This window comes from Podarcis gaigeae (genome assembly GCF_964106915.1).
Source record: "Podarcis gaigeae genome assembly, chromosome: 1".
Lineage (NCBI taxonomy): Eukaryota > Metazoa > Chordata > Lepidosauria > Squamata > Lacertidae > Podarcis > Podarcis gaigeae.
In genome coordinates, this window is record NC_139678.1 from 14315700 (window position 1) to 14580065 (window position 264366).

At 42.8% G+C, this 264366-nt stretch overlaps 6 protein-coding genes, 1 long non-coding RNA gene and 2 pseudogenes across 50 annotated transcripts; 4 read left to right on the forward strand and 5 right to left on the reverse strand.

The window, feature by feature from the left end:
* Nucleotides 1-12022: 12022 nt before the first annotated feature.
* LOC310825113 (multifunctional methyltransferase subunit TRM112-like protein pseudogene) lies at nt 12023-12679 on the forward strand (annotated as a pseudogene). Its single transcript has one exon. The product of its transcript is annotated as a multifunctional methyltransferase subunit TRM112-like protein pseudogene (transcript).
* A 4939-nt stretch (nt 12680-17618) lies between these two features.
* Nucleotides 17619-82105, forward strand: PPP1R13B (protein phosphatase 1 regulatory subunit 13B). 23 transcript variants are annotated; one of them, XM_083731725.1, is made up of 19 exons: nt 17715-17811; nt 17879-18073; nt 38598-38745; nt 40648-40767; nt 43564-43628; nt 60328-60429; nt 61477-61651; nt 62747-62943; nt 63894-64034; nt 64729-64909; nt 66582-66737; nt 69642-69808; nt 70980-71481; nt 75614-76371; nt 77194-77331; nt 77427-77560; nt 77699-77865; nt 79351-79550; nt 80830-82105. In XM_083731725.1, the coding sequence occupies exons 2-19, from the start codon at nt 18065-18067 to the stop codon at nt 80869-80871; spliced, it is 3402 nt and encodes a 1133-aa protein (XP_083587851.1). In that variant the 5' UTR covers nt 17715-17811; nt 17879-18064; the 3' UTR covers nt 80872-82105. The 23 variants fall into 23 exon arrangements, with proteins under 23 accessions (XP_083587847.1, XP_083587850.1, XP_083587833.1 ...); XM_083731722.1 differs by having other exon boundaries at nt 17742-17811; nt 63894-64058; XM_083731721.1 differs by having other exon boundaries at nt 17619-18073; nt 63894-64058.
* Nucleotides 82106-82285: 180 nt separating this feature from the next.
* ZFYVE21 (zinc finger FYVE-type containing 21) lies at nt 82286-100288 on the reverse strand. Of its 2 annotated transcripts, XM_083738245.1 has the most exons (8): nt 100062-100273; nt 97549-97599; nt 95940-96108; nt 94782-94857; nt 93548-93639; nt 88604-88657; nt 83810-83952; nt 82286-83014 (listed from the first exon to the last, which is right to left on the reverse strand). In XM_083738245.1, the coding sequence occupies exons 1-8, from the start codon at nt 100191-100193 to the stop codon at nt 82979-82981; spliced, it is 753 nt and encodes a 250-aa protein (XP_083594371.1). In that variant the 5' UTR covers nt 100194-100273; the 3' UTR covers nt 82286-82978. The 2 variants fall into 2 exon arrangements, with proteins under 2 accessions (XP_083594371.1, XP_083594372.1); XM_083738246.1 differs by lacking the exon at nt 88604-88657 and having other exon boundaries at nt 100062-100288.
* On the reverse strand, nt 85621-87677 carry LOC310844852. The gene is made up of 3 exons (XR_014564360.1): nt 87229-87677; nt 86713-87112; nt 85621-86468 (listed from the first exon to the last, which is right to left on the reverse strand). It is a non-coding gene; the product is annotated as an uncharacterized lncRNA (long non-coding RNA).
* Nucleotides 100289-100408: 120 nt separating the features above from the next.
* Nucleotides 100409-115696, forward strand: XRCC3 (X-ray repair cross complementing 3). Of its 5 annotated transcripts, none has more exons than XM_083737454.1 (9): nt 100409-100691; nt 101729-101896; nt 103103-103197; nt 104432-104569; nt 104986-105198; nt 108619-108773; nt 111842-112054; nt 113216-113265; nt 114856-115696. In XM_083737454.1, exons 3-9 carry the CDS (start codon nt 103143-103145, stop codon nt 115097-115099), a joined length of 1068 nt encoding a protein of 355 aa, XP_083593580.1. In that variant the 5' UTR covers nt 100409-100691; nt 101729-101896; nt 103103-103142; the 3' UTR covers nt 115100-115696. The 5 variants fall into 5 exon arrangements, with proteins under 5 accessions (XP_083593580.1, XP_083593579.1, XP_083593583.1 ...); XM_083737453.1 differs by having other exon boundaries at nt 101729-101892; XM_083737457.1 differs by lacking the exon at nt 101729-101896 and adding an exon at nt 102871-103002.
* A 3-nt stretch (nt 115697-115699) lies between these two features.
* KLC1 (kinesin light chain 1) lies at nt 115700-162975 on the reverse strand. Of its 11 annotated transcripts, none has more exons than XM_083733847.1 (16): nt 162758-162959; nt 149465-149726; nt 149042-149272; nt 147772-147850; nt 146820-147045; nt 146164-146251; nt 145182-145283; nt 143101-143274; nt 142517-142616; nt 140082-140131; nt 139932-139999; nt 137851-137959; nt 136185-136319; nt 130812-130942; nt 126146-126212; nt 115700-123218 (listed from the first exon to the last, which is right to left on the reverse strand). In XM_083733847.1, the coding sequence occupies exons 2-16, from the start codon at nt 149723-149725 to the stop codon at nt 123153-123155; spliced, it is 1887 nt and encodes a 628-aa protein (XP_083589973.1). In that variant the 5' UTR covers nt 149726; nt 162758-162959; the 3' UTR covers nt 115700-123152. The 11 variants fall into 11 exon arrangements, with proteins under 11 accessions (XP_083589973.1, XP_083589972.1, XP_083589969.1 ...); XM_083733846.1 differs by having other exon boundaries at nt 136158-136319; XM_083733843.1 differs by lacking the exon at nt 162758-162959 and adding an exon at nt 161895-162030.
* A 13278-nt stretch (nt 162976-176253) lies between these two features.
* Nucleotides 176254-185556, reverse strand: COA8 (cytochrome c oxidase assembly factor 8). 4 transcript variants are annotated; one of them, XM_083738478.1, is made up of 7 exons: nt 185334-185478; nt 184934-185052; nt 184733-184803; nt 180451-180648; nt 179814-179877; nt 179177-179267; nt 176254-178218 (listed from the first exon to the last, which is right to left on the reverse strand). In XM_083738478.1, exons 3-7 carry the CDS (start codon nt 184796-184798, stop codon nt 178113-178115), a joined length of 525 nt encoding a protein of 174 aa, XP_083594604.1. In that variant the 5' UTR covers nt 184799-184803; nt 184934-185052; nt 185334-185478; the 3' UTR covers nt 176254-178112. The 4 variants fall into 4 exon arrangements, with proteins under 4 accessions (XP_083594604.1, XP_083594602.1, XP_083594603.1 ...); XM_083738476.1 differs by lacking the exon at nt 184934-185052 and having other exon boundaries at nt 185334-185556; XM_083738477.1 differs by lacking the exons at nt 184733-184803; nt 184934-185052; nt 185334-185478 and adding an exon at nt 183538-183876.
* Nucleotides 184042-191408, forward strand: BAG5 (BAG cochaperone 5). Of its 2 annotated transcripts, none has more exons than XM_083736424.1 (2): nt 184042-184179; nt 186623-191408. In XM_083736424.1, the coding sequence occupies exon 2, from the start codon at nt 186651-186653 to the stop codon at nt 188001-188003; it is 1353 nt and encodes a 450-aa protein (XP_083592550.1). In that variant the 5' UTR covers nt 184042-184179; nt 186623-186650; the 3' UTR covers nt 188004-191408. The 2 variants fall into 2 exon arrangements, with proteins under 2 accessions (XP_083592550.1, XP_083592549.1); XM_083736423.1 differs by lacking the exon at nt 184042-184179 and adding an exon at nt 185583-185734.
* A 17779-nt stretch (nt 191409-209187) lies between these two features.
* Nucleotides 209188-209705, reverse strand: LOC310839381 (small ribosomal subunit protein eS24 pseudogene; annotated as a pseudogene). The gene has a single exon. The product of its transcript is annotated as a small ribosomal subunit protein eS24 pseudogene (transcript).
* Nucleotides 209706-264366: the final 54661 nt, after the last annotated feature.

Here is a 264366-nt window from a genome sequence, read left to right on the forward strand (position 1 = left end):
TACCGATACCATTAGATGCCATTGGTATGGTAAGCGAAATGCCACACCAAACAGAAATACAGAATTTCCCCGGATGGAACTCAACTAAACCATTACGAGTTATACCTGTACAAGGGGAATTCTGTGTACATAAATCATCAGATGCAGCTGATTCTCCCATGATAGGCTCTTCTCATTGTCACTATACTTGGGATTATATTAAGAATAGTCATACCTGGGCACACGGTACTACCTATCGAACTCGGAATACCTTGCCCTGTGCACCTCCTTTTATTCACGCATGGAAAGTGGTGTGGAACATAACTGTGACAGAAAAAGGCAATCTAACATACTGCACTGTGAACTCTCTACCTCTTTTGGTATTTCGCCTTCTGTACTCCACGTACCAAAAACCTCAGACCCGATGGTTGTGGTGGATATGTGGAGAATGGGCATACAAAAAGCTCCCTTCCAAATGGAGTGGGACTTGTTTCTTGGGTTGGGTATTACCACCAATGTGGATTATGCCCACTAGTTCGGCCAGGCGAACACGAAGGAATGCTGATATTTCTCATATAGCAGGAGGAAGTACCCAAAGTTGGAGCGGTACTGATGATTGGCCGCCAGAGCGCATTATAGCCTATTATGATCCTGCCTCCTGGAATCCTGGTGAGCTCATACAAGGGGCACGGGATCCTATTTATAATCTAAACAGAATAATTCGATTGCAAGCAGTAGTGGAACTTGTAACCAATGCAACGGCCCAGAGTTTGAGACTTATTGCACAACAGTTGGATGAAAGTAGAGCCGCCATTTTGCAGCTGAAAATGGGAATGGATTATGTACTTGCCAGGCAGGGAGGCCTATGTGGAGTCTTGAACTTGACAGGGAATGCCTGTTGCTTTAACATTTCAGATAATGGTGAGGCAATCCGTGTGTTGGCCACAAAGATGGAGAATATAGCACATGTCCCAGTACAAACATGGGAAGGATGGGATATGGGATGGCTCACCAATTGGTTACCTAATGTCACAGGACTCAAAGGGATACTATTGTCTTGCTTGTTTTTCTTGACAGTAGTGGTAATGGTTTTGTGTATGATGCCATGTATCATTTCATGTTTTAGAAGTACAATTAGCAAGATGGTTTCAAATGAAACTCTACCTCATATCATGGCCCTATACAGAGCTTTACCTCAGGAATATGATGAAGGTCAAGCTATCAAGGACATTTGGGATGAAGGTCCTTGAGCTTGAAAGGGGGGAATGAGGCACCTAATCATAAGCCTGCATTTTTATCAAAGCTTATATATTGCAATCAAGGCTTGTATTTAAAAATGAGCTTAAAAAAAGGATTTTCAAATGTTTCATGCCAGGCAGAAAGAACCTTGGCAAGAGGTTTTTCTCCTAAGACAAGGGGGCCCCATTGATTTATAGTAGAAAAACAATTCTCAAAGTCATAAAAAGGGAGAATTACATATGCTGCCCCAAGGCTGAAAAAACACAATTAAGAATGGGTAAATAGTAAAATAATACCAATGTGCCTCCCAGTAAAATGAGCCAGATCTTCTTTCTAAGGTTGAAAGGCCAAGAGCAGTGAAAAAGGCAACTGGCTTGGCTAGAAGAAAAGAGAGCATTTTTGGGAAATCTTTTAAAGCTGTTTTTTACTGAGTTCCTTTTTACTTTACAAAGGCTTTATTCTTTTAAAAGGCTACCTATGATAAGTGAATGAAATATATTAGCTTAAATATATTGGCTTAAATGTAATTATGCAAAGGATTTAAGGAATGTTAGATTCTTATTTCATATGGTTGTAAGAGTTGTATTTATCCTGAAATTAAGTCAGCCACCAGTCTAGCCCCCCTGCTAGACAGAAGACGCCATCCAAGCACTCTTGATATATAGTTGTCAGGCATTTGTTTAGAAACCTTAAATGAAGGAAATCTTTCAATGTTGATGTGAACTCAAGATCCTTGACATCTGTTGAACATAAAAATGTAAGATTAAACATTTGTTTTAGAAGGCAATAGGGCAAGGAGGGCAAGAGGTGAGCTGGTAATTAAGATTCCATGTAAGATATATTATTACTTATTTGTCACATATATAGCTCTTTGTCTCCCTTATAAGGGCAAGGAAGTGGGTGTATCTTTTGTGGGTGTATCTTTTGTGATTGGTTCTACCAAACAGCCAATAGGAATTTCAACCAGGCTGATTGGACAGAGGCAGCCACAGGAGGAGCAAAGGGGGCTGGATTAAGGGAATATAAGTGCTGGCCAGGATGGCAAGAGGCCAGGCCAGAGCTTGGTAACCATATACCACTGAGCCTCTCATTTATTTGTCTGACAAATAAATTATTATTTTAATTTCTCTATTGCTGCGTTGAATATTTCATTCCAGCTAAGCGTTAACCACAAGCAGGGTGCTACAAAGGCAGCCCTGTTTAGGGAAGCTTTTAATGTTTAATAGGTTATTATATTTTAGTGTTTTATTGGAAGCCGCCCAAAGTGGCTGGGGAAACCCAGCCAGATGGGCAGGGTATAAATAAATTATTATTATTATTATTATTATTATTATTATTATTATTATTATTAATGTGTTTGATTGACTTGCCTAAGATCCAGGACAAAGTGCCGCGTTTTGGAATTCCCCCCCCCCCGAACGTCAATTCCACCCTTTATATCCCAGATGTATGCCAGCCCTAGCATATATACAGTTCTTGAACGATACATGTGTGGCTCAGTCAAGAGTCACAGTGTACTGCAGAAAAGACCAGGTTTCTAAGAAGGGGAATTAGCAATGAAAGAAAAATGAAACAGAACTTGGAGCAGCAGTAGGAAATTGTTTCAACCCCTGAGGCCTGCATTCCCTTCTAGACAACTCTCTGAGGCCACATTCCAATGGTGGGTGGGGACAGAGGGAAAAGTAGGCAGAGTCATGGATGTAGCTTTTACCTATCTAGAGTATGCTAGACCTTGTAGCTTAGTTGGTAGAGCATGAGATTTTTAATCTCTGGGCTGTGGGTTTGAGCCCTAAATTGGGTGAAAGGTTCCTGCACTGCAAGGAGTTGGACTAGATGACCCTCAGGGTGTGGAAGTGAGAGCAATTGACCCTGACCCTGCGTTTGTCATCTGAGGCCCTTCTCTATGTCCCTCCATCTCAGAGAAGTTCAGAAGGTGGCAACAGGAGAACGGGCCTTTTCTGTAGTGGCTCCCCGATTGCGTCTCCCCATAGACGCTCGCCGGGCGCCATCGTTACATTTCTTTAGGTGCCAGGCAAAAACATTCCTCTTTACCCAGGCCTATGGCTATTAAATAATCTACGGCCTGGGAAAGTGTGGTGGAGAGGGCTGTTATTATGATGACTATTTTATTATTAGGCAGCCTGTCAGTATGCTTGTTATTAGGTTTTTATCACTGATGTTCTGTAATGTGTTTTTAACATTGTACACCGCCCTGGGATCTTTTGATAAAGGTTGATGATGATGATGATGATGATAATAATAATTTTATTTATTTATACCCCGCCCATCTGGCCGGGCTTCCCCAGCCACCCTGGGTGGCTTCCAACAAAATATTAAAATACAGTACTTAATTCATTCCGGAGGTCCGTACTTAACCTGAAACTGTTCTTAACCTGAAGCACCACTTTAGCTAATGGGGCCTGCTGCTGCTGCCGCGCCGCTGGAGCACAATTTCTGTTCTCATCCTGAAGCAAATTTATTAACCTGAAACACTATTTCTGGGTTAGCAGAGTCTGTAACCTGAAGCGTATGTAACCCAAGGTACCACTGTACAGTAATCCAAAATCGAAATAAACTGAAATAATAATAATAACAACAATAATAATAATGTGGCCTGGTAAGAATTTTGGAGGCCACATAGGCCTGCAGGGCCACAGTCAGCCACCTTGCTTGAAGCTCCCCACTTTTAATTTAATATTAAGTTTATGCCTGGATAGCTCAGTTGGTTAGAGCATGGTGCTGATAGCGCCAAGGCGGCAGGTTCGATCCCTGTATGGGACAGCTGCAGGAGGTTGGACTACTAGATGATTCTCAGGGTCCCTTCCAATACTACAATTCTCTGATTCTCCATTATTACATAGCCACGGCAGAGGAGGGGAGGGGGAGTATAGGAGCCCGGGAAAGCTAGGAGTTCCCATAATAATAAACCGTCCTTTATTGTGACATCCAAGCATAGCCAACAAGTTCATAAAGATCCCCGCACCCACTAGGGAGACTTTACCTGCTATTTGGGAGTTGCTGGCTTAAGGTAACATAACAGTCTAGCAACATTTGAGAGTCCCAGCAGACCCAAAGTTTGCTCTCGTTCCATGAGCGTATTGTCTCAGAACAGATGCTCCTTGTTCGCGGAAACAAAATATTCAGCTTGAAAAATGTTGCTGAGTGGAGGATTGGTAGAAAACATGGCTTTGGTATTCTGTTAATCATTCCCTAAGGTCTCCACGAGTAATAAAGTTATTATGCACGTTTGGCTTTGCAAACAGGTTTGACCTTCAGTTGTTTGGCACTTAATGGCACCAGGTAAACCTTCATGAGAAAGAAATATATTTAACAAAGCTCAGGTTCAAGCATTGCGTAATTATAGTGCGTGGAAGAAAATTAAATTGTTTATTTGCTTTGGTAGTTCCTTCCCCCTCCCTTCATTTAGCACTTGAAGTGCTGCTACTGTGGTTGTGTAAGATGCTGAGCCAATGCACATTATTGGTTTTCCTGGTGAAGTATACAAGAAAAAAACTCCTGATCTTTCAGCATTTTCTTAAAATGTCTTTGGACTGTTCTAACTGGGAGCGTTCCAATCTGCTGAGTTCCCCTCTCCGCTAAAGTCAAGTGGATAATGTAGTCTTAATTTTCTTTCCTAAGCTTCTGGGAGCATTTTGTGTGGCTGTTAAGAACTCCTCATTCCCAAGGATGTAAAGCCATTATGTAAACAGATTGTGAAAAGGCTGTCTAATGAGCACTGATGAAGCCCCTCTCCTGTTCAGTGTGCTGTTAACCCCTGCATAGCTTTGGGGATAATCACACTGCCACAAGGCAGCTGGTGTGCTGGGTTACGTGGGGTTCCACTTTGTCACTGGTATTAATGGTTGAATTTTTGTTGTTGTTCAGTCGTTTAGTCGTGTCCGACTCTTCGTGACCCCATGGACCAGAGCACGCCAGGCACTCCTGTCTTCCACTGCCTCCCGCAGTTTGGTCACACTCATGCTGGTAGCTTCGAGAACACTGTCCAACCATCTCGTCCTCTGTCGTCCCCTTCTCCTTGGGCCCTCAATCTTTCCCAACATCAGGGTCTTTTCCAGGGAGTCTTCTCTTCTCATGAGGTGGCCAAAGTATTGGAGCCTCAGCTTCAGGATCTGTCCTTCCAGTGAGCACTCAGGGCTGATTTCCTTCAGAATGGATAGGTTTGATCTTCTTGCAGTCCATGGGACTCTCAAGAGTCTCCTCAAGCACCTTAATTCAAAAGCATCAATTATTTGGCGATCAGCCTTCTTTATGGTGCAGCTCTCACTTCCACACATCACTACTGAGAAAAATGGTTGAATAGTGTTGCTTAATTATCAGGGATGGAGAACCTGTGGCTTTCCAAATGAATCCAGCTCTCACCTGCCCTACCCAGAATGGCCAGTGGTCAGGAGGAATGAGAAAACTTGCAGCCCAAAAACATCTAATCTGCAGGAAGAGATGACCTGGCCCTTTGTAGCATAGCATTGCAAGTGTTCGGATAACACCCATAGCTAGATTTCTGCGACCAAACTGTCAAAAGCTGCTGTTTCACTGCTGGACTAGTAGTATTTGGAACTAGAAGCCACGATCAAGTGGATACAAAGATGGTCAACATAAGCTAAAGTTAGACACAAAGGAGGCAGTGCCCATCCCTAACCATTGGGGTGTGAGTGAATGATGAGTCAGCAATTGCTTGATCAATCCAGGGCTTCCTCTGAATCAGCATGTCATAAGTTTCATTTTCCAATTGCAACAGGGCATGGCAACTGTAGAGTGTGGCTCTTGTCATTGTTGTTCATCCCCTCGTAATCTTATAACTATTTTAAGATGTCTCAAAACATACGGATTTCCTGTCCAGGCCTAGAGCTGGGAGATAAGAGCATCGACAACCTTGTGTTGGTTTTAATCTTTAAAGCTCTTCACAGACTAGGATTAGCATACCTCATACAGTGTCAATATCATTCCTTCTCACTCTCTGAGATTTGATGGAGGAGGAGCCCTGCTCCAGGGCTCTACTGGAGAAACAGCATCAGCAAGACCCAAGAGGAAGTTGTCCCAAAATTCTGCAATCAATTTTTGGAAGAAGTACACCAGCACACCTGCCTTTTAACCTGCTCCAAAGCATACATTCTGCACGTAAGAAGCCCCAGCACGATCCTTGGCATCTCCTATTAAAGGATCATGGCCAAGACAGCTAGGAAAGGTCTCTGCTTATGAGAACTGCTGCCACATAGGGATGGCTATCCTAGGCTGACAAGCCAATGAGCTAACCTCATAACTTCATATGTTGATATATGTTCACACCTGGAATGGAGTAGCCTCAAGCAGTTTGCAGAGGTTTCATAGGAAGCTGTCTTATAGGAAGTAATTGGTCCCTCTTTCTCAGCACTGTGTACAGCAGAGGAGAGGCATTTTTGGCCTTACAGCTGATGCTGAACTACAGCTCCCCGCATCTCCGGACATTGCCATACTTACTGTGACTGATGGGAGTTGTAGTTTAGCAATGTATGGCGAGCCTAAAGTTCCCCAGCTGTGGCCTACAGTGACAAGCAGTGGCTTTCCGGGATTTCAGGAAGCCATCTTTCTTAGCCCTACCTGGGATTGAGCCCTGGACTTTTTGCGTGCAAAGCAGATCCTCTGATATTGGGCCCTATACAGCCCTTTCCCTTACAAATACCTTCTAGGATTTGTATTTCACAGCTGTACAGAAGCTACGGTTTCAAATAATTATTTCCAGCCCTTTCCCCACTTCCAAGCTCCTTTTGCTGAACTAAATTTCAGCCCTATGTAAGCACTGTCTTCTGCGCAGTAGAACATGGAAATGTGTTTTTTTTCCTTTAAAACTCCCAATGCCATTGATTTAAAGAAAAGCAGAATGGTACGCAATCTCTTTAGCAAGCTTCCAATCAGTCCGCCCCAGCTGTATAATCCGGCAGAAGGAGTTTATCTAAATTAAAGTCAAGTGGTGCTCTCTAAATTACATATTCTTTTAGGCTAACCAGTCATATCCTTCTTGAACACAAGCTGGTACTTTAAGCAGTTGTTCATTTAGGGCCCAGAAGACAAAAATAGAAAACAAGGATAAACACATCTATGGAAAGAGGGCCTATGTGCCAATTTTGATTAAATATTTTTCTCTATTTGTCTGGTTCCGACAATTACAGGAAGCTGTGTTCTAGTGCAGAAGTGACACATCTGTGGTCTTCAGATGTTGTGGGACTTCCACCAGTCCAGCCATCATTGTCAATAGTTAGGGAGGATGTAGGAACTGCAGTCCATCAATGTCCAGAGGATCACAGGTTAACCCCCTCTGGTTGAAATGTTTGCTTGAAAACTAGTCCCAGATGAAGTCAAAAATGTATGCCATGTGGTGAAGATTTCAAAAGACAGGGAGCAGTAAGGAGGGGGAAAAGGATGCAGCCAGGCAACTTAAGAGACAGATTTGGCTTGATGGAGAAGTGCTACAGAGGAACGAATAGACCAAGAAAGGGAGAAGGGGGATTGAAGAGTTGGCAGGCAAATGGAAGCAATAAAAACAGTGACATTTGAAAGGATATAAAATGAAGACCCACTGTTCTTCTCTGTTCCCTGCTGCACCTTAAAGAATTTTGTGTGGCTCCCAAGCCCTGAATTCCACCTTGCAGAACGCGTTGTGCAGAATGCTTGTTTCTCTACATCCATGCAGTGGAAGATAGTCTTGTTTGGTTGGCTGGCTTTTATTGTCCGTAAGTGCACAGTCCCCTGGATGGAGTCCAATTATTTTATGTGGTGCTTAACTGATTAATTCATCTCTTCCAAAGTGGGATTAGCCTATTTGTATTCCATGCACCTGCTGAGATTTATATTGAATGAGTACCTTTTTTTCTAGATTCCTAACTCAGTTAGGCTTGTTTTGGAAAATTCTTTTCAGTTGCAACAGTGTTTTTGGCTTGCAGCCTAGGCCTGAAATCTTGCCTCCTTTTAAAATCAGCAAGAGTTTGCCAATTAACCGTTTGCATTCAAGATTTTGCATTCAGTTTTCCAGAATTTGCTCTCTCTGTTCTTCACTTGTTAACTATTTTGAGGGTTGTGATGTGCCTTTTCGCTCCCATTATTTCACATAAAAGGGGAGGAACAAGGGGGGGGGGGAAATGTGTTTATGTAACACCCCGTGATAACTCTTTGGCACACAGATCACCTACTACTGCGCATGTTGAACATTTCCAGGCTAAGGATCTTACAGTCTGTAAATCTAACATAGGCATTCCCTTTGTTCTACGTTCATGCTTTCAGCACTGCATGCCCAGGACTATGCACACAATTGATGGTATTCATAAGAATTACATCCCATCACCAGTTAATCCAGGATGTTTAAAGTAGGGCAGTAGTTATAAGAAAGAGTTGTGGTTGCTGCATTGGTCTACGGAAATATATGTTGTAAGGCAGGGGAAAACGGTTGCCCAGTTACACTTCAGTATTTTATATTTGCACGGTTTCTCCCAGGAGGACACAATAGACCTGCAGATGTTGAGTCATTATGAACAATATAATAATAATAATAATACTGCGCTTCATCCGAAGTTCTCAGGGCTGTTTGCAGCATAAAAACACAGAGTAAAACCACAAACAACAGTACTTAATAAAAACGTTAAGAAAAACAGAACAAACCCTTAATAACTCCAGTCCTACCTCATCTATTTTCCATATATCCCCCTGGGCTCTTATGGTGAAACACAAGCATCAGCTGAAGATCATTCTCTCTCACCAACACAGGCAGTAATGCTTCTGAAGATCAGTTTTCTGAAACTGCAGAAGGGGAAGGTGTTCCTGTGTTTTGGTTCCACTAGCAAGCTTCCCATAGGCACCTGGTTGGCCTTTGGACCAGATGGGCCTTGGCCTGATCCAGCATGGCTCATATTAAGTTCTTATTTTCTCCCTGCCCTGCCAGACAACACGGCTCCTTCATTCTTCCTTCCAGTAGAGACTCATCAAGTAAGACTTAGTAAGGAGGCTTAGTAAGCACAAACTTCAGCCAGTTTCTCCCTACCCTTTAGGCATGGTGAGTCCCACCAGTGCTGGCTGGTGCCCATTGGGGCTTGTAGGATGGAAAGCAAGGAGACCATCAGCAGGTGCAGCCAGAGCCAATGACAGGCAAAGCCAACTAATTCTAATTTTCTCCTCCCTGCTGAGTTTTATGAGCGGCAACATGTCCACACCATACATTTGAATGGCTCCCTCCAAAGAACCCTGGGAACTGTAGCTTGTTAAGGGTGCTGGGAATTGTGAGAAGTAAAGTACAGTTCTTGTGATTAAATGGGGGAGCCATGGCAGAGGAAGCGGACAGGAAGTGATGCCCTTGGACTGGTTGTCCAAGATAAACAAGGCAGGTAAGCGAGAGCAAACAGAGGTTGATGAGGACAATGTTCCATTTGTCCAATGGGTCAACCTCCACCAACTCATTCTATACTTCACCAGGAGTCTGGCTCTGTTCCCTGCTGCCGTTCTACGTCAGAATGCATGACCTAATGGCAGTGACACAGAAACTATTATGATACCTGTGGGTGGCACCCATTTCTTTGGGCTTACTCAAGATACAGCTTTTGCAACACACTTTTTAAGGGAGATCCCAAGAACCAGAACTTACCTCTTGTTGGCCCATAGATGAGTCAGGGCGGCAGCGGTGGGGGGGGGGAGGAGGAGGAATACCAATGTATCAACAATCACTATCCTAGGATGGACAGCATATTGAGGCTGCATATCCCCCCTCCCCCACTGAGGCATCTCTGGTTTCTTCCCGCATTTGGAATGTGAATGACAGACATACTAATAGGTGAAATGCCAAAAGTCTAAGGCACTGCATGAACACTGATTAAATGTGCATTCATCTATTGCTACTTGTGGGCGGCAGTCCGATATGCATTCACCTGGAAGAAAACCCCACTCAGCTGAACGGAGCCAATTTCTGTGGACAGGACTGCACTTTTTAAAGGATAATGGCATTTAAAACTGTTGAAAACAATGCCTGTTTTAAGACATTGGTGATGTCTTCTACGAAACAGGTCATCTCCTTCTGTGCCTTACTTTAAACTTAGTTTCTTTTTTGTTCTCTCGCCAGTGGCGTAGCGTGGGTTGTCAGCACCCGGGGCAAGGCAAGTAATTTGCACCCCCTAACCCGTGGATTTGCGCCCCCTAACCCTAACCCCCAGATGTTGCGCCTGGTGCGGCCCCCCCTGCACCCCCATGCTACGCCACTGTCTCTCACTAGAAAGCTATGGAATGGAAAACAAAACACTTCCTTTTATGAGTTTGTGGGGTGCAAGGCACCCTAAATTCTTGGGTCTGATAAGAGTTAGAATTAATCAAGATTTGGGGAGTTGAACTGCAAGCAATGATCTACCAGATCCAGTGGGGACTCAGGTTGGAAACAGCAAAGGCCAGTTTCCTGATGAGGTTCACCTGATGATGGTTGGTCCTTAATTTAATAAAAGATGAGCCATCAGGGCATTCAGTACCAGGGTGACAATTCTCAGGGTTAGCAGTGAGAAGGAAGAAGGAGAGGGGCAAAGAGAACTATGTTGGCTGGCTGTGACAGGCTATAACAAAGAGACAGAGAGCATGGCTGATTTCTCTGTTCTGAGAGCCATTCCTGCTGCACCTATAGGAGAAGCCAGAGACCTTCTTGGAAAGACAATGCTCTGAACTCCCTCCATCTAGGCTCAGGTTGTATATATATATATATATATATATATAAATAAACCATACATCATAAAGACACCACAGTTTCTGCTCTTGGGAGTTACAGACCCAAAATCTGGGACAAGGTATGTTTTCTTACAAATCCGTAATGCACTTAATTCCATGGGCACTTTAACTTTTAAATAAATCTAAACTTGTGTTTAGCATCTTATCTTATCCTTTCCCAGGCTTTTATTCTAGGTGTACCGGGACCATAACATTTTGGTCAGCAGCACACGTAACATATTGGATGGGTTCCAAATAATGACTTTCAGGTGCGCCCAGGGTTTTGGGTGTGACTGGCTGCTTTTTTTTTTTACATGTTTCATTTGAGTGGTGATACTCAAACACATATTACATAATATAGTTTCCTGTTTACAGATTACAGGGTGAGGGGGATTTTCAGCAAACAAACAAACCATAGGGGAAGCTAGGAAGGTGCATTAAAACAGTCAGTCCATTGGTCCTTCAACTCAGTTCTGTCCACACCAGGGTCTTCAAAAGTGGTTGATTCTGGTCCCCTGGGGGGAATGAAGACTTAGGGATCAAAAGGGCTTGGGGAGGGAAGAACTTGGTGAGGTGTTGCTCCTCACCTTTGTTGTTGTTGTTTAGTCGTTTAGTCATGTCCGACTCTTCGTGACCCCCTGGACCAGAGCACGCCAGGCACTCCTGTCTTCCACTGCCTCCCGCAGTTTGGTTAAACTCATGCTGGTAGCTTTGAGAACACTGTCCAACCATCTTGTCCTCTGTCGTCCCCTTCTCCTTGTGCCCTCCATCTTTCCCAACATCAGAGTCTTTTCCAGGGAGTCTTCTCTTCTCATGAGGTGGCCAAAGTATTGGAGCCTCAGCTTCATGATCTGTCCTTCCAGTGAGCACTCAGGGCTGATTTCCTTCAGAATGGATAGGTTTGGTGTTCTTGCAGTCCATGGGACTCTCAAGAGTCTCCTCCAACACCATAATTCAAAAGCATCAATTTGGCGATTCAGCCTTCTTTATGGTCCAGCTCTCACTTCCATACATCACTACTGGGAAAACCATAGCTTTAACTATATGGACCTTTGTTGGCAAGTTGATGTCTCTGCTTTTTAAGATGGTGTCTAGGTTTGTCATTGGCACCTCACCTAAGGTAGTTCAAATATCTCAAGGGCTGACATGTTACCTTCGCTTGCTTTGGTGGCCACTGTCCTGAAAACATGAAGTTCCTGACGCACAACATGTTCCCCTCCCACGTGCGAGGAGTGAGGCCTGGTGGAGGATTCCCCCTTCGTATCCAGGACACAGAAGTGAAGGTGAACATAGATTTCAACCTGGAGCTCACAGCGTAAATGGTACCCAAAGTGGAACGAGCAGCTTTGGTAGAGGCAGCGGAGAGTTTGGGTCACCGATCAGATCTGTCCCCTGAGCCCATCCCTGACTTTGAGAGCAATGAGGATTTCCTTCGAAAAGTCCATCATGTGCTGATGGAGGTGGAAGTGGTGGAAGGTGTGCTGAAATGCCCAGAAACTGGGCATGAGTTTCCCATAACTAAAGGGATACCTAACATGTTGCTGAGCGAAGAGGAGACATGAGCTGGTTAATGTCAATGGAGCTTTGAGAAGCAAGCCTTGCGGGTGAGGGGTGGGGGTGGGATATGTTCCTGTGGAAAGCCCAGCACCCTTATTTTTCTGTGGGGGGAAGGAGATGCTCTGAATATAATATTGGGTTGCTTTTTTGTGCATGTAAATAAATGCAAGTTCTTGGAAAAAAATATCTCAAGGGCTGTCACATGGAAGATGGAGCAAGCTTGTTTTCTGCTCCTCTGGAGGGTAGGACACAAAGCAAAGGCTTCAAGTTACAAGAAAGAGGATCCTGACGAAACATCAGGAAGAACTTTCTGACAGCAAGGGTTGCTTGACAGTGGAATGGACGCCCTTGGGAGGTTGTGGACTCTCCTTCATTGCAGGTTTTGAAGTAGAGGTTGGGTGGCCATCCGTCATGGATGCTTTAGTTGAGATTCCTGCATTGCAGGGAGTTGGACTAGATGACTCTTGGGGTGCCTTCCAATTCTGCAATTTTGTGATTCTATGTTGGGAAAAGCTTTACCTCTTAAAACTCCAGCAATGCAAGGAAGTGATTAAAACTGCTGGAAGATACATGCAGCATGAAAATGGAACAATGTATGTTTCCAGCACATTCTTTCCTCCAAAGAATCTTGGGAACTGCAGTTTGTGAATTGTGTTGGGAACTGTAGTTCTGCGAGGGGCAGGGGTGCCAACTTGAATAAAATATGGGGGAGCAGGTAAGTTTGACCCCACAAAACCGATCACAAGACACAGTGTTTGAATGGCAATGCCCATCAACTTTGGAGGGACCAGTCTCCTCAGATACAGTATTTTACTGGGTCCCTAGGAGTTGGCTCCTATGTTGAGGGGTGAAAACTACAGTTCCTGGGATTCTCTGAGAGAAGCCACTTGCTTTAAATGTATGGTGTGTACACAGTCTAAGTGTGTCACAGAACCACAGAATTGTAGAGTTGGAAGGGACCCTGAGGATCATCTAGTCCAACCCCCTGAAATATGCAGCTGTCCCATATGGGGATCAAACCGGCAACCTTGGTGTTATCAGTGCCATGCTTTTACCAACTGAGCTATCAATCCATTTAAAGTTACCCTGCAGGATGTCTGCTTATTGTCACAGAAAAACATTTCAGATTGGTTATTATTATTTAAAATATGAAACAATATTATTATTATTATTATTATTATTATTATTATTATTACCCCGCCCATGTTTCTCCAGCCACTGTGGGCAGCTTCCAACAAAATATTAAAAATACAATAAAACATCAGACAATAAAAACTTCCCTAAAGAAGCCTTGTTTTATTTTCAAATCTTTTTTTTTTTTTTTGCAATTCAGTGTTTGTGAATCAAAAGCCCCCCTCTGTAAAAAAAAAAAGGATACCGACAACCACTTCCCACCTTCCCCCGTGTTAAAGACCAACATTAGGTTAACGCCGCGTACTTAATCCCTATAAAAGCTTTTGCTTTGCTTTTTTTATATTGTCCTCCGGGCAGCCTGCACGGCATTCTCGCCACCTCCCAATAACCTCGCCTTCAGGGAGCGCCGGGCGGAAGGGCTGGCCGTGGGCCCTCCTTGCTGCTTTTCGTAGCGCGGGGAAACGCGGCGACAGGAAACCCGGGGAAAGGGGCGTGGTCTCCGCTCTCAGCATTCCTTGCATGCCTCGAGTCAGCGCAAGAGCCTGACAGCGCTGGGAGAGCCCTTTGCAAAAATGGCTTTTGTCTGCTGCCCATAGGGAATAAGGCGGGGGTGAGGAGGAAAAGGAAGAATTTCTTTGCTCCAGCAACCCTATTTTTAAACCACCATTCTCTAGCTCGCCAGGAAAAGCAGAATAAGAGAGAAAGCTCAAGGAAAATGTGTGTTTTAAAAATATATTTTTAACCACGCTCTATTTCACTAGGAAAAGCAGCAGGAGACAGCCAGCACAAGGAAGATATTTCCCCACCCACTAAAATATTTTGAGCACTGCTTAGCCATTATAAATAGTAATAATGAGGAGGTGTCAGCATGCCACACCCTGGGAAATGGCTTCGACTTGCCAGCTAAACCAGGTGAGGGTAGCCAGTGGGTCTCAAACCTTCAGTGAGTGAGGGACTTCCCTGCAGGTGAAGATAGGCTTCGGTGGATTAAGTGGATGAGGCCAATAGTGGGTCGGTCGAAAAGGTGGCTCCTGCATGTGCGAGGGGCAGATGAGGCTTGTCAACCTGGGATGGTAGCCCATCGAGGAGAAGGAAAACTCTGATCCTAAACCTCCACTGCCTTGAAGGATATCTTGGAGAGAAGAAAAGACTCAGGAGTAAACCCTACACAAATCCGGAGTGGAGTCCCTAAGACAGTTGGATGGTGCCTTGTACACCTCCTTCCAGTAACTCCTGCAACCCAGCTGTTACGACAAGTATTTCTCTGCTTTCCTTTGGGCCACACCTGTGAGCACACAACCCAGGTTCCCCCTAACTTTGGGGGAGCCCAGTGTGTGTGTGTGTGTGTGATGTCACACAGTGGGAGAAGACCACCGGAGGGAGGGCCCAATGCAGGTGGGCCTGACAGTTCAGTTTTCCTGTATCTTGGCTTATGAGTGAGCATCTGAAGTGACCCAAAGTGGCATTGGGTCCAAAAAGTGGTATGCAAATAAGCCACGCCATATCATAAGAAGGGCCAAAGGGCTCTATCAACTCCTCTCTCGCTGCTCACATCACAGCAGACGGGTTAAAGAGCCTTTGTTTGTTGCAGCTTGGGAGAAAGCTGACAATATAACAATAATATTGTCTGAGAGGGTCCTTAGATAAATGATCTTTTCTGCAGCAAATACAGTCATACCTCGGGTTGAATGTGCTTCAGGTTGGGCGCTTTCGGGTTGCGCTCCAGGCAACCCGGAAGTAACGGAGTGTGTTACTTCTGGGTTTCACCGCTCGCGCAGATGCTCAAAATGACGTCACGCGCATGCGCGGAAGTGGCAAAACGCAACCCACGCACGTGCAGACATGCCGTCGCGTCTTACATTCTGTTCAGGATGCAAACAGGGCTCCAGAACAGATCGTGTTCGCATCCCGAGGTACCACTGTATGAGGCATGTTCAGGCTTAGATTTGGCCCCTGGACCTCTTCTACTTTGGGGCATGTGTTCTAGTTCATTCTATACACAACCAGAAACAGATTTCTTTCTCCTAAAGAATAAGGTGTAATCTGCAATGTGGGACACAAAAAATCCCCCTCCCTAAACAACGTTTTAAAAAATGTCCTTGAGCATTATGAGGGCTCCTCAAAGGTTTCATATGCTGCCAAACTCCCAGCCAGCTTGGGCTCTATCACTCAGCTGCTCATATGCGGTTTCCTGCACCACCGCATAATCCACTTCTAAAGTTTAGGCTTTCTATCAACCACTGCCAAAATCAAGGTCTATGAAAATAAGCAAATTATGCTATGCAACGGAAGGAGGAAACCACAGCGGAAACACAGACAAGCCTTTGATATATCAGGGTTGGGAGAAATAAGGAAGAATTGCAGAGGAAGTATGTATCTGATTCTAATTATGTTTATTCAGAATAAAGCCCTGCAGATCTCAATGGGGTTTACTTCCATACAAGAATCCTAAATGAAGTCAAAACAAGAGCGAGACCCATTGAGCCGAGTGGTTTTTGTGTGTCCGTGCGTGTATGCGTGCGGCGTTTTAGGATTCTAGATAGATCATGAAGCTACTGATTTGCAGGAAGCACAGAAGAAGCAATCCCAAATCATAAATGTATGTGGATAAATTTTCTCTACCGGATTTCAGGCTTTGACTATCCTTACATGGGCAGATCTGGCCCAATTCAAAAGGCAGAACAGTTGAAGGCAGAACGGAAGGGTAGAGGTGACTGGCCTTATTTTTTGAGTTGCAAGGGGCTATGATTTATCTAAAACAGGAGGCATTGAAGTGAGTGGTAGGGGTGGGAAAACTTTTCCCCTTCTGGGTAACATGCAGGGGGTGGGGAGGCATGGCCAGAGGCAAAAGTGGCTGCAGCAATATATGTAAACACTACCTTTGTGCAGTGGACTAAATTCTACACACATAACACGCCCTTTTATCCTTGCAGGCAAGCAAGAGGCATGAGCAGAGTTCAAGGACACATTGCAGGCAGGCAAAAACATTCAGGGAGGATGTGAAGCAAGGGAACCTGTGCTGGACCCTGCTTAGGTTTCTGAATGTGCTAGAAGTTTTATTGCAACATCCACAAACTGGGAGAGAGGGGAGTAGAAAGATGTCTCTCTACCCACGCAAAGCCACTTAACTAAAACAACACATTCCACCAGGGAAAACAAATGCACCAACTCCCCAAAAATTCAACATGGAGAAGAAGGCTATCAATGGCCCCAATGGCTATGCTCTGCTCACCACAGAAATGCTTCCGAATACCAGTTGCCGCAAAACACGGGAGATCTGCCCTTGCGATTGAATCCTGCCTTTCCCCTAGACAGCTGTTTGGGCCCATGTGGTGTGCTGGGCTAATGGGCCCCATGTTGGATTGATTCGATTTATTATACGCATGCGCCGCTTTTCATTCAAACGAATGCCAAAGCGGATTACCAAGGGTGCAAAATCGACCACATGACGTGACACCATAGCTGTCAACTTTTCCCTTTTCTTGCGAGGAATCCTATTCGGAATAAGGGGATTTCCCTTAAAAAAAGGGAAACGTTGACAGCTATGCGTGACATGCACAGTGAATCTGAATGGCAATGCCCATTGACTTGGGGGAGAGCTCTATTATTAGATGTGGGCCCCTAGGAGTTGATTCCTATGCAATCAACAACATTAACAAGACCGAACGCCCTAGATTGTCACAAACACAACACAAATCACGTAGAATAATTAGCTAATCCCCATATTAATTGCAATCTGGAAAACACTGTTCACAAAGCAGGGCTTCTTCTTACTGCCCAGCTGCCAGCAAGAGGCCCTAACAGGTGAGTGCGCCCGGCGGGGTGGGGCTAGAAAGCGACGGTGAGGAACAAATTGGAGGGGGGGGGAACCCCGATCCCTTGCATTTGCTCCCCCCCCCGAGTCACGTGGAGCACCAAATCCAGGCAGGCAGGCAGGCGCGCGCCCGCCCCGCTCGCATTCTTTCCCTTCTTCCTCCTCTCCCCCGCCCGCCGTCCTGCGCCGCGCCGCACCACGGCCAGCCCCGCCCCCTTTTCGCTCCCGCCTCGGCCAATGGGGATCCGCCGCCATTAACCCTTCCCGGGGCGGAGCAGGACCGGAATTCTGTATGTGTGAGTGTGGAGACTGAGGGAGGAGGGGGAGGGGGAGGGGAAAAAAAAACCTGAGGAGAAAAAGAGGCGGCGGCAACAGCGGCGGCGGCAGACGCGGAGGAGGCCGCGGCTTGGATTCCGACGGCGACGGGAAGGGAAGCCGCCGCCGCTGCGACGACTGAGGAGAAAAGGAGCCCTCCCCGAAGAAGGCTGGCCCTCCGTCCGGCTCGGGTGGGCAGCGCAGCCGGCAGCAGGCCTCGTCCGCGCCTCCCCACCGCCGCGCGCCCGCTTCGCCCCTTTCCCTCAGAGCGGAGTCTCGGCTCGGGCCTCAGCGGCGGCGCCGGAGATGATGCCGGTGAGCGGCGGCGGCGGGGCTGTGAGGGAGGCGGGCGGGCTTCTCTCCCTCTCTCGGGCGGGATAATCCTCCCGTCTGTCTGTCCCGGCGGAAAGGGCGGCCAAAGGCAGGCGGCTCTCGAGTAAAAGGAAAAAACCACCTCATGCGCTCCCGCCTCCTCGCCTTTCCTTCGATCCCGAGCGGGGAGATCTCAGGAACGGCTCCCTTCCTCCCTCGGCTGTCCCAGGAAACGGTACAAAACGCACGGCAGGGAGGGATCCTGGCAACCCCTCTTTTCGCGATCGGAGCCAGGCTGAGAGGAGGATTTAAGCCGTAAAGGGGGAAACGAAAAAGCCTAATCCGTGATGATTAAGGCTAGCACTGGGTTGTGGGGCCGGCGCTGTTTAAAATAACGACAGGAAGGTTGATTTGTTTTTTTTTGGTCGCCCTTTTGTGGGTTGATTGACGCTGTCATTGTTGTTGGTGGAGGAGGAAGGGGAACGTAATCCAGGCGAAAGAACTGCGAGGTGTGTTTGCTTCCTAATGCCTTATGGGTCGGGCATTGTTTTGTGTCAGCCCCTGCTGCCTCTCAATGGGCACCGCAGAAGCACCTGGAGGTAGATGGAGATAGAAGGGAATAAAAAGAGGCCGGGCGCACGAACGGGCTGCAATCCGATGCGCACTTGTGTGTAAGATCCACTGGGACTCGGAATACCTGCGCCTTAGTTTTCGTGCCCGCTTGCTTTTGAGTAAAGCCCCACCGAATACAGTCGGGTTTGATTATTTCCAAGGAAAGATGCATAAGGCCGGGCTGCGGAGTTCCCTGTTAACCCTTCTTTGCATCACTGCTATTTCTTTATTAAAAATGTGCGATCTGCAAGCCCCCCCCCCCCCCCCGGGATATGCATCTATAGCTGCTGCTTGCGTTTTCCGCTGCTTATCTCGGCACCAGTGAATATAGGCTTGCTTTGCTGCTTTGGCTTTTTATTGCATTGGCAGGGTATTTCATTTTAAAATGGTTGTTTCTCTGATGGCCCGCTTTGTTGTAAATTTATTTCGATTCCTTGGGGAAATGCTTCATATTAATATGTGGTTTATTTATAGCTAGTTCTTAATGTTGATTAGTGAATTATTCATTTGTTGGGTTCGGAAGATTACCGTATTTTGCCTCAATTGCTCCCCAGCGTTTAAAGAAAAGGAAACTTGGAGGAAATCTAAATCGGAAATTCCAAAATAATTCACCCTCCTAAAACTAAATACTGCAGGGATTCCCACCCTTAACTATATGGAAGTGAGATAATGCTTGGGTATGGGAAAATAAGAAAGAGTAAGCAATGAATTAGGATTTATTATTATTATTTCTTCATGCTGAGAAGAACACAGGAAGTAGTATAAAGGGGGTTTGTCTGTTGCAGTGGTAATGTGTGGCTTAAAATGCCCCTTTTGTCATACATTGTAAGACAAATACACATTCTCTCCCCTTTGTTGGAAATCTTAAAAAAAACAGTCTGTTAAAATTGGCAAAAATAGAGTCACTGGAATGAATGGATTTGGTTATGATCTAGGCCTCTGAAGTGGAACACATATACATGCATGTAATCTTACTGACTTTAGCTGCAGTCCATTAACCAGTTCCTTTGGAAGAGTATCTCCCATGACTTACTCGCCATATTCCAGTATCGGTGTTCTGGGGATTTCATCCCATGAGATGTAAACCATGATAGTGTGTGTAGTTCTTCTAGTATGCTCATGTAATAGCCTTTGTCAAGGCTGTAGCTTATGAATTTGAGATGATTGTATATGTTGTTAGGAGGGAGCTGTAAAACAGGCACAGTCAGTTTTACAAGCATAGCATGCAACCTGAAACATGGCTTGCATTTTCTGTCTCTGGATAGCATGTATTTTAATGCATAACTCTTAAAACAGTGTTTCAGTTATTATTTTGCTTTTTGTTTTAAGCTAGTGATTAATTAATGCCTATATTTTGTATTTATTTTATTCTTATATTAAATATTCTTTTTTTGTCATATGAGACTGCAGTAACAGCAATGACTTTTAAATGTTACTTCATGTACCTTTCAGAAACATTTTAGTAACAATGATCCCTCTGTAAATCTGATACTTCATACAATTACTGCATTTCCAGTTACATTTTGTTCAATCTAAGTACAGTACTAGATACCACCCTGGGGTCCATTGGGAGGAAGAGTGGAATATTAAGTAAATTAAATAAATAAATGAAACAGGATTTGTTTTCCTTCCATGGTATGAAGTAGTAAAGTGATTTTCTTGATTTTTGTTTGATTTTGTATCTGTCATAATGCAGAAGATTATGCATGGAAAGAGTAAAATACTTATAGTGACTCTGAGTCCTGACCTTCAGTACCAGGATGTTCCTGTTCTTGGCTTCAGCATAAATTGCATATATACAGAAGTATGTCCAATTGTCTGATACCTCGCTTTGTGAATGAGGAGCTCAGTACAAGCAGAGTTACTTTGAATTGACCACAGCAGCTTTGAGCCTATGGCAGCTATCCACAAACCACTTAAAATAATTTAATCCTACTCAAGCCACGGTGGCAAAGCTTTATTAAGTGCGTACATTTATGTTCTGTAATAAAAAGGCCAGTATCATTGGGTATTGCAGTTGTTAGGGGTAATACACATATGCACTTAGGAGCCCCCTCAAAGTTGTGTTGTACCACATAGACATTTGCATTGCTGCATTACTGGGTGGGGTAGGAGGATTAAAGGGTTGAACTGTACAGAGTATCTCCCTTCTCCTACTATTGCATCACAGACCCACAGACTCATTTCAGTGTGGTGGAGCAGCTTTTGCTTTCAAAGCTGGTTTACTACCAGCAGTCTAGCCAGCTGTAGCTTTCTCTATCTTAGTCCACCACCCTCAATTGCAGCATTTTCCCAGTTCCTTGCCCTTACAGACTTTAAGACTGGAGGATTCACATTGAGTAGGACAAGAAACTGAAAGAGCCTGGCAGGAGCAGAACTGTGATGTTTGAGAGCCAATGTGGTGTAATGGTTTGAGTGATGGACTATGGTGTAGGAGACCAGGTTCAAATTCCCACTCAGCCATGAAGCTCACTGGGTGACCTTGGACCAGTCACCATCTCTTAGCCTAATCTACCTCATAGGGCTGTTGTGTGGATGAAATGGAGAGGAGGAGACCATGTACACCACCTTGGAAGCTAAAGCTCACTTGGAAGATAAAGGTGGTATATAAATGTAATAAAAATGTTTAATGAAATTAAAACCTTAACAGGAGCTGTGATGGGTATGAGATTTTCAGAAGCAGGGAGCTCAGTTAAATCAAAAGTCCAATTCTGTCCCAGTCCTTTCTCATCTATGCTGTGACTGTGGCCATGTTGGAAAGCATTGGAGCTCTAAAAAAACAATGTATGGATAAACCCAAAGAGATAAATGTAATTTTGTAGAATACTGTTTTGAAGTGATATTGGTAAAATTGATCAGAACTATATTGGTGAGGTCCTTGTAGTTGTGCTTTATTGATTTTTTTTTTTAGCATATATGGTAGATGAAATATAATGGTCAATTGCTACTCTAGCAGCATGCCAAGAATGGAATCTAGAAGGTGGAGTTATGCTGATGTAGGGTGGGGTTGTGATCAGTAGACTTGTGGGAGGAACTGAAGAGTCTGCAATTGGAGACACTGCTGAGTGGGGAAGACCTGCCTCTGGGCACAAACACTGGAGTTGTCAGGAGAGGGGCAATACTAGTTTGCATCCAGTAGGACGGTGAATTTGCTTAAATGGAGAAAATAAAGGGTTTGTTCCTATTATAGAAAAACAAAGAACTGGTGTTGGGGAAACCAGCACCTTTGGCACTATTCTCCAAAAGACTCCGGATTGCACATGTACCCCACTGGTTATGTTGATAGGCATCTTAATAGAGTAGATAATTGTTTTTTTATCTATGCATATACATGTATTTTTAAAACACTTCTCTGTGTTCATCATGCCCCAACATTACATTTTTGTCATGCTAGATTGTGACAAAGGAGAGCTGTTGGAACTCTGTATAGAATACACAAATCCACAGTCCCTTCCTTCCCCATTCCGTTTTATTATCTCTGTTTTTGCTCATTTCCCCTTCACAATCCATCACTCCTCACTCCTCTGTCTCATTGCTTCTCCTCTTATGTGTAGGAAAGACCCTCTAAGGTAGCATCAGCTTATTTTAGGGCAAGAACCTGTATACCTAAAGGAGCATCTCCACCCCCATTGTTTAGTCTGGACACTGAGATCCAGCGCCGAGGGCCTTCTGGCGGTTCCCTCATTGCGAGAAGTGAGGTTACAGGGAATCATGCAGAGGACCTTTTCGGTAGTGGCGCCCGCCCTGTGGAATGCCCTCCCTTCAGATGTGAAGGAAATAAGCAGCTATCTTATCTTTAAAAGACATCTGAAGGCAGCCCTGTTTAGGGAAGTTTTTAATGTTTAATGCTGCATTGTTTTTAATACTCGATTGGGAGCCACCCAGAGTGGCTGGGGAAACTCAGCCAGATGGGCGGGGTATAAATAATAAATTATTATTATTATTATAAGATCCTAAACAATATGGAACCATTGAGGTGGTGCCATGTTGTCCAATATACTGTCTTGAATTTGATATTACAGTATCTTAAATCAAAATAGAATTTTGCAACTGTAGGCAAAACATATCAAGGACTTGATCATGTGATCACTGCAGTAAGTTTGTTTACTACCAGTTGCTAGGGAGCATAAGTGGGCAAGCACTGTTGCATTCATGTCCTGCTTGTGAATAATTTCCCAAAGGCTTCTGCATGGCTTCTGTGGGAACAGGATGCTGGGCTAGATGAACTAGCAGGGCTCTTTTTATGGTCTTGCTATAACAGTACCTGTTGAATTTCAGAGCACTAAATGTAATTCTTTTGGCCTTTCCAATATAATATGGTGGTGTTCGTGGGAAACTTTTGGAAATCGTTTTTTGTTGTTAAAATAAAATTTCTATTGACAGTCTCAGCCATTTTTCCATATGTTGAGTAGAAAGCAGAAGCAATACTATTTTGGATTAAGTTTGCATTGCTATTCTACCCAACTCTTGGGAAACCCTAAAATTCTATTATTCTAACCTACTTGGTTCTAGGGGGTGTCCTTGAAAACAGTCTTTAGTTTTGAGGTCCAAATTTTAACAAGAATGTTCACAAGCTAGAGAAGATTTGGAAGGCATTAATATAATGGGTTTCAAATTGAACACACACCCGTAATAGAAAGCAATGCACTAACTTCCTTTTGAACTGAGAGGGTTGGGGGTGGGGGGAGAATTACAAGACTGGTAAAAATAAAAGTCACAAACATGTTAGTCAGAGACCGTGCTTTTTGAACTGAGGGGGTTGACAAAAAGAATTACAATATACAAAAATGTTAGAAACAGTGGCAGTAAGATAAGTAATATTGCTGAGCTATTACTTTTTCAAAATGACCCCTTTGACTGTAAGAGTGGCAGGACAATAAAAGTAATTGCTAAGGGAAGGTGTGAATGAGTATTCCTTCAAGAGGCCTGACATATTTTTTTCAGCCATATTCTGTGGATGGTAATTGATTTATGCTTTGGGGCAGTATTGCCTATTAGGCAGTATACTATGTATTTTGTCCTACCAAAACATGGATTCAGGTATCCAAGAGTCTGGGGTTGTAATTTTGCAAATACCTAGTAAGCCTAAATCTACAGCAGGGTGACACTTTTATTAGGACCAACTAAAATGGCAAAAAATAATAAGCCAGCTTTCAAGTTCTGCAGAGCTCTTTGTCAGACACAATATTAAACAGTGTGTGTAAGTTGGGAGTGGTATAGTTGCTCCTCAAGTCTGCAATTTATAACTATCTTAAAGAGGATCCAAGGAGGAGTGTTGTAGGCATAATTGGATTATTATTTCGAGATACAAGACAGCATGTAATGCTTCTATTTTGGGGCTTTCAAATAATTTAACCCTTTTTTGCCATTTGTAGTTGTATGTGGCAGCTTACTTTTTAATTTTTTTTTTAAAGAAAGGTACTGATTTTTCTGTGGGTTTAGAATATTTTATGTATTGTTAAGTTTGTTTTATACTGTATTATACTATTTTTGCTGCCTTTGAGAAGTTTTCTAAAAGCTTGGATATTAATTTATTACATAATAAAAATACGAAAGTATTGGAAGAGAGTTAACACATGAAGCAAGACAGAGACCTGTATTCATGAGGCAGAGAGTGAGATGGGGCCAGTGAAGATGTACTACTACCTACGTCTTAAGCCTTGTTAGTAGATTGGAAGCAGGCCTCCTTCCCGAATACCTGCCCCTTACCATCTTTAACCACAGTTAAGCGTGGGTCAGCACTGATATTAATGATAACTAATGGAAACTAGAGTGGAACTAAACATTTCAAGGGAAACACTACATTTCATTTCCTAACCCATGTGCTTGTCTAACCCTGTGCTTGTCACATGAGTATAGTAGTGGGGACACTACCAGGGGGAAATTGGCAGGTCCAAGAGGAGGGGGAGAAAATAGACACTTGCATGTGCATATGAGGCATATTTTTTCACATATGCAGTGGCATTTTAATACATTTTCAGTCTTCTTCCAGGAAAAATGGAATGGGTTAGCAGCAATGCGTTCCACGAGTCATACATGGAGTTACACAGTCTTAGGAATCTTTTTGTGATATATTCAGCCATTGCAGCATAACTGTCTGTCTATAAGAAATAAAGGTAAAGTGTTTTGCTTGTGCAGCCAGACATACCTTAGTTGCCTATAAAGAAATATTTCATGAGCTGTTTCAAAGGTAGCAAGACTAAGCCAAAGTTTCTTAGCTGTCCAGTTAGTTAAGCACTTCAGAATAAAGTAATGGGAGTTACCTATTCAGTTCTACAATTTACTTCAAGGTTCTGAAAGAAACATGAATGCACCAATAAAATAAGATGCAGCTCCATTGTGTCCCCATCTCATGAGAGCATAAGGGGAGCTAGATTATTTATTCATTAAAAATTATACCCTGCTTTTCACCATATATGGGTAAAAAAGAAACTTAAACAATAAAATTATATAATACATTTTTGGAGTAAGAGTGGAAGTGACTAATTAGCTGTCAGAAGGCAAAAGTAGGTGCACAAACTGGAAATGGCTAATGATGGGTGTAATTACAAATGCATGAATCTTTGGCTTAATTAAGGCACCTGTTCATAACTTTAATTAGGGGTCCCTTCTATCATGGGTGTATAGCAGGCTTCCTCAAACTTGGCCCTCCAGATGTTTTGAGACTACAATTTCCATCATCCCTGACCACTGGTCCTGCTAGCTAGGGATCATGGGAGTTGTAGGCCAAAAACATCTGAACGGCCGAGTTTGAGGAAGCCTGGTGTAGAGAGCCAATATAGAACTAAACTTGATTATGTCCAGGTTCTGGAGTTGGCATTGTTAGGCAAAGAGCCTTTGATCTGAGCTTCAGCGCATTGCACAAAAAGGGGTTGTCCAAACTAGGTAGTTAGACAAGATATCAGTGGGAAAGGAAGCATGATGCAAACAGGCTGGAGCCAAATGCAAGAAAGAGTAACAAGCCAGATAGGAAAGCCTAAATTGTTGTCCAGATAAAGTCCTGTCATAATCTGGAAGCATTTATAGCTAGGTGGTCATGAGTCAAATCAATGGACTATCTAAGGGGTGGAGCGATACAGGAGCCTGAAGGGAATAGTACTGCCCCATAGCTTTCCACTGTGTAGGCTTCAGTGGCCAATAGTAATGGACATCAGCATGCAAAATCACAAGCTCCTGTTTGATCCCATGACCCTTTTTGACCATAATTCCCCTTTTACTTGAGCAGAGCACTTGAGACTCATTCACATGTATTTATCCTGAGATAGCAAACCCTTATCTTGCTTCACTCTATAATTTGCTTATAGTATCAAGGGATTACACAAGGACTTAAGTGAGTTGACATTGAAGTAGTGATATATAGAAGTTTTTGTCTTTTCTTAGTTTGCATAACTGACGAGGTATGCAACATGACCTCAGGTGTGTAAAGGTGGATGAAATTCAGGAAGCATATATAGTTGAAAATCTCTTATTCTGGCATGCAACAATTGCTGATTCACCGTAAAAATCTTAAGTTAACAATCACTGAAATAATTTCAAGTATTCCTGTTTGTGTAAATAAGCCTTTAGTGATTGTGTCCTATGGTTAATTATCTAAGAATAATAATAAAAGGAGATTTAGAATTTATATGCTGCACATTTACTGTATGTGAATTACTTAAACGTAGTTTGAGGTGTAGCACCAATATATGAAAGTATTAGGTTTAAAATATCCTTCTCCATGGTTACCAGACCTCAGTTCCAATTCCATAGACTGTTTCAACCATGAGTGTGATAACTAGCGCTTGGACTCAAACCCAATAACATTTTTCATTTAGTATGATTTGCTGCCATGCTGTGTTGAAGGCACTAGTGTAAGTGTCTTGAGCCATTGCTTAAATAAACCATGAAATCCATCTCAACATGTTTCTCTGAATGACTTAGAAGATTTGCAGCTTCATTTGCTCCTGTATATATCTGCTTTGCCCTTTTATTTTATGGCTATTTTGTAAGTACAATTTTAGATTCTTTGATGCAGAAAAAGACTATAGTAGGGGATGAAATCTCTGTGGTGAGTGCATGCACATCTTTGTTAAAGAGAACTGTGTGCATACGAAGTATTTGTGCATGTATAATTTACTGGATTGGAAACCATAGGTGCAAATCCTGCACTTATTAACTGTGTAATCTTTTCTATCTATCTATCTAGTTTGAAGTAAGCACCACTGATTTCAGTGTAACTTACTTTTAGGTAAGTGTGGTTGTAGTCTTAGACACACATTCAAGTGAGGATATGCAGTCTATCCATACTCCTTTGGTTTGATTCAAGTGCAGAGTCTGATGTGCATTTAAATTAAAATTGCATTCTTGTGCTGGTTTTGTTTTTGTTTTTTTGTTTGCTGCATTGTGTATGACCAGATTTGGATTAGGGTCAGTAGGCAAAAGGAAAAAAAAAACTGATTTGGGTATTTGAACCACATCTTGTTTGCTACCATTTCGAGCAGAAAGCTGTTGTCTTGACTATGTTTGGGGATATGTTTGAGTTAGCATAAAGCCAGCTACCTTTGGTATGTATAATAATAATAATAATAATAATAATAATAATAATAATAATTTTTTATTTATACCCCGCCCATCTGGCTGGGCTTCCCCAGCCACTCTGGGCGGCTTCCAAAAGAATATTAAAATACTGTCATACATTAAAAGCTTCCCTAAACAGGGCTGCCTTCAGATGTCTTCTAAAAGTCTGGTAGTTGTTGTTCTCTTTGACATCTGGTGGGAGGGCGTTCCACAGGGAGGGCGCCACTACTGAGAAGGCCCTCTGCCTGGTTCCCTGTAACTTGGCTTCTCGCAGTGAGGGAACTGCCAGAAGGCCCTCGGTGCTGGACCTCAGTGTATCATGTGGTTCTACTTTCGGAAGTGAGAGGAAGCATTTTGTGGTTTTGTATCTTTCAGCCATCAACAGATCAATTAGTGTATCTTTCTAGAACTGCTTTCTAAATTTCATATGAAAATGTTCTTATTTTGAAAACTTAATCTTAGCTGTACATTAACAGAGTAGTCCTATACATGTTTTTCTAGAAGTCCTATTGAATTCATTGGGACTTACTCCCATATAAAATGTGTACAGGATTACATCCTAACTAAATGCCTTTGCATTTCATGTCCCAAAGTGAAGAAAGAGTGGGAAAATAAAACTTTATTGCTTGCATAAAATAAGTAGAACTTGACATGAAGTAAAATGAAAGATGTACTGTACTAATTATTTACAGTCTTGTACTGTTTTTATAGCACCACCCTCAGTGTAGATCTGGTTTTTGAGTGAGAGCTATAGACATTGCAAGCCTATCCCACCACAAAAACCCCTACATTAAAGTGCTTCTAAATCGTTACATTTTTCAAAGCCTGCTTGAAGCTGCTTAAGAAGGAGAAATGGTTTATTTTCCTAATTAGCCCTTGGATTGAGCTGTTTCACCTATTTCATTTATGGTACTAAATGAATAATAGTATACTAGGCTGGGCAAATATGGCTATCTGGCTTCGTAACCAATGTTTGCATCAAGGAATGAACTTGATATTACTTGGTCCACATTTTTCTAAACTAATATCTAACTTTGGCTTAATGTGAACACACAGCATGCTCAAGAGTCTCCGCTTTCCTCCTACCCACATTCCTGACCATGCTACACCAAGAGAAACAAACTATAAGGCTTAGTTTGTTGTGTTGTCTGAACCTGGACTTGTGGGTTTTTTCTCTCCTAACCACAAATGGTAGTCAATATATATTCTTCTCCTTCCTGGTTGTGGTTTGTTTAGGGAAAAACAAACCATGAGTGCACAATATAACAAGGAAGGGCTTGTGGTTTGTTGCAAAGTGAGGACTTGGGGGCAGCATGCGCCAGTGTGTTGCTTATTCATGCTAAACCCGAGTTAAAGATTTATCGTTTAATGTGAAATGTGGGCACAGTCTCAATCTCTTGAGCAAAAGTAATCAAAAAATTAACTGTAATTACTTTTATATTTTGTGTTGAAAAACCCCTAACATCTTGAAAATCTAGCCAATTAAATATCAAAAGACATTATGTGCTTTATGTAGTTGTAAGCAACAATTTTCCCAGTTGCTGACATGAATTCTGCGATCTGGGGTACTTTTTCTTCAGTATATAACAGTCCTGTAGTGCTGGATCTTAATTTAGGAGCTTCTGTCCATGTTCCATAAAAAGTTTGATGCAGGTCATTTATATGGGGTTGATGTCATGCAAGCTGATACCATTTAATGGGTGCAGATGATGGAGGGGAGGCATTGTTTGAAATTGGAAGTAAGAAAGAGAGCTACTTTGTGCACCGAGTCACAGATTTCCTGACCCTTGTATAAATGCTTACCACTGTTGCTATTCCTTTGTCACTGCAAAAGGTTAGCATGTTTGATCATGGAGATACATTTGCACATGCTGCACAATAATGATTGCTGCTGAAAATAATTACTGCTGTTGATATCTATTGATTTTAGTATATGTATATATAATTGGTAGCGAGAACTGTCTTCTATATGGCAGGTAGTAAACAGACTAAATGCTGCATTTCTAAAGAGGGGAAATTTAAGTTTCCCTACTTATGTAATAATCACTTCCAAGTTAGCCCATCTTTTAAAATGCGACACTGCTTAAACAGAGGCAGCAGTTAGTACAACTACACATTTGATGAAGAGAGCTCCTCATGTAAGGTTACCTAATTAGGTGAAATTCAATCCACCATATCTACTTGCTGTCACAACTGTGCTCTGCCTTGTTTCATTAGGCTGTCTTATCTAGGCACGTCACTACCTCTTGTATTCATATAGCTGCAGACCAGACCAGAATATCCATTTAAGTAGATTGTAGCACTGTAGCCTTTGCACAGAAACTGTTTTAGATTCCAGCTTTCACTTTTTAAGTTCATTTTTAAATCTCTCTGTGTGGCTTTACACATGAGGAACATTCTAAGAATGATTGTACAAAGCGTCTTAAACACATCAAAAGAGAACATTTGGCAACTTGGGAGGAGCGGCCTGAAGCAGAGAAATGGAAAAATAGGCAAAATAATGAAAAAAAAGGTGAGAGCTAGTTAACATAACTTATATTATCGTGTGTGTGTTTTTTTGTAGCATTCTTTTATAGGAGTGAACATTATCTTGTGATTCTGAGCTTTTAAGTGAAAAACACTGTTTTCCTCTGTAGAGGTTTGCACCCGTCCAATGATGCTGTCTTTGTACATGCACTTTTTTGGAAAGTTGTTTTGCTGGCATGTTTACATTATGTGTGTTTGAATTCTTTTAAACAAAAGCAAATTTTAGAATTTGCTTTCAACCCTATTTTCTTGTTCCCCCTAGCTTCAGTGGCGTAGCGTGGGGGGTGCGGGGGGGGGCCGGCTGCACCGGGCGCAACATCTGGGGGTTAGGGTTAGGGGGCGCAAATCCACAGGTTAGGGGGCACAAATCCACGGGTTAGGGGGTGCAAATCCATGCGTTAGGGGGCGCAAATTACTTGCCTTGCCCTGGGTGCTGACAACCCACGCTACGCCACTGCCTAGTTTGTAGTATATTCATAATAATAATAATAATAATAACCACCAGAGGTTTGTGAGAAACAGCTGTCCTGAGCATATATCTGTATATGTTTCTTCCTCCTATTTATAGTACCCTGTAAACAAAAGCATTTTGCTAATGATCAACCGCTTCAGTCAGCAGAATTGGTACTACTATAGGTGCCACATAATACCCGTTCTGCATTTGTAAGAACTCAATTGTTGAGTGTGGCAGAACCTGCACTTTGGAACTCCCTGCCTATTGAGATCAATCAGGCACCTTCACTGTACTCTTTTTGACACCTGCTGAAAACATTCTTGTATAGACAACAAGCCTACCAAGATGCTTAGAAAGCTGAGGTAATTTTAATCTGTTTTAGTATTTTAATTTGTGTATGTTTTAAAGAAGAGTTGTGAATTTTTCTCAATTTTATTGTTTTATCTTTTTGTAAATCACTTTGAGATTTTTTAATAAGCAAGTGGTGTATAAATGGTAGAGGTAGTTCATCCTTTTGCTACTGTTCATAAAAAGATACTGCTGCCATTAGTCACATTATTAATATCTGTGAATAAATGTTTTTTGGAGAAATGCAATTTCCTGGTGCAGGGGATCTTTGTTGTACTGAAATTGGTGCTTATCTGGAGAATTCATAAGTGACCTGGCAGCTGTCTCCCAATCTTCTGATTTGTTTCATGCTGCCGTACGAATGACAGAAAAGACTCAAGAGATCTGTATTAGCTTGGCTTGGGGGGGGGCAGTGGCGTAGCGTGGGTTGTCAGCACCCGGGGCAAGGCAAGTAATTTGCGCCCCCTAACCCATGGATTTGCGCCCCCTAACCCTAACCCCCAGATATTGCGCCCGGTGCGGCTGGCCCCCCCTGCACCCCCCACGCTACGCCACTGGCGGGGGCGTATTTGTAAGTTGGAAAAGCAGTGCACCATCTTGCAGTGAACAAGGACTGCATAGTTGTGAGATTGGAAAGGTTGGCTTGCGTAGTTTAACCTTGTAGCACTGATTTGGAAGGTCATGCCTTAGGCTGTTTTCATAAGTGACAGAACAGTTTTTGTATTTCCTGTGTCTATAAATGGAATAAAAAAACCTACGTTACCTAGAATACTCTTTCAATGTTAAAATGGCTGCCTTCATTTTTTTAATGCTTTATTAACAATCACAAGCGTTACATTTCAAGGGGAAATACACACTTTACATCACTTGTGAAAACATACTTTAGGTCATTTCATTGTTTTGTGTTGTTGTTACTCATTTGTGTGTGATTCATTTTACTCTTTTCATAGATTTATATAACTGAATCTTTATATCCCAAGTAGAGAAATGTGCCCCCAAATTGTGTGTGGAGACTTGCTTGGGTTTAACTGGAAATACGTTATCCTTAGATTAGCTAATTAGGGCTCCATTTGACTTGGGTCTCAAATAAGATTTTAAACTTAGCCCCATTCCAAGCAAAGGACCCATTGTGTTTAGGATGGGTCCTTCATCACTTATGGCACATACTGGGTGCACGTACTGCAAAAGATACAGTTCTTATGGATCATGACATCCTAGGATCTATGATAACTACATCTTGTGTCTAAGATTCTGCACTGGCACCTGGCAACTTTGCAAGGATCTTAACATCAGCAGGATCACATGTTCCATAGATCTTGTGGCTTGGAAACTAATGTGGCAGTACTGATGGGCTAGGGTTGGGGGGGGGGGCGTTACTGATTTTGTTTGTTACTATGTTAGATATTTTTGTGTTTTTGTATTGTAAATTGCCTTGTAATCCTCGGATGACAGGTGGTATAGAAATTTTAATAAATAAGTAATAAAATAAAATTAAGCCTCCCTGTTGTTGCCTGATAAGTTTGGATAGTGAAAGGAAGTGGTGACTGTGTTGCGGAGGGCTGGCACTAAGCCAAGCCTAACTTTAGAGCAGGGGTGCTCAAACTTTTTTTCAAAGAGGGCCAGATTTGATGGAGTGAACATGCTTGAGGGCTGGCCAAAGGTGTTGAGCTTTTTTCAGTATTGAAGTTGCTGAGCTTTTTTTTAGATTTTACACCAGGACATATACTGACACAGGGGCCGGATTAAATTGACTGGAGGGCCGGATTAGGCCCCTGAAACAGACTTAGGACATGCCTGCTTTAGAGGTTGGCTTTTATTTTAGCCTGGGAAAGGGGGCATTCTGCTCCATACTTAGAAACAATGGCTAGTGGAAATGTATATGGAAATATGACCATAAAATGGACTGGGAAGTGAGCAAGTGGCTTCACTTTTCCTTCCCCCTCATGCTGCAGTCCTACATATACTGACCTGGGAGTAAGCCTCATTGAATGCAGTGGGATTTACTTTGGAATAGACACGCATAGGATCCAGCTTTAAGTTCCTCTGCTGTCTCCTTTCCCTCTTCCATTTAGCTGTAACATGTAACCATGTTAAGTATATAGATTTTACACATTTTTTAATGGGTTCTAGGAATGTAAAAAGATCTTTGCCAAAGGTGGCGATTGGTGTAATTAACTTCTGCTGGCACTAAGGTGCTGAAGCTTTCCTAAAGAGAAACAGTAAAGCAGTACTTAGGTCCAGGACAACTTAGCTAACACTTCTGCCTCCTTCCTAGGATCTGAGGGAGAAATGGTGTTTTGTGTCTTGCCTGCCATGGAAGCATGCACGACAGACAGACAGACAGACAGACAGACAGCCTTCCCAGTGGCCACACCCAGATCCTAGAATATCCTGTAAAATATGGTTGGCCCCATCCCTTGCTGTTTGTTTAAGTCCTTTTTATTCCAGTAGACTTTTCGTTCTGTGGGGGACAGTGCATTTTATCATTCACTTGCTGGTCCTCTTCTTCAATGGATCATAGAATGATTTTTTAAATGGAATTTGCAAGGGCAGGATGTAAGTATCTATAAACAGTCCCACCCCCCTCAAGTTAGATATTGCATGTTCCACAAACTCTAGTCTATTATCGTCCCTTCTCTCAGTTTTCCTGCAATACATAGTTCAGTTGGAGAAGATGAGCAGGCAGACATGCAGAACTGTGGAGAATATATAAATTGTTGTGGACCTTTTATAACTACTTCAAGTATCTTCTATTTTTGTAGCACTGCATCGGCTTCTGAGGCTTCTTAATGTGTCCATAGCAACATGTAATTGTATCTTGCTGACAAAATGTTTAATATGTTAGGAATCAGTACGCACTCATGAAGACGTGCATAAATTTTAAAATGCACACCACACTAGATCCATAATTATTCATCCTTTCTGTCTGCTGTTGGAGGTAGGGAAGTGCCACTCCAGAGAATATAATTCATTGTTCACAGCTATCTAAAACTTAAACTTCCATAAAGTAGATAAGTTGTCTATTTAAAATAAAATAAAATAAAATAAAATACTCCTATCTATAGACATGGTGAAAGGGACTGGTTTGATAGGCCAAGGCAGCCAGGCAGTGTTTCTGTAAGTTGTTTGACTTTGTAGAATAAGTGTAGCAGAGTGGAGGTAGAGATGGGCTTCATAGTCCCTATTCTGCAAAGCAACTTAACTCCTGTTATGAGCAGAGGTTGTTAGATAGCTGAATGTTCCTGCCTCCATCACACACCTCACCCTGGCATGGTCTTTCTATATAGTGGAGTAGTGTTGTTACTAATTGGTTTCTTGGAATCCTTGCCTTGCCTTCCTTTTGCACAGGTGAAAACTTGGTTAACCATGAACCTTTATTTTACAGTATTTATATATTTAACAAAATAAATTAAGGAAGGGGTTTCAAAACTTTTAAAATTTGGTTATGTCTTGTTTATATCATCATCTAAAAAGTCAATAAATTTATTACATAATATTTTAAAATGGAGGAGAAAAATAAAACAAATCCTTTATATTCCAACTAGGAAAATGCCCACCAAATTGGATTTGTTTTGGAATGTATCCATGCAACCAGAACATAGGATCAAACTCTGGATTCTTACATTTGATGTTGAATCTCCCTACAGTCGGGGCTCCCCACCAGCAAACCTGCACTGCCAGCAGCAGCTTTCTAGACTGCAGAAGTCACAGAGTGGGAAGAAGCACCTTGAATATGGTTCAGTTTCATAGTTAGGAGCAAGGCTAGTGGGGAGGAGCCTGTTAAAAACCCCCACACACATATCCCAGCTCAGCACCAGTAGGCTAATCCAGTGCCTCATACAGTAAAATCCACACACTCCTTCTATCCTTCATTTTGTGGACAAAATGCAACAATTACTTTCTTTTTGTTGTTGTTGCAGTCTAAATTAGAAAAAATCACCATGGCAATGAGAGCCCAGGCTCACTCTCTTGTCCTAGACTCTCAGCTAGCAAGACTTACCGAAGAGATTGAAGCAAGTGATTTTGTAGGCAACATCAGAAAATCATTTTATTTAAAATGCAGCTAGCTTAAATAATCAGAGATGGTTTCTGTGATCAGAAATATATAAAGTTACAGTAGCTTTATTGTTCTATAAAAGGAAGCCTGGTTTTCATGTTGTTTTTTTTCTGGAAACATGAAGCCCATACACAATGTCTCATTTGCAAGCAACCCCAATAACCAGGAAATCTCTTAAAAGTTAACTGTCAAGTTGATTAAGCATTGTTTTTTAAAAAGTTCTTTCAGAATATGCAGGTTGCATTTTGATAGCTTGTTCATAGGGAATTCATTTTTCTGTTAACAGGATATTATAAAGATGCTATTTGGATTGAAATGCATTGAAACATGAAAACCCAATTCTTTCCTATGTGAAGTCAGATAGGAAATAGGGATGAAATCATGTAAAAGTTGAAGATAAAACAAAGTTTTTCTTTCCTCATGTTCTAGAGGAATGCAGTCCTGTGGGTTTGACTCCCCCCCCCCTTTTTAGATAAAGATGTGTTTTTCTTTGAAGATCTTAATGAAAATGGCAGTCCCACTGAAATGTCTGAAGTATTGCTTGGGAACTTGTCTCTGATCCAAAGAAGTTAGTTTGGTATGCCTGAGGGCTTAGACACACCCAGGGGTATTTTTTACTCCCTCCACCCCAGAACAGCAAGGCCCCCCCCCTTGCTAGATCAGACTGCTTTTGAAAGGTCTCAATGTTTGAAAGAGGCTTGTTATGTGACACAAGGAGGCTGCTATTCAATAAACATCATCCCAAAGCTGCCTTGGACATGCAGAAGTAGTTTTGTGACTCTCTGGATTTTGGTCACTGTTTCCTTTTTTCTTCTTGGCAATAAAGCAGTTAATTATCATTTCATTACTACTGGGAGAGTTACAAGAGAGAAGGATTTCCTTCTGAAGCCAAGGTTTGTGTTTGCTCTTTATTATTTGAGGAAAACATATCATCCCTCAACAGCACTTTCCTTCCTGCTGCTTCTATATTTCCAATAGGCAAAGTTCTGCCGGATTGTATTATGTGATACACATTAAAAGATGTAACTTTAACTTGTGCTTGATTACACCTTGTGTAGGTAAGACGTGTTTTATTGTGTTAATTAGCTGAGGCCCAGTATAGTGTTGCGTATATGAGCTGGAAGTTCAAGTTCAGCCATGAGGTGGCTTGGTAGCCTAAGTTTGCTGCCCCACAGTCTCAGAACTCCATCTGTAATAAGGGGAGAAAGTTGTCTTACCTTATAGGCTGTTCTAAATATTATTGATGACTGAGTCAAATGTACAGACATTAGTCTCTGCATAATGCAGCCCTTCCAGAACTGTACAGCTTCACATTGCAGGATTGTGTGTGTGCGCAGGATGGGGGATCATATTTGAATGCTCCCCTTTGTAGTATTGTATTTATATGGTAAGCCATCACGTCAAAGAGATGGTAAGGCTGAATGTCGGCTTTTGCCTTCCAGTTGACCCTGAGATGGTGAATGTGAAACAGTTTTACTTTAAAAATGTGTTACATAACTATAAAAAGGGCCATGTGTGGTGTTCATGTGTTCACCACGGCTCTTCTGCCAGTTCTTTCCTACTTCAATTCTTTGTACTCCATCAAAATCTGCTCTCGAAGCATCATTTGATATGGAGTGATGTGATACAGCAAAAAGGAAAAGGCCAGCATAGTGTAGTAGTTAGAGTACGGAACGAAGACCTGGGAAACCAGAATTCAAATCCCACTCAACCATGAAGCTTATGGGTGAACTTGGGCCAAGTCATTATCTCTCAGCCTAGCGTATCTCAAAGCGTTGTTGTGAGGATAAAATGGAGAGCGATAGAAGTGTGTATGCCACTTTGAGCTAAATAGAGAAAAGATGTGATGTACCGTACATTCATTACAGACAACTCCCTGTTTGCTGGGGGAAGAAATAAACTTAAATAAACATAAGACTGTATGGATCCCAGTCTAATATACTGCATGCAATGAATATATATTTGCAACACCTTTAACATGCCTTTTGTTACTGTTTTATAAGCATGTCTTCCAAAAACATTTTCTGTATTGTATACCATTCTGTATTGTATACCATTCTTGATTGCATAATTTTACTTAAGAAAATACTGTAAAAACAATGGACAGTTCTGAAGAATCCAAGCAAATGGTTTAGCACAGGATAACACAGTCCTTTTCTCCAGTTGTCCTGTGATCCTACCCCATGTGCCATGGGAACTGCTGCACCAAAGTCTTGTTTAACATTCTAGCATGGTACAACTGTAGGCTTCTCATGCTCATTTAGGAAAAATAAAGGTATCTTAGGCTGTGCACACATTACTGTTTATTCTGGCTCCAGTGTGCTCTCACTGCTGTTGTTTGAAGCCATGTGCATATGAAGTGAGCCACAATCCATATCTATCCTGTAGTTTCTTGAGAAATATTGCTGTTTGAAGCATTTCCCCTCAAACCAGCTTTCATCCAATTTGAAAACACAAGACTGCATTCACTTTGCAGTTAAGCTAAAGTGTGTACATTTGAGAGAGCCATTATACATATGCAGATGGCAGCTTTGTGAATACGAGTTTGGGGTAGGGTGGGATGGCTGGGGTGGGGGGCTTGCAGACATTGGGAAACCAAGCAGGAAATGCACATTGGGTGAAGACATTCCCATTGCTTATTTGGTGTGTACAGCAATGTTCAAATACAACTTGAAGCACAGCAGGGAAAAATGACCTTACTGTGTTTTAAACCACTAATGGAGACATAGCCTTATTTATGCATACAAATAAATTTGCCACTGTGAGAATATGTACTGGAATTAATAGCTTCTCAATGTCTGACTTCGCTTCGAAGTAGATTTTTCATTAAGATCTAAAATTAGCTGTGGGCCTTAGCTCTGCTATTCTAACAACAAAAATTTAATTATTCACTTTGAAAGCAGTAGTTTTGACAAGGCAAGGCACAGGCTTTCTTCCTAGTGAGTCATCTGCATAAAAACATGTTTGCCTAACATTTTAATACTGCAGTAGCCTTAGTAGTATTTTTATCAATATGTTAAAACAAGAATTCTGCTGCTGGAATTACGTGATTGTGTTGTGGGGTGCTGCAGGGTACTATCTTGTCTCCAGTGCTATTTAACATCTACATGAAGCTGTTGGGAACCATTGGGAGTAATCTTTAGGAGATTTGGGGTGAGATGTCATCAGTATGCTGTATCAGGAGAGGCCATGCAAGTCCTAAACCAGTACCTGGACTTGGTGGTGGGCTGAATGAGGGCCCACAAATGGAGTCTGAATCCTGGCAGGATTCAAGAGCTGGGCTCATAGACTGGGGCTACTCCCGGGTCCATCTCTAGCTCTCGAGGCCCAAGTAATCTCAGTGGCTAGAAGTACCTTTTACCAACTCCAGCTGTTTCTAAATCAGGATAGACTGACCACTGTTGGCCACATTGCTGCTGTGCACTTTGGTGGTACTGCCCCTGAGGTTGCCCAGAAGCTGCAGCCAGTGCAAGATGCAGCTGCTCAACTGCTCACTGTGGTAGAATATTGCCATAATCATTTATTGATTGATCATGTTTTGCCATTAGTGAAAGTGTGGCACCTTTAAGACTAATTAATTCAGCCTCTAATCCTATCTGGGAGCCATCCCCATGGACTTTAGTGAGAGTTAGTTCTGAGTAATATATGGTTATTGTGACATTAACCTCTCCTAAACCATGGTTAGGCACTTTTTAGTTTATTTAGGCACTAAGTACTTCTACAACGACAATGTTTTTATGTCCACACTTTTGCAAGTGAGGAGGCAATGTTTTATATAAGTTTAAGGTTTAGTATGTTCAGCTATTGGGAGCTGGAAATCCTTGCAGATCTATGGCAAATCACTTGGAGATTTGTCAGTAGTTTCAACCCATCTGCCTATCCCTGGTGTGTTTATGATATTTTATGCAAATCAAAATCTGTGCCACTTTGAAAGATTGACTCTATATGGTGCCTTTCCCCCCTTTTCCCCCCAGATGATATTAACTGTGTTCCTGAGTAACAATGAACAGATTCTGACTGAAGTGCCAATTACACCTGAAACAACCTGCCGAGATGTGGTGGAATTTTGCAAAGAACCTGGGGAAGGTAGTTGCCATCTTTCTGAAGTCTGGCGTGGAAATGGTAAGCAATCACTTGGTATCCTGAACTAGTGATTTTATGCTGAATTTTTACTTTTGAGACGGCATTAGCTCAATAGTATGCCAGGCTTTATAATTTCATTCTTGTTTGAGACAATTGCAGTCTTTCTAATTTTCAACAGCTCTAGCACTATCAACCTTAGGGAAACATACTTGCACACACAGTTCCCCCTTAGGCTCAACATGAGAAGGTATTTTCATAATGCAGGGAGATGGCTGATAATATGAAAATGGTTAATTAATAAAAATCGGATTGTCAGACATGTCAGTGTTGTGTTTTAATGTTGTGCTCCCCCACCCCACCCCACCCAGCCATTATATTATCACTTGCCCTCTAAATTATCATTAGAAGAGGCATGGTATTCAAAATTAATTTAGTAGCACCTTTTGTAGCACCTTTAATTTAGTAGCATCTTTGTGAAGATGGTTGTATATAACATGGACTTGCATGTACAGTAACTAAATGTGCGCATTTAGCCTTAAACCTATGGCTAACAAAATAGATGTGATGAGTTCCTTGGAATGGGAGAAGTTGCCCCCCACCCAGCTAATTCTGGCAGAAGATGAAAGTCTCATATAATTGCCTTAATTACTATAAATTAGCTCTGTATGGCATAATCCCCAGAAAATGGGTAAAGAGCAAATTAAAAATCAGTATACCTGGAGAGAGATTAGAGCAGACACTGAAGCAGTCAGAGAGCCAATGTTACAAAGAGTCTTACGTCACTAAGGTCCATTTAATATTGTTAAGGTGTGGGGAGAGGAAGGAATACGTCAGGAACATGGAGGAGCTTAAAAGAGTCCTCTCCCCATTTGTTACATCTGCAGCCCAGAATGATGTTTAGCAATCCTCATGAACTGTAAAGAAGCACTTCTGTCAAACCCTCTTAGTTGCCTTCTTTGGAAAAAGTGATTGGCAAAAGGTCTGTTAACCCAATGTACTTTGACTTTAGCAAACCTTTGACCTAATGGTATATTATACCCCTTTTCTTTTTGAAAGCTTAAGAAATGAAGTAGAAGGGTCACCTTCTAGATGTTATCAGCCTCAGCTAGTATGACCAATAGTTGGGGATGATGGGAATTGTAGTCCAGCAATATCTGGAGAGCACAACAATGGCTACCTCTTTAGATGGCAATGGAGTGAAGGAGAGATCATGCTCATTGGGACAGTAATAAATGGACTGGTATCATTCTGCAAAAGTCATCATTTGGCATTGTTTAGTATCTTCAGCAGCTTATTTATTTCAGCAATTTATATACTGCTTCACACCTTAGTTTACATAAATGACTTGTATGAAGTAGTAATACAATACTATCTAGGCTAGTAGAACTTGTGATCTGTCATGGCAAACACCTGCCATGTACTGTAGCCTTGCCAAGAACATGATATCCTACTGAGTTTTTTGGCTCACAAGTTGTTCAAGGCCTTGGCTAGAACAATGGCGATCTCCTTATAGACTATTGAACTGTAACAGGGATAGCCAATGTGAAGCCTGCCTGATGTTATGGACTACAGCTCCCATCAGTCCCAGCCTGCATGGTCAGTGGTCAGGGATGATGAGCATTAGAGTACAACAACATCTGAGGGGCACCATATTGGCTATCCCAGATGACAGAATTAGTTATATGCAAATGGCTTGGTGGTATGAAAACTATGCCCTTTAAAAACTCAGCTTTTGTAAGACATGCAACTTTCTGAAAAATTATTCAAAACAATCTTATTCCTTGAAGAATAAGAATAAGATTATCCCTCAAAAAAGTTGGAAAAGCAAATGTTTGAAAAACTGAAATAAATTATTTGGACCCTACTAACGTGATTTAGAAAAAGTTATTAGGTGAGAGAAAAGTAAAATAAACTGTTAATACTTCATTTTATTTTATTTAGAACGACACATCCCCTTTGATCACATGATGTATGACCATCTACAGAAGTGGGGACCCCGTAGGGAGGAGGTCAAGTTTTTTCTTCGACATGAAGAATCCCCAACAGAAAGTAGTGAACAAGGTGGGTATATTTTAAATTGTTCATTGGTGCCTCAGCAGCTCATCTTTATGTGACTCAGTTTTGTAAAGACAAGTAAAACTTGTCAATATGATGACAAAATACTTGTGTTGACTCTATAGTACAGATGGTTGAAGCTAAATAAAAGAATTTCTATAGGGCAAAGCGTCCCCTGCTCCCCGCCCATAGGCCTTTACCACAGCTGCCCAACTCTATCCAGCATTATTTTGCTCATTCTTACTGGTGTCTGGTCATTATGCCAGCCCCTACTCTCCCCTTGTTTCTTCTTTTTCCTCTTCATTACCTCTCAAGACCTTAGACATTTCTGTTTGCTTTCTCTTCCTTCCACCTATCCACCCATTAAGCTCATGAACTGTAAGAACCATTTGCCTCCAGACACCACAGCCATTCTTGCTTCTCCCCTTTCTGTTCCCAAGATGTGCCCCCAATAATAATCTCAGCTTTAATTCTTACAAGTAAGCTGCTGGTTATCATGGTTACAGAGAAAATTTCAGAAACTGTTGGAGCAGGTATTTGGAAGACTAAATTTAAAAAACCCAGCCTATATGAATGACTTCAGAAATAATGTCAGGATTTTGTTGGAGCCTGACAAGGATGTGTAAAGTATTTGGGTTTGCAGACACCCCAAACCAATGTGCTTAATCTGTCTGTCTTTTGCTAGCTGAGTATGTTTCCTTACACATTTTCAAAAAAACATACATTTTAAAATTGGGCAAAAAATGGGGTTTGGGCTCAGAAAAAGGCTTTTAAATATAGTGACATTGTAGTAGGGACACATCAGGAATGGTTGACAACAGCAACAACTTTTTTAAATAATTGGGCTATTTGGGGAAGGCACAAAATCCTCAGGGGCTGGATGCTGTATACAGGATACAGGTCATGTGTTAGGCATTTCTGACCCTCCAGAGAAGATGCAAACATTCTCCCTTTGGGCATTACATTCGGTGAAAAAAACTATCACTCTTACATACATGCTTGCCAGCACTTCTAACATTCAGAGCCACCTTTGGGCTCCTTCCTAAGGCTAATACCTGCTTCTTCCAACTTCTACATGTATGTATTTTTGCCTTTTACAAGCATGTTGTATTTGGACTTTTCTGCAGTTGAGCTTTTAATCCCTATGTTCTCTTGCTACTTGCTCTTCTCTAAATTCCACATTCCTTCCACCCACCCCACCTCTTCTTCCAAAGTCATTACAAGGTCAGTCACTCCCAGTATTATTATAGAGTGAGAGCCTGTAGCTGCATCCCCAAGCAGCTTAGCTGCCAGTATGTAGCAGCAGCAGCCAATCAAGCCAAGCTTCATTCACATTCATAGTGGTGATAAAATTGTGTTCTGCCAAGCTTCACTATAAACAGGTTACACAAGCTAAGGTCGGTAGAAATATATCAAATATGTAAAGTTACCACTGAGCTTAATGCTTAGTGTACATTTGCTCAAATGTCTAAGCAGCCTGCCTCCTGAGCTGATATAAAACATACCAACTATGTTCCTAAGTGCATAACATCTACTAAAAGAGACAATCCAAACATTCTAATCTGGAAGAGGATTCCTTTAGAAATCCATTTCAGATAATGGCTTTGTGATGATGGCTGTGTTCGGATGCAGTCCTAAACTCTGGTTTGTTTCACTCCACTATGGTATGTTTGTACATCTGCCCCAACCAACTAACTATGGCTTGATCTGAAATCAGGGGAGCCAACTTGAATAAAATATGGGGGGAGGGCAGATAAGTCCCACCCTGCATAATCAAGAACAAGATGTGGTGCATGCACACCACTTGAATGGCAATGCCCATTAATGGGGTGGGACTGGCCCCCAAATGCTTTATTAGGGGGCTGAAGGGACCTCAGTCCCTAGGAGTTGGAACCTATGTCTGAAACTACAGACAATTTGAAGTTGGCTTGTGAACCTTGACTTGGATTAACTGGTGGGTAAGGCCAGAGGCAAAAGCAGATGGAGCAGTGGGTGTAAATAATACCTTTGTACAGTAGGCTAGTTTCTACACACACTCATACACCCCTCTGTCCTCAGTCCAAACTGGCAAGGGACATTTTCAGAGTTCATTGACACATTCCAACCAGGAAAAAACACCCTAAATAAAAGCAAGGACTGCGAGGAAAGTTCAGAGTGCCAAGTGGGCTGCATTGGACCTGAGGCTCGCCACTGCTACACTAGTTTCCCAGAAAAACATTGGTAAACATTTCAACCCTCAGATACCCCAGATTTGCTTTCTTCCTTCATGGAGCAATACCAAGAGTGGTCGGCTGAGTGCTTACAAGTGAAGAGATGGGCAGACAATTATTGATGGGAACTAGTTAAAAGAGAGGAATGACTTTGCCCTCCCTGGAACAGTCGCAGTGAAAGTGGCAAGTGCTCTTTACACAAAATGGGATGTTGCTTCCTCCAGCAAAAGTGATGGTGAATTTTCAAGGGGCAGGAACAGTGTTTGAAGTTTCCCAATCCTGTCTATCCCTTCTAAATTTCTCCACAAAGAAAGAGGATAATTACTTGATGGTTACACCACAGAAAAACTACTCTGATTATGTTGGTTTCAGTGGTCATTGTGTAGCTCTTAACTGAGCTTCAAATAAGGCTAGAAAAACAATCACCTGTCCCACCAGTAAGTTGGAAAACATTTACTCATAAATTGTTTTCATCAAATCAAAATAGGAGTTCTTGTTTTGAGAGAATGTTCTTTTAAAAAGTTGACTAAGATTTAGGAAGCTGTTTCAGTAGAAGCAATGCATTTAAATGTTCTAACTGTATTCTTCCCAGGCCGTCAGACTCAAAACCAAAGGAACGGAGTCAGTATACCTGGGGAGAAGCGTTCTGAAAATGGGGTATGTGGCCAATTGCAAAAACAAGATATTTTATGGGTTTTTTATTTTATTTGCATCTCCAAAATATTTATTTATACATTTTCAAATACTGTTATGTATTTCTGGCTGTAAATCTTTTATAACAATGCTAAGGGGGAGAACTTTATATTAGGAAATTGAACAAAGAACTTTTATCAGGATTGTTTGGCATCTGCTTATATTGAATTCCCTGTAGCCTTCAGTTTATAATACCTTGGAAATTCTACATGTTTCTACTGTATACCAGAATGAAAAGACATGTCGCTGTCTCAACTCAGGAAGGCCTCAACTGTCTTACTCAGGAAGGCCTGCTGGATTAGACCAAAAGCCAGTCTAGTCTAGTTTAAGTAGTTTTAGCGGGTTGTGTGTGAAAAGGTCTCTCACTCTCCCCCCCAGAGATTATTTTAATCTTTGTGAGACATTTGAAATTTAAGAATATTAGAGGTGATGGTCTTACTTTAAAATGTGGGCAGTTTCCCCTCCCTTTTCTTGTGTCCCCTCCCCACAAGACTTGTTTGCTCCATCGCATTCAAGGCACACATGCTTGGAAGTAAGTACCACTGAACAAAGTGGTAAGAGTTGCGTTATTAATCTTTAGTGGATTCTAGTGCAATATGGAAAGTAGCCCATTTGTATGGTTGGGCTAAATTGCTAAATTGCACTGAAAAATAAGCAGACTAACATTGAATTATTTGAACAATGCCAGTCTAATACGCCTGTGCTCATTTTCTGGCAGGAAGGCAAAAGTGGATTTATAGGCTTAAGTAATTAATCATCTTACCATTTAGTAATTCATTAGGATTGTTTATTGTTTTTGGAATGCTGAATATTTTGCTAGCACAAGAATAAATATAAAAAAGCCAGCCTGTGTAAATGTTTCCCCCCCCACCATAAAACCTATTCATGCATATAATCAATCTAAAAAATATTTTACTGATCCATGTAAGAATGTGTTAGTATATACATACCTGCTTTTATTCAACATGGATTTAAGACTAGATTATGAAGCCTCTCCATTCCAGTGGTTGTAAAGTTCTTAATGAATGGCTCAGTCTGGGTTTCCAACCTTTTTAGGCCTGTAGGCACATTTGCATAGTTGAGTGAGTTCTGTGGCCGCCCCCGCTCCTAGATCACGCACACCCTGGAGCAAAAGAAAGAAAGTGTATGCACACAATTTCTCTTTTCTAATGGATCTAGGTAGAAGCCAGATCCAGAGGAAATAATCTGAGCCTTTAAAATCACATCAAGCTGAAATAGAAAGTGGAAAAAAGTAATTCTTCCAACTTTCTCCTTCAGCTTTATGCACATTTCAAGGAAGAAGGTGGTAACCACCACCACAGCCTCCTGATTTAGGGAAGGGTGCCCAAACTTTTTTCAAAGAAGGCCAGATTTGCTGAAGTGAACATGCCTGAGGGCCAACCAGAGTTGTTGAGCTTTCAATTTCACCTCAAAGTTGTTGAGCTTTTTAAGGATTTTACCCCAGGACATATACTGCTACAGCGGCCAAATTAGGCCCCCGAAACAGACTGTGGACATGCCTGATTTGAACAGCTGAAATTTCTGGACCATTTTCAAAGGGAAGCTCATATAGTATGCATTACAGTTATCTGCTATATATATAAAACACAAGAATGATTGAGGCCATCGTATCCTAAAGTATCAGAAGGTCAAGGCTCAATGATATAACAAGGAGTATTTTCAATATTTATATGCCAGGTTTGTAAGTGATGATTGGGATGGCTTTGTATACATTTTTTGGTGGTTTTTTATCATGGTTTTGCTTTACTGTTCCGTTTTATTTTAACTAAACTGCTTTCATCACTTTAGAAAGGCAGCCTATTAATTTCCACACCACTGTTTATTTAAAAATAAATTCTAAGGTGGCTTGCAAAAATAAGAATAAGCCCATCAATATTTTTAATTAAATGGGATTTCCCACCTGGAAAGGAGTTTGCATTGTGTTTAGCTCATAGCTGCATGGATAAGAACTCCTTTAGGTGGTAACACTAATACAGAAAAGTGATGCATCAGAAAAACAGGAATTTGACAGTCTTTCCTAATAATCTTCCTTTAATTAATAAACAGAGGCAGTGGCCTACTGAAAGAGACAGAGAAGAAACACAGTAGCTTTTTGTCATTGCTGTTTGCAATGAATAACATTTATGAATAACATTCTTTACTTACGGCAATTAAATACAAATACTGGCAGTATACAGGTTTAGGAGAGAATATATAATAATTGCCTGAAGAATTTGCACCCCGATAACTGTACTGATAAGATCACAGAAACAAACCTCTGTCTATACCCACTTCTCACTATAGGTATCAGAAAACAGTAGAAAATAAGGTGAATTGGGAAGTATAATTGTGAACAGAGAGAAAGTGAAGGATGAGATTGAAGTGGTGGATGGTGATTGAAAGACTGATTCATTAAATGCAAAGCATTCTAAGAAGGGCCCTCTTAATTCTTTTCATGAATCACTGGCCTTGTAGCCTTTCTGTAGGAAGAAATAGTTACGCTGATGTTGTTTTGATTTGTATCTACAGAGAACAATGACAAGATTAATCCATAATTGTATCATCATTATTAGGATACAAATTCCTTCTGTAAAAATATAATTAGGTTCATGTACTAATAAAATCAAAAGGCTACATTTTCTGAGAGTGTTTGTGTCTTGATCATCCATTTTCTTTCATTGCTACAGCACAGGCTGATTAATCTTTATTTTGTTTCATTGTTTACTGAACCATTAGCATAAATTGTGGAATATGTGCAGTGCTGGAGGCCTTTCACAGAGCAATGACGCTCAGGTCAATTAACCATTAGTAAAAACATGCATAATCCTTTGAGTATTACATCTACACTGAACAGTGCAGTATAACATTTGCACAAAAAGTATCTTCCAAGAATTGAATTATGCATGCAATGTTAACAATAAAGTGAAAAATGCTTTAAATATTATAGGTTGTTGCCTTCTACTGGGGACTGATTTTATAAGACCATTTTTATGGGAGCATGATGCAAGTTGAGTGAATATGATTTGAGGTACCTATTTTTCCCCTTCCCCTATCCCCTAGCACATGCTCATGCAATTGCCTTGCTTTGCTCCTAGATTCCAATTTATTGCACTACTGCAAAGCTTTGGAACTGGTATGGAAAAGTGTGGCCATATAATGAAAACAGAATCTGACTCACACTTGCAAATGTCTAGAGGTGTGGGAGAGAGAGAACTTGGACTGTATTTGTGCAGGTCACATCTCACCTAAGTATGGATAAAGCAACCTATTTCTGGTCTATGTCACTTTTGTGCATTAGGTCTGTTCTGTCCTATTTACCCATTAATCTGCAAATTTTAAAAATCTCCCTGTAAGACGCATTTTAGCAAGTGTTTTTGGAAGTGTTTTCTCTCAGAATAGCATTTTGGAGTATATTTCCCCCCTCAAAATATAGATTTTAATTCATTTTTATGATTATGTTTTTGCCACAAGTTGCATCATAATACTTGTAGCAGCATGGAATCCAATGGATAGCTGTTTTCCAATGTGTTAGTCCAAGTGGTGCAGACCACACCAGCTAAAAATGGTCCAGTTTGCCTAGTAGTGTCAAAGTTCTCTCCAGCTCTTAGGCCAGATTTCTTAGTTTAAAAAAAGAAAAGAAAAAAGGCAAAAGATGGAGAACCCATGGCTTTTCCATATCATACTGAACTTCAGTTCCCAGCTGCCGCAGCAGCGTTACCAACAGTTGGAGACGATGGGAGTTGGAGCCCAAACAACATCTGGAGGACAACAAGTTCTATCCCTGTTTATATGCTCAGAAGAGCTCAAGGTTTCTAACAAGAGAGATAAAACCAGAAATTGACTTTTAAAAGCATGTCATAAACCAGCACTGAAACAGCAGCAAGAAAGTAATAGACAGTAACCAAGGTGGCCACAACCAATTCAATAAAACAACTACTTACAAAACAATATCCTTCCTCAAAAAAGGTTATTATTCAGGGGTTTTTTGTCCATTTTCTGCAGTCATCAGAATCAAGTGAAAAAGCTTTTCCTGGACTGTTGTTGCTGAAGGCTGTGGGGGGAGAGGCTTCAGGCAGAGGGAGGCATAAATGCGCCTCTGCAAAAAGAAAAAGAAAATCCCTTGATGTAGGAAAACAGTGCATTAGGGAGAAGGATAAGCCCTTCTCCTTCACAATCTTATTTTCTGTGTGCAAGGATTCCCCCTTCCCAACCCGATGAACAATGTAACCATGTCACCCCTCATCCTAAAGCCATGAGGTCCAAGCAAAACATTTCCACTTGATTCTGCTGTTTGCATAAACTAGCTCTCAAGAGAGATTCTGGGGATTGAACCTTTTGCCCCGTACATAACAAAGCATGTTATGTACTGCCCATCCCTGTTCGGATGACATAAGCCTGCAAACAATATGCCTGTAACCCATCATTCAGATGGAAATGGTATAAACAGATGAAGTGTTTGTTTAAAAGCAGTGTGGAGGCATGGGGGAAGCGGCTTCTATTTTTAACATGTTGAAATGAAAGTATAGCTTCGGCTTCAGCGTTTGACACTCTGGGGACTCTGCAGAGTACAAAACCTGATGTTTTCCTTTTCGTGTTGTATTCTTGGTAGCATTGAAGCCAGGTTCTGTATCGTGATACCATGTCACTGCTGCATAATGGAACAGGGGAATAACAGCATTCCTTTTCACTTAGTAGCAGGAATTCACAGTGTTCAAACAATATAAAACAAAACAATCATCCCTCTGCTTCCACGGTTTAAGCTATGAGTGTTGGTCTTCTGTAGCCAAAAGAGCACCAATCCATGCACAAAAGGAAGGTATCTTCAGGCTTTAGGGAACAGAATAGAGTATCTGGCATCCTGAACAGGAGTACTCCACACTGTACCTTTTTTGTTGTATATCCCACTTGCATAAATGTAAAATAAATAAATAAGCAATTGCTGTGTAGATATGTGTAGATCAGTAATTGCCATCCAAGTCGGTAGCAAACTTAGCAGATAGCAAAGTCTGCCACTGAACTCAACAAGGTTTGCATCTATTGAAGCATGCATAGGACTGGGGTGTTGAACAGATTCCCCATATCTCCCTTGTTCCCAAGGGTTTCCCAGTCCTCAGTAGTGGATTTCAGGCCCTGTATACCCGAAGGAGCATCTCCCCTCCCCATCATTCAGCCCAGACACTGATGTCCAGCTCTGAAGGTCTTCTGGAAGTGCCCTCATTGTGAGGAGTGAAGTTGCAGGGAACTAGGCGGAGAACTTTCTTGGTAGTGGCTCCCACCCTGTGGAACACCCTCTCGTCAGATGTCAAAGAGAGAATAATTATATAACCTTCCATAGGCATCTGAAGGCAGCCCTGTATCAGAAAGGATTATGTCAGATGTTCCATTTTGTTTTTGTATATTCTGTTGGAAGCCACCCCGAGTGGCTGGTACAACTCAGTCAGATGGGTGAGGTACAAGTTGTTGTTGTTGTTGTTGTTGTTGTTGTTGTTATTGTTACAACAACAACAACAACAACAACAACAAAAATAAATTATTATTTCAGAGGGCTACAGAGAGGGAGGGTGAGGTGGGAAAGCCCCATTTTATAAACACAACTCTTTTCGGGGAAGTTAATATCAAAGCTGTTGGTTGCAAATGATGCAAGAATAGAAAACACTTATCCAAATGATAATCACTTATAATTTTTATGTCCTTGAGATTAATTGGTAGTTAGTATGTGTAGTTGTTTAAGCAGATTACTGGGATTCTTCCTGGCAATTTTAGTTTCATTTCTCTCTTGAAAACATGTTAGACCTTTTATTGCTTTGCTATGTTGCTGGAGGGGAAGACAGTCTCTTGAAAAAAATAAAATATACCTCCATTCTTGTGGTACAGAGCTACTGGTAAATGTGCTTTAACTACTAATCTATCCATCTTTCAGTACTATTCCAGTGGCATCTTATTTTGCTAACAACACCGCCCCCCACGCATACATATACACCCCGCTTACAAGTACAGCTACAAAATATCTATGTGGAACTCCATTTTGCTAGTTTGTAATCATTATTATCCTGCTTGGGTTTTTTTGTTTGCTTTTTTAGAGGACTAAAAGCATTCAACTATGAGTCATTCTGGGTGCTATAAAATCTACCAAAGCCTTTAAATTTGTTTTTCTCTTGTCCTTTGAAAGCATGAGCAAGTGAATTTTATTATTTTGATTCAGGGTTGGGATGGGTGGGAAATTAATTTATTGAAGCTGACTGGTGCTTTTGGCTCATTGCATCCCCTTGACTTTAATATTTTTGCTCGTGTGCTATGTTGTTAGCTGGTTCATGTGTTGTTCCATTTCCATTCTGAAAAAAAGTAGCACAGAGTATGTTATATTTATCTTGTACATCCTGCCTTGCCCGATAAGAGAGCCGGTGTCAGTGCACGCCAGTCAACATGGTACCCTGTTATCCTGAACAGCAAAAACTGGTGTAGCATGTGCAGGGGAGGCAGTCATGGCCTCCTACTTTGTTTTGACAAGCAGATTCACACAGTTAGTTAATATGACCAAAGAAAGACAGAGTTAAAACATTCTCTTCCAGACTAAATGCAAAGTGTTTGTATTTTGAATTTAAGTCCAGAGTCAGCTGCAAAAGGAGAACCTATTCAACATTCTTCAATGAATATGAAAAGTGCAATGCATCAAGCTGATTCGACCTGACAGCTGGCTTGATCTTGTCATGATTAAGTCTTTCACTGCTGGCAAAATCCACTAGCCTTTTCTGTTTGCTGATTGCTGATGACTGCAGAGAGACAGCTTTTCCTATTGATAAAGGATTGTGGGGGCAGGGGCAGGGGCAGGTTCTGTGCACGACAGAAAAAGCTACAAAACTTACCTGATAATGATTAATTTTTCACAAATTGAGAATGAGGGTTTACCTCCTGTAAGATTTGTGCCAAGTTAGCTTATAGACAGCAGTTATTGTGTTTGGGAAATTCGGGGTAGGTATGGGTGGGGAGATGGAGGTGAAGCATGTTGAAAAAATGCAAGAGTTCATGGCTGATGGGCAATGCAGCAAAATAAAAGTTTGCTCTTTTGAAATTACATGGGGAAGTTGCCAGCAGGTAATTACTCTTCCTATTTTTTTCCTTTTTTTAAAGAAACTATTTCTTTTTCATGCTTGACACACTCTAATGTTTCCCACTGAATTTTAATGGTATAGAAACAAATTGTTTTAATAACCACAGTTAACTCTGAAAATGTTTGTTGAATTACAGGAGCTGGGGCATATTAGTTCCATGCAAGATGCAAATTGTAAAGTTTTGTGTCATTATTTGCTGAATTTCAGCTAAACTGTTGAAAAAGAGGATAGAGGAGAGGATGCAAGAGGGACATAGCAATGTTATGGTGTCTGATGGTGAACATATTCAGTCGTAAGGCTGTTTTCAGTGTCTTTGTTTTCCGAAATACCTTTATGGTTTCGATGTTTTGCATCCTCTCCATAAATATTTCCTTAACACAACTGTGTCAGGAAAAACAAATTATAAAGTAATAACTATGTTATTTAAGAATCATGTAATGAGTCTTAACATTTAGTGGGCTAGAGCATATCAAAATAAGATGGCATTTTCTCTCACTTAATATCCAGAAAAATCCAGTTTCAGACGTTTCTATTTATAGAAATTGTGCCTGTTTGTATTGCTTGATGAGGCATTTCTATTACTCATATACTGCTTTTGAGTAAAGAATTATGGTAAACAAGTCAGAACATTTTGCCCTGCGTTTTTCAAGTTAGATAAATGGAGAATGAAAACCACATCTTTATTTACCAGTTTTAATTCTCAGTACCTTTGTAAGCATCGCTTTACACAGTGTTATAAACAACCCACCCCACTTTCTCTCTATAGCTGCTTTAGAATTAATTTGTAGAAACTGCTTTTAGCTGTTGGAACTGATTACTAGTGATACTTCTTTGCTTGTGCAGTAGACCGTTGTCAGAGAGAGTTGTAGGGTATTTGTGTGTTGTATTGTATATGTTCCAGTGCCCCAGTAGCTATAGTTCCACCCTAAAGAAGAGGAAAGACACTGCATTTACAGTTTGTAAATTTATTTATTTATATATTTTATGAAAGCTTCTTGATTGTAGAAAAAACTCAAAGCAGTTTACAAGAAAACAATAAAAGAATCACTAAAAGAATTACAACCACAATTGAAAGCATATGGAAAATTAAAACCAAAAAAGAAGAGACTAAAACATATTAAAACACATACAAGCTTTCAAAGCATCTGGGTAAGCTTGTATAAATAAGAATGTCTTCAGCAGGCACTGAAAAGAATACAGTGAAGGCACCTGCCTGATATCAACTGGCAGGGAGTTCAAAAGTGTCAATGCTGCCACACTGAACAATCAAGTTCTTACAGATGTGGTTGAATTAGAAGTTGTAAATGATAGGATATCTGAAAGCTGGCACCTGAAGTCTTTTCAGTAGTCCTAAGCCTTGTTTCAGGAAGCTTTTAGGTTTTTTGTATGCTTGTTGGAAGCTGCCCAGAGTGACTGGGGCAACTCAGCTAAATGGGTGGGGTTATGAGAAAGAAAGAAAAAATATTATTAATGTACACTGAGCTAAATGTGTCAGCATTTGGTGGTGGGTGAAGCTAGTAGGGTAGCAGCTCTATTAATTTCTGGGACTTACTTTATATGGGAAAATGTATATTTTACAGATAAAATCTGATAGACACAGAAATGGGATGATGATTTTCTGAACAGTAAAGAGTCCCACTTTACTAGTACAAGTTAAATGATTGCATACTTTTTATAATATCATAGTAATGATAAAAAAGTTTCCTATCTAGATATAAAGGGTTAACCTGTGTCAATAGTTCGCTGGGGATATTATTTTTATTTTTAATTCCAAAAACTGTGCTTGATTTATCTGAATTTGATCAGCCTGTTTCTTTCTATGAAGTTAAGCAAGGGGCACTGGTGTTATCATTGGTTGTCCATATGGATTGTGCTGCTGGCATTTTCTGACCTAATTAAAAAGACAGAGCTGTGGATGAAACCATCAAGTGAACAACAACGCCATGTACATTGTGAGCAGATAGTGTTCTAGTTCCAGCAGAACTAGATATTCCTTCCATCAGATTCAAACATTGATAGCACGTCTGCTTGCTATAGGAACTGGCAGCTAGGTGATTACAGAATATGAAATTCTAGTTTTGACCTTGAAAATGAATTCTTGCCCTGGTAGGGATCACCTTCTATCACTCTAAAGAGCAAGGCTTAGTTTATGCCACGGTACAGTCTGTTTTGAGTGTTGGTATGTAGCCCCAGGAGCTGACTGATAAGTCATAGCAGAGCACAGTCAAAGTAAACATTGCGCAAAACACGGGAACTGTGCAAATAGCTTCCATACTTTGGAGAGGAATACACTCCATTTCCCCAAGCTTGAGGCCCAGCAAATGTCTTGCCTTTTTAGTGGCTTAGATTTCATGAAGCCTTGATTCATTAGAGGAGGGGAAAGTGTTTCTCATTTCTGTAGAGGGGTTGGGGGCCTCCGTACAGTCCTTGGACTTCACCCCGGCCTAAGCCCCTCCATAGCTCTGATCTGTGCTCTCCTAAAGTGCTTTTGCTTGGCTGGGATGTGTCTTTGAACTGTGATAATGCCTTTTGCTTGCCTGGATGAATAATGGAGAGATGTGTGTGTAGAAACCTCTGACGTTTATGTGGCTGGAATGTGACCTACTGTACAAACGTAAAAGGAACACCTACTGCTCTGCCCACTTTTGGCTCTGGCCTTGCCCACCACCATCATGCAACCTCTGAAAGATTGCACATCAGGCAGTGTAGTCATTGGACTGAAAAAAGAGGCTCTTACCACGTATTAACCACTCTGGAACTTAGGAGCTGCCTTAATACTGAGTCAGACGATTTGGTCCACTTAGCTTGGTATTGCCTGTGCTGACGACAGTGGCTCTCCAATGTTTCAGGAAGAAGCTTTTCCCATCCCTGCCTTGAGATGCCAAGGATTGAACCTGGTTCCTTTTGCATGCAAAGGTCTGCATCTCTAGCTCCTCTGAGCAGCATCAACCTTCAGGAACATTTTTTGAGGTTTTTCAGAGATAGCATTTTGGATCCCAGCCAGACATTATTTTCTGCTGCTAGTAGAGCAGAAACATAAAGAATTGAAAATATTGGTGTAGCATGAAGCATCTCCACCATGAATCTTTGAGGGTAGTCATGTGTTCTGTGTCTTTGAGGGTAGATTCGTCTTTTCAGAAGTATGGGCTGGCATTTTGGTTCCTATGGCATTGTGTGGACATGCATAGATTCCCCATTAAACTGTCATCTGAAAGTATACTTAAACTGCTTCCTTAGCATAAGTCCACAAGGAAAATGTTTGGCAAATCCCTCCTCTTAAAGACTGTGTGAGTAGCCATTATTTTCTTCCCTGTTCCTGAATTGATAAATAAGGAAGGATGATTCACATTGTCTCAGGTACTGTCTGTTCTACTACAGTTCTGGAGAACTGTGACACATTGTTTGTGCAAGGACATGCATCTAGTGTGCGGGTCAGGTGAATTCCCCCACATGGTATGCACTGTAGAAGGGTATTATTTCAGTATTTGTAGCTGTCCTTTATCAGGAGGGGTGCTGTAACTTGGCTTGCTGATATGAAATTATTCCTCTCGGAATGGTCACATCCTGTCATACTGTACATCAACACCAACAAAGCTGTAGGGGGAAATGCAACCTGAAAGCTCTGAATGAGGGACTAAGAGTTAGCTCAGATTCACACTTTTTGTGGCACAGGTGTTTGCTGCATATTCAGCAGTGTCTGGGAAGGCAAATGTTACAAAGTATGAAGTGGGATTATGTATTTACAAACCACATGGGTGCATGCCAGGGAATGCCTTTTTTGGACCCACTTCATTGTTATGTTGCTTGCTGCTCCAAACACTGACACCTGTTTGGCAAACGTCTTTGACAAATAAAGTGTAAATCAGCCCTTAATGGTTGTTTTAGAAAATGAAGGTAATAAAATGAGTCAACACTCAGAGGCTTAGCAGACCCTTCCTCAACCTTGGGTCCCCAAATGTCAGTCCCCCTCTTCCCCAGCCAGTATGGCCAGTGGTCAGAAATTGTGGATATTGTAGTGCAACAACTCTGAGGAAAGCTGGGCTAAGCTGGGACTAAGATACTAGGCTTAGTGACTGCATTATTATTTTAATAATATATTCGGTGGCTGTATTCTGAGCAGCCTTAGGAATTTTGTCTATGTGCAACAGAGGGGCAGGCATAAACACCAAATACCATTTTTACAAAAGGTTTTTGTTCATTGCTACCAAACTAGTGCCATTTTAGGTGCTCTGTTGCAGAGCGAGATTCCTCAGATTTCAACGAAGAAGAAATGTGTATAAGTCATCAGAATGTTAAGCCCGGAGTGAATTTATGGAATCTGTGGGAGTATATATCTTTTGCCGAAGGTCTTGTGTTTATTTTAAGTATATGTTTAAAAGTAGGAGGTGCATTTTTCCATTGGTGGGAGCAAGAAGGTTTAATGTCTTACATATGATAGGCTCAGGTTTGTTGTGAAAGGTGAGTGATGTCATTTTGAGATCTACTAATAGCTAGTGTGAGCACAGCAGGAAGTTAGTTACCAGAGAGAGCTCTGAAAGGCTAACATTTGGCTCTCTTCTCACTGAGCGTGATCTAACAAGAGAACTTCATACAGATTAGCAGGATTGCAAACTTTCCTGAACTTCATCTGCAATTTTGTTTGAACTTTAGCTGTGAATTATAATGAGTGAGATTAAAAGCAGGAACTTCAGTGATTAAGTAGAGCTTTCAAGAAAGAGTTGCTTGCTGGAGGGTTCTTCTATAACAGAGTTCTCCGATGTTCAGAGGCTTAGCTGTCCTTCTTTGGAGGCCTAAAATACTGGTTCTAACGGTACAGTTCTGTGGCTGAAGAGGAATCTGGCTTGTTCTCCCTCAACCATCTTTTGCCATGTGGATGGAAAGGAAGCAGCTGAGAGTAAAACTACAGGTTTAAATCTTTGTTTGTTATTCCTTTCCCCTTCTCTTCCCCAGTGCTAAGTAGTCACTGTGAAAGACAGATGGTAAAGATTTGTGTCCAAAGTAAACGCAGTAATGTTAGAGAAAGTATGTTTGTAACTAATAGCCACTGTCCTGGTTTGTTATTTTGTTATCTTTTGTCAAGGGTGTGAAATTGCATTCTTTGGAAATAGTTTCGTTGTCTGGAGCCACTTTCTATTGCGGACTATTTTACAGGATAAAGTTAATTCCATAGACATATACTGTGAAGTTACGTTTAGTCAAATGCTAATGAGTTTTAACGTGCTATCATTTTATATATAATGCAGGTTATATAATATTAATATGACATTGATTAACATGATATAACTTTTATTATATAACGTATTATGAAGAACAGGAGAGCAGTACTATAAGAATTTAAGATAATAACTTGATTGATTGAGTTCATTGTGAAAAATATACTTTGAAATGAGTCTAGAACTTAGATTATTCTTTTAAAAAATAGGATTATATTCATTTTGAAAGCCAACATTCTTAGCTTTCCGCGTACATAACCTGATGCTCTTCTGTGTCTCATTTTTGTAAAATCCCATCAGTGCTTCCTAATGTGACAGTAACTGATGATCCTTGCCAAAACCATAGTTTGTAGTCAGATGACATCAGGGCTCCACCAAGGCAAACAATGGAGCTCTGAGTGTGTCAGAGACCTGTGGGTAGCGAAGCAGACCCTGCAGTGGAATGTGAATGTCAAATTTTGATAGCCTTCACAACCTGCTAGGAACAGTTTGTTCTTTTGGCATCTCTCATAAGAATATCTTGATTTTTGTTGTTGGAATTTGTAAATGCTCCATGGGTTGCTTTTAGGGGGAAAAAACCCAGCAATGCGCATTTCAAGTTCTGCTTATAACATAAATTTATATGTTACATGTAGTATTGAGGATCAACTGTGTGAGCTCTGCGTAAAATTATAACTGTAGGAATAATTGAAGGTAGAAAGCCTTCATTATACACAACTTAAAAATTGAATCAGACTGCAATTTTTCTGATTTTTACTGTTCTTGTGCTTCATCTTTTTGTGGGGGAGAAATGTTTACTTCAGTTTTTAACCTTTATTTTGTTGCAGAATGGTTGCCTAAAGTTAGTCAACCACCAGTTTTTCAGACCATCTGCTGCTTATTTTTGTGCAAGGACTGTGTGTGTCCAGCTTTGTTAATTAGCTCACAAGAGTTGCTAGCCTTCAAAAATGTTCTCTAGCCTGCTGAGAGCTAGCAGAAGAGGGATGGAGGGGTCCATCTCTCTTGCAATAGCCTGCTGCATTCTGTGCTGAGAGAAGAGGAAAGGGCTTCCCTACTCTGTCAGTGCACTTGGTTTCTGTGTTCAGTTCAGTGGAGTGCAGTTTCATGCACTCCATGCCTGTGGAAATATGCCTTGTGGCAACTAGGGGGAGGGCCTCCTCTGTCGTGGTACCCAGTTTATGGAACCATCTTCCCTGGCTTTAAAGCAGGCACCAACCTTGTTGAGTTTTTTTGCACCTCCTGAAAACACATTTATTCACCCTTGGAATTTACCCTGAGAACTATTTGAGTTACAGACTGTATAGTTGCATTTTAATATGTATTTATTATACAGTTGTTCCTTGGTTTTCAAACTTTCAAGCTATCGGTTCGGGAGTCCGTTCAACTCCTGGAACCATTCAGAAACTAAGGCGCGGCTTCCGATTGGCTGCAGAAGCTTCCTGCACTCAATCGGAAGCCGCATTGGATGTTCGACTTCCAAAAAATGTTCGCAAACCAGAACACTTACTTCTGGGTTTGCTGTGTTTGGGAGCTGATTTGTTTGGGAGCCAAGCCATTTGACAACCAAGGTACTTTTGTACTGTTTTAAATTTTTGTTTAATGCACTGACCTTTAAGGTTGTAAACTGCCTTGGTATTGATATGGAAGATGGTATATAAACATTTTAAGAAGTAAAGTAAAAATAAAGCTACTAATTTTGATTTGGGTATCAAGGCTGGATGAAATTTGTAAACTACTGCATGAGGTTTCATCTAAAATAGTGTTTCCCAAACTTGGGTCTCTAGCTGTTTTTGGACTACAGTTCCCATCATCCATGACCACTGGTCCTGCTAGCTAGGGATTATGGAATTGTAGTCCAAAGCAGCTGGAGGTCCAAGTTTGGGAAACACTGATTTAAAGACTAAGACAGCAATCCTAACCCCTACACCTGCTGATTGGAAGTGGTGTTAAGATAGGGCAGAAGTGCCTTTCTTCCAGTACAGATGAACCACATGGGCAAAGGAGAGCCACAGTTATGTTTGTGTAAGATTCTGTAAACATAGATGTACTGCTGGCACTGTTTTCATATGCAGTAAGCCCTAAATTCCAAAGGCTGGATGGAGACAGCTGAATCCAAAGCCCTTCATTCATTCCCATGTGATGCCCCAGGATCAGGCCCTCATTTGTTTATCACATTTATATCCCACCTTTCCTCCAAGGAACTCAGGGTGGTATACATGGTTTTCACCTCTCTATTATATAGTCACAACAACCATCCAAAACAAGATTTGAAACTTTTTTGAATTGCTTGAGAATTGATATAGGAAAAACAGTAAAAATAAAAACACTCCCAATGCAATGCAAGACACACACAAAAAGTGTTCAGTTAATAAGCATAATATCCCACAGTGGTCCCTCCAGCAAAGAGCCAAAGAACCCATTGGCTCCAACCTCTGGCAACAGAAGCTTCTGAGCAGGAGGAGCAAGTAACCATCTCAACTACCTTTGCAGTTACTTTCTCTCCGCATTTTGTTCTGCTTTTATGAGATGTGAAAGTCATTTCAGCAGACAGCAGCCTGCCCTAAGCATAAGCTTCCATGCTGTAGTTGTAAAACATGAAGCAACCATATATTTATGTATACATGATTATGGGATACTAGTAGATTAAGGAGTTTTGAAAGTGATGGTTTGGGACTCCACTGATTCATGTAAGTCTTCCTCCCTCTCAGGGAAGATTTTGTTTTTCTGCATCAGTAACTCCATTTGAAAATCCTGCTCCTGGGTCACTGCTTGGAGGCATTTAAACTCCTGGACATTCTGGGACCAAGCACTGCTTTACTCTTGCTGGACACTGCAGTGCCCACAGGTGGCCCGTGATGGCACATTATTTTGGTCTCTGCTCCTCAGTCTTTGTTTTGCTTTATCGTGCTGCCTTAGTCTCTTCCATGCAAAGCAGTGCTCCACCTTCAATGGTCAAACCATCTTGTATTTTATAGAAAGCATATAGGAATGCAAACAGAATTCCATAATGTCATGTATTGTTCATGTATGTGATTATATTTGTTTTACTTAACACCACGTTTGTACTTTCATTTTTACTTTATCCGTTCAGTGTTTTCTTCCTTTTACATAGTTGAACTTTCATTTCCTTTTAGTGGGGATTTCTAGGAGGACTTTGGGGAACCAGTAAATAATTTACTAGCTTTTTATTGAAGAATGAGCTTTGTTTTGGTCCTCATTAGAAATTGCATTTGAAGTCCTGTTAAGTAGCAAAATGCTACTTAAAGGAAGCTCTTAGTAGCTGGGATGCTATTTGTGAAGGCCTCACTGGCCCTCTGGCAGAATTTGTTGACTAAGATTTCCCACCTGAGCAGCTTTTGCTATTAAGTTTAAGAGTTTCTGTGTCCTTTCTAGGACTCTTAGGAGTGGTGTAGAGGAATTCTGGGATTGCAAAGACAGTATATATTGAACATTAATCTCTGGAGGACAAAATAGTCCATAAGAAGAGGAAATAACCTCTTAACATAAAGGAGAAAAAAGCACACACATTTAGGAACAAAAACAGTGAGAAGCTGAATACAGTTTGAAACAAATTATCCATTGGGAAATTTTGATATTTTCAGTACTTCCTAATGGCATCTTTTTTTCTCTTTGTAAAGCCAGTTCCTCAGCTGTTGTAGCCTGATCACATTGGGCTACCTTGGAGGTGTGTTTACCTGCCCTCTAGATTTGTAAACACAGTTCTGCTGCTCATCTCCCCCCTCCACACACACATTGAAGTAAATGGTAGGCTTTCATGTTGGTGGGGGGAAGGAAAGCATTGGACAGTGGTGGTTTTGTATCTTATTTGGATTACATTGCTTTATTATCTATTGTAAACCACCCAGAGAACTTTTTGTTATAGGGTCACTTACAAATGCTACAAATAAAACGAATTCTATGATTCCCACTCACCTCTACCCCCACCACCCATCAGCTGTAGTGTGGGCTGCATCAAGGAATTCCAGTGTTTCCTTCCCTTATCCCTCAAGGTGATGCCTATCATGTATTGGTAGAAAAGGTGGGATCTGTCCTTCATGAGATGTTCCTGTTTCAAGGGTGGTAGGTTCATCATCTATGAAGGCATGCTTCAGTCTCTGCTGCAGCCCTGTAGTACGCCACACCACACTTGTCATGCAAACTTATATTTTCAAGAGTATGAACAGGGGCAAAGGGCAGGCTGCTTTCCAAATTGTGTTAAGGACAGTTTATTGCAGGAAATGGTCAACTGTTAATGTATGGCAACTAAAATGTGGAAAAAAAATTATGAGCATTCACATAGTGTAATGACAGAATAATGTTGCTTCTCTTTATTCTCTGCAGGTTGGAAACCCACGTGTTGAACTCACACTTTCAGAACTTCAGGATATGGCTGCCAGGCAACAGCAGCAGATTGAAAATCAGCAGCAAATGCTGGTTGCCAAGGTAAACTGCACTTCCAGTAACAAGAGGAAGGAAAGAACAGAAAATGTGCTGTTTTCACAGAAGGCTCTAAGTCCCAGTAGTACAGAAAATTTGCAAATTGAGAAGTGATGTGGCATTAATCCTGTGTGTGATGCCATGTTGCCCTAGATGTAGGTCTCAAGTCTAGGGTCACATAGTCCATCGGTGATTGAGGCTTTATGGTTATCAACAGAGGTCCACCTACTGACTTGAGCAGAGACAAAATTTCAGTGCTAGTGTTCTTAACCCTTCTGTAATAAAGTCTTGTTCAGCGCTTTGTTCAATACAGTGATTCGCCACCATAATCATGTTATAATATCACTGTCATTTTGCTTTTAAATGGAAGAAGCAATATTTACAAGGTGAAGTCTCTGTTGAGTTAGAGGACAGAAGTGAACTGAGAAGAGTTTAGGTTATACAGTAGTAGTTTAGTGTTGGTTTTTTTGTTTTTTGTTTTTAAAAAACCTCAGGAGAAAAAGGAAGCATTTCCCGTATTTGTTTAGTCCATAGGCTGTCATTCTAAAGAAGTGGCATTTATCTTGCTCCAGATCTCCTTATCTTTGCCTGTTTGTAGTTTTCTGCTAGTCATTATTTCCTCTGGGAAATTATGTAATGGGGGGTTGGGGAGCCATTTTGCTGCAGGAGGAAGTGTGTTTGAGGAACAGGAAGTACAAGTTGCAGGAAACTTCACAGATGTGTTGGAATGAATGTTTCAGCTGGAGCTTGTTTTTGTGTAGATGAGAGATTTTATTTTGTAGCTTCAGAAATGAAGGGCCTGGTATCTCTTGGAGGATACAACTGGGAGGCACATAAAAACTTTACATTAATAGGTTCTTAAAAGATACGTTCATGCTGTTGTTTAATATATTTGTTTCCAGATTGAAGAAGTATGCAGGTAAGATTTTCCTAATTTAAACACTGGCTGACTCACACTGAGGTTTTGTTTTGTTTAGAAGTAATAGGCAAGTGACTGGTAATGCTTTTCTAAAAATAAGACAGCATGATTACATGTTCTACTTGTTTTGATAGGAACAACGTTTACGTTATCTCAAGCAGCAAGAACGCCGTCAACAGCAGTCTGTGTCTGAGAGTGAAAAGCTTCAGAAACTTAAAGAACGAGTGGAAACCCAGGAGACAAAGCTGAAAAAAATCCGTGCCATGAGAGGGCAGGTGGATTACAGCAAGATTATGAACGGCAATTTGTGTACGAGCGGCTTCTTCCCATTTTTTTAAGCTCTTAGGTTCTTGGCCCAGAGGTTGATCGGGGGCCAGGGCTAACAATATATTTGAGCTACTGCTGTCGGCCACTTGTATGGGGAAACATTAACATGAGTCATTCAGAACATGGAGTCCTCTGGAAGCCATTTTCACTATTTTGAGTGCACTTTTCCAGTTGCCATAATGAAGGGAACATGTTGCAGCGTAGTAAGCATCCTGCATTAGGCACACAAGCAGAAACATGCCGTTCTGTAGCATTTCAGAATGTCTTTTCAGCATTCTCAGACTCTTGCGTTTGCTATTTATTTATTTCATAAAATTTATACACTGCTTGGTTGTAAAAAACCTCCAAGCTGTTTGCAAAAGATAAAACAGCCCTACTTAAAAAAAAAAAAACCATACAAAAGTTGAAATACTAAAACAGATTAATATCAGTCTGAAATCTTATTAATGTGAATTCCTTATATAATGTGCTGATTGTAAGGAACAGAAATTAATTGACCCCTCATATCTTAATGTTTCCGGGACTCTGGAATATTAACCAGGAAACCCATGGCATGAGGCATTCAATTGTGTCCCTGCAATTGGCTTGTGCTAGATCTGATCAGCAGAGCGTTTCCTTCTGCTTGCTGCACTTCAAACTCCAGCAGCTGATTCGGGGGGTTGTGGACTGGGGAACATAATAGTCTAAAGTCCAATTTAGGCATGACCACTTAATAGCCTTATCCAGACAGAATCAACCACAGCATTTTCCTTTGCCCCCACCAGGGGTGCCAACTTGAATAAAATATGGGGTCAGGTAAGCCCCACCCCGCATAATCGATCAAATGATGTGGTGCGTGCACATTTCAATGGCAATGCCCATCAACCTGGGGGAACATCCCCCTCAAATATTTTATTGTGGGGGCCGAAGCCCCCACGGCTCCTAGGAGTTGGTTCCTATGGCCCCCACCCACAAATTATTTTGCTTATAAGCTTCATTCTGCAGCAGCTCCGAGAAAATATTTGAACAGCGTTGCTTATGGCCTCATGCTCATTTCTCTTTCTATGTGTTTGCATTCATTCTCCATTTTAATTTCAGCCACTGAAATTGAACATATCAGTGCCATCTTCCAGGAAAAGCAACAAGAGTTACAAGCTGCAGTGTTAAAGGTGGACCAGCTTACTCAACAGCTAGAGGACCTGAGGAAAGGGAAGCTGAACGGGTTCCAGTCTTACAATGGACAGATGACAGGGCCTGCCGCTGTAGAATTAAAAAAATTATACCAAGAGCTACAGGTAAACAGTCATGACATGCATTTTACATAGTGCCAATGAACAAAACTGGGGCTTTCTTCTATTTAGTGTCAGTTAAAATGCATCTCAATTAAAACATAGCAGTTACAAGGGACCAAGTAAAATTGTTTCAGGGCCATATCCAGGCTGCCAGTTGGTCGTGCCTCCCCATTGCCATTGAAAGCAATTGAATAAATATTTTCCGTTCATCCCTCTTCTAAGAAAGAAAAGCAGTATTACAATCGGGCATTTTAGTTGGTGTTTCATTCAAATATCAAGCACTATATCATCTTAGAAGGCTTACTCCCAGCTAAATGTCTATAGGATGACATCCTTTATTTGGAAATGTACAAAATCCAGCAGCACAACTTTTATACTGGAAATCATATCCTAATCAAATTCCTTATAAATTAAGGAATGTTTTATATTACTGCTTTTCTTTTCAGTGTTCTTTATATAGTTTTGATATTTTACTTAGGCGCTGTTAATTGATTGCATGCCGTATTTATTCATGACTGAACAGGTGCTTTCTGGGAAACGAAAGTATGCCAGAAGGGGTTACAAAGAAGTATATAGATTTTAGTTTCTGCCCCTGAGCACAATCTTTAGAAATATATCTGAAAGAAATAAATTGGACTTACAAGCAAGTAGATGTATTTAGTCTTTAGGCATGTGTTAAACTACCTAGGCTTGACTCCAAAGAACTATACAATTAATTTTGTATGCCCAATAGAGCTCTGGACTAGTTTTTTCTTATACAGCAGTTCCCCACTAAACCTCTTAAGTTTCAAAAGGCAGTTTGTTGTCTAGCACAACTATTCTGCTATTTAAATGAAAAATAATTCCAGAGGACACACACAGGACATATCTGTTTTTTCTACAGATTATTGAGTTTTTTTACCTTTAAAAACAACCCAAACCGAAGTAGTGATAATCACTCTGTTTATTTATAGATTCGTAACAGGCTTAATCAGGAACAGAACACCAAGCTTCAGCAGCAGAAAGAACTTCTGAATAAGCGTAACATGGAGGTTGCCATGATGGACAAGCGTATCAATGAGCTACGTGAGCGCCTATACAAGAAAAAAGTTGAGGCACGTCAAAAAGAAAACATCCCTGTAAGATAAACTATTAAAAGGGCCACATTTCAATACTTCTACAAAGCTCATCAAGTTTCCATTTCCTCTAGCCCCATAGAAGTGAATAATGCATTACTTGTGTTTTGCCAAAATCTGCTGCGGTAATATGAGAGTATAAATTGAATGTGGGGTCATGTAGACGTGAGTTGAAATTTAGTGATAAAATATTAGTTCCTGCACAGGAGTACTTTGGTGGCCAGGATAGGAATGATAGACTCTTTATTAACTTTTTCAAAATTGAGTTTGCTGAATTACATTGGCAGTAGAAACTTACTTAATTTCCTAAGAGTCTCATGAGTTCCATATTATGCAGACTTTGCAGCTCTATGGCATGGAACCAAAAGGGAGAAGGGGATATATTATATGATGCTTTTTGGTGCTTTCTGAGATGAAATGCTTTCCACATTCCCAGTAGTTGGGAAAGAGAGATAATAAAACGGAAGCAGGACCGTTATTAATGTTGTTTAGGAACATAAAAGAGAAAATGCCCCAGGGGTGAGGGAAGAGAGGAGGAAGGGCTAAGGGGTTTGAACCCCAGAGAAGCACACTGTAATTCTTCTATAACTCTTCCTTTCAAAAAGATTCTGCAGATATGTAGACACATGCTGATAATTGATGTTAACACACCTTTTGATTTGCCATTTTTTAGTTAAACCGGATAAATGGAACATCCTCTCCTCAATCGTCGCTGAATGCTTCGGGCAGAGTTGCAGCCGTGGGGCCATACATTCAAGTTCCTAGCTCCAGCAGCTATGCTGTGCCAGTTGACCCAGTGAAACCACAGTCCCTCACTATTACTACAAGTGCAACTCATGGAAGATCGAAATCTGGTAAGCAGTTCAGAAAAACAAGTACATTGTTTTGTACAGTAGGAGGTGACAAAGGAGTTGCCTTTGGGGATGATCATCAGTCCCTTCCATAAGGTGGAAGGGATTAGGACCCCAGAGCTCACTTTCATATTGAACAAACTCATTTGTTTAGTCATTTGACAAAAACATGAGTCGAGATGCTTTCTCCTTTGTCCCAAAGTTACTATTAAATGCCTCTGTGGTTTGCCAATATGATGTTGTACCATATGCAACTCCTACATTAAGTATGGCTGTGATTAAAAGTTCATATTTAATTGCAAGAAGAACAATTCTGATGTGAGTATTGTGGCAGAAGGGGAATGTTCAGGAGAGCCTCTCATGTCCTTCCTTGCACAACTGCCTTGCGGAGTAGGGCAATAACCAACCAGTAACAGCTGCCACCTTTGAACTCACAGCTATCCCCCCAGGTGGGAAGAAATCTGGGGTGCTCAAGGAAGTTCTAAGAGTCCTGAGATCCTAGGAACAGAGCCTCTTGTGTTTCCCATCCAGATCCCTCACAGTTTACCCAAGGCATAAAGTGAGCTGAAAAGTTCTCCGTCTCTCCCAGAGATCAGAGCAACTGACTGATCCTTAACAACCCCAATTCTGTTCTTATTTAGCATGATCCGGGGTTGTGGGGGATGATTATAATCCTTGAGCTTGGCAAATGCACCCACTCCAGATCTGCAACAGTCAGATTATATGAAGTTTTATTTCTAGTAGAAGAAGGAAAGAAGAAGGCAGTTGGACAAAACAAAATACTGAAAAAAAGGAACTCTGTGGCTCAAACCTGATTGATCCTAAACGACTTCACTTGCAACACAGTGCTCTGGCCCTAAAAGGGAATTTTCAGAGTGAGGGTATGCTAGAAACCTCACAAGGGTTAGAGGAAGCTACTTTTTGTTGGTATAAATAGTCCCTAGGGTCCCCCATCTCGTTGCTAGACAGCCTGTAATTTGTGGATTCAGAGGTTTGGCAGGGATTATTTTTCTCACGTGGAAAATGGAGGGCAGGCCAGTTCTTGCTCAGGCTTAATGGAGGGCGAGAATTGCCCTGCCTCATGAAAACGGAGAGGCAAGAGAACAGACTTTTAACAGTATTTCAGGAGATGTAAAAACAGTATAACATGCATCTTCACACACATTTATGTAGATGGTTTCTGCAACTCGCAGATTCCTTTTCAGTAGGTTATCTTTGAAAACAAACAGTTGATACCTAACTAGTCAAAACAAGTCCTGCTTGCAGTTTCTGAACACAGAATGCCTCCAGATACGTCATTGGCTTTAGCCTTGTACAGTATTTTGGATATCTGGCTAATTGGTTTTGTTTGGTTATGAGCCCTTGTCTCTAGCAGCCAAGTACAATATATGCAGAATGCACTTTAGTCATATAAATTACATATGCACTTCTTTTTTAAAAACTGACTTTTTCTCCCCTGCAGCTTAAGTTGAAAATCGTTTTCTACCCAGATTTTGTATGAGACACAATTTGAGGGCTCTTTCTTAATATGTTGAGTGTCATACTTTTATCTGTACATTTTCCTGTTCTCTTTTACGTTTTAATCTTTCTCTTGTCATTTATGTTGTAATTCTTTTCCACATCCTATTTTTTTCCCTTTTTCTTTTACTGTGTGACTGGATCTGGCCGTCTCCAGTAGATACAGACTATGGGTGTGTGAAAAAATCTCCAGGTCCCTGGAAGATTTCTGATTTAGACATTATAGTGGATCCTATTCTGTCACCTCCCTCTCTTCAGTCTGCTGTTCACAATATCATCCATTCAGCTTCTACTCTTTCTGAGATCCTGCACTGTGAGTCTGTAGAAGAACTTTGGCAAGCTAAGAAATCCCATTTTTAATATGGTCATCTGAGCTTTGGCACACAGATGCATATTAAACAGGAATTTTTAGAACTGTGTCTGTATATTGTCAATAGAAGCATGTGTGTGTGTTTCATTGTTTTCTGGGTATTTCGCAAGTGAACAAATCTAAAATGCTCTCCTTCATGTATCTAGAAAAAGCAGAATACTTAGCTAGCAAATAATTAACTATACTGGTACCTTGAGTCAAGAAAGTTCACATAGGGTCACATTGTATATATTTTGACATAAGCAGGTACTGTTTTTCGTGTTCTCTAGTCTTGTTCTTAGGTGGTTTACTTTGTGGCTGTGGACAAATTACTTGTTACCTGTACTCATGTACCTGGCAGTAAGTCCCATTGAACTCAGTGGGGCTTTTTTGAGTAAACATATACAGGCTCACAGGACGCGGGTGGCACTGTGGTCTAAACCACTGAGCCTAGGGCTTGCCGAATCCCTATGATGGGGTGAGCTCCTGTTGCTCGGTCCCAGCTTCTGCCTACCTAGCAGTTCTAAAGCATGTCAAAGTGCAAGTAGATATATAGGTACCACTCCGGCGAGAAGGTAAATGGCATTTTCATGCGCCGCTCTGGTTTCGCCAGAAGCAGCATAGTCAAGCTGGCCACATGACCTGGAAAAAACGTCTGCAGACAAACATCAGCTCCCTCGGCCAGTAAAGCGAGATGAGTCATGCAACCCCAGAGTTGCGACTGGACTTAACTGTCAGGGGTCCTTTTTATACAGGCTCACATCATCAGTCTGCAATCCTAAACACACCTACTAATGAATAAATTCCATGGAACACAGTGGAACTTATTTATAAGTGCACAGATTCCACTGAAATTGAACTTCACTACCACTTAGTTTTCATCTTCTTAATGCAGGGGTGGGGGGGAAAGAAGGTCACTTTAACCGCCAGTCAACTGATTGGTAGTTACAGGAACTGACACTGGTAGTTACAAAAACTGCTGATTGTCACTGGGAGCGGACCATCAAAGGGACTCTCTTTGATTTTCAGTCAACTGTTGAATTCTGAATAGTTTAACGAGCGAGTTGGCGGGGCAGTTTTGAAATAGAAACAGAAATAAAATGAAGTGTGCATGTTCCGCTGTGGACCCCAGGTTTCCAAGAATCATACAAATAATACAAATAATTCTGCATGCTCAAGGTGGCTTTGGTATTGTTTTCTTGAACAGCAGACCCCCCCCCCATGTCATGCAGCAAGGCATGTTTTAAACCAAAGGCAATTTCAAAAGCAGTTTGTTATTTAGCATTGGGCAGTGTGTGTGTGTGTGTGAGAGAGAGAGAGAGAGAGAGAGAGAGAGAGAGTGAGAGAGAGATTATGGGGGGTGGGGATCAGGCCTCTCAGGCACACTATTTCATGAAACAGCCTCCTAGAAAAAAATAGAGCGAGTTTTGTACTAAATGTTTATTTTCAGATTAAATGCTTTATTTCTGCTTGCTACTAACTGTATCAAGTGTTTCAAATCAGGCCTCTTATCTCTGGTTATAACTTTTATATAATACTGGGCTCTTGCTGTTCTTGAAATTATGAAAATTGAGATGCACAAATTGGAAACGTTACAAAAGAAGCTTTTTACGGCATGTATGGGAAAGAGCATTTTTTTGTTCTAAGAGTAACCATTACTTTAGACAAATTTCATTAAAAGTTAATTCAGGAAGTTGGCATCCTCTTCAGGTGCTGTTTTGCTTCAATTTTTTTTTATTTATTTTTTAAATTAGCTTCTGGGTTTGTGTCAAAGTATTCTGATATTCAAAGTCAATTTCTCGCTTGAAGAGAATACATGAAATGCATGGATACAAACCAGTTACTTCCATAGCCACCTTACTAGTTTCTGCTATCCCCCTCCAAAAATGGGAAAATGACACATGAGCAGCAGATCCATCTGATTCTCAGTGCATTTGCTTGACTGCTGTGCTTATGAATATGGCATGCATTTGCTCAATTGGGGTGGGTTTTTTCATATAATCTATATCAAAATTCACATTTAGAAAGTTTCTTCTTATTTTACAGGTGGGCATGATGTCGGGGTGTGTTGGGGAGATAATATCTTCACTTGACTTTCTGATTTTTTGTACTACCCCAGATGATGATAATAGAAGGTCATGGACAGTGTCTGATCTTGATGTTGGCCCTGAAGGCAGCTCTTCGTGGCATTCAGGAAACAAAAAACAGCAGTTTATGAACTGTATGTTGCAAACCACAATGCATTCTCAATGATCTTAATTCTAATCAGAAATCAAAAGGCATCTTTAGATTAAGATAATGAATTATCTTTCAGCACAATACATCTGTAGAATTCAGTTTGAATTGAAATGGAATGTTTAGTGTTAATGTATTTTATTATAATTTTTCCATCCTGTGGGCTCAGACCAATTTACAGAAATACCGGTACATGGGCGATATCCAGTTGTGAGAATCTTTATTGTGCGGCCTTTTCTAGAGCCAGCAGAAATCTATGAATGTATCCCTAAAATAATGAAATCTCACTAAACTCAAAACAGTACTCAAAGCTCTAAACAGGTCACCAGTCGCTTCTTTGGCCTTATGTAATTGTAATTTAATATGCTTTATTTATTGCATATATGCTTCATCGGTCTTGGCCACCTTCGGAACCTAGTACAGATAGGCTGGGTAGAAATTTAATAATAAAATACATTAATAAACATTATTTTAGATTAAACACATTTAACTGATTGTTGGCATCTCTAATCCTACTCTGATTTTCTTAATCTGAATTATTCTGCACTATCTTCCATTCACAATTTCATATTCTCTTTATACAAATGTGTGGGCATCAGTAACCATTTAATAAACATTTTCCTTTGTTGCCAGCTAACGAGGGAACCTGGTCAGCAGTTAAGCAGAGTCCTGTTCCTGTGGTGAAGCCGCCACAAATCTCCAATGCAGACTGGAAGGAATCCAACATGGACGCTGGTTTAAAACAAGGAACGATATCAAGTCAGCCTTTGTCTTCTTCATTAGGAAGTACTGATAAGCTGGTGAGTTTTTATCACTTCTACCCCCACCCCCTTGCTGCATACAGTATCAAAAATTCCTGGTGTTTTGCATGTTTATTATTCAACATCTTTATCAACGACTTGGATGATGGACACAAGGGCATCCTGATCAAATTTGCAGATGACACCAAACTGGGAGGGGTGGCTAACACCCCAGAGGACAGGATCACACTTCAAAACGAACTTGACAGATTAGAGAACTAGGCCAAAACAAACAAGATGAATTTTAACAGGGAGAAATGTAAAGTATTGCACTTGGGCAAAAAAAATGACAGGCACAAATACAAGATGGGTGACACCTGACTTGAGAGCAGTACATGTGAAAAGGATCTAGGAGTCTTGGTTGACCACAAACTTGACATGAGCCAACAGTGTGACGCGGCAGCTAAAAAAGCCAATGCAATTCTAGGCTGCTTCAATAGGAGTATAGCATCTAGATCAAGGGAAGTAATGGTGCCACTGTATTCTGCTCTGGTCAGACCTCACCTGGAGTACCGTGTCCAGTTCTGGGCACCACAGTTCAAGAAGGACACTGACAAACTGGAACGTGTCCAGAGGAGGGCAACCAAAATGGTCAAAGGCCTGGAAACGATGCCTTATGAGGAACGGCTAAGGGAGCTGGGCATGTTTAGCCTGGAGAAGAGGAGGTTAAGGGGTGATATGAGAGCCATGTTCAAATATATAAAAGGATGTCACATAGAGGAGGGAGAAAGGTTGTTTTCTGCTGCTCCAGAGAAGCGGACACGGAGCAATGGATCCAAACTACAAGAAAGAAGATTCCACCTAAACATTAGGAAGAACTTCCTGACAGTAAGAGCTGTTCGACAGTGGAATTTGCTGCCAAGGAGTGTGGTGGAGTCTCCTTCTTTGGAGGTCTTTAAGCAGAGGCTTGACAACCATATGTCAGGAGTGCTCTGATGGTGTTTCCTGCTTGGCAAGGGGTTGGACTCGGCCCTTGTGGTCTCTTCCAACTCTATGATTCTATGATTATATGTTTGTGTACAACATTTCTGTAAGTGCTGTGGGCCTCTCTGGCAAGATTTTGTGTACTTCATCCATGAGATATGTGTTAAAAAGGGATTTGCTTTCTATACAGGATAGAAGAACAGCCTTCTCAGCTTTTCAGACACTTCTTCTGTTTTCCTCTCCACAGGGTCTTGATATAGGGAAAGTACCACCTACCATCCCTGGAGCAAGTAAGCAGTTGCCCCAGAACTATGGGACCTACCCAAGCTCCATTCCATTGGGAACAGGTTCTACCAATTCCCTTGAAAGGCGAAAAGATGGCAGCCTCCCAAGACCAGGCTCTACAGCAGCAAGCCGGCAAAGACCTGTTCCGTTACCACCAGCCAGCAGCGTTCATCAGCCAAGCTCCTCGCAACAAATACAGCAGAGAATATCTGTGCCTCCAAGCCCCACATATCAACCTTCTGGCGCCCCATTATTTCCAGGTGGCGATGGCAGGCCTGATCTCCCCTTAACTGTGGCCATCAGGCCTTTCTTAGCTGACAAAGGCTCAAGGCCCCAGTCTCCCAGGAAAGGGCCCCAAACCGTGAACTCCAGTTCCATCTACTCCATGTACCTTCAGCAAGCGACGCCACCAAAGAACTATCAACAGGCTGTATACAATACCCTGAACAAGTCCGTTAAAGCAGGTATAATAATTTGATGTTGCATCTCTCTTCTGTTTAAGAGCTGCTTGATACTTACAGGAGTTAAATTAGGTTTGATGTAAATTAAAAAGGTAAAGGTACCCCTGCGCGTACAAGCCAGTCGTGTCCGACTCTAGGGTTGTGCGTCCATCTCACTTAAGAGGCCGGGGGCCAGCGCTGTCCGGAGACACTTCCGGGTCACGTGGCCAGCGTGACGAAGCTGCTCTGGCGAGCCGGCACCAGCGCAGCACACTGAAAAGCCGTTTACCTTCCCGCTATAAAGTGGTACCTATTTATCTACTTGCACTTAGGGGTGCTTTCGAACTGCTAGGTGGGCAGGAGCTGGGATCGAAAGACGGGAGCTCACCCCGCCACGGGGATTCGAACCGCCGACCATGTGATCGGCAAGCCCTAGGCGCTGAGGTTTTACCCACAGCGCCACCCGCGTTGATGTACATTAGATCTTTGCTAAAAAAAAAGGGCTGTTTATTTCAAATGGTAGAAAAGAGCTTGGGCATTCTGCTAACCCAGGATTTCTTTACAAATGACTGTACATTACAGGTTTGCAGCATTGCATCTAATTGGGAGGCAGAAGTGGGTTATGCTTTGCTACAAATCTAAAGTTGGGGCTTGTGCTCTTCCTCTACATCGTGACAGGTCTGAGGTGCTGAACAATATTTGCTTCAAAGACAGTTGTTAAGGGGACATATTTGAACCGGTTGGGGTGGAGCTGCAAAGCTAGATTCTCAGCATGTTTGTCAATGCTGCTTACCAAAAAGGAGAGGGGTGAGGCGTCAAAGTCAGCGCAGTGCATACACACTGGAGAGCTAATTCATTGTTCCCGCCAGTGCACCCATACTGCGCAGACCTCTCCCCTTTCCTTCTCTCTAACTGGCAGCGACATACCTGCTGGGGAAATAGTGATGTGATTCTGTCTCACCTGATGAGCCACTTCTGCAACCATCTCAAGGATTACTTTAGGGGCCTGTTTTATTGAATGAGTTTCCAACTAATCTCAACTCACTGAAATTAGTGAACCTGAGATAGCCCTGTTCATTAATTTCAGTGGGTCTACTCTGAGTAGGACTAACATCGACTACAACCCAATATTTACATGAGTGATTGGGGGGAGTGAAGTTAACACTAGGTTTATTAGCATTTCCAGAAGAGACATGGAGGTATTAATATAATGCTAAAAGAAATAATAATAATAATAATAATAATAATAATAATAATAATAATAATTAATAATAATATTTGTACCCCGCCCATCTGGCTGGGTTTCCCCAGCCACTCTGGGCGGCTTCCAACAAAGATAAAAAATACACTAGAATGTCACATATTAAAAACTTCCCTGAATAGGGCTGCCTTCAGATGTCTTCTGAATATCAGATAGTTGTTTATCGCTTTGACATCTGATGGGAGGGCGTTCCACAGGGCGAGCGCCACTACCGAGAAGGCCCTCTGACTGGTTCCCTGTAACTTGGCCTCTCGCAGTGAGGGAACCGCCAGAAGGCCCTCAGAGCTGGACCTCAGTGTCTGGGCAGAACGATGGGGCTGGAGACGCTCCTTCAGATATACTGGACCGAGGCCGTTTAGGGCTTTAAAGGTCAGCACCAACACTTTGAATTGTGCTCGGAAACGTACTGGGAGCCAATGTAGGTCTTTCAAGACCGGTGTTATATGGTCTCGGCGGCCGCTCCCAGTCACCAGTCTAGCGGCCACATTCTGGATTAGTTGTAGTTTCCGGGTCACCTTCAAAGGTAGCCCCACGTAGAGCGCGTTGCAGTAGTCCAAGCAGGAGATAACCAGAGCATGCACCACTCTGGCGAGACAGTCTGCAGGCAGATAGGGTCTCAGCCTACATACCAGATGGAGCTGGTAAACAGCTGCCCTGGATACAGATTTGACCTGTGCCTCCATGGACAGCTGTGAGTCCAAAATGACTCCCAGGCTGTGCACCTGGTCCTTCAGGGGCACAGTTACTCCATTCAGGACCAGGGAATCCTCCACACCTGCCCGCCTCCTGTCCCCCCAAAACAGTACTTCTGTCTCTGTCTTGTCAGGATTCAACCTCAATCTGTTAGCCGCCATCCATCCTCCAACCGCCTCCAGACACTCACACAGGACCTTCACCGCCTTCACTGGTTCTGATTTAAAAGAGAGGTAGAGCTGGGTATCATCTGCATACTGATGAACACCCAGCCCAAACCTCCTGATGATCTCTCCCAGTGGCTGCATGTAAATGTTGAAAAGCATGGGGGAGAGGACAGAACCCTGAGGCACCCCACAAGTGAGAGCCCAGGGGTCTGAACACTCATCCCCCCCCACCACTTTCTGAACACGGCCCAGGAGGAAGGAGCGGAACCACTGTAGGACAGTGCCCCCAGCTCCCAGCCCCTCAGGACGGTCCAGAAGGATGTTATGGTCGATGGTATCAAACGCCGCTGAGAGATCCAGCAGAACTAGGAAACAGCTCTCACCTTTGTCCCTAGCCCGCCGGAGATCATCAACCAGTGCGACCAAGGCAGTTTCAGTCCCATGATGAGGCCTGAATCCCGACTGGAAGGGATCCAAATGGTCCGCTTCTTCCAGGCGTGCCTGGAGTTGTTCAGCAACCACTCGCTCAATCACCTTGCCCAAGAATGGAAGATTTGAGACTGGGCGATAATTGGCCATCATGGCCGCATCTAAAGATGATTTTTTAAGAAGCGGTTTAATAACCGCCTCTTTCAGCGGGTCTGGGAAGGCTCCCTCACGGAGGGAAGCATTCACCACCCCACGAAGCCCATCGCCCAGTCCTTCCCGGCTAGCTTTTATAAGCCAGGATGGGCAAGGATCCAGGAGACAGGTGGTTGGCTTCACTCGTCCAAGCAGCCTGTCCACATCCTCGGAGGTAACAGATTGGAATTGATCCCACGCAACTTGACTAGACAGGACTCTAGCACTCTCCTGCCCTGGCCCTGCTCCCACGGTGGAGTCTACTTCTTCCCGAATCTGAGCGATTTTATCTACAAAAAACTTTGCAAAATCATTGCAGGAGATCACGTGGCCCGTACTGGGTGCCGATGTCGCAGGTGGTTCCGCTAAATTGTGAACCACCTGAAAAAGTCTCCTGCTGCTGTTTTCTGCAGAAGCAATAGAGGCGGCGAAGAAAGTCTTCTTCGCCGTCGCTATCGCCACTTGATAGGCTCGACGTTGAGCTGTAACGTGTGTCCGGTCAGATTCGGAATGAGTTATCCGCCACTGGCGCTCTAGCCGTCTCAACAATTGTTTCATTGCCCTCAGATCCGTGGAAAACCACGGGGCTGTCCGGGCTCCATGCAGTCGGAGAGGGCGCTTCGGAGCCAAACAGTCAATAGCCCTGGTTAACTCCACATTCCAGCGGGCCACCAGGGAATCGGCTGAAAGGCCATCAACATGGGATAAAGCATCCCCTACCACTCTCTGGAAACCATTTGGATCCATTAAGTGGCGGGGGCGGACCATCCGAATTGGTCCCACCTCCCTGCAGAGGGGAAGGGTCGCGGAGAAGGGTCGTGGAGTTGACTAAGAACTGTCAACTCGCCACTAATAACTTCATGTTGGAAATGGATAAATGCAACAAAATGGTGAAATATCTTGTATTCTTTCTTGAAGCCATGGATGTCCTCAACTATATTTGAGATATCATAACAGAATGTTGTTTTTCATTTCGCAGCAGTTTGATGTCACTGTATCTGTAGCTTGGTGGGCACCTCTGGCGTGCTACTCCTTGTTCTCGTTTGCTTGCTATTTAAAGCACATCATATCTATATTTCATAAAGGGGCTGACTTGCAAGGAATGCTACACATTAGAGATGTTTAGGCTTTTTAGTGCTGTATGTCCTTCCTTTTTTAGATATCTATACCCAAGAACCATGACCTCCCTTCCAAATCTTCCCCACTTTTATGACTGCTTTATAACTGCATGAAAATGTCCATAATTGTTAGAAAGATGCGTTGCTTTTAAGTTGTTTCCTCATGCATTTGAAGCTACAAAATTGACAACTGTCACCATAATTTTTATATGATTTTTAAAACAACAAACAACACTTCTGAGAAGTTATTCCATGTTGATTTAGACCCATCCCTAACTGCTACTTTTTCTTCTCAGTTTATGGGAAGCCTGTTGTACAGTCCGGTTCGACTTCCCCTTCGCCGTTGCCATTCCTTCACAGCTCTTTGCCTGCCAATCCATCACAGCCTCAACCTCCCAATGAGTATAGTGAAAAAGATCAAGAACTGGAAAACACCCCACCCTCTGGTGATAACAGCAACGTAGAAAATATCCCTCGCCCCCTCAGCCCCACCAAGCTCACGCCCATCGTGCATTCGCCCCTTCGCTACCAAAGTGATGCCGATTTGGAAGCCCTTCGCAGGAAACTCGCCAATGCTCCCAGGCCCTTGAAGAAGCGGAGTTCCATCACTGAACCAGAAGGCCCCAGTGGGCCAAACATTCAGAAGCTATTGTACCAGCGCTTTAATACCCTGGCCGGAGGAATAGAAGGTGCCCCTTTTTATCAGCCAAGCAACTCACAGGACTTCATAGGCACCTTGGCAGATGTTGACAATGGGAACACAAACACCAATGGCAATATTGAGGAGCCCGTAGCTGTGCCCCCGACAGCTCCTCTTCCTGACGAGCCTTCATCAGATGCCAATGATAACGAACTACCTTCTCCTGCAACTGAGGAGTTGATCAGCGAAGAAAACACAAATCAAATGCCCGAGACAACGGAGGATGATAACAACAACAACCCTGCTATAGCCCCTTCTATTGAGCGGCCACCTAGTCCAACCCCAGAGGCAGAATCCCCAGAAGAAGAGGAAATGCAGCCGCCACCTGCTCTTCCTCCTCCTCCACTTCCTGCGGTAAGATACTGTGCCAAAACCAGTGTGATCTGCGGCAGGGGGGCGTAAGCAGTGCTGTGCCACATCATGGAATTTGCAAAACTTTGAATCCACTTTAGGTTGAGTGTGTACAGCGAGTCCAACCCCCCCCCCAATAAAACTTTCTTAGTATATTCTAAAATTTCCCCAAACAAATGGCCAATAAGTCTAACCTATGTCTTGGATGTAGGACAAAAGTGTTACATAGGGCAAGTCAGGCAAGTACAGAAGCAAGATTTGACTGTGCCTGCAATGTGTATTTTGGTGAAGTGCACTTTGATCCACAAAGCTGAAAGCAGTGTAACAGTCGCATTGTGACCTGCCAAGTTCTTGATAACCTTGTTTTGAATTCCCAGGCAGGCAGACAAAACAAAAGGTTCATCGAGCTGCTGGTGGGCTCCATTCAGCTTAAAGTTGTGCAGGCCTGTCTTTTAAGGCCTTGGTCCTCAGTCGGTGGGTTATGATCATGCCACCAGCACCAAACATTTATAAGTAAAAGGGAGAGAGCAGGACATGTACAGTTAAAAGCTAGATCTTGGGTCTGAAAATATTAAAGACTATTGTCCTATGGGAATACACCAAGCGGGCTCCCTTTCAGTTACATTAGGAAAACAAGTAGTGGCGATTATCTAGATATTATGAGCATTAAAGAAAAGCTAGAGACAAAGTTGGGGCAGTTCTCATGTTTCTACTAGTTCCAGAAAACAAAAGTTTAAAACAGGATAAATTTGTCTATGATAGACTGCAGTTCACAATGTTGTGATACTGATGCAGTTTGAAACTCAGGGTTGCCTTTTTACTCAGACCAAAAGGACCAACCTGAAGAAACCCAATTCGGAGAGAACTGGCCACAGCTTGAGGGTGAAGTTCAATCCCTTGGCTTTGCTGCTGGATGCCTCTTTGGAGGGAGAGTTTGACCTGGTGCAAAGGATCATATACGAGGTAAACTTGGAAATATTGTTAATCACCTATGTTATGTTTTGATGGTGGAAAATATTTAAGTTCATGCAGTCAGTCCTTGTTTTCCCCCAACTTAGGTGGATGACCCCAGCAAACCTAATGATGAAGGAATCACTCCTCTGCACAATGCAGTGTGTGCTGGCCATCATCACATAGTTAAGTTCCTGTTGGATTTTGGTGTCAATGTGAATGCAGCAGACAGTGATGGATGGTAAGAGACCAAGTCGAGCACACACTTCTGTTGGGTGCCAACAAAAGCTAGTAACCAGTTACTAGTGCAAATCCATCTTCACAGGAACGAGGGCACGTTTTGTCTCACTTGACGTTGAGTCTTTTGCTTTGTTTTCAGGACTCCTTTGCACTGTGCTGCCTCTTGCAACAGCGTTCATCTCTGCAAGCTACTTGTTGAATCTGGAGCAGCAATTTTTGCTTCAACCATAAGTGACATAGAAACTGCAGCAGACAAGTGTGAGGAAATGGAGGAAGGTTATATTCAGTGTTCCCAGTTTCTGTATGGTAAGTTTCAGGTTCTATAACTTGAGATTTCAGAACTTTGCTTGAATTTGTCCTTCCTCACTTGTTCCAGGATCTATAAGTGTGTATTCAGTTTTGTGTGAAGATTTATGCAGCACCTTTCAGCCAGCTGATCCTCAAGGCAGCTTACAGCAGATTCCAAGTACACCAAAACAACAATAATGTCAGAATACCGACTGTTGTTGTGGAGAGGCAAATGAGGTATCAAATTAAGAATGTGTGACATACACTGTGTGGCTAGTTTGCTCACTAAATCAGATGATAAAGGGGTGGAAACTAAGGTAATACAGGTTGTATTCTTCATTGATTTGAGGAATTCTGTGTGCTGTTAGTGGGAACACTGTGTATGTGAGTGGGTAGAAGAGTGGAGAAGGCGTTAGACACAAACACATCTTCAAATGTTCCCATGTCTGGCTTTAGGAAATGACTGCCTTTCTCACCATGAGCTGTGACTCATATTTAGCCTGCTTTGGAGCAGAAACAGCTGTGCCACAAAAGGACAGTTAGAGCAGTTCTAGTAGGATCCAGAATGTAGTAGCCTACTTACGAAGGCCTTTCCCGGCTACAGAATCTCCAGAAACATATTGAATAATAAAAGAGGGGATAATTATTTCCTGTTGACTGTGCTTAAGCGAGTGCAATGTAAATTACTGCTTGAACTGGTGTAGCTTAAGCCAAGTCATAAAATTCATCCACCAGAACGTGTTCACAACCATTCAGAGCTTTGTGCCTATTGGCTTTGCCAGTTTCCATTTCCCATGGGACACGTGTTTCTACAAACCTCGGACAAAATGGCCAACCTCATATTAGTGTTAGTAGAGTGAGGTACTCAGGACAGATATATAATGGGGTATAATAGGGACGCAGATGGTGCTGTAGTCTAAACCACTGAACCTCTTGAGCTTCCCAACCTTTATTACCTTATAATGGAGTATAACACTTACTGGTGTAATCTCCTAGAACTAGTTGCAGGGTGCTTCTTTTGCCTTTCCCCATGACAAAACCACCTGTCTCTATAAATCAGGCCTTATGACTGTGGTGGGATTTGATAAGAACTCTACACCGTCTCTGGTCCATGTCAATTTCACATCTGTGTATTTATGTCTGGTCCATCTTGCTTTCATAACTCTTCATATTTTATCCTGGTGTACGCATTTTGTGTGTTTTATCCAAAAATATGCACTTAAAAATGACTGTTGGTACTTTCATTGAGTTGAGGATTGCATCACAGAATCTGGAGAAGTGTGAAATCTATCCATACATTAATCTGGAAGGTGCAAATTAGGTCAGTTTGCACAAAAATGCAGACCAAACAGAATTCTTCTCCCTCACTACAATTGTATTACACATTGTATTACATTTCCATGCTGCATGAGAGCCAGGGGCGCCATGATTGCAGTATCCATTTTCCAAATAGTGGTTATTGCTTATTCATGTTAGGTTAATGTAGTTGTTTCTTGGTCATAGGTGTGCAGGAGAAACTGGGAGTAATGAACAAAGGCATTGTGTATGCGTTGTGGGATTATGAAGCTCAGAACAACGATGAGTTGTCATTCCATGAAGGAGATGCAATTACCATTTTGAGGCGCAAAGATGACAATGAGACAGACTGGTGGTGGGCTCGTCTCAATGACAAGGAAGGCTACGTGCCTAAAAATCTCTTGGGGGTAAGTCTTGCACGCTCTTCCTAATTTCAGCACAATACAGTGCTTTTCAGAAATCCTCCAGATTGCTCAATTAGGAATGATTAAGACAGGGGTACTGGTTTATTTGGAAGAAAGTTCTTCCTGAACTGTACCACTGCAGGTTCAAGTACAGACCAAGAACAGTAAAAAAAAAAGGGGGGGAGCTGGTCATTTTAATCTCCACAGGTAGAGTTGCAGACCTCAGAATAACTCTTTTTAAGGTGGTGAATCATGTGGAATGTATAGAATATGGGATAGTCAAACAGGGTTCATAGAGAAATTTAACTAATAAACTGGGGCTCAACAGAAATTACCATACTTTTCTGCGTATAGGACTGTTTTTTTACTCTAAAATAATGTTCAAAATCTGGGCTCGTCTTATACACAGATAGTATCTCCCCCCATTTTCTCCCCAAAAATATACATGGGGGCATCTTGTAGATGGAAAAATACTGTAGTTTTCTTTGTTGAATTCCTCACAGATTATTTATAATGTACATTGTGCTGTTACAAACTTTCTGTCAGCACAGCATTTCTGCTTGCTTGATGGAACAATCTCCCCTCCCCTGCTGTTCTGGTAACTCCTACACACCCCAATATTCTGTATTGCTTCTGACACCCATAATTTCCAGTTACTAGTACAGTTCTCTAGAGTGCAGCTTTGTCTTCTAAAACACAATACTAAGCTGCAAGCCTCTGAAAGGAGACAGGATGTTGAACAGGATGCTGTTTGGGCCTTCCCTATACATGCCAAAGACTTACTTGTGGTGGGCCCAAGCACTCAACAAGCAAAAAGCAAGAAACCTCCATAGAGTGGGTATGGATCTGAATTGGAAGACAGTGGGCTTTTGGCCCTAAACAAATCTGAAAGCAAACTCAAATGATGGCAGTGGAATTTGCTTCCAAATTTGTGTGTTAAGTTCAGAATGCTACTATTAGTCCAAAGCTTGAAACAATGTGGAACAACCAGTCTTCAAGAGAATCATTTTCTAATACAAGGGTTTGAACAGTTAAAATTACTAATGTTCCCATTTAGAACTGATTATTGCTATTGTTGTAAATTGTGAAGCATCAGCCTAAAGCACCTTTTCAACAGCTCAGTTGAAAAGATTCTAGCAGAAATAAAGGGAAATGGAACTAATATGTATGATGCTGTCGAATTGTTCTGCTTAAAAGTTGCTTTTAATGCAGTGGTAGAGTTGTAAAAACTAATATGCTTTATAATTTGCTAAATAATAATTTTAAATTTGTTTTATTGCAGTTATATCCAAGAATAAAACCTAGGCAACGAACTCTTGCCTGAAAACCATCATTTGGCAATACAGTATCTTGCTGGCAACTGGAAGTATACACTGGAAACATTTTCAATCACATTTCACCAGAAGTAAAGCTATACTTGTTTTAATTGGTGCTCTTGTTAAATTGATGGACAGCATTTGAGATTTCCGATCGGAAGTTTGTATGTGAGATCTGTTCCATGTTCACCCACCCAGTCATTGGGAGAGGTACTCAACACAGCCTACAGTATTTTGCCAATTGAATTAAAAGAACAAAACTTGTGCTAGATGTTAAAAACCTTTGCAAAACACAGGTATGCTATCTGATCCATTCTAGTCCACAGTAACTGTCAAGGTCTTTATTAAAATTGTCAACTGATTGTTGAGTTTACTGTGTAAATCCTTGAAGAGCTTGGTAAGTTGGCATCTGGGAATTACCAACAGTCCTCTGGTATAAAAGGTGTTATTAACTAATAGAGAAGCATCAATGCTGAATGGATTTTTGCACATTTCTCAAAACCACGTTCCTTCACTTGATGTTTTTTCATGATATTCTGCTTACAGCACCACTTTAAACTTTCTCAAACACACCCACACTGAATTCCATCTTCTGGACAAACCTGCATTCATATTTAAGGGATCTGTATGTCTATATGAAAGAAAAGTGCAATAGTTGAGAAGGTAAGAGTCAGGTTATAAAAAAGCTAATAGGTTCCCTTTAAGGACCTTTAAATCTTATCTGTGAAAGTAGGGAGGGGGTCTGAAGGACTGAATAAAGGCTGAGCTGGCTATGTAGAGAGTGAAGGGAGAAAGAAGAGGACGTCTTGCTGTTTTGGCTGGGGCAGCATCTGTGGTTCTTGGCAGCCTGGCATCTTGTGCCAGGGTGAGTTATGCAATAACTTTATCCACTATCTAGTTTCGAGCAAAAAAAAAGCACTTCACTGGAATATTAGTTGTACATTATTTTATATACAGAAGTCTATTTTGAACTTCCCATTATGTTGTAGCCATACGTGTTTTATAATTTCCTCCCTGTAAACTGTAGGCCATTTGGCTTTATTCATGTACACGGTGTGCATAATTTATATATCCATTTGCAGTGCTGTAACTTGCTTTTACCACTGTTTAGCATTAATTGTATATATTGTGGTGATGAGAAGTGGAAGGGTATTGTAAAAGAATATTTGCTAAATGAATGTGAGTTAAAAGCCTATGATACACTGCTAATCCAGTGTGCACAATAAAACTACTGCTAAGGTATAGTTGTGTTTGTAGGTGTTTCTTACCCAAAAACATTTTTTAAAGAGCATAATTTGTAACGAAGCCCCCTGACCCATTGAATGTACCTGCCTCTGCTTTCATGTCTACACAGTAACCAGTTTGAGCCTGGCATGAAACCTTGTGCAATAGTCAACAGCAATACTACCACAGACAAGCTCATAGTGTTTAATCAGGCTTTATTAGCCAATGCTAGAATTACCACAAAAAGCATGAATATAAAACTTCAAAAATCAGTCTTGCTAGAAGCTTCATTCAAAAAGATTACACTGGACAAATTGTGGTATTTGGTAAATTGTATTTTACAAAAAAGAAATTTTTTATCTCATGATACAAATCCCCCACAAGAAAGAGTAGCTTCTATAAAATGACATCTAAGGCAAATTTCCATAGATCATTTGGATATGAGGAGAAAAAGAACCTGAGATCTACACACCTGAAAAGCTATTATTCTCTGGAGCATCAAATAAAGTTTGTTTCCTTGTTTAAAAATGAATTACACTGTATACATAATTTGTACTACAAAAAAGTTGTGCTATATACTTAGCAGTAGTGCAGGTCACACTTCATTTTACATATTAAGTGCAGACAAGATTTAACAAAATATAAAGTCATAGATGCAAGGCTATATTTAAAGCATTAATAATCTGTTTACATATTGCACACTAAAGTGAATACTTATAGGTCAAATACTCACATTGTAATTGGCCAGTGCTCACATGATGAACCACGTCTGGGATAGGAAAGGGTGGGTGGGGGATCCCTATTACCAAATACTTATTACCGTGTTTCAACTAGCAAGTAGTAAGAAGCTTATTCTTAGAGCTGATCTTTTCCCTCAAGATGGAGAAGCTGTTATTGGTCCCGAGATTCATAAAGAAGTTTCGCTGCCTGCAATGAAAGGGAAAAAAGGAGAAATGCTAATAGCAAAGCAGTACTACTCAGCTTTAACTAAATGCGCATGTCTTTTTGGAACATCCGCACAGGCTGAATTGAGTATTTATCAATGCATTAGAAAATGCAAAGATCAAGACAATCAGAAATAAGGGTATGTTATAACAGATTTCACAGTTGGGCAAAGGAACAATGAGCAGTTCTAGAATATTTCTCCTAAGAGAAATGGTTGGAAGTTGTTTCGCTAATACATTCCTTTTAACAAAAACACACATACACCCTGCACCTTAAACACTGATTCACCTTTTGCTTTCAAGCACACGAACCAGTTTCCTACTGTTCTGTGCTGATTCCTCTACAGCTAACCACATAGAGCAAGGGGTGGGGAATCTCTGATGGGCAGGAGGACAGGTTTAATCCTGCAATAGCTACACACCCTGTTTCATGCAGCAAATAGGATTGTGCAGCCAAGGCAGCAGGGTCTAAATCTCCACTTATCAGCTGATGGGCCAAGGTAAAAGCCCTTTGTTCTTTGAAGCTGGAGTGATGTTAAAAGGGTGGGAGCAGCTTCAGAGAAGTTTGGCAAACTGCTCTCTGAAATGTCTCCCCCCACAATTATTTTAACATTGCTCCAAGCAAGGAATTTCAACAGGTGAGCTATCATGCAACATAATGCCGCCATGTGCTAGTCAGGTTGATTGCCCCACTCCCTGATACTTGGACCACATGGAGCCAAAAAAGTTCCCTGCTCATGACACAGAAGGATAATGATCCAGCAGTTCAACTATTTACCTTATGCATGGCTGCTAGCCAAGTAGCTGATAGCTTTTTGTTGGAATTGAAGTCTTCACCAGCGGTAAATCTAAACTGCCTCAGTTCCTCCAACCCTGGTACCTTGTACAGAAGGAGCATACCTGTAGCGCGAGTATTGCCTCCTAAGGGAAAAAAGTAACCACTGAAAAGAGGGTTTAATCATTTTTCTAGTTCAGAGTGGAGTGACTCCACTCTGCTGTAACACAGGGGTGCTACAACCCATACAACTTTTGCCTAAAACCCTTGGTAAGGTAGCCAGGCTGAGTAGTGACATGGTCAAGACCACAAGCAGAAAAGCCTGTGGCTGAGCAAGTATGCCGATCTCCTAGCTCTGAGTCACACACACAGTTATGTGGGCTCTTGTTAACATGCTTAATGCTGAACAGAGAGGAATTGTCTATTTCCAATACCCCGTGTACAAACTATACAGAACATTAGTTTTGGGAATGTATGTTTGGTGAGTCTATAAGAGTTTTGCACTAAACTGTGTTAGGCAAACAAACAGCCATCCTACCCCACAGCACCAACAGAAGTGCTGTATTTGCATACTAGGTGTCAGTATTCAGTGGAATGTTATTTGCCAAAGGTAACCAGATGGAAGAAGGGCTGACTCCTGCTATATTAGAAGGATTGGAGGTTTGTAAGCGTGGATGGAGATGGTCACAGAGTGAAACAGTCCCATCCATGGACCACTGAATGCTTTCCCCAAAATTTCTGGCTTCAGAGGATTGGGATTCAAACAATCAAACGAGACAGTTCAGAAATAAAATTCCAGATTCACACCATCTTTCGTCCTGCAGATTAGCAGACCTTCTGCAAATGGCACTAAAATGCAGAGCTGACGCTGTACATAACAGACTAGGCCTAGTCTGCTCTGTATTTTGTATTCCAAAGGCAGTGCTACTTGAAAAAAGGAATTGGTGTGTGTGTGTGTAAAGGCTCTGGATTATAAAACACTGGCATCACCACCCTCTTCGCTCCCACTCTGTCAATTCTGCAATAAGTATTATACAAGTTGATCAAATGTATTAATGTACATATTTGGAATCCTGAGGTCTGATTTGTTTGCAAGCCTGGGGCTTAAATGAGGATTCAGCTGAAGCTGGTGAATTCTTCCATCCACAGTACCAGAAGAATTTCCCCAAAGCAAAGGTCCTGTCCCAATGTAGGTATAGGGCAGAATAAATAATGATAATGATAATGATAATGATAAAGGTAAAGTTAAAGGTAAAGGTACCCCTGCCCGTACGGGCCACTCTTGACAGACTCTGGGGTTGTGCGCCCATCTCACTCAAGAGGCCAGGGGCCAGCGCTGTCCGAAGACACTTCCGGGTCACGTGGCCAGCGTGACATCGCTGCTCTGGCGAGCCAGAGCTGCACACGGAAACGCCGTTTACCTTCCCGCTAGTAAGCGGTCCCTATTTATCTACTTGCACCCGGAGGTGCTTTTGAACTGCTAGGTTGGCAGGCGCTGGGACTGAGCAACGGGAGCGCACCCCGCCGCGGGGATTCGAATCAGCAAGCCCTAGGCGCTGAGGCTTTTACCCACAGCGCCACCCGCGTCCCAATGATAATGATAATAATAATAATTATTATTATTATAATAAGTCCGGGATATAAGGTAATGGAGATAAGATTTTGGGAATTATATCTGTTTTGTTTTGTTGTTAAATGTATATTTATGTTTTCTGTTTATGTTTATGTTTTTCTGTTGTGTTAATGGGATTTTTTTTTGGTTTATAAAATTGAAAAACTTTTAATAAATATTTATATCAGATAATAATAATAATAATAATAATAATAATAATAATGATGATGATGATGTTATGCTTCTTTGAATTTTGCTTGGATTAATTTATTCAGTTTCCGGGGGGGGGGGCCATGCACAGTGCCGAGGCCTTGACTTGTTTAATATTGTTGCAAAAGGCAGAGAGAGTTTGACCTGATTCAACAGCAAGCAAGCAAGCAAACTCAGCAGCAGGTTACATAAGTCACATTGAACCAGAAAAGACAAAAGAGGGATGGGAGCAGCGAGCAGGGAGCAGATGGTCTTGCCACTGCCTGATTAACTCAGCAATGAGCAATGATGTGGCATGGAAACTTTTCCCATTATGGAAAGTTATCAATTGCTGCATTTTTCTGTGAAAAACTTTCGTTTCCAAAAATGCTGTGTTTCATAACAAAAGTAGCAGCATCATACAACAGCAGTCAAGGACAAGTTTTTAAATTCTAATTAACTTTTTTTTTCAGATGGCTACACCGAAGAAATAGCTACACAGCCAATGCACAGCTTAATCATGCTAAGAGGAATATACCTTGCAACTTTTTCCACTTAAAATTTAAACCGATTAGTATTCAATGTTGTTCAAACCCATCAAAGCCTATTTAGGAGGAGATGGGAGAGAACTGCCAAAAATTGCCTCCCTCTACCATTCTGTTGATGGATTCCTTCCAGGAGCAGACAGCATACCCATAGTAAGCCAAGTGCATGCTACTGAATCATGATGTCTTTAAATATTTTAAGTATTCCAATAAAAACAAATTCTTAAACAAAACTAAGTTTGAATCATTTTTAGTGTGCTTTATTGGATTACCCCCCCCCCAAAAAAAAGTTTTTAAAAGCTTTGAAATATTTATACTGTACAGTGGTACCTCAGGTTACATACGCTTCAGGATACATACACTTCAGGTTACAGACTCCGCTAACCCAGAAATAGTGCTTCAGGTTAAGAACTTTGCTTCAGGATGAGAACAGAATCGTGCTCTGGCGGCACGGTGGCAGCAGGAGGCCCCATTAGCTAAAGTGGTGCTTCAAGTTGAGAACAGTTTCAGGTTAAGAACGGACCTCCAGAACGAATTAAGTACTTAACCCAAGGTACCACTGTACAGCATATAAGATCATTGTAGTGGAGTTTTTAGTTCTCTTTACCTCCCAAGTAAAATATGTTAAAACGTAATCCCCAATCAATTTAGGCACCAGGGGGGAAATGCAGGAACTCTTCCAGAAAGGCAGCGTGACTCATGAGAAAAACTAGGAGGGCAGACAGCTGGACCTGCAACACTCTCCACAAATCCACTAGGTTTGGCTGAGCACAAACAGAGGCTTGTGGAACAGCAGTTTAGTTTACATTTGGAGAAGACACACAATCGTTCATGGATCAGAGTTCACTGCTTACTGTGCTTTCTGAATGACAGCCAGGAAGCTCTGCTGGTTTCAACGCTCTTTTTCAAATAATATGAAGCTGCAGCATTTTAAAACTTATTTGACACTTCAAACTTATGCTGGTAGTGTTCTCAAAACTGCGGGAGGCAGTGGAAGACAGGAGTGCCTGGTATGCTCTGGTCCATGGGGTCACGAAGAGTCGGACACGACTAAACAACAACAAGGGTGGGTACACGCAACCAGCTTCTAAATACCCTTGCATAAAAAACACACAACTATGCTGTTTCACTGCATTAAAAGTGATGCCTCTTAAACCAGCCTTCTTCAACCTGGTGCCCTCCAGATTTTTCTGGACTCCAACTTCCATTAGCCTCACCCAGCATGGCCAATGGTCGGGGATGATGGAAGCTGTAGTCCAACATCTGGAAGGCACCATGTTGGGGAAGGTGGGCCTAGAATATCCACTCCATTTGCTACTTCTCACATGCATGGTGGCAGCCATATGCAACAGGGTAGCCATAATGGAGGCTTAGCTAAGGAGCCCACCACATTGCTCTCCCCCCCCCCCAATCCAACAGAAGGCCATTGTTGAAACTATCTACAAGGCTTACAATGCATGTGTCCTTTGCAGGACTGTTGACATTTATCCAGGCCTGGCATGTTCCGTGAAAGCATTCCCCAGTATTCCTGGCTTCTTTCCCTCTCATTTGTAATTAAGGGACCGCTGACCATTAGGTCGAGTTGTGGCCGACTCTGGGTTTACGGCGCTCATCTTGCTTTACTGGCCGAGGGAGCCAGCGTACAGCTTCCAGGTCATGTGGCCAGAATGACTAAGCCGTTTCTGGCAAACCAGAGCAGCGCACGGAAATGCCGTTTACCTTCCCGCCGGAGCAGTACCTATTTATCTACTTGTACTTTGACGTGCTTTCAAACTGCTAGGTTGGCAGGAGCAGGGACCGAGCAACAGGAGCTCACCCCGTTGCGGGGATTCGAACCGCTGACCTTCTGATCGGCAAGTCCTAGGCTCTGTGGTTTAACCCACAGCACCACCCGCTGTAATTAGAGTTGTAATTACACAACTCTAAAACCTCCTTTCAGAGAGGTGTCATGGCCCCTTTAAAAAACAACAACAGGAAAAACAAATCTCTCCAATGGACATGAATAAGCAGGTACACACACAGCACTGGAAGAAAACCCTGCAAAAGGCACCTGTTCCTAGTCATCTGGTAGGTCCAATGTGTGCTGATATACACAGTACAGCCTCTGTGGTCCATTCCAGTGAGATTACAGAGGCAGTACCCTCTGTTTGTACCCTATTCCATTATGTTCAAGTCATGGCTGTTCCCACTCCTCCTCTACCTTTCAGGAGGCGAATATGAACAGGTTGGCTGATAGCTGAGCCAGACAATTTTTTTTAATAACAGGTTCAAGCTGGATATAAAAAGGGGACTTAACCTTCTCCAGAACATCAGACAATAGATGGATTTTAAATTGAGCACTAATCCCCCACCATACCCAAGTACATTTGCCCTAAAGCCTGCAGCAGAAAACATGCATTGAACGGGAGCTACAAAAAGCATGCTTAGAAGAAACTGAGCTCCAGTGCTGACCTTCCATAATGTGTTCATTTTCCAAGAGGCTGGTGTAAGTATGAATGTCTTTTTCTACATCAAGGAGGCAGGCAAGCAATGAAGAGAAAGATCAATCAAGAAAAATGAGTAAGAAAGTGTTCAGTTTTAAAAAGATTTCATACACAGCCAAAGTATTAAAGGATTTGATTGCAGTTGGATTAAAGCATTTGGAAGAAACATACAGGCTAGAGGTGTGCATAAATACAATCAATGCTACTGAAAGAAATACTGCTTGAATCACTAGTCCTAAATCTTACTATACTTTTGCTCCTTTGTCCCACACCTCCTGTTCCTTTTTCTGTGACTAAAACTACAAGAATGTAAAAGTTCAGCCAGGTCCCAAATGAATTTGACATGCCTCTGGGCTAGCGACGTTTTTCAGAGTTTGACCTAACACAGCCATCTCATCACACCCATCTAATAGATGGAGACAGTGATGAGCAGCCTATTGTTTAGAGCAGCTGCAGACAACCTGTTTAGAGCAGTATTCCCCAAGGAGTAATCTGCTGGGGGCATATTGGCAGGGAATTGGGCAATAGCCAAAAGTGAGCAGGTCCAACCCTCTTTCTCTTTCTCCCTGCCTCTTTCTTCATGCTAAGCAGGCTATACCATCTCCAATTTAAAGCTTATCAGAAAGCATTCATTTTTGTTACTAATGTTTAGTCACTACATTAGCCCAAGACCCACCAAAACAGAAATATTTCATGAATAGCAGCACCATGAAATTTATGACCCACATATTTTTCATTAACATTGTCAGCACTGCTTTTTAGCAAGTTACCCAGTTGCTATTGGCAACTGGAAGCAGTTTCTAGGCATCCAAATGGTGACTCAGAGTTCCAAATTTGCAGCATATTCTTTTTAAAAACACACTGGGCATGCTCAGTGCATTGTTTACTGAATAATCTTAAACCAGAAATTTCACAACAAATTGCCTGCTTTGCATTTTGCAAAGCACTCCACTGTTTGTATCTCTTTTTAAAACACACAGAGGAAGACCTAATAAAGTAAGATTTAAAATCATCAGACTGTCTGTGCTTTGTGAAATGTGGACTTGCATTTTTCTTCATCTGGGGCCAAATAATGGGAAGCTTTGAAATGAATCCTAATTGGTTGTTTGAATTTGCTGAAGAAACTGCCATTGATTAAAATAAGCTCTTTTTATGTGGAGCTTCTATGAGAAGGCTTTACTAATGCTAAGAAATGATCTATACTATACTGTCACATGGTGTGGGGGGAGGGAGAGAGAGAGAGAGAAGAGGAGAAGGTTATGATGTTCACTTCCAAGACCCCGCACAGTCCTGTAAACAGCTGTCAGTTTTGGCAAAAAAGTGGTTATGTCATGTCTTTGGACAGTAAGAATCCAAGAATCAGATTCAGCAATGAAACAAAATGATACAACTGTGCTGCATTTTTTAAATATGCTTTGCTCTTGTTTTTCATTAAGCAATTGCAAGGAAAAGAGATGATTCTAAAATTCATGTATGCATAAACAGACAGGGTACTAAAACATTTATAGAATAACTTTAGTGAACTTATCTAGTGTGACGAATATCAGATCCTACACCTGGCAAACAATGCATGCATTTTAATATGCTCATTACTCACAAATGGGAAAACCCAAAAGCTAACAGTTGAATATATCTTGATGTGTAGGCAACTCACAAAGGTTGAAGAAAAAATCATCACCTCCAATCCTTCAGCATCTGTTGGCATTATATTAATCTGCAGTCTTGAGGGCTAGAAACTTTTTTCCAGATTACATGGAAACTAAGTTGCTAGCAGCCTGTCACAGACTGCAAACAAATGCCCTATACAGTCATACATCGGGTTACAGCCGCTTCAGGTTGCGATTTTTTGGGTTGCGGACCACCAAAACCTGGAAGTACTGGAACATTGTGACGCGGCAGCTAAAAATGCCAATGCAATTCTGGGCTGCATCAATAGGACTATAGCATCTAGATCAAGGGAAGTAATAGTGCCACTGTATTCTGCTCTGGTCAGACCTCACCTGGAGTACCGTGTCCAGTTCTGGGCACCACAGTTCAAGAAGGACACTGACAAACTGGAACGTGTCCAGAGGAGGGCAACCAAAATGGTCAAAGGCCTGGAAACGATGCCTTATGAGGAACGGCTAAGGGAGCTGGGCATGTTTAGCCTGGAGAAGAGGTGGTTAAGGGGTGATATGATAGCCATGTTCAAATACAGTGGTGCCCCGCAAGACGAACGCCTCGCAAGACGGAAAACCCGCTAGACGAAAGGGTTTTCCGTTTTGGAGGCGCTTCGCAAAACGAATTTCCCTATGGGCTTCCTTCGCAAGACGAAAGCCCATAGGGAAATCTCCGGGACAGCGGGGAAGCGCAGCGCGTCTTCCCCACTGTCCTCGGACCTCCTCCGAAGGCTGGCGGCGGGGCGGAGAGACCTCCTCCCCCCGCCAGCCTTCGAAAGGCTGCTCCGAAGGCTGGCGGTGGGGCAGAGAGACCTCCTCCCCCCCGCCAGCCTTCGAAAGGCTGCTCCGAAGGCTGGCGGTGGGGCGGAGAGACCTTCTCCCCGCGCCAGCCTTCGGATGGCTGTCCTGAAGACTTGCGGTGGGAGGAGGGTTTTCCTTCCCATCGCCAACATTCAGAATGCTGTTCTGAATGTTGGCGGTGGGGAGGAAAAACCCTCCTCCCACCGCAAGCCCCGGGAACAGAGGAGAAGCGCTGCGTGCCTTCCCCTCTGTTCCCGTACCTGTCCGAAGGCTGGCGGCGGGGCGGAGAGACCTCCTCCCGCCGGCAGCCTTCGGAGGTCTCTCCGCCCCACCGCCAGCCTTCAGAAGGCTGTCCTGAAGACTTGCAGTGGGAGGAGGGTTTTCCTTCCCACCGCCAACATTCAGAATGCTGTTCTGAATGTTGGCGTGGGGAGGAAAAACCCTCCTCCCACCGCAAGCCCCGGGAACAGAGGAGAAGCGCTGTGCGCCTTCCCCTCTGTTCCCGTACCTGTGCTGAAGGCTTGCGGTGGGGAGAAAAGCCCTTCTCCGCACCGCCAGCCTGGCAAGCGGTCTCCATAGGAACGCATTAATTGATTTTTAATGCATTCCTATGGGAAACCGTGCTTCGCAAGACGAAAAACTCGCAAGAAGAAAAAACTTGCGGAACGAATTAATTTCGTCTTGCGAGGCACCACTGTATATAAAAGGATGTCACATAGAGGAGGGAGAAAGGTTGTTTTCTGCTGCTCCAGAGAAGCGGACATGGAGCAATGGATCCAAGCTCCAAGAAAGAAGATTCCACCTAAACATTAGGAAGAACTTCCTGACAGTAAGAGCTGTTCGACAGTGGAATTTGCTGCCAAGGAGTGTGGTGGAGTCTCCTTCTTTGGAGGTCTTTAAGCAGAGGCTTGACGACCATATGTCAGGAGTGCTCTGATGGTGTTTCCTGCTTGGCAGGGGGTTGGACTCGATGGCCCTTGTGGTCTCTTCCAACTCTATGATTCTATGAACATGCTCTCTGTGATGCTATAACTGCCTGCCATTGTGTTAACCATTGCCAGTCAGTTATACCTCATACTTTTTGCCGTAGGTGCTTCAGGATTATGATCTCCATTTACAACCTCCTCACAACACAGAGGTAAGTACCTTCTGAAAAGAAGCAGTCAGTTCTTCTCCAGGCAGTGAAGCATCTAGAACTGGTGTGATGGTTCTAATTGCTTGGGGAACAAGAAAGCTGTTTCCTGTTCAGCTTATATGGGGGGAAAGGTGAGTTAAAGGTTTTTTGGAATTTACATTTCATATAGAGGACTGGGGAAAGTCCGAGAAGGTACAAAAAGTGAGGGAATGGAACTCAAAAGCAAGGGAGTTAAAGGAAAGTCGAGAACCAGACAAGGGGAAGGACCCATTTAGAAGGTTAAAAATAGAAGTAGGCTAGAGGAACTAAAAGCAAGACTGAGCTATGCAGAAACCTCACTAAAGTCTATTGAGGGTAGAGAAAATGTGGAATTCTAGGAAGGTTTGTAAACGGAAGGATGGCAAAAAGGAAGTGGGACTAAGTAGGCAGTAGCTTGAAAAGTAAAGGGAGAAAAAAAAATGGGTAATGGCGACATCTAGCCAATGAGAAAGGACCTACTCTCTCCATATGGACCTACCAGCTCCCTGCAATCATCGTCTAAGGCCCTTCTTTGTGTGCCTCCCCCATGAGAGGTCAGGAGGGTGGCAACACAAAAACATGACTTTTCCGTAGTAGCTCCCCATTTGTGGAACGCTCTCCCCAGGGAGGTTTGGCTGGCACCTTCATAATACCCCTTTAGGTGCCAGTGAAAAGACTCCTCTTCATCCAGGTCTTTTAAATATGTTTGTGGGAGGGGTTGTGAGGAGATGAGGGTTTATTGGTTTGTGGTTTTGTTGTTCTTGTTCTTGTTTTTATCTTCTATTTTTATGTTGTGAACCACCCTGAGATCTATGGATAACGGGCAGTATACAAATTTAATAAATAAAAATAAATTAAGAAAAGAGAAAGTATGATTGAGACATGTACTATTAACAAGAACAAAGCAACGGAGGGAGCCAACAGTAAACAGGGCTACTAGGTCTGGAATACAGACCTGGATAGGGGGATTCTGCTACTTGTAGCTTCTACTGTCAATGGAGCATTATGACCTGGCAACCCTAAGACAACAAAGGAAGTTAAGAAGCAGTGAACTATAGGGATCAACCCAAAATTCATATACTGATTTGGAATAAATAGCCAACTGTTTTTTGTCTGCACTCAAGTTAAGCCAGAATTCTACTGAATTGGTCATCGGTAAAAGGACTGAGTTCCGAATGTATAAAAAGCACTGGGCCAGGCTTCCTGAATCAAGGTAACAGAGCAACATCCCTGTCTTTAGGGTAGGCCAAAACACTACCAGCTGCTGGTTAAACATCAGTTAATTCTGTACAAGATTTACCTCCAGGAGTAAATCCCTCAGTAAGTATCTGGACTGTGGAAATCTGTGCAATTTCAATTTCATAATGGCTCTCTCCATCCAGAAATAGGTATCTACACACAAAAGAGGAGAACACCACCATATGTCGATCAGCAGGGCTCGCAATACTTACCAGTCACACTGGTAAGAAGCACATGTTTTACTAATATAGATCCCTTGATTTTTTAAATTGGCAAAGCATAGCAAAGATCATTAGATTTAGGTACAACTGTTACTTAGGTGAAAACAAAAAAATTCCTTCCAGTAGTACCTTAAAGACCAACCAAGTTAGTTCTTGGTATGAGCTTTCGTGTGCATGCACACTTCTTCAGATACCACTTCTTCAGCTCATACCAAGAACTAACTTAGTTGGTCTTTAAGGTGCTACTGGAAGGAATTTTTTTGTTTTGACTATGGCAGACCAACACGGCTACCTATCCGTAACTGTTACTTAGGTGGTTATCCTGCACTACTTCAGTCTGCAAATAGGGGGCTCATGACTGAATGCTCCTTCATTTAAAAACCGCCTCGACACAAACACCCCCAAATATAGGAACTAGATGTCACCAAGAACAGTTCTAGTTTAGTAAACCAGCAAGCCAGCAGAAGGCTATGTGCAGGAAATTTGTTTATATAGAAGAGCAGTGAATTCTGCTGTCCTTTCCACCAGATTCCTTCCATCTCGTGTCCAGGTCCCTCTTGAAATGGTAGATAGTGCAGGAGGTGATTCTTCACATTCTATGAATTTAGGCTATTGAGGCAGTGAATTCTGCAGAGTAATTCTCAGAGTTCTACTGCATTCATGGTGCCCAAACAAGACATGTCTTGGAGGGCCATTGTGAAATTCCTAAACCTATTATAAAAAATTCAGGCTGGAGTCCCTCTTTACCATCAAGGATTATCTGATGCTTTCGGTTATGTGGTGCATTACTTTGAAAACAATATAAATGCCTACATTAGTTGCCCAGAAACAGCTGTTATTTGGATGGATTCAGAGATCACAGATTTACTGCTACTCAATATCAAATCAAACTGAAGTGTGCTGCAAGTTTCAACAGCCCAAACTACAGTTTGTTATAACAGCTGGAACAGAGACTGGCAAAATCAATTCTTGGGCAGCAATAAGGATCTAGAATTGCAGCTTATGCAACAGCACTATGAAGAATAAGACTAACTGCTGAGCAAGTCCTAGTAGCCAATGAAGCACACTTCTTACCTCTGGTTGTTGGAAAGTCGACAAACCATCATCTCTGACTTTTCTGATGTCCCTGGAGTTACAAAGAATGTAGCACCTAGATATCCAGGAAACGGGGAGTGGAAAAAGGAAAATATGCACTTAATATGCCTAGAATTTATAATTAAGGTAATGACTTGAAAGATCTGGCTCTAAACCTGCCTCAATACAGGTAGCTATGAATTAATGGTTTATTAAATATTCTCAGATCTACTTTAAGTGAAAAAGCAGTGACAGCATGTTCTATCATGATTAATCAAATATAATAATATATGATATGAAGTCATTTAGGAGTTTAAGCTACCATTCAGAAGAACTAGGACGTTTCTGACTACATTATACTTAGGAAAATATACCTTATTTTTGCACTGAAAAGAGTGACTTGCAGGTTACTATTCCAGTGTAAATTGATAAGAAGAAATCCCTTGTTCTCTTTATGCTGAATGCTCTGTAGCTTTTAATCTAAATATTCTGAAAGAGCTGAAACAAAACTGCACAAATTGAAATCAAAGTTTTCTACATTGGATAGGTCTATTTTGCATGTTTACAATTTGGGCAAGAATTGTGTCTATTAGATACTGAAATGTGAATGATGTACAAAGGGACACTATTACATAAGAATCATCCTTTAAACTCACATGCAGAACATGCCATCCTTATTCACTGTGCTTGTTGCTGACTTTGTATGGCTTCCTGAATGTCAAATTAAGCTGCACACACAGAATAGGCATTAAAAAGTGTCAAAGAACATTTCTAAGAAAAATAATCTTGACAGAGCAACATGGCCATTTGCTACTATAAAAGGACTGAGATTTGCCATTTTCATGATCTGACACTGCAGACAGATTCCCAAACTGAGAGAATGCATTTTTATCTAGCACCATTTTTTTAAAAAGTTGCCTTCTTTCTGATATTATAACCATTTATTTTTAAAAGCAGATGATTATTAATTGCCCAAAACAGACCTTTAAATACTGCCTCTTAGATAGTTAAGTACAAATTCTATAGAATCAAACAGCAAATCACACTGTCGTTTATCATGCTAGATTTAATACAGAACTCCAAAGTCAACTCTAATTTCCCGTGCCCAGCAAAAAAAACAAAAATCTGGCCTATGGACAGCCCATGCTTAGTACTTACCATTCATAAGTACTTTGAGCTGCTTGTCATAGAACTCTGCTTCTTTTTGAGAAATGAGAGCACATTCGGCGCACTGACGCACGGGATCAACAAAGCACATACGAGGAAGAGGCACTTTCTTGCTGCAGCATTTGTCACAAAAGCACTTTCCGCATCTCCTGCAGTGGTGCTGGGGGGAGGGCAAGGAGGAACAAAGGAAAAACTGTATCAGCAAAGTTGGAGCTTTGTGTTAAAACTGATGGCTCTAGCATATGACTGAAACGCAATGAGAGATAAATATAGTATGCAGTGTTTGGGGGATGGAGGGGATAGCCTTGAGATGCCTAGTTAAAGAGTGCCACAATTATTGTCAAAATGAAAACTATGGAAAAATGTATTTTGATCTAGGTGAATCAGGCAGCACTGCCTTTTCAGATTTATAATGCACAACAATAATTGCTCCCCCTCTTCTACTAATGCTCAAGTCTACTTCTTTGAAATTGTAGTTATCAAGAACATTAAAATATTCTCCCTTTTCCTTGTTCTGATAAGGCATGCAACATTCAACATGCTTGAAGTGTCAACACTGTGAAATTCATGTTTAAGCACTCAACTTCACTGCAGGGGAAGAGCAGAAACCTGCAGGCTACTGTCAAAATGTAATATGCTACAGTGTGTTCCCTATCTTAGTCTCTGAACATCCTATATAGCACTCTAAGTGGGTGGTCACTGGTTCCCAGGATGACTTAAAGTGAATAATTATGTATTGCAAGTCTGGAAAAAAAGCTGAATATAGATTAAAGATGTGTCAAAGTTGCCCACTCCAAGATTTTAAACATAGCAAAAGATGGCAGCCTTGTGGCAATATTTACTAGTTAATGTGTAGTAAGGTAAAGGCCACATTTGTATGTCATGCTAAGCCATAGTTTAATAAGACATCAAGACACTGCAATGTACCTCTGGCTCATGCTCCCCCCTCCCCCTTTCCTTTCCCTACACAGCTGAGAGGTGGCATTCATAAGTTTCTGTTTTGTTTGTTTGTTATAGTCAACAAATTTCCTCAGGAGACCCATTGTAATAAATGGACCCAAGTAAGTCAGTGGCTGCATTCTGAGTAGATGTTAGTTGAATACAACCCTTTGTCTCAACTGACAGTGGCTAACAGTCATTATAGTTTAACTGAAACAAACTATAGTGCTGACCACAGTTTGTCTAGAGGTTAAGGAGAAGTGGGATGATTCCAAACTTCTCCTGATCGTGAAAGAGGATGTTTTTTCTGGGAGTGGGAGAAGTGAACAAGTCCAAAGCTCACTGCAGCTCATTCAAGTTTTCCTAAACTATGGCAACTGACAATTGCTGTGAGTGAAATACACACATAGGAAGGCGCTTCAATACAATTCATATTGCAGCAGCTCAAGGTGGACAAATCATAACATAAAATTAAAGAGGGGCTTTTGTCACTAGCTATTATAAGTAAAGTGCTCAGGAGAAAACTTTTCCTTTCCCCCCCAAAAGCAGCCCAGCTGTCACATTTATATGCCTAATTCTGGATCATGGCCAGTGACGATGCCAATTTTGCCTCAGAACAAGATTTCGTATTTTGGTGTATATTTTGCGTTTATCTTCTTACCTTTCTTGTTATGAAGTCAAACTTTGCATTGCACTGCATGCATCTGGGACACTAGAAGATAGTAATGGAAAATATGGGAAGACTTGTGCCCAAAACTAAAGGAATGCATTTAGTACTTCATCAACATATTTATATGCATTTACTTCTATTGTGTCCTAGTCTTGTCTTTAGAAAAACACACACAAGTTAGAACTGGAATTACTGAAAGGTATTTAAAGAATAACCTCATCTACCCATTACTTTTCAAGTAGTACAACTAGGAAGGGGGCCCCAGGACCCTCCATATATTGTTGAACTACAACTCCCATCATCCCTGACAACTGGCCATGCTGGCTAGAGAGCCAGCGTGGTGTAGTGGTTAAGAGCAGTAGACTTGTAATCTGGTGAACCGGGTTCACGTCTCCACTCCTCCACGTACAGCTGCTGAGTGACCTTGGGCCAGTCACACTTCTCTGAAGTCTCTCAGCCGCTTTGAGACTCCTTCAGGTAGTGATAAAGTGGGATATCAAATCCAAACTCCTCCTCCTGGCTAGGGCTGATGGGACTTAGGAGTCCAACAACATCTTAAGGCTCATGTTCCCCACCCCTGCTTTAGAGCTGTATATACAGTATAGTCCATATGGTAGATTCAACTACACAAAGCAAACAGACTACAACAGGGAATATGCAAACCAAAATGAAGTTTACCTGTGACTTTTCTTTCTAAGAGACTCCTTAATGGATACTGTTATTATCGATAAAAGATACTGAGAAACTGTGATTACCAATAAATATATTTCACACATCCTTTTGTCTCATATAAACATGAAGTTCCTGGGGAACCTGATTCCTTTGTAAGCAAGATAAAAGCCAATCTTTCTGATAACCAGGTGCAAAGGTTCTCAAGGCTCAAAAAGCCATTTAAGCTCATGCACACCTGACATTGTTATTGAACGTGGAACAGCATTCTCTCATATTCAGCCATGTCTCATCTCACCTCAATACCCTCCTCTGAGGCCTGCATTTGACCTGACTCCCTCTTTATTATCTCTGTTGGGTATTCCCTCTTTGACTGCTTTACACATACCCAACCTTCCTGTTGCTCTGTCTCTTGATCCCCCCATGCCTTGCAGTTCCCTGATGCAACAGCTGCCTCAGAAGACTTGTCTGGTCTTCCGCCACTTCTACCTACTTCTGAAACTCCACAGCTTCTACCTTTAGTCTTCCTCAGGCCTTGACTTGCTCATGAGTCAATAAATTATGACCACTCCTACCTTATTGTTGAAAAATGGTTTAAGCTCCACTCATCCCTCATCTTGATTTACAGCAACTGTTTTCTCTCTGACCTTCCGTTAACACATCATCCAGCTTCCCACCTCTCTCAGGAACTCCACAACCAAAATAACCCGCTACTTAGCCTCTCCTTTAGATTCCTGTGCTGGCTTCTCATCAGCTCCCACACCCAGCAGAAACTGCTGCTGATCCTTAACTGGGGGGGGGGTGTAATTTCAGAGTTGGTGCTTGGTTAGGAAGCAGCCAAATCCACACGCATTAGCAGAATGAGGTGGCCAAAAAGAATAGGTCAGGTTACCACCAGAATAGAGTTCAGATTACAGGTGTGATATACAGCTTCCGAATGCTCTCCCCCATCTGCCGCACTAACACACACAACAAAATCCTCCCTGCAAACAAAAAAAGCTAGCACATCAATTTCAAGTGGAAGAATGAGGAACTGATGACCCTCCAGACAGCACTGGATGCCCAACTCCACCCATCCCTGGCTGGGGTTCATGGGAGCTGGAGTCCAGCAAACCTCCCAAGGGACTCCTTGCCACTCCTTTCGGTGCCTCCTAAAAAACATTCTTGTCCAGACAAGACTACCCACATGCTTCGAAAGTCAAGGTCAAAATCTTTCCTATGCTTTTAAGCATGGAATTTTTCTAGATATATATATATATATAGAGAGAGAGAAATTTCATGCTGAAAAGAATGTGTGTATGTACACACACACACACACGAAAGTGCTCCCAGCTGCAGCATACACCTTGTCGCAAGGCGCTGGCTTTCTACTTGCAGGGAAGCTACCGTGATCATATTTCATAACTGGAAGGGACCGTAAGGGTCAGCTTGTTCAACCCCTCAGGAACGCTATTGTGATGTTCTGTATTATGTCTTGATTATTATTATTATAATTATTATGCCTCGTAAATTATGTTCTTAATGCTGTGCACCGCCCTGGGGTCTCTGGATACAAAGGGCGGTATATAAACCCAACAAATAAATGATATATATAAAGCGAGGACATTCGGCGAAGGGCCCAACCGGGGGGCTGTCAGGGCAGGGCCCTCCTTCTCCAGCCGAGGCGGGGAAAGAGAGACCCTGAGGCCGGCGAGGGAGAGCCAAGCCCAGTTTAGGGATGGTGGGTTTTTTTTGGGGGGTGGGGGTGTCTCCCCTTCCCCCGAGGTTCCTCAGGCGGGATTTCTGAGGGGAGCGGCTGGAGCCTCGCCTTCCCCGCCCTGCGCTGCCTCCGTTACCTCCTTATCGGGCACCCACGGCGGCTCCTCCAGCCCGAAGGGGCTCCCCGCCGAGCGGCTCTCGGGCACCATCCGGAGCCCGCTGGGAGAGCGGACCAGCTTCTTGGCGTCGAGGGCCTCCCGGCCCGACATCTTTCCCCTCACAGCCGCCGCCGCCGCTCGGCGACTCGCCCGAAGCCACCAGCTCGTGGCAAGGCCGCCCCCGCCAATCAGCGCTGCTTGGGCAGAAGACGGGCGTCCAAGCCGCCCAATGAAACTCTTTCAAAAGCCCTCGTCCTTTCCGCCCCGCCCACCAACCTCGGTCTGTTGTTTTTCCCCGCCGCGGGGAGGCGCTGAGGGACGTCCCCGCCCGTCGACGGGACTCTTTTGAGCCAATCCCGTCGGCTCGTGAAGGCCAGTCGCGAGCGGAATGGGAGGGGAGAGCTCCAGCGCGTGCGCAGTTTGCAAGAGAACGTTTGCAGGAAACCGTACACTCTCCGCCCTTTCTGATTGGCTGTGAGGTCTTCGAAGCGTTCCCGGATTGGCTCGCGCGCAGCGCGGGCTACGATGGCCCGCTAAGGGGAGGTTTGCAGTTACAATGCAGGTCCTGCTCTCTGGCTATGCGTGAGTGCGGCTGCAGCTGCAGTTGCGGTAGGTTGTTTCTGCGCGTTGTAACGTGGTTGTTCCTCAGGGACAAGGGGGGAAAGCACACAATTTAAATCAAATTACAGGAATTGGTGGAGACGGCTCAATTGACTAGCAAACTCAGAGGAATCTCAAAGCGAAAATTTGCAGAAAAATGGGATGGTTATAGAAGATATGTTCAAAAATACAATAATTGTTTTGACTCCGTTCTAGCATTAGAGTGATAAAGGAACTAAAAGGAGGTGGGCAACAATTAAGGATTTATTACGTTTTCAGAATGTATTGGAAAATTTATATAGAAAAGTTTATTGTTTTGTGTACGTTCGATTGTAAGATAAAATATATGCAAAGGGACTTGGCAGGAAGTCAAAGTTGAAGAAAAGATTTTGTAAGATAAAAGGGAGGAAAATATTTACTTTCATTATTGTGGGTGTGGGTGTCTGCACATATGTGTGTTTTTGTATGGAATGTTTGGGAGGAAATAAGACCGGTAAATAACAAATGACAAACTAAATATTGATGTATGTAATTTTTATTTCTTAATTATATCTAGTGGTAGTATGGTTGTATTGTTTTTTGTAACATGAAATCATTCATTAAGAATTATTTTTTAAAAAAAATAGTTGCAGAGGACCTTGGATTCTGCTTGGGGGGCTTTTGAGTTTTGCTCTCTTGCATGCCTGATCAGCTGCAGCCGCTGCACATGCTGAAGAATCGCAGGAGGAGAAAACCCTCCTTGGCTTCATTAGAACATGCAGAGGCTAGAGCAGGCACCCCCAAACTCGGCCCTCCAGATGTTTTGGGACTACAATTCCCACCATCCCTGACCACCGATCCTGTTAGCTAGGGATGATGGGAGTTGTAGTCCTAAAACATCTGGAGGGCCGAGTTTGGGGGATGCCTGGGCTAGAGAGTGCTTAGGACCACAAATTTACTTGGAGGTGAGTCGGGTGGCTAATTTGAAACACTGAGAGCATGACACAAGAAGTATGCAACCCAATCCAATGTTTTTGTATATTTATTTTCTTATGCTTCTACCACAGGCAGGACATGAGCACAATAACACTTTAATTGCTAGTGAGCCACAGCAACTGGGATTCAAAGAAACACCTTCTCCTATACTGGAGGAAATATAAGCACTGTGACTAGCAGATCCGATAACCTTAAACTCCCTGAATTCATCTAATCCTCTTTTGGAGATATCTAAGTAGGTGACCCAGGTGGTGCTGTGGGTTACAGGTGGCGCTGTGGGTTAAACCACAGAGCCTAGGACTTGCCGATCAGAAGGTCGGCGGTTTGAATCCCTGCGACGGGGTGAGCTCCCATTGCTCGGTCCCAGCTCCTGCCAACCTAGCAGTTCGAAAGCACGTCCAAGTGCAAGTAGATAAATAGGAACCGCTCCGGCGGGAAGGTAAACGGCGTTTCCATGTGCTGCTCTGGTTCGCCAGAAGCGGCTTAGTCATGCTGGCCACATGACCTAGAAGCTGTCTGCGGACAAACGCCAGCTCCCTTGGCCCATAGTGCGAGATGAGCGCCACAACCCCAGAGTCGGCCACGACTGCACCTAATGGTCAGGGGTCCCTTTACCTTTACCTTAAGAAGGTGACCATCAGAACATATTGTGGTAGCAAAATGCATCCTTTAAATATGTGCTGTGTGAAGAAGTCCTTCCTGGATGAAGGAGCTAAGAATTATATTATTATTATTATTATTATTATTATTATTATTATTATTATTATTATTCATGCCCCACCCATCTGAATGGGTTGCCCCAGCCACTCTGGGAGGCTTCCAACACATATAAAAACATAATAAAATGTCAAATATTAAAAAGTTCCTGATACAGAGCTGCCTTCAGAATTCTTCTAAATGTTGTGTAGTTCTTTATCTCCTTGACATCTGATGGGAGGGTGTTCCGCAGGGAGGGCACCGAGAAGACCCTTGGAGCTGGACCTCAGTGTCCAGGCTGAACAATTGGGGGTGGAGACACTCCTACAGGACTGAGGACATTTAGGGATTTAAAGGTCAGCACCAACACTTTGAACTGCGCTCAGAAACGTACCGGGAGCCAGTGTTTGTTATGTGGTCCCAGCGGCTGCTCCCAGTCACCAGTCTAGCTGCTGCATTCTGGATTAGTTGTAGTTTCTGAGTCACCTTCAAGTTGGCATACTTGTGTCTCCAGGAGGTCTCTCATCCAGGCACTCGGCCAGACCTTGGCTTGCTTAACTTCATCAAGATAGGGACCTCATCTGCCTTCAGAGCATGCCCTGTGTACATGTTCATAGAAGCCAGCCTTGAAAGGAAAAAGGAAGTGATGGTCAGATCTGGGAGTGATGCGGTTACCATCACTCTTTCAGGAAGTAACTTTCTTACGTTTTCTCTTAGTCATATTATTTTCTTCTCCATGCTTGCCATAGCTACTGTGTTGCAGGATATTGGCTCAGCATTTGTGAAGAAATGGACTGGGAACAGCTTGACATGAACCCCAGAGTGATTGCAGCAATTAAGAAAGGTAATTTGGCTATTTACTCCTATTCTCATATTTGCACATCACACAATCACTGCACAGGCATAAAGAAAAGAGGGGTTTTTTTTGTTTTTAAAAAGTCTCTTGCTACATTTGACATAGGGGAAATGTCCTCAGACTAGATAGGTTGCTGTTGCTGCCACCAGATAATTGCACATGCAGCCCAGACCTGTTAGAAATGTTCCACTCATTTTCCAATAGAATTTGCATCTAGGTAGATGTGTGTAGGATTACAACTTTGTAACCCAAAACTTATAGATCTCAATGGGATCAGGCATATATAGATCTGTATTTGGTTGTCTATAAATCAGGCTTCCCCATCCTGGTGCCTTCCAGACATTGGTGGACTACAACTCGACATCACGCCTAAGCATTAGCTGAGTTCGCTGGGGCTGATGGGAGTTGTAGTAAAGCTGCTGCAAAGGAACTCAGGTTGTTTTCTGAGGTTCAGCCCCATTGAATACTCTGAGACTTACTTCTGGGTAAACACACACAGGATTGAGTTGTAACATTAGCTAATGTGTAGAGAAGGGTACCAAGAGGTGATAAATACAGAAACTTCATCTCAGAACAGTAATTGTCAGTGCAGTCCTATACCGTATTTTTCACTCTATAAGACACACCAGACCATAAGGTGCACCTAGATTTTGGAGGAGGAAAACAAGAAAAAAATATTCTGAATCCCAGAAGCCAGAACAGCAAGAGGGATCTGGCTTCTGTGATAGCCTCTGGCTGTTCTGGCTTCTGCGATAGCCGCGCCAAGCCTCTTCAGGGCAGTGGGATGAAGGTTCCCCCTCCAGAAGAGGCAGAAGCCAGGACAGCAAGCCAGGACAGGAGAGGCGCTGCGCAGAGAGGGAGAGCTGTGCAGCAAAGGAGCCCCTTCTGTTCCTCCTCCCGCTTCGCAGGACAGGCGCGTCGCTGAAGGGGCGCTACAAAGATCTCCCTCTCTGCGCATCACCATTCGCTCCATAAGATGCACTCACATTTCCCCTTACTTTTTAGGAGGAAAAAAGTGTGTCTTATGGAGCGAAAAATATGGTAAATTTCTATTCAGAAGTAAGGCTGAGGAGTTCAACAAGTTTTTACTCCCAGGTTAGTATGTGTAGGACTGTAGCCTAAAATACAACACATGCCCAAGACCTGTACTCCGCTACTACTGCATTTCATATTTTTTAAAAAAATCTAAGCAGGTTATGTTCAATCACTTTTCTCATTTCAGCAAAAATCAAATCTATCCAAGAGATTATGAACCTTTCAGGAGCAGATTTGCAAAGGCTGACAAATCTGTCCCGTACAGATGTACAGTGCCTGCTAAGGACCATTTCTGGTGCATTAAGGAAAAACTCTGTACTTACAGGTAAATAGTTCTACTTTTTCATGATGTTTCTTTAAATGCACATTTAAAGAAATATCATGAGTTTGCAGCGTAGATATGAATGTATGGCTTTATCCAGTTATGCCCTTCCCCAGTTGGGAGTTCTGAAAATGGAAGATTTTCTGATCTAGCAGATGTTAAGGGATCAACGTAAATTGTGATAACGTTCAGACCTGTTCAGGGAAGTTTTTAATGTTTGATGTCATATTCTGTTTTAGTTTGTTGGAAGCTGTCCAGAGTGACTGGGAAAACCCAGCCAGGTGAGGCAGGGTGTGTGTGTGTGTGTGTGTGTGTGTGTGTGTGTGTGTTTGTATAAAATTATTATTATGTTTGATATGGCTACACAGGGATTGGGGATGGAAATACCAGCTTTTTTCTTTTCTGAATCCTCCTTTTAGCTCTTCAGCTATTCCAGGACAGAAACCACAACACTTCCCAACACCAGAAGCTAAGCCTGGGCTGCCCGATTCTGGACAGCTTGCTACAAGGCGGCATTCCCCTTGCAGGAATCACTGAAATTGCTGGCGAAAGTTCTGCTGGGAAGACCCAGATTGGTTTGCAACTGAGCCTTTCTGTGCAATATCCGTATAAATATGGTGGACTGGAATCTGGTAAGAAACATACATTTCTGTACATGTGCTTGGCGTGTCTAGTATCTGTAGGAGAAGTACTGCATGCTTGAAAAGCCTCTGCCCAAATAAATCAGTTCTTCAAGTGGCACATTTAAATTTTTGATAATTGTGCACTACTTTTATTTTGCATAGTGTTTATTCTGGCTTTGCTTATCCTTTGGAAGAGAAAGATGCTCTGCATTGGGCTTCAGCTACATGCTTTGTTATGGAGAGGGGCTTGAGGCTCCACTGAGCATTGCCAGCGCACTTTGCAACATGACTTTTCCATTCTTGTTCAGATATACCATATTTTTCTGTGTATAAGACTAGGGGCTTTTTTTAACCAAAAAACTACCGTATTTTTCCTTCTATAACATGCAGATTTTTTCTTCTAAAAAGGAAGGGGAAATGTCTGTGCGTGTTATAGAGCGAATGTGTGGTCCCTGGAGCCGAAAAATCATGCAAAAATCAAATCGCGGCGCTGCACGCTGCACGGAGAAGCGAAACCTGAAAAGAGGAAGCGGCTGCTTTCCTGCATTCTGCCTCAGGGTCTTACTGCCCACCCCCCTCTGTTTCGTTGCTGTGTTTGCTGAAACGGAACAAAGAGCAGGGAAAGCCCCTCCCCTCCAGGCAAGCTCCGGTGCTGCTGCGGGAGAGGGAGAGAGAGGGGGGAAGGGAGAGAGAGGGGGGAAGGGGGAGGGAGAGAGAGAGGGGGAGGGAGGGAGGGAGGGAGAGAGAGAGAGAGAGATGGCTGGCTTGGGTGGGGGGAAACTTTTGCCTTTCTTTCCTCCCTCCCGTTAAATCCCTCTCCTGCATTCTTAGCCAGCTGCTTGTCTGCACACCCCTCTAATGCCCCTTCTTTGTTTTTCCTTCGCTCCCCACTTAAAATGTGGTTACAAAGCATGGATCCTCAGGATCTTTGCATTGGGTCACCCCAAATTCACCATCAGATCACATAGCATGTCCATGGCTACAGCCTGCACCAAAAAAATCACGCACCCACTGTTGCCTGGGGCTGCAATGGTGCAAAAATGTGGTTACAAAGCATGGATCCACAGGGATTCTCAGGATCTTTGCATTGGGTCACCCCAAATTCACCATCAGATCACATAGCATGTCCATGGCTACAGCCTGCCCCCCCAAAATCACGCACCCACTGTTGCCTGGGGCTGCAATGGTGCAAAAATGTGGTTAAAAAGCATGGATCCACAGGGATTCTCAGGATTTTGGCATTGGGTCACCCCAAATTCACCATCAGATCACATAGCATGTCCATGGCTAAAGCCTGCCCCCCAAAAAATCACGCACCCACTGTTGCCTGGGGCTGCAATGGTGCAAAAATGTGGTTAAAAAGCATGGATCCACAGGGATTCTCAGGATCCTTGCATTGGGTCACCCCAGATTCACCATCAGATCACATAGCATGTCCATGGCTACAGCCTGCACCAAAAAAATCACGCACCCACTGTTGCCTGGGGTTGCAATGGTGCAAAAATGTGGTTAAAAAGCATGGATCCACAGGAATTCTCAGGATTTTGGCATTGGGTCACCCCAAATTCACCATCAGATCACATAGCATGTCCATGGCTACAGCCTGCCCCCCCCCCAAATCACATACCCACTGTTGCCTGGGGCTGCAATGGTGCAAAAACGTGGTTACAAACCATGGATCCACATGGATCCTCAGGATCTTTGCATTGGGTCAGCCCAAATTCACCATCAGAGCACATAGCATGTCCATGGCTACAGCCTGCCCCCCAAACATCACGCACCTACTGTTGCCTGGGGCTGCAATGGTGCAAAAATGTGGTTAAAAAGCATGGATCCACAGGAATTCTCAGGATTTTGGCATTGGGTCACCCCAAATTCACCATCAGAGCACATAGCATGTCCATGGCTACAGCCTGCCCCCCAAAAATCACGCACCCACTGTTGCCTGGGGCTGCAATGGTGCAAAAACGTGGTTACAAACCATGGATCCACAGGAATTCTCAGGATTTTGGCATTGGGTCACCCCAAATTCACCATCAGATCACATAGCATGTCCATGGCTACAGCCTGCCCCCCCCCCCCAAATCACATACCCACTGTTGCCTGGGGCTGCAATGGTGCAAAAACGTGGTTACAAACCATGGATCCACATGGATCCTCAGGGTCTTTGCATTGGGTCAGCCCAAATTCACCATCAGAGCACATAGCATGTCCATGGCTACAGCCTGCCCCCCAAAAATCACGCACCCACTGTTGCCTGGGGCTGCAATGGTGCAAAAACGTGGTTACAAACCATGGATGCACAGGGATTCTCAGGATTTTTGCATTGGGTCAGCCCAAATTCACCATCAGATCACATGTCTGTGGCCACAGCATGAAGCACAAAAATGATACATCCACTGTTTCATTCAGAATGTTTTTTGCCTTGTTTTCCTCCTCTAAAAACGATGTGCGTGTTATGGTCAGGTGCGTGTTATATAGCGAAAAATACGGTAGGTTTAAAATTGGGGCTCGTCTCATACACAGGTAGTGCTGAAGGGTGTTTTCTTAATTTGGAGTCCCCTCAAATAGGGGGCATCTCATACAGTGGTACCTCGGGTTACAGATGCTTCAGGTTACAGACTCCGCTAACTCAGAAATAGTACCTCGGGTTAAGAACTTTGCTTCAGGATGAGAACAGAAATCGCGTGGTGGCAGTAGGAGGCCCCATTAGCTAAAGTGGTACCTCAGGTTAAGAACAGTTTCAGGTTAAGAACAGACCTCCGGAACGAATTAAGTTCTTAACCCGAGGTACCACTGTACATTAAAAGGTAAAGGACCCCTGACAGTTAAGTTCAGTTGCGAACGACTATGCGGTTGTGGTGCTCATCTCGCTTTACTGGCTGAGGGAGCCGACGTTTGTCCGCAGACAGTTTTTCCAGGTCATGTGGCCAGCATCACTAAGCCGCTTCTGGCGAAACCAGAGCAGCGCACTGAAATGTCGTTTCCCTTCCCGCTGGAGCGGTACCTATTTATCTATTTGTACTTTGATGTGCTTTCGAAGTACTAGGTTGGCAGGAGCAGGAACCGAGCAACGGGAGCTCACCCCATCACAGGGATTCAAACTGTCGACCTTCCTATCAGCAAGCCCTAGGCTCAGTGGTTTAGACCACAGCGCCACCCATGTCCCTTGTGTTATACATGGGGGCGTCTTATACACGAAAAATACGGTATTTTGTACCACTTGCTGTGCCCACAAAATGCAAGTCAACCAGCCTAACACTGAAACTTCTGACAGGTTGACATACCACTGCTTTTACAACAAAAGTGCTGATTGTGTTTCCTCTGTGTGATTTATCCAATGAAAACCAACAGCCTTGGTATATTCTTCCACCCTTCTGCCATGATAGTAAGCCTGTCATTCCAGGAGTTCCCTTCTGAATTTTGCAGGTGCTGTTTACATTTGTACGGAAGACGTTTTCCCAAATAAGCGCTTGCAGCAACTGGTTGAGCAGCAGCCCAACGCGAGGGCTGACATTTCGCCCGATGTGGTGCAGAAAATAAAATTTGGAAGTGGTATTTTTGTTGAGCATGCCGCAGACCTGGTGAGTAGCAGAGCAAGTTTCTGGCTGGTGGGTTACATGGATCTAGGGTAGTTGAACCGAAATCTCATTGAAACCAAAGGGACAAGTTAGTTATGACACCTAAAGGACCCATCTCTGCTTTGTGCAAAACACATAGAGCAGTACCATTTGAAATCCCACAGCTGGTACCCAGTACTTCAGCACCTCAGTTGGGGTGATAATTCATGGGAAAGGCTGCAAAAATGCGAAGTCCTTGCTGGATGCAGAAATTAGTTTTTTGGGAACCTAATCTTTCATGGTTTATTGTTTTTCTTTCAAAAACAAAAGTTTCTAGACATTAGGGCTGTGAAAATGTATTTGAAAGTGGGTAGGTATTGCTGCTGAAATCTTGGAAGCTATGAAGTGATTGACTAAAGTTTTTGCTGCCCTACATATCTCCTTGTCTCTCGTTAGCACATTCAGAATATTAATTAAAAAAATTAAAATTGCACACAAACATGCATAATTTATCAAAGTAGCCGAATTTCACTAGTTTTTTTTTTAATGCAGAATTGGCACTGTTTTTTAATTTTAATTTTTAAGTTATGGGCATTATATTCTACCAGGGTGGATAAAAATCAATGATTTTGTTAAAAAAATAAAAAATCGGATTTATTAAAATTTAAATCGGATTTTTTTCAATTTAAATCGGATTTTTAAAATAAAATGCTTTTTGAGGAAAAATCTTTCTAAAGATAGTTTTCTATTTAGCCCAAAGGCTATTCATCCGGAAATAATAATTTGTTTTAAGTTTTTCATGTGTGCTAAAACTCAATCTAAGGCCCCCCCCCCCGCAAAACCGTTTAACCACATCAGTTAACAAACATGGATACATATGCTATTATGTTATTGTTTTAGTTAAATAATTTGTTTAAATTGTTATTAATGATTATTTTTCTCCTTCCAAAAAGTACAGCAGAAAAGTTGTCCAAATCTAAACAGTTAACTTATTAAACCTCACAATAATTTCATAATTATCTGTCTATGTATTTCTAATAGTATATAGCCAAATCAGTAATTTTTGATATAACTGTAAAAACCACTCTGAAAATTATTTATTATTCAAAAAATGAAACCTTCATCTGGTTGTAAATATTAAGATTATACCAGCAAGAATGAGTCTTTCTGTATTTTTTTTTTTTAAACCAAGTCTTCCTGACTAGTGATTTAAATCGATTTGATTTAAATCAAATCCACCCTGGATTCTACAGTCTCCCCAGTCCTACTTATTAGTCTCTCTTCCTCTGACATCAGACCAATTAAGCCAAAAGCAGCCTGCTTAAGCATCCTGTGATATCAGACTAGATTGTCCATTCAGAGCTGGACAATCTTGGCTGCTCATGGGCGGTGATTATGCATCTCTGCAGATCTGCTTGCGAGGGTCAAGGGTGCAGGAAAGCACCTTCCAACTGTGGACAGAACCACAGAGATCTGGGGCAAAAAGGGGAATTGAGCAAGAGGGAGCAATCCATTGCTTCAAAGGTGGCAGCGAGCGCAAGGGAGGTGCATAATGAATTGTACAGTATTGTACCGCTGCACGCCTAAAGCCCTGCACTGCAATAAACGCCTAGAGTTTGTTTCCTGTTGTAGCTGTTTTGTTGCATCATTCTGCTTGTGAAGAGACGTCAGCCTTGCATAATCAATTACTTAGCAGAAAACCAACATTCCCTCCAGCATGTTCATCATTCCCTCTTCGTAAGCACAACAAGGGGATCAATTTGGTTTTCCAATAGGGCACAGTGTTATCTTTTTGCCTAACCATGTTTGCTTGTTTTTCTTCTTTTTACAAAGTGGCACGATGCATTCTTATCTGCCACATTTTTTCGCTGCCATGTGTGAATTTTTATTTTTAAAACATGTTCATGCTTAAGAGGCACGAAATGCAGCAAGGGGAAACATATTTGCTAAATGCTGCCCTGCGGCTGTAAAAGAGCTTGGGCTATAAAATTAATGCTTTTTGAATTAGTTTAAAAACAAAACAAAACCTTGCTTCTGTTTTAGCATTGATTGCAGTGGGATACAAGTTCAGCTTCTGTTTACTTTCAGTGGGGCTTAGCCATGACTGATCTTGGCATCCCAAGTTTTTTAGAATCTTCAACTTAAATCCCTTTCAACTCTATAGTTCTATGAAATCCTTGTTGACAGCCAGGAATGGGGAACCAATAGTGCTTCTAGTTGAGCTCCTTGCCCTGTTGAACTTCTGGTGCCATCTATAGGCTTAAAAAATAAAATAAAAATCCAGCAGACATTTAAACCAAATCTGGTTTGTATAATTTAACTGGCTTTTATTTTCATTGTATTGTGGGTGGGTTGTTTTTTTTGTACACTGCTTAAGAGACAGTAGCAACTAAGCAGAATATAAATGGTCAGAATGAAATAAAGAAATTAATAACAGCATTGTAAAGGTAAAGGGACCCCTGACCATTAGGTCCAGCCATGACCGACTCAGCAGCAGCAGCAGTAGTAATAATTTATTATTTATACCCTGCCCATCCAGCTGGGTTTCCCTAGCCACTCTGGGCAGCTTCCAATAAAAGATTAAAAATACATTAAAACATCAATCATTAAAAACTTCCCTAAACAGGGCTGCCTTCAGATGTCTTCTAAACATCGGATAGTTGTTTATTTCTTTGACATCTGGTGGGAGGGCGTTCCACAGGGCTGCCGCCACTACTGAGAAGGCCCTCTGCCTGGTTCCCTGTAACTTCGCTTCTTGCAATGAGGGAACCGCCAGAAGGCCCTCAGCACTGGACCTCAGTTTCTGGGCTGAATGATGGGGGTGGAGATGCTCCTTCAGGTATACTGGGCTGAGGCCGTTTAGGGCTTTTAAGGTCAGCACCAACACTTTAAATTGTGCTCGGAAGTGTACTGGGAGCCAATGTAGGTCTTTCAAGACCAGTGTTATGTGGTCTCAAGCTTAGGCTCAAGATGCCTCCAGCTATTAGCTGAAGTATAACAGAACAGACCCAGTGAGGTTGCAGAAGAACCCCTGCAACAGTGCAGGCCTTGACCTCCTCACTCTGATTTCTGAAGGTTCCTTATCATTGCAGGAGACTTTCCACGAGTGTATTACTAAAAGGATTAACTTGCTGGTCTCAAGGTGCATGGTTCGCCTGGTCGTGATCGATTCCATCGCTGCCTTATTCAGATGCGAGTTTGCCGCCAAGGATTCCGCCCTGAAAGCCAAATATTTGCAGCTATTTGGAGCCAAACTTCACAAGCTAAGCTGCAAGTTCCGAGTTCCAGTGGTATGCATTAATCAGGTAAAGCTTAGAATTTATTTGATTTCACCATTGTGGGCATGGATTTCAATGGATCTAAATGTCCCCAATTGGATTTTGGCTTATCTGGCAGTTCTGGGAAATGTAAGCACCGCTGATGCACTGAAGGGAACCAGAATACATCAGATAAGAACGTAATAACAGCATGCTGGACCAAGCCAATGATTTGGCCTAGCATTCTGTTCTCACAATGGCACAAGCGAGATAGGGGTGGAACAGGATGGCATGTATGTGTGAATGCAAAAAGCCCTTGGGCTTATTTATTGCATTCTCAAAGGTCATTCTTTTTTGGCTGGTCTTTTGGGAAACAGTGAGAGGTGACTGTATTTTTCTTCTTCTCCATCAGCTGCTCAGCATGGAATATTTTGTGACAGTATCCAAACTTACTTCCAGATGCGATTGCAGTTTTATGTCCACATACCTGGTTTTGAAATGGAATAGATCTTGTTTATCTGGAAGCAAGTCCTGCTGATCTTCACATTCCAATTCAAAAGCGTATTAAGTAGCCCCATCTAAACATGCATCATGGTACATTGATTCCAATGGAAGTTGACTCCAAATAAAAAAAAATGCCCTTATGTATGAGCTTTTTATCCAGATACTTCAAACTGGTATTGGGGATCAGAAACATTCAATCACAAAGGAGTTTCTCTCTCTCTCTCTCTCTCTCTCTCTCTCTCCACCTTCTGAAGCTTCAGTCTCTCAGTATAAATGCAAGGGCTGAGTAGCTCAGTTGGTGGAGTAGCTCATGAAATGCTTATTCTTGGGGTCCTGGGTTCTTCATTGGGCAAAAGATTCCTGCATTGCAGAGGGTTGGACTAGATGACCCTCATGGTCCCTTTCAACACTACAGGTCTGTAATTTGTAGTTCTAGTCCATCACTGCTTAGGTGCAGACCTTGCATTTAAACATTAGTTACCTGGTAGCCATGGGCAACAAGGAATTGAATGCAGATAATAAAATGTTGATGTGGGCATCTAGAGTCTTGTTGCCTTGTCTGCCGCCACCACTCTTTCCCTCCTTTGTGGGGGAGGGAGAGAATTGTACAGCCTGTCCAAAACCCTTTATTGCAAGGGGAGCATTTTCCTGCCTATTCCCCTCTTGGAAATCTCTTGCTTGCTCTCTCTTTTTTCCGCATTCTAGGTAACTGACACAATAGATGAGAAAGGAGGTGCTGCTCAGAGTAGTCCTGGGTGAGTACAACACAACATGCATGCATGCAAACACACACACACACACACAACACACCCAGCAAACACATTTGAAGAACATACAAAGGGTAGTTCACCTCTCCCCTAGCAGCGGTGGACTCGACACACGTGGCAGTATTGCACCAAGAGGCTCCAATTCTCCACAGCCTCCTTTGGCACATACTGAATGCATGGGGTGGGGTGGGGGTGGTCATCCAAATTGACATATTTTGTGCCCATGTATTGTATGGGGTGGTACTCAGTGCTCTGGTGCACCCAAAAAACCACTCAACACTTAACTGACATGAAGCCAGGGATAGAGAAACTGTGACCCTCCAGGAGCTCCCAGCAGCCCTAGCTAGGGCTGGAGTGGCCAGTGGTTAGGGGCAAAGGGAGCACAAACACCACCAAAAGGGCTATAGGTTCCCCGTCACTAATTTAAGCCGTCTGTTCCACAAGGCCAAGGCCCTAGCAGAGCCCTAGAATTCCTGCATTGCAGGCGGTTGGACTTACATGACCCTTGGGGTCCCTTCCAACTCTATGATTTGCCTCTGGGTCAACTCAAACTGTTAACTTGGGGTGGAGAGCCTGGCACCCTCCAGATGTTGTTGAACTCCCATCAGCCTCACCCAGCATGGTCTTAGTAAGGGGTGATGAAATTAGTTGTCCAGCAATCTCTGAAGGTTCCCGATCCCCGACTTAACTGGCAAGTCTGCCCGTCTGTCAGAGCTGCCTCTAGGTCCCAGCTCACAGAAGACCAACGCTAGGCTGTGGTAATGTATAAAAGTCTTTATTGAAGTTCAGTTTCCATTTCAAAGCCACAGCGTGCAGCCCTACGTCTTAACCCCTAGATCGGCGAAGTCCCGTCTGAGTCTCCTCCCCTCTGACACCAGTTTAAGATCCTAGCCCTGCTCCACCTTTTCCGCTGCTCTCTCCTCCTCTGGGTCCTCCTGCCCGCTGGGGCATTGCCCTTTCTGGACTCTTCCGACGCTGAGTCGCTTAGCTCCTCCCCCTGCCTCCGTCGGGCTTTAGGACCCGGTTCCCAGTCCTCATTCTCTGCTGTCCCGCGCTCCTGTACATTTGAACTTGCCTCTCGCGCCAACCCAGTGACCTTTCTCCTAACCGTTACACTACTTCTGTCACTGCTTCCCTCTTCTGGGACACTGGCTGGATCTGACCTCCCCTCCGTTGCCCGACTCTCCGACGGAGGCGTGGTCAGCCCTGCCTCGTCTTCTCTTCCTGTTGGGGAATGCACTGACCCCGATACTTGGGAACCTTCCCCCCCACTCTGCTCTGGTGGGGAAGCTGGTCCTGATTTCCAACTACTGCTCTGGGAATCCCTGCTGCCCCCTTGCTCCTGGGGCGTTCCCCCTGGGAACCCCTGGCCACTGGCGCCCCCTTCTGTGAATCTTCCGATTCGCTGGAGAGGCTCATGGAATCCCTCGGACCACTGTCCTCTTCTCCTACGCTCCCCTCGGATTCTTCCCCTTCGCTCTCCATTTCCCCTCTTCCCTGTGCCTCTGCTCCTGAGCCCCTGACATCGTCTTAAACTTAGCATGTTTTGTTAAGACACAGGCTTTATTGTGTTTTCAGATGCACAACCAAGAGAGTAGTTCCGGCACTTGGGATAACTTGGTCCAATCAGCTGTTGATGCGGCTGATGGCAAGCCGGAGAACAGACCAACCGCTGGTTGCCAATGATGCACCACACCAGGGCAGAAGTGCGCTGCGGACGTTAAGGGTGGTTTTTGCCCCTCACCTGCCCCCATCTTCTTGCTACTATGCAGTCAACTTGGAAGGTGTAAAAGGAATAAAGGAGACACCACCGGATTTATGAAGAAAACTGTGAAGCTTCTTGTGTGCTGCAGATTTATTCATGCTACAGTACAATGGAATTTAGCTGCTGTAGTAAAAACGGCAGCGAACCATGGTTGCATCCAGACTGCATCCTTGGTTAACCTGGGAAATGCAAGCAAAACTAGGGCGTAAACAAGACCAGCCCAGTTTTAAAGCAACTGCAGAGTCAAGCAGCTAACAAATAGCCTAAGTATTATCTGAATCCTCTGGAAGGTTAACTTGTTAAAATTTGTCGAGGCAAAAACTGAGTAAGTATCTTATATTTATTGGTCCTAGGGGAAGAATATCCTTTCTCTAGAACTTGTGTGTGTAAATATTTACAGTTGGTTTCATCTGTTGAGAGTGAACATAAGAGTTTGTATAAGACCAAGACACTACTTTAATCCAGTTTATCTTTGGAGCCCCTTTGTACGTTTCCTTGTGTATTCCGAAGAACTATAATGAGTTTATTCTATGAAGCTTTGTCTTTTATGCCTTTTTTTTAAAGAACAGGTTATTTAAAATTTGCTTTTAAAAGATAAACAGAAATATTAACTGCTTTTTAACACTCTTAACATAAAAAGCCACATTTGCAGAAGTCTTTTTCTTTCAATATTTTATTTTTACACTTTGAAAATGTCAAGGACGCTTTACATGTTAAACAGTTTCACAACGGACCACAGCTCTGTAACAGGTTTAAAAGAAAAAGATCAGGAATCATTTCATGGAAACAAGCTATACATAAGAAGCAACATCTTTTGTTCTACGTTCTAAGGCTGCTTTCTATGGTGATGTGTATTTAGAGAACTAAACCACCAAGTTGAAAGCACAGTAATTCTAGTTAAACATCCAGAATATTTTAGCATTAAGAGTTAATGGCTTAACTACTGACCTCTCATCTTATACTGTGCAAGAATGGGATTCAGAATTTCAAATTTAAGCAGGACCTAGCCAAATCAGTTTTAGGTAGATCAACGTGCAAAACCCTTTACTCATTCTTCAGTGATTTAAATTTACCTTGCGTCAATTTTTTTAAAGTATATTTCTAATTTAAAGCTGAAGTGCAACTCTTAACTTATCCAGTCAAAGACTTCCCTTTTTTAAAAAACAAAACAAAACATTGCTCCCTTGTCAACTCTTCACTGACCGTAATTGCCTCAGTGCTTTAAAGTGACATTCAGCCATGCCTGTTTGTTTAGATTAAGCATCCAAAAGGTAAGTGATCCAAAAACTCCGCATTATTCAAACTGAAATATAGAATTTCCTATTACAGTACAAGAAACACAGGTCTGCCATCAAAAACAACAGCTTAAATGTCACATCCTCTATCCTAATCTACAGCACCATTTAACCTGGAATGTCCTGACATTACACTATCCTCCCATTAGCTGCTGCTCTTGTCATCAAGTGTGGGAGAGCAAACCAAGCATATCATCTATATGTAAGGATTTTGGAAAAGCTGTTGGGGTTGGGGAGCTGTGCTCATTGCTCTTTCTGGCAGCAGCCCTTTTGCTCCTTGTAATGTACAGACTGAGAACAAACGTGTCCTTGGTTTAGTATTTCCTGGGTCTCCCCATCTCAAAATCACAAAGTATTCAAAATCAAGAGCAGTATTTATGGGCTTTTCTGAAGTATGCACGAGGCCAAATTCCGTTATGCTAGCTTGCTTTATGAGAAACACACATTGCATATGACTTGAGCACAACGACATAGCAGCATTCAGGAATATATGTGCCCTAGTAAACAAATCTGTACATTTCAACTTAACATTGTAAACCGTTTCAGTACAGCACTGCACTTTCAGTTTTCGGCTCTTATGTACAAAATAACCATATTTCATATACCAAAGTCAGTGGAATCCTGTTAGTTTTAACTCCAAATAGCCCTCTGTTTTCCCAGCTTGATTATTTGCATTCAGCTCATTGCCCTCCATTATCCATTTTGCTGACATTGGCAGAAATAGCCCTATTGGCTTGTATTGTTTGTATACCTGACTGGGGCTTGCATTTCAATAGCACTTGGGTCTTCTTCAGATTTAACCATTGCTTCCATAGAATTGCTCTTGTAAAGCTACACTTAACGGGAAACCTTGTCTGATTAGTAATGCACATGAATCTTCTGGAGCAAGAGTTGATTTTTGCTGGCTCCTGCTTAAGGAACAGTCGCACAACCATACATATTGGTGATCAAACAGCTTGTGTGTGTGTGTGTGTGTGTGAGAGAGAGAGACAGGGAGTTATTCCCTAAGACACAGGCAAGTATGCTATCTAGAAGTTACCCCACTTAGAATTCCCTTTCAGGGAGTTTTGCACAGGAGTAGGTCCTGTGATATTAATAGGGCATCTTAATGGAGTATAAGGGCAGGAAGCAAATAATATAAATAAATGACCATATTTAATATTGTGAGTTGAACACCAACTTACATTATTGTGTAGATGCTAGGTGCTTTCACAACAGGTCACTTGTGATAACCACCTGTTTGCTTCTAATTCTAAATTGCCAAACATGGATTTTCATGACCTTCATTTGCAAGAAATTGCAATTATGTGTATACGAGGTATTATTCAGCAAAGTAATCTTTAACATTGTAGCACTGATGCTTACTGAGAAGAGGGCAAACAAAGTATTGTAGCAATTTGACTCGCAATTCATGGTATATTGGCTGCAGTGCTGGTTATAATTGCTTGGGGGAAAACAGAAAGCTTCATAGTATTGTGCGCACTGGAAATGACAATTCAACAGGATTTCTAGGGGGCATGATTTAACCCAATTGGCATAAGTAATATAGCTATCAAAGGAAGCAGTCCTCTGGGGAAAGAAAAACATTCATGTCGTGGTACAATGGAAGTTGTCACTCAAACTGTTTCTGCAGCAGATAGAGAGCTCTGATCTATAATGGGAGGTATTTGTATATGCACAAAGGATCACAGTTCCCATCAAGCATGCGCAGAAGTTGCACAACTTCAAATGGAACTTAGTCCTGCACCCAACACAAGAGCTCAGTACATGGAATGGAGCATTTAATAGGGGGCTTGTGTGTGTTTTAACTGACAAGCTGTGCAAGTGAAAAGGCTGAACTGAAGCCTGTCTCTTCATGCACCATGGATTAAAGGGATGCACAATCTATCCATGGTGTGGCCAAAACTGTAATCTTAAGATTCCATGGAGGGCTGCTTTACACAACAGCATGAGCCCGCCACAGGCTTTGGAAATGGCATAAGCTACAGAGCAAGTGACTGAGTAAATCACCCCTAGGCTGCTCCAATCTCTGACAATCTGCAGGTACATTTACAAGGCTGGCTAGCACGGCTCCTGCACATCCTAAAAGGCAGTTTTGGTTACGCTGGAATATAAGCCATTAGCATAGTCTTAAAGGGGAACTTCTACAGAATGCTGCCGTCACTAAATTTGTGCACACCTTTGCTTTTCCTGCTGTGCTTAGGCCTGTCTATAGGATCATTGCAGAAGACAGTGTTTCTCTCCACCACTAGTCAACCACACATTATGTTTAATTCACCTTGAGTTTTAGTTCTTAAAGCGCATGGCAAGTGTGTCATCAACTGTAATCGGATACCGATTGAAAAGTTAAAATGTGAATGGTTCCATCTGAAAACAAAAGCACCTCTGGAGTTGTGGGACAAATGTCATTCTCAACTATGTTAACAAGCACAAACAAACTTCCCTGTGTATTTCATTTAAATCTATGTTTCTGCAACTTACCCTTCGCAAAAAAGCCCCAAACAATTGGAGAGGATTGAGGAGATAAGCAGGAATGAAGGAAGGGTCTCTTTCTCTCCCCCCCCCCCCATTCCTCTGTAATGCACACACCAGCTTGTAAATATACAACAGACTGGCCATCATTAGCCTACAACAATTTCATTCTGAGGAATTATACAGATCTACAGTTTTAGTTTAATGTTACAACAGCATATTTTCTTCAGAGTCTAAAACTCTGTGGAGTGTTCCACATGTGTGAAATTTCTGCCTTGGTACCAAATGGCCTAAACGTCTTAACTGCTATAGGAAAGCACAGGAACATTAGAAGCACCTGTGGCCTTCAGAGGCAGGAATGCCAAATGGCGACATCTTCAAGGAACAATGGGGGACAATTAATAGCCCAAGCGTACTACGTTTATAATAGTCCCAAGGTTGCTTGACAGTTAGGGATGGAGTGCTTGTACTAGATGAGAAGTACAATTAGCTTCTCAATACACGAACTTGCCAAAGCCAATTTCTATTCTATCAGGACCAGGGTGGTGAAGAATGGAAGAACCCCTATTACCAATAGGCATGTAAAATTCTCAGTGGTTTGCAACAATCTGTCCCAAAATTCTACCCATTTAGCAGCACTGGGTCTCAGGACATTACCACACAGCTATTGTCATTTAAAATTCAATGGATATACCTCAACACACAAACCTTGACAGATGCACTCTCTGTAGACAAGTCGCTTGCCTATTTAAAAAAAGAATTCTGCAAAATAGGTAAGCACTTTTAGCAACATTAAATATTTTCAGCTCAATCTAATAAAACTGCTTTCCTCTTATCCTATGACTAAATGATGTTAATCTTGTCTGATTATTCCTACTGGCCAGAGAGCAACCTTTGCTACCATATAGCCGTGACTCACAAAGACTTTCTTTCTCTCCTTTCTGCCTTCAATTAATAGCTCTGCAAAATGGAGACAGACTTGAAAAGTATACTCATTTTATTAGACTGACTGTAAAACCAAAATGCTGAAGCATTTCCTCTTCCCAAGTTGGTCCCCTGAGAATAGACAGTGCATCACCCACAAAGTACACCAGGCAATTAGATTATTAATAAACAGCCTGCCAGTAGCAGCTATCCAGTACAACTTTGACATTATTAGTAGCAAATTTCCAACAAGGCCCCTATCCACAGCAGCTGCTTCACAGTGTAACAGTCCAATATGCTTCAGTTTCCTCCTGTTCCCATTCTGAGCAGTGGCAGAGGTTTGAAACTCAAGAGACAACAGTAACAGTATTTCCATCTTGGAGAAAACAGGAGTGCTCTGAGTGACTGGAAAGACTCAAAAGGTGGTTGGCTTCCCAACCAGCCTATTCCTTGTGTTCTTCCCTCTCAGTTTAAAAAGAATTGCACCTCTTTCCACTGATTTTTAGGCCCAAGAAGGCCGCAACCACCATGTTGAAATTCTGTCTTAGAGCTTCTCTATTCCACTAGCATTTTCTTCTACTTATTAAAGAACCTTGAAGCCCAATCACTAGTCAGACGAACTCTCTGCACATTCTGATAGCTGATGGTGCAAGGCTAACTGTACACAATCCTGGTTTTATACAGTGATAAACTTAATTCAGCTCTCAGTCATTCCATCAAAATTATAAATAGTCAACACACTATCCCCTTAACAGCTTTTAAAACAGCACATCCCAAGGATACATTTGCACTCCTTTAGATTTCAGTACATTTTCATTGGGGTACATTTCCCCCTTGCTTTTGAAGGCTGCAACAGGGAGATCTGTAACACAGCTTTGTGATGACTGGACTCACCTGACGGGTGTATATCTGTGCCACCCAGGTGGGATTAGCATTGGCCACTAGCTTGAGACAGGAATTTAATCGCCTCCTAGGAACTTTTGTGATTAGTGCTCCCGGAAGCGGCTTCAGTTTGCAGTTTTGCCAAGCTAAGATAAAAGCCGTAACTAAGGATAGGTCTTAAAAAGCAGAGACATCGCCTTGCCAACAAAGGTCCGTATAGTTAAAGCCCTGGTTTTCCCGGTAGTGATGTATGGAAGTGAGAGCTGCACCATAAAGAAGGCTGATCGCCGAAGAATTGATGCTTTTGAATTATGGTGCTGGAGGAGACTCGAGAGTCCCATGGACTGCAAGAAGATCAAACCTCCCCATTCTTAAGGAAATTAGCCCTGAGTGCTCACTGGAAGGACAGATCGTGAAGCTGAGGCTCCAATACTTTGGCCACCTCATGAAAGAGAGGAGAAGACTCCCTGGAAAAGACCCTGATGTTGGGAAAGATGGAGGGCACAAGGAGAAGGGGACGACAGAGGATGAGATGTTTGGACAGTGTTCTCGAAGCTACAAACATGAGTCTGACCAAACTGCGGGAGGCAGTGGAAGACAGGAGTGCCTGGCGTGCTCTGGTCCATGGGGTCACGAAGAGTCGGACACGACTAAACGACTAAACAACAACAAGGATAGGTCAGGGGTAAAGATTATTAAGGTGGTGTGTGCCAATGACCTTCCTGAACTTCCCAGGCATGCCAGCCACACAGTAGGGCATGGGCCCTGAGTCCAAGATGCCATTGCCTTTCTGGTGAGTGCAGTGGACCCATCTCCCATGCTGGCCTTCTGGACCCCGATGGGGATGTTCAAAAGGTGATCATGTCTAAGGTGGTAATGGATGTCTAAGAAAGAGGGAGCACACGCTGAAGTAGCTGCTGTCCAAAGGCCACCATGGTTGTGGTCCATTTTGAAGTGTGGTGTAGATGTTTTTGGATTGTCAGCGGCGGAGCACTTGCTGAAAAGGCTGCTGCAGCCGCTGTTTAATTGGAACTGTGTTGTGTTTTGGCACCCTAAACCTTTGGCTGTCATAAGACTTAATCCACCTGGCAAGGGCAAGGGGAGAAGAGTTCCTAGCTCAGCTTCAAGGGGAGGAGGAAAGCGAGTAAGAAGTCGGTCTAAATAGATGAGTTTTGGCAACAGCTCTTAAGGTTCTGCATACACCCAAAGAGTGCCGTGCCCTCTCCGTGGAGTGAGGGGGGTGGGCAGCAGTCGGTAGGGTGATCCCCTGATGCTCACAGAGAGTGAGTTTATATTTGGTACAAGACCACTCCATCACTGTGGGAGAAGCCTCTTCCTCACTATCCGAATCACCCTTCTCTCAGCATCACTCAGGCCACTCTTGCCGAGTAGTGTCCAAAGGAAAGGTAGAAGAGCTGTCTAAAAGACTGAGTAACTTCCCAATTCTGCATGAACTGTACAGTAGACCAGTTCTTATGCTATTAACTTTGCAGAATAGTTTAATTAAACAATCAGTTAAAAACTTCCATTGGTCCAATCTTCTAATTAATTCTGCGCATTTCGTCCAAGAATCCTTTGGTAACCATCAGAGTGCACACCAAGAAAGTCAGAGAGATAGAAAATCATGGAGGTCAACGAAATGTCAATGTGGCTGAGCTCCCAAGCAGAATCATAGGGGAAAACTCCACGGTGGGGGGTGCAGGATTAGGAGAAACAGGCCTTGAAAATATACCGTAAGCCTGAGAGAGGTTCTAGAAACCAAGTACGCAATAAGCATTGAAGTGAAAGGCACAAAAAACAAGGCTTAAAGCAGGAAGTGGAGAGCGTATCTTCAGTGCTACTGCTTCAATCAATTGCAATGTAATTGTATCATTAAAATTCATTAACTTAATTGGTTTAATGTTCACAAGCACACACACCAAGTAGCAATTAAATCACAAGGAAAGTAAACATAACACGACAGCCACCAATACTCTGGTTGTGGCTGGAACCGACCAGAATTACGAGAAGTCTTTGTAAAACAGGGTGGAAGGGGTGCAAAGAAAAAGGAGCATTTAAAAATCTGAATCAAGGAAAGGTGATCTGATCACCAAAGAAGAGAAACTGAGCAAAAAAAAAAAAAAAGGTGAGAGGAAATAGGAGAGAATGAACAAATTTGGGCCTTAAAGAATACACCCCAGAGAGAATTACCAGAGGAAGGAACTTGAAAACTGAACCAACTTCTGGGAACACCCATGAAAAGTTTCCAGGAGGCAACTAAATTCCTGGTTTGAGCTAGTGGGCAGTGCTAATCCCACTTGGTTCCAAGGGGTCAGCACAGGGTATCTAGCAACCATCTCTATATTTGACAAAGAAGCAAGTCTCTAGAGGCCTTTTTTTAATGTCACATTTTAAGGCCTAGGAACAACAGTCCTCTCAACGACATCTCTAACCTAGATGATTCTAGAAAGACCGTAACAGGGAACCCAAAAACTTTGAACCTCAGTGCTTTGTAATTCACAAGGGAATTTTGTTTAGCTAGCATCTGTCCCAGAACCTCAGTGGGCCAAATCAGTGTGACTGGCACTCAGAGCTCTTGAGTCTGTCAGACAATTAGTTCGTCCCTGCATGGGGAAAAAGAATGGAAAGAGTTTATGCACAGTTTAAAACAATCCTAACCATTTAAAATACAAACGCTGGAGAAAAACAAAAGAACAATGAATAATAAGAATCAAGAATAAGACCAAAGCAGAGAAGTATTTTTCATTTACCATTAGTTTGAATTTTTTAAAAAACCAAGTTTCAAAGTGGTTTAATATATGAATAAGAAACTTTGCTCCAGTTTGGAATGGGAATAATTCTTACCATCTTTATCAGTGCCTGCATTGTATTTCTAATCCAAGCAGGAACAGAAAGAACTCTGAACATGAACAGTTAGCTCTCCCCACAAAGCTCTGGTTTGGACAAAATGCTAAGCCATGGTTTAGCATTCAGAGACACAAGCCCACTGCCCTCCCCTCCCCACCAGTGCATCAATGTCCATTTTCAACCATGGTTTATCTGAACAAGCCAGGATCAGAAATTAAAAGTTCGGCTTGTTGGGACAAACAGTAGAACACAGTTCGTTTTACTAATTCTAACACAGTTGGTTGAAAATAAATGCTTCCAATCTCATGGCCAGACTGCCAAAGGCAGTGTGTGTGCATATGAGTGACAAGTCCTCTCCAACCTTCAGAACTGTTTCTTCCAGGAGCATGAGGAGGGGCCGTAATAGAGCCCCCACTATATATGGTCTTTTGTGTCACAGCCATTATGAATAAGCCATTTCCTAGCATGGGAGACAGATGCCTTGTAAGTGGTGAAATTCAGAGCAACCTTGGCCAACTTAAAAGAATACAAAATGCTGTACTCTGAAAGCAGTAGCAGCTGATGCTTCACCTTATCCAATACAATTTATTGCAATTTTCTGTGTGTATGTGCTGTGTCATGTACTTGACCCAGAAGGTGAAATATTGACTGACAGCCATTTTTTAAAAATACAGTTTTCTGCACAAAAAAAACTCTGTGTAAGAAGAATGCGTATTTATTGGAACATGTTAAGAGTAGCACAGCATCCATGCCATGAGATCAGGTTGCCTCAGCAGTTAATTTCTCAAGGCAGGAATCCTCCCTATTACACTTCTCTCTGGTGTTGTATTAAAGATCTGGTGCTGATTAAAGAATTCAGAATAAAAACCTCTCAATTGCCATTTATTTTTTCATATGTTAAGATAACCCAGAAAACAGCGGAATTTCTTTTCCTCAAAGTATTTGGATTGTGTTTCATGGATTTATTTTTGGAACTTAACACAGTAACATTTTGAACAACTGGAAATGCTACTTTACAGACTCGCTCCCTTTCCTTTGTGTAAACTTTTCGACAAGTGCATCAGGTTAGTACTGAAGCAGTCGCTACTTCTTCACACAAGTTAGTTGCTGTTATGTGTTAGTTAAGAGGCACAATACAGAACACTAGTAATTTTGGTGAAGGTGTTATATGAAATACAGGCTAGGATCTTGGCACATGAGAAGTGTATTTCAGGCAAATGATATGCAAGGGCTACTGTTTTGCAGCCTTGGCTTGCCCTAATGTCACCCCAGTATTTTTTTTTTCATCAGCAAGCACTCAGTAGGTGAACTTTTAAAAGTAACCCTTATTAAAAAAAATGCTGCCTAGTTTCTAAAGAGGCCTGTGTCAGCACAGTTTCTTCTGCTTTCATTCAAGGAAGCAGTTGGTATTCCTTGCCATCTATAAAACCATGTGCTGGATCAAATTGCTCTGGAAGCCCAGCTTTTTCAGGTGAAGGCAAGGGCCTCCAGTAGAGAAGATGAAAACTGAAAAACCCTAGTACCCAAACTGAATTCCGGCCAGTGTCACTTAGAACTAATTCTAGTTCAACTGTGCAAGTCTCTGTCTATGCTCATTATCTGGAAAGCTCACAGCAACTATTCCTATTTGACATTTATTAAGCTGCAATAATGTCCTGTATGCTGTTCACAGGCCAACTTTTCAACACTATACAATGTGGAAGAATACAGCATGCAATTACTGTAACACGTCCCAAAAGGTGCTCATCTTTTCACAAAATTGAGAAAGGGAGATTGCATTCCTAAGCAGCCAAGAACAGTTTTCCCACTTGTTCTTGGTTTTCAAAGCTAGAGATAGGGATGTTATCCTGAAATGGACTTTCTTGACTCTCTTGATAGCTCACAGCATGAAGTGAGCCACAGCGGCCACTCTGCCAAGTGGGGCTCAAGCTTTCAAGAGCTCAATCAGCCTCTGTTAGCACTTTTTAATATACTACAAGACAGGTGTGGTGTGTCCTGCCTACTCCCACTTGTGCAAGGGCAGGTAGCTAACTTCTATGCCAGTATCAAGTCTCTGATCCCTTATTAAGAGCAGCTCCAGGTGGAGCAGATAAGAGTAGTTTTAGGCCTGAAAAAATGTAAGCTTGTTCACCCCAATGGGACTTTTTCATATTTTCCCAGGAGGGAAATATGACTTTTTCATATTTTCCCATGGGATTTTCATGTGAGCAGATATAATAGATAAGAAGCATTCACCCATGCAATTCCCAAGTGTATCCTGAGGCATAGAGTTTGGGAACAGTTTTACTATCTAGCCCACTGTTTTCCGTAAGGCCCAAGTATCTGGTGTTTCCACTAGGTGCTATCGGACTCTACAGGATGTTTATAGGAATATTTTTGAATTACTTACAATATCAGTACATGACAAGACCCATTCACACATGCAAGCAGCTGTTTACAGAGTTGCCACTTTTTCTTTTTAAGGATTTTGGCTCACATAGCAAAAAATGTGCAAAGCAGTTCATCACAGTGTACTGCCAAACATTGTGTCATATGGTCCAGTCTCTAAACAGCCGACTGAATGTTTGAAATCAGAACTAGGAATAATCCAAAACTGCTGCCATTTTAGTGACCGATCCAATTCTTCAATCTAAGCCCTGCCAGTACCATCTACTTGCATTAAGAATATGATAGGGCTTCTTACTTGAAAGTGATCTTCAGTTGCCTTGCCACCCATGTTAAGAACATTCAGTGAGCTGGCACGCTTCATGCTGGACAGTGAACATGCAAGGATAAACCAATAAGAAGGGCTGAAATGGAGTGCTTTGAACACATATGTATACAACAAGAATTTTACTGCAACGTAACTCCTAGTATCTTCTAAAAGACAACATTTGGCGCACATGCATCTTCCTTAATCTAAAATACATCAAAACTAAGTCACCAAAAACATTCAGGAAACACTAGATGTCATTCCATCTGCAGAATGTCAGTTACTAAATTGGATCTTAATCTGAGAGGTGACCAGTCTCTTAGAAAAAATAAAAATCAATAAGCTACCCAAGATAAAGTTGTATAAGTAGCATTAGCAAAGCCATCAAAAAGGAGCATTTAACCAGAGCCCTTGGTGGGCTTCTACATAATTAAGGCTTGCATATTCAAAGTTTTGGTATGATTTATAACTTTAATGGAGAATGGGATAGATAATACAATCTCTGTCTTGCCTGGATTGTGGGGTGAAACTTGTGCAAGGCAGTGAAAGCTCTGCTATTCTAACAATCGTCAAATGAAGCTCTCAGTTTCAGAGGGTATTGTTAATACACTGCCACATCAACAACTAACAAATTTATAGCTGCAATATATGTATTACAAAAGTATGTGAAGTTATACCCATAGTGGTTCAAGGATTTTTTTAAAAGAAGTTATCCAACATTTAACCATATTGCAATTTAAAGTGCCTCAAAAAATCTAGGTAGCATTCATCGTAAGATGAGTAGCCACCACCTATATTGCAGAGCAATGCATGAGCAATTAATATTTCTCCATAACATTAGCTTCCAAATCTTTTTCTCAATGCTGCATCAAAACAGTCACGCTAATCCCAAAATGAATTCTTTGCAGGCAGACCCTTAATGTGCAACTAACTTTTACACAGAGTAGACTCACTGAAATTAATGGACACATTTAAATTGGTTTCGGTGATGTCAATGAGTCTATTATGAGTAAAAGTTGTATACTATTTCCTATGTGTAGAAGAAACTACCTGTCCCATTGACAGCTCTAGAAAACAGGACTGCTCTCACTAGCCACTTGGTAAACTGCAGGACAGGGAACCTTGCTGAGAAACCTACACTGAAACCCCCTCACACTTTTGCAAGAATATGGCGATCCAAATTATTTAGTCTCACAGACAAATTAGGAGAAGGGGACATGCTGATACAGGTTAATCAGAAGGCAACGGCCAAGCCTGACAAGCGTTCTACCCATCTGCATCAAACTGCAGGGTGTAAAAGCACTGTTCTCAAAGAGCAGCCCTCTGTGCCACATAATAGATTGTTTTGTTCTTAAAACTGAGACTCTTGCTAGCCAGGGAGGAAAAGGAGCTGGTTGTTCAAAGTGAAAATGGCTCAGGGTTCGTCTAAAAGTCCCAACAAGTGTACACAACACTGAAGTCAGTGGGATTTCTCATCCTTAAAAATTATGCAGACATTAGACTATAATAAATCTGTAACCTGGCAATCAAAATAAAGATTATGAATGAAGTTATACATGCTTGTATAGTTGGGCATAATATTTATGGCTGCACCTACACAGTGTCAGTGCCACTATGATTTTATTTAAGCAATATTTTTTTTAAAAAGCCTCCAAAAACTACAATGCACACGTTTTTAAACGCAACACAAGTGTTAGCAACACAAAGAAGCAGCAAGCCATGCAGCGTTGACACCTGTGTTATTTATTTATATAAAAAATAATACAGTAAAGCGAAAAAAACGTTAACTAAATATACATAACGCACCACATAGAGCATGAACACAAAACTCAAATTCTAAGCAAATAAAAAAATTAATAAAAAGTAAAAATCCACAGATGCAATGCTGAAATGTTAAATAATGAACAAACAAAAATACAGTGTTTCATCATGTCCATGAATTGTCCCTATATAAATTTAGTAATTTTAGAACAAAAAGTTAACTAGCTATATGTGACCATTAAAAATTTGGCAAGTGCACTTGTACATTTTTCAAGTTTGCGGCAAGACTGAAGAGAACTGGTTTATTTATGATTTTCAGCATTTCCCTTTGCATTCGAATCTACAACTGGTTAATAGCACTAGTATTATTGCAGCACATCTGAAATCTCCTTCGAGAAGGTGTCACTGAGGTAGGAGTCTTGCTTGATTATATCACTACGCTCACAGAGAGTCTGGGTTTCCTTAAATGTTCAGAAGAACAGTAAACCAAATGTTAACCATGAATCAGGTTCCAGCTTTCAGTTTTAGGGATTAGTAGTTAATCAGAAAATTATACCACCACTTTGTGGGGATAGTAGTTAAAAGTTAATTGAGTAATAGTTGATTACAGACATGAAGGTGCTGAGAGAGACTGCTTATCTTCTGGCTCCTTCCTCAATTCAGCCTGACGACAGCCCCCCCCCCCCCCGCAAATATATAGCTTAGATCCAAAGAACCACACAGTGAGTTCTCTGCACCTGTGGACCTTGGTTGCTCATCAACAGCACCCTAAAAAGCATGAAGGCTCTTAAAAAGCCAGGTGTTTCAAAAGCAGTTTATGTGATATGGCTGGGGGGAATCAAAGTCAAAACTCCTTGCTGGGAGTGTTGAAATCATTTTGCAATGGCTAAAGTGGCTCTTTGTATCCTAGTCTATACCTGAGGACATCTGGAAAAGTAGGAAAGCTTCTGACTGCACACATGGGGTGGGGAACCTAAAATGTCTAGCTAAAATTCTTCAGAGCAACACCAATATGTAACTGTTCAGAGTTCTATATATTTGTAGAGACTGGTAGAAAACCGCTTTCATTAGGACAAATCAATATTCACAATGAAGAATGCAAGACTAAGGTTACACACTGGATAATACACAATCTATCCGTTCATGTTTTTCCCTATCTTTAATTGAAGATACTTAAAATAAAAACTAAGAAGTTTTGAAAAAAAAGAACTATCACTTTGGGTGGTATGGAATTCTAGACGAAGCTTCTAAACTGCTGAATTATGTCCAAATACTTGAAGAACTTTCAGATGGATGAAACTGCATTCCTGAACTGCGGGGGGTTGGACTAGATGGCCCTTGCGATCCCTTTCAGCTCTGCAATTCTATGAGCCAGATTTATTTTCTGTTGCTCCAGAGGGTAGGACCGAATCAAAGAGCTTTAAATTACAAGTGGATTTGGGTTAAATATTATTTAGTTATTGAATTTGTATACTGCCCTTCATCCATAGATCTCAGGGCAGTTCACAATATAAAAATACAAGTTAAAAACACAAAATAATTAATAAAAACAAGAACAAAAACAAAACAATAAACCCCTCTCCTCCGTTAGGAGGGAAGCACTTTCTTACAAATAAGCAGTTCAATAGTGGGGAAGATTGTCTTGGAAAGAAGTGGACTCCCCTTCTTTAGAGGTTTTTAAGCCACCTATCAGGGATGCTGCAACAATGGATTTCCTACATTAGCATGGGATTGAACTAGATTACTTTCCAGGACCCTTCCCACTCTATGATTCTATGAACTTCCATAATGATCTGCAGACAAATGCGTAATACTATAATTCAACTCAAAATAACTATTTTTTCCCTTTTTAGAGGATCTCCTCCCGAACTGCCAACCTGCAGAGTTCTGTGTAACACTAAATCTTGTACACTATATTATGAGCATTGGTTTGTACTAATCAAGTGGTCATTTTACAAGGCCGGCTGACGTCTTACAATAAAACTAACACTGCAACTTGTACAGCAGTGATAGTATTCAACTTCAGTGAATACAAGCATCAAAAATATCTTCAAGCCTAAAAAAAGGTTCCTGTTAATACTGATTAGTTCCCATTTAGAGAACAGTGGCTATTTACCTGCTTCTGCAGTTCTTCTGAAATTAATCTCTGCACATACACATCATGGAGAACAAAACTTGGATAGCTGACTGTTTTGCACAACAAATCCAGTCACATGATCCATGTATAAACAAGTATCAAGAGGAAGACTTATTGGTATAGTACTAGTACCATTCATATTTCTGGTGTATGTCAAGGAGTGGCTGATGTATTTTACTTCATTTTCATTTCAACAATAATTTACACTTGTGTTCTATGCAGAAAGTAGAATGGCTGATATTAGTATGTAAAAAATGTTGAATGAAAGTGCAAATATTTATCCAGTTAAGTAAACATGAAGCATTTCAATAATCTATCGCAATCACATTTATACACACACATTCATAAATGTATGTTAAGTTCTTCTGAACCAAATATGCCCTAACTCCGTTCTCAGAATTAATATTGTTAAAGGGGAAACTGCTGAAATTCAGCGAAGTGCATCAATATTTTTCCTGTGTGGCAAGACAGAATAGGTAATTCTGGGGCAATTCTTTCTGGAGTTTACATAACATTGGAAGTTTTGCTTTTACAGAGCCACTGTTTACAATCACATTGTTAAGTACAGAGAACAATCTTTCCAGCTGTTAGGACTAACTTATAACAAGTGCTACAAACATCCTTTGTATTACATTTCTGCGAGATCTGCCGTCAGATTTTATGCTGCAATTCACGCACGAGATACAGCAGAAAAAGCCATTATACAGCATGATGGGTACAGCACCAAGCGTTCCAGCACATCTAGAAATAAATAATTACCCGGGGTTCTTTGGTTCACTCTCTCGTGAACTTCCTCCCTTCAGCTTTCTAACCAACTTCTCACTGCTGCGTCTAATTGAAGCACGAAGTTTGCTAAAGGAGCCACTGCGTTTTAGAGATCCCGTACCATCCTGAAAAAAATGAGCACATTTAAAACTGCAAAAGCTTTGCCCTTCTGTCACAGTTCAGCAGTTGCTACAACTACAGTCCAATATTCTTACTTTGCTACCATTAAATGGTAGGAACAAAATTGTATCACTTAATTTCAAACAAAATTTAATGGTGTGTTTTTTAAATTTGCTGTTACCTTCTCTGGTGCTCTGAGATGAGCACCAGAAATCTAATGAAAAGCATTATTTGTATTTATCAAGTATTCTTCCGGACACAGTCCAATATTACCCCCCCTATGCCACCAGATTCATTGAGATGAGAAGTTACACAGCTCCACAACATCTCAATGAAGCTTACTCAGGAGAAGGTCCTGAAGGCGTACACCTCCTTAAAGAAACAAGAGATTAAACTCCTAAGTCCCTCACAGATAAAATACAAAATTAACAAATGTATATTAAAACCTTATGGACAGGTGCAGTTTCTTACAGGATATATAAAGTTTTTATTTGCAGGACCACCACACCACTCCATGCTAACCATGAATACAGTAAAAGACCACCACCAAGCAGTAGCATTACATGTTTAATGAATTCGTTCACTCTAACTTGGGCAATATGTAATAAACATGCATATAAACAAGAACAAAAGCATATGCAAGCATTAAGTTCCATAGTGAAGTTATTCTACTTTGTGTCCTTAACTGTGTTCCAGAAAGATAAAATGTGAATCTAGAGCTTGCTTCACATTACATTAGTTTATTTTATAGTACAGTATTTGGAGACAGTTTTTTTTAATAGTTCTTATTTTTCCAGAAGTCAAGTTTGTATGGCCAAAGACCTATTATATTTATTGCTTGACAAAGAAATCCATGTGCACTTAACTGCAAGTTAACAGTGCCTTGCAGTTTCTAGAAAGCCTCCTTTCCTACAGTAGCTATGCAGAATTCAAAGTACTACGCAGCAGACAGAAACAGGCATCAGTTGGAGTGAGTTTATTAGAAGTTAGAAAGACAAATACACAAAGTCACCCAACACCAAGATTAGTAGAGAAAAGCGTAACTGCTGAACTTTCACATGAAGACTAAACAGCACTGCTACTTTAGGATAAGCATAAGTGAAGACATCCAGAGTTCCATATTGATGTTAACCCATGTGATAGGTCTCTAAATACACTTTAAAGCACTGTGAGCACATGCCTTGCTTTTTTTAAATAAAAAACCCCACCTGTATATTCTGTAAAGGTCACCATCATGCCATTTTAATAACACCTTGTGTGATAATTTAAACTACCTTTCATCATAGTGAAACAGCTACTTATCAAGTTCATTCTTAGTTTTGTTAATTCTCATCTGTTACACAGCAAATGGTTATTAACACCACATTTTGTAAGACTAGATACATATCTGGCAAAGCTAAACATGTACAGGAAAGAAAGAGGAACCCTTGCCCCAAAGAGAGAGAGACACCAGCACTGAAGAAGTGGCCATTTTTACAAGAAGTGCAGCTCTGACAAGGATCTTAAGGGATTGCTAAATACACAGCAGTCAGTAGTGGAGAGAAGTTAGAGCTTGAAGATGCTGCACGCCCGCCATGCAGGAGACAGTGTAAGAATCAGAAAAGGCATCTAGGCCTGTCGGACAGAAATGGAGAGAGAAAAAACTGAATGAAACTGTTGTGGGGAGAAGTTCAACAGTTTTCCATTTTGAGCTTGTTAGTCTTAACAGTATTTCTAGGTCACCTGCTAATGTTGCTTACAAATTCTCAAAATCAGCAGAGACAACAGCTTTAAAAATTCATAGTATCCATAATGCAAAAGAAAGCCAATGGAGGACCGCAAACCTTCTGTGGTCTTTTATTCTAGGTTCTATATTGCGCAGGACTTTGAACTTTTAAAGGAATCAATATATTTTCCTTAAATATATATAAAATCCTATTCCTGTGTTTAATAAAGGAAAGCAGATACGTTACTTTAAACCAAAGGTGTATATTATGGCATGCGAGATTCCAGTTTTAAAAACTACACAAGCCAAAATAAAAAGTGATGAAAATAAATCAATTGGGACAAGGTGCATCAATGTAAGCTTTAACTTCTATGAAATAAGTGAGATGTGCCCACTCCAAAAGCACTATCAACCAACCCATATTACAAAGATTTAGTGTTTCATTAGAGTGAGGATTTCCCAACCTCGTTCCTGGGAATGCTGAAGTTCCCTAGAATTTAGTAGGGGTTCTTTAATGAGATTAGAAACTGCAGACAAGCTCCCCTTAATACTGAACGTATTCTGAGCTCACATGAAACAACAGTGAGATCTAATGGGACTGCCCAGTGCCTATGTGTCCACAAACATGCCACATAGTTATCTAGACTTTTAGAAGACATCTGAAGGCAGCCCTGTTTAGGGAAGCTTTTAATGTTTAGCAGACCATTGTATTTTAATATTTTGTTGGAAGCTGCCCAGAGTGGCTGGGGAAACCCAGCCAGATGGGCGGGGTATTAATTATTATTATTATTATTATTATTATTATTATTATTATTATTATTATTATTCACAGGTGTTCCTTAGTGGAGAAGATCTGCTGAAAAGTGCTTTCCTGGAGGTAAACAGTTTTTAAAACCCTTACACAATCATGCCAGTAAATGGACTGAGATGATTCGAGATTGTAAAACAATGAATGCTAATGCAGAAAAGAGAATCTATGGCAAGGACCCAAAGAGCCTTTTGCATGCGGCTGAGGCACTTTGACCCATACATGGAAGTTTCCATTCAGTGGCTATCAAACCACTAATGCTAATCATTAAATCACGGGCATCCAATATTGTGCCCTCCAGGTGTTGTGGGCTCCAACCCCTATAATCTCTGACCACCAACTGAGTTGGCTGAGGATCCACAAAATCAGGAGGGCACCACATTGGCTACCCTTGCATGTAATAGTCGTAAGTGAAAAGCACCAAGTAGGCAGAATCAGCTTTGGCTTATGGCAAATGGGGTCACTGTACTTCAGTGGTTCTGTTCCTACCTGCAAAGTTTGTTTCAGAGAGTAGCACTGGGGAACTGCCCATCAGCCCCCTGGCACTTATGCTATGGGATGCCACAGGCTGCCAACCTGGCCCCTCCCATGCTTTTTAACATTGATATGAAGCTGTTGGAAGCTGGGGATTTGGAACGAAGTTTGATTAGCACATCCAAGTCAGGTGTCGCTTGCAATCCCAAGGCCAGCGTTTAAATGCTGCAGTAGACTGGACGGCATTTAGAAAACTTAAACAATCCTGGCAAGACAGAGTCCTTGTGGGTGAGTGCTTCATCTGGGGTGTAGGCCAGTTACCAGTTCTGGAGGTGGTTACATTCTGGCTTGAAGAACAGGCACATAGATTGAAAGTACTCCCTGGGTCATCATTGGAACTAGAGGCCCAAGTGGCCTCAGTACCTAGGAGTGCTTTTTACCATAACTGGTATACTAGTCATGCCTGAATAAGGACAGCATGGCCACAGCACTCTATGCTTTGGCAACCTCAACACTAGATTACTGCTATGTGTTCTATGTGGGGCTGCCCTTTGCCTCAGTTTGGAAGCTACTGGACTGTCATGAGCATTACAGAGAAAGAAAGGATGGGATACAAAATGAGATGAAATATTAATATTAATTGTTAGATTACTATCATGGTGAAGAAATGAGCAGAACTGAGCACCTGCAAAATTAGAAAAAGTAAGAATGCCAACATGAAATGGGGGAAATGTAGAAGAAAACCAATTTCAGTTTAGAACTTGAACATGAAAGTAACCAAAACGGAGTGAAAAAGTGGACATGCAAACCTAAACGAAATAGAAACCCATTAATGCCACATTATTTTAAAGGTGGAACATTCCACTCTGGAAAAGTTCACTTTCTGAGTTTTATCAAATGTGAATGTCACTGACCTAGAAATACTGTTTAGTTATTTTCTTGAATGCCCCTGTCAACCCCACATCTGCATGCTTTTTAATTAAAACACAAAATGGATGGGGAAAAATGCTTCCCTCACACTTGACAATTTGAAGGCATGCCAACTACAGAAGAAAAAAGGGAAGAGTACAGTACACAGTTCTAGTGCCAAGGGGACAAATTAAGGAAGTATTAAGGTGATAATATTTGTATTATATGCTGATTGACTGTCTTAGGACAACACACACCAAAGCCAATCTGAGAAACAGTGGAAAGAGAAACCTTTTTCTGCATCAAAAGAGCAAAAAATATAGACAGCTACAGCAGCCTTTAGGATCCTAAAGCTCTGGCAAATGACAGAGTTATAGCTGACAAGTATTCCACTATGAAACAGAACCTACACACCACAAAACAAACTTAGAAAAACAATGACTACTGCAATCTGACTAAACGTGTACTGCATAACTAAACCACCACAAGGCTGACACTGGCAATTTGCACCTCAGAGCACTCCATGTATGTGCCCAGTGCCCAATATAACCGAAATCAAAAGTAGTAACCATCTCAGTACTACCAAAATCCTGAACTGGTTTCACACCAAATAACAAGCAGGTTCACAGACACATGTTAAACAGTGATGGGAAGTTTTAGAAAGGTTTTGTTATTGTAACCAGTGGCACACCTTTCATGTTAAGCAGTGGAACTAGACATTGTGAGATAGGAAAGGCCTCACTTTAATCAAGGATCTGGCAGGCTTCCATAGGTAAATGGAAAGCAGCAATTTGTCATCAGCAGATGGGTAGATTTTATGTTTGCACCATCATGATGCCATGAAACAGCAAGAAACTTGCATCCAGAAACCTATGTTGTGTGTATTTTTTGGTTTAATTCTCCATACCAATTCCATTTAATTGCATAGCAGTGCTTTCTAGTGAACCAGAGAAAAAGGAAATCTTCTGAAACAAAGGGGGATATTAAAAAAGAGGGGGGGGATAATAAAGTAAACAAATTGCCATCCTGTTGCATCCAGTAATAAAACAAACCACTGGTAAGGATTAGGTCCTATACATTAACCAGGACATTCAATCAGCATTCAAACACTTCTATCTAAATCCAAATTTTAGTGAGTTTTTCTTAATTTAAGCTTAATTGGTCAGAACCTACCCTCAAAAGCAAGATCTTATTGCTTTTGCTTACATTAAAAACTACAGGTGCTTATGAGCCAAGAACAACCCTGAATACACAATAGAATGATAACTTAACTGCTATGCCAATCTAGGTTTGGTTTTTTTCTTACACTGTGTACTGTACTTACCCCATTCCATTCTACGCTCATACTCACTTCCTCTCCTCCATCAGGGCCACTCTCATACTTTACCACGTCAACATTGAGGCTCTCGCGGCTTCGCCTTCTCTCTATACTTTCTGGGTCATTGAGCACTTCAGCAACTCTCTGTTTGTGAACATTATCAAGACCCTGTGAGCCAAGTAAAGGGGAAACAGACATTTTACTTTGCACCAAGTAGTTCAGTGCCATGAGTGAGAAGAGCAATTATCATCAAGTTACTACGGAGTCTACAAAACATTACCGAATAAATAAGCACCCATTAGCTGTATATGAAGCATAACCATGAAGCACATACTACAGAATTAAACAGGCAAGTTTGAGGAGAAAATATTATATGCATATTATCTACACCAACAAAATTAATGTTCTAGTCAAAGTAACATGCTTTGACTAATTTGTCTGAAGGTGATAATTTCAGACCAACAACCCACTATATTCTAACTAGGTTTGTCAATTCCGTTAACTTAGGCTGGGTTCAAGGGGCTGCATATGGAATTCTCTGCAAACCATTTGTGCTTTTGTTTCCCACCCTTCCACTTCAGCACACATGCACAGGTGCACATACACAGTCCAAATATGTTCCTGAAGGTCAGGAGACCCTTTGAAGCAGGACAGAGGGCTGCTGTGAGAATGGAAACATTGTACAGTGGTGCCCCGCAAGACGAATGCCTCGCAAGACGGAAAACCTGCTAGACGAAAGGGTTTTCCGTTTTGGAGGTGCTTCGCAAAACGAATTTCCTATGGGCTTGCTTTGCAAGATGAAAATGTCTTGCGAGTTCCTGCGGTTTTTTTCCCTCCCCCCCCCCTTTTCCCCAAGCCGCTTAACAGCTGATCCGCTAAGCCGCTTATCAGCTGATCCGCTAAGCCGCTAATAGCGCTAATCCGCTAATGGTCTTGCTTCGCAAGACGAAAAAACCGCAAGACGAAGAGACTCACGGAACGGATTCTTTTCGTCTTGCGAGGCACCACTGTAAACCCCTCTCCTCAAGTGGAAGCGCTTTCTGCTGGCATGCACAACTGCTTGGATCCTGGCCTTACTTACTTCCCCAGTTTAAAAATCCTCCACTAAAGGTAGTTTCAGGATTTCTGCCCTTGTTCTTAGTAGCATCCTTTTTGAAGCCAACCAAAACTGCACACGATATTGCAAATGTGGCCGTATCAAATATTTTATATAAAAGTTATTATTACTCTCCACACATTTTCTTAAAAAGTGAGAATATTTTTTTTTAACATAATATCATTAATGGGAACATTTTTTAAAAAATCAGAGTAAAAGAATGTGTTAATCTAGTTACATATTTCTGATTGTTCATATTAAACTTCATTGTGGTCCCCCACCCCACCCCATGGAAGTTGCCAATATCTGCTTCTGAAAAACAATAAAGGCAGTGCAGACAATCTCCTAACCATGACATTTCCTCCTATCTCATCTGCATAAGTCCACCCTCATCTACAGTATGTTTTAACCAGGATATAGCATTGCCACAGGATCAGTGTTAAATCACGGTTTGCACTGAAGCAGGCTTCCAAGCGGAGGTACAAACAGAAATTCTAGAAGGTTCAGATTCACTGTAGTTAAATTCAAATTCTTTGTAACAAAATACTAATAATTGTAGCTTAACCCTATCAGAAGTGAAACGCTTGATAACAAAGCACTTGCCTGTTTACGGGACCTCATTGCTGCCTCTTCTAATGTTTCAGCAGCTTCAAACTTGCCCTGGCGTCTGTAAAGTGCTCCAAGATTCTTTAATGTAGTTGTAACTGTTGGACTACAAAATATGTGTTAAAGTTAGATTCCGGCAGGAGACCATTGCCTCCCAAACTTGAAACAATTCTGTCTAAAGTACAGCAGAATATTCCATTAAAAGCCAATGCTCGTCATAAATTTATAATGGGCACTTACTGCTCACAAAGAGTTCTGAATAGGTCTGCAAATGCATAAGAAGTTACTTACTAGAAAGACCTTCTGCCAGGGTACCATGTATTGTTGCAGCTATTGCTGTCCATTATATAACTAGGCTAGTTCTGAAGCAGTAACCTTGACAAAGACACAGATCACATATTCCTAGTGTCCTCCTTATCAGCCCTGCTCAATTTTCCAGTCCCAAAGGTTTGCAAAAAAATGTCTGCTATATAACACTTAAGTCTGATGCATGATTCTCTGGTTTTTGCCTCTTGCTGTTTGAATGCAAGAGAGAACACCCTCCTCACATATGCTACTATTTAAAAAGCTATTATATAACACAGATAAATTAGCAGAAACAGAGGGATATTGCAGCAATGAAAGAACTAAGATTACTGAAACTGTGACAAGTGACAATTCCTCTGCTGCCCCTTCCCACTCCCTGAAGGAGGAAAAGCCCCTCCATGCATCAACATACCTTTAAAAATATTATTTATTATTTTATTAAATTTGTATCTGTAGATCTCAGGGCAGTTTACACAATACATAGAATAAAAACAAGAACAAAAGGGGGGGCAGCAAAACCCTCGGGAGGTTGTGGACTCTCTTTCCTTGGATGTTTTTAAGGAGAGGTTGAATGGCCATCTGTCATGGATGCTTTATCCCGAGTTTCTGGCATTGCAGGGAGTTGGAATAGATTATATATATAAATATTTATTAGAGTTTCCAATTTAATACAGACAAAAATACCACAAAAAAGAAACAAATAATACACAAAAAAGAAAAATACAAAAATATCAAAAAGAAACAAATATGATTCCCATCACTTATTTCCGTCACCTTCTGTCTCAGACCTCCTCTCACCTCCCCCTTTTGTATTCCAAATCAAATCTTATTTCCGCAAATTCTTGTTATAGCTTATTATAGATTATCTTAGCTTATTACTCAACCTTTACATTACAGCTGGTAACCACTTAATTTCAATCCAACATCATTCTAACATTCATTAATTTTGGAATAGATTACCTTTGGGGTTCCCTTCCCACTCTACAATTCTATGATTCTATGAAAACAATAATCCCCCCTCCCCACCAACACATTTAAAAGGGTATAGCATGCTAATCAGCCATAGGCTCTAACCCAAAATAAATCCAAGACCCTGAGTCCATTCTGAAGTTGGAAAATGTAGTATTGGTGGGCTTAACTTGTAGCCAGTGATTTCAAACAACCACCTCTACAAAAGGACGGCCAGTAGGGTTTTTAGCAGCCACTGAGCATCTCTCCTGACATGGTAGGAAGCTCCAGCCTTCTAGCCAATACTGCACAATATTCCAGTCACTTTATGCTTCTGTTTCCAAATTTTATCTTTCTAGGTATTTACACAAAGCCGAGTCTCTCTAGGTAGTATTGCAACACCAGTTTATTTGGATGACTGTTTCAGTCACAATCAAGACATTTCCACCTGGAGAAAAACCTGTTCTGGGAATTCACCTAACACCCCCAGCGAATTTCGAGGGGTGGGAACCTTGTTGCACTAGCCAAAGTCCTTGTGCAAGCTTCCACTAGTGAGACCAGTTAACTGAATCTGGTTAATTGACCAGTTAATCGAATTAAGGTTATATTCAATTAACTTTTACTTGGAGTAGACTCGTGTAAATTTATGACCACTAATTCTGCTGGGTCTACTGTGCATAAAAGTTAGTTGAATACAACCTTTATTAAGTTTCTCCATAAGGACATTTACAATTATCTTCACTTTGGAGGTTTCCAGAATTCAACACACTGTCAACAACATTATTATTTTAACACTTTAAATGTTTTTAGGAAAATGTACCTACCTATCAACTTTGCAAGCTTTATACCAGCCTCCATATTCACCAAAAGTAGTGCCATCTTTTTGCTTTCCCTAAATTGCAAACAGTGTGTTAAATTGTTATCTTTAACGCTATAAGGTCAAAAATAAATTTCTGCTTCAGGTATCCTCTTACTTTGCATTCTTCTCTTTCTTCAGCATGCATCCAGATTGGTTTGTTTTCATCTATGTAAAAATAAGGTAAGGGATACTGTGTGAAATAAAATGACCACATTTGGCCAGACCAGCATTGTGAAAGAATGCTCACCAACGCAATCCTATACTCACTTATGAGGGAGGAAGCCCCACTGAACTTAGTGAGGATTACTGCTCAGTAGACATGAATAGGATTGTGCTGTAAAGAAACATTATGGAAAGCTACAGAGATATCCACCCCCAATGTTCTAGGACACTTTATTCACTGATCAGAAGCCACTCACGGTACTATTGTATATAAATGATGCAAACCTTGAGTTTATCAAATAAGCTAAACAGAGCAAAGGGTCATCTTATCACACTGTGACAGAACAAAGACATATTACAAGTAGATGTCTTGTTTTTTTCACAGCCTAAGGATAGGAAAAAAGAATAGCTAGAAATCAGAGTTACAAAATGGTTGCAACTGCTCTTTCAAAGCAGCTTTGATGTTAACCGAATTGCAAGCAGCACATGCAAACAGAAGCTTAGTTGTCTGCTAGAACATACGGAGACGTCACTTATATCACAATGACAACTTTGACACTTCAAGCAAGCTGCTTACATAATTAACTCATCACAAGGAAGCCAGTGCTCTGCAACTACTGCTTGCAAATTATATTCTGTGTATTAACAATCCAACCAATTCCTTAAATCGCCCAATTAAAATGTATGATTCTTCAAGTCAGTCTTTTGGGCATCATTATTATCATGATAACCTAAAACCCTCTGAAGAATTCTGCCAAGATTTGTAAAAGGAAGTCTAGAGCCAAAGAGCAACTGCAAACATGCCCAACAGGATTAGACTTTGCTTGGACTAAAAAGCCAAGTGCTCTCCCCACCTTCCCCCTAGGGCAGGCATAGGCAATCTCGGCCCTCCAGATGTTTTGGGACTACAACTACCTTCATCCCTAGCTAACAGTGAAGGGCCTCAAAAATAGAAATTCCAGCATGCTGTTATCAAAGTAACTGTTACAAGACGGGCAAGACCATAAGCAAGCAGACAAACAAAGCAACTGTTACAAGTCAGGGAAGGCCGTAGGAGGCAGACAAAGAATGAGTAAATTAAGAAGTGTTAACCTTCAAAAGGAGAAACATGGAATGTTAGAGCCTGATTGGATAAGAATGTAAAGTCTCACTCTCTGTTGTTGTTTGGTTTTTTTGTATAGTCTATAAAAAGTGGGCGCACCCTGATTGGGGTGTGCAGATTGCGAGATTATCGTGCTGCACCTTTGCTTTGCATATGCATTTCAAATAAACCCTGTTATAACCTGAAAGGATGTTTGCCGCTTTGTGTGAATCTGTGCTCCGGGGACCCTATAGCAGATACGGAACAAGTCCAACAACAGGACCAGTGGTCAGGGATGATGGGAGCTGTAGTCCCAAAACATCTGGAGGGCTGAGGTTGCCTATGCCTGCCCTAGGGGCTCAGTTTGCATACAATATTAAACCATGGCTTAGCACTTGGTGCACAAGCTGGAATATGCGTGTGCTGGGATGAACCCAAAGAAAGCCTTGAATTTGCATACTCCCTGCTCTTCTTCCCCCACTCCCGACCCACAGGTGGTAGGAGGACGACGTCTGCAGAACTTAATTTCACTTTCAATATATCCTGGCTTATCCTTAACATACAAACTACAAGTTGTGGTTTAAAAGAAAATCTACACAGTAAACAAGCAAGCTTCCACCATGAGTTATGAATCTCGTTTGTTCAGAAACTGACTAGAGTTTGTTTCTAACCAAAATGTCTGGTTAATACTTTAACAAGAAGCAAGGATTTGTGAGAAATGAAATTATATTTTGCAGAAGTTCTTCTGCCAGCAGGGAAGGACAAGGGAAAGAGGGAGCTCAAGGCTTTGCTCAGGCTTTTGCCAGCTTCTGTACATAGAATTACCATATTTTTTGCACCATAACACTCACTTTTTTCCTCCTAAAAAGTAAGGGGAAATGTCTGTGCTTGTTATGGAGGGAATGCCTACGGGTGGCATGCCTACGGATTTTCCTCCTCTAAAAACTACGTGCGTGTTATGGTCGGGTGCGTGTTATAGAGCGAAAAATACGGTAAATAATGATTTAGCATTACATGCTTACTCAATTTATCATTATCAAAAACTGCTTGTGAAAATTCCTCTCAATTTTAAAGATGGTTTGCCATACAGCATGGGGGAGAAAACCTAGAGAAACAACGGCTAAACAACTTGTCAAAGCATTTCCTGTAACAATTTCTAAAATGATTTCTCAATATGTTCTGCCATTATTTAAAAGCAGCCACAACCCATGACCTCTTACAATTAACAAAGGACTTGAGTCTCTCCTATTCACAACCCCTAGTTATTCCTACACGAACTAACTTCCCTTCATAATACAAGCATTTACCATCCACAGAGCCAAATTCCCTTTCGTGGGCACGAGTAAGGATCTCTTTGTACAGAGTTTCGGCTTGCTTAAATTTGCCTTGTTTCAAGTAGCAGGATGCCTGAAAGAGATGACATGAGCACAGTCAGATTTGAAAGAAGTTCAGAAACATGATATCTGAAGGCAACTTGCTTAGCACATTACAAAGGGTTGGATCTAAATGTGTTTTTCTGCCTGCATAACAGTCATTGGAAGCTAACTTAAACCATTGGTCTATCTAGCTCAATATTGTCTATGCTAATTGGGCAGCACTACAGAAGGTCTATGTTACATGTCACACTAGAGCATGGTGTGAAAATAGTGACACTAGATCTAAAGTTGTACTTCATCCAGGCTAGCAGAAGCACAGTAATTGTAAGACACAGTATAATATATCACTGCTGAAAGTCTTCCTCTAGCACATGTGCAAGTCTTAGTGTGGCAGTACTGGCACTAGGAACTATTTTCATTCTGTTTGGTGTTTTGGATCCAAGCCCATGTTTTCAGCAAATGAGAAATACAGTAGCTCATGTCTCATTATTATATACGCCACTGTGCAGACATACCAAATTATTCTTGGTTTTTGCTACATTTGGATCATCCGGCCCCAGTTTTGTTTGGTAGATCTCAAGTGCCCGTTGATAGTAGTATTCCACTTCTTCATATTTACCCTGGTTCTGACATAGTAAGGCCAGATTATTTAACTGTTTGGCAACATCTGGATGGTCTTTTCCCAGTACCTAGAAATAAAGGAACGCTAGGTTACCACTGTATCACCTGCTTTTTAAATATAAACTTTTTTAAAAAAGCCGTCACAGTCATATTTACACTAGCATTGGCTCAGCTAGACTCAAGCCCCTATGTACCGTATTTTTTGATCTATAAGACTCACTTTTTCCTTCCTAAAAAGTAAGGGAAAATGTGTGTGCGTCTTATGGAGCGAATGCAAGCTGCGCAGCTATCCCAGAAGCCAGAACAGCAAGAGGGATTGCTGCTTTCACTGCATAGTGATCCCTTTTGCTGTTCTGACTTCTGAGATTCAGAATATTTTTTTTCCTCCTCCAAAACCTAGGTTTTGTGGTCTGGTGCATCTTATAGAACGAAAAATACGGTATACTCCACCTCTGGAAACATTATATTAAACAAATTTAGCCAGAATTATTTACGTATTTGTCAGAGCTGCCTCTAGGTCCCAGCTCACAGAGGACCAACGCTAGGCTGTCGTAATGTACAAAAGTCTTTATTGAAGTTCAGTTTCCATTTCAAAGCCGCAGCGTGCAGCCCTACGTCTTAAACCCTAGATCGGCGAAGTCCCGTCTGAGTCTCCTCCCCTCTGACACCAGTTTAAGATACTAGCCCTGCTCCACCTTTTCCGCTGCTCTCTCCTCCTCTGGGTCCTCCTGCCCGCTGGGGCATTGCCCTTTCTGGACTCTTCCGACGCTGAGTCGCTTAGCTCCTCCCCCTGCCTCCGGCGGGCTTTAGGACCCGGTTCCCAATCCTCATTCTCTGCTGTCCCGCGCTCCTGTACATTTGAACTTGCCTCTCGCGCCAACCCAGTGACCTTTCTCCTAACTGTTACACTACTTCTGTCATTGCTTCCCTCTTCCGGGATACTGGCCGGATCTGACCTCCCCTCCGTTGTCCAACTCTCCGATGGAGGCGTGGTCAGCTCTGCCTCGTCTTCTCTCCCTGGTGGGGAATGCACTGGCCCCGATACTTGGGACTCTTCCCCCCCCCACTCTGCTCTGGTGGGGAAGCTGGTCCTGATTTCCAACTACTGCTCTGGGAGTCCCTGCTGCCCCCTTGCTCCTGGGGCGTTCCCCTTGGGAACCCCCTACCCCTGGCCACTGGCGCCCCCTTCTGTGAATCTTCCGATTCGCTGGAGAGGCTCATGGAATCCCTCGGACCACTGTCATCTCCTACGCTCTCCTCGGATTCCTCCCCCTCCCTCTCCATTTCCTCCCCCTCCTGTGCCTCTGCTCCTGAGCCCCTGAAAGTATTATACAGGGGTATGGGAAATATTCCACATCACAACTTTCCAGGTATAAATCCTTCAAACCTCCACAAGAAACTTCACAAAGAACTTCCGCCTACACTATGGAAGGATTACTACTTTCCACACTAATTCCTTTCCTTTTCTGTCATTCACCCCACTTCTACATGTGCAGACTTCTGGAAAGTTAGGGTGCTCCCCAATGCCTACTTTTCATCTGTTTTGCATTTCAAATCATATGCACAAGGTAGATTTCCAAAACATATTGCTGTTTTTGAAGACAGAGAAATAGCATTCAAAGCCAATAGTATGTAGTGCAGGAAAAAGTGGCTCAGAACTGTGATGTGTGACAGCTGTCATGACACTTCTGGAATAAAATATCCCATCTGAGATGTTGAGATCTTCCTTGATACCTGATCTCCCTGCCTCGTAACAAATATGGGGTTTCCTGTCTTTTGAGAGCAGGTTCTGACACATCTTTAAAATACAGTGAGTTGATTTCTAAAAACTTAATAGATCATTGCAATAAAATCCTAAATGTGCACAACTGTATGCACAATCTCTATTTTAACCAACACACACAGCCAATATCATGACAAGTCTGAGACTGAAAAAGCAGAAGTCAGCAAAAATAACACAGTTGTTCTGAGCTACCTTCTCTCTGATTTCCAATGCTCTCTTGCATAATGGTTCAGCTTCCTTGTATTTTCCTCTTTTTCCATAAAGCACTGCAAGATTGTTTAAAGTTGCTGCAACCTGCAAAATGAGGACAAAAGCTATGTAGGTCTACTAACATACCTGCTAAAATTATTTGGAGAAAAATTAAGCAGCTCCTAGAGCATTCATTTATTTGTAATTCAGATGTTTAAATACTTGTGAAACTAAGAAACATAAAATGTGTCTTAACTAGCACAGTGATGCCCAACCTTTGGCGGCCTACAAATAGTAGCAAATTGTTGTTGGATGGTACATATTTACTAGGTTGTTAAGTAGAACCAAGTAGTAAGATCCAGCAAGCATGGAATAAGTCATGCTAAAGGACTGGGTCTATGTTTTGAAAGTACTGGCCCAGAGCTAAAACCTTAACTGGGACAAGCATGTGGACAATAGATTAGTTATAACATACTGGCTGGGAAGCACTGGGCTAGGAATATTAGGAAATGCACAATTTTGCTCGATGAAGCAGAATACTATATTCAAAAGATATATATTAGAAAGTGACATAGTTTCATATTATAGAAAGGACATCTGCAATTATCAATGGAGAGTATTTAATAAATGGCTTACACTGAACAAAAGTTTTTACTATTGCTCCAAAAAAGCAATCCAAAAACACACATATATTTCAGAATTTCAGGTAAATTCATCATGTAAATGATTCAGAATCAGACAAGTGTGCAAGAAAGTAATTTAAGTGGACCAATGTTGAAAGAGTTTTGTGCTTAATTATTAAAAGTGCAAGACATTATATTGAGAGTTACCTACCTGAATGAAGTTAACGATAAACCAGGGCTTAAAAACCTTCCTGTTGAGTTAATATTAAAATGAGTTTCAAAGGAAACCAAAAGGACTTGATACTACAAAGAAGGAAGAAACAAAAGAAGGAAGAAACAAAAGAACTATCTAATATACAAACCGCTGGATGATCTTTGCCCAAGGTCTTTTCACGAATAGCCAAAGCATCATTCAGTAAGTTTGCTGCATCTTTGTATTTATTCTGGTCCCTAAATTAGAGAAGTCATGATTAACAACCATATCTCATGAACATATTATCTAAGAATTCAGTCAGGAAAATCAGCAAGAATTGGATTCAGTATCTTAAGTATATGAAACTGCCAGAATCCAGTGCTGATTCTGCTCTTTTCATGTCTCAACCCATGAAGTGCCTATTATTCAACAGAATTACAGCAGAGTGGCTAGGTACTAGAACAGACCACGCTGATAATCTGAGGCTGCCCTCTACATCCCTATAAAGAACAACAACTGCAGGATACTATGGACAGTATACCCAGTTCTCCTCCCAATCTAAGGTCATCAGATGCACCAACCAGCACCAAAACAAAATGCAGATTCAGTTCCTAAGCCGCTAGCAGCAAACTACTGCTAAAGTAAGAATGTCCTCAGCCCAACTCAAAATATATAGGAATATTATTCAACTTGCATGTCTGTCTCCCTAAAAAGGCCATGTCCTCAAACTAAAATACAACATCGTTACTCAAAACACCACCACAAGTACTGTATTTTAGTCTAGCTGTAACATCAAACACATTAGAAAACCGTTTAAATACCAACCTGTATACCAATGCAAGTATATTCAACATAGTGGCAACATCAGGATGATCATGACCTGATGTCTTCTCCAGGTCTTCAAGTGCTTGTTTACAGAGGGGTACAGCAACTTCATATCTGCCTTGAGAAGCATACTGAATGACAAGATTATGAAGGGTCCTTAATCTTGCTGGGATTTCATAGCCACCCTGCTGGGCAGCTGCTGCTGCACTGCTATGTGGTTGTTGAACTAGAAAGAAGAAAGCAGTATATTAAAATTAATATGTAACTGGCATGAATGAATTGAACTTCTTTAAGACTACACACTCAAATGTTTTAACTGTCAAAACTATGATTGAGTTCCATAAGGTTATTATACCTAATCATTCCACTCTTGTGGTTTTTTTTTTAAACACACACATTACTTTGAGCATACTCTGCCACATGTTTTGTAAGAAAGTTCTATTTCTTTTATTCATTACACTTGAAAGTATCTGGCTTCTCAGGAGAATGAGACTGGATGTAGCCAAACTCATGGAAAAGCAGGAAATCAAAAGTTCAGCCACCATAGTAGCTGATGCAAATTCCTGCCCCCCTCATCTAGCAAGCCAATGTAACCTGGGGAAGAGCCCAAATCTAGAACCATGGGGGAGACTTGTTCCTTGCATGCTTAGCTTCAGAACTGGATCCTAGCCTCAGTCAGTATAATTTGAGAGTACAGTATGATTTCCCCAGTTCAGACATGATAAACCATGGCTATCACTAACTAGAAAAAACATCTTCACACTGAAGTACAACTTCTGATTGCCCATCAGAAGTTTCAAGTCTATCATTTTTATTGCTTCTGGCAAGTCAGCTGCCAGGCTTCAATACTGCAGCTACTCTTTTATGCTGTGCACTAATGACTTAAAGAAGCAGCTAAACTTCCACTAGTCCCCACTCACTCTATATAATGTATAAAGTTACATTCACTTACTCCCTTGTCCTTGGTCATCTTCATCATTGGGGAATAAATCATCCAGTGGCTCTTTGGTAGAATCTGTGTCTTTATCCTCCTAGACAAATCCCAAGAAACAACAAGCAGTTAGAACCACTGAATCAATATGGATATGCGCATTATGCATATCCACAAATTGCAAAAGGCACCTTTTGTCTCATTACTGTCTCCCTGGCCTACTTCTCAAACTAATACCGATACTGAAAAGTGTATCATCTACAGTGGTGCCTCGCAAGACGAAATTAATTCGTTCCGCAAGTCTTTTCGTCTTGCGAGTTTTTCGTCTTGCGAAGCACGGTTTCCCATAGGAATGCATTAAAAATCAATTAATGCGTTCCTATGGAAACCGCCTTCAGACCAGGTCCGGGGACAGTCTGTCCCCCGACCTCTTCTGAAGGCCGGCGGGGGGCAAAAGTCTTTGCTTCCCCCCGCCTGCCTTCCCGGGAGAGCGGAGAAACGCAGCGCTGCCTTTCTCCGCTCTCCCGGGAAGGCAGGCAGGGGGGAGCAAAGACCTTTGCCCCCCGCCAGCCTTCAGAAGAGGTCCAGGACCTCTTCCCAAGGCGGGCGGGGGGCAAAAGTCTTTGTCCCCCCTGCCTGCCTTCCCGGGGGCTTTTAAATCGCCCCGGGACTGTCCCGGGGCAATTTAAAAGCCTCCGGACGGCTTTTGAAGACAGGCCAGTCCTGGACCTCTTCTGAAGGCGGGCGGGGGGCAAAAGTCTTTGCTCCCCCCCGCCTGCCTTCAAAAGCCATCCGGGATAGCGGGAAGCGCTTCCCTGCTATCCCGGACTGCTTTTAAAATGCTGGCGGTGGGGAGCAAAGCCTTTCGGCCCCCGCCGGCCTTCCTGGACCTCTTCTGAAGGCCGGAGGGGGGGAAAGGCTTTGCTCCCCACCGCCAGCATTTAAAAGAGGTCCCCGGAGATTTCCCTATGGGCTTTCTTCTTGCGAAGCAAGCCCATAGGGAAATTTGTTTTGCGAAGCGCCTCCAAAACGGAAAACCCTTTCGTCTAGCGGGTTTTTCGTCTTGCGAGGCGTTCGTCTTGCGGGGCACCACTGTACTAAGCATGATATTTAGAAGTGCAAAAACTCTAAGTTTATGACCAGATGATCTTGAGAAAAGGGTAACAAAGGTGATCACAGGGCTGGACAACTCTCCTATGAGGAAAGGTCCCAACATTTATAGGGTAACGTTCCTCAGCAAACAGAAAAAAATTAGGAAGAATAAAATGTGTTTTAATGTGAAGCTACTTACTGAAGGAGATATATCATCATCGTATTTTTTTAACTGATTCATAAATTCTAGGTGCTTCTTTTCTTCTTCCAGCTGAGCCACTGACTGCTCACTCTTTTGTAATTTCTGCTGGGTATTGGCTAGCTCATCTCTTAGCCATTGATTTTCCTGGCATAGCCTGCGAACCTGAGCTCGTAATTTCTGCTTCTCTGATTCCACCGCATTTAAGTGATTTGACAAGGCCATCATTACCTAGAAAGGACCAGAAATTACAAGTATTATTCCTCCTGGCTTACAATATTTGAACATATATGTGGGTTGGCATCAACTTCATTGCTGCTTTACAAATCCAACATTTGAGATTTTAATTGTTAGCATTGTTAAAATACTGTATCAAAGCAAGATAACATTTTGACACCAGACTAAATAGAAATGGCTTTTTACCTGTGCTTCACTGAGTCCAAGTTCCAGCATTTCCAGAGACTTGCGAATCATGTTTGATTTTTCTTCCACCAAATTTGTTTCGTCATCTTTCTTCAAACACTTCAGTGTCTCCAGTAAACTCTGTAAGATGGAATTGTGCTCATTCTTCAAAGCTTCTAGTCCTTGAATCACTTGCTTAGTCTTAGAAATAATTTCATCTTGAGTGAGTTTCTCCAACTTGTCTTCCTTTAGATACACCATTGTGGACATGTTGTCATACATTCTAAGAAAACACAGAAATGGTAACTTTAGTTTAAAGCCAAACAACATATTTTACAATTCTTATTGGTCTTAATTGAAAACTGATGCAGTAGACCAAAGCATGCCCAAAGGGCATAAAACGTTTTGGTATACATACTCTAGATTTTGAATGTAGGTGTCTACAATAACTCCTGTGAAATTTCCTGTTCAAAACAAACATTTTCCACAATACAAAGCAATACGCCAATATTTTGTATCTTGTAACAGCTACAGATTCATGCAATAAAATATTGCCAATATATTTGCAGTGAACATTACTACCACAAAAAGGCTATGCAGTCAACAATATTTTAATTTCTGAAAGGTTTGGGTAAGCTTTGCCGGCCAGCAAGATACATATATTTTAGTAGATGAGCCTCAGGGTCCCTTCCAAATCTACAATTATACGATTTATGATTTATGAGTTATGTAGCAGCCCATCAATAAATATTCACTGGGCAGCGTACAATAAAACAGTATTAAAAATACAGGATATATAACTTAAATATTAAGACAGTACAAAAATTTCCTTACAATAGGGACAGCATAATTTACAATCCATATTTTAAACAATATTAAAATATTATCCCTGGGCCATATTATTAATAATAAAAAAATAAATTAACAATATTCAACTAAGTCATCACACTAGTGGAAGCCAGTGCAATAGCCACAACATGCCCGCCCCAAATCTGCTCTGAAGAGTGAGCAGAATCCCCAGAACAGCAAGGGCAAGGAAGGAGAGACTGTGCTGTCAAGCAAGCAGAAACGCTTGAGCTGATGGACTGATCTCCCCAGCATTACACTGAATACGGCCCCATGGTCTCAAAGCTTTTGAATTCTGATATCCTTCCTACACACACACGGACAAGAAAGCACTTAACACCTGTCTGTTTCAGTATTGATTTGTGTGAAATATCCATTTATTAATCCTGTTTTGCAGGCATACATTGTCACCCAACCCAAAGGGATGGGAAATTTTAAAAATGACAAGAATATTGAAATGGCTGAGTAAGGGAAACTAATGAAAGACAGGTAAAAGGGATTTTTCCTGTTATTTTATAGCAAACCAGTGCATTCAGCTCTAAAAGCTGCTGACCAAAGCACTTCCAAATGACTTCCATGGGTCAAAAGCAGTTTACTGCTCTCCCACTAACCTGTAGAGCCTGCTTGGGCACAACTCATTTAACCAGTTCTTCCATAGATTTACAATTTCAGAGAGGTATTCAAATTTCCATTGAAGACATGTTTAGGAGGGAGGAAACCCAGTAAGTATATGGTTATCAGGAGAAACAATAATAATCATGGACCATAAGGGATTATCTCAGAACAGTAAAGAAGAGCCAGAACCTTTAGGCTCCTCCTCTCTCAGGACAGAGGCAGATGAAACTATAGTCTCCTGCCCACATGCAAGATGAATCACATTAAAACAATTGAAGTAAACATTAAAGCAGCAGCTATCGTGTGGCTTCCAATGTTGTCCAATTCCCTGATGGAAGAAAGGGGAGAGGAGCAGTTTCTAGCAATTCCCCCTGCTCCCCTTCCATAAATCTCATTTGGAGGACTGAAGGGACCCTGTGCAACAGCATTTTTTTCTGCATCAGCTAGAGCAGGCTTCCTCAACCTTGGCCCTCCAGATGTTTTTGGCCTACAACTCCCATGATCCCTAGCTAGCACGACCAGTGGTCAGGGATGATGGGAATTGCAGTCTCAAACCACCTGGAGGGCTGAGGTTGAGGAAGCCTCAGCTAGAGCAAATATGGGGAACTTGTGGCTATCTATACACAGTGTTCAAAACTCCCATTGTTTCAGGCGTATTTTGCAACAGGGAATTTCATTAGCGTGAGCAGTTTCTGAGCTCTGGGCACAGTACTGTGCCTAAGATTTCAGATTAAAACTGCAGAGTGGAAGGAATGGAGGAACTTTTTCTGTCTCCCCACTTCCAGCTACTCTCTGAAGACTGGAGAAGAGAACCTTTTAAAAATATTAGGGGGGGGTCAGCAGGGAAAGGACTAGACCATGTGAAAAATGAACATAATACTTTAGCTGCAGTTCATTCATTTTCAGCTTTGTATTCTTGTTATAAAAAGCGCGCTACACATTCTATTCTTGTGCCCATAACCTAGGTTTAAGGTGCCATTTAGCTGTCATATCTCAGTTTCTAACACTATATGTTGGTGAACAACGGCTTCTATAATCCATTACTATTGACCATTGCAGCTTGAGTGATGGGGGTTGGAAGTCTAATGACATCTGGAGGACCACTGACTCCTCACCCATGAGTTAGAATGGGCACGACTGAGCTGTCCTTTCTCTGAATCTGAAAGCAATACCAAAATACTTAGTCACCTCCACAAATCTGAAAGCAAAAAGAAGAGTTGAGAGACTTGTCACACTTCCCTAATTTGCCAGGAACTGTTTCCTGAAAAAACAAAATTTCACACCGCACAGTCAGACACACATGACTCACTGGGAGGTGGGGTTGGGGTGAGAGACTGCAACTGAATTTTGAAAAAGGCACAGCAAAAACACAACAGCAATTTCCAACATATTCAACACAGAATATATTCTAATTGTAAAGGACCACTCATTAGCAATTAACCAATTTTCTTTTCCCATTATGATACTAAACTGCAACTTGAATCACGAGTGCTATAGACAAGCACATTCACCATCCATAGCTACTACATATCATGGCTTGGATCCAGATATGTCTTGCAAAAGCAAAAAGGGACTTCCACAAGGCAGGCTTATATTCTCCCAGTTTCCCTTCCCCACTGCAGCCTGTGCTCAGTTAAAACCTATTCCAGAAGGTCCGTCAGGAATAGCTGTAATAAGGGTAACTACCGTACTAGTTGCCAATTCTCTGTTAAAGCAAATACCTCTGTACCACTCACAGAACTCCTTCCCTAGGGAGGCTAACCATGCACCCATTCTTCTCTTTTGGCACTGTAAGAAGATCTGCTTTTCTGAAGCCTTTCATGCTTCATGCTTTAACCTATTTTAAATGCTCCTCTGTTCCTGGTTTGCTGTGTACTATTGATTTCATTGTTCTATGCATTTTATTGTGAATTGCCAAGGAGCAAATTGGTTGTATACAAATATGCAAAATATATCAGAAAATAAATCTAAACAACAGCCTTTGGGCCATAACATGTTTCCAAACACTGGGTGGAGCTTCTTATTCCTAAATCTGAGCATGTGCATACCTGTGACAGAGCTAGAAAAAGGTATGCAAAGTATTGTACTGTATCTTATTTCTCTTGTTCTTCAATGGTTCTACTTGGAGCACACCTTTACTTGAAGTAGGAAAATAATGTTATGAATTTGGGGGGATGTTGCAGACTACCCATAATCCTAAATTTAGTAAAGGGGTAGAATTTATCTGATTTTGGAGTATGAAGGGAAGATACCAGTGAAAAATAAAGGCTGAGCTAGGTCTCCTTGTTCAGGAACTCACTGATACCAATGCCATTAAGATCACAAGAAGAAACAACCACCAGGCATTAAAAACCAATTGACCATGCATATGTTGTCCTTCCCCCAGTTGTGTGTTAGTTAGCAGAAGACAATATCAGAGTTGAGCTATTGGAGAGTTACAGCGCCTGCTGTGGCAGTAGAGACCGAAACGAAAAATACAGGATCAGTTGCAGCGGAGGCAGATGAAAGCGTTTGATTGTGCTGATGCAAGTGTACCATGGTGTTTCTTCTTCCAGCGGTCATTCCTCCTCAGGTCACTTCTGTGGATACACAATTTGTCTGTCTGTCTGTCTCCAGGCACTGTGGTCGTCTGCAAGGGATTCCCACACCACAGGATTAACGTTGCCAGCCTTCGTGTCAAGTTTGCAGACATTCAGGCCCCGTGCCTGAAGCAAGCTTTCCACAGAGCATGTCCTTGGGGATTCTGCCATCTTTTATTCTGTGGACATTACCAACCTAGCGTAGATGTTGCTGAGACAGGAGTGCAAACATGGTGAGAATGTGGGCTTGGGAGAGCACGTCTTTGTTTGAGATGCTGTCCTGCCATGTGAATCCCCAAATCTTCCTGACATGTGTAGAAGACTAAGGTTATCACAAGGACTGATGCTGGCAATTGTCCCTTTAATGCCCCTGCATAAGGCCTAACATGCATGGACTTAGCTGTTTGCTATTTGTAACCTGTCCCTTCCAGAGTTAATATGAATCTTCGTCAGCAGCACAGCGTTTATTCAGTAGAAATTAGCAAATGTCATCTGGCTTGTAAAGTATGATAAACAATGCACTAACTGGAAGAATCAAAGGCTGGTTGTCTGTAACATATAAGCTGAGTTTCTCACACAACTGCTTTTAGTTTGAAGAACGTAGCTGCTTGGGATCTAGAGCAGTATTCCCTTTTCCTCCCAGGAATGCATAAAGAAGGTAAAGCCCAGTGACGTATAACTCATATGTGTGTTATGAACACATGAATTAGCCTTGTCAGCGTAGTGAAACAATATATAATAGGGAGCCAGACAACTGGGAAAACCACAACTCAGCTGCTGAAACTAAGATGAGGAACTTAAGAGACAGATCCAGAACTAACAGAGGTGCTTCACCCTGGCTGTAAGATGCCATGCAGGCTATTGCTTGGTAGCCTTACGCTTAACTGTTTGTAGTCTTATGCCTTATTTAGTTTTGTGAGGCTTTAGTTAGCTTATTGTATAATTTATACAATTATTATGCTTTTCGCAGGCTATCACAAACCTTGTGATTTTACTTGCTGTACATGAATAAAATTGACAACAAGCACACTTTTGGGTGAGGACTGTCTCCAAATCCACAAAGAACCTGAGTCTCCTCTATTTCATCAGCTATATGAGAATGGTACCGAGGCATCATGATCTGTGTACTTGAAGATTCCAAGAGATAGGAATCCTGATCCCCTTCAAATCCCTCTGTTGTGCACTTTGATTTTCAGTTTTCTACCTGTGGACTGGACAACAGTGTCTTGCTTTGTGTAGCTTGGGTCCAATTCCATAAATAAAGCTGTCTACAGTATCTTCTTTTGAATGACTTGCATGGCAGCACAGATCTTCCATATGTTCCTATAATTTCACACAACTACAAACTTCTGCAGCCTTGCTTCATTAACTAGCTTCAGTTTCCATGGTTTAAGCTTATGTTACCTCATTCCAAATTCAATCACTTTAAAGAAGAAAACATGGCTTGTACATTCTTATTTCCATCCTGAACCTTGAAGGCTGAATCTTCCCTTGCTTAAAAAGGCATCCAGTGAAGCAAAGAAATCCAGATAGGGATTTGCATAGTGATCATAAATGAGCTAGCTATCACACATCTATGTAGTACTTCAAACTGCTCTTTGATTGCTTTCAGAATTTCCTAGAAGAATGAGTAACATATCCATGTCACAGGTGCATGTAATAATGTAATTTAGTGAAGTACATGACAAGGTAATAAATTAAGTCAGTTATATATCTTCATGTTGTTCCAGGTCTTGTTTCTGGTCAGTCACTGCCAGTTCAGACTCCATTAGCATACACATGGAAAGAAGGAACATTTCATCAACTCATTTGCAATCTATGATAGATAGCTGTTGACTGTGGATTCTACTTTTAAGTGAAAACTGTCAGTTTAAAACATAGTTGCATCTATGCGACCAAATCAGAGGTACTAATATCAGGGGATATGATACCTGCAACTCTTTTTTGTAGTGATACAGGAGTTGTCACCTTAAATACACAGTATTTTCTTATTTTTCTTCTGACTGTTGTAAAAGATTACACCTTGTAATTGGCTGGTTTGAAATGTAATAGATTCTCACAGCAATGAAGTTGTCATAAGCTTTATTTCCCTTGTGGAACATATTCAGCAGGAAATCAACTGTAGTGGATGGTGCAGCTTTCTTGTAGCCATTGTCTCTTGAGACAGATGGATGCCAACAACCATGCCGAACAATGAGAGTTTGATGTATGCTTCAAAGGGATACAAACTTTCTTCCATCTTTCTTTGATCTTTATCATGAAGATAAACTATACACGATCCTTCCTCATGTTAGTTGCAGTTCAGCAGTAGTATCTTCCTCTTTGTGGCACCCCAGCTCTTCAAAATTTGGTTTTACTCAAAATGCTTGAACTTAGTTAATGACTTTATGTCCAGCTTCGTCCAACAGATATGGGTTGGTAAATGCTAACATTTCTGTTAGATTATCTGTTCCAATCTCATGTCAACAGCAGATCTTGGGATTTTTTCCCCCTTTCCAACATATGCACAGAGCTGCTTCCCAGGGTGAGGCTCCTACATTTTCAGCATGTTGTCTTGCAGTCAACACAGGCCATCTTGCATAGGTTGGCTGACTGAAGAAAAAGAACAAGCTGAACATCTGACCAAGGCAATGTACAAGTAGGCCATGTCTGTCAATGTGTTTGCTACAGGAAAATGTGTGAAAGAGGTAAATGAGTCAAATGCTGGTAAACTAGTATGATGCCATTTCACTATGCTCACCTGACTTAAGTTTTCCTTGATAATCCCACATATGCACTGATGAAATTTCAGCTATTTCCTTCTGAAGGCATGCCTTAAACAGCCAAACTCCTCAGGTTATTTCAGAAGGACAAATGTTACACAGACTCATCTCTCAGCACTGGTAATTCCTACAGCACATATGCTAGCAACATTATAAACGTTGCATCATACAATGTTGATTATTTTCCCCAACTGTTCTCATTGTGCACAGGATTAAACTGTATCAGCATATTTATTTAAGTACAGTTTGTGTAGCTATTTAACACCACTATGGCCCAAATCCATCAGAACACACAGTCATCAAAAGATGCATCCAGCCAATTCAATGGGGTCCAAATGAACATGTCCACAGATGGGAATGCACATCTTTATCAACAGGGTACATGCAATCCTGCTTCTACATGCATCTCTCCTTTGCTGGAACAAGGTGTAAATGGCTGGTGCCATAAATGAAAAATACTTAACAGGTGCCATACATCTGTATCCCAATGAAGCCAGTGAGATGTCTATTGGGCGATATCCAATAGTCACACACAGAGATCAACAAAAATCAACTTGCAGCTAGTTTCAGTTGGACTTAGTGGAGATCACCCATTGTCAGCACAAATAACACTTTCAAGATTAAGAATTCCCATGTTCAGAGCTATTCCCCTTCAAGCAACACTCCCCCTGCCCCCGGCCTTAAACAAATAATTCATCTTGAGTCAGTTATCAACATATCAACATGATATTTATTTTCTTGTTCAGCATAAAAAGTAGACATTTTTAGGTCAATGCCACTGAATGCAATACTATAAAACCATAAGTATATAGAAATACTGACACTACCCTTGAAATACAGATTTTTTTAAAGCTGCAAGTGTACAGTTTTCCTTACTCAAATCAAAACTATCGAATGTTCTTACTTTGATAATATTATTCTTATAGAATACTGAGAATTCAGCAAGGGCAGATAATCACCGAGTGCCTACAGCAAGGTCATGAGCCACATGGATGGCAATTTGGAACACATATGAAGACTGATGGAAAAATAGTTTTATAGCCCTAAAGATTAGTGAGGTAAGACAAAAATTCATGAGAATTGTTCAGATTCTCATAAAAACATTAAAACTGGCAGAGATGGACACTCCAAAGCAGATTGGAGGGCACAGGGGGCTGCAGAGGAAGAGAAGAGGGAGAGGGATTTTTATCACACAACTTTGGGTGAACCATATGAATCTACAATTTCAAAACCTCTTACACACTTACTTCAGCTCAGAGATCATGACTTGCTGAAATCAGTTTCCTATCAGTCAAACCGAGAAACTATGATTTCAATCTTGGTTTATTAATCAGCATATGATAATTTCCTATGCTAGTTAATAGTCAGTAATCTAACCTCCTCATTTCAATGTAACAGGAAACTATGGTTTAAATAAGCCATAATCTCTAGTCTAAAGTGAAGTCAGTATGTGAAGGAAGACTTCTTGCCATGTTGAGCTTATGCAATTTTATATTGGTAAAAAATTATATTGGTAAAAAATATGTTTGAAAAAATATATACAGACATGACAAATTAGTCAGTTCTCAGCAATACAAACACAAAGGTTAGTTTTACGCAAAATATTTCAGTAATTTCAGGTACCAAACCTATTGATACCCCAATTATTTTGGAAACCAGATGCTTTGTTGAGTTACTCAACAAATGTTAAGTGTATTGGAAAATAAAGTGAATGGAGGAAAAAAGCTGGCAAGTGTTTATTTTGTGCTGAGAATGGAAGTAATGAAGTACAAAAGTACAAAAATTACTTCTTTGCATTTATGTATATAGCATACTGAGTGTTAAAAGTATTTCAAATATGCTGTCAATAATCTTTACAATAGCCTTGTGAGCAGTGGTTTCCCCCCCTAGAAAAATAGGTGCCGGTACTTGCTATTAAAGGGTGGTGCTATGGGATAAACCACAGAGCCTAGGACTTGCCAATCAGAAGGTCGGCGGTTCGAACCCCGCGACACGGTGAGCTCCCGTTGCTCAGTCCCTGCTCCTGTCAACGTAGCAGTGCGAAAGCACCTCAAAGTGCAAGTAGATAAATAGGAACCGCTCCAGCAGTACGGTAAACGGCGTTTCCATGTGCTGCTCTGCTTCGCCAGAAGCAGCTTAGTTGTGCTGGCCACATGACCTGGAAGCTGTACGCTGGCTCCCTTGGCCAATAAAGCAAGATGAGCGCCGCAACCCCAGAGTCGGCCACGACTGGACCTAATGGTCAGGGGTCCCTTTACCGTTACCTTTTACTCGCCATTAAGTTGTTACAGTAAGTGCCACACTTTTTAGCAACAACAAAAAAGAGGTGCTGGTATTCCGTACCCTTGCGTACCCCCTGAAAAATAAGTGCTGCTTGTGAGATAGGTCAGTATTATCCTAGTGAGGGATGAATAATTGCTAACAGCAAGTTTATGGACAGAAACCAGAAAAGGTAACAGCTCACAGTCCTTGCCGCTGCAATAGCTTCAAATTTTATCCATTACAATTTTATCTTTGATTTGAAAAAGCCTAGAATCCCTTATCTGTGGTGACAAGAGTTTATTTTCTAGAGATAACAGGAAAATTGCACTTAATACAACTACAGAGTAATAAAAAAACAAAACGGGGGGGGGGGGGAATTTCCAAATACTTTCCTGCCTAATAAGTCATCTTAAAAAACCCATTCATCCCCCCCTCCAGGAATACCAATATATTTTGCATGTGCATCAGCAATAAGACATAGAAAATGCAGTATGGTAATAAGGACAAAATACCTCAGGGGATTTTGCTTCCTATGCTATTTTACATGCAAGCTTATGAGCAGTACATCCTGCAAATAATAAATTAAATTGGAGGGCCTCCATTTCTTGAAGATTCCAAAAACTGAAGCTTAAACATTTGAAGCTTAGTTCCTATTATAAAGAAAATGACATATTTGAGCACCATAGTTCTTGCAGACAGCTTTTGTTTGATGTTGCCTCGTGCACTTGTTATTCTGAATGTTAAAAAGCCTAAAATGTATAGAAGCCATGTTGTCACACTAGATAGAGTTATACTGAAAATTCAGAGTAAAAACATATTCTAAGCTAACTGCGCCTCAGAGGCAGATCAGAAAGGTGGAGACTGAAGAGAAGCTGCACTAATCCTCATGTCCAAAGGGAATTTAGCCTGCAGTAAAAAGCCAGAGACTGCATTAGAGGGTACAATGAAACATCCCAAGGGCACCCAACTGAGCAAAAGAAACCAAGAGATACAGCACAAAGGAAGAGAGGCAGGTGAGCATTTTGCCAAAGCCTGATGGAAAACTCAGACACAAAGCTAACAGCAACTGATCCCTCCTTTAAAATAAAATCATATTACACTGATTTTTTATATTATAACCCACTTCATCTTCCTTTGATGTTCAGATATTGTTCTGTGTTCTTATTTAATATTCAGAGGCTTCGTCTGAGGTTGCAAGTACTATTACTCTTATGCCAGTGACCTAGATTTCTCTTTTAACCTTTCCATTCTAAATCACTTCTGTTTTTTACTCTGCCTTAGTAAGAAGGCAAGCATGGACACTGTTAAGCAGCAGTGGACAGAAGGCAGAATGGAATTTACTGGTAGATCTTTGGCAAGGATTTCTGACTTCTAATTGTTTAACAACAGCAACAACAAATTGACTCTAAATTATACTGCTGAAATAAAGAAAGCATTGGATGACTAGGATTCTTCTGTGTCAGGACTGAGAATTCTGTTCAGTTCTAGTACTCAAGAGCAAATTCCTGGGATCAGATTTCTTTAAATGTACCGGTATTTCTTTTACACCAGGCTCCAGTAGGTGGGTCTCTGGGTTCTAATAAAAACACAATAGCTTCCTCAAGCCTGAATTCTGCCCCCACTTGCAATAAATTAATATTTCACAATTACTTCGGGTAATCCTTTACTTTATTTTACAATAGGACATGCATTTTTAAACAGTACATAATTTTAACAATATCAAGGATGGATCAATTTTATTTTCATGATCACAAAAATATAGATAAACATCTGGAACATTATATAAAAATGTTATTCAGTCTTGGACTTTTTAAAAATAAAAACAATAGATTTTGGCTCCTAAGCATTTCTGAATGAGCTGTGTTATTACCACACAATTCTCAGCTTCCTAAAATATACAGTCATCTCAGAACAGTTTCCTGTTAAGCAATATGCTTGCTATAACTCAGTTGTGCTGCCTCATAGCACATTATAGCTCTGCCTAATGGATCTGTTTTAACTTCACTGTTGATGAATGCTGAATTTATTATTCCAGATGCATTTAAGTCCTATGACTAATGTCTTCCACCATGATGCAAACTAGTTTTCAAAATTCTTAGAAAAAGAACTTCTGTGAGATATTTAAAATCAAAAGTAAAATCAAAATATGTTCATGTCATTTTAAAACAAATGGCTCTTTAGGAAAGATGAGAATACAATTCTGACATGTACGCAATAAGTAGATGGTTCAACTGTTTTCTATACAACTTAGCTCAGAAATGCATACTTATTCTATACACAGCACAATCCTATTCATGTCCACTCATAAGTATGAACCACTTAATTCAACAGGGTTTAATACCAGTTATGTGAGTATTATAGGATTGTATCATTCATTTGTTTATATTTCATTCTACAGTCATACTGTTATGCTTGAATTGCAAGCTCTATAAGATATTTTCTCCCATCAAGATACAAAAATGAAAACTACTTCCTAGATTTTTTAAAGTTTCCCAAGATCCTATACAAGTCATTTGGTAGATTTCCTGTTATTAATGAATAAGGGTTGGTCCTGTTTGTCCAAAGGGCGTCTTACACTTCAGTAGTTTACATGTAATTTTAGGTAGGAAAAATGAGGGCTAATTAGGCTATAATTCAGTGGGGCTTACTACTGAATAGTAATGGTTAGGACTGTGGGTTACTAATTGAAACCTGGTTTCAGTCATCCTGCTTCCATGCGTAAGTATTGCTTCAAAACAGTTTCAGAGTCCAAAATCTTGTTATCAATTGAAAAGAAAGCCAGGAGACAGCAAGATGATGAGTCTGCCTTAACAGACTCAAAAGCATGGCCCACCCCCTCTCCCTTCCTTATTTCAATCAAAAACAAAAACCCAGAAGGATTGAGCCACCCTGCATCTAAAAATGAAACTGAGGTAACACATATCCTCATCCCAAGATGCTACTGTCTAGCCCCTGAAACCACGATATGAATGTGAAAAGGAGAGAGGGAGGGAGAAAGGTAGGAAAGGGGGTTGTCGCCTCTGTAAAGGAAGCACATCCCCTAATGCAGGCCTATCCCTTCCTCTCCTGCATCCTTTCCCCAGCTGCAGGTGGGGGAGAAAGGGAAGAGAGCGAGAGAGATTCGTGTTGGCTACTCGGCTCTTTGCAAATGATCCACGCCTGAACATCCGCGGAATCCCAATGGGACTGGCTGTTGCCCCAAGGGACCAACCCGGGACTAACAGGAGCCTGGCTCTACCTTTTGTTCTGGATGAGTAGTCGGGGACGGAAAAATGGGTTGGGGGGGGGGCGCAAGAGAGAAAGAGCCTCCAAGGAATGAAGACACACATACGCACACTTCCTTCACACCAAGGGCTTAATAAATAAACAACTCTGGCTGCTACCAACCTCCTATTACTCCTTCCTCCACCAGTGCATGTCCCTTTCCTCCATCTTCTAGATCTGCATACAGTTACAATTCTATCAATGCTCCAATTTTTTGTTGTTGATGATTGGGGAGAGGGGCATGGTTTTTTGCTGTTCTTATATTTACCTGTAAGCCGCCTTGAGCCCCGTCAGGGGAAAATTAATATATAACAATGTCAATAATAACCATATTTTGGAAGTATAGTGGTTAAGTACTTAATTCGTTCTGGAGGTCTGTTCTTAACCTGAAGCACCACTTTAGCTAATGGGGCCTCCTGCTGCTGCCGTGCCACCGGAGCACGATTTCTGTCTCATCCTGAAGCAAAGTTCTTAACCCAAGGTACTATTTCTGGGTTAGCAGAGTCCGTAACCTGAAGCGTATGTAACCCGAGGTACCACTGTACTCCATTCAGCCCACCCACCCAGCGTTACACCCCCTCCTGCAAGCCGCCCAGAGTGAGGCTGGGGAAACCCAGCCACGATGGGGTATAAATAAAATAATTATAATCATCATCATCATAATCATCATCCTCACTAGCTGCCACAACCCACCCACGCAGGATCTGGCTCTTCCTCCGCAGAGGCTGCCTATCTGCCTTAGGTGCTCGGGATCAGCATCACCTCACGCCTCCCCCGCCCCCCCCATTAGATCTAGCATCGCTCCCCACTATACACGGGACACGCATACACACACACCTTCCCATAAGTGGCGCCCTTTCCCGGCATCTCTGAGGGGCGGCGGGAGGGGGCGTAGGGAGGGGCGGCAGGCCGCTGGCTCCGGGGAGGGGGGGCTCTGAGGAGGCAGGCGGAGAGGGAACCAGGATGCCAGAAAAACGGCCACTCACCCCAGCTATGACCTCTCCGCCCAGGCCGGAGTAGCCGGCTGTCAGTCCCGGGGAGGAGGAGGAGGCTGGTCTCCGCACAGCCGCCGACGCCACCGCGGCTGTTGCAGTTACAGCCGCCGCTGAAACAGACAGAGGTAAGTCCTTCCCGGCTTCCCAAGGCTGACTGAGCGGCCTCAGCTCCGCCCCTCTCCTCACCGAAAATGGCGACCCTCCCTCCCGGCCCACAATCCTCCGCGCGGCGGCAGCAATGATGTCAGTGCTGTCAGAGGGAAGGGGAGAGGGAGAGAGGCTCGCGCGCGCGAGGCAGACCTTTCGTACAAGGCGCATGCGCCGAGCTGGGTTGGAGTGGAGACGGGGCTGGCTTGCCTCTCCGGCCGCGCGCTGTTCGACCCGTTGTTTTGGCAGGACGGCGCGGCCCTCCCCCTTCGCCTCATGGGCGCCATGGAACGTTCTAGCGCCCAGCTTTATTGACGGTTGGGTTAGGTGGACTGCGGAGCCCGCCTGATTAGGCAGCTGGAAAGACTGAAAAGTGAGGGAAATACAGTATAATGAAAAAAGCACACACACACATAATCAATATTTTTTTTTTAAAAAAAAGGGAATGGTCTGAAGCTCAAAATCAAAAAAACTAAGATCATGGCCACTGGTCCCATCACCTCCTGGCAAATAGAAGGAGAAGAAATGGAGGCAGTGAGAGATTTTACTTTCTTGGGACCCATGATCACTGCAGATGGTGACAGCAGCCACAAAATTAAAAGACGCCTGCTTCTTGGGAGGAAAGCAATGACAAACCTAGACAGCATCTTAAAAAGCAGAGACATAACCTTGCCAAGAAAGGTCCATATAGTTAAAGTGATGGTTTTCCCAGTAGTGATGTATGGAAGTGAGATTGGACCATAAATAATAATAATAATTATTATTTTTTTATTTATACCCCGCCCTCCCCAGCCAAGGCCGGGCTCAGAGCGGCTTACAAGCAATAATAAAAACATGATGAATGATTACAACTTAAAAACAAAAATAAAATACAACATTAAAATAATGGAACATTAAAATATTAAAATGTAGCCTCATCGCAGGAGGAGAAAAGAAAAGAATCAAATTGGCTCCAAGCCAAAGGCCAGGCAGAACAACTCTGTCTTAAAGGCCCTGCGGAAAGAAATCAGATCCTGCAGGGCCCTGGTCTCATGAGGCAGAGCGTTCCACCAGGCCGGAGCCAGAGTTGAAAAGGCCCTGGCTCTGGTTGAAGCCAATCTAACTTCTTTAGGGTCCGGGACCACTAGGGTGTTGTTATTTATGGACTTTGAGGCTCTCCATGGGGCATACCAGGAGAGGGTCCCGTAGGTATGAGGGTCCTAGGCCGTGAAGGGCTTTAAAGGTCAAAAGCAGCACCTTAAATCTGACCCTGTACTCCACCGGGAGCCAGTGCAGCTTGAAAAGCACTGGGTGAATATGCTCCCATGGCAGAGACCCCGTGAGGAGCCTCGCTGCAGCATTCTGTAGAAGAAGGCTGATTGCCGAAGAATTGATGCTTTTGAATTATGGTGCTGGAGGAGACTCTTGAGAGTCCCATGGACTGCAAGAAGATCCAACCTCTCCATTCTGAAGGAAATCAGCCCTGAGTGCTCACTGGAAGGGCAGATCCTGAAGCTGAGACTCCAATACTTTGGCCACCTCATGAGAAGAAAAGACTCCCTGGAAAAGACCCTGAAGTTGGGAAAGATGGAGGGCACAAGGAGAAGGGGACGACAGAGGACGAGATGGTTGGATAGTGTTCTCAAAGCTACGAACATGAGTTTGACCAAACTGCGGGAGGCAGTGGAAGACAGGAGTGCCTGGCGTGCTCTGGTCCATGGGGTCACAAAGAGTCGGACACGACTAAACAACAACAACAAAGATTGTTATAGAAAATTATACATCACTGTCAAACAAAACAGACATTAAGCCAATGTATAGGGCCAGCCCAAGCATGAGGCAAGGCAAGGCAACTGCCTTGGGCGGCAAGATTCACAGGGGCAAACACTACAGATTATAGACAAGACGGAATGCTTCCGGAAGTGGCAGAGAGATATTTCTAAATTTGTCTGGCAGGGCAAAAAGCCCAGAATTAAGTTTAAGATACTGACTGACGCAAAGGAAAGAGGGGGCTTTGCCCTGCCAGACTTAAGGTTGTATTATGAAGCCGCAGCTTTCTGCTGGCTAAAAGACTGGCTACTTCTCGAAGACACTGATGTGTTGGATCTGGAAGGGTTTAATAATAATTTTGGTTGGCATGCATACTTATGGTATGACAAAGTTAAGATCAATAAGGCCTTTAAGAACCATATTGTCAGAAAAGCAGTGTTTAATGTCTGGACAAAATATAAAGACTTATTGGAAAATAAAACCCCAAGGTGGCTTTCACCTCTGGAAGCTAAGGCCCGAAAAAGACCCAATATGGAAGCCAATTGGCCAAAATACTGGGAAATATTAGAAAAAGATGGAAATAACTGGAAATTGCAGAGTATGGAAAAAATGAAGGATAAAGTGCGAGACTGGTTACATTACGCTCAGATTAAAGAAGTTTTTAAAAATGACAAAAAGCTAGGGTTCCAGGTGGAGAAATCGAAGTTGGAAACTGAACTGTTAGAACCTAAGACTAAGGTACTTTCAAGAATGTATAACTTGCTGTTGAAATGGAACACACAAGACGAAATGGTTAAATCGGCTATGATAAAGTGGGCACAGGACATTGGGCATAACATTATGTTTGAGGAATGGGAAAGGTTGTGGACCACTGGGCTAAACTTTACTGCATGTAATGCTTTGAAAGAAAATATAATGAAAATGATATACAGATGGTACATGACCCCAGTTAAGCTTGCCAAAATATACCACTCGTCTGACAATAAATGTTGGAAATGTAAAGAAAATGACGGAACATTCTTTCACCTCTGGTGGACTTGCCCTAAAGTGAAGGCCTTCTGGGAAATGATATATAATGAACTGAAAAAGGTATTTAAGTATACTTTCACTAAGAAACCAGAGGCCTTCCTTCTGGGTATTGTCGGCCAGAAGGTGTCAAAGAAGGACAGAACTTTCTTTATGTATGCAACAACGGCAGCAAGGATACTCATCGCAAAGAACTGGAAAACTCAAGATCTACCCACGCTGGAAGAATGGCAGATGCAGCTGATGGACTATATGCAGCTGGCGGAAATGACTGGCAGAATTAGAGACCTGGGAGAAGAAAGGATTGAAGAAGACTGGAAGAAATTTAAGATTTATTTACAAAATTATTGTAATTTGATGGAATGCTAAGAAGGATGCTTGATTATAAACAATTGGCCATCACTAAATTAGATGAGTATTATTAGACTATATTGTAATGATTGGTTATAAGATTACAAATAAGATGGTAATTTGCTTGAAAAATTTTATGAACAATGTAAGTGCGAGCGGATGACGCGAGGAAGTCCAAAGATGTTATGAAATTTTGTAAAGACACAAACAATGCTGTTTTTCATTTTTGTATCTCTTTTATTAAAAAAACCTAATAAAAATTTTGAAAAAAAAAAAGATTCACAGGGGCATCAGATCCCAATGTAGAACTTTATTCTGCCATTTTCCTGATATAGATCTTCATTCACCCCTTTTTTCCTGTTGCAGAGGGAGGCACCGTTTTGTGGTTCGCCTCAGGTGCCAGAATGTCTTGGGCCAGCCATGTGAATGTATTAAATAACACGTTTTAAGGGTTATACAAAATTCAACAAAATACAGTGCCTATCAAACAGATCTGGTGATACAATACGCAGTCCATATTACAATTATAAATCACTGTTGGACAAAAACAGGTATAAAATAAAACCAAAATAAATAAGACAATAACTGGAACTATTTATAGCATAGACATAACGTAAGGGTTAAACAGGATGGGGTTACAAAACATGGACCTTATTATACCAAAGGAAAGTAATTAAAATTATTCATATGCACTGAGTCACTATCAGCCGTATTCATTTGTAGGCAAATCAGACCAAACAGGTATGAAATTGTCACTTTATCTTTGTCCCCTAAGGACTCTCAGCTTATTAGTTCATTTTTCCAGCAGTGCAATATCCCACACTTTAGTGTACCACTTAGTAAGACTGGCCCCATCAAAACAAACATTCAAATCAGTCAGCCAATAACACTTTAAATAAAATCAGTCAACACTGGAAGGAGGGAACCAAAATAGACCCAGGAGAGCAGGTTCAAATTCAAATATTATTTCAAATATTTTTATGCTTTCTTTCCTGGCAAAAAAGAGGTATCGGAGCTCACATAAGAATAATGTAAACCATCAAAAGTACCAGTTCAAAATTTAAAACATTAAAAATGATTTTAAAAGACCAGTTATTGCCTGGCTAGGAGGAAGCTCTCTTGAATTCAAAGGAACTTGTGAGTGGATTGCCCTAGAATTTTTCTGCATTCAAAGCCAGGAGGGAAGCTCTGCAATGCACTTAGAATTTTAATTTAGAAACAAATATACCTCCAGTCTAAGAAGTTTGGGGCACACTTCCCAATGTTGCAGATGACCTGTTTAACTGAGCATTCGTCCCAATCTGTTTGCAGGGAGATTAGACAAAGCTGGCTATTCAATGAGCATTCTGATTTGTTTGCAGGGAGGTTAGATTGATGTCCTTTCAAATCCAGAACAGAACCATGTTCTGGACCAGCTCCATTTATAAGCCAACTTCCATATTTGATTGTTCCTAGCTACCTTTCATGCTTTTTTGAGTGACAAGTATATGGGAAAGCGGGCTTGCCCTGCTATTAAATTATTGCTGGGATGACATTATGTATAATTTAATGTTGATTCATTGTATGTGTTCATTATGTATTATGAACTATATGTATTATTTATTACTATGCATTGCTTATCATTATGCATTGTATTTTTTACAGTACGTTTAATTTTTTTTGTATTGCATGGATATTAAGTTATTCATTGACATATATGGTTTATTGTGTTCTTTGCTGTAAACCTGTGGTCTTTTAGCAAAGGGCAGTATATAATAAATAAATGAAAGTCATGTGCTGTCCTACACTTTCCAATGCATTTTCTCATCACTTTCCTTATTGGAGGTGAGGTTTGTTGCTATTACTACTATTGTTTGTTTCTCCAAGTGGAGTAAGATAGATCATGGGAGTGCACAGGATTTACGGTATGTTGGGGGTCCAGAACCTAACTATTTTTATTGTTTTACTTGATCTGAGGGGACAGCTGCCCCCCCCCCCCCCGGTTACACTCATGAGCTGGGTCACGGTTGCTGAGGCAGGTGTACCAAAACATAGCATATACAGCATATTTGTTTACTCTCTCCACACCTTACTTGCAGAATTATGTATAGAGGAACTGCTATCAATCGTACCTGTCAAGGACTGACAGCACCTCCCTAGCCTTGTAGATATAAGAGCAGGTTGAGAAATACTTGTTGCACTAGCAACGTCTGGCTTCCAGTTGTAGATTTAAATATCGTCAGACTACACCCTCTTCTAGAGTGACCTGATGATGGCTGAAAATAGGTCTTGATATAGGCAAAACTCCAGGACTTGCAAGGTAATATATACTATTTCTTAGGCTGTTTACTCTGCATCCAATGCGCTCCTGCCACTGGTTTCTGAAGCCATGTATGCACACTATTAGCCTCGTCTAACACTACTGATGTGCTGAGTGACATGCAAATGTGATTTGAAACATGGAGGTGGAAACCAGCCTCACTGCATTTTAATGTACAAACCAGCTGCAAACTGTTTTCCAGGAGCCCTGTCTTGTCCAACACATCCAGGCAGAGGCTCTTATTTGTCAGTAAGGAAGAGATCTTTATTCAGGCAAGTTAAGAGTACAGGCTCAGCAGCACACACAGCGCTCAGGAGTCATGATTCAGGAGTTCAAGAGGGCAAGAAGTTCGGAACTTGACAGAAGCAACAAAGATGTCTCAACAAGTTTTCCTGCCCCTCCTCTATCTTTTAAAGACAAGGTGTGCTACACTCACTTGTGAGACTCTCTTACTTTATGGGAAATTCAAGATTGCAATCACTCCCTCTGTCAGGATGGGTGGGTCTGCTCCCATCTCCAAAGGTGGCACTTAGTTCTAGGGAAGAAGGCTGCATTCATCCTGTTCAGGCTCCAGTTCAGTCACTGCCATCTCCAGCCTATCCCCTTGGCTGACCAAAACCTTCCCTAGCCTTCACTGAGGTTCTCTGCTTTGCAGGAATGTTGGAGAGGAGAGATGGGACCCCTGTTCTCCCTCTGAAAGCAACTGAAGACCTCATCGCTCCTTCAGTCCAGCTTCCCATCAACCATTCTCCTCTTTTGTTCCTTCCTCCTGCATCAGAGCCCGTAAACCCAAGCCCATTCATCCAGGTCTTGCTAAGCCATGGTTTGGTGTAGCATTCAGTGCAAAGCAGGCTGCTACATTAGCTGTTATATTATACATGTATTAGCTGCCAATCTAGCAGTTCGGAAGCACACCAGTGTAAGTATATAAATAGGTACCACTGTGGCGGGAAGGTAAACAGGGTTTCTGTGTGCTCTGGTTTTTGCCACAGTGTTCCGTTGCACCAGAAGCAGTTTAGTCATGCTGGCCACATGATGCAGAAAGCTGTCTGTGGAAAAACACTGGCTCCCTTGGCCTGAAAGTAAGATGAGTGCTGCAACCCCATAGTCACCATCTACTGGACTTAACCCTCCAGGGGTCCTTGACCTTTACATTATATTGTTTTGGGAGAGCCTGCTATTTTTTTTATATACTTTAACCCATCCATTTGGACTATAACACAAGATATTTACTCAGCAGTGAAATGTCTTATTTTATTTTTTGACTGGACTACACCAGCAACCTTTAGCATTCTTTCCAGCCATATTGTGTGCATTTTTTGCTAACCTGAGTGTTGTTGGAGCTGAGCAGAGATATGCACTCACAAGTTTGGAAGTTTGATATCCAGTTAAGACTTCCTCTTTGCCTTTTATTTACATTTAAAAATCTGTCCTTGGCTCCACACAAAGCTTCACAGTAGCATTGAGGTCACAACCCTGGGAACAGGAAAACAATATTTAGCTCGCAAGAGAATTCCTGTCTGATAAAAATGATAAGGGAAGAGCTTATTTTCATAAAAGTAGAGGGTAGTTTTCAAAAAATGAAAATTGGGGCTATACTGATGTGGAATAATCTGCACACTGAATTTATTTATTTGGAATTATATCTTTTTCCGTTCTAGGGCTTTTGTGAGTCTTCAGAAGAACATTTAAAAGTTGTGGGAGAGCCACCGAGAGCATCTATCTGTTCTATCTATCTATCTTGATCTGGCAGACAGATGATGTACTAAAGTGTTCTTTCATGGCATAAAGGTCAAGCTGGGGTGAAAGTGGTCTTGTAACATGCTTGATACAAGCTAATGGATATCAGCAGCACCTATAGACACCAGGAAGGTCCTTCAGGCTCTCACTCTCTTCTTCTCTGCTCCCATCACATGTTCTGATTCCCTTCTGAGCTTCCTGGTTAATTTACAGATCTTGTTTTGTAGCAACCTAAGGTTTAGAAACGTGGGTGGTGCTGTGGTAAGGGAAGCGGGTGGCGCTGTGGTCTAAACCACAGAGCCTAGGACTTGCCGATCGGAAGGTTGGCGGTTCGAATCTCCGCGATGGGGTGAGCTCCCATTGCTTGGTCCCTGCTCCTGCCAACCTAGCAGTTCGAAAGCACATCAAAGAATGTATAACTTGCTGTTGAAATGGAACACACAAGACGAAATGGTTAAATCGGCTATGATAAAGTGGGCACAGGACATTGGGCATAACATTATGTTTGAGGAATGGGAAAGGTTGTGGACCACTGGGCTAAATTTTACTGCATGTAATGCTTTGAAAGAAAATATAATGAAAATGATATACAGATGGTACATGACCCCAGTTAAGCTTGCCAAAATATACCACTCGTCTGACAATAAATGTTGGAAATGTAAAGAGAATGAAGGAACGTTCTTTCACCTCTGGTGGACTTGCCCTAAAGTGAAGGCCTTCTGGGAAATGATATATAATGAACTGAAAAAGGTATTTAAGTATACTTTCACTAAGAAACCAGAGGCCTTCCTTCTGGGTATTGTCGGCCAGAAGGTGTCAAAGAAGGACAGAACTTTCTTTATGTATGCAACAACGGCAGCAAGGATACTCATCGCAAAGAACTGGAAAACTCAAGATCTACCCACGCTGGAAGAATGGCAGATGCAGCTGATGGACTATATGCAGCTGGCGGAAATGACTGGCAGAATTCGAGACCTGGGAGAAGAAAGGATTGAAGAAGACTGGAAGAAATTTAAGATTTATTTACAAAATTATTGTAATTTGATGGAATGCTAAGAAGGATGCTTGATTATAAACAATTGGCCATCACTAAATTAGATGAGCATTATTAGACTATATTGTAATGATTGGTTATAAGATTACAAATAAGATGGTAATTTGCTTGAAAAATTTTATGAACAATGTAAGTGCGAGCGGATGACGTGAGGAAGTCCAAAGATGTTATGAAATTTTGTAAAGACACAAACAATGCTGTTTTTTAATTTTGTATCTCTTTTATTAAAAAAAAAAAACCTAATAAAAATTTTGGAAAAAAAAAAAAACGAAAGCACATCAAAGTGGAACTGGCAAACACTGAATTGGTGATTCTTACTGTGCAGTCAACAGCAATAAGTAATCTGACTGATTAATCAACTAAACATTTGACTGGTAACCATGTTGTTTTTCTCCTTCATTTGCATATTATATATTTGGCAGCGAAAGCTCGGGATTTTTTTTAAACTGTGGAATTTCCACATCGTGTACTTTTAATTTGATTTGCCAAGGAGCTTTGTTTCAGGAGTAATATAGAAGTCCTGTCCTGCATGTAACAACAACAGTTTTAAAATAGGAAAGCAACTGGCTGCTTGTTTTTCTTTTCTACTGTCTTTAAAAATGTCATTTGCAGTCTTTAGTTATCACCTGCCAGCCAAAGGAAACTGGGAGTGTAACCTACAAGCAACATGAAGTCCACGAGGGACTTCTTTGATGTTACCTTGGAAGGTCAACTTGGGATTGCTACAAACATGGAAGAAAAGTAGAAATGTACCCAGGGAAGAAAGATGACAAAAAATGCCTCTTTAGTTGAGAATTAAACAAGGAAGTCCTGTTTTCAGAGTGCATTGCTTTTTTTCTTTTAAAATGTTGGATCAAAAAGTATTTAAGGATCAAACTGCATATGCAGTTAGGATACGGTTCAGTAGAATATGCACAGTTAATTTTAGCAAACAGCTAAAAACAAACCAACAAACAAACCTGGAGCCAAAATTTGTGGTAAGGACCCCTTGCAAACTTTATCCCCCTCTCAAAAAAAATGGGGGAGGCACTCACACAGCTGAAAGAGGGTAGCCTCTTTAAATCACATGAACATGCCTCAGTATCCTTCACAGGTTCCTGAATAGACTCTTGCTACTTTCCATCTCTGCTTCTCGCACAGACTAGCTTGTCAGCAATCCTGCAGGGAGGTCTGGCTGAGTCATTACCAGATTATGTGCCAGCAAAGCAGGTGAAGCCTCATCCCTCTGGGATGCTGACAAACATTGCAGGTGCATATGCCACTGCATTTGAAGGAGATTCTTGTTACAGCAGCCATATCTCATCGCTATTATCAGAGGAGCTCCAATGTTTCCTCTTTATGCATGCATAAAAATGCCAACTAGACACTGGTGGAAATCTAGAGCAGGGCCCTCTCACACTTGTTTCTCTCCCTTTTGTCCTTTGTCATCATTGTAGTTTTTATTTTTGTTCTCACATGACTTCAGCTGAGAGGCAAGAAGGTCACTCACTGCCTTCAGCTGTGTACAGCCACATGCTGTTACGCAGAACGATGTAAGTAGACATTGCCTCCTCTCACAGCTAGGTAATTTAGGATGTGATCCAGCCCCATCTTCATTTTTAAAAGACAAGATCACAGAAGCTTCCACACATACAAAACCTGCTGGCCATGAACCCAGTCTCTTTTAACCTCCCAACTAGATTACTGCCTCCACAGCATCCTCATTGTGCCATCCAGCAGAGCTATTCTGGGTAGCGTGGGGCTATTTACAGTCTGGCCCAAAGGAGGTGATAGAACCAACAGTAAAATCGGTGCATCTATCTGCCTGGACCTTGCCTCCACTGTTAACAGCAGATAAAACTCGAGAGGTGTCCAGAGCACTGTCTAGTCCTGTTATGTTGGATGAATTTCAGCTAGTAAGGCTCAAGGATGTAGACAAGATGCTTGGATCGGTCAAGCCAACCACTGTGCTCTAAACCCTTGCTCCTTTTGGCTTTTAAACAGAAAATAAAATATTAAAAACACATTTATTCAAAAGGTACCCTTCAGCTTTGTCCACTGCCACAATACAACCTTTTTTGATGTACTAACCATACTTACTATCACCCTCAAAATCAGTAAATATTGGTTCAAATGAGTTGGCAATCCAATAGGAAGCCTATGGAAAATCTTGGGGGCAGGAAAGGCCAGGTAATTTCCAAGCTCTTAATATTATTATTTTTTTTGTTGCAATGCATGTTAAGTAATGCATTCAATTTATGATTAATGTTCTAATTTTACTATAAAGGTAGAATTTAGCCAGAGGTCAAAACATAAATGTATGCTAAGCAAACTAGAGTTTCAGGGAGCTGTTGGCTAATGGCTGCAACTGGTTATGAACTCAATATGGTAGAAATAATCTTTTGTGACTGCAGAGACAATGTAGTTCTCCTGGGCTTAATCTGCTTTAGGCCTAGTCTGTATGTAGGGTTTATGCATGGAACTCTCCTCTTTTGTCATTTCGGGACTACATCAAGTATTTTTGCCGCTGCTGCCAGGCTAGCACAAACACACAAGGTAAGGTCAGAAAATGAGGACATTCTTTGTTAGAAAACAAGACTATATTGCAATGATACACAATTTAAAAGCATTTCTAAACTGCCTAATATTTAAAATATCTAAGCAGTGCCCCCTCAGACCACATGGAAATTGCTAAGGGTCTTGACGGACCACTTAATGATTTTTTTCTGCCTGCTGTAGCAATTGTAACGCACTGTGCTAGATGCTGTATTTGCAGAAAAATGTTTTTATTAGTTTTCAAATTCTTATGGAACCACAGAGACAAGTAAACAATAACCAAAACTCAATAATATAGAAATATAGTGAGGTGGGGAGAGATATCTCTCAATCTGAAACTATATGAAATAAAATCCTACCATGCTGAATAGAAATGATCCAAAACTTCTTGTCCCTTAGAGACCCATTAACCTATGTGTTATTTTTTCTGCAGTAGCTAAATTCTATATATAGTGTATTGCACACATATACAATTGTGGTTTGTTCAGAAACATTGCTAAACTGCTTAATATTTAAAATTTCTAAGCAGTGGACCCCCCTCCTCTCCAATCACTTGAATATTGCTGGGTTCTGGCAAATTACTTAATGATTTTTCTGCTTGCTTTAGCATTCATAATTCACTGTGCTTGCTGTAGTATGATTTTTAATTGTATTTTTGCGGACAGGCTGCGGACCACCTGAATAAGGTTCAGACTACCGTTTTGGAACCCCTGGCCTAGGCAAAAAGATACATCTTTTAAAAGAAGTCTGAAGCAGCTGGTGGATGATACTTCACATATGGCAAAGGGAGAGGCATACAAGAAAAAGGGTTCTGAGATACCAAAATACAACACATAACCCAGGAGTGTCAACAATTAGAGGGCAGCAACATGAATACTAATACTGAAATGAACACTGTTAAAGTTGTTTGCACTGTTAGTGCCTACAGGTAGCATGACACGTTCTCAGTGCAAGAGATTCAAGTTATAACCACATGCTGAGACAAATATATCATTGGCCATAAGCCAAATGTTTTCCACTACTGGCTTCGTGCTAAATACTTAATGCTTTTCTGCTAGGTGCCTGAAGAAACTTAAAAAAACAAAGGTGGTGGTGGAGAAGGCACGAAAAACTGAAACCCTAACAATATATCCTGCTTATAATTATGCTAGGAAAGCTCATTTCACTTTTTTTACATTAACTAATATGCTCTGATTTATAAACACACATTATCTAATATAGGAGCTGCATTCACACAGAGACATTCATGAGTCTTCAATCAGCCTCTTCATTCCCTTTCCTCCTCTTTTATTCCACTGAAACGAATACCTCAGTGGAGAGATCCAATGAAAAGTAGGAAATAAAAACATGATTGGAATGCAATAATCATTTCTTTATCACAGCAGAAACCATCTAGAATTACAAACAATCTGGCATTAGCAAAATAACTTGTTGGATCGTTGCAAAGAGACTCGAAAGATAACATGGTGATAATTGGGTTTTTAAAAACGGAAGTATTTAAAAGCTTACTGGAAAGCAAATCTCTTGTTTTGGCAACCTCTGTGGACAGTCAATGGCAATGTTGCCTTTCACATTTGGTTTAGACAAGGGGGCTATTACTGCTACAGAGCAGGTGCAAATTTATTTTGAAAAATCCACAGGGAAGTCCATGTTTCTGAATGCTTTGATGTATGATTTATGACCAGCAATTATAATGCAGAGCCAATCATTTAACAGCAGGCTAGCTTATGTTTATGAAAAAATAAAGACTTTCTTGCTATCATTCTCAGCTGAAGAATGATTGTTATAAATCAGTATCGTATTGATGAGTCACCATTCTAAGAGTATTACTTTAATAATATACATTTTTTTTCTTCATGTTCTGCCACAAAGATAAATTATCTATCTTTCAAAGATTTACAAATGGGTACAATCATTGGTGCACAGCAAGGCTGCAGTGGTCTGTATATACAAAACAGAACAGCAAACAACATATCCAATTGCCTAGAAAACTAGAGGGGAAAGGTTTTAAAGCCGGTTTTAGTATGATCAGGTGGTCAAATGCATTACCAGAACATGGTTCAGCAACAGAAGGCAAATTTCAGCAAAAAAGGAAAGGCACTGGGAGATCACAAACTGTGATCCCATAGCGTGTTTATGGTTGCTAAATACTGGCTAGTGTGTACTGTATTTACTGTGGAGGAGTATGTATCTGTCTCAGTTCCACAGAAGTATCCTTCGGAATGCTCCTCTGAAGAACACAATCTTCCAAATATGAAGAAATATTTTGTAAGTGAATTTTTGTTATGCAATTATATTTTTTCTGTATATGATTTAGCACTTTTACATCTCCACCTTTTATAGTTTCATTTGCCTTGAATGCTCATGGTTTACAAAGGGGATCTACCAATTTCTTTTTTATTTTTTACCATAATTCAGGACCCCATGAATCATGACCCATTGGTTCAAGCTTCTATCCTGAAATGAAGCCACATATTGGGACAGAGAAAATCAAGAGCCATTGTTCCAGGAATGAATAGTTCTTACTGAGGACAAATGTTACCATCATTCATGAGAATATATGCAAATGAAGAAAACACAAAACAGTTTAAATGAAACCTTTTATTAAGTACAGGAGAAATTAATCCTGAAGTCTCCTCAAACACTTTGGTAATTCTCTAGAGTTTATGTAATTGGTCAATCTGAAAACTGAAAGCTAATTAAAATAAATTATATTCCTTATTTCAATCTTCTTATACTGTACACAAATCCATTTGATAATTGTTCATGTAATAGAAGAATCATCAGGATCCATCACTGATTTATTTCATCTTACTTCACAAGCACTATCTGCCTAACCTAGTAGTGGTGCTTAGAATGTTACCATTCTGACACCCCTCCAAATTTATCTGATGGAAGCTGTTCTTATATGAACTAGGAAGAAAAGCACTTCGACTCTGAGCTCAGTGAGGCAGAAAAAAAATTCCCATGTAAGAGCATGTGTGTAGAAAGTGTGCTTCATGATGCTTTGGCAGCCAGCACCTGCACAAAAGTACAATACTATTTTGAGATGATTTAGTATGTCAACTATGTGGAAGGGAAAAAGCCTTGACCATGCTGAAGTAGCATGTATATGGATCTTACTCCAAAAAAAAAAGCTGTCTTTCTTTAAATTTATATCCTGAGGAATTAATATGTCGAGGAAACTCATTGCCATTTGAAAATGGAGGGAGTGCATGATGTGAGCTTCTCTGAAAAAACAAATTTGGTATATAGCCAAATCTGACTGAAGTCCTTGCATGTACTGAGAAGTGTGACTATGGCAGGCTGAATGCTCCTTAAAACAATAACATTTATGCTTTATCTAGACACAGGATAATAAGCATGCAGTATAATTCTGGCTCAACGCACGTTAAGCTAGAACAGACAACAGCTAAACAGAGAGACACACATCATTTATGCTCAGCAGAGCAGTATGCGATCTAAAAGTAATTACCAATGTGAACTGATGTCTAGAAGCACTCTTACATTTCTGAGCATATACATTAATTCTCTCTCTTGACAGCAGGGTAATTGGCAATTGGAACACAATGAAATAATTAATAATGAAACAACCAGCACAAGATAGTCCAAAGCCATCAATGAGAGGTGCAGCAGTAAACAGACAATATATCCTAAAGCTGTTGGTGTATCTAATTCCCAGGAGTGTTAAGAAGACTATTACAGTTGCTTTATTATAAAGAAGTAATTTGAAAAAGTGCCTACAAATATACTTTTAGAAAACACTTTAGAGCTAAATGAATTTAAGTATTGAATTTTTGCACTTGTTGTAATCATGTACTTTTGTCATAATATGTACAGTCAAACCTTGGATCCCAAACACCTCCGTTTTGGAACGTTTTGGCTCCCGAACACCAAAAACCCGGAAGTAAATGCTCCGTTTTTTGGAAGCCGAATGCTCAAGGCGGCTTCCGTTTGAGTGCAGTAAGCTCCTGCAACCAATCAGAAGCTATGCCTCAGTTGTTGAACATTTCGGAAGCTGAACAGGCTTCCAGAATGGATTACATTCGACAACCGAGGTTTGACTGTATAATTTAATCCCCCCACCCCGCCCAAGTTTACCTGAAGTGTAGCTCACATGCTTTCCTTTTTCTTACTACAAAATAGTTGCTCGGGAACGTAAGTGCCAGCTTGTAGATCAAGATGGCAATGAAATAATGGAGCATAAAGATTTTTCAAATCAGGAAGAAAGATTCCTTTATTTGGTGCAGTTCATCTCTCACCAAGGAAGCTTTTAACTACGGTTCTGCAGCATAAACAATGGTAGTTGGCTTCGATGAAGTAGAATGGGAAGTGCTGTTCAACTTGCATTCATGTAGCTTCAAATATCTGATTTTACGAAACAGCCATGGTTGATTCCAGTAATAATTAGGCCTTTCATCAAATATATACAGCACTGTGACCTACTAGCTTTCAGCTTCACTCTTTTTCAATCCAAATCTCTTGCAAGCTTTCTCAAATGCCACTTGTCCCATGAGAAATGTGATGGTAAAATTTCGTTTATACCAATCTCTAAATTTCAGAACCAAGGAAACAAAGCAACATAAAACACAATTAGCCATCTTGAAATTATTACTGACAGTAAAAGATGTAAGATTTTGAGTTGACTTAATAGGTGCTTTTTCTTTCCTTGCCAATTAAAGCAAAATTACTTTAAGTTTTTAAAGTGCTTATTCAGATGCCCTACTTCATAATCCATGTGTGATAATGCATGGCTCCAGGCAAGTATCTACATATTGCAGATAGGCTTTTAAAGAAACTTGATGACTAATTATATCTGTAGTTACATAAGCTATAATAATGTGATACCAATGCAGTGAGGAAAGAATTAGCTTAAGGGACATCCCAGTTATTTCTGTTTAAAGGATTATTGTACTTATGTGTAAAAACTAAACTAAAAAATATTTATCAAAGACTTGACCCAGCATATCAAAACCATTGGCCTAAGTAAACACCAGGAAAAGATGAATATCTTTTTAATGATGGAATAAACATTTATAATGAAGTGAATCTATGCACATCTACTCAGTAGTAAGTACCATTAAGTTCAATGGTACTTGCTCCCAGGGAAGTGAGTACAGTATAAGTCTGCAGACTAATAGTGTGTTAATATGCCTTAGAAAGTTGCTTGGTTACCTGATTAACATTCAATGTTATTCCCCTCCTTCCCAGATTCCTTTCTTTGTAAGCATATTTGTTTTATTAAATTGTGAATTTGTAGAGAGGATTATGCACTATAAATTGCTGTATGATGCCTAGCATAACAGTAGGAAAAGCATAAATAATTAATTGTGGTAAAGCAAAGATTCTGACTCTTAATGGAATAGCAAAACGGGGAATCAGGTGGCAGCAAAGAAACAAGATCTGTGTGGTTCAGAAAAGGTTTTGCTAAAAAAAAAGTGGTTTTTTTTAGCAAAAAGTGGTTTTTTTAGATAAAAAGACACAATTGTTCCAGGAATCATATTCTCACCTGTTATAATAGAAATGTTTTTTAAAGTTTTTACTTAAAAAGGCTTTGTAAAATTCAGCCATTTCTTCTGCAGACAATGTTATTTTCTGGCCTGAAAGAAAAAAATCACAACACCTAAGTCAGAAGGTTTAATCATCATACCAGTACGAACATTTAAACATAAATCCCTTGCAAAAACTGAACTTGACTTTTCAAACACTCAGAATGTAGTCTTAAGTTTTGCTATGGACTTCTTCGTTTGTCTTCCATAAATCACAAACTCTTAGCTTACTTTCCTATATGTAATCAATGAATAATAGTGACTTTCTTTATGGGATTTTTGAGAGTGCAGTACTAAAGGCAGTAATTTTTTTTTCCTTCTTAGAAACTGAAAAGCTGCAGATTCATAGCGTAACCTGGAATTCAGGTGTAACCTCTCTAGGCTTCTGCCATAAACTATAAGATTCTCATTACACTCTTCTCTGAGTTCTCTCTCTGTTTTGTAAATTAAGTGCCAAGGAGTAACACCCTTATACAGAAAGACCAAGATTGCTTAAGAAATAATTATTATTTATGCTAGATTAGAACATTTTCTAAAATGTAAATCAGAATCCTCCCCATAAGAAAGTGCTGTGAAATGTAGAAACAACAATCTAACCTTTTTCATCTCTCAGTTGTAGACCTTTGGATTTCAATTTGGAACAGACAAATTCTTCTTTTTCCTGAAACAGTATCAGGAAATTTTAGAATACAAGGTTTTTGGCATCTTAGTTTGCTTATTTCACCTCAGCAATAACTGCTACCAAGTGTAGGACTTTTAATGATCCCTGATCCCACTCCATCAAATATATTAACTGGCCGACTAGACGATCTTCAGCAAACAATTTATGGATTATTTTACAAATAAGCAATCTGTAATGCAGGAAAATTACTGGGGTAACTTCTTACTGGCCTAGTTATCTATTTGGTTTGACCTGCACGCTTGGGAAAGGGTCATACAGCAGTACATTCAGTTCTCTGTCCTTTCCATCTGTAACAGGAGAGGCTGAATTCGTTCCTGCAGGCAGTGATTCTTACCAGAGTGACATCATAAAATATATTTGGGGCATTTATGTATTAAAAATTATTCTTCTGATTCTATTTTATTCTTAATAACTACGGGGTGCAAAGATCAGGCCTCATACAATAAGGCAACAGCAAAAAAATATGTTGGATGCCTCTCAGCAATTCTCCCTACAAACTTTTAAGGTCTCCCAGCACCACCAAGTGGTTTTACACTTCCTCTGCATGCTTACCTTTCTAAATGATATATTCTGTTCTGCCCAGAACTGTTGATTCCAAACCTGAGTTTCCTGTCTAAGCTCTCTAAGCCTTCGTTCCAGTGGGGATTCGTGTTTGGATATATAAAATATTACTGGTCGGAGGTTCGAACATCGATCAGGAGGACCAATCCAATCGTGGCAAGAGTGTGAAGGAGGGCAAAAACTTGCAGCCTTAAAAAAAGAGGGTGTTTTTTTAATAGTACGTTTTTCTCCCCATACAAAGGCACCACAAACTTTTTCAATTTTATCTAAAAACCTAAGGTACCCAAGACACTAAAAGTTAAGAAGTGAGCATTAACAGGTCTCCAGATCACATTTGTTCCAGTTCACATTGGGAGAAAAATCTAACTATGATATCAGAGATAACTTATGTGGCCCATAACCCTGTATTTCCTAGCCTATCTTTGTAGCCAAAAGGACTAACAATGTGTTTAAAATTAACAAATTAAAGCAGAGGTACTCACAATGATGATTTGCACCCAGCAGCAATTTCTGCATTTGCGCAATACAGGATTCTAATAAACGGCATATGCATCGTAACTGAAGAACATAAACTGAAATTAAGCCTATGTTTTCAGTATTTCACTTGGTAGTAAATCCATTTTAAATGAATAGGCCTTACTTCCAAGTAAACTTGGCTAGGATCATCATGCAAGAATACTGTATAATATCCACTGTGTCTACCTACTAAAACCTACAATCTGCCATATTTCTAAAAAAAGGAAAGACGATAAGTAACAGTATGCAACTGCAGTATTCAAATCAGCATAGCCTGCCAGTTCGTTATCATTTTGGAATACAGCTCATATGTGTTGATAGTTCCCATCCCAATCAGACTTTGAGATACCATCATATGCAAATATGTTAAAAGAATCACAGTAGTAGCATTCAGGCACCTGCTTTTATAAATTATTTTTAAAAACAGAGACAGGAGGGGGGAGTGCTGCTGCAGCTCACAGATGCTCTGCCCACAGCAACCCAGAGCACATCGCTCCCAGCTGTGCAGAGTGTGTGTGTGTCTGTTGGTTTTTTTTACATACATTTGCTTGAACACAACACACATTTATTTAAGTTCTACTTATGTTCAAGCAATTTCAAGCAGAAGTCCTCTGCAGACCTACCCTGTACAACACAGGGAAAGTAGGGAAATGAGGAGGGTGCAATGTGTTGAGGATGCTGGGGGCAGGGTCTTGCTAATCCAGGCCCTAAGTTAAGCCATTCTGGCTGTCCTGTCCATGGGGATGTAGCCATCTCTGTAGTGGTGTCCTGACTACAGAATCCTCCCCACCTACAGGTGCAGTCAACCTGTAAATTGACAGGCTTCTGGTGCCAAACTGAAATGCACTTATTCTTCCAAACTTTAAGTGGTGCCAATTAGACAGGCCACCTGAATTTGGGAATTTGGGAAATATTACGTCTATTGATAAATTGTATCTGTATTTGATGCTAATTTTTGTCCTTATGTTTCATTGTTAGTATGCATTTTTATCTGTATTTTACTGATTTGTTTGTGAACTGCCCAGGGATTCATACTGCCAGGACTACTGTATTTAGAAGTGTGACAAACTAAAACTGGGAAACACTAAGTGCATGAGCAGCACTGGATTCAGCTAACAGTTATTTGTGCTTATTTTGTCTCATATAAGTAAGACCAAAAAGCAGTTATCACCCATCATCTGGAAGCCACTGATGGCATTGGCTAAACTGCTGCTGTGATGTCATGGAATGCTCACAAACATGCTAAAGGAAAGGAAATGGTGACAGAATGTTAATAATAAAGTGGAAGAGTGGGTTGCCTGGGGAAATGGTTCAAGGAGCATCTAGCAGTGTTTCTCAAACCTGAGTTCCTAGCCCTTGTTGACCTATAACTCCCATCATCCCTAGCTAGAACCAGTGATCAGGGGTGATGGGAGTTGTAGTCCAACAACAGCCGGGCACCCATGTTTGAGAAACACTGGAAGAGGTAGCTCAAGGAAACATGTACCTGTAGAGCATGAGACTCTTGAATTTGTTGTGGCTTTGAGCTCCATATGGGGTAAAAATATTCCTGCATGGCAGGGGGTTGAACTAGATGACCCTTGTGGGGTCTGTGAAATCCTTCCCCATTTTATCTTCATAATCTTGGGTCACCCACTACACTAGCTTTTCCTAACCATAAACCCTCCAGGTGTCTTGAACTCCTCCCACTGCATGCAAAAAGTCCCACGTTTAATGTATAGCAACTGCAGGTAAGGCCATGGAAGACTCCTGCTTGAAACCCTGAAGTGATGCCCACTGCAGTGACCCAATGGTTCAAAGCAGCTTCCCACATGCCCATCCCTCAGCCTGACCTGCTTCACAGTTGTTATGAAGACAAAATGGGGATGGAAATGAACCAGTATGGTGTAGTGGTTTGCTGGTCTTAAACCGGGATGGGGAGGGGCAAGATCCAGGTTCAAATTCCTGCTCCGGCCACAAAGCTCACCAGGTGAGCTTGAGCCAGTTACCGCTACTTTCCCTGCAGCCTCACCTACCTCACAGGGCTGTTGTGAGGATAGGGGGGGGGGGAGAAGAGAACCAAGCAGGCTGCCTTGAACTCACTGTAGGAAAAGCAGAATACAGGCTGTAATGAGTAAGAAAAGAAACGTAGGTTCGGACCTCCTTGAATAGTGGGATATAAATAGCCAGTTTGAGTCCCCTCAGGTGAAACAGTGGGTATGAATAAATATAATAAATAATAATAATAGAAGAAATGAAACGGGGGGAAAATAAGAATTAGGTTGGAAAGCAGAGGCCTGAGTTTGAAACAAATACAAGCAGCAATATCCTCACTCAAAGTTTCCTCGGAAGTAAGGCTCGCTGTGCTGAACAGAGCTTACTCCTGAGTAAACGTGCTTAGGACGCACCACCGACTTTGGTCGCATAGCTGTCAACTTTTCCCTTTTCTTGCGAGGAATCCTATTCGGAATAAGGGAACTTCCCTGAAAAAAAGGGAAAAGTTGACCGCCATGCTGGTGTTTCTGAGGGGAAACCCCCGCCATACTTTCCCTCGCCTCCAATCTCCCCCACAACCCCCATTACCCGGCTTTCGTGGGGCGGAGATACACCCCCAGCCTCAGGCCCTCCGCCGCGAGGGGAACCCTCGGGGGACGAGGAGGAAAAACGGCCGCAACATGCGCGTGAAGCCGCCGCCGCCGGACGGCTGAGGGAAACTCGGCTCTTCACAGCCGCCGCCATCTTTCGGCGCACGACCGACGCATGCGCACGACGACCCCTTCCACCCGGTCGCCGGGCAGATAACCGGCGCGCGCAAGGTCCGCTCCAACCCTCGATAGCAGGCAACGGTCGACTTCTGCTTTTACGCTTTACGGCAGGGCGTCGCGAACGCCGAACGTCGCGATCCCTCTACAGCCTCACCAAATAGCCGTAGGGCGGGGAAGGCGGAGAGAGGGGAAAAAAGGACAAGGGCGCATGCGCGCACGCGTCAAAAGAGGCTTAGGTTAGTCCCCGCCTCAGGTTAAGTTGAGGGAAAGGAGGAGGAGGAGGAGAGTGTGAGGCGACGGTGCGTTGGTCGGCGGAGTCCGGAGACGGCGGGGCTGAAAGGAGCCTGGTAGCTGTGGGATGGCCGGCGTGGCACGGCTGGCGCAGAGGGAGCGAGGCCGGAGTCGCCTTGCTGCGCCTCCCCGGCGCCCCTGAAGGAGAGGCGATGCGCTGACCAGAAAGGTGAGGGGCCGGGTGGGCGAGGGGCTAAAAGGCCTGTTGTTGTTTATTATGAGTATCCCCTGAGGAAGGCAGAACAAGGCGAAGCTAAAATAAAAATGGAGGCCCCTCCCCCAACAACCCTTGGTTGCGAGTTCAGAGAGACTCGTGACAAGTGGTCGTGGGAACCCGGTGCGAGGCACTCGGTGTTGCAGCGCGGCGGCTGGTAGGTCTTTGCTTCGCTTGCGTGTTGAGGGAGAGATAATTCACCAGAAGACGGGAAGCCATGCTAGTGGGGGCTGGAATAGGGAGGCGAGTAAGTGCGGGCTTTAAAACGGCTACGTGCGAGTGGTAAGTGAGAGGGAGATATTGCAGCCAGGGTGGCAGGAGAAGGGCTTCCACCTGATAAGAAAGAGGGGTAGGGCTCGTCCCACCTTCATGCTCACAACAACCCGTGTCTACTGGAAGTTGTCGTTGTTTATTAAACTTCTATACTACAGGGCGGTTTGCAATATAAAAACACCAAAGTGCATAGTAACAAGTTGCTCCAGTTGGTGAGGAGGATCGTAATCCTTACCTCTGGCTTTCGCACACTGGCTTCCTTCCAGACGTAAACGCTGCTGCGTAGGGTTGTAGATCCCATATTGCCTGGTTTAAAAACAAATAAAAAGTGAAAAGTTCCAGGCCTGGTCGTATTGGGGTAACTTGGGAAGGGCCCGACCTGGGTAGGGGAGGGTCTCGGGACGCAGAACGGCCGTGACGCGCCTCTTTTGCTCACCCGGTAATTTCACCCTTTTGCCAAAGCGGATTATACGCAGGAGAGGTTGGTCGGTAGGCGCAATGGTTTGATCCGAGGGGACGAACGCTTTGGGGTGGGTGGGAAGAGGCCGACCCTAACTACTTGCGGGGACGGGCACAGGAGCGGTGGTGGTAGTGCTTGTTTTGGGGGCTGCAGAGCCGCCTGGGCCACGTTGCGCGGATTGGAAACCGCGGCGTGGGCATCACGGCACGCGCGGGCGCATTTGGACACCGGTTGTAGGATTGCGTGGCGGGGAGGGGAAGTGGGGAGCAGCTGGCTGGCGTCTCTGTAGCGGGGGCAAGGGATAGTAGGGCTGGGTGAGTGGCTACACCCTGTAGGGGAGAGGGAATCCCCCTGTGGGGCGGGAAAGGGATCTTACGGATTTTAAAGTTGCTGGGAGAGGGAGATGCCGGCCTAGGCCTGGCAAAACGCGGCGAGGGGAATTTCCCTTCCTTTCTCCCCACCCCCCCTTCCTCCATCGATCTTCTTCTGGCTGCTGAAGCTGCTTCCCGTTTTCCTGGCGCCACCCTCCGGCTTTGAGCCGCTCCCGGAGAAGCGACTCGGATGCCCCAGGCGGAATTAGAGTGTCCGGCATTGTGAAGTCACTGGGGACCGAGGGCGGCGAGGGAGGCTGCCCGCGAGCTCCGCCTGGGGGGAAGCGGCCCGAGCTCGGGGCTGATTCCCGGCTTCCTTCCTGCAGGAATGTAGGGTTGATATAGGGGGCGGGGGATCAAGCTCTGTGCACGGGGACTCGCTTCCCCCAAGGGGCTTCTCGCTGGGGTGAGAACGGGGCGGGCGCCGCTGGCTTTGTGTATATGTGGGGCGGTGGGTGGGGCAGGGAGGGGGGAGCTCCCGGGTGGGAGGGCGGCGGCAGCAAGAGGCAGATGAGCTGGAGACAAGGCCATATAGGCAGGGAGGGAATTGGGAACATCCCAAGGAGGTATTCAGATGTTGCCTGGCCAAAGGTCTGCTTGCTGTGGTTTGAAATGTTGAGAGTGCACAGCTGTCTTATTGCTGGGGGCGTTGGAGAGAGGAAAGTGCAAGTGTAGTACTGACTGTACTGGCTATATGATCATGTATCTCATTACTAGTCTGACCAGGGCAAGTGAAGATGAGCAGTATCTTCTTTTCCTTGTTTAGCTGCTGCCTTTTTCTGGCACCAGAAGAGTAATGTTTGGGAAGCAGATGGCACTATCATCTTTAATTTTCTTCCTCAGTGCATCAGCTACTTTGTTCTGCCTCGCCTGTGATGTCTAATGACAAAGGAAAGAAAACCCTCTTCTTGGTGTGCATATGATGGGGGGGGGGCAGGAGAGGCTCATGAAACATACTGTTTACTGCTTTAGTTAAAATGCACAGGATCAAGCCGTTAGTGTGTGACAGTAAACAAAATTCTAGGAGATACCCTTTAAAATATTTTTTTGAAAAGATCCAGAGATGTCATGCTTTTTAAACTGTCATTTCATGAAACTCAATGGGACATACATAGGGTAAAGTCCTCTTTTCTTTGAGGACAGGTATTTCCAAGAAGAGATGTTGGTAAAAAGTGAAGTGTTAGGTCTTTGTAGAATTAGAGCAGAAAAGTTGAATTTTCAAAATATTGACTAACAAGCAGACATGTATTTCAAGCATCAGTTATATTTGATTGTATCTTTGCATTATTTCTAGCTCTGTTGGAACTGGATGAAGAAAAAGTATGGATATGGGTAACCAACATCCTTCCATTAAGAGGCTACAAGAAATACAGAAAGAAGTCAAAGAGTTTGAGTCACAAGTAATATCCTTCAGTGGTCTGTCTAGTGACAGAGCTTACAAGAAACTAGAGAGAGTTTTGACTAAACAACTTTTTGAAATCGATTCTGTGGATGCTGAAGGCAGAGGTGATGTTCAGCAAGCCAGGAAGAGGGCTGCCCAGGAAACTGAAAGACTGCTTAAGGAACTGGAGCAGAATGCAAACCACCCCCAAAGGTTGGAGATTGAATCCCTGTTTAATGAAGCACAATCATTGGTGGAACAAGAAATCACAGCTTTTTACAAAGGAGGCAATTGTGTAACTGAGGAATTTGAAGAAGGTATTCAAGATATCATCTTTAGGCTCACTCAGGTGAAAACTGGAGGGAAACTCTCTCTACGGAAAGCCAGGTATCGCACTCTGACCAAAGTGTGTGCTGTTCAAGAAATTATAGACAGTTGTACAAAGCAGCAGCCTTCACTGCCATTGTCCAGTGATGCACATCCTTCTGTCTCTAAGATTAATTCTGTCATGGTTGATGTGAACAAAGCGAAAGGGACCCTTATTGCTGTTTTAATGGGAGTAAATAACAATGAGACCTGTAGACATTTATCTTGCGTGCTCACTGGCCTGATTGCTGATCTGGATGCCTTAGATGTATGTGGCCGTCCAGAAATAAGGAACTACCGTAAAGAAGTTGTGGAGGAGATCAATAAATTGCAGAAATACCTGGATCTTGAAGAAGAAGCTGATGCCACTTCTGCTTATGACTTGGCACAAAACAGATGCATTATAAAAATTGAGGAAATCCGCAAAAAGATGAAAGAGATTCATGCTTCTCTTTTAAAAGTAGAGAGAGCTTCAGATTTATACCTGAAGTCAAAAGCAGAACTGCAAGGGTTAATTGCACAGTTGGATGAAGTGAGTCCAGGCAAAAATCCTTGTATCCGAGAAGCCAGGAGGAGAGCAGTGATAGAAGTACAAACCCTCATAACATATATTGACTTAAAGGAAGCACTTGTCAAGCGACAAATGTTTGCAGAGCAAACCGAAGCAGAACCTGCATCACATAAAGCTGTTTGGAATATTCTTGGAAACGTGTCCCAAATTCAGCAAGAGGTGCTGTCTTTTGATGGAAACAGAACTGATAAGAACTACATGAGACTAGAGGAGCTCCTCACCAAACAACTTCTAGCACTTGATGCTATAGACCCACAAGGGGATGAGCACTCAAAAGCAGCCAGGAAGCAGGCAGTGAAGCTTGCGCAGAATATTCTTTACTACTTAGACATGAAAACAGATGAATGGGAATATTAAATAACAGAGGTCTTGTGCTGGACGTTGCTTTGTCTCTTGCACTTTACGTCGACCAATCTCCCATAGACGACACAAGACCAAAAGTTTATTTGCTCATCACTTACAGGCCAAGTAAATGTTGGACTGAGCTATGCTGCAGCTGTCTTGTGTTGTCGCAGTCGGGCAATGACAGCAATCATGCCATTTGTGTTAGTTTTGGTCACAGCCATCTTTCCCCCATGATTTGTGATGAAGTGTTGCAGAACTGCCAAACCATCCTGTCTAACATTCTTCTACACAGTGAAGAATGCTATCTGTCCAACATGTTTTCTTTAAGGAGTCAAAGTGAAACTGATGGAGAGAAGACAAAGAGCTAATGTCTGTTAGCCATAAACCACCTTAGATGTCACATTTTTCTGCCACTGCACAGTTGCAATCCAAAGGATTAAATGCAAATTGGTCATGGTCTTTTTTGTATGTGCATTTGATTTAGTCTCGCTGATCTCTTGCCTAAGGTTTGGCTTGATTACATACAGTGTTTAATAGTTAGGGCCTAATATAGGACTGTGTGTTGTAACAGTTTTTGCACTTAGGCATAAACTGCAGGCTGCATTTTGAAGCAGTGTACTGATTCATATAGGCGTAGGTTGTGTGCAGTTACACTATGACTAGTGGTCATTCTGAAAGCAGTTTTCTGTTTATAAACCAGGGCTGACAGCATTGGTTGGAAAAAATTCTATATGTATGTTGTTGAAAAACCAATAAAATATAGCTTTTGAAGAATTAAGCTGAATTCTTCAGTAGTCAAGAGACACCTCCCTTCACCCCTCCCCCCCAAAACCTGGGCTCTTAACGGTTGTAGAACTACTTTAGCCAAATTTTGTGATGTCTAAAATAACTTGCTTCCTGACACACTAGGCAGCTTCTAAATGACTCCTTTGCATTTTTCTGGTTTGAATGAAATCATTACAGCTTTTGGCATGATAAAAAATGAAGTAAGTGCTTTTACACATGAATCTGGCCGGAAACCATTAGTGTTCATCACAGTTTCATGTGTTGCTGATACGCTCCAAATCCTTCTGGACTTAGTTCCTTTTAGTTATTTTGGTGAGCTATGATAGTATCCTTCGCTATGGTCTGATGGCAAGATGTTTGTACTTATATGCCTTAGATGTGTGTGGTCTGCTATACTTCTATAGTTTTGAATCTTTCAGGCAGTTGGAATGGCAAACACTTCAAAGTGTTTCTATTTTTGATTGAAGCATAGTTGTCTATTGTGTTAGCTGTATTGATTTAGTTGCATGTATTGTATCATTTGGTAATTGCTGCTTTGTGTTTCTTTCTCCTCCGCCCCCACCCCATTAACCCAATGAATTCCCTGAATCCTTAGAGGAGCCTTACAACTTAGTAAACTGTCAGATCTTATTATGTCTGACCATATTCCTAAATAAACTGAACTCATTTTCAGTGTAGATTGTATGCTATCCTGTTAGTAGTTTTGGGAAGAAGAAACCAGCATCAATCAAAGTATTTGTAGAGTGCATTCTTAGTGGCATGCAGAAATCAGCAGTAGATAGAAATAAGTTGTAAAAGAAGTAACCAGAGTTTCTCAGAGAGCTCCTGTAAACAAAATTACTGGCTTATGGAAGATTATTTCTTTGAAATGGCTTATAAATGTAGATCTTGGATTTGTAAATAGAGTTTCAATATGCAATTAAAAGAAGCAAGGCTATCCTTAGGAGACGTGCCTTTTTAAGCGACACTTGAATTTACAGCACCTTATAGCTACAACTAGCTGGCTTCATGCTGCTTCCCAGTGAAGTAGTCTACCCTTCAGACTGCTTCTACCCTTCAGCTCTAATATGGATAAAAAATATTCTGCCACATTTGCAGAACAAGAAGCTTGTTCAAAGCTTGGTGTTACCTCTTTTTGATTATAGGCACTTGCTTAGCAAATTTTTGTCAAGGAAATTTATGGATTCAGTTTCAGTCTAGGTTAAATAGAACCCAATGCTAAACAATAGACTTGTTGGATGCTTCGCCATGAATGTCTTTCCTTTGCACTTTTCTGCTTTTTTCCAGTTTGAGTCCTTAATGAATTGGTTAGCATCTATAACTAAAAGTAGTTCACTTTCAGTAGGTTCTTTTAGCCATAAAGGTTTGGAACCTAAGTGGTGTGCATATAGAGTTCCCATGTGCCTTGGATTCCCCAAGTCACTTTATTTTCAAAACATGCATGTTTCCCCTTTGCATACACTACTGCCCTGACTTCAAATTAATTGATGAAACTATTGTTTATATGAGAACTTCAGATGTATAGAACTCTCATTGTTTAAGGAGCTCCTGGATTCGGCTTCAGATGGAATGTTTACTTCAGGAGGCGACAACTAAACAATGCTTATTAATGTTTCAGTAACAGATTCATGGTACTTAATTTTTTCTAGTGATTTCATCTTTCATTTTTTTTGTAAACATACTTAAATGTTCATATATTACCTGCCAGGGGAATGCTGCTCTTTAACTATAGACTCCCATTATTTATACCCATTCCTAAGATTTGCTTCTCATAGTTATGTAGCATGTCATAGGTGCCGATTTAACAGGAAATCGTATGATGAAGACATATTCGAAAAGCTCAACTCCCCCGGTTTTCTTTTTAAAGACGAATGCCTATTTCATGAGTTTCAATGTACAGCATTTAAACTTATGTTAAGATCTTTGGTACAGTATAATTAATCAGTTTATGCATGAATTAAAATAGTGAACTAAACAAGCTAAACCAAAAAGTCTGTTAATGTGGATTGTAAGAAATCCTTGTTTTGTGCTTTCAAGAATGTACTTTTTGTATTCAATATGCAACCAGGCTAGGAAATATGCTTTTTTCCATTTCAGCGGGCTAAAGATGTTTCCTGCTTTTGAATTACTCAGTACTGGACCAACTCAGTCTGCATTTTTAAAGAAATTAAAATCTTTTCTGTATGGAGTGCCATGACATTGTAGCAAAATAAGCATAGTGATGTGATTTTGCTGAATCTTTAAACATCATGATACTATTTTTTTCAGATTATGATTGTATTGCTTTAGGAAAAGGGTTGATCCAAGCAGCCTTGTTCTGATATATTTGCCAGCAACCATGATCAGTTATCTTTCCTCTGATCTGTTGGCTTTAACTCCTCTTTTGCTGTGATCAACAAACTCTTGAAATGAGTCCCTGCAGTTAAGCTGCTTCTAGGTCCCAGCACTCGGTGGTACAGATTGTTCTTTTGTTCCTCATGTTTCTTAAAATTTAATTGACATGTTAGACTTTGTATAAATACAATACTGCTTTTCAGAAAGTGTATTGACTTCATTTTTATGTACAGTATAGAATTGTTTTGGTGTGTACAAATTCATCAGATATTCCTAATAAAGCATTTTTATGCTTTTCCTCTTGATAATTCATTTCAAGATCAAACTCTTTTCCTTCTTTCGATAATGGACTTTCTATATAACAGTGCAAGAATACACTTTTCTTCTGTACTTAGCAAACTGGTCTAGGTGTATGTTTAAAATGAAGATTTGCCTTCCCCACCTTTTGATAAAGAATGGAAATGTAACATCACTAACAGGGGTGTATAATAGAACACCACAGCTTAGTGAAAACATTTAGGCACCTTATCTTTAGGCTCTGGTTAGCAGTTTTCTAAAAGGTCTGAATCTAATAAACAGAACTGGGAAATATTTTATCATCTATATAGTATAGCCCCTTTAAATGTAGCAAGTGCCCAATTCTCCTATTCTACCTTTAAGTGAAAGCAAGTCTTACAGATTTCAGTGGAGCAAACCCTCCAATAAAGTACGCATAGAATTGCAGTGGTAGCCAAATTGCATGCTTATATGAGAAGAGTCTGCTGGATCAGGCCAGTAGCCCATCTAGTCCAGCATCCTGTTTCACAGTGGCCAACCAAATACCTATGGGAAACCTGCAAGCAGGACCTGAGGCCAACAGCACTCTCCCATCCTGTTGTTTCATGCTCTTCTTAAATGTTTGTAGCTAAATCCTTTCTCTACCCAGTGATTTGGTATGAGAAGTAGAAGCAGGGAGACGGGGGAGAGAGGATGAAGTACCACCTATTTCAGCTGCTTCTCTTTAAGATGTTTTTTGCAGCAGGTGCTTCATGTTTCATTAACATAATTTGCATGTAATTAGTATTTTGGATTTAGACCCGCCTTCTTTTTCTGTTTAATTGCTTCAGGTAGAGGGAGGCAGTCTCCTCCGACAACAGACATTCAATGTCATTAAGGCATGGCATTTTTTTTTTTTTTTTGGCAGGATTCTTTCTTTGAGGAGGGTGCCATTTGGATTTCCTGCTTCAGGTGCAAAAATACATTTGGCCACCCCCATTTTCAGATTAGAAAACTAGATTTCTACTTGCAGATTAGTATGTTTACAAAGTGAACAAATAGAGATAGACCTCTCAGGGCATGAGCTAGTCATCATGACATACATATTGGGAAGAAGGTTTCCTTAGGAGCAGTCTTCCATAGAAAGTTAATTTTCCTGTGCTTGGCAACATTTATCTTGATGCCGCATCCTATTATCTGGAAACCCTAATCTCAAATGTGTGAGGACTGGCTATGTTCGTTCTGTGAGATGAATGCCCCCTGTGCGTGTTCAGGGCCATTATTTCCTTCCAGGGTTGAATGGGGGCCTGAAAATAGATTCTGGGGCCAAGCCTTGATTCAAAGTAGACCTTGCAACTTTCTCTGGACTATCAAGTAATGAATGCTGCTGTGTCCAATATAGAAAGCTAATTTGATTGCTACTGTGATAACTTTAATAGATTCCCCTCTAGCCCTACTTTCTGAGCAGTTCCTCTGGGGGGAAAACTTTAAAATATAATAGGAGCACAGTGGTAATTATAATACTTCTGTTCCAGTTTTGTCAGACAAGCTTCTGTCTTGGAGGAGCTCCCTAAAAACCTGCCTTTCAAGAAACTTAATCAGGAAAGGTATCAAGAGAACAAGAAATAACTCACAGCGATTTATTAAGGCTTGTCCTACATTTCTGTCTTAATTATTTACAGCCTCATCTGCCAAGTGCAAAACCTAAGAAGAAAGGTTAGCTGCTTATCATGCAGCTTGTTTTTAATGCTAGTTTATATTGATGCTTCTTGACAAGGGAGAGTTTCATATACTATTAACGTGGTGAGCAGCTGGCTGTTCAGAAAGAGCTGGAACTTGTGAGTAAAATGGAAGAAGTGAAAACATGATACAGTGGTACCTCGGTTTACAAACTTAATCCTTTCCGGAAGTCTGATCTTGAACCAAAGCCGTTCTTAAACAGGTGCGCTTTCCCTAATGAGGCCTCTCACCGCCGGTGCCCTTCCACCGTTCGGCTTCCGTTCGTAGACCAAGGTAAAGTTCGCTAACCAGAACACTACTTCTGGTTTTGCGGAGTTCGTAAACTGAATAGTTCGTAAACAGGGCTGTTCTTAAACCGAGGTTCCACTGTATGCTGAAGCAACATGGGGTGTCTAGTAGGAAGTAGTGCCTCAAACATCAGGGATATTTGTTGAATCTCTACTTTTTTTTAACTACCCCAGACTGGAAACCATTGAAAATGCCTCCACACCTGGTCTAAAGATCATGATAGGACACAGGGCAGTAGAGGAGTCTGCTCTGCCATTTAGCTGGAAAGGTTAGCAAGACAGAAGTATCCCCTGCGATTGAGAGAAGAGAGAAAAAAGTACGTATGTTTACTAGGCAGTGTTCTCTGGTGAGTAGCCCTCACCATAGTAAAGGTAGCTGAATTCTGCTCTTGCCGAAACCTGAATAATATCCCAATAGCAAGATCCTAGTCTAACCTTAACACCATGCCTCTTATTAAAAACTACACGCACAATGACTGTCTTCTCTTGACAGGTGTGTCTCTTGTAATAATGTTTCTTCTGCTAAGTACCAGTCTAGTTCATAGGGGGAAAAGTGTTCTCTGTTCTTAGAGTTGTTTCATTTCCTGACACTGCCTGTAGCAATTTCTTTATAACACAGTATGAAGAGTCCTCTGGCATGTGTCAGCTCAATTAGCAGATTCTGGTTTGTTCTCTGATGGTGTTTTCTTTTAAAGGTGGAGTCATCCCTAATTCCTGTTGGGTTTGATTTTCTCTTTATTCCAAAGGGAATATTATCTAGTTGTAGCTGCATGGTTAGGACAGCAAGCCTGAGTTACTGGGTGTGGTTGCATGAGTTCCATTGTGTTTATACCTAAGACTAACACAATGAGTATAAATTTACTTGGATGTGGAAGTCATAAGGTTTGGAAGGGAACAGAAATGATGTTGGTCCACCCTTCTGTTCCAGTTCAGCTGTTCATGTGCATACTCTCATAATTCTGGGCAGGATATGGCACAGGTATATGATTTAATATTGCCTCAAGAGAAGCACAACTCAGGCACCTAGACTGTGTTCTACAAACTGGCAATGACTGCAATGGTGCAGAAAAGCCCTTAGCTATCCATCTGTAAAATGGTTATAATATGAATGGCATAACTTGTAGATGATCAGATTGCATTCCACTCTGCTTTTACCATGTTACTTGCTTCTACAGTGGTACCTCTGGTTATGAACTTAATTCGTTCCGGAAGTCCATTCTTAACCTGAAACCATTCTTACCCTGAGGTACTACTTTAGCTAATGGGGCCTCCTGCTGCCGCCGTGTGATTTCTGTTCTCATCCTGGGGCAAAGTTCTTAGCCCGAGGTACTACTTCTGGGTTAGCGGAGTCTGTAACCTGAAGCGTCTGTAACCTGAGGTACCACTGTATTTATTTTTGTGCCACCCTTCAGTATAGATATCTCAGGGCAGCTCACACTACCAGTGACAGACAAGCTTTAGAAAAACAACTGAAATGGTCAATAAAACTAGCAGTAAAAAATAGTAATTGCAGTTTAATTTAGAAACCCTTGGGAAAGAAAAATGGGAACATTTTGTCCTTGGCAGTTGCTGTACGATGGATATTCATTAAAAAAATGCCTGCTGAGTTATTGCATCTCATCTCTCTGTAGATTACCACCCAAATTCTTGCCCTTAGCCTGGCTCATGATACCAGATGTGAGCCAGGCTGGGAGAGCAGAAAGGTAAGAAAAGGGGAGGCTCCTCTCATCTGCCCATCATTTTTGACATCCATACCATGTGAATGGGTCAGACATTCCATATCAAATTCTAGATTTTTCTTATGATCGTTGCTTGCTTTTGTGATACCAATAAGCTGAAACAATATCTTGCCTACCTACAACTACCCTAGAAGAAAGGATTAATTTCTCTGCCTCCCCAAACAGTGAAGACATTGGGTGCCTTACTCTGTCGTATTTTGCATTCCGGTGTTATGGAATTCAGAAAAGGTACTCTTGCTCAGGCTGGGGAGAATTTTTTATCCTTATGTGGATGTGACTGCTTTCTGCACAGCAATATGTCTCACTGTATGTTGTTGCGCTTGTCCCATTTTTCTAAACTCTTCTTTCTCACGGGAAATGCTCTATTTATGGAGCTCACGAATCCTGTTTCGACTGAAAGCATCAGTTGCTGTTGTCGTCTCATTGAAGAGTGGCAGCCTGACTTTGAAGCAACAATATCTCTGCTTTGCTTATTGGCTATACCCCCCAAAAGTTCTGTTCTATGCAAATAAGATAATTTATAAATAAACCTCAAATGTTTATTTGACTTCATTCCTCAAGGAGATTTCAAACACCCTCTTAAATAAAACTCCCAAGCATGTTCTGGACTGCTGTAGCATTCTTCAGCTGAGTCATGTGTTAATATAAAGCATGTAACCAGCCACTAGTCTGTGGTTGCAATCCTAGCTTACCTACCTTAATATCAGCGGTCTGTGTTTTGTAGGATGGTGCATTGTGTTCTCTTTCCTAACCACTGCCAGCAAGAATAAGTACTGCTTTGGGGGTCTCTGTCTAAGTGGGCAGTAAAGTGCTGCTGGCAGGAGCAGTAACTAATAGAAATATCCCAAAATGTTGCCTTTTGGGGGGTGGTGCCAGAGGCTTTGGTTCTGCTGGGCCCTAAACCCTGTGGATCTTCTACAAAATGCAATTCTCTGACTACCTTGGGGCTCTCAGTCTGGAGCTGGCATATAGCAAAAGGGGAAGAAAAGGAAAGAACACACACACACACACACACCTTTGTTGCATGACTTTCTGAGTGGTATGAGAGAAGCAAATACTCTCATTCTAGGTAACCAGCTACTGTGTGGTTTGGGGGTGGGGTGGGAAGAGAGAATGATAAGAGATTGCTGCTTGGGTTGAGGCTATTTGAAGCCGTGGAATTAACCAAGGGTAACCAAGATAAACCAGATAGGGATGCGGGTGGTGCTGTGGGTTAAACCACAGAGCCTAGGGCTTGCCGATCAGAAGGTCGGCGGTTCAAATTCCCGTGACGGGGTGAGCTCCCATTGTTCGGTCCCAGCTCCTGCCAACCTAGCAGTTCGAAAGCACATCAAAGTGAAAGTAGATAAATAGGTACCACTCCGGCGGGAAGGTAAATGGCATTTCCGTGCCCTGCTTTGGTTCGCCAGAAGCTGTACTTGGCTCCCTCGGCCAATAAATCTAGATGAGTGCCACAATCCCAGAGTCGGCCACTACTGGACCTAATGGTCAGGGGTCCCTTTACCTTTAACCAGATAAAGGGAATTGTAGATCCTGTGCCCCTTAAAAGTTGTGCAGACCAGGACATTATGGCAGGTGCAGTTTCCCCTGGAGGGGCAAGGTAATCTGCATCTGCAAAAAAACCCCATTAAAATTATAGGGCCCCTAACTTTCTTTTTATTTGGTCCCCTTACAGAGGCATGACCTTGCAGTGAAGAGGCAGCTTTCATAGAGAGATGGCAGCAATCGAAGGTCAGGAATCTAACCTGCGAAAGGCATCACCATTTACACATTGCCATCTTCCATGGATAAGCATTAGGACTTTCTACGGTGCTGTGCCTCAAGCCAGAGAGTGAGTGCAATGCAGAAAGGAACTTGCAAAGCTGGTTGGGCCACGCCAGCTTTCCCTAATGCAATGTCCTCCAGATGTGCTGAACCACAACAGCCATGCTAGCCAGGGCTGAAAGCCGTTGCAGCCAAAACATTAGGGTGACACCAGATTGGGTAAGGCTAGCCTACACAAACAAGCCTACACACACACACATGAATGAATGAAAAACAACTACTTGATTTCCTATATATATGATCATGAGAGAATCCCATCGTAAACGCCTGTAATCTTCCCAAGTGCAACTGAAATGACTGCAAAATTCAGTTCTAGTAGGGGCTGCCGCCACTAATCCCTCCTCCCTCTGCATTTAGCCAACCCTCTCACGCTCACCCAAACTGCCCCTCCAACTCCTAGCTCTCCCCATGTCCCTCACAGCTCACCCCAAGCCCCACCACCTTTTAAGGGAGGGGGGAAGCACTTCAGAGAGTGGGTTGATTGATGTGCCCCTCTTCCGTTAAACAGCTCACAGGGCCCATGTACCACCCACACTGTTCACTTGCCTACCTGCTGTCATGTTAGAGTTGGGATGGCCACCTATTGGTGGCCGTACGAACTGCAGCATGATGACAGCCTTGCATTTTTATGTAAATAGGAAGAAAATAAAACTACTGGGTGTGTTTGAAACACTGGTGAATGGAGGTAATGTTTTAAGAAGACAAGGTGTAAAGTTGTTCAGCCTTATAGGCTATAGCAAAGGCTGGAGAACTGTAATTTAAACAAATATGAGGGACACTTTTTTGAGGATGAAATACTGTATTGGGATGAGCCACAAGTTCTAGTACAGTGGCACCTCGGGTTAAGTACTTAATTTGTTCCGGAGGTCCGTTCTTAACCTGAAGCACCACTTTAGCTAATGGGGCCTCCTGCTGCCGCTGCGTCGCCGCAGCACGATTTCTGTTCTCATCCCGAAGCAAAGTTCTTAACCCGAGGTACTATTTCTGGGTTAGTCTGTAACCTGAAGCGTATGTAACCTGAGGTACCACTGTATTATGAGAGTAGAAAAATGTCCATATTTCCATCTTATCCAAGTGCTTTATAATTTTACAAAGCTCTATTTGTTCCACTACCACTTTTTAAAAAGTTACACAGAAGCCAGAATCTAACATGGGGTTTTTAGTACAGAAACCAGAAAGAGGTCCAGCCATATTTCCCCAAAGAAGCCGTTATGCCCAGCAAGCATTTTTGCTCTAACCTGCGGCAGTAGGAGGGAACAAACAAGTACTAGTTTTTCAGCTTCTCTGAGCATTTTGCAGGCTAGTCAGCAGTGAACATCTGGCAGCTGAAAGCAGCAGGAGCTATTCTCTTTACAAACATCTGTTCAAGTATTTTAACACTGATGTTTTATTAGAATTTCTCTGTCTTCTGAACCTGGGGAGGAAGAATTGCTGTGGGGAATGAAGTTGAAGGGGAGCAGAGCAATATCCTTGCTTTGACAGTAATTCTCAAACTCTGGGCTGGGGGAACACTAGTGGGGAAAAGACTGTGCTCTCTGAAAAATAATATATTATTCACCTCTACTGTACTGCACTTGTAGCAATAAAGTCCTTAGCTGAGCTGGTGTGATGTGGACATTAATTGCACGAATGCTGTGAACTTGCCCATTTATGGTTATGTAAATAGGAGCTTCAGGGAAGCCGCAGCCGCCTTTGAACCATAGGAGTGGGATAAATTTTCTCTTTCTGCCAATTCCCTGTTAGTGCCAATGCAGGCTCCCCTGCAAAAGTGAGATGTGGCTTCAGAGAGAGGATTTATAACACCAGCAGCAACGAAAGTGCATGTTAACTGCAGCTAATGTTGCATCTACTTTGGTCCTCAGACCATTCAGTTAAGGAAAATTACAAAGCAGTTTTCAGGATGGTTAACGTCTCACATGGGATAGTTAAGGACCGGGGTGATGTCCAAGGAGTCAGGGGAGCCTAAGGGACAGAGTCTAGAAACAGGAGGCCGAAGGGGGAGGGGGATGCAGAGCAGGCAATGGACTTGAGCAAGAAGAAACAGAGGAATAGTATGTGAACAATGCTGATTTGAGGAAAAAGAACTGAGCTCATAGGAATCTGCCTTATGCTGAGCCAGTCTATGGGTTCCATCTAGGTCAGTATTGCCTATTCCAGGGTTTCCCAAATGTGGGTCTCCAGCTGTTTTTTTGGACTACAGTTCCCATCATTTCTGGCCACTGGTCCTGCTAGCTAGGGATGATGGGAGTTGTAGTCCAAAAACAGCTGGAGACCCAGGTTTGAGTGCCAGCAGCTCAGGTTTCCAGAGGCACTCTCTTCCACACTATGCCATCCAGCAGAGCTTTTTTTTAAAGCACGGAGCTTATTACACTCTGGCCCAAAGGAGGTGGTAGAACCAATGATAGCTTGCTGTGACTTTGTTTGCGAAGCATTTAGGTGCTGAAATCACTTGCATCTGTCAGAACCTTCACTCCATTGTTATTGCAGATGAGTCTCAAGAGGTGTTCTCAAAGCTTCTCATTTTGGGAGAAAAACAACTGTCAACACCTCCCCCCCCCAAATGCTAATGCTAATCTAGGCTGCATCAGCAGAAATATAGTGTCCAGATCAAGGGAAATTACCACTCTATTCTGCCTTGGTCAGACCAGACCAGGAATACTGTGTCCAATTCCAGGCACCACAATTTAAGAAGGATGTTGGCAAGCTGAAATGGGTGCAGAGGAGGGCAACCAAGATGATCAATGGTCTGGAAACTAAGCCTTACCGAGGAGTGCTTAGTTGAAGGAGCTGGGTAGGTTTAGCCTGGAAAAAAGGAGCCTAAGAGGAGATATGAGAGCCATCTTCCAATATCTCAAGGGCTGTCACATGGAGGAGGGAACAACCTTGATTTCTCCTGCTCTGGAGGGTAGGACTCGAACCCATGGCTTCAGGTTACAAGAAAGGAGATTCCAACTCAGGAGAAAGCTTTCTGCTGGTAAGAGCTGCTCGACAGTGGAATGGTCTCTTTTGGGAGGTTGTGGGCTCTCCTTCCTTGGAGGTTCTTAAGCAGAGGTTGGATGGCTGATTGTCATAGATGCTTTAGCTGAGATTCTTGCATTCCAGGGGGTTGGACTAGATGACCCTTGGGTCCCAATTATACAATTCCATAATTCTGTGATCATGGCGGAATGGATTCTTTCAATATGAATTGAGGCTTTGGCGAAAGCAGTATATGCATCCTTTTTAAAGACTTAGACTCCCTGGCACCTGACCACGCACCTTCAAATCCAGACAGGTTTGCCTTAGCCTTTAATCTTCTGAGTCAAATAACACACGCTGTCTCTTCATACTACCCTGGGCTATAATCATATTCCGGAGTTTTTAAAAGTCAGAATCAGTCAGGATCATACTGAGACTCTTCCAGAAAAGCATAAACTAGACCAGACAGTTGCTCATAACATCTAAGGAGTGTGTTTAGTTTAGGAGCTTTGTGCATTTGGGCACAACAGTGGAAGTTTAGGATCAGTTTTCATTCTCCAGGTTGAGGAGCCCTATCTGCCCCTCATTTAAATACAAATCCACCACTGATACAACATTATTGCACCAATGCCATGTTGCAAAATGCAGCTGCGCGAAAACGCTTGTCTGGAAGGGCCCACAGAAAAAAGCCACAGTTAGAATGGAATAAAATGGGATATTAGAATGTTAGAGCAGTTATGCTAGAAAAGAAGAGTTGTCTTTGGAGAAGGAAATTTAACAGTGGCCAGTGGGAAGTATTTTTGGTGCCTTGAATAAGAGAAGAAGAAAGGAGTCAAGGATAACTCCACGGTTTTGCATTGGGAGAGAACCAAGAATAGAAGTATCACCCAGCGCGCGAGAGAAAAAATTAGTGCAGAAGGAGAACATACCAACAGTTTTGGATACGGTAAGCTTAAGATGAGTGGGGAACCTACAGCAAGGAAGAGCTGCAAGACAACCATCTTTATATGAGAGGGGAAGATGAAAGTCGATCAGAAGAAGAAAAGCTGAACTGCAGGTCATCAGCATAAAAGGGACAGCAGCCGTTAAAAGAACAAATTATTGTGTTTTACTTTTAACGGCTTGACATGTTGTAAGCTGTCTGGGGTGCATCTGACATCATTGGCAGATACATTTGCCAGTTACTGCCTGCTTGTCAGGGAAGTCAGATTTGGCAATCTGCGTGTTTGTCTGCTGTGAAAATAAAATATCACTCTGTCACCCGACGGAACAAAGGGGTTACTTTGGAGCAGGGAGGACTGGCAAGCTTATCACCCTTGCAGTCACAACACGCAAGGGGCAAGCTCTTTAATCATGCCACATGATTAAAAATACCACAAGGAGGCATGGCACATTCAACAAAGGGGGGTCTGTGTGTGCCACCTTTCATCAGTCAAGATGTCGAGGCGGTAGACAAGCTTAAAAATGAAGCGTATAGTGGCACACAAAAGCAACAGGTAAAAATCTGCAAGCTGGCTAATTAAAGTAGCTGGGTAAATAAAAATGTCCAGCACATAAAGGATAATGTTTTTGCCAGGCAAGATCTCTTTGCAGGGGCATTCCATAGCTAGCATGCCTCTGCTTAGCTAATGTTTATCTCAATGCAGATGGAAGAGACTTAAAGAATTGTAGAGTTGAAGGGACCCTGAGGATCATGTAGCCGAAACTCCCTGCAACGCAAGAATATGCAGCTGCCCCATGCGGGAATCAAACTTGCGATTTTGGTATTATCAGCACTGTGCTCTCTAGCCAACTGAGCTATGGGAGGTCCTAGAGGCCTATGGGCTTGTGGAGACCTTAAAGCAGGAGCAGGGCAGCGGCGGAGCAAGCCGATCGGGTGCCTGGGGTGGCGAGTGCGCCCTGTGCCCGGGTCGAGGCCAGCTGCCCATGGGGGCACCGCAAGGCTTCCGAGGAGTCTGCCTGCTTCCTCCCACTCAGCCGCCCTACAGCTGAGGGGGAGGCAACGGGCGGACTGTTTGGGGCAGTGTGGAGCCTGCGGGTGCTCAAGCCACTGCGTCACTTCCAGGAGAAACACGTGGCTCAGGCGCTCTGCAGGCCCTGCTGTGAGTGCCGCCCACCATTTTGTCACCCCCCTCAGTGGGGACACCCAGGGCGGGCCGCACCCACTGCACCCCCCTTGCTACGGCACTGGTGCAGGGAACGCTTTCCAGTCTGAGGGCCACATTTCATTCCAGGCAGCTTTCCAGGGGCTACATCCCATGTGTTGTTGTAAACAAAATCTGCCCTTCTTCCCTTATGGGGTATCCAAGAGCCCGTATAGAGACCTTAAGTGGGTTCCCTATCAGTAGGAGAAAATAACAAAGGCCAACCAGAGAATATTGAGAAGCAAAGCAGCTAGTAACCCTGATCTTTATTAAAGCTGTTGCAACAGGGTGCTCCCCTCACACACAGCGGAGGAGCAGAGGAGGACCCAGAACAAAGGTGTGCCAGCCCTTATAAAGACATTTTAAATTCCCTGCCCTGGAGCTCAAGACCGCCCCTCCATACATCATACATACATCACAGAAGGGGTGTAACCCAAGACCACCCCCCACAAACATCACAGAAGAGGTGGTCTACAACAGGAATGTGAATGCTGTTGTTTTACCTGTCTGCCCGGTTATCTGATAATGCCTTTTCTGATTGCCTTTCCTGGTAGACTGCCCATTCGTTTGAGATGGTGATTACCCAATTCCTGAGACAATGGGAAGGTTCCCTCACCCCCCCTCCTTGCAGAAAAACATTTGGTCAGATTGGGAGTCAAAATGGTTTCAGGACTGTTTTCCTGTGCTGCTCCAGACATGTGGTCCACATATCTATGTGCGTGCTTGGTTGGTACATTTATGAACATTTATTATATATATAAGGCCTTAAATTTTTTTATTACAGTGTGCGCAGCAGGGGCAGAGGCAGAAGGGAGCCGAGTGGTGAATTTACCTTTTGTACAGTAGGCTTCTTTCCACACACTCACTCCAACGCCCACCTGCCATCAAGGGCATTGCCAGCTCTCAAGGACACCTTGCAGCTGAGCAAAAACACCAAAGAAGGATGCAAAACAGGATCCCTGCTGACGGAAAGGCTTGCAGGGTTGCATTGTGGACTCTGCTCCCTTGCAGGTTTTCAAGCAGAGGTTGGATGGCCTTTATGTCATGGATGCTTTAGCTGAGATTCCTGCATTGCAGGGGGTGGGGGGCCTAGACTACATGACCCTTGGGGTCCCTTCCAACTCTACAATTCTACGATTTGGCACCTTGGTCTCAGGTTGCCCACTCCTGCTTTAAAGTACAAGCAGGTTAAAGTGGGAGCAGGTGCTTGAGCCCCAAGCCGTTTTAGGTCCCTTAAATTAGGATCAGACATTAACAGGTAGCCAGTGAAGGCTTTCTGTTTGTTTATTTTAGAACTGGTGTAAAACGAGTCGTGCCAGTTGGAGTTGTAGCAGCTGTGTTTTGTGCTAATTGAGGCTTCTGAGCTGTATTCAGAGGCAGCTGCTGTGTAATACATTGCATTCAACTAACCGAGATCACTGTGGCTGGAAAATGGCTGAGGTAAAGTTTTTCTCCTAACTTGGGATCATCGAATGCAGCCTAATGTTGGAAAATTCTGGACAGACCAAAGGAAGTATTTGTTCACACAGGGCATCGCTGAACTGTGGAGTTTCCTATACAAGCCATAGTAAAGGTAAAGGGACCCCTGACCATTAGGTCCAGTCGCGGACGACTCTGGGCTTGTGGCGTTCATCTCACTTTATTGGCCAAGGGAGCCAGTGTACAGCTTCTGGGTCATGTGGCCAGCATGACTAAGCCGCTTCTGGCAAACCAGAGCAGCACACGGAAACGCCGTTTACCTTCCCGCCGGAGCAGTACCTATTTATCTACAGTGGTACCTCGGGTTAAGTACTTAATTCGCTCCGGAGGTCCGTTCTTAACCTGAAACTGTTCTTAATCTGAAGCACTACTTTAGCTAATGGGGCCCCCTGCTGTCGCCACGCCGCCGGAGCACAATTTCTGTTCTCATCCTGAAGCAAAGCTCTTAACATGAAGCACGATTTCTGGGTTAGCAGAGTGTGTAACCTGAAGCGTATGTAACCCAAGGTACCACTGTACTTGCACTTTGAGGTGCTTTCGAACTGCTAGGTGGGCAGGAGCTGGGGCCGAACAACGGGAGCTCACCCCGTCACGACCTTCCAATCGGCAAGCCCTAGGCTCTGTGGTTTACACCACAGCGCCACCTGCGTCCCTACAAGCTGTAGAGATAGCTCCAAAAATTTATCTAACCCTCTTCCTAAAATATCCAGCTTGGCAGCTGTCAGCATACCACAATATGACTATTTTCTATCCTCCTCTGTTGGCGGCAGTATTCTTCTATGTGCCAACTGATGGTGCTTGCAGGCTACCCATGAGCACCTAGTTGGCCACTGTGAGAACACGATGCTGGACTGGATGAATCTTTGGCCTGATCTAGCACAGCCCATGTTGTTATGAGAGGAAGGGGAAGTTCTCTGGCACTCAGGGAAGAAGCTATTCTCCACATGCATTGATACAGCTCATGATTTTCATGTATAAGGTCCCTGACTCATCTCCAGGTATGGTGGGAAATGTTGCCCATCTCAAACTGAGACAAGCCACTGCCAGTTACTTTCTGTAATACCGAGACACATGGACCAATTTTCCATATGGAAAATTGCAGCTACTGTTCTCAGACTACTGTTAAAGTGAACCACCATGAGATCTATGGATGAAGGGCGGTGTACAAATTTAATAAATGAGTAAAATTAAAGGCCCTAGCCCAGTGACAGTTCATGGGGCAACTTGAGGTATTTCAGCACATGAATAACAATAACAATGAAACAACAACAATATTTGTACCCCGCCAATCTGACTGGGTTGCCCCAGCACTGTGGGTGGCTTCTAGAATACACAAAAACATAATAAAGTATTAAACACTAAAAACCTCCCTATACAGCGCTGCCTTCAGGTGTCTTCTAAAGGTTGTATAGTTACTTATCTCCTTGAGATCCAATGGGAGGGCATTACACTGGGTGGGTGCCACTACCGAGAAAGCCCTCTGCCTCAATCCCTGTAACTTCACTTCTCGCAGTGAGGGAATCGCCAAAAGGCTCTCGGACTCAGTGTCTGGGCTGGATGATGGAGGTGGAGATGCTCCTTCAGGTATACAGGGCCAAGGCCATTTAGGGCTTTAAAGGTCAGCACCAACACTTTGAATTGTGCTTGGAAACGTACTGGGAGCCAGTGTAGCTCTTTCAGGACTGGTGTTATAATAATAATAATAATAATTTATTATTTATACCCCGCCCATCTGGCTGAGTTTTCCCCAGCCACTCTGGGCGGCTCCCAATCAGTGTTAAAAACCGTACAGCATTACATATTAAAAACTTCCCTGAACAGGGCTGCCTTAAGATGTCTTCTGAACGTCAGGTAATTCTTTATCTCTTTGACATCTGATGGGAGGGCGTTCCACAGGGCGGGCGCCGCTACCGAGAAGGCCCTCTGTCTGGTTCCCTGTAGCCTCACTTCTCGCAATGAGGGAACCGCCAGAAGGCCCTCGGCGCTGGATCTCAGAGTCCGGGCTGAACGATGGGGGTGGAGACGCTCCTTCAGGTATACAGGACCGAGGCCGTTTAGGGCTTTAAAGGTCAGCACCAACACTTTGAATCGTGCTCGGAAACGTACTGGGAGCCAATGCAGATCTCTCAGAACCGGTGTTATGTGGTCCCGGCGGCCACTCCCAGTCACCAGTCTCGCTGCCGCATTCTGGATTAATTGCAGTTTCCGGGTCACCTTCAAAGGTAGCCCCACGTAGAGCGCGTTGCAGTAGTCCAAGCGTGAGATAACTAGAGCATGCACCACTCTGGCGAGACAGTCCGCGGGGAGGTAGGGTCTTAGCCTGCGTACCAGGTGGAGCTGGTAGACAGCTGCCCTGGACACAGAGTTAATCTGCGCCTCCATGGACAGCTGTGAGTCCAAAATGACTCCCAGGCTGCGCACCTGGTCCTTCAGGGGCACAGTTACCCCATTCAGGACCAGGGAATCCTCCACACCTGCCCGCCTCCTGTCCCCCAAAAACAGTACTTCTGTCTTGTCAGGATTCAACCTCAATCTGTTAGCCGCCATCCAACCTCCAACCGCCTCCAGGCACTCACACAGGACCTTCACCGCCTTCACTGGTTCTGATTTAAAGGAGAGGTAGAGCTGGGTGTCATCTGCATACTGATGAACACCCAGTCCAAACCCCCTGATGATATCTCCCAGCGGCTTCATATAGATATTAAAAAGCATAGGGTTCTGGCAGCCGCTCCCATGATGGGGGGGCAAACTGTGTAAGGAATCACAGGATCATAGAATTTCCAGATCCCACCCTGCACTGGGGCTTTGCATCGGCTCTCCCCTTGAGGAGAAGCTGGTGCAAAGCCCTGTTACACCACTGGTGGGGGAGGGGAGATCTGTCCCCACCCAGAGGCAAAGTTGGGTGGCAGAACACCTCACCTCTTCCCAACATGGCAGGAGGGGAGGTGTTCCGCAGATCTTTGCCACCAGTCCCTCTTTGTCCTTAGAAGCTGGGTGGTGGAATGGGGGTGATGCCGCCTGAGGCAGCCACTTCATCCCCGCCTCATGGGTGGACCGGCTCTGCAGTCAAGGCAAAAAGGTGGCAAGCCTTTCGTAAAGGTAAAGGGACCCCTGACCATTAGGTCCAGTCGCGGACGACTCTGGGGTTGCGGCGCTCATCTCGCTTTATTGGCCGAGGGAGCCGGAGTACAGATTCTGGGTCATGTGGCCAGCATGACTAAGCCGCTTCTGGTGAACCAGAGCAGCGCACGGAAACGCTGTTGACCTTCCCGCCAGAGTGGTACCTATTTATCTACTTGCACTTTGAGGTGCTTTCGAACTGCTAGGTTGGCTGGAGCTGGGACCAAGCAACGGGAGCTCACCCCGTCGCGGGGATTCGAACCGCTGACCTTCTGATTGGCAAGTCCTAGGCTCTGTGGTTTAACCCACAGCACCACCCACGTCCCAAGCCTTTCCTAGCCTGGCTTTATTTCTGAAATCTTTATAATCATGCAGCTCAATGTGCGTGACAGCAGGATATTTCACTGAGGGTGCTGTTTCATGCCCTCCTGTATCTGCCTGAATTAAAGCCTTTTCTTTTTCCCAAGAGAAAAGTGATGTTATGTCAGGGATCAAGCACAGCCATTGCAACTTCAAAATGGCAACGCTTCGCAAGTCTGCCACCAGATGGCAGTCTCTGCCTGTGGTTGCACTGAGGTCTTCAAAGAGTGTGAATAAATTCTGAATGAAACAGACTGGGGTGGGATGGGCTCTCTTTGGCTCTTAGGACTCTCCCCCTTGACAGCCAGACCCTTACCAGCCCGGCTTCGCACCCTCTTTGAGAGGGTCTCGTTTTCATACTTACCTGGCTGGAATGAGTCCTTGCACTCCAATAATGCTTCTTGGATGAAGGATAGAGAGGGGTGCACAAGTGCCTATAGAAATGGGATATGCTATCCCTAATAATCCTGTTCTCAAGTGTCACAACAAATGTTTTGTGTGTGCTCACTCTTCATGGTGGCCAGAAATGGCTGCACCCCTTCACTTCATTCCTTTCAAATAGTCTGCCTCTCAGGGCCAGGCATAGCAGACTGTGATTATTTGCGAAAAAAAGAAAGACCCCAAACCCTCCCAAATTAACTCTATTACCCATATATTGTCTCTCTCTAGGGGGAACAAAGCTGGTGCATTAATGCTATTTGTATTAGTAGCTGGAAATTGCTACAAATTAGGAGTTGCCAACATGGTATTTGCGGGTGCACTTGGGTGTGGGATGATGCCCATTACAGTTCCTCCCGTTTGTAAATGTGCCCAGTGGCCCAGAAAGGCTGGTGACCCTTAGGAGCTCATACTTGGGAGTAGAAATACTGCAATAGCCCCAGTACTGGAAAATATAATAGCTGGCTTTCAGAAAGCCTCACTCGTCATCATCAGCTACTACTCTATGTGTCCATAATCTCACATTCAGGGTGCTTTCAGACAGCCTGTTTATTGATCATCCGGATTTGTCAGCAGGGAGATTAGATTATGTTGGCTATTTAATGAGCATCCATTATGATTTGTTTGTGTGGAAGATAGATGGTGCTGCATCAAAGCACATCAATGCAGGGAGCATTTGTGAAATGGCTATATGTTGGGATCTTATTCCTGGGAGATGATTCTCTTCCTCACTAGAAGTAGCAAAAATACAGTGGCTCATTCTGAAGCAGCCCCACTTTTCAAGATCAGCTATCTGTACTTCATCTCATTTTCCACTTCAGCGGAGAACAGAAGAGCAGAGAACAAAACCACATAGTGTCCCTTCTGTTACTCTCTAGAGAAAAATTGTTACACGCCGTGATAGCATACCTAGAACACTGTCTACCTTTGTGGTCCAGCGCATAGGAAAATGAAATGTTCCCCACCTTGTGAACAAAACAATTTGGTGCTCTTCTGTTACCCTCCTGGCTAGCCAGATATTGTGAAACGCCAGCACCTCATAAATGGTGTTTCTCCAACTCAGGCATAACAAAACATGACTGCTGGTTTTCGGAAGCCTTGCTCTTTACAATCCACTACTAAAAAAATCAACTCATTTTTCACTTCTGGGTGAGTAAAATAACATCGGGTTAGTTAGCACTAAGGCGAATGTTCCATCAGTCAGTGCAAGGAATTCTTAATGTGCAGTGGGGTGGTCTCCCCCTCTGCTTCTCTGGCAAGCCCCCCAAACCTGTTCTGGGGTTTCTCCACTGCAATCTTCTGGTCTGGAGCAGATGGGATACCACAGGGGACCCACAGACAGGAGGAGGAGAGGGGGGAATTCTGTCCTGCTAGCACAAGTAGCTGTGGGATAGCTCCATTGGTTGGAGCATGGTCCTGATGATGCCAAGGTTACAGGTTTGATCCTCATAAAGGACAGCTGCAAATCCCTGCATTGCAGGGGAGTTGAACTATCAGTTGATTTCCAGGGTCCCTTCCAACTAAGTCCCTGATTCTAAGTATTTAGTTGAATGGCACCCATAGCACTTGATGGTGCATATTGCATGGGTTGTGAAAAATGGCCACATCTCAGGATCTCACACTTGGAACACGAAAGTGTGTGGCGTCAAGAAAGTCCAAGCACGGCAAAAAAAAATGTACTTGTTTTTCAAATCTACCTATCTATCTCTACCTCTATTTAACATGACAAGTATTTTTTTTTTTTTTAGTTTTCACAGAATTTATTTGGCCGGAATGCAACACAACAGTCCAATCTCCATATATTTTCTGCCAGGATAATTTAATTTCTGTTAAAATCCACTGCTGGCTCACTTCTTGCCAGCCCCAACATTTGCTTTTAGCTCTGACTTCCTTCATTCTGTTCTTACGTTCTTTATGCTGTTTCCTTGAAGCCTTTTTCTTTTCCTACAAACCATGCCTGGCTAGTCTATGCTTTGGTTCATTTTTCTTTGCATAGTCAAGGGAATCATAGATCATACCAAAGCCTCTTCTCTTCCCACCTCCAAAATGAATCCTGATACCAAAGACGAAAATGACATCTGGGGTTGTCTTGTACATTTTGGCCAACTTTTCACGAATTTCAGTTTTGGGAACAGTGGTCTTTCCAGGATGAAGAACATCTATCACCATCTGCTTACGCTAAAGCAGCCTGTTGGTCATGAACTTCCTTGATCGGATGGTGACCGTGTCGTTCATCTTGGCGGCGTCTCCTGCAAATGGAGTATTTTATAAACCTATGCTATCAAGCTAACATGTCCCGTAATCAATTTTTATTATTATTATCCTTGAGCCACCTGGAAGCCTATTTTGCTTATCTGGATGGGCCATATCGCCTCTTCCTTGTATGATAAGAGTACTAGGTACTCTTCAAACACCTTGGTTCCTCCACTTCTTTCTAAAGGGAAGCAGCTTAGAAAAATTCTCCACAGAGATGCCATTCATGAAAATATGAGGGGGTGGAGTGGTTTTTTTTTTTTTTTGCTAAGTGATAGCTCCAGTTCCTCTCTCTGAGACATTTCCTGGGAATACAGGCCATTAAGCAACCCCTCTGTTGGAATTGCCATAGCAACCCTCACACAATGCCAGTGTCCTACTCCCCCCCACCCCCCACAGAAAGAAACCCACCCCAGACTCTTGTTTCTGAGCTGACAGCTGTGATTCGAATGCTCCTTGAACCGAATCTTGGCATGTGGAGCTGGCTTTACAAAAAAATAGGAGAAACAAATGCTTATAATCAGGGCTTGACTGATTTCTTTCATTCATGCTTGAGAAGGGAGTGTAAGAGGTTTTTAACACAGCACCCCTCTCTGCCAGTCGTAGGGCAAATTCTCAGTGATGACCAAAAAAACAGAAGAAGCAAGGTTGGATTCTGTCATCCTAATCTAGACCGATGCACCGAAAAACACAAGATGCAATGGGATTTGGTTTCCTAAATCTCAGCTATTATTCTCTTTTTAAAAGCCAGTTTCTAGTCCTTTGGGGAATGAAAATGTGATTGAAAGTGTTTGGCCATGCTTGCTGAAAAGTACAAGAGGTGACTAAATCAGTTTTCAGGGGGCTGGCCGTTCAAAGCTCTGCAAAGCTTTGCTGGAGATTAGCAAATACAGTAATAAATTCTGCAAAACAGTTTAAAAATTAGAACGAATTGTGAAAAATTTGCACTGGTTGCAGAAGGCTATTTTTAGGAACATATGATGCTGCCTTATACCAGATCATACTTTTTTGTTCGTTATATAGCTACCCCACCTTTCTTGCAAGGAGCACAAGACAATTTGCATGGTCCCTCCCCACTTTCGTCTTCACAGCAACCCTGTGTGGTAGGCTAGGCTGGGAGAAAACAAAGCTCCAAATCACCCAGTAAGCTGAGCAGGAATTTAAGCGTGGCTCTCTCCCCAGCCCTAGCCTGACACGATAGCATTGTTTATGCAGCTCTCCTGAGTCTTGAGCAGTAAGCACACCTTGTGAGATGCTGAGCCTTGAATCTTTTGCATGCAATACAGTGGTACCTTGGGTTACATACGCTTCAGGTTACATACGCTTCAGGTTACACACTCCGCTAACCCAGAAATAGTACCTCAGGTTAAGAACTTTGCTTCAGGATGAGAACAGAAATCGTGCTCCGGCAGCGTGGCAGCAGCAGGAGGCCCCATTAGCTAAAGTGGTGCTTCAGGTTAAGAACAGTTTCAGGTTAAGAACGGACCTCCAGAACGAATTAAGTACTTAACCTGAGGTACCACTGTACAGGTGTTCCACCACACCTTTGTTGTTGTTAAAGGCCCATCTGGAGCTTCAAGCCCTCCACCTGCCACCTGGAGGAAGCCAGGAACACCTGGAGACTTCAGGCCAGACCTGGAGTCCGGCAACCACAGTGATGAATGGAAAATGGGAAGTTTGAACCACCTTAGATTTATGGATGAAGGGTGGTATACAATTTTTAATGATGTTGATGAAAAGCGGATTAGAGTGTCCTGAAAGAGCTTCAAGCAGAGCCTGGATTACGACATCTTTCAATGATCCAAAACAAAACGAACGAGAGGGGAAAACATGCGAATAGTATTGTGTATTTTGCACGTGACCAAACTTTGATACGAGTATTTCAGTGAAAGAAGAGGATAGCACAGAATTAGGTGTCTAGAAAGAACTCTGTGACTTCTTCCGCTCTCACTTTCGGTGGATAATAATTAGCAGTTCTGCGGGTGCCGTTGTTAGGCTGGTGTTTAATATCCTTAAAAGGAAATTTTCCCCTTTTCTGCTGATTTTACATCTGGCGACACTCCCTGCCTCTTTGAGACCCAGCACTCTAAAATAGAACAGTGTTAATTTTTAGACTCTTGGGAGGAAGTCTAAGTCGCGGTTCCACATAGGGGCCTTTGGTTTGGAGTGTCAGACCCTTTAAGACCTTTCCATATGCATATGAAGAATTCATTTTGGTAACCCTCTAGTAACCTGATTGAGAGCCACAATCTATAGCCCGCAATGTAGGAGGCTAAGGAAATGCCTGACATAGTGTGGTGTAGTAGTTAGAGCATTAGACTAGGACCGGGGAGACCAGCGGTCAAATCCCAACTGACCCATGAAGCTCCTGGGCAAATCTTGAGCCAGTCACTGGCCAGATCCATGCCACACATTTAAAATGCATTCACAGCACAGGACTTTCTTTTTTTAAAAAAATAAAATATTGAAAATTTCAACATAACAATTTATCAAAAACATATCGTCCTCGTCCCCCCCTCTAATTTTCCCTCCCCCCTCCCGGATTTCCCTCAGTTCTTCTCTCTGGTTTTTAAGTACATGTTAATTTCTGTATATTATCGAATTGTAATGATCCTCAATTTATCTGTCTATATGTTACCAATAATAAATTTGTGTTTGTTTATTCAAAACTTCCAAGGAGATCAGTTGACTTTCTACCAGAAGACTAAAACCAGAAGAAAGTGAGTTGGCTGGCTCATAGAATCTGAGAGGGACTTGCCCAGATATGGTAGTTAAGGCCAGCCCACCCATGAAGTGGGTTGAAGCAGCTGCCTCAGGTGGCAGAATCATGCAGGGCGGTGCCCCCACAGGAGTCCCGTCCACCCCTGCTGCCTGGCTCAGGGTTGCACGGCTGAGGTGGCAGCTTCTTCCAGTGAGATCTCATGAGAGTTCTAGCGAGATTTCACCAGAAGCTACTTCCACACGACTCCAGCAAGCAAGGCTTTGGCAGGGGATGGGTTGGCAGCAGCAGCAGGGTGGTAGTGGCACCTCCCTGTTTCGCCTCAGGCAGCCAAACAGGACGGGCCATCCCTAGTAGTAGTAGCCACATCACCAAAAAAAGAGGAGACCTCCTCTCCCTGTATGAACCATTCTGGTCCCTGTTATCCTCATCTGAGGCCTTTCATCGTTCTGCCCGGACACTGAGGTCCAGCTCCGAGGGCCTTCTGGCGGTTCCCTCACTGCGAGAGGCCAAGGTACAGGGAACCAGGCAGAGGGCCTTCTCGGTAGTGGCGCCCACCCTGGGGAACGCCCTCCCATCAGATGTCAAAGCGATAAACATCTACCTGACATTCAGAAGACATCTGAAGGCAGCCCTGTTCAGGGAAGTTTTTAATATGTGACATTTTAGTGTATCTTTCATCTTTGTTGGAAGCCGCCCAGAGTGGCTGGGGAAACCCAGCCAGATGGGCGGGGTACAAATAATAAATAAATAAATAAATAAATAAATAAATAAATAATTCTTTGTGAGTCTCCTCCACGAGAAGTCTGGAGGGTGGCAACACCAGAACGGGCCTTTTCTGCAGTGGCTCCCCGTTTGTGGAACGCTCTCCCCAGGGAAGCTCACCTGACACCTTCATTTTGTATTTTTATGTTGTGAACCGCCCTGGGATCTTCAGGTGAAGGGCAGTATACACCTTTTATAAACGATAATAATTCCAACAGAGAAGATGATCCTCTATAATGCCTTACATTTGACCACCCCAAGACTCACGGGGCCCTTAATTTGGGCCTGTGTTTGCATAGACCCTTGGACTTCTAAGAAGACTGTTTTTTGTATCAGTGAAGAGGATTAAGAGAGTCACCAGAATCCTAAAGTCCCCAGAAGCGTCAGAATAGTTGTTGACATACAACCTTCCATGTGCCTTCCTTTCATTTCACTCATAACAGGGAAGAGGTTTAATGTTGTAAGAGATAAGCCTTCATAACACATACATGCCTTTGCATTTATATATGGGCCCCCCAATGTGGTGCCTCTGGGCACATCTATGCCCCCAAACATCCCTCTTGGTGGTAGTCAAGATCTGCTCCCCCCGCTCCCCCCACTTTAAAACAAATAATATTGCAGGCCAGATACTTCACACAGCAGTAAAAAGCCAGAAATGAGGGGTGAGGCAAGCATCTCTAGGGAGAGAATTTCACAGTCTAGGGATGGCCACAGGCTGGCAGGCTGTTTTTTGTTTTTTGGGGGGGAGGGTGTTTCTTGCTGTTTTGTCTCTATCTTTTTTTTTTTTGGAGGGGGGTATTTTTTTGCATCACCAGGTTCTCTTCTGAGAAAATGGTATCTTGTGGTGCCTGCAGCAGTTTCTGAGATTCTCACATCCTCCCCCGCCCCCCGCTATTGAAACAGATTGAACTGGGTTGTGTGTGTGTGTGCGTGTGTGTGTGTGTGTGTGTGTGTGTGTGAACATTTTGCTTATCACCACCAGCACCCACCCACCCACCCAATTTGCCTTGGTGGGAATTCAGTGTGACTTGAAGGCACCCCAATTTAAAGATGAAGCGACATGCCCTCATTCACTTTCAGCAGGGAGAAGGAGGCAAATAAAATCCCTTTAATTCTGTTTCCTTCCACACCATAACTTCCTGTGACAAAGCAGTTTTTCAGTCCTACGTGCATAGCTTGGCAAACAGGAGCCTGCGAGGGAGAGGGACGGCACTTGAGAGAGCCACTTGTTTTCTTTTTCTTTGCATGTCTGACTTGCAGCTTCCAGCTTTCCCTTGCCTAAAACCCCGAGGTTTCCCTCCACCAACACAGCCCTACATCTTCCACACTTCGGACGTTGCTTATTTGTAGCAAAAAGCAGGGCAGTTTGTTTATTTACTTTGGACTACTTCTGGCTTTGCTAAGGGCCAGTTTCATTGTTAAGTTGCCCCATTCAAAGGCCGGGGAATATAAAGAGGCCTTTTTCCCTTCCTCCTCCTCCTCCTCCTCTCTCTCTCTCTCCCCCCGCCACTTGGTTTTCTCCTGCAAGGGGTCATTTTTATTCAAGTGCCATGAATGATGTGAGCAGGGTACCAATGGCAGACAAAGAACTGCATCCAGAGCTGGCCAAGCGTACAGCGGCCTTTTTGTTGACAAAGATGGGAGATGTAACCTCAGAGGCTGGACACAATGGCCAAGCCCGACAGAAGAAGCCTGAGACTTGGCGTGGCTCCGCTTTCCAGGAGCTGAGGAACCATTCTGAAACATAAATCATGTCGGCTCCTACCAAGAGCCTTTCTAAGGTATATAAAAGGCTCCCAACTTTGCCACTCAAGTGACATGACGTCAGGGAATAATTTTTAAATGCCCAAAGGAGCAGGAGACACAGGCATTGAAGAGACAGGTGGTGTTTGGGGCTCTTGAGTCAGAGGGATTTGCTGTTGTTAATGCTGATGATTTCTTTGCTGTTCAGCTCGGGTCCTTTAAACGCATTCACTGGTGTTCCGTTGCAATATTTAAGTTTGGCCAAGAATGCCCACTTCGGTAGGTGATCCTTTTGTCAGATTTTGCCAAAGAATTCTGGGAGCTGCAGTTTGTTAGAGGCATTGAGGGTTATAGGGAGACCCCTATTCTCCTCATTTTCTATGTCGCATAAAGTCTGTTTTTTTGCGGGGTGGGGGAGCAGGGTCGTTGTGCAAGAGCTCCAAACCGTGCAACCTGAATTTTCTGGTATATGACTGAACCCCGCCCCAAAATGGTGACAATTTGGAAGTGCCTTTGGAGAGCAAGCTGCTTTTGCTTAGAAAACTCATTCTTTCATTTCTGTCCTTTTGAGACTGCTAAGCGGCAGAACATTCACGCAAAGGCAACTGGGAAAGACACATTTCCCGATGTGATTAATGGGGCAGGTCAGAGGCCAAAAAGAGCTGGAGTGAAACAGAAATGTGTTTATGCCTTAGAGATGATAGGTACCTTGTTTTTCGTCTGAGGACCCACTTACGTTTGAAAGCCCTCCATCTCTTTTGCTTAACCTTTCAGTTTCCTTATCTACTGCTTTCTCCTAGATAAAAATGCCCTTCCAACCTCAAAGAGCTTTTGAAATCACTGGGACAGATCCAATCTTGACTTATCACTATTCTTGTCAATAAAGAACACACTGGCATTCTAAAGTAATTCACATGTGTAACATCACAGATCACTTAAAAAATGGCATATATGCAGCAAAACATTTATTTTTCCACTTTATGTGCTTTCTGTTTATTTGAAAAGTACAACCTCTGTACTGCTCCCATGTTTTGTACCATTGATTGTTTTCAGAGTCCCATGGAGTTCAGTGGGAAGTAAGCACAATTAAATTCAGTCTGTGCTTTTAGTATTGCTTTTACCATTTTAGCATTGCTTCATTAGCATGGAGTGGAAGTGACCTGAGGGGAAGGTAAAAAGGTAAAGGACCTCTGAACAATTAAGTCCAGTTGAATTCGACTTTGGGGTGCAGCACACATCCCCGCTTTGAGGCCGAGGGAGCCTGTGTTTGTCCGCAGACAGCTTTTCTGGGTCATGTGGCCAGCATGACTAAAGCGCTTTTGGCGCAACAGGACATCTTGACGAGTGCCAGAGCGCATGGAAACGCCATTTACCTTGTCACCACAGCGGTACCTATTTATCTACTTGAGCTGGTATGCTTTCGAACTGCTAGGTTGGCAGGAGCTGGGACAGAGCAACTGGAACTCACCCCGTTGCATGGATTTGAACTGCCCATGTTGCAATCAACCAGCCCAAGAGGCTTGGTGGGTTAGACCACAGTGCCACCATTGCAGTAATGGCAGTTGCTCTGTGGTCAAGTCAGTGGGGAAGGCAATTTGGCCATCATGGCTCCTTTTAACTTCAGAAGAAGAAACTGCTAAAAAATTGCAACATGCTTTTGAATCCCAGTTGCTGGGAATCTCCGGTGAGTTTCCTGGGGCACCCGGTTGGCTACTGCATGAAACAGGATGCTGTACTAGATAGACTTTGGATCTGATCCAGCAGATCTAATTTCAAGTTCTTTTGAACTTCTATTCTTTTCTCATTAATAGATTTCTGCTGCTGTTTATCTCGCCTATAGATTTTTAAGTCGGAGCCACCTAAGAGACAGGGGGCCAGCAATTATGAAGGTTTGCACACCTTCGCTACTAACTGCTTTTCTCCCTCTTGACAAATGCAGTAGAGGGAAGATGAGCTTCTGCTGGTGCTATTTCTCCAAATTGGCCATGAATCATGAAGCTCTCTTCCTCGTTAATCAGCTCGCCAAGCAACCCCTGGAGAGGAGATCACGGAATCTAATCACACTAGAACAACTGCACTTATAGAGCTAGAGAAGTATTGGAAAGGGTGCCTCAGAAACCAGTCACATGACACTCTGAGCTGCTTTTACAGTGGTACCTCGGGTTAAGAACTTAATTCGTTCAGGAGGTCCGTTCTTAACCTGAAACTGCTCTTAACCTGAAGCACCACTTTACCTAATGGGGCCTCCCGCTGCCGCTGCACCAACGCCGCACGATTTCTGTTCTCATCCTGAAGCAAAGTTCTTAACCCAAGGTACTATTTCTGGGTTAGCGGAGTCTGTAACCTGAAGCGCCTGCAACCCAAGGTACCACTGTATAAGGGCAGGGGAAGACGAGGGAGGGTGGGGTGGTGAAACCTATATTATTTTTTATAGTGTACATGTGGGGTTTTGTGTCAGCGTCAACTGGATAGGTTCTCTGTCTATTGACTTGTTGCATTTCCTTGGTAGTAAGAGGGATTGGAGGGGGGATGGCAGGGTGTTGTTGGTTGCCTGATCTCATCTGATACATATCCCCATTTTATTCCCTCACATCCTTCAGCTGGGAAGCTGTCCAGCACAGTCTAAGCCAGAAAAACACATCCTTTTTTAAGAGGCCTGGACCAGCTAGGGAGCTGTCCAGCAGGACCTGAGTTTTCAGGGTCTGGCTTGTGAGCTGTCCACACAGTGCTGTTGCACCAGCAACAAACAGGCAGAGGCAATGGAGTCTTGGAGTGGGTTCGGCTGCCCTGCCTTTTCCAGAAGCACAGCAGCCCCTGATCCTGAGCACATGGTTAATACTTGCCTCCTCCCTCTGAGTAAAGTTGAGCTACAGCAGATCTCAGGCTGCCAAATGGTCTCCAGGCAGCTTCCGAGTCAGAATATAAATAATAATAAAGGTAAAGGGACCCCTGACCATTAGGTCCAGTCGCGTCCGACTCTGGGGTTCCGGCGCTCATCTCGCTTTATTGGCCGAGGGAGCCGGCATACAGCTTCTGGGTCAAGTGGCCAGCATGACTAAGCCACTTCTGGCGAACCAGAGCAGCGCACAGAAACACCGTTTACCTTCCCGCCAGAGTGGTACCTATTTATCTACTTGCACTTTCACGTGCTTTCGAACTGCTAGGTTGGCAGGAACAGGGACCGAGCAACAGGAGCTCACCCCATCGTGGGGATTTGAACCGCCGACCTTCTGATCGGCAAGCCCTAGGCTCTGTGGTTTAACCCACAGCACCACCTGCGCCCCTATAAATAATAATAGCAAACATTTAAAAAGTAATCTAAACAATGAAAAATGCAAATCAAACAGCAGTGAAAACGTAAGTGTAAAAAACATCCATATTAACAAGACATTGAGAATTGCTCATCAGTTATCAGACATGGGGAGCCGGCGAGTCAATTTCATTAGGTTGTTTTTGCAGTTCCTGCAGAGCCAACTCATTAACCCACCAGTAATTCATCAATGTTCCGAAAACCCAGCCAGTATGGTAGCTTTTCCATTAACATATAAAGAAATGCAGCACACACCCTCGTCTGAGGCTGGACATTGTATCTTAGCCAATGTCTTGCAGCAAGTGTCAGAGAGGCTCAGCCATAGGTGATCTCGAGCCAAACTTTTGCTGTCTCTCATGGTTGCTACAAGGATGAAGTGGGGGAGCCCAACTTGTATGCTACCCAGAGCTCCTCCAAGGCAGGGCAAGATAAAAATTGCAATAAATCATAAGCAAGTGATATGCAGGGACCTGTTGATATTTCATATGGAGTACTTAAATTTTGGGAGCTCGCTCTGCTGTGAAATGTAAACTTGTGGACCTAGATGGTATCTGATCCTAGCCAAAAGCAGGATCACGGGGGAAAGTGCGGCACTCGAAACAGGGTAAAGTCAAGGATGCAAAGGTGCAACGAGGAGAGCATTCCTGATATTTCCTTTGCAGCTGTGACTTTACCTTTCCTGTGCCTGATGTCCTGTGATGTCAGGGGATTGGCAGATGGGCACACAGAGGGGCTGTCCACTTTCAGACCTATTCCACTGAACAAAAGTGGTTCTCCACCCCTAACCTAGAGAAATGTCTGGAGCGCTTAAAAGCTGCAGCACTGCTGAAACTAAATAGGAGTAGATCTGCATAGCAACTGGAGTGGGCAATGCATCTAGAAGTAGGATATAAGCACATTAAATATATATATATATTTAAATATATATATATGGGTGGGCTTGGCCACTTTTTCACTGGAGCTATTTTTCAGAAAGAACAAAATTCAAGTATGTTTCGCACCAGGGTTTCCCAAACTTGGGTCTCCTGCTGTTTTCGGACTACAATTCCCATCATCCTTGACCACTGTTTCTGCTAGCTAGGGATCGTGGGAAGTCTTGGTGCCTTTAATAAACTACAATTCCTAGCATTCTTGGGGGAAGCCATGTCTGTTTAAAGTGGTATTATAGAACATTAAATGTATAGTGCAAATGTGGCCCATCTGAATTTCTCCTTCCTAGGAGCTTGGTTTCAAGAAACTATGTAAGTAACACTTAGAAGCCTTCCTAATCCAAACTGGATTAGGGAGAGGATTTTCCTCTTAAGAGTGATGACTATTAGCCACCAGTGCTCTGTTTTCCCCACTCTGTATTCAGTCAGTAAAATAATTACACGATGTGACCAGATTCTCATTAATTTAATGTAGTAGCCTAGTAATTTAATGGCCTCTTTAGTTTGCCCATTGATACAGAAAATGCTTTGATGACTGCCCATCCTTCGCTAAAGGCGGTGACTAAGGCCAAGAGAGATTTGGGGTGGGAGTAAGTGTGAGGCAGGGAGCAGCAGCAATTTGATTCCTTCCATGGGTCTGGCCCAAAGAGGCAAACCTGATTTGGAAGCTATTCATTCATTCATTCATTCATTTATTTTTGATGTTTGCAATTTGCCCTTCACCCAAAGGTCCCAGGCTGGCACACAGTAAACATGATAAGCCATCATTAACAGTAAACAAATTTAAAAAGCAATTCAACGTCCATAATATTCGGCCACAGTCACAAATAAAAGTCCCCGGACAGCAGAAAACAAAATACTGTATAAGCATTCTTTGAGTGTTTCCAGATGACCTGTTTATTGAGTATTCATCCAAATTTGCTTGCATGGTGATCAGATGACGCTGGCTGGTTAACAAGCATTCATTCTGATTTGTGAGCAGGCGGGTTAGGTGACATTGCCTCAAAGCAAGGGTTAACCCAAACTTCCCAGTGCTTTTTCTCATCACTTTCCTTATGGGATAAAGTCTGATCTTTGTGGAGGATTGTTGTGGAATACTTCCCAGTCAGCTATGACTGCACAGCTTGCATTTGCTGCAGTGATTGAATCCCACCCCAATTTGGAAGCGCCCTCAGTTCGCCATGCTCTTTATCCTTCTTTATTAAATCTATGTCCTGTCCACCCTCCCAAAGGAGCCCAGGGTGGCAAACAACATGTGATAAAACAGTAAAAACAACAACAACAACTCTTTAGCACAATTCCTGCACAGATGCAGACTGGGAAGGAGCTCAGCTGAGAAGGTTTCTTGGAAGAGGATGGTTGTCAAAAAGACAACAGAGATGGCACCAGTCTAAAATTCACGGGGAGAGGATTCCAAAGGGCAAGTGCCATCACACTAAAGGCCCAATACTGATAAGATGGTATCTGCAGGAGGCCCTCACCTATGGAGCTCAGTGATAGATTTGTGAATACAGGAGGCGAGCTTTTGCAAAAATAAAAACAATGTAGGGGCATGACACACCTCAGAGGGGAGACTATTCCAAAGTTGTGGGGCCACCACTGAGAAAGCTCTGCCCCAAATCCCTACACTGCTCTTTTCACCAGGAAGGTTGTGTCAATAGGGTTTCCTGTGCTGATCTTAGTAGACAAATCTGTTTTTTTCTGGCTTCTCTTGATACCACATTTCATCCCAGGAACAACAAGCTAGTCAGCAGTTACACACTTAACATGGTGCTGGCTAAGGCCCTGTCTATACTGTGCATTTAAAGCAGTATCAGACCACAGTTGTGGCTTCTCCCATAGAATATTGGGAACTGTAGTTTGTTAAGGGTCCTGGGAGTTGTTAGGGGACCCTATTCACCTTTGATTTGGGCAACCCACAAAAAATAGACAAGTGAAGACTGAGTGTGCTCTTTGGTACAGAAGGCTGGGTGTTGTGGGGAGGCAAGAACTGTCTGGCATCCTGAACAGAACCACTTCACACTGCAACTTTCTCTTGTTGGTTCCACTTATATTCCTGATCCCTGGAATGAGGACTGTCTGAAATATACGCCTCTGGTTGGCTTTGCTACCATCTGTTGCCACAATCAAGGCAATTTCCTTAGGGAATGGGAGGGAGGAGAAAGCTATTTCCATTATCCCACAAAATAAAATACTCACAATTGACTTCCATGTTGCAAAAGAGCCTACGATGGATTATTAACCGGGATATTTTCTGGTTTTGTGACCCAGGCACATTTTATACATTAGTCCTCCAAAGTGTCTTCCCAAAGGGTCGTTTGATCTTCCAGAAATAATGATGGGGATGGGGGAAGGGGGAGGGGATGGGACCAGACGGCGCTCACATCCAGCGCGCCTACAGCGCTGAGAACGATTCTTGCCTCACAAAAGGATTGACGGGATCAGACAGGTGTCAGTTGAAGGCTACAAAAGCAGAGGGGAGGCATCTGACTATGTCACCCCCCAGCTGCTCTCGTCCCTCTGGAAGAATGTTTAATGAGCTGCAATCTGTTAAACTGCTCCGAGGTATCCTTAGCAACCGGGCTATTCACCCATTATGTGCTCCTGGCCCTGTATGTCAACCCACAGAATGAGTTGAATAAGGGCAGAGGGGGGAACAAAGCAAGGGAGTTATTCAGGCTGTTACTGACTCAGCCAAAGCAGGCAGTTCTGTGGCCCATCTTAACTATACCCTCCGCAGCTTGAACAATAACAAGTAAACAATCCCACCCTTCCCATTGGGGAGAAGGATGGGCCTCTGCTTTCCAGAGCTTCATCAGGCAGTACTAAGCAAGTCCGTTCCCTTCTGCTGTTCTTCCAACACACCACCCGCTTTATGATTTGGCCGTCCTTATACTTGTTTGTGAAGAAGGCAGCAAGGTGCTTGCTTTGTGAGCGATGGGCTGGAGCTGACGGCTTGGTTGGCTGTTGCCTTGAAGAACTGAGCTGAACTAAAACCTGTTGAAGCTGAGCGTTGGGAAATTGAGGACAAATAAAAGAAAGGGCTTCTTCACACAGCACAACTCACTCCCCCAGGAGGTGGTGATGGCCAACCATTTGGATGGCTTTAAAAGAGGATCAGATAAATTCGTGAAGGAAAAAGGCTGTCAGCGTCTACTCGGCATGATGGCTATACTCTGCCTTCAAGGTCAGAGGCAGCAACAAGTGACTGGAAACTGCAGGAGAGAAAGTGCTCTTGGATCTGGGTCTTGTTTGGGGGTGTCCCACAGGAACCTGTTTAGCCATGGGGAGGACAGGATGATGGACTAGAGGGGTCATTGGCCTGATCCAACAAATCTTTCTTATGTCCTTAAACCTGCCCTGATGCCATCATGAGCACAAATTGTTGTTGTTTAGTCATTTAGTCGTGTCCGACTCTTCGTGATCCCATGGACCAGAGAACGCCAGGCCCTCCTGTCTTCCACTGCCTCCCACAGCTTGGTCAAACTCATGCTGGTAGCTTCGAGAATACTGCCCACCATCTTGTCCTCTGTCGTCCCCTTCTCCTTGTGCCCTCCATCTTTCCCAACATCAGGGTCTTTTCCAGGGAGTCTTCTCTTGTCATGAATTGGCCAAAGTACTGTATTGGAGCCTCAGCTTCAGGATCTGACCTTCCAGTGAGCGCTCAGGGCTGATTTCCTTAAGAATGGATAGGTTTGATCTTCTTGCAGTCCATGGGACTCTCCAGAGTCTCCTCCAGCACCATAATTCAAAAGCATCAATTCTTTGGTGATCAGCCTTCTTTATGGTCCAGCTCTCACTTCCATACATCACTACCGGGAAAACCATGTCTTTTACTATACGGACCTTTGTTGGTAAGATGATGTCTCTCATGGTGATGTCTCATGAGCACAAATAAAGACACATAAAAAGACACCTGGAAGGGTCCCTAATAAAAATCTTTGTTGTGCAGTTGAGCATTCCAGTGTGCCCAGTGGCCAGATGGTGATGACAACCCACAGTCTCAAGTCCCAGGTTCCAGACTTCCCATAATCTCTGTCACTCTGAAATTCTCACTTCCATGATGGATGAAGAATACATCTATTTGACTTGAAACTGGATAATTTCTGATGGAAATCCACAACTGAAAATATGTTTGCTGAAGCACTTACTTTGTTTACCCAATGTTTTCATCTGAGTTGGATTTAAGAGGCAAATGCACAGGATCTCATAAACTTCCTTTCTTTCGCAGTGTCTTCTGTTTACACAGAAATGCAGACCTTTTGGCTGCAGAAGAGCCAAGTGCATTATTGATGGCTCCACATTCTGTAAATAGTTTATACGGGCTCATTTCATGATTACAGAAAGAGTGTCCTATTTTCAACCCAAACAGGGACTGAAGAAGCTCCCATGAGGGTTAAACTGTGATGGCAAATGCAGCCAGTCTTCCATCTGCTGAGCAGCATTATATTCATCCTGCAGCAAAACAGAGAAGAAGAATGAGTCAGTTAAGCACTGGGATATTTTATTCTTAATGAAAACTCTCATTAAAAAAAAAAGTAAAATAGAGAAACCTGTGTAGCCCAATCCAATGCATGCTTACTTGGAAACAATTCCTAAAGAATTTACAAGGACTTACATCTACAGGGGCTCACTCCCATGTTTATTTACCGAAGTGATCAGTAGATTTAGGAATGCAATCGGTTGATATTACTTATTGCTAAGTGCTAGGGTTGGTTGGCATCTGTCTATCTTGAGAGACAGTGGACAGTGCAAGTAGACAAATAGGTACCACTGCAGTGGGAAGGTGAACGCTGTTTCCGTGTGCTCTGGCTTCCATCACGGTGTTCCGTTGAGCCAGAAGTGGTTTAGTTATACTGGCCACATGACCTAGAATGCTGTCTGTGGACAAACACTGGCTCCCTCGGCCTGAAAGCAAGATGAGTGCCGCATACGATCGTCGCTTTGACTGAACTTAACCGTCCAGGGGTCCTTTCCCTTTCCCTTTACTAATGTGATTACTATTTACAGTCGCACCTCGGCTCCTGAGTGCCTTGGGATTCGAACGTTCCACCTCCTGGATGATCAAAAACCAGAAGTGAGAGTTCTGGTTTTTGAACATTCTTTTGGAAGTCAAACGTCCGATGGGGCTTCCGCAGCTTCCGATTGGCTGCAGCAGCCGTGCTTTGGTTTCCGAATGTTTCGGAAGTCAATCAGACGTCCGGAACGGATTGTGTTTGATCTCCGAGGTACGACTGTGCTTTATTTCTTCCCCTTACTTTAGCTACATTGAGCCTTTAGAAGTGGGAAGCATTAAAAACCCCGCCTTAGCTAATAATGTCTTGTGAGCCGCATATTCCTTCAAAGAAATGCTCCCTGACTTGATGGTGAGATGAAAAACCTTTTGTGATCCAAGAGTGTGAACCACTTCTGCTCACAGCAGGGGGCACTGCTATATGTTAAGTGGATTAATAGCATTTCAGACATTTTGATTGCAAGAAATGTGTATAAACCACAAAGCCAAGCACAGAAACCTAAGGTAGTTCAATTCACACTCCCTTTTTTCCCCACTGCTTCAAAAACAACAATGCTCAGTAAGTACTTGTTCATCATAACCAGTGCTATTCCTCTTCTTTTTTAAAAAATGCTGCAATTTTAGATCAAGGATGGTTTAAGAAGGCATGTGGGCATGTGACTGATAATGAAATTCTGCTTAACTTTATCAAGTATACCTGTCAATTTTCCTCCCCCAAAAGTTCATGTAACTTCCGATATACAGCAGAGACACCCAGGTAACACAATTGGTTTTGCTATAGGACACTAGAAACAGATTGTTTTCACACCGTTATCATGGATTCCTCAAAGAATCCTAGGAGTTGTAGTTTGGTGGCTGTGCTGGTAATTTCCTCTCAGGGTACATACAGAGGGTAGGTAAAGGTAAAGGGACCCCTGACCATTAGGTCCAGTCGTGACCGACTCTGGGGTTGCAGCGCTCATCTCGCTTTATTGGCCGGGGGAGCCGGCGTACAGCTTCCGGGTCATGTGGCCAGCATGACTAAGCCGCTTCTGGCGAAGCAGAGCAGCGCACAGAAACGCCGTTTACCTTCCCACCGGAGTGGTACCTATTTATCTACTTGTACTTTGACGTGCTTTCGAACTGTAGGTTGGCAGGAGCTGGGACCAAGCAATGGGAGCTCACCCCGTCGTGGGGATTCGAACTGCCAACCTTCTGATCGGCAAGTCCTAGGTTCTTTGGTTTAACCCACAGCGCCACCCGCGTCCCCTCATACAGAGGGCAAATACATTGAATTGTAGAATTGGAAGTGACCGCCCCCCAGTGTCATCTGCTCCAACCCCCTCCCCCTGCAGTGCAGGAATCTCAGCTAATGAATTGCTAACAGATGGCCATCCAGCCTCTGTTTAAAAACCTCCAATGAAGGACCGTCCACCACCTTCATGGGAGTCCATTCCACTGCTGAACAGCTCTTACCAGACAGCTCTAACACCAAACAACATTTACCAAACACCATATATTTAAATTGGAAAGGTCTTACCACTTTATAAGTTATAATAATAATAATAATAATAATAATAATAATAATAATAATAATAATAATTTATTATTTATACCCTGCCAATCTGGCTTGGTTTCCCCAGCCATTCTGGGCGGCTTCCAACAGAACACTAAAACACAATAACCTATTAAACATTAAAAGCTTCCCTAAACAGGGCTGCCTTCAGATGTCTTCTAAAAGTCTGGTAGTTGTTCTTCTCTTTGACATCTGGTGGGAGGGTGTTCCACAGGGTGGGTGCCACTACCGAGAAGGCCCTCTGCCTGGTTCCCTGTAACTTGGCTTCTCTCAGCGAGGGAACCACCAGAAGGCCCTCGGTGCTGGACCTCAGTGTCTGGGCAGAACGATGGAGGTGGAGACGCTCCTTCAGATATACTGGACCCAGGCCGTTTAGGGCTTTAAAGGTCAGCACCAACACTTTGAATTGTGCTCGGAAACGTACTGGGAGCCAATGTAGGTCTTTCAAGACTGGTGTTATGTTGTCTCGGTGGCCGCTCCCAGTCACCAGTCTAGCTGCCGCATTCTGGATTAGTTGTAGTTTCCAGGTCACCTTCAAAGGTAGCCCCACATAGAGCGCATTGCAGTAGTCCAAGAGAGAGATAACCAGAGCATGCACCACTCTGGCGAGACAGTCTGCGGGCAGGGAGGGTCTCAGCCTGCATACCAGATGGAGCTGATAAACAGCTGCCCTGGACACAGAATTGACCTGCGCCTCCATGGACAGCTGTGAGTCCAGAATGACTCCCAGGCTGCGCACCTGGTCCTTCAGGGGCACAGTTACCCCATTCAGGACCAGGGAGTCCTCCACACCCACCCGCCTCCTGTCCCCCCAAAACAGTACTTCTGTCTTGTCAGGATTCAACCTCAATCTGTTAGCCGCCATCCATCCTCCAAGTTGTCTATCTCGCCCAATTTTTACTGCGCCAATATATATGGATGGGGTGGCGACGTGGGATCAAACTTCCTTTCATTATACCGCATCAGGCCATTGGCCATTCTAGCTCAGTGTCGTCTACACCGAGTGGCAGAAGCTTTCCAGGACTTCAGACCGGGATTTATCTCCCAGACCTAACTTGAGTTGCCAGGAGTTGACCCTGAGACCTTCTGCATGCAAAGCAGATGCTCTTATCACTGAGATATGTGGACCTTCCTCTTCATTTTTGCAGACAACTAAGTGGCTAGTAAGATGACAATATTGGGCCGAAGTAAAACAGAAAAAGCATTGGTGATATGGACTGAGTGCCTGCAAAGACAGACTATCTCCACCTGAAGCAGTTCTCCTATTTACTCAGACTAATAATAATAATAATAATAATAATAATAATAATATTTTATTTATACTCCGCCCTTCCCGGTTCAGAAAACCGGGCTCAGGGCAGCTAACAACAAATTTAAAACACTTAATTGATGCAACAAAAACAGCATAAAATACAGTATAAAACGTGAATAACAATAAATTAAGAATTCAAAAATCAATTTAGGGGGAAAATCCATCCAATAAACATTAGATGATCACCAGGGCTAGCTGGCTGAATTAGTCCTATTTGGGCCAGTGAGGAGACGAGGGGAGAATTAGCTGTGGGATTCCAGAGCGGGTAATCTTCATAAAAAGGGGAGAGGGAGAGAAGGAAGGAATAAAAGATCAGGCTAAATTCAGATTAAAGGCCAGGTGGAATAGCTCTGTCTTACAGGCCCTGCGGAAGGAAGTTAAATCCTGCAGGGCCCTGGTCTCATGGGACAGAGCATTCCACCAGGTTGGAGCCATGACTGAGAAGGCCCTGGCTCTGGTGGAGGATAATCTGATCTGATTTCCTTAGGGCCCGGAACCTCTAAACTATGATTATTCATGGACTTAAGGTTCTCTGCGGGGCATACCAGGAGATGCGGTCCCGTAAATAAGCAAGCCTGACCAGGAAACCTTTATAGGGCGAAGGCTTAGGCTGCCACAGAAGCTGGTGTGTTGGTTGACAAGGGTCTAGCTGTGATGGGAGTATTCTCTTTGTGCTGACAGTGGGGCAGAAAGGCTTTGTCGGTGAATCGGGGCTTCCAAGGGGATAAACATCTACTGGCGTGATGTGTAGGAAATATAACTAGCTTAACCTAGGGCAGCATTTCTCAAACTTGGGTCTCTGGCTGTTGTTCGACTACAACTCCCATCACCCCTAGCTAGTAGGACCAATGGCCAGTGATTATGGGAGTTGTAGTCCAACAACAGCTCAATACCCAAGGGTGAGAAACACTGAACTAGAGCTAGCCAATATGGCACCCTCTAGAGGTTGTTGGGCTACAATCCCATAATCTCTTGATGATTGACCATACTGGCTGATGGGAGTTGTAGTCCAACTGCCTCTAGGGGGCACCTGCTTAGCTGTTGGTGACATTAGCAGGACACCATGAGCATGAAGAGAGGCCCTGAAGAACAGTCGAGGAGGAAGTGAAACTAGACACTACTACAGGCTTGAGATGTTGCTTAAGATCTAAACATAGCTGTAGACAAAGGACGTGTTGCTGAAGTTTTGAGAACTCGTTGACTGGAATTCTTAGCATGTTCTGCTGAACTTCCTCTAGGGCCTGGATTGGCTTACTGGCATCACTACATTCTTTTGATGATTTCAGGATAGCACAGGGAGCAGTGGGGAACCTCCAGGCAGTGGGTCTAAGTAGGCCTGGCTGGGGTCCTGCATTGACCCACAAGGCTCTTTTCCCTAAACCACACCCACCTGTCTAACACCTAACATCACATGTGCCATCAGGTGTTGGCTGCAGAAGACAAATGGGAGCCTAAAGGGCACTCCCAATACAGTGGTACCTCGGGTTAAGTACTTAATTCATTCTGGAGGTCCATACTTAACCTGAAACTGTTCTTAACCTGAAGCACCACTTTAGCTAATGGGGTCTCCGGCTGCCGCCGGGCCGCCGGAGCACAATTTCTGTTTTCATCCTGAAGCAAAGTTCTTAATCTGAAGCACTATTTCTGGGTTAGTGGAGTCTGTAACCTGAAGCGTATGTAACCCGAGGTACCACTGTACTTGCTTGGTGAGCGGGGCTCACAGACAACACCAGTCAGCTGATCAGGGAAGACAGCGAGTCCATTTCAAGGTGTGCTTTCAGTGCCAATCAGGTCATCAGCACTGACAGAGAGCCCTTTGAAGGTGTGCATTTGGGGGATGGTTTGTATCTTCCGTTACAGAGAATAAGACATTGCTGGATCCAGCCCATGGGTTGAGAAAAGGTTTCCTTACCTGGCGTAGTACCTGGCTTTGCTGAAAATAGCACAAAAGAAACAGCTAGCAGAGGGGTGAATTTTGCTTTCTCTCGGTTTCTCGTTTTTTCAATTTTCAATTCAGCTCTCCACATTTCCCCATCAATTAAAAAAAATCCACATGAAAATCCTTCAGAATTTTAGTGCATTTCTCCTTCCATAGACATTTGTATGCAATTTTGCTTAATATGCACATTTCTGCAATGCGATTTCCCCTAATATAATACAGTTTCCTATATAGCTTTCAATAATACATGCATTTTTATGCTTTACCCTAGTATAGGCACATGCATACAAATTATTTAGCTGGAGAACTGCATTGCAAAAGTGTGGATTTTGTTAGACTGTCAAGCTTTTTATAGTTCCACCTCTTACATGTCTGCTGGTATATATCAACTATAGCGTTCTCATAAACTCCTTGAAAATCCAAAGGGAAATCTCAGACAAATCATCCTGAAACAATTTACTTGCACAGGAAGCAAAGGAAAACGTTGCAGGGCTGAACCCAAAATTATTTAACCAGGATGACTTTTCAGACCAGATATAAAGATAGCAGGGAAGGAGAATGAAACACCAAAAATGGAAACGTGAAGATCACACTCAGAAAAAGATACTGCAGGAAAAATTATTCCTCACAGCTAGGTCATCTTTCTTGAAATGGGACAATTGCCAGAGGGACTTGAGAGAACATTGCTAGCTATTCTGAAGGGAAACTGTGTGTAACTTTCCCCCCTACTGGATAATAATTGCTGATAAAAAATATGCCTGGTGCGAGGCTTTCATTCCAAGTAGAGACTTTGGTCCGACATAGTCAAAACTTACACAGTGTATTATTATTATTATTATTATTATTATTAACACAATATCAAAGGCATTTACACATAAGATAATTAAAATCAGTTAGAGATGCAAATACAACAAATACATTTAAAATAAGACTATAACCCTAACAAGTAGACACTCTTGATATAGAACAGAGAAGGTGTATCAGAACAAAAATGTCTTCAACTGCTTCCAGAAAGTGCAGATGATGGGAGTCTGTCGTATCTCGACAGGAATGCTATTCCACAGAACTGGGGCAGCCACACACACAGCCCTGCTCTGAAATCTTTGGAGCTTGCAGGATAAACACATTTAAAAGGCCATAGATTACTTAATCAGACAAAGCCCTGGTTAAGGTGCTGACCTTTAAAGCCCTAAATGGCCTCGGTCCTGTATACCTGAAGGAGCGTCTCCACCCCCATCGTTCAGCCCGGACACTGGGATCCAGCGCCGAGGGCCTTCTGGTGGTTCCCTCATTGCAAGAAGTGAGGTTACAGGGAACCAGACAGAGGGCCTTCTCGGTAGTGGCACCCGCCCTGTGGAACACCCTCCCTTCAGATGTGAAGGAAATAAACAGCTATCCTATCTTTAAAAGACATCTGAAGGCAGCCCTGTTTAGGGAAGTTTTTAATATTTAACACTGTACTGTTTTTAACACTTGATTGGGAGCCGCCCAGAGTGGCTGGGGAAACTCAGCCAGATTGGCGGGGTATAAATAAATTATTATTATTATTGTTGTTCTTCTTCTTGTTGTTGTTATTATTATTATTGAGGAACGTTTTCACCTGGCTTCTAAAGATGTATAATGAAGGCACCAGGCGAGCCTCCCTGGGGAGAACATTCCAGAAATGAGGAGCCACTGCAGAAAAGGCCTGTTCTCATGCTGTCATCCACCAGACCTCTCATGGAAGAGGAGCACGAAGAAGGGACTCCAATGATGGTCGCAGGGTCTGTAACGGTTCATATGGAGAGAGATGGTCCTTGAGGCATTGTGGTCCTTTATAGGTCAAAACCTGCACTTTGAACTGGGCCTGGAAACTAATTGGCAGCCAGTGAAGTCAGCCAAAATTGGTGTAATATACTTAAACCATCTTGTGAGCAACCCGGCCGCCCAATTCTGCACCAGCTGAAGTTTCTGAACCGACTTCAGAGGCAGCCCCATGTATAGCACATTGCAGTAATCTAACCTAGAGGTTACCAGAGCATAGACAACAATAGTTAGGCTATCTCTGTCCAGATAGGGGCACAGCTGGGCCACCAGCCGAAGCTGATGGAAGGCACTCAGGGCCACCTGAGCCTCAACCAAGAGCAAAGGATTCAGAAGTACCCTCAAGCTACAAGGTCAAACTCCCAGATCTAGTCAGAGTTTATCTTCCAAAACCTGCTTCCATTTGCTTTTTATTCTTCATCCCTTTGTTTCCCCACAACACAGCAGAAGAGCAACTGAAACAAAGAAGCCTCTGAAATAAAGGTTTCCTTTTGATTAGGACATTTCAAAGCCAGGCAGAGACTGAAATTGGGCTTGAAATGAAAATTGATTTTCTGTTTCACACAGAGCTGCTCCAACACGTACGACGCTGGAGAAGTTGAACGGGGTCAGCCTGGCACAACTCTCCAGTACAGCAGCAGCGGCAGCAGATGTGGAAAAAAGCTTCATTCTGCACACAAACCCTTTGCAACTGGGAAGCTAGATTTATATCAGGCAGCTCTAAGAATCCTCAGGTTTGGATGGGTGGAAGCATTTAACCTCCATGCCCAGCCAGGACTTGCACCAAAGGTAGGGGGCATTGTAAGAACATGGTTCCCTCACTGCAAGAAGCCAAGTTACAGGGAACCAGGCAGAGGGCCTTCTCTGTAGTGGCACCCGCCCTGTGGAACGCCCTCCCACCAGATGTCAAAGAGAACAAGAACTACCAGACTTTTAGAAGACATCTGAAGGCAGCCTTGTTTAGGGAAGCTTTTAATGTTTGATGCATTACTATATTTTAATATTTTGTTGGAAGCCGCCCAGAATGGCTGGGGTATAAATAATAAATTATTATTATTATTATTATTATTATTATTATTATTATTATTATTATTATTGCCATTGGCCTGATTCAGAAGGGCTATTATGTTCTTACATGTATGGTGAAGCCAAAATCATTTGCACAGGACTGACCAGGGGCTCCATCTCCTAGGGGCCAAGACATTTTGGGGGTCCCCAATATTTTGGGGGAGGGGGCCAGGGACCCCCAATGTTCAAAAGGGGTGGAGGAGGCCAATCACAGTGCCAAGCAAGACTTCTGTGGCTGGTTCCTGTTCCTCCTGTTCCTCCTCTTTCCATGGAGGGGAAGAAGTGGGAAAGGAGTTATCTAATACTCAACAGTAGGGATGTCAGAGAGTTCTGACCAAAACAAAAACAGGAGCAGAAATTGCCGATGTTCATAGATTTGCCACACGTCCAGAACAGAAACCAGCCCAGCAATCGTAATTGGTATTCATGGTTGTTGTTGCTTCGAGTGTGCAAACAATATGGAATTGATTTTGCACACCACACACCCTTCAAATTGTGTTTCCTGTGCGTTGAAATGAACGGAGTAGAATAACGTAATAACAATGTAATTAGATCATTTATGTAATTCTCATAATTAATTGCATTAATTATGTAAGTGATGTACTCTTGCCATAGCAGAGAGTGAAACACATAATGCAGTTTTTGGAGGAAGAGAATTTGCAGTGGAACAGAGGTGCTGCTGCAAGCGATGAATACGAGACGTATTAGAAAATCATGCTGCCTTCTTTCATCCCTACCCGAAAATGATCTTACCAAAGCAAGGCTTGTTCTGTTTTGGCCTTGCAGGAAAGAAAAGAAAAAACACGCACACTAAGATTGCCCTTGGGATAATGAACAGATACAGCTGATGAATCCAATATGCTGCTGTCATCCCTGTTGTGGTGGTATTAGTGTCTTATTAGTGTTTTATTATCTTGTTTTCTATTGGCTGGCTGTGTTTTAAATTGATTTCAATTGTTTTATGATTGGGATGAGCTGCCTTGTGCACTGGCTCGAGCCAAGAATGCAGAATAAAAGCTGGAAAATAAATTAAAATAAATGACAGTTTATCCTATAATGAGGCATCTTCGCTGCATCATGTAATATTGCTGGTGCTCCTTCAATGAGGGCGGCAGCTTGGTGTACACAAAAATCTCATGCATCTCCTCAGCCTGTCCTTTGGGGAAAGAGTACATTGGTATCTCAGGTTAAGTACTCAATTCGTTCCGGAGGTCCGTACTTAACCTGAAACTGTTCTTAACCTGAAGCACCTCTTTAGCTAATGGGGCTTCCCGCTGCCGCCGCACTGCTGCTGCGCGATTTCTGTTCTCATCCTGAAGCAAAGTTCTTAACTTGAAGCACTATTTCTGGGTTAGCAGAGTCTGTAACCTGAAGCGTGTGTGTCAGGGGTTCAGAAGGAGAGACACAGGAGGGGGAGCAAATGGAGAGTGAGGAGGAGGAGTACGAGGGGGGCGCAGGCAGTGACAGTGGCCAGAGTTATTCCACAAGCCTCTCTAGCGAATCGGAGGACTCACAGAAGGGAGCGCCGGTGGCCAGAGCGAAGGGGGGTCCAGGGGGGAAGCCCCAGGAGGAAGGGGCCAGCGGGGAGTCCCTGAGCAGCAGCTGGAGATCAGGACCAGCGTCTCCACCAGAGCGCAGTGGGGAGGGGGAGTCCCAGGAGTCGGGACCAGTGTCCTCACCACCAGAGGGAGGAGAGGAGTCAGGTTTGGCAACACCCACATCAGGAAGCGGGGAAACGGTCAGAAGGAAAGTCACCGGCTGGGCGCGCGCGCCAAGTTCAAATGTACAGGAGCGCGGCACAGCGGGGAGCCCGGGAAGGGAGCCAGGTCCTAAAGCCCGCCGGAGGGAGGGGCAAGACTCAGGAGGCTCAGCGTCAGAGGAGTCCAGGAAGGAGGGAACCCCAGAGGGCAGAAGGACCCAGCGCAGGAAAGAGCAGCGCAAGAGGTGGAGCCGGGCTAGAATCTTAAACTGGTGTGGGTGGAGCAGTGAGTCAGAGGGGACTTAGCCGGTCTAGCGTCGAGACGTGGGTCTGCGCGCCCAGAGCTTGGAAATGGAAACTAAACTTTAATAAAGACTTTTGTATATAACATCCACTGGGCGTTGGTCCTCTGTGAGCTGGGACCTAGCGGCAGTCCTGACAGTGTGTAACCAGAGGTACCACTGTACTTGAAACTCAAGAGCAATGAGCAGATGGAGGGGGGTGGGAATCCTGGATACAGAGGTTGCCACTATGGCACCCATGGCTGCCAGTCACTATCACCAAGCTCTGGCCCTCCCCTCTAAATAGGATCTCTGTTTATAAGCCTGTCTGGTACCTGTCCCCAGAGTATGGTTCAAAGATGCTAAAAGCCACCACCTTGCTGGAGCTAAACCTGCCTGGGTCTGGCCAACCACACATTTCTGCCATCTTGGTTTCCCTATCCAAGGAAAGGAAAGATAGGTAGATGTCTAAGAAAATATATTTACACTTATTTGCTAAATTTGTACCCCACCCTCCCTCCCAAAGAAGCCCGATAAAACAAGTGTTTGAAAAGGCCTTTGTGCAATTGTGCGTCTTTTGTCGGTTGCTTTTAAATAGCAAGGAAGTTTGTACTTTGGCACTTAAAGCTGAATTACGGGATCAAGCTGCCGAAAAGGACCTTTGTCTCACTTTGCTCAGGTTCATTGTCTTCATCCTCCCAGATCAAGCAGTACCAAAGCTTGGGGCAGTGTGTGTGTGTGTGTGTGTGTGTGTGTCAGAATGAGGATAACAGGAAGTATATCACACAAAAAGTAGAACAATGAATCGCAAAGCCCTCACTAAGGGCCATGGGCTTACAGTATTGTGCGCTTACAGTACACAGAGCTACTACACCTGACAAACACGCTGTTCTGATAAATGAAGGGCATTGCCTGAAGTGCTGAGGTAGTGTCTGAAAAAGCAACTGGCTTTCAGAAGGCTTGCAGTCACCTCACTAAACCTTCCGAGGCACATAGACAACATTTCTCACTGCTTTCTCGTTGGGCTTTGCAGCCGGTTTGTTACAACAACAGAAACTGCGTACAGTGGTACCTTGGGTTACATACGCTTCAGGTTACATATGCTTCAGGTTACAGACTCCGCTAACCCAGAAATATTACCTCGGGTTAAGAACTTTGCTTCAGGATGAGGACAGAAATCGTGCTCTGGCGGCGCGGCAGCAGCAGGAGGCCCCATTAGCTAAAGTGGTGCTTCATGTTAAGAACAGTTTCAGGTTAAGAACGGACCTCCAGAACAAATTAAGTACTTAACCCGAGGTACCACTTTAAACAGAAACTGCACCATACCTTTAATCCTAAACTGATGTAGAACGGAATGTCTCCATTTTCTGAGGAATGTTGGAGGCATAGGAACCAACTCCTAGGGGCCGAGGGGTCTTCGGCTCCCCCAATAAAATTTTAAGGGGGCTGCCCCCCCAAGTTGATGAACATCACCATTCAAATGGTGTCTGTGCCTCCAATATTGTGTGATTGATTATGCGGGGCAGAGCTTACCTGCCCCCCCATATTTATTCAAGTTGGCACCCCTGGTTGGAGGAAAGCACATTTCAAAGCACTCTCCCCCACCAATAATTCTGGAAACTGTAGTTTACTCCTCTCAGAGCTACAGTTCTCAGCACCCTGCAGTTCCCAGGATTCTTTGAGGGCGAGGAAATACGCTTTAAACCATGGGTAGGCAAACTAAGGCCCGGGGACCGGATCCAGCCCAATCGCCTTCTAGATCCGGCCCGCGGACAGTCCAGGAATCAGCATGTTTTTACATGAGTAGAATGTGTCCTTTTATTTAAAATGCATCTCTGGGTTATTTGTGGGGCATAGGAATTTGTTCATATTCCTCCCCCAAAAATATAGTCCAGCCCTCTACAAGGTCTGAAGGACAGTGGACCGGCCCCCTGCTGAAAAAGTTTGCTGACCCCTGCTTTAAATGTATGGTATGCCAGCACATTTCACTTCAGTGGACGTGGCAGTATAGCTGACTCATATTACTTTTTGCCACGAGGAAGAAAATATGGGAAGTGAAACAGTAGATCTTATGGCAATTCACGAGAAAAGTGTGACTGTAAATAAACTTCTGTGGGAGAAGCAAGTCATAGGCCACATTGAAGGAGGACTCATTTATTGCTCTAATCCACCCCGCTTTGACTAAAACAGCCTGATATTTTGTTTTTATTCTGCTTAGAAGAAGCCCTATTTCTGAATCCAGCAATTTTATTTTGTTTAGTCCATGGGAGCTCAAAGGGTGTAATAGGCTAAACTGCATATGGAAATGGAAAGCAATTGACAGACTTAAGCTGAGAATTCATTCCATTCCCTTCGCTATCTTTTCTGTTTATGTTCCATGTCTGCAGGCAGGGCTTGACTCTGTTTTATCTTTGTCATAGTCACTTAATTATAGGATTTTATGGGCTTTGTAAAATAGCAACCATCCTAATATCTGGGACAATGTATAATTGATTAACCAGATTGGTTTTAAAAGCTTATAAAGGAAAATGGTGCCCATAATTCATTGAGCACTAGAATGAAAACAATAACTTTTAATACTAGCATTGATGAAATCTGCAGGTCGGAATCACCGTCTTATTTTCTCATACATGAATTGGGATATTTCTAACAGAATACAGTGGTACCTCGGGTTACAGATGCTTCAGGTTACACTCCCCTAACACAGAAACAGTACCTTGGGTTAAGAACTTTGCTTCAGGATGAGAACAGAAATCGTGCAGCGGCAGTGCGGTGGCAGCATGAGGCCTCATTAGCTAAAGTGGTACCTCAGTTTAAGAACAGTTTCAGGTTAAGAATGGACCTCCAGAACGAATTAAGTTCTTAACCCGAGTTACCACTGTACTTCTGAGAAGAAGATTGGTTCAGCCAATGTGTGCATTATCTAAAAATGAAGGCAGTAGGCTTCAGCAGTATTGTTTTTAGCAATTTGTAAGTTTAATCAACTGATTCATCAGTTCATTGGCTAAAACCCACGACTGAATTAGTGGCCCATGTGATGCTTAATTTGATTCTACCATGCCTATAAATATATATGAATGAAAAGAGCAGCCCAAGAGACTTGGACATCCCATTTATTTATTTGAAACATCTCAGGCCCAGGCAGGGACTTAACGATGGCTATGGGGTTACAGTACATTCCTTCTGCAAAGCCCTTGAGATCTGAATGGGGAGGGCAGGGGCGACTGAGGGCAGCAAGAATATGTTCGCATATTTCCCTTCACCCATTCCCCGGCTAAGCCTGCACAGGGAGGGAGCCGCATTAGTCAGCCTATTTTTAATTAATTAAAACTTAAATACCACTCTTTGACCAAAGGTCTCTGAGCAGATGGGGTTGCTGAGCAGCCGTTGTTCCTTCAGAGGTGCAGCCGAGAGCCCCATCTACGAGCCGGCTGGACTTGGGAATGGCATTATTAATCCTGACTCCTCCTGCGCTGCGGAAATGCACATGTAGATCTCTGGCAATGATACTGCGGGCCGTTTACTTGGCTTGCAGAGTGGAAAATGCCACCTTTTCCTAGGATTAAGATGCAGAGGCAAGTCTCTTTGCTGGTTGGAGGAGGAGACTAATGAAAACAAAAGCAGGTCTATAATACCCACCAATAACATGGGCTGCCTTTTCCCATGAGGATTAGATTTTTATACTCGGGACAGTCTGTTCCTGCATGTCTGACATACTTTGTCCTTTTCTGAAACAGCATTTACTGCGAGCATAGGCATAGCTTGGGAGCAGAAAGGAATAATGGCTGAATTGCTGGTGTAAAAATTGTCTGATCCAAGTGAAGCACATTTAAGGCCAGTTACTTCAAGCGAGAGAGTGACAGCGGAATCTTGCCCACAGTGCAATCTTGCGCTGAATGGGACTTAAAAGGTAAAGGGACCCCTGACCATTAGGTCCAGTCGTGACCGACTCTGGGGTTGCGGCGCTCATATCGCTTTATTGGCCGAGGGAGCCGGCGAACAGCTTCCGGGTCATGTGGCCAGCATGACTAAGCCGCTTCTGGAGAACCAGAGCAGCACACGGAAACGCCGTTTACCTTCCCGCCGGAGCGGTACCTATTTATCTACTTGCACTTTGATGTGCTTTCGAACTGCTAGGTTCGCAGGAGCAGGGACCGAGCAACAGGAGCTCACCCTGTCGCAGGGATTCAAACTGCCAACCTTCTGATTGGCAAGTCCTAGGCTCTGTGGTTTAACCCACAGCGCCAGCCTCCCAGGTAAATGTATAGATACAATGGCAGCTTTGAAGACCTCTTTAACTCTCTTCCACTGAAATAAATGTAACTTCCGTGTGCCAAATTTGGGCTGGATTGCCACTGTTGAAAGCCAGCCAGCCAACCAACCAACCAACCAAATTGTTTCGGGACAATAGATGAAAGATATGTAGGAAACCCTCAAGAGGCTTTCTAGTGCATCCGTCAGTGAAGGACTGGATAACTTGTGGTTCTCCAAATGTACTCCAATTCCGATTAACCCAGCCTGTATGGCCAATTGTCAGGGATAATGGGAGTTGTGGTCCTGCACCATATGGAATGCCACAGGTTAGCCACTGCTGCCCTAGTAAGTTTTGTTTTGTTTTGTTGTTTATTTATTGAATTTGTAAATTCCCATTCTTCTGTGAGATGCTTTGAAAGACCTATAGAATGTAGGAGTCAATCATTCTGACCTGTTTTGCACCCAGCTGCTTAGCCTATGCTGAGCAGGCTGGGTGTCAGAGCCTGGCAATGTTGGGCTGCTCTGGCAGGGCCCCCTGATGCTTACTAGGGATGGCGGAGAAATTCAATTCGGTTAGCATTTAAAGGCGAACCTAGCTAACCCACACTTTCTGAAGCAGTGCATGAGCCCAAAACACCAGGCCTTCTTTGAACTTCGGTTCAGATAATATTTAATGGTGAACCTCCCTAATCGACACTTTCTGAAACACGTCCATTCTTTGAAATTTGCACTTCTCTGAATTCTCTAATACAGCTTTCCAGCTATGTAACGTGCACAGAAAATGCTTAAATTAGGAGAAAGCATGTCTGAAGAACACACATCTCTTGCAAGGCTTCCACTGATGAGGTTTGCTAGCTGAATCCGGCCCCATGTGTACAATGGGAGAACCCCAACTGAAGTTTGGACATGTTTCGCTCCATAAAAATTGCTGAGGCCCACAGAGTAGGACAGGGTATGAATGTGTATTCATGTATGTGAATGAATTTCAGGGGAGGAAAACCATAGTGTGCCTTTATGCATGCAGATCCAAAACTGATATAAGCACCTGAGCCAGTGAACAAATGGCTGCTGCCCACACATTACTCGATCTCTCGTTGCTTCTCCAAGGACGAAGGACTCAAGTGGAGCTTACTTCGGCCATTTTGTAATATGAATGAAAAACCTACACCAACCCAAAGGCCTTTTCTCTACATTCTAGTCCATATCAGCTGGGCTGGGTAAGGTCCACAGAGCACATGTAGAAAGGCTAAGATCCAGTTCCTGCCCTCTCCAGCTAATAACTCTCTATCTCCTGGGTTGTGGAGCTAGAAAGCTGCTGCAAGACAGGGGACTCAGCTACATTAGTCAAAAAACAGTGTTTTAAAGGCATTATAAACATGCAACACCAGATGGTGCTGTAGAGCACAAAACTTTTCTATGTGATTTTACAGAGGTTCCCCCCCTTGTTATAATGACTTAATTTATGACTTATTTATAGCGGGTTTTTCCTGTGTGTAGATCCACCCAGGCTAGACTGAACTGAGGTAGATATGGATCTACCTTCCTATAACACAGCTCCACATGATCAGCCACTAGCATAAAGCACTCAGAAACTCAAAGGCAATTTAGTACACTTGATAACCTCGCAAATATGTGTTTGCTTTGGCCGCGGCTAACACACTGCATTAAGTCCCTTTGTTATCCCTCATGGACCTCAGCTTTTATCCACAAACACAAACGCGTTTCATTCTTCTGCCTCTATATCAAAACAGCATGAATCAGGTTGTGAATCAACTCTTCCCACTCATGTCAGGAGGTTCTGAATTGAAATCTCAAGCAGCCTTGCTCAGGAGGGGAGATCTGAATCATGATGTGAATAAACTCCTCTTCATTCTCCAGTGAAGATGAGCTGAGAGCTCCTGTAAAAGCATCTCGAGTCAGCCAGGAAAAAGTAGGGCCAAGAAAAAGCTGCTCTGCACCAAATGTTCAACCTAGAGATGAAGTCAACACCTGCATAGATTTTTGTACCTACAGGATGCACAATTGCTCATGCATTTGAATAATAATAATAATAATAATAATAATAATAATAATAATAATAATTTATTTATACCCCACCCATCTGGCTGGGTTTCCCCAGCCACTCTGGGCGGCTTCCAACAAAACACTAAAATACAACAACCTATTAAACTTTAAAAGCTTCCCTAAACAGAGCTGCCTTCAGATGACTTCTAAAAGTTTGGTAGTTGTTTTTCTCTTTGACATCTGGTGGGAGGGCGTTCCACAGGGCGGGTGCCACTACCGAGAAGGCCCTCTGCCTGGTTCCCTGTAACTTGGCTTCTCGTAGTGAGGGAACTGCTAGAAGGCCCTCGGCGCTGGATCTCAGTGTCCGGGCAGAACGATGGAGGTGGAGACACTCCTTCAGGTATACTGGACCGAGGCCATTTAGGGCTTTAAAGGTCAGCACCAACACTTTGAATTGTGCTCAGAAACGGGCTGGGAGCCAGTGCAGGTCTTTCAAGACCGGTGTTATATGGTCTTGAAGTCCAGGAAGGGGAATGTCCTTTTAATCTACAATCTCTCATTAGATTGTGGAAGAGGCTAAAGCTCAGTGCTAGAGCACATGTTTTGTAAGCATAAGATTACGGATCCATTCCCTGCCAGGTCTCAAGCAGCGGATTTTTTGCCAGGCAGCTTCCACACATAGGGCACTTTCTCTGAAATCAACATCTTTTGTATTTTCCAGAGAACCAAGAAGATTCCAGAGAGTCCGGATGACATCGCTGCCAAACGGCTACATATCAATCTTTTCTGTTGTGCTCCTGTCTTTTTAAAGAATTGGTTCGCAGCGTATTTTTCCTGCACCACCCTTTCCAAGTGCTATTGAAGTTCCACCTATATTTCCTGCTTGTAGCTCCTTCTTTGCAAGCTCTTCAATATGACCTCTTTCCTCATTACTTTTAAGAGCCAAAATCTTACTCCTCCTGCCTTACTCTCTTTAACTTCCCGATCCTTTGAATTGCATCAGCTTCCCCTTCATTTCCAGGCACAGTTCAAAACACTTATTATTACCTAAAAATCTTGAATTGGCCTGAGCCCAGGACCATCTTCCCCTCTCATGAAACTGTCCACCCTCTACAATCTTGTTCCATGTCCCTTTGCCTTCTGAGGCTCAACTGGCCAGGACGCATTTACCATAGGAAGATAGGAAATTTCCTTTATACCCAGTCAGACTATTGGATTGAATACTGGCAGCTGCTGACTTCACAGTAGCAACAATCCCTGCATTCCCACCTCCATCATTCAGCCCGGACACTGAAGTCCTGCTCCCAGGGCCTTCTGGCAGTTCCCTCATTGCGAGAAGCGAAATTACAGGGAGCCAGGCAGAGGGCCTTCTCAGTAGTGGCACCCACCCTGTGGAACGCCTTCCCATTAGATGTCAAGGAACTAAACAACTATATGTCGTATTATAGTTTTATATTTGTTGGAAGCTGCCAAGAGTGGCTGGGACAACCCAGTCAAGTGGGCGGGGTACAAATAATAAATTATTTTTATTTGTATGCTCTCTGGATTTCTATTGTATCACGTCATTTGCTGTACAAAATAGACCAACCAACGCGGGATTCCTGGGGCCTCTTTTTCTACAGAGAGTATTAACTGTCTTTAAGGAACCTGCTGTGGGGAAGCATCTCACCTGCCTATCTCTCTTTTCTCATCCTTGCTCCTTAAATCCATCATGGTTTCAGTGACTGCAGTAATTAACGGGTGACTGTATTCTGTGGCGTGCTTTTCCATGTGTCTTAAATCTTTCATTATTCTCTCTGACATTAATAGTGCTCTCCAGTTGATGCCTTTAAGATTCCGGTGATATTTATTGTCATCTGATAACGTGGTTGACAGGAAGCATTATTTTCCCTTGAAATTGCTCAGTGGATTCTGTTGCTAAGAGCTGGTCTGAACATTGTGCAGAATTTGGTGGGAAACTGGTGGAGTTTTGGACTGTGCTCCTTCATGCAGAATTCACCATGCGAAAGGCTGGGCTGGATGAATCCCTATCCAGAATTAAGATCGCCAGAAGAAATATCAACAACCTCAGATATGCAGATGACACAACCTTAATGGCAGAAAGTGAGGAGGAATTAAATAACCTTTTAATGAGGGTGAAAGAGGAGAGCGCAAAACATGGTATGAAGCTCAACATCAAAAAAACAAAGATCATGGCCACTGGGCCCATCACCTCCTGGCAAATAGAAGGGGAAGAAAGGGAGGCAGTGAGAGATTTTACTTTCTTGGGCTCCATGATCACTGCAGATGGTGACAGCAGCCACGAAATTAAAAGACGCCTGCTTCTTGGGAGAAAAGTAATGACAAACCTAGACAGCATCTTAAAAAGCAGAGACATCACCTTGCCAACAAAGGTCCGTATAGTTAGAGCTATGGTTTTCCCAGTAGTGATGTATGGAAGTGAGAGCTGGACCAGAAAGAAGGCTGATCACCAAAGAATTGATGCTTTTGAATTATGGTGCTGGAGGAGACTCTGCAAGAAGATCAAACCTATCCATTCTTCAGGAAATCAGCCCTGAGTGCTCACTGGAAGGTCAGATCCTGAAGCTGAGGCTCCAATACTTTGGCCACCTCATGAGAAGAGAAGACTCCCTGGAAAAGACCCTGATGTTGGGAAAGATGGAGGGCACAAGGAGAAGGGGACGACAGAGGACGGGATGGTTGGACAGTGTTCTCGAAGCTACCAGCATGAGTTTGACTAAACTGCGGGAGGCAGTGGAAGACAGGAGTGCCTGGCGTGCTCTGGTCCATGGGGTCCCAAAGAGTCGAACACGACTAAACAACTAAACAACAACAACAACAGGCTTCCCAAAGTTGGATGCCTGCCTCCTCTGGAAATGAGAGTTTCGTGCCTTGGTGTCAATCTTCAGAGTTCAGTGGAGAGAAATCCCATGGAGAGAAGCCTGGAGATAAATTATCGTTAATGTAAGTGGCATTAGGGCTGCCGTCTCAAGAGAGCTCAAGGACACAGCTGGGAGCGAGAGAGAGGTGGGGGGAATTAAAGTGGCTCAGAATGAAGAACTGATGATTGAAAGAACAGAGGTGGGGGAAGAGGAGCCCTCAGAGCAGTTGTCAAAGGGAAATGAGAACATAAGAGGCTGCTGGATCAGGCCAACGGCCCAGCTAGTCCGCTACCCTGTTCTCACAGTGGCCAAACAGTTGCCTGTGGGAAACCAGCAAGCGGAATACAAGCACAAGGGCACACTCCCCTCCTGTGGTTTCCAGCAATTCAGAATCATCGCTGCTCTAAACATGGAGACAGAGCATAGTCATCGTGTCCGATTGCCAGGGAGTCTTCTCTTCTCATGAGGTGGCCAAAGTATTGGAGCCTCAGCTTCACGATCTGTCCTTCCAGTGAGCACTCAGGGCTGATTTCCTGAAGAATGGAGAGGTTTGATCTTCTTGCAGTCCATGGGACTCTCAAGAGTCTCCTCCAGCACCATAATTCAAAAGCATCAATTCTTCGGCGACCAGCCTTCTTTCTGGTCCAGCTCTCACTTCCATACATCACTACTGGGAAAACCATAGCTTTTACTATACAGACCTTTGTTGGCAAGGTGATGTCTCTGCTTTTTAAGATGCTGTTTAGGTTTGTCATTGCTTTTCTCCCAAGAAGCAGGCCTCTAGGCTCCACCAAATGCAGAAAAAAGGACACAAGTTCTCCTTCAACTACCGGGGAAAATTCATAATCTATGTTAAACAGGCAAGCTTCCAAGAGATTTGGAGCGCATTTTGGGAACTCTTTGACGAGTGATACCCTGAGCAGGAGGCACAAAACAGGGACTGAAACATCTCCAACGTAATATTTGTTAATCTGGGGCCCAGCACAGCATCAGAATTCATTTTTCCTAATTCTTATTTAAGCAAGCGAACTTGAGGACATCAGATACGATGCCGAATAGCTGAACATCAGAAATGAAAACACCCTAATGAGAAAGGGAACGGGGAGCAGATTGAGAGAGGGCGGAAACTAATGTACTACACTTTTCATTATAATAATGAGAAAACTCTAAAAAGCTGTTTGGCAGTGGGGCAGTGACAGGGGCTGGAGCCAGGTGTAGGTCAGTGATAAAAAACAACACAGCATCAGTGAAGTTAACTCTTTGTTCAAAGAAACCAAAACAGCACAGGCTAGTGATCCCAGCAACTCTTCCTAGGTCTTGCCCCAAGGAGGCAATTGCAAGGATGGAATGTCCCTGCTTTCCCACAGTCCCCTCCTCTGCAGGCTTCCCTCTCTCTCCAAGCAATCAGACACTGCGTCTGTGCACAACCAATCTCTCCTCTGCCCTCTTCATTTCTCTGCATGTTCTAGGAGATCACAGTGGATAGGAGAGCAGGTTGCAGCAGGAGGGGAGACTCCCTGGGCTCTTCAGAAGCTCTGTGACTCCTGGCTCCCCTCCTCTCCAGTGTGTTGGTCCCGAGGGTTAACTGTGCAGCGAGGTCCGAGTTCAGTCCAAGGCCGAGGGTGCAGTATGGAGGCTGTCCGTCAAAGCTGAAGCGGGGTCCAAAGCGGGGAGTTGGGTGAGGTCAGGAACTCTGGCAGAAGAACAGGACAGGGTGCAGGCAGGAACAGGCTACCAACAATGTTGCTCCCGCAACCTGGGACTGGGCTGACTGGCTTTTATCTGCCCTGAGGCATAGGGCGGCCCCGATACACAGGTGACTCGCCTCTCCTGGCTTGGAGGCGAGCACTCCTCCTGCGGGAACTTAGTTCCCTCCACCTCTCTGCCCTGAGCCTCTGCAGCTCAGGAGAGGCTGGAGGGTTACTGAACCCAGAGGCAACCTCAGCTTCCCTTGACGGGGCTGAGAGTGGAGCACCTGCAGGCAATGGGTCCTCCATCATCTCAGGAGCCAGAGCAGACTCAGCTGGTGCCTGCACCTGAGGATCCAGCCCAGGTGAAGACCCTTCAGGCTCATGCCCCAGCCCCGGCTCAGCTGGTTCTGGAGGCGGGGACTCCTGTGCAGGCTGGGATTCCTCAGGTTCAACCTCCAAGTTTGAATCCCAGGCCATCACATCCAGCCTCTGAATCAGGACTGTTCTCTGCCCCAGCTTCTTCCTGCTCACCAAACCCTGTTGCCTCTTCAGCTTCTAACAGCTCCTCCTCCTCATCTGCTCTTTCTGACCACTCATTGTCCTCCTACCACCAGTTCCCTGGTTCTGAGCCTTCTTCCCTTGGGGGTTCCCTTGGGGGTTCCCCACTAGCTCCTCCCACCATTCTTCTGCATTCAGCCAATCCCATAGCAGACAGACTCCCACAAGAGGTGGTGGACTCTCCTTCCTTGGAGGTTTATAAGCAGAGGTTTGGTGACCATCTGTCATGGATGATTTAGTTGAAATACCTACATTGCAGTACAAACCGGGTCAAACACATGTTGGAAATGTAAAGAAAAAGAAGGGACTTTTTATCATATGTGGTGGGAATGTAGAGAAGTTAAAAATTTTTGGGAAATGATATACAATGAATTGAAAAAAAATGTTTAAAATGACATTTGTAAAAAAAACCCCAGAAGCATTTCTGTTAGGGATTGTAGGAAAAGACCTACCAAGAAAAACAAAGAACTTATTTATGTATGCTACAACAGCGGCAAGAGTCTTGATAGCACAAGGATGGAAGAACGAGGAAATCCCAACAAAAGAACAGTGGCAAGAAAAATTGATGAGCTACGCAGAGCTGGCTAAATTGACATATAAATTGCGGGACAAGGGCAACTATGACTTTAAGGAAGAATGGGAGCTTTTTACAAATTATCTAAAAAGACAACAAAATGAACTGGACACCTTGGCAGGTTTTGAATAGACATACACAATTTTTTTTGGTTGATAACATGGTAGATAGATAATGTAAGGATATGTATAATTTTATAACATGCAGCTATGTGCTGAGAAATCAGAGAGAGGAGCTGAGGGAAGTCTCGGGGGGGAGGGAGGATTTGATGGGGGAAGGGAAAAATAATGAATATGATATGTTTTTTTTAATGTGGAAATTGCTTATAAAACATTTTTTTAAAAAAGATATACATACATTGCAGGGGGGTTGGACTAGATGACCCCCAGGGACCCTCCCAACTCTAAAATCCTACAATTCAATAGGTAAGAAGAAGAAAACAGCAACAGGTTTGTAGTCATTCTTGTCTTTTACATCGCTCTTTGAGGATGTTCCTTTAAAAGCACCACCTGTGAATAGGACTGGGGGGGGGGGGGAATGACAGTCTTATGCTTCCTCAGAGACAATGAAGAAAGAACCGAGATGGGGTTTAAAAGGATTAGACAAAAGCAGCATTTGCATCGTATTAGTCAGTTCAGAAAAGACAATGGTTATTGATCCTTCACCCTCAAGGGAATAGATGTCTCTTGCCAGCTGGAGCCAGGAAACCGAGCCCACCTCCCAGAGACATAAGGTAAAGGTAAAGGTACCCCTGCCCGTACGGGCCAGTCTTGACAGACTCTGGGGTTGTGCGCCCATCTCACTCAAGAGGCCAGGGGCCAGCGCTGTCCGGAGACACGTCCGGGTCACGTGGCCAGCGTGACATCGCTGCTCTGGCGAGCCAGAGCCGCACACGGAAACGCCGTTTACCTTCCCGCTGGTAAGCGGTCCCTATTTATCTACTTGCACCCGGAGGTGCTTTCGAACTGCTAGGTTGGCAGGCGCTGGGACCGAGCAGCGGGAGCGCACCCCGCCGCAGGGATTCGAACCGCCGACCTTTCGATCGGCAAGTCCTAGGCGCTGAGGCTTTAACCCACAGCGCCACCTGCGTCCCTCCCAGAGACATAGCGTAACGCAATTACACATGGCTTCCTCCAGAGCATCTGCTGGTTAGATGATACCCTGGCGGTTAGATGGGCCATTGATCCACTAAAAAAAAGTGACAATTACACAGGTCTCAGGTTGCAGCTGAGGATGCCATCTGTAGCTGGTTTTAGATTCAGATAAACTTGGGTCAGCTGCGGCTAATGGGAGCGAGCAGGTTGAAGCTGCGTAAAAAACATGCGCCGTTCATTTATTTCTTATGTTTCCTTCTTAGCATCACCTGGTTTCTGGGCCTGAACCAATCCACCAGGATATGCCAGCTGTCAGAGTCACTTCCTGCCAAATAGAGGGACGAGGCAAAACAGATTGCAGCGAGGCAAAGGCAGCAGGGAGTGGGGGGAAGAGATTGTGCAGGTCTCAGGTGGTGGAGGTATCTTGCAGTTGTGGGGTGGAAGAGAACACTTGCCTGTGGCTTCTTCTCATCCTGGCTTGAGAAACGCTTAGATGGAGGAACCACATGGCTGAGATCAACAACAAGTTGCTTTTCAGCCAAAGATTGCTCAGCAGGGACGTCAAGCAACATACGGGCTGGAACTATGCCCCTGGCTCTGCCATTGGGATTGTAAACATGGATCTGGACCTGTTGTCTTCCTCTGCCCGCATCCCAGCTTATATATCTAAACATTATTACAGGGATGAGGAACCTCAAGCCTAAGGATCAATTATGGCCCTCAGAGCCTAGGACTTGCTGATCAGAAGGTTGGCAGTTCGAATCCCTGTGACGGGTGAGCTCCCGTTGCTCGGTCCCAGCTCCTGCCCACCTAGCAGTTCGAAAGCATGTCAAAGCGCAAGTAGATAAATAGGTACCACTCCGGTGGGAAGATAAACGGCGTTTCCGTGCACTGCTCTGGTTCGCCAGAAGCAGCTTAGTCATGCTGGCCACATGACCCGGAAGCTGTATGCTGGCTCCCCCGGCCAATAAAGCGAGATGAGCGTCGCAACCTCAGATTCGGCCACAACTGGATCTAATGGTCAGGGGCCCCTTTACCTTTACCTAGGGACTGCAAGAAGATCAAACCGATCCATTCTTACGGAAATCAGCCCTGAGTGCTCACTGGAAAGACAGATCCTGAAGCTGAGGCTCCAATACTTTGGCCACCTCATGAGAGAGAAGACTCCCCCAAGGAGAAGGGGACAACAGAGGACGAGATGGTTGGACAGTGTTCTCGAAGCTACCAGCATGAGTTTGACCAAACTGCGGGAGGCAGTGGAAGACAGGAGTGCCTGGCGTGCTCTGGTCCATGGAGTCACGAAGAGTCAGACACAACTAAACAACTAAACAACAACAAGGCTTCTCCATCTCACCCTGTGGGCTTTCCTCTGACCACAAACCCCTCACCCTGATTCCTGAAGTGCCGTGGGGTGTGAGCAGGCAGCCTGCATAAAGAGGGACAGGACTTTGCCCAAGGTTTAGTGGCTAGTTCGGTTGCCAGTTCAAGTCAGAATCCAGTTCAAGTCTCAAGAGTCCCTGATACGAGCTCTTTCCACTGTTGAGGCAAAAATAATATTCTGCAAGAGCTGGTAGACTGGTAGCAAGTCAACGGAGCTGTTCTGCTTGATTCCAAAGTAAGACATTGTTCTCTGTCATTCCAGTGTGGTGATATGAACCGCAGACGCTAGCACTTTGATTTATGTTTATTGAGTGTGTGCCTCCAACTTAATTTCCTAAAGTTAAAATTTAATGAAGCAGAACGGCCAAATAATTTTTTTATGTCCTGAAACCTCATGCAGTCAGCACGTTCCCTTATTCCTCCACCGCCAACACATATTTTGTGGCTTCTTTCATTAAGATCCATTTTTCATGCAAAGTAATAAATGGAGGAGACAAAGAGAAATCAATTGCATCAATCAATGTCTCGCTACCAGTGTCTTAATATATGTTCAGTTGTTTAGTGATCATCACAATGATATCTAGCAATCTAGGGGTGGATCTACACACAGGAAAAACACACATGCTATAAATAAGTCATGAATTAAATCATTATAACAAAAGAAGAAGAAAAAGCCCTATGTAAAATCACATAGAAAACTGTTGTGCTCTATAGCGCCATCTCGTGTTGCATATTTATAACTCATCTGAAATGCTGTTTTTTGACAAATGTAGCTGAGTAGGAGTATTTATTTATTCTACCTCTGTAAGACTGTTCATCTAACAGGACCATAAGGTGATAAATCCTTGCTTCCACTGAAATCACACACTGGAAGTCAGGCAGTAGTGGGGTTGTCCACATTTTACAACACAAGATCCAATGCCCATAGTCAGGGGCTTGATCCGTTTGGTCCAGATCTCACAGGAAGGAGGTTCTTCCTCCAGTGTTTCTCATGGCAGAGGAAGAATGGAATGTTACCCTTTGAATTATCAACTAACTAACCACAGTTCCCTGTGATGCCTGAAGTCAAGGAACTGTAATTTGCTTAGTGCGCAAGTCAGGAACTGAAGCTACACTTTCACTCTGGTTTGTTCCCTAGCAGCCCCATGTTTGGCAACTGTGCAAGGGGACCCTATTGCCAACTGTGCAAGACCTATTGCCATACAAAATGATACCTTTTGGTGCCTGGGGCAAGATGTGCCGTTGATACTCCCCCCCATCCCAAATCTGGGCTCACGCCCTGGTGGGGTGGGAGGAGCATGCTACCTGAGGTGGGTTGCCTCACATTATATCATTGGTGCACCAGCCATGCTAGGGCAGCAAGTCAGCTTAGGCGCTGCAGAACAGAACACATGACACACCTTTCTAGATACCGTATTTTTCACTCCCAAGACACACTTTTTTCTTCCTAAAAAGTAAGGGGAAATGTCTGTGCAAATGCATGGTCCCTGGAGCCAAATTGCCCAGGGGTGAAAAGCAGATCATGCTTTTTTTAAAAAAAGAAGGAAGTGTGTGTTGAAGAGAAGCAGCTGATTGGCAAGCGATCGGGGAGGGAGATAAGGGACGCTAGAGATAAAGGAGGCTGCCTGGGAGGGGGGAGGTAAAAACCCATGGATCCTCATGATTTTTGCATTGGGTCACCCCAAATTCACCATCAGATCACACAGCATGTCCATGGCTACAGCCTGCACCACAAAAATCATACACCCACTGTTTCGTTCAGAATATTTCTTTTCTTGTTTTCCTCCTCTAAAAACTAGGTGTGTCTTATGGAGCGAAAAATACGGTGCTTTCGCCTTTCAGAATTTGCTGCCTGAGGCAGCTACCTCAGTCTGCCTCAAGGTAGGGCCGGCCCTGCCTGGAAGGTTGCTCAGAAAAGGTGGCCATCGGATTGGAAAAGGCTCCCCATCACTGAACTAGACTTAGCAGCTCAACTGAAGCATTTCTTGGCTGAGCCCAGCCTCGAACCAAAGCCTTCACCTTTCGTTCCATTGCTCTGCCTCTTTGCTGTGTGAATAACAGCCCTGACCAGGGTCGTTGCAAAGCAGGGAACGTCTGACCTTCCACATGGACTCCAATTCCCATCAAGCAGCATGGCAATTGATGGGAGCTGCAGTTCCTCATTCCTGCTGCAAAGAATACAGAGAATGGATGCAGACGTGACTGCAAGCCTCTCAACTGATTCTGCTGTTCCCATAAGTATGCTATTTGTGCTGTCTGATGCTGTTAGCATGAACAGTCACGCATTTCTGTGGCTTCTCCACCCATGAGTAGGAGAAATTGCAACTTGGCAGAAAGACTGGAAATCCAGAATTTGTGGTGCAGAGTCCTTGCTCTAGAGAAAACTATTATTTCTTAATAGCATAGGCATGAGAGAATCTTAGCACTGCTATAGTGTGTGTGTCTGTGTGTGTTTGTAAAATGGCTGCCTTTAGTTACTTTAAGAACCTGGTTGCCATAGTAACCCTGGTGCCCCAGGATCCAGCTCCTAATTTGTAAGTGGGATGAGCCCCTGAGGCAAAGCAAGTGTGATGGTTGCCTACAGATCAGAGGATAATAGCAGAGAGTGGAGGTTGCTGTGCTTGTTACACAGGAACGCTCGTCTCTGGGGACTCGCTTGGTGGAAGGATGGCAGTACCAATGTTTTCTGCATTTACACCTCAAGCGATTTGATTGCTTACCTCGCATTCCCTGTGGGATATGACAGGGCCGTTGGCAGCAGGGGGGAAAAAACCCCAGGCATGTTTATCTGGAAAGAGATATGCTTGGCCCTATGAAAATAACTATGCACTATTGACATTGTGCGAGGAGGCAACTGCTCCTGCTAGCACGGCTTTCAGGGCGAGCAAACCATTTAGGGGATGTGAACAGAAGAAGAAGAGTTTGGATTTGATATCCCGTTTTATCACTACCCTAAGGAGTCTCAAAGCGGCTAACATTCTCCTTTCCCTTCCTCCCCCACAACAAACACTCTGTGAGGTGAGTGGGGCTGAGAGATTTCAGACTTCAGAGAAGTGTGACTGGCCCAAGGCACCCAGCAGCTACATGTGGAGGAGCGGGGAATCAAACCCGGTTCACCAGATTACAAGTCCACCGCTCTTAACCACTACACCACACTGGCTCTCAGCACACAGGGGAGGCTGGTTCATTAGAGAAAACGGGGCACTGCCCCACCAACCTCTGTTTACCCCCAGTCAGTCCCCACCTGTCTCCTGTCTAACATACAACCAATCCAGGGGGTAGCACTGCCTGCCAGCCTCCTCCTCCTTACTCTCAATGTTGCCAATGAACTGGGAGCAGGATGGTGGCAAAAACTAGATATGGGGCCACCTGCCTCTGGATCCGCCCACTGTTGGCTTCTGCCCTGCCAGTTCCATTGGGCACCAGTCACCATTGGCTCTGAAGACATTAACTTCAAATATATCTGTTGCCAGTCCTCCCTTTAATTTCCCCACCCACCCTCAGCATTTAGCACCAGGCGGCCGCCATTTTAATCTCCCCACATTGTCCCCAAGCTAGCATTACTCTGACGCATGGCCGGAAGTGTTTCTCCCAGTGAGGGAAAGGTAGCCTGTGAATGCGATTCAAAACATGTCCAACTTAGAATGAGAGCTTTATCAAAGAACCGTGTTACGTGAATCTAATGCGCCGTCGAATCTGACATGCACCCTGATTTTCACAGCGTCATTTGGCCAAAAAAAGGGTGTGCATTAAATACGGTAATACCATAGCTACAATATTCCATATTTAGGATGAAGCTTGTCCTCTTTGTTCCCAGCTGATGGTATTTCTTGTCTGAAGGAAGAATCTTTGGGGGGATTTTACCAGGGCTGTCTGATTAGACCGTCTGGATTCATGCTCAATATAGTGTTCAGAATTCAATTGTTCTCCTAGTGTTCTTCTTCAATTTGTCACAGGAGAAGACATTTTAGCCAAAATTCATTGACTATTGGCTATGAAAGATATCTGGTTCACAGTAGTGGATGGTGTAATGTGATGATAATGGTCACGTGTTCTCCTGTCGGTCCTGTTTCCGTTGCTTGCGGAAGCGGAAGAGGCCATTAGGCTGGCGTGGTGCAAATGCACTGGCAGAGCATATCTGGTGCTTGCACTGTGTCGACCTTGCCCCTGCTTTGCTCCTACCCCTCGACCTCCTGCTAAGCCGCAGCAATGGGAAGTCAGATGAGTGCTGCCAACCTACTGTCCTCTACAGCTGGTTCAGGCATAGTGTATACGCCACTACCACATCCTAATTGATGAATATATTGACATGCATTATGTTTACCAATGTGCATCGTTACAGGCAGGCATTATTGACATTAGTGGCATTCATTTTACAAAGCTATCACTTTAAGCTGAACCTTTTACGTTGTATGTTTTATGCATCAAATAAATTTGTATTCCACTCACATATACTCTTGCTTTGGCTATGAACCTCCAGTGGGGCATGCTATTTTATTTCCCTATGGTGCCCTAAAGTGTCACTATGTCCAGGGCATTAAAATGGCAGCTTCCAGGTACTGCTCGCAGGAGCAACACGATCACCGAGTAAATCCAAATGGGGGTGGCACAGGCAAGGGAGGGGGCCCAGTGCCAGCCCCTGTCCCTGCCCCCCAAACCTGGAATTGACATGGTCAACAGATCTACTATTTACAGTCTTAACTATGGGTCATAACAACGTTAGCTTATATACAAAACACAGGCAATAAAACATTTAACTAGCTTTGCAACGGTCGATCACATGAATTTGTAGATGCAATAGATTAGTCTTGACAGGTCTGGTGCAAGGACAAAGTGAACAACCTTTTCAATCACTGACCTTTCCTTTTTTCTGAATCTCTGTTTATGTGACAGAAAGCAAAAACTAACAACCCATCTTTGTGGACTTATAGTCCATTAAGTATGATTGTTGTTGATGCATTTTTCTGGCCCATTACTATCCTTCCACAGTATTTGAATATTCAGGGAATGAAAGTTTTCAAAATCTACTTGCTGTTTACTACAGAGATTTGCAGTGAATTGTTTTGCCCTCCTCTTCTGAGGTTTTATAGTCAGGAGGCAAAGCCCATTGGCTTGCTCCTTTCATATATGGTAATGGTTGTTTTTTCGTCTAGAACTGCTGACCAGTTAATATTTTCATTTCATTTATTTCAGATTTGTCCTGTTCCATTTCTTCAACGTAATATTAGGTTACCAATGGAAGCTTTTGTGTTGAAATGCTTCTGCCACATATCGAAATACATTGCAGAGGATTCAACCTATTATGATTGCATTATTGGAGTGTTATGCTAATCATTTCATTGTAATAAAGAATATATATATATATATATATGCAGGTTTTGGTGTCCTCGGGTGTCTTCCCGTGTAAAAGTTGGGGTGTCTAGGCGACGTTTCGACGAGGTCTCACTCGTCGAAACGTCGCCTAGACACCCCAACTTTTACACGGGAAGACACCCGAGGACACCAAAACCTGCATTCCTGTACCCGTGAAAATCTACGAAAGCATATATATATATATATATATATATATATATATATATATATATCCCTTAATACTGATTTTGGTTGCGGGAGCATTGTTTGTTTTGTTTTGAGAATGACCGCTGATAGCCCCATTGTTTGCAAGAATTTGGAAGAAGCTCATTGTAGAACTGCATTTAGAGTTCCCCTAAATGTGAGACAGGTGGCTCAAAATGGAGATAAGGAATATTTACAGCTACTTCATAAAGGCAGAGAGAATAACAGCCACAAGGGATGACTGGATTAGCTCTAAGGGGAATTGGGGAGGTGGAGACAGCAGGTGCAGTCTACATGGGACCTGGCATCAAGGGGGCACTTGACTAGTGTTTGCACATTGCCTTGTGGATTACGTCTCCTGCTTTCTTATCAAAAAATGAAGGGGGTTGAGATTAAGTTGAGATCAGTGAGTGCAAGTACACTCCTTCCACGCACAAAGCTGAAACAGGAGCATTGCTGTGATTGTTAATCATCCCTTGCGGAGGAATTTCACATGACTGCAGCTTCCCTAGCCTGCCTTAATGCACAAGCACCTGATCGATAAGCCAGCATATTGCCTGACTCTTAGTCCTGCATTGCTCAGTGCTACCACCATTATGGAGAAACGAGCCCTCCAGGGGCGCACTAATGTCACCTGCACATGGCTATGACGCACGGTCTTTTCCTTGGCGCGCATGCAAGAAGCATTTCCTCCCAGTTAGGAGGCAACATTCAAAGGCTTCATATCATTTTTGTTTAATGTGTTGGCCCGTGAGCTGCTGTGCTTGCTTCTTGACGAATTTTGGCCAGACCGCAATGCTTTGCACTGACTGGGGAAAACCAGAGGATTCCTCTAAATTAAAGGCGGAAATGCTTAATCCACACTTTTTGAAACGCAGCGAATCCTTCGAAACTCGCACTTCTCTGAATTGCACAGTTGCACAACATTTGCAGAAATGCATGCACCAGGGTAAACTGTGCATAAGAATGTGTGTTATTAGTGAAAGCGACATCAAGAAATGTATTAGAATATGAGAAATTGCATACAAGAACGTGGTCATTAGGAGAATTTTGCACTAAAAGGCTGATGAATTTTCATGAGGACTTTGTGTGTGTGTGTCTGCATAGTCACACTAAATAAAATAAATAAACTGATGTGGAAATGTGCACAGAACAATACTGGGATGATGATGATGATGATGATAATAATAATAATAATAATAATAATAATAATAATAATATTTATACCCCACCCATGGGGCTGGGTTTCCCTAGCCACTCTGGGCAGTTTACAGCATATATTTAAAAAGTTTATATACAAAGTTGTGCAGTTCTTTATCTCCTTGACATCTGAAGGGAGGGTGTTCCACAGAGTGGGCGCCACTACAGAGAAGGCCCTGAGAAACTGAAACTGTAAAGAAACAAGATGAGGGTTATAGAATCAAAAGAACTGTGGAGTTGGATGAAGCCCCCAAGTGTCATCCAGTCTAGCCCTCTGCAATTCAGGAATCCCAGTACCGGCACCTTTTTAAAAGAGTAAAAATCATAAACCCTGAGCCTAAAGACATCACAGTCCCTGCTGTGTCTCACTGTCCAAAAGGAAACACAAGACCCTGGTAAGCGTGCCTGGTGTCCCTGGAATCTCAAACTGCTCAGAGGTTGGGGTGGCATGTAACAATATTCTTCCTTGGAAGGGGAGATGCAACTTCCCAACAATCCCTTTTCCTCCAGTGAATGGCTTTTAATACATCGCAGGATTGGCTCTGTGGTCTAGAGAAGTTTTTAATGTTTAACAGACTATTGTATTTCAATATTTTGTAGGAAGCCACCCAGAGTGGCTGGGGAAACCCAGCCAGATGGGCGGGGTATAAATATATTATTATTATTATTATTATTATTATTATTATTATTATTATTATTATTATCCACTGAGCCTCTTGGGCTTGCCAATTAGAAGGTCAGTGGTTTGAATCCCCGCGACAGGGTGAGCTCCTGTTGCTCTATCCCAGCTCCTGCCAACAAAGCACTTCGAAAGCACACCAGTGCAAGTAGATAAATAGGTACCGCTGTGGTGGGAAGATAAATGGTGGGTCCATGCGCTCTGGCTTCCGTCACAGTTTCCCATTGTGCCAGAAGAGGTTTAGTCATGCTGGCCGCATGACTCGGAAAGGTGTCTGTGGACAAACGGCGGCTCCCTCAGCCTGAAAAGCAAGATGAGCGCTGTAACCTCATAGTTGCCTTTGACTATCCAGCGGCCCTTTACCTTTTACCCATTACAGCCACAGGTTAAGAGGCAGCTAAGCCATGATGAGTTGTGTGGAGAAACTCACACCAAGATGGATCCAAACATGTGTTGTTTGGACAGTATGGCTGATGGTGCACTAACTTCTGGTTGTATCTGCCATGACAATGGAGAAGGGACTAGAACAGGCTGTTGCTTGCTTGTAGGGATGAAATATTCCTAGGCAGAAGCACCAAGGTATACCAGAGCCCTAATTTCTCTGTTCCATTTTATAAGCTCTGAAAGAACATGACTCTACCACAGTTTGCCTTGCCTGTGCATTATTCACAAACATAGCTAATTTATTGTGGCCATTAGTTCTGAGATTTACAAGACATCTCTATTGGGTTTTGAATGTGGCCTTGTTTTCTTTAAATTTCCATTGCTGCCAAAAAGAATATTTTCAGAACCACAGGGGAGATTTATCTTGAGCTACAGGGGCCCTGCAGAACTGGCCAGCGTGCTTATTAATGTGACTGACAAGTGTGACAATCAGGAACTGTGACACGTCCCTTCTCATACCCTGCCCCCCAAGCCAAGCCAAGACAACAGAAAAGAGCACAGTTCACACTGTCAAAAATGCCGAGACCCTACCTGCCTGCGACTATTTTGCCAGAGTGGTGCATGCTCTAGTTATCTCCTGCTTGGACTACTGCAATGCGCTCTACATGGGGCTACCTTTGAAGGTGACCCGGAAATTGCAATTAATCCAGAATGCCGCAGCTAGACTGGTGACTGGGAGTTGCCGCTGAGACCACATAACACCGGTCCTGAAAGATCTTCATTGGCTCCCAGTCCGTTTCTGAGCACAATTCAAAGTGTTGGTCCTGACCTTTAAAGCCCTAAACGGCCTCAGTCCTTTATACCTGAAGGAGCATCTCCACCCCCATCATTCAGCCCGGACACGGAGGTCCAGCTCCGAGGGCCTTCTGGCAGTTCCCTCGCTGCGAGAAGCCAAGTTACAGGGAACCAGGCAGAGGGCCTTCTCGGTAGTGGCACCCGCCCTGTGGAACTCCCTCCCACCAGATGTCAAAGAGAAGAACAACTACCAGACTTTTCGAAGACATCTGAAGGCAGCCCTGTTTAGGGAAGTTTTTAATGCCTGATGCTGTATTGTTTTTAACACTTGATTGGAAGCCGCCCAGAGTGGCTGGGGAAACTCACCCAGATGGGCGGGGTATAAATTAATTATTATTATTATTATTATTATTATTATTATTATTATTTGCTTCCTTGTTTCTGAGCCAGAATGAGACATTGCAGGCATGACCCCCCCCCCCCGACTCTGGATGTTTTGACTCAAGAATTGCTAACCTGGTGCACTCCTGGTGCTTTGGACAACTATCTCCATCAGTTTCAGATGAAAATTGTCATCCAAAGCATCTGGAAGACCAAGATGGAGACCCCTATTTCCCTCACAGAGGTGCAATTCCCAGAGTTCCCAGGGAAGATGACTTGATTATTAAACCGGTTTGAGAATTTTAGCTCTGTGAGGGGAATCAAGGGTCTCCTGACAACTGTCACCATCTTCTGCAAACTACATTCCCCAGAATTCTTTGTGGTGGTACTGCTTTAAATGTATAATGCAATTTATGTATGCTACAACAGCAGCAAGAGTCTTGATAGCACAAGGATGGACGAATGAGGAAAGCCCGACAAAAGAACAGTGGCAAGAAAAACTGATGAACTATGCAGAACTGGCGAAACTGACATACAAATTGCGAGATAAGGACAACTGTGACTTTAAAGAAGAATGGGAACTTTTTACAAATTATTTGAAAAGACAAAAAAAATGAACTGGACTCCTTGGAAGGTTTTGAATAAACATACACAAATTAATTGAGAGTTACTATAGTAGACAGATAATAAAAGGATATATCCAATTTTACAGTATGCAGAGAATAACATGAGTAGAGAAATCAGGGAGAGGAGCTGAGGGCAGTCTTGGGGGGAAGGGGAGGGGGAAAGGGAAAGGGAAAGGGGGGGGGAATGATGAAGATGATTTGTTTTGATAATTTGTTATGTTGAAATTGTTAATATTTTTTTAAAAAAATAATATAAATAAATGTACAATGCAGATGGGGCCTTTGTTTGTGTAAAACATTTCTGTTTTCCCTTTGCACCCCCCCCACAAGATATGCAACCATTGTACGATGTCATAAGGTTGTGGCGCCCATAATATCTCTACCAATCTGTTGCCTGCAATGAAAGTGACCTTTCCCTCTGTAGCAACACACACCAGGTATATTATCTGCATACAGTCCCTTTGTACACTCTAAAGCAAATGACTGACGTTCAGACTTCTTTTGAATATGGGTGTTTCCAAGCAAAGGCTAAGCAAATGTCCTTCCTTTATTACCCTTGCCTAGCTCTACAACACCCTTCAATTTGTAACCTTCAAATGTTTATTCCTGAGGTCTTATTGACGTTCTTGTTCAGCTACTGAATTTTTGGAGTATATATAAATGGCCTACTTTTTTTTGCACTGGATTTACTCGGCCAAAGTATTAGCTTTAATGGGACTGTCCTCTGAGAGGACGCTCTATGATCACAATGTATGGCTGGAAGCAGAGGAGAGGTGGAAGGTGCCAGTTGGGGAACGCCCAAGAGAAGAAAGCTCAGAGTGTTGCGAATTCTTCAAGGCGCTTTAGCAGAAATGCTCAGAGTTCCTGGTTCTTCAGTGCAGTATATTTATTGTGAGCTATATATACAAATCCCCTTCATGGATCACTGCCTTGCTGTGGCGAAGGGACTTGAATAACTCAGAGAAGCTATGAACTATGCTGTGCAGGGCAACCAAGGAGGACAGGTCATAGTGGAGAGTTTTGACCAAACGTGATCCACCTGGAGCAGGAACTGGCAAGCCACTCCAGTATCCCTGCCAAGAAAACTCCATGTACAAAGACAACAGGCATATAAATGTTATGACGCTGGAAGATGAGCCCCTCAGGTTGGAAGACATCCAACATGCTATTGAGGAAGAGCGGAGGACAAGTACAAGTAGATTCAGAGCTGATGAAGCGGCTGGGCCAAAGCCAAAAGGTCGCTCAGTTGCGGATATGCCTGGAAGCGAAAGGAAAGTCCAATGCTGTAAAGAAAAATATGAGTTTGACCAAACTGTGGGAGGCAGTGGAAGACAGGAGTGCCTGGTGTGCTCTGGTCCATGGGGTCACAAAGAGTCGGACACGACTAAATGACTAAACAACAACAAATATCTACACATATCTACAGGCTATAATACACGAGCAGTTCATACAGTCAAACAGAGTACCTGGCTGCACCTTAAGGCAAATAGGAAGACCTCTAACTCTCTTTGACCACACCCCTCTACACTCCTTTACTGCTGGACAGGTTTCCCTTTTAAACTGATGACAGCCAATCAACTATCAGCACATTACTGCTGAGTCGTTCTGACCCAGCACTTCCATAGAAAGCATTGCAGGCTGGTTGCATCAACTGGCAAACCCAAGCCTGCAGACTTACTATCTCACACAGCATTCTGTGATCCCGACACAGAGCCAGGGGATTGATGGTGAGACTACGAGAAGTGATCAGAGGGAGAAGACTAGGACAAAAGTGGTGTTGGAAGCTGAAGAGGTAACAGGGTTTAGTGAGCAGGAAGAGGCTGCGGTAGAGAGCAGTCCAGAAGCAGAGGCAGAAGCACAGACTGGAAAGGAGGAAGACCAAAAGACAGAGATGAGACAGGCTGCTGAAGAAGCCAGGGAGTCTCCCCCTCCTGCTGCAACCAGCTCCCCTCTCCCGTGGTCTCAGAAGAACCAGAAGAAGTATGAAGAGGGTGAAGCAAAGACAGTCACAGTGACAAAGTCTCAGATTGCTAGGGAAGGACCCAGGGGAGGAGGAAGCTTAGGGAACTGTGGGAAGGCAGGGATCTTTAGTCCTCTCAACTGCCTCATTGGGGCAAGGTCTACCAGGAAGAGTTGCTGTGCTTACTCTAATCAGGAGTAAGGGTTCTTCCAGATGGGCTTAACTGCAAATGGGTCACTGAGATATTGCAAAGAAAACATTGGCAATATTTCTTTTCTTTACGTATCTGATTTTCTCCAAAAAAGGTAAATCTGTATTTAACGGGGAGGGAGGCCTTTTGTTGCCAACAGTGTTGTGTTGATGCTGCAAAAAGCTTGCCTGCATGAGGAGCACCAGTCTCACGATAAGCACACATCTGGGTGTTTCTATTTCCCCTTAATTGCCAAGTTCCTAGGATGAACCTTTGACCCTCTTATGCACAATTTCCTGAGCAAAAGGTCCTTTTGAACTCTTAACGTCCTTGTGCACTTTTGACCCTTCTTTGCAGGAGAGCCAAAAGGCAACCATTTTACAACCCAAATTTTACAGACAAACACAAAATGGCTACAAATACCTATTCCTTCACATCATGTTTACTCAGATATATATGCACAAGAAGGAGGGATTGGTTTCTTATGACATACAAGCCAACATTTCTCTTATGAAAACAGGGATGTTCTATATTATTATTATTATTATTATTATTATTATTATTATTATTATTCCCCACCCAGAACAGTGAAATTGATAATGCATTCTGGCAAAAATCTTTGGGAGGGGGAAAACCTCTTAAGTCAGTTTCTGCTAAAATGAGAGAAAATACTTTTAAAACAATTCACAGGTGAAATGCCATAGGTTGAGCTCCCATTCAAGTCCTTTGTCAGCAGTTATATCCAAATGTGGTGAGAATGCAAACCAGTACCAATTATTTTGGAAATTAGTCTTTGAAGAAGTTCGTTCCATTACACAAACAGGTGACATAACCTGATCTGAAGCTAACTTTATTAAATCTGTGTAGAGATGATCAAAATAATTTATTGCTTAAGGATCCATTAATCCTTTTTAATGTCTGCGGCTAGAAATATAATTGTACAATATTGGAAAACAGCCACTAACTTAACTCTAGAGGCATGGTGGAATAGAATATGCAGAAACTAATGAGGCAATTTAGGGAGCTCAGAAACACAAAGGCAAAGATGATTTGGAAACTTTATGGTACGTGTCTATTCAGTACAGCACCAGCTACCATGGCTCACTCTGGGACAAGATGGAGAACAGAAGACCCTTAACTCCTATAATCAACTTTAACTAAGGGTATATGGGGATTATTTGTTAGATGTGTTTTCTGAAACTGAAAGATATTTTTTTTTAAAGAATAAACCTAGAATCTTTTTAAAAATAAAACTAAATACAGAAGTTTTCTTTTAAAAAAACAAAACCAGAAAACTCCATTCAGAACAAAGGTTTTGGACTGCAGGTTCTTTTACTGCACTGTTTCATTTCAGATAATTAAAGATTATGAATTTTAGGTAGAACATTTCAAACATTCGTTTTCTCAGAGGCATTTGACTGCTGAAAAAGGAAAGGTGGAAGGTGAATTGCTGCTTTTATTGATTGTTCCTTCTGTAATTTCACCTTCTTTAAGGCTGTTTCCTCATCTTTTTTTTTTTTTAGTGTTTAATTGTTCTTTTTTTGTGAGTGGCCCAGAACTGTGGGAGAGACAGTTAAATAAATAAAATGTGCTGATTGTTAATTAAAGAGCTACATCTGAACCATCCTCCAATTCTGATTCTAACCTACATTAAGCTACCTGAATAATACGTGACAGGAAAAGTGAAGCTGTGAGATCTAGTCTAGTTTAATGGACCAAAAATGCAAGCATCGTTTGGGTAAATTCCTCCTTAAAGGTCTCCACTTTCTCTAAAGAATACCTTATATCCCTGCCCAATTACTGAGGGGGGGGCACTGTTAATGGTCCCCTATGGCTCGGATGCACAGCTCGGATACTGCAGGAGTCATGAATTTTCTGGGCCCTATTTTGTGCAACTTTATTCCAGTTGAGGTCAGATAAGCCCCATCCCTCTTGAAGTTCTAGCACCGACTGAAGACATATTTTCAACCCTGCAAGCCCTGTCTGGTTTTATTGTCTTAAGGGACACGGGTGGCGCTGTGCGTTAAACCACAAAGCCTAGGACTTGCCGATCAGAAGGTCGGCGGTTCGAATCCCCACGACGGGGTGAGCTCCCGTCGCTCTGTCCTTGCTCCTGCCAACCTAGCAGTTCGAAAGCACGTCAAAGTGCAAGTAGATAAATAGGTACCACTCTGGCGGGGAGGTAAATGGCGTTTCCATGCGCCGCTCTGGTTTTGCCAGAAGTGGCTTAGTCATGCTGGCCACATGACCTGGAAAAACTGTCTGCAGACAAACGTCGGCTCCCTTGGCCAGTAAAGCGAGATGTGCGCCGCAACCCCAGAGTCGCTCGCGACTGGACTTAGCTGTCAGGGGTCCTTTACTTTTATTGTCTTAAGATTTACTTATATTTTACTTTTCTGTGTTTTGTTTCTTGTACACTGTTTAGAGATTACTGTACTTAAGCGGTGTGTGTGTGATTTCTTAGTTTACAAAAATACATGCACTGTCTCTTTTCAAGTTGTTTTTTTTACAATCAGTTTCATGTGTTGTGAATTGTTAGGTGCTGCATACAGTGTTAGGTCAAGAAGAAAAGAGGGAGAAAGAAAGGGAGGGGGCATGGTGAGGATGGTGGGGTTGGGTGGCAGTGCTTATATTCTTCTGCTTAGCGTATGTGTGGGGTTTTCTGCCAGTGTCACTTGTGTGGGTTCCTTCTCCTCCTATTTGCTTGTTGTATTTCTCTGGTGGTGAGAGAGGTTACGGGTGGCCTAGGGTGTGGTTGGTTGTCTTTGATTGGCTGTACAGTGGTACCTCAGGTTAAGTACTTAATTCGTTCCGCAGGTCCATTCTTAACCTGCAACTGTTCTTAACCTGAAGCACCACTTTAGCTAATGGGTCCTCCTGCTGCTGCTGCACCGCCGGAACACAATTTCTGTTCTCATCCTGAAGCAAAGTTCTTAACCTGAAGGACTATTTCTGGGTTAGTGGAGTCTGTAACCTGAAGCGTATGTAACCCGAGGTACCACTGTAGTGAGATTTGGTTTTGTGTGCGAGTGGGGTGTGTGTTTGGATCAGGTTAGCCAGATTGATTTGTATGTTGTTGGAGGATTCTTGTTGTCGTCTTGTTGGGCTGTGTATGTGATAAAGGGTCAGTGGTGTAGCGTGGGGGGTGCAGGGGGGGCCGGCCGCACCGGGCGCAACATCTGGGGGTTAGGGTTAGGAGGCGCAAATCCACGGGTTAGGGGGCGCAAATCCATGGGTTAGGGGGCGCAAATTACTTGCCTTGCCCCGGGTGCTGACAACCCACGCTACGCCACTGTAAAGGGTAACCATACCGGAGTGAAGGCGTCTTCTATTTGTCCCTATGTCAGTTTCATTTTTTTGGTTAGTTTTTCTAATAAGGCTGTTTCCCATACTATTTGGTACCATTGGTCCATGCTTACGCCTGACAGGTCTCTCCAGTGTCTGGCTATGATGCTCCTGGCTGCTGAGATAAATTGCTTAAATTACATAAATAAAGGTGCAGAAAGTTCTGCCTCTGCTGTTCCACCTACACTGTTGTGTGCCTCTGAGCAACAGTTTCAGGAAACCACAAGTGGATAAGAGTGCTTTTGTGCTCATTGGGTCCTGCTTTTCAGCTTCCCGTTGGAGTATCTGGCTGGTCACAGTGAGAACAAGATTCTGGATTAAGATGAACCATTGGCCTGATCCAGCAAAACTCTTCTTACATTTATTTCATAGAATCATAGATTTGGAAGGGGGACCCTGAGAATCATCTAGTCCAGGCTTTCCCAAACTTAGGTCTCCAGCTGTTTTGGGACTACAATTCCCATCATCCCTGACTGCTGGTCCTGCTAGCCAGGGATGATGGGAGTTGTAGTCCAACAGCTGCTAAGAAACCCAAGTTTGGGAAGCTCTGATCTAGTCCAACTCCCTGCAATGCAGGAATATGCAGCTGTCCCTTAGGGGGATCGAACCTGCAGCCTTGGAGTTATATTACTGTTTGATTGTAATGAAACTTGTTTTTAGCTTTTAATGATTTTGCTCATGTTTTTTATATTGCTGCAAACTGCTGTGATATATTTTTAACGATGCAGTGCCATATATTTTTAATAAGTAAATAAATAAAACCTCTAAGCAGTTTACAAGAAATATTAAAATGATTTCATCTTCACCAGCCTCACTTGATTCAGATTGCCTGGAGAACTATAGCTGAGTGTCACTAGCATTCTGGTGGCACCTTGCTGCCAAAACTCCTGACGACTGTTCCAGCGGCTTCACATAGCTATTAAATAGCATCAGGAACTGAAAGCACCTTGCAGCACCCCAGGGAGATG

Bases quoted from the DNA above. Each gene is read 5' to 3' on its own strand.
- PPP1R13B (XM_083731720.1), top strand. From the start codon at position 29,625: ATGAGGAACATTCTAAGAATGATTGTACAAAGCGTCTTAAACACATCA. The intron at 38,746-40,647 runs GTAAGCAATCAC...TATTTTATTTAG, and splicing joins TGAAGTCTGGCGTGGAAATG to AACGACACATCCCCTTTGAT. The intron at 64,910-66,581 runs GTAAGCAGTTCA...GGCCGTCTCCAG, and splicing joins TCATGGAAGATCGAAATCTG to TAGATACAGACTATGGGTGT.
- XRCC3 (XM_083737454.1), top strand. From the start codon at position 103,143: ATGGACTGGGAACAGCTTGACATGAACCCCAGAGTGATTGCAGCAATT. The intron at 105,199-108,618 runs GTAAGAAACATA...TGAATTTTGCAG, and splicing joins ATATGGTGGACTGGAATCTG to GTGCTGTTTACATTTGTACG. The intron at 108,774-111,841 runs GTGAGTAGCAGA...TTATCATTGCAG, and splicing joins TTGAGCATGCCGCAGACCTG to GAGACTTTCCACGAGTGTAT.
- COA8 (XM_083738476.1), bottom strand. From the start codon at position 185,433: ATGGAGGAAGGGGGGGTGGGGAGAAAGGAAGGGAAATTCCCCTCGCCG. The intron at 184,804-185,333 runs GTAAGATCCCTT...TTTTTAAACCAG, and splicing joins TCCCAGCAACTTTAAAATCC to GCAATATGGGATCTACAACC. The intron at 180,649-184,732 runs GTAAGGATTACG...TCTTTTTTTAAG, and splicing joins CCAGTGTGCGAAAGCCAGAG to GCTGCAAGTTTTTGCCCTCC.
- BAG5 (XM_083736424.1), top strand. From the start codon at position 186,651: ATGGATATGGGTAACCAACATCCTTCCATTAAGAGGCTACAAGAAATA.
- KLC1 (XM_083733846.1), bottom strand. From the start codon at position 149,725: ATGTATGACAACATGTCCACAATGGTGTATCTAAAGGAAGACAAGTTG. The intron at 140,000-140,081 runs GTAAGAGGATAC...TTTGCAATTTAG, and splicing joins AAGAAAGAGAAGAATGCAAA to GGAAAGCAAAAAGATGGCAC. The intron at 137,960-139,931 runs GTAGGTACATTT...CATATTTTGTAG, and splicing joins AAAGCTTGCAAAGTTGATAG to TCCAACAGTTACAACTACAT.
- ZFYVE21 (XM_083738245.1), bottom strand. From the start codon at position 100,193: ATGTCGGGCCGGGAGGCCCTCGACGCCAAGAAGCTGGTCCGCTCTCCC. The intron at 97,600-100,061 runs GTAACGGAGGCA...ACTATCTTCTAG, and splicing joins CGTGGGTGCCCGATAAGGAG to TGTCCCAGATGCATGCAGTG. The intron at 83,953-88,603 runs GTCAGCACTGGA...TTTTTCCCTTAG, and splicing joins AAATGAACACATTATGGAAG to GAGGCAATACTCGCGCTACA.